The sequence below is a fragment of the Prionailurus bengalensis genome, chromosome C2 (genome assembly GCF_016509475.1).
Source record: "Prionailurus bengalensis isolate Pbe53 chromosome C2, Fcat_Pben_1.1_paternal_pri, whole genome shotgun sequence".
NCBI classification, from domain to species: Eukaryota; Metazoa; Chordata; class Mammalia; order Carnivora; family Felidae; genus Prionailurus; species Prionailurus bengalensis.
Genome location: NC_057350.1, coordinates 12,501,723 through 12,711,602, shown reverse-complemented (window position 1 = coordinate 12,711,602; position 209,880 = coordinate 12,501,723). Strand labels below are relative to the sequence as shown.

At 43.9% G+C, this 209,880-nt stretch overlaps 4 protein-coding genes across 19 annotated transcripts in view; all 4 read right to left on the bottom strand.

Moving 5' to 3' along the window:
• Nucleotides 1-31,048: 31,048 nt before the first annotated feature.
• Nucleotides 31,049-43,350, bottom strand: CFAP298 (cilia and flagella associated protein 298). 2 transcript variants are annotated; one of them, XM_043593735.1, is made up of 7 exons: nucleotides 42,624-43,350; nucleotides 40,693-40,860; nucleotides 38,670-38,737; nucleotides 33,412-33,570; nucleotides 32,427-32,558; nucleotides 31,666-31,761; nucleotides 31,049-31,361 (listed from the first exon to the last, which is right to left on the bottom strand). In XM_043593735.1, exons 1-7 carry the CDS (start codon nucleotides 42,760-42,762, stop codon nucleotides 31,251-31,253), a joined length of 873 nt encoding a protein of 290 aa, XP_043449670.1. In that variant the 5' UTR covers nucleotides 42,763-43,350; the 3' UTR covers nucleotides 31,049-31,250. The 2 variants fall into 2 exon arrangements, with proteins under 2 accessions (XP_043449670.1, XP_043449671.1); XM_043593736.1 differs by lacking the exons at nucleotides 38,670-38,737; nucleotides 42,624-43,350 and having other exon boundaries at nucleotides 40,693-40,770.
• Nucleotides 43,351-47,959: 4,609 nt separating this feature from the next.
• Nucleotides 47,960-139,258, bottom strand: SYNJ1 (synaptojanin 1). 15 transcript variants are annotated; one of them, XM_043593731.1, is made up of 33 exons: nucleotides 139,141-139,238; nucleotides 137,933-138,078; nucleotides 114,770-114,856; nucleotides 112,913-113,180; nucleotides 109,184-109,409; nucleotides 108,013-108,096; nucleotides 102,160-102,221; nucleotides 101,039-101,135; nucleotides 99,747-99,916; nucleotides 98,611-98,692; nucleotides 95,917-96,069; nucleotides 92,984-93,149; nucleotides 90,495-90,518; nucleotides 87,601-87,792; nucleotides 85,645-85,729; nucleotides 80,908-81,048; nucleotides 80,438-80,630; nucleotides 80,002-80,160; nucleotides 78,674-78,830; nucleotides 77,939-78,056; nucleotides 77,623-77,838; nucleotides 72,863-72,941; nucleotides 68,658-68,820; nucleotides 65,192-65,401; nucleotides 63,924-64,064; nucleotides 63,324-63,362; nucleotides 61,583-61,630; nucleotides 60,266-60,304; nucleotides 60,062-60,132; nucleotides 58,052-58,160; nucleotides 57,601-57,827; nucleotides 53,901-53,924; nucleotides 50,870-50,984 (listed from the first exon to the last, which is right to left on the bottom strand). In XM_043593731.1, exons 2-32 carry the CDS (start codon nucleotides 138,054-138,056, stop codon nucleotides 53,904-53,906), a joined length of 3,951 nt encoding a protein of 1,316 aa, XP_043449666.1. In that variant the 5' UTR covers nucleotides 138,057-138,078; nucleotides 139,141-139,238; the 3' UTR covers nucleotides 50,870-50,984; nucleotides 53,901-53,903. The 15 variants fall into 15 exon arrangements, with proteins under 15 accessions (XP_043449665.1, XP_043449653.1, XP_043449654.1 ...); XM_043593732.1 differs by having other exon boundaries at nucleotides 53,901-53,921; XM_043593730.1 differs by lacking the exon at nucleotides 53,901-53,924 and having other exon boundaries at nucleotides 47,960-50,984; nucleotides 92,984-93,140; nucleotides 139,141-139,258.
• A 5,873-nt stretch (nucleotides 139,259-145,131) lies between these two features.
• Nucleotides 145,132-179,763, bottom strand: PAXBP1 (PAX3 and PAX7 binding protein 1). Its single transcript, XM_043593717.1, has 18 exons — nucleotides 179,114-179,763; nucleotides 177,541-177,669; nucleotides 173,126-173,302; nucleotides 171,268-171,489; nucleotides 170,619-170,722; nucleotides 169,426-169,643; nucleotides 168,724-168,913; nucleotides 164,633-164,756; nucleotides 161,263-161,362; nucleotides 161,060-161,175; nucleotides 159,053-159,252; nucleotides 157,834-157,978; nucleotides 157,022-157,143; nucleotides 156,152-156,228; nucleotides 155,600-155,666; nucleotides 151,236-151,382; nucleotides 148,874-149,028; nucleotides 145,132-146,309 (listed from the first exon to the last, which is right to left on the bottom strand). Exons 1-18 carry the CDS (start codon nucleotides 179,601-179,603, stop codon nucleotides 146,192-146,194), a joined length of 2,901 nt encoding a protein of 966 aa, XP_043449652.1. The 5' UTR covers nucleotides 179,604-179,763; the 3' UTR covers nucleotides 145,132-146,191.
• A 15,220-nt stretch (nucleotides 179,764-194,983) lies between these two features.
• The window catches only part of CC2H21orf62 (chromosome C2 C21orf62 homolog), an 18,683-nt gene continuing 3,786 nt past the window's right edge, over nucleotides 194,984-209,880 (bottom strand). Inside the window, exon 2 of the mRNA XM_043593716.1 lies at nucleotides 194,984-196,728. Coding sequence (XP_043449651.1) covers nucleotides 196,004-196,663 — 660 coding nt within the window. The 5' untranslated portion in view covers nucleotides 196,664-196,728 and the 3' untranslated portion in view covers nucleotides 194,984-196,003. The remainder of the gene's footprint in view (nucleotides 196,729-209,880) is intronic.

Genomic DNA, 209,880 nt, shown 5'->3' with positions numbered 1-209,880 from the left:
AGAAGGGGTCTGCAGTCCTGTTTGTTTGTTTTTGTGTCATTCAATTTGTCTTAGTTCATTTGAGCTGCTACAACAAAAATGCCGCAGACTGAGTGGCTTAGGAACAGTCGAAATTTATTTCTCACAGCTTGGGAGGGTTGGAGTCCAAGATCAAGGTGCCATCTGGACAGTTCCTATAAATGGAATCACGCCGTGGGTAGTCTTTTCGTGCCTGGCTTCTTTCGCTTAGCGTAACGTCTTCTGGTTCCACCGTGTTGTAACACGTGTTAGGACTTCGTGCCTTTTTTGTGGACGAATACTATCCCATTGCATGGGTAGAACACATTCTGCTCACTCATTCATCTGTTGGTGGACACCCGGGTTGTTTCCACCTTTGGCTACTGTGAGTTGTGCTGCTGTAAACATTCGTGTATTTTAACACGCGGTATTTTAACAACAGTGCCGTCGCCCAAAATGGCGACTGCAGGTTTGTTGAGAAATTCTATGTTTTCCACTCAACAGAGGGAAGGGGGGGGGGGGCGCTGAAGATGAGTCAGAGTGACATCCCCTCTTTCACCCCGTCCTCCTGCCAATTTCAGAATGGACTTCCCTTACTCTGACCCCTGAGAAGGTGGGAGGGTAGGGATCGGTCGAGAGAGGTGTCTATATGGACAGGCTTGGTTGGGGTGGTTTGGGCAGAGGCTGAAACGCCTCAGGACCTCCAGGTAACCGAGTCCTCCGTAATGCAGGGTCCTGGGAGAGGTTGGCGGGGCTGGAGATGCCATGTTTTAAACCTGTCATGAGAGAGAAATTTCTTCTGGGTCATGGCAGACAGCGACATGAACACACGGCTCCATTGTCTAACTTTTTCCTGAGGATTCCGTTCTAATCAAAGAGAAGGCTTGTCCTTTCATTTCTGGGAGCCCAGCAAGGAGCACTTGGGTATTGTCCCGGCTCCTGGAGCCGCCTGTCCCCATTGTCTCCATATCTAGCTCCCAGGCGGCACATCCATGAGCATAAATACTGTCCCTCTGCTGTCTTCCTGGGGCTGAAGGGAACATGGCAGCTGGAGGTCTTCCCTTTACCAGTTGGAGAAAGAGTCTGGCCCACATGGACCTCGGTCGTAAAGCTTTTGTGGAGTGTCCCAAGGGGTCTTCCCTTCTCTGAGCCGTCCCCAACCCCCAAGCCCCACGCACGTGCACACCCCTCCCAGGACCCCCGAGGAGGCCACACGGAGGACAGGCCCGCCACGGGCGAGGGCCCTTGTTTGGCCCCCGCGAACGTAGTGAGCTGTTTATTTGCATTTTCTGAGCCTCAAAGAAGAATGCCACGTTCTTCTCATGCACAGAGCCCGAGGGGTCCTGCTGAGAATGTGTTTGCACGGGCACGAAGCCCAGGAGGGAGAGGACCGAACCAGATTCGGATGAAGGGCTGCCGCTGGAGCGTGGCGGCCGGAGGAAGCTCCCGGGTGGAAGGCTCCCGGGGGAGCGCGGGGCCCACGCGGCTGCTCCTCCGCTTCGTGCGTCTCTGGGCAACAGACACCCCTCTGTTTCCGAGCGGTGGGGTCCCGGAAGTCCTGCGAGAAGAAGCCAGCCCTCGGTGGGAGGTTTGCCCCGGTCAGCACCTCACGCCCCTGCTGCAAACGCCGCCTCGCCAGACGCGAGCTGCCCGCTGGAAAAGTCGGCCCTTCTGCAGTCCCGGGGCTGGACGTTGGCGGGGGCCGCTGGGGCCTCGTAGACGCCGAGCGTCCGGGGCCGCCTCGGGGAGGAGCGGCACACCCCCGGGGACCCAGAAGCTTCCACAGATGTGGAGCGGGTGATGCCCGGATCCCCGGACCGGGGGAGGGGAGGGGGTGCCCCCCGACGGCCCCCGGCTGCCCTTTTCTGCAGAGAACCGGCTCCCATCCTCTTTGTTTTGGTCCTCCCAGACTGCTACCACAACGGGCCCCAGACTGGGCAGCTTGTAAACAACACGAACCTACTTCTCGAAGTTCTAGAGGCCGCGGCCCAGGCTCTGGGAGTCAGCCCGGTCGGGGGAGGGCCCTCGTCTGGGTTCCCTGCCCGCACCTTCTCACGTGGTAGAAGGGACCGGGCAGGGCTCCATGCAGCCTCTTTCATAAGGGCGCTAGTCCCACTTACGGGAGCTCTGTCCTCATGGCCCGATCACCACCCAGACGCCTCACCTCCTAATACCAGGGTATCTGAGGGTTAGGATTTCCGCACGTGAATCTTGGGGGGGGGGGGGGGGGACACGATCATTCTGAACGGAGCCATTTTCTTACACGAATTCCTCCTGAGAGCACTCCTTCAGGAAATCACTCATGCAAGGGTCCCCATCTCAGGAAACTGACCTGCCCCCCCCGGGGTGAGGGGCTGTGGACCTGGGGGTGGGGGGGCGGCGTGTGCCGGTCCCTGTTGGCCCACACTGCGGGCACAACGTCGCTCGAAACCTCAGTGGAGGCCAGATCCAAAGGATCATCAGGTACCCCTCCCACCGTCGAGGGGTGCCGGGAAAGAGTCAGCCTCATGTCTGGTAAGTCTTGGAAGGGAGCCCTCCTTTCACCCTGCTCCCTGCCCCCACCCCAGAGGCTGAGACACGGAGGCCAACCACAGTGACGACTCAGGCTCCCTTCACTGCCCTGTTGCCTCCCAGCTTCTACTCTGACTCGGTCCCAGTTTGATCTCGGGTTGATCTCCCTGCGTCTCCGTTTCCCCATCTATAAAATGGGCATAATAACAATACGTCCTTCCTGGTGGTGTCGGGGGTCGTGGTGCTTCGCATCCAGTACGAACAACAGGGAAGGCAAGTTTTTATCATCGGTTATTCCTCCGCCCTGAGGGGCAGCATCCAGCATGGCCAAGGCCCATGTCCCTTCTACAGGAGATCTGACAGAATTCAAGGGCAAAGCAAGAACAAGCTGAGGGAGGGGACGAGGCAGCCCCGTTTCTGCCCTGCTGCCCGGAAGACTTCGTAGAGGACGGGCAACTGTCTGCAGGGCTCAGGGGAAAGTGTCAAGGTCGGACTTTCCTTGGATTCTTCAGCCGAGTCCATTGTGGAGTCTCCCCTGCATGGACTTAAAAGGCTATGCCCAGTTCTGGGGGTGTAGTTACGAACCCGGAACTGTGGTCTTTTTTTTTTTTTTTTTTTAAGAAGCCCATTGTAAGCCTGAGCAGAGCTGGCCAAAGTCCATCCCAAGACTGGACAGGAGCCCGGGAGATTAAATCCTAAACAAATACTCATTCCAAATGCCTTGTCAACTGGGAGCCATGCTGGCCTATAGTTGGAAATAAGGCAAGAAAGGGCCATGATAACACCAACCACATAAGGGAGAACTCAGGAAGCTGGCTAATAACCCGAGGTCACTACCTCCTTTTTAGGAATTTCAGATCCACGGGCACCCCCTCTGTGGGGCGCTGTGCGGGCTCCCCGGGGAATGGATGAGACGACGTCTAATCGCCGACGTGGACAACCCAAGGCTGTGCTGTCCAGTGCCACACGTGGTTATCTAAACCTAAATTTAAATCAGTGGACGCAATTTCAACGTCAGATTTCAGTCACACCGGTCACATGGCAAGGGTTCACCAGCCACGTGGCCGGTGGCTACTGTCCTAGTGTGGACGGTTCTGGTGAGCGACGCTGGGCTAGTGGGTTAAATCAGACACGTAGGGGCACCTGCGTGGCTCCGTCGGTCGAGTGTCCGACTTCGGCTCAGGTCATGATCTCACGGCTCATGAGGTACTGACGGCTCAGGGCCTGGAGCCTGCTTCAGATTCCGTGTCTCCCTCTCTCTCGGCTCCTCCCTGCTCGTGGTCTGTCTCTCTCTCAAAATAAATACTAAATTAAAAAAACTTTAGACGCACAGGCGTGAGCCCAACTCACTGCAGTGAATGGAGCGGGTATGCACCCTGGGCCTCGCCAACCAGGGGTGGGATCAGGTGAAATCCCAGGCACAGAAATGTGGGACCCAGGTGCCACGTACCCCACCTCGGCTCACCTTCAAGGGGATGCCCCCAAGTGTCCCTGCTCTCCAGTCCCGAGGCCTCTGTCGCCCTGGTGCGCCTCGGTGGGTGCACGGGCCCACAGCCACAGCTGCAGCCCAACTTTCGTGGGTTCCGACACGCCGCAGAGCCATGGGGAGCCCTATCCACCTGCCCTGCCCTGGCCACTTGTCCTTCCTCCTGATCCAGAGACAGTCGGCACCCCCGGGAACAGTCCAGAGAACCTCAGGCCAGGCCTTTTGCACCCCGGGAGCCTGTCCCCCGTCCCCAGGCCGCTCTGCTGGGTCACCACGACCGAGCCGCCTTCCCTCCCTCCTCCCCCTCTTCTCCTGCAGTATCTCACATGGCCCCTGAACCCGGGCGCAGAGCCGGCCCTTCCCTTTTATCCTTTGGATGTTCTGGTTTCACAAGGCAGGCTGTGAGAATGACAGTAGATGGTCAAACCAGGCGGCCCGGAGCACAGAAAGAATGGGGGAGGCGTTCAGCCTGGTCCTCAAGGAGTGAGCAGAACTGTATTTATTTATTTAATAAAATGTTATTTTAATTTTTAAAGTTTTGTTTTCAATGTTTGTTTATTTTTGAGAGAGAGAGAGCAGGGGAGGAGAGAGAGAGAGAGAGAGAGGAGACAGAGAATGCGAAGCAGGCTCCAGGCTCCCAGCTGTCAGCACAGAGCCCGACGCGGGGCCCAAACCCACAAAGCTCGAGATCATGACCTGAGCTGAAAGTCGATGCTCAACCGACTGAGCCACCCAGGCGCCCCTGACAGTATTTTTTTTTTTAATGTTTATTTATTTTAAAGAGAGAGAGAGCAGGGGAGGGGCCCGCCGAGAGGGAGACAGAGGCTCCGAAGCAGGCTTTGTGCTGACAGCAGCCAGCCCCACGTGGGACTCGAACTCGTGAACGCTGAGATCCTGACCCGAGCTGAAGTCAGACACTCAACCGACTGAGCCACCCAGGCGCCCCAGAATGAGCAGAATTTTAAAAGGTGAATCAAGGTGTGGAAACCTGACGTACAGAAATGAGCAGCAGTGATCAACCAGGAGGCAGGAGTGGGAAGGGCATGTTTCGGGATGGGGAAGAGCCAGAGGCGGGGTGGGGTGCACCATGGGAAAACAGGACAATGGTGCAGGACACCAGGGGGCGGGTCAGTGCTCCGGGCCATGGGACTTGTCTGACCCCTGGCAGTAAGTATGGAATCACCCTCTCCGGGCAACATCCTTCCACCCCCCAGAGCAGGTAAGGGACTCACCTACCCTCGGCCAGCAGGGCCTGGCCTCAAACCTTGGCCTTCCGACTCTTGGAATAGTAATCGCTCCCGATTTTACCGCTCACTATCCAATTAGCATCTTGGAAAGTACCAGATTACAGCCTAATTCTGTTGGAGAAATTAAAATCGTCACGCTTAGGAAGCTATTCTAGCGACTGGCTCACGCGGGTGCTTTAAGCCGTAATCAATCTCATCCAGGGCCCAACAAGTTATTCTGGCAAAGCCTGTCTTTGAAAGGTTCCCAGCCTTTGCTTCGAGATTTGCTCACAGCCTGATTGCATTTCAGACTGGGCCAACAGAAAATCCAACCGGGAATTTATCTTGAGGTGAAAATGCCGCCTTCCTGCTTTTAAGCAAACTCTCTGGGATATCGTGAGCTGAGCCCGCGGCACCGGGCAGAACAAAGAAAGGAAAGCTGGTCACTTCCGATTGGGGGGTACATATTCATTCCCCCTACTTTCTCCGTTCCAACTCATGACTCCATGGATTGAGTCCTTTCAAGAAAAGAAAAATAGACCTTGTCATTTCCTATTGTTTCAAAGACAGACTCCAGCCTGGGAAAGATTAAGGCAAGAGGAAAGGGCCTCGTGTCCAGATGACTAAACAGCAATCTGACCTGGCAAATGCTCGATTCGTTTCTGAGGAAGGGAGGGAGCTGCAATTAAAGGCATGTGTAAAACCGTGACATTACCTCACTAAGGGAGCAAAAGGAAAGCGCTCCCAATTGGCTCACAATGAGCTGGAGGAGAATGTGTTACTAATCTGTGAAGAATGTGCAGACCCAGTGAGCTGCCTCCCAGCTCTGAGCTCCCGAACTTCCTTCCTTAGGACCTGACCTCTGGCTGGAAAGCCTCCGGACCCTGGGAGAGCGAGGCATGTGCTGTCAGTGGAGGGGGGCGTCTCAGGAACAGGCCAGGCTTGTCTCCACGGAGGCTCCGGTGACATCCGTCTTGCCTATACCCCTCCGTTCGCGCACGAGGAAAGCTTCTGTTCTTATCGAAGATGTCTTGGGAAGAATTCCAGCTGTCCTGGAAAAAATAATAGTAATAATAATAGAGACGCCTTGTATCGTGTTTTCAGGTGAAGTCGACAGATCTCCATGTACTGACCTGAAAAATTCTGGAAGTCCTGTTACCAAGGGAGAAGTGCAAATCGTAAAATAATACGTGCGTCGTGATTCCGTTCAGGTGAAAGAAAAAGACTAAAATAAAACTTTTTCTGTGGGTGCAGACATGTGGCTGCGTAGTGTGGGGTGAGGTGGGGGGAGGGCACAGCCCCTGGCCCACCTTTCTCTTCAGACCCCGCATCTGTCCTTCTCTGTGAGGGGCCTCACATACTTACAGTGGACGACACAGTTCATGTATCCGTGCTCCATCCCGTCGATCCCCCCAAACAGCCACCACCTCCTTGACGTGGCATGGGACCAGGGATGCACGCACCAGCCTCAAGGACAGACCTTGTGACGTAGCCGTGCCGGCCTTGGAAGCGGTGTTGTGTCCAGGAAAGGTGGCTCATCATGTTCCTTTTACACAATCAAACCAACTTGTAATAATCTTAAATTGTCTCACACTTGGCTTATTCTTTCCCCAAAGAGGGGGAGTAAATAGAACCAGAAGGAAAATCCAGGGCAGAGGTCGGTTGTATCACCGCCGAAGCTCCTCAAAGTCTGCCAGTCGCGAAGCAGAACCCGGAGTTCAAATTCCACCACCGCCACTCAGCAGCTATGGACCTCGGGCAATTTATTGACCTCACCGGCCCTCAGTTTCCCCATCTGTAAAGTGGAGACACTGCCTACGCATGCCTCTTAGGGTGATCGGGAAGCAGCTGTCAGTGGGGAGCTGGTGAAATTCAGCAGAAGTCAGGGAAGGAAAGTGGGTCTTCAAAGAAGCAAAGGCCATGGTCAAAGACAAAAGGGATAGAAGGTGAATGGGAAGTTTTTAAACGGGGAGTTCTTGCCAACAGTAACATGGCGAAGCATTTACAGTGTTTCTCACATAGTGAGTCCTGAGGAGCCTAGCAAGGAGAGAGACGGAAAAGACCAAGAATACGGCTGCTTGCTCGGAAGGGAGTTGTCCGTGGATGATCTGGAACCATTTCCAGATAGTGTCATGGAAACCATACCTGGACCCACCATCCGGCCTCAATGGTTAATGAAGATATCGCGTGACTTGGTTTTGGGCGAGAAGTAGCTTCGTCATCTCATATTGGTAAGAAAGGCGATCAAAGAGTTACAGATGTCTTCGATGAATAAAAAAAAGAAAATTGCAAATAAATAGATCATTCCTAACCCTGTTTGACAAACCAACACCTTCAAGACGTGGGGGTCGGCGGACAAGAGGGGAAGGTAATAGGAAGGGTCTCGGTGGTAGAGAAGTGGTGTGCCCCTGACTGGTGTGGATAAATCATCCCCCTGCACCCCACCTCTGTATCCCCTCCATGACCACCTCTCACCTCTCGGCCTTGGGATCGAAGGGCACTTCGCGTCAGTTTATGCCAACAAGAGCTTTCGTCACGACCAACCTTAGATCAGGAAGCACCCGCCTTCCCAGATTCCGCGACCATCTCCCCGCTCCACAGCAGGTGTCGTTTGTTCCCTCTGCTCTCCCAGACCCGGGACAGGGGTGGCCTCTTTCTTTCCTTCTTCCTTTGTCTGAGGCTGTGTCCGTCCAGCCTTCTGTCAATTCATTCTACAAATCTCCAGGGAGTGGCACTTTGTGCGGGGCACTGTGGAAAGCCCTGGGCATTGGTTAAGGGAGCCTGGCCCACCACCCGCTCTGACCCTCCACCCTTCCGCAGGAGGGAAGGCCCGGCTCGCACAGAGGTCAGAGTCCTGAGGTTCTGGTCCGGGGGGTGGATTTCCTCCCGAAGAAGGTGGCCGTCGTGTCACGGAGTCCACACTCTTGCTGCAGGTGCCCCTGGGGACAGCCCGCCCTTCTACGAGCCCAGCACGACAGCACTAATTACTCCCGATCCTGGCAGGACGGGGCCGGGGCCGGCAGTACAGTGGGATTAGAGCTGGAGATTCGCCCGCAGCCAGGGGAGGCGGCCTGGGGAGTGGAGGTGGGACCCCGGCTCTGCCAGCAACCCAGCAAGCCGAGTGGCCCAGGGCCTTTTCACACTGGGGCCCCGGGATGTCATCCGGAGAGCTGGTCCCCTCACTCGCAGCGCTTGGCTTTTGCTTCGCGTCAGGTCAACTTAGGAAGGGTTGGCCGTCTGCCCCTGGTGCATTCGAGGGCAGCCTGGCACTTCCGTGGCCAGCCCTGAGTTGGGCTCCGGTGCGGGTTCAAGCCAGGAGTGGCTGAGACCTCAAAGCCATGCCCTTCTTCCAGAGGAGAGCTGGCCCAGGGTCAGCTGGTCCCGGACCCCGTTGGCCCATCTGGGGGCTCGCTCCCCATAAGCTGTCCTGCAGAGACACACCCAGAAGGGAAGGAGTGGCCTCGGGTCCCCCATGGGCTGCGAAGGTCATAGCAGAGCCAGGGGATAGGACTGTGGAAGGCTGTCATGGGCCAGGCGGGCCAGCCCTGGGCAGTGGACCAGATGCCAGCCCGGGAATGGAGACAGGCAGGGTCCTTGTGTCCCCCAAATACTCCTGTGCACAGCCACTCGGAAGTGGCTCCCCAGCGTGGCCCTCCCCATCCGCGGCCCCCTCCGCCCATACCCCACCTCAGCTTCTCCCCAGTCCGGTGTGCAGGCCCCGAGGCCACCCACTGTGGGTCACCTTGCATGCACAGCCCCTCGAGGGTGACAGAGAAGAGGGGAAGGAGATAAAGGCTTGGGGGAGGGAGCTCAGGGAGTGGGGGCCCCCAACAGGAGATGGGGGAGGGGAAGGAGAGGGAGGTCAGGTGTTAATTCTCCCCACCAGGTCACCTTGACTGACCGTGGCCCCCCACCACGGGTCCCTGCCCCTGTCAAGGCAGCCTCCTCTGAGCCTCACTTTCCTTCTGGGCCCGTCAGTCATGTTCATCTGTCAGGCCCGGTACTGGCTCCCGTTGGTAAAGCCCAGGCAGCGCGCTGTGCCCCGAGGTCCCCTCTCTGCTATTCACTCCTTTGTAAATAAGCTCTTCTGAAGTGTCCCAAAGTGACTATGCCATCAGCTTCCCGTGGGGGCCCCACTGTCACAGTGCCTGGGGACTCATCCCTGCCTGGTGCCCACTTTGCACTACTAGGGTTTTGCTGGGATCCTCCTTCAAGGCCAGGAGGGGGGTTACCCTCAGAGGGAGTGAACAGCTCCTTAAATTCTGCACCCTGGGTCTTACCCTGGCCTTAGCCTTGTTTTCCCTCCCTGTCCTGCCTGCCCAGGGCCCTCCCCCCAGTTCCTGTAGACTGACAGGCTCATCTATGTGATGCCTGGATCTCTTGAGGCCCCGTCCCGAGCATCTGTGTCTCCAGCCATCTGTGGCTGCGTGTTCGTGCCACCAGCTTAATGGGATGTGTTCCTTTCCTGAACTTCTTATCCTGGGGTTTATGCACTCTTAGGAGACCAGTGATGCTCTTCCAGAAGTCCACAAACCACTGAAACTCCAAGCAAAAGTTAGTGGATATAAGAGTGTGCATCTTTCTGACTTTCTCGTCAGCTTGAAATAAGGACCGAAGGAGAGCATAGAAATGGCATCTTTTGGCACAGACCACGGCCGTGACATGTGCTAAGTGCTCCACAGCGATGAGATGTTGTGATCGCAGCAGGCTGGGAGAAGTTAACGCGTGTCTTTCCGTGTCCACGGTGTTTGTGGAACGCCTCTCAGAGGGAGCCCCGAGGCTGGTCCGGCACGTAAGTGAGCACTGGGCGGTGGCTGTAGTTGTTGGGATAAGGCTGAACTCTAGCTCCTGGGAGGCCACACGGAACAGGCCATCCCTAGAAGGTGTGAGTGTGCTCAGAGAATGCTTACTGGAAGAGAGAGTCTACCTGGGTGGGGGTGGGAGAAAAGGCCCCCCCGAACCTCAGAATGTGACCTCATTTGGAAATGGGGGCCTTGCGGATGCAATCAGTTGAGGTGCGGTCGTACTGGATGAGGGTGGGCTCTAAATCCAGGGATTGGTGTCCGTATAAGAAGAGGAGAAGGCACACAGAAGCACTCAGAGGGACAAAGGCCACACGAAGACAGAGGCAGACATTGAACGCTGCAGTTACAAGCCAAGAAACAGCCAAGAGGCGAGGAAGGATCCACCCCGTCAGACTTCGGAGGGAGCATGGCCCTGCCAGCACCTGATTTCGGACTTCTGGCCCCTAGGACAGTGGCAGAATGAATTTCTGCTGTGTTAAGCCATCCAGTTTGTGTTCATTTGTTATAGCAGCGCGGGAGGCTGATACAGATCGATTCCCCAGCAGCTCCTGGGAACCGAAGTAGCCGAGGCATCGACCAGTCCCAAGAATCCCGGCAGGAAGCAGGCGGCATGTGCCACGTGGGATCATTCCAGGCAGTTTACTCACCACGGGTGAACAGTTGAGCCCTGCTCTGTGTCAGCCACCACGCTGGGCTGGTGGTGGGGGTGTGGCGGGGGGACAGTGGTGCTGGTAAATATGAACTACCAGTAATCGGGGGAGAAAAAGTCCTGATTTATAGTACTCATGGGGGCGCCTGGGTGGCTCCGTCGGGTAAGCATCCGACTTCGGCTCAGGTCATGATCTCGCGGTTTGTGAGTTGGAGCCCCGCGTCGGGCTGGGTGCTGACAGCTCGGAGCCTGGAGCCTGCTTCGGATTCTGTGTCTCCCTCTCTCTGCCCCTCCCCCGCTCACGCTCTTGTCTCTCTCTCAAAAATAAACATAGTATTTGTCGATTTCTGTGGTGTGAGTACTCCTTCTATGGCCAACGCAAGCGGCCAGCGTGATATCAGTGCCTCGGAGCTGGGAAGAGACACCCCATAACACCCCATTATAGTGTCCCGCCTCCCAGGCTCAGCAGGTGTAAATGACTTCATGGGTAATAGTAACAGGAAGTGAAATAATCAGGAAGTGATAAGTTTTGAGAAGTCACTACCTTTGTGTCTAAGATAATCTAATAGCTCCTATGATTTGATATTTTGCAGCGGCCGTGTTTAACAACCGGTTTACAAAATCCCTGAATGTTTAAGCTGGCACGGAGCTGTCTGGAGGGAGTCCGGCAGCGGAGGAGACAGGCTCCGTGAACGCAGCCACCACCTCGTGGGGCTTGTCACGTGGTGATCTGGCTCCAGTGGACTCTTGGGAAGATTTCCCTGGAGGACCTCCACCTCCGATGGCTGCGGAGCCGCCCGGAGGAAGTGAGGTCCACAGAGGGATCTCGGAATTCAGCTCTCAACTAGACCAGGGCAGCAGAGTCAGTGAAGAATGTTCTGGTAGCTACCCAGCCACATCAGCTTGTGTCTGTGAGCTCTCGGGACCCCCGCTGATCCACGGGTCCCTGGAGCTGGCACAGGGGGGCGGGGGAAGGTGGGGGCTGGGCGGTCTCCAAGGTAGCTGTCCCCTGGGGAAGGATTCCACCAAGGCGTTTGTTGTCATTGCAGACAGGGGTGGGGGGGAGGGGTTGGGGGGGTGGGGAGTACAGTGAAGGCTGATGGTGTCGAGCCCGGGCCTCGCCTCCTGACATCTCTCTCTCTTTCTTCCCCCACGCGTGCACACGCACACGTCTCTTTGCACCTCCACCATGACAGTTGTCCCCAGTACAACTGTCCCCATGACAGTTGTCCCCAGTTAGGGGCTCGTTGTATCAGGAAGCAGGCCAGCACTAGGCATATTAACATGACGAAGGCAGTGTCCCTGCCTTCCAGCAGTTTACAGTCTAGTGAGAGGCCTGTGGCTGTCCACGGCCACCTGTGTCTAGCTCTGGGGCTGATCTAAACCTTTGTTGTCACGCAGCTCTGTCCCGGTCCCCACTCTCTGCTCTATCAGTCCTGAAGGTGACAGGTGATTCTCAGTTGGCTAAAACCAGACCGGGACATAAGGCGTTATTTCCGGAGCCTTCTAAAATCCCTGCCACCCGTGTTACGTCCTTGGTGCCTATGCACTGTGACATCAAATTGACAGGGACATCGGGTCACCTGGGCCGGGTTGTAGGAGCACCTCTCCTATCTCTTTACTGCAGATATGAGGGAGACCTACCACCCCACTTCCTTGCTAAGGCCCGAGGCGTTTTCCGCCGGGCAGGACCCTCGGTGTTAGAATCAGGGTGCGGGCTGGCAACCGGGATGGGGGGGGGGTCACCTGAGTTTCCACCTCTTCTGACTGCGCAGCATTGAACACCGAGGCCGGCGAGGATAGAAATCCCACGTTGCACTAAACACCCACTGGGCTCTAAATCTCGCTCTCCCTAAATCCGTGTCCCCGAGACATATTATAGCATTTGCTCCTTTTCAGTTTATAAGACATGTTGAAAAATAGCCATTCATTTCTAAATCCCTCTTTTCAGTCACTTTTAATATTCTTTTTAAACGAAAGAAAGAGAAAAAGGCTCTGGGGCCTAGAACTTCACATACTTGGCTTACGCCCAAAGGTGACTATTTATTTCAGCAAAATTCATTCAGGGTCTTGAAAGTCAAGCGTGTGAGTATAAAATACACCTTTTGAGTCTCAGATAATGCCCTTTTCTCCTCTTGGATGGCTGAACCACCAAATGTCAGCTTGACGTATTCAGTGCTCCCAGGAATGTGACCCCAGAAAAAAGAAGAAGGTGGTGGTCCTAGAGCCAGGGGGCTCTTCGGGGTCTGTTGAGGACGTCACAGGCTGGGCAGCCAAACTGGGGTTCCATCTGATCCCTCGTGGCTCTTCTCACTCAGCTGGGGGGGGGTGGTGAGCGCTGGCTTCAGGTGACCCCGGGGTGCAAATCCCGTCTCTGCCGCTTGGTAGCTGTATGAACGTTGGGTGTCACCTCTGGGCTTCCAGAAGGTGGCCATCACCGTGGGAGCACTGCAGAAGGGCCGTGGCAAGAAGTGAATGAGGTCGGGAAGGCAGAGGTGCTCATCTGAGCTCACAGGCCCAGATGTCATAGCGTTCAGCAAACAGTAGCCAGCCCCAGCGTTACCTGAGGGCCGTTTCAGCCCTGACAGGTGCACCCCTGCCCGCCCCCCTCCCTGCTTGTTGAAAAGTCTGGCTTCTTTGGTGGAAAAGATGGAATGTTTTCCTTTCTCTGCTCACTCTTTCTGTTCACCAGACAGGCGGTTCGTGCACACGGAGTTCAAAGGAAATTTGTCTGTCTTTTTTTTTTTAATTAAAAAAATTTTTAATTTATTTTTGAGAGAGAGGGGGACAGTGTATGAGCTGGGGAGGGGCAGAGAGAGAGGGAGACAGAATCCGAAGCAGGCGCCAGGCTCTGAGCTGTCAGCACAGAGCCCGACATGGGGCTTGAACTCATGAACCGCGAGATCATGACCTGAGCCGAAGTTGGACGCCTGACGGAGCCCCCCAGGCGCCCTGAGAAATTTGTCTTCTTTGACGCAAAGGAAAACAGCGAGGGAGGCAGAAGATGGAAGGGAACCTTGACTTGCATCCTGGCCAGACCCTCGCTCACGTGCCTTCCCTGCCACCTGGGTGTTTCCCTGAACAAAACCCAGCTCATCTCACCTTGTGCCCCCAGAATGGTTCCCTCGTAGTCAGTGCCAGAGCCTGCCCACCATCCCCAAGGCCACACCCCATCACCCCCCCCCCCCGCTCTGCATAGCCCCCCAGGGGCAAGGAAGAGAGACCTGACATGGAGGAGATCACAGATAATGTCTTTTTAAAATCCTGTATTCTGGGCACCCGGGCAGCTCAGTGGGTTAAGTGTCCGACTTTGGCTCAGGTCATGACCTCCCGGTTCATGAGTTCGAGCCCCACATCGGGCTCTGTGCTGACAGCTCAGAGCCTGGAACCTGCTTCTGATTCTGTGTCTGCTCTCTCTCTGCCCCTCCCCTGATTGTGCTCTGTCTCTCTCTCTCAAAAATAAATAAGCATTAAAAAATTAAAAATAAATAAAATCAAATCTTGTATTGTAAGGTCGTCTAAAAAAACAGTGAAAGTAACATATTTGTGCATAGAGGAAAGCATCTAATAGGATGTGCTGGGATGTGTAATTCTTACGTATAAAAATATAAATACTGACTTAGTAGCATGATTCACAACAGCCAAAGGCTGGCAGTAACCCAGGTGCCCGTCGACAGGCGAATGGATGAACAAAATGTGGTACACGCCATGATGGAATAGGATTCGGCCCTAAAAAGGAAGGGAATCCTGACACGTGCTGCAACACGGATGACCCTTGAGGACATCATGCTGAGTGAAATAGACCAGTCACAGAAGACAAGTGATTCCATTGTCAATCTCAATACACTTAACAGGGCTGAAGTGTGCGCTTAGAAATGGTTAAGATCAGGGCACCTGGGTGGCTCAGTCAGTTAAGCGTCCGACTTCGGCTCAGGTCACGATCTCACGGTCCGTGAGTTCGAGCCCCGCGTCGGGCTCTGGGCTGATGGCTCAGAGCCTGGAGCCTGCTTCTGATTCTGTGTCTCCCTCTCTCTCTGCCCCTCCCCCGTTCATGCTCTGTCTCTCTCTGTCTCAAAAATAAATAAAAACGTTAAAAAAAAAATGGTTAAGATCGGGGCGCCTGGGTGGCTCAGTCGGTTAAGCGTCCGACTTCGGCTCAGGTCATGATCTCCCACTCCGTGACTTCGAACCCTGAGTCGGGCTCTGTGCTGACAGCTCGGAGCCTGGAGCCTGCTTCCGATTCTGTGTCTCGCTCCCTCCCTGCCCCTCCCCTGCTCATGCTCTGTCTCTCTCTGTCTCAAAAATAAGTAAAAACACTTAAAAAAAAAAACAATAAAAAAGAAATGGTTAAGACGGTAAATTTTACGTTATGTGTATTTTACCGCAACTCAAAAACTACTTACAGAATTCATCCTTACACAATTCAGAAACCAAACACTTGGGCGAGTCTGTCAGCGGTTGACTCGGGGGCCCCCCAGCTGCCCTCAGCCCCGCATTTCACTGCCTGAGTCTGTCCTGCTGGAATGGAGGCTGTGCCCCTTCCCACCCTGGGTGGAGACACGGTGGGAACGTGCCACGTGCATGAGCACCGGTGAGAAACAGACTAATCACATGGGCGCCGGGGTGCTGGTTGTGTAGGGACACGGGGAGGCATTGGGAGGGTGAACGTGGTGGGTAGGAATTGGCCCAGACGATCTTCCCACACGATCCAGCAATCGGGCTTCTTGGTATTTACCCAAACGGGTTGAAAATTCACCTCCCCAGGCGAACCTGCACACGGATGTGTGCAGCTTTCTGCATAATTCCCAAAACGGGGAAGCAAACAAGCTGTCCTTCAGTAGCTAAGTGGATAAATGGACTGTGGTCCATCCAGACAATGGAATATTATTCGGGGTTAAAAGGAAATGAGCCGTCAAGTCATGAAAAAACACGGAGGCAACGCTAATACGCATTACGAAGTGAAAGAAGCTAATCTGAGAAGATTACAAATGTGCTTAGAGAGGCAGAGGGAGGTCCGACACTTGTAGAAGAGAAGACGCACGTGGAGACCAGAATGTGAAGCTGAAGGCGGGGACGGGGGCGTCCCCGCAGCCGCCAGAGGCTGGAGGAGGCAAGGAAGGAACCTCTCCAGAGCCTTCAGAGGGAGCACGGCCCCGCCGACACCTTGATTCGAGCCCGGTGATGCTGATTTTGGCCTTCTGGCCTCCAGAACTTCGAGATAATAAATTGCTGTTGTTGAAGTCGGCAAGTTTGTGGTCATTTGAATCAGCGGCCACGGGACGTCATCGTGAGATGCATCCAGCCTTACCGTGTAAATCTACACGTTCGCGAACATAACTGCGGTGCAAGTTGCGACCAGTGAGTTTAGGAGGTCAAAGGATATGCCATATTTTAAAATGTGGGAGATTTTTAGCAGGACGTCCCCCATCCCGGGGGTCCTAACATGCCCTCCTGCCACTACGAACAGGATTGCCCGTCTTCCTCCCCGGGGATCTCGCGCGAAATTCTGCGGACAAGCGACCCCCTAAGCCTAGCTCAGGCCTGCAGAGTGTGAACGGAAGCGAGGCGTGCCACATTCAGAGTAATTGAGATACTCTGGGTCCTGCAGTCTGTCTTTTCCTGCACACCAGCTGGAAGCCAATTCCAAGGTCCTGGGCAATGCTAGAGCCCCCATGATGGAAGAAGCCTGAGTCCCTGAATCGCCAGACGGAGAAATCCTGCCCACCTACTGGAAACATCCATGGAGGACTGTTACGTGAGGGAGAAACACATTCCTACTGTGATAAGCTTCTGAAATGTTGGGGTACGTACATTACCCTAACTCCTACACCATGATATTACTTCCTGTATGAAGCACCAGATCCATTTTTCTGAGGACACGCTTTGGGGAGTGTTGTTCACATATACAGCGTTAAGCATGACATTAGCTGCTCTCTATTCTTTACCGTGTTGAGAAAGTATCCCTCGTTTCATGGGTTACCAAGAGCTGTTTTTGTTTCTTTTATCGAGAATAGGCATCAAGGGGGGGGGGGGGACCGAGCCTGGGGGGGGGCTCCGTCAGTTAAGCATCTGACTCTTAGCTTCGGCTCAGCTCACAGTTTGTAGGATCCAGCCCTACGTGGGGCTTTGGACGGACGGTGCGGAGCCTGCTTGGGATTCTCTCTCTCTCTCTCTCTCTCTCTCTCCCCCTCTCTCTCTCTGCCCCTCCCCTGCTTGCACTCTCTTTCTCAAAATAAATAAACTTTAAAAAATTTAGAAAAGAAGAATGGGTATTGATTTGTAAAACACCATTGTAGTATTTGTGGAAATAATAAGCTTTTTTCCCTTTGAACTACCAAGGCACTGTGTCACAGTTAATATCTCTCCTAAGGTTGAAAGAGCCGCGTGTTCCTAAAAACCATGTGTCCTTGGATACGGTATTGTTCATAGGCTGCTGGATGCAAAGGAATGATCAGAACAAAATCATCGATTGGCGAGTTCTTTAAACACGATTTGTCAGTTTTACACTTTCAATTTCAGTTGAGGAAGGGAAAATAAATAAATAAATAAATAAATCCTGACGAGAACCGGGTTGTTATGTGGATGGAGAGGATTTGTTTTAAGATGGGGACTACCCGGGGGCACATTGCGTGATTCGGTCGGTTCAGCGTCCGACTTCGGCTCAGGTCAAGGTCTCACGGTTCATCGGTTCGAGCCCCGCGTCGGGCTCTGTGCTGACAGCTCGGAGCCTGGAGCCTGTTTCGGATTGTGTGTCTCCCTCCCTCTCTCTGCTCCTCCCCTGCATGCACTCTGTCTCTGTCTCTGTCTCTCTCTCTCTCAAAAATAAACATTAAAAAGTTTTAATAAAATAAATGTGAAACGACGGTGGCCACTACTGCATGTGTATTTATGAATGGGACGACACCATAAGAAAAGTGACACTGTGGAAGGGGAAGGCTGGAAATGCCACAGCTGTGTCCTTGCAGGGGACAGAATCATGTGAACGGCCTTGGCTGGAGCCTGGGTGGCTTTTCCCTGAAACGGGGGGAGGGGGGAGGGATGGTGAAGGGATAGGGGGGCAGCACACGCAGCATCTCTGGGCCCAGAGGATCTTCTGCTTTCTCGGTGAGCTCTGAGCTCGGAAGCGGGCAGCGTGGGGGGAGGGCTGGAGACCCGGCGAGAGGAGGCTTGACATTGCTGTTCGAGGGAAGAACTCAGGCACCAGGGGCGTCCAGCCCTCTCCCCGTGACCTTGAGGCTGGGGTTCTCCCCACTGTGCTAAGCTGGAATGTTGTTTTTATTTTATTTTTTATTAAAAAAATTTTTTTTAATGTGCGTTTATTTTTGAGAGAGACAGAGACAGAGTGTGAGCAGGGGAGGGGCAGAGAGAGAGGGAGACACAGAATCGGAAGCAGGCTCCAGGCTCTGAGTTGTCAGCACAGAGCCCTGCCTGGGGCTCGAACTCGTGATCCATGAGATCATGACCTGAGCGGAAGTCAGACGCTTAACCGACTGAGCCCCCCCAGACGCCCCGAGCATACCAGGGGTTTTACAGGTGCACCGCAAGTTCCCCCGAGGGTCAGATGTAAGCTGTGTGCAGGCAGGCGTGGAGGCTGGGAAGTGGATCAGGATGAGAGATACCCCAGGAACCTTGGGCTTCTTGGGACCATCATAACTGCGGATAAAAGACACGAAGGGACCACCCGGGATGGTCCCCAAACAGATCACAGACTCATGGAGCCCCGGATCCTCTCCATTCTTGTGGAGTTCCTCATTCGACAACTTTCTATTGAACTTTGACCTTGTGGCAGGTACGCTGAGACCCCAGCCAGACCCAGGACTTGAGCCTGAGGCCATGATATGCCCAGTCCAGGAAAACTCAGTTGTCACTTGGCCTCCAGAGGGTTTTACTATCCTCAAATCAGGTCTCCGGAAGCTGTGAATAATAACCAGACCTTCTGGAACTCTTTCTCTGGGCCACGCTACCTAAGGCGTATTTCGCTTCATCCACACAACGACGTTGTGAAATAAAGTACTATCATCGTGCCCATTTTGCAGATGAGGAAACTGAGGCACACAAGGATAAATGAACTCCCTCGGATTTCACAGCTGCCAGGTGGTTGTGTCAGGATTGGAACACGAGCCCCGGTCTTCACCCGCGCTCCCCTGCCTGCCACCGTCACAAGAGAGGACCGAAGACACCTAACCGGGCCCAAGTGGGTCACATAAGGGGCGCTGCTCAACGGCCCCACCTCCAGGGTTTAACAGACTTTACTTTCGATTCAGAAATTCCTTCCCCAACCTCCCCCCAAAAGTAACTGGCCAGTGATCAGCCCCTCCTTGTTTGTCCCTCTCTCAGGGTCAGATGGTTGAACGTCGCTCGCAGTGGTAACTGATCATTTCAAAACTGCCAGCAGAACATACTCAGTAGAGGAAAACGTGAAGGCCGCCAGACGAGATGTTGATTCAGGAACAGTAAGTGATTCCCACATTTGTCAACGTGACAGTCTAGTGCCATAGCATCTGGCTCACTTCCTCTAAGAGTGGAACTCAGGAAGACGTTTGGGAGCATTCCCGTTTTCCTCTGCCAGGAGGGCTCTCTTCAGTCCGCCAACATCCTGTCACTGCAAAAATGGGCATAAGTGCAGTGACAGGAGCGTGAGATGGGTTGTATTGCTACACCGGTTAGCCTGGGTTCACCTGCAAGTGACCCAGTCCTGAAAATAGTGACTGAGCCCAGAACAGAAGAACACACACAGACCGTCCCGAGTGGGACGGTGGCCCATGATGGCACAGACCCAGGCTCTGCCACATGTGGCTTTCTTTCCCAGGGTCATCTCATAGTCCAACATGACTGCTGGAGTCCAGCCATTATGTCTGCGTTCCAGGTGTCAGAAAGGAGAAAGGAGAAGAGGAAGAAGTCACTTTATTTTTATGTTTATTTTTTATTTGGGGAGGGGGGAGAACGAATGGGGGAGGGGCAGAGAGAGAGGGAGACAGTGACTCAGAAACGAACTCTGCACTGTCAGCAGAGAGTCCGATGAGGGGCTCAAATTCACAGACCTTGAGATCATGACCTGAGCTGGACCCCGGCCGAGCCACCCAGGTGTCTGGAGGAAGAAGCCACTTTAAAAGACGTGTGTCCCCGTGTTACTCCCATCCTTTCTTTTTAATTTCTTTGTCCGGGGTTTGATCACGTGGCTACCCCCCAACTACAACGAAGGGTGGGGAATGTGGCGATTTAGTCTCAGCACGGAGTCCAGCTTCCGGAATTAACTACTGCTCTTTTACTGAAAGAAAGGAAAGAATCGCTGTTTGGGAGACAAGTCACAGCCTTGGTCGTGGTCTTTCTGCTGACCTGTAAGAACGAAGGGCAAGGCCACGGGCCCAGGAGCAACTAGGAGACACGCATGTGGCTGGTGCTGGCATCTGGACACTCTCTGCGGGGGAAACGTATACCAGCAAAGCGCCCAGAGGCGGTTTCTGCCTCCCTCAGAGAAGCCTGAGTTTGGAGCCATGCAGGGGGCTATATAAAGGAAAACAAAAAATCAGACTGCATCTGTCTCCTGGCCAACTCCAGAGGCATCCACGGTGTTTCGTCACGTCAGGGATGAGGGCCTGGTACGATGGAGTCCCTCCCGCTCCCCGTTTCCCTGAAATCCACTAATCCTGCCAATCGCGGAGGAGCCTTGACAACATCAGAGTCCCGGCCCACCTCTCATCAGGTGAGACCAGCCCGGCTTCCTCAGGCTCAGTAAGCCACCCATGTAGGAGGAGACTCAGCTGGGTCAACCTCAGGGCCCCCAGACCTTGCCTCTGTGACAATCACAGACGGCACTCTTCCTCGAGATGGATGTACCTCCTGGACACATGGCTTGGTTTGAAAAATTAGAAAACGTCACTCTAGACGTGGCTCCGTTCTCTATCTCAGCCCCCCGCCCCGTGCCTCTCGGCCAGGAGCACTTGCGCTGTGCACAACCTGAACGGCGGTGCACGGCAGCCCTGATCATGAAGATACAGACTAGGGGCTGGCATCATGTTTCCTGATCACCCAAACAACCATGACTGGTTGTTTCGCAAGTATAAGGAACACTTCTTAATCCTGCCCCGTTGATATACGGCTTTCCCACCGGCCTGCAAAGCTGGAGGTGATAGAGCAAAGCAGTTAACTCTTCTTGACTACGTGGTTCTCCGAATCTGAGGACCCAGGGGCCTGCCGAGGACGGGCTTCTGCCCTCCCCCCACCCCGATTTCACTCGGCCACCGCTGTTCTTCTTGACAGCCCACTTGGCCTCCAGCTCCTGAAACTCTTTGTCACAGTGACAAAATCTTGAGCGAATGTGTAACTGGGCTGTGTTTGTATCCAAGGAAGTGCTACATTTCCCACAGCTTTTTATATAAACTTCCTTTCATTAAAACAGCCCAGCACGCATCTGCGTTCACAGGCTGCGAACGTTGCTTTGAGATTCTAAACTTAGCAGCTCTTTGACCCCTCCCGGGTCCCCAGATATGGGTTCAGACAGAGCCTGCACTGCGGGAGGGGAAACCTCTAGTCGCTGCACCCCAGCCACTGGACCGGTGTGACCACGATGGTGGGGTGGGGGGGGGGGGGGTGGCCGGGCCGCGGGGTAGGGCTCAGGAGCCCACGAGGGGGAACAGCAGCCACGAAGGGCCACGCCCTGGAAGAGTGACAGCTGTCCGGGCGCTCCCCACGCACCCCGTCTTGAGGGGGAAGCCGTGCCCTTCAGCGCTGAGCAGAGGCAGGTAGCAGATCTGAGAACAAATTGCCGGCCGTGATCTCGGCGACACCCCCCCCCACCCCCAACGCCACCATTTTTGTTCCATCCTCATGTTTTAAAAGGAAGGCTCTATTATTATGCAGGGCAGTGAGGCCATCAGGTCGGGAGACAACTACCACTGAAAAGGTTGTTATTCACAGTTCCCTGGAGGAGGGGCCACACGGGGAAGCACCAGGGCCGGTCAGGGGGCCGGGGGAGGGGGGGGGGGGCGAGGGGAAAATGTGGGCAAGAGCCTCTGCGTGGTTTAATGGGGAGCAACGGGCAAGGCGGGGCAGGCAGGCAAGGCGGGGGCCTCTGGCGCTCTGCCCCTCCCCTGTCCTTCTGCCGGACACACAGGCACGGTACCCGGAGGTGCGACAGCCTTCTTGCAACACGAAGACGACGGCTTCGCGCCGGTGATGGTGGCGAGAGGGCGGGAAGCCTGGGCGGCTCGATGGCTTGCGCGGTCCTACGAGGTGGGGCGATGCTGCTATTTCCAGCGCACGGAGCACAAAACCGCAGCTCGGAAGGCGAATAAATTCCCCGAGATCTTGCAGCTTTTTAAGTGACAGAGCCCGCTGCGGACTGAACTGCGTGCTCCCCAAACTCAAACACGGAAGCCCTCACCTTTCTATTACCTTAGATTGTGATGGCGTTTGGAGACCAGGTCAGACGGGTCGCTGTTGTGGGCTGGTCTCGGCGGAACAGTAACCAGTGCTGTGGTTGGACGGGCCCGCCTGGTTCTCGCTCTGGTGGCAGATGTCCTTCAGTGACAACCGTCAGGGAACTTTGAAATAAAGGTTTCTTACTTACAGGACCTGGAAGTTACACAGCACACCTGGGGCCACACAGCAAGGTCCCAGAGAGAGAGAGAGAGAGAGAGAGAGACAGTGTGTGAGTGCCCAGTCCTGGAATTCTACTTTTATTGGGGTTGAAGGCGGGGGCTAGGGTTTTGAGGGTTCATACTCTACTGGTGAATTTAAAATATAGGCCTAGGAATTCGAAGGGTGAGAAGAGAAGGCAAAAAAAAAAGCAAGAGGCCCAAATGGTCTGTTATCTGAATCAACCAAGATGGCTGAAACAAGGAGCCCGGCAGGTGGGGAGCTGGCTCTTTACCCAGTTCCGTGGCCGGTCGTGTGTTTACCGGAGAGACGTCTTTGGAGCAGATGCCTCCACCATCAAAGCTGGAGCCAGGCATGAGCACCGAGAAGAGAGCAGACACTGGGAAGAGAAGACCTTATCACTGTGCTCAGGAGGGTGGCGCTCTAACCCCAGGGGACAGGTGTCCTTCCAGGAAGGGGAAGAGACATCAGGGGTGCACTGAGGCAAGGCCATGTGAGGACACGGCGGGAAGGTGGCCGGGTGCAAGCCAAGGACAGCGGCCTTGGGAGAAACCCATCTGCCGACACCTTGCTCTTGGACCTCCCGATCCACCGTTCTGGAGGCTGGTGGCGGGAGGGGAGCTGCCCTCCTGGGACCTTTGGCCAGGCTGGAAACCACCTTGGTCTTCCCCCAAGGAGACCTGTGGGCTTCCGCTTCCTCTTCAGCTGCTCAACCATTTGACGTCGACCCGGCTTCCTCGTCTGAACTTAGCCCCTCAACCTCATCCTCCACACCCAGCCTTACCACGGACGGGGGGCTCCAGAGACCCACCTTGGAACTCCACCCCAGTCGCGTTTTGGAAGACTAAGAGCAAGAGAAATGTGGCAGGAGGCAGAACATCCGTACCCTGTGGTTTGTGGTTTATAGCCAGCATCAACCGGGAGCTGAATTTTGTCAAATGCCTTGTTGGCGTGTGTGGACGTGATCACGTGGTTCTTCTCCCAGCTCTGTGAAGAGGATAGATTTCCTGATATTAAACCGCCCTGCATTTCTGGAAAAAAATCCCACTTGCTCGTGACATATTAAACGTGTTTGGGGATTCTCTCTGCTTCTGGCTTTATGAAAAAATGTTCGCGTCGGTATTTGTTAGTGACAGACTGTCTTTGTCAGGTCTGCTAGCGGTGTTCTATTAGCTTCATGGAAGTAACACGGAAGCTTACGTTCTTTTTCTGTGCTTTGTGATGGTTCAGGCAGCTTTGTGATCAACTGGTCTTTAAGGTTTTCATAGGGTCCCTTGGTGAGTTTTGTGTTTGAGTTTTCTCCTTTTCTTCCGTGACAGCTCTCTGCATACATATTTTATCTCTACTTGGGTTGATTTTGGTACATTTGACTTTCTTAGAAGTTTATCCATTCTATCCAGGTTTTTAAATTTGTTTGCCTAAACTAGCACTTATATGTATGTGTGTATATATATATATATATATATATTTTTTTTTTTTTGGTGCATTCAAAACAACCTCAGCCAGTCCCCTGACTCTATTTGCCACTTGCGGGACAATATCGAGAAAACCTGAGCACACACCACATAGAATCGCACACCTGATGACTCCTGGTCTCAAGCTCTGAGTCAGCCGCTCACAAGGCTTCGGTACACAGTTCAAAGGCTGAGCCTCGATCGTTGCGACTAGGGGAGAGGCCTGGGACCCAGGGGCGGGGGATGTAGGGACAAAAGGAGATTTCTAGTGGGATCAAGTTCGGACAGAACAAGCATCCACACCCAAGCATTGAACGAGCTGTGAGCGGAGGCTATAGACGAGGGAGCCGATGGGAGTCACCAATCATCGTATTTTTAAAAATTCTTCTAATTATTTTTCTCTTGTCATTTACTTTGTGTATTTCTGGCTCTTTCTTTCTTTCTTTCTTTCTTTTTTTAATTACGCCAGCTAGTAGTTTTCCAATTTTGTTGATTTCTCAATCCACCGGGTTTGAGGTATTAGTGAAACACTCTTTTTCAACTTGGTACATTTCTGCTTTGACCTCCATTAATTCCTTCCTTCTGCTTTCTTTTATTTACTTTGTTGGTCCTTTGCCAGTTCTTTATTTAGGTGTTTAATGATTTATAGTTTCTGATATTTACTACTAGATATTTTTGTAGATATTGTTGGAGCAGAATCATACACTTGCTGTTCTGTTCATATCATTACTTTCTAGAAATTGTACAGCTTTGGAATAGCTCCCATCTGGCAAGCGTGTATCTCAATATATGTGTTTGAAGGATGCCTGGGTGGCTCAGTCGGTTAAGCATCTGACTCTTGATTTCAGCTCAGGTCATGATCTCATGGTTAGTGGGATGGAGCCCTGCGTCGGGCTCTGTGCTGATGGTGCAGAGCCTGCTTGGGATTCTCTCTCTCTCCCTCTCTCTCTGCCCCTCCCCCCTCTCAAAATGAATAAATAAACATTAAAAAAAAGATACATATGTCTGATTTCCAGGAGGAAGGGCCTTTCTGTGGGTTGGATGTTAGTGCTCAAAAACCGGCCCGGGGTTCCCTGGGTGCTGACTGGTAGGGCCTCCCCCTCCCCCAGAGTGGGGGGCTGTAGGGTCTAACAGGTGACTGGAAGTGGCCTCAGGGAGGGGCCCTGCAGAGACGTGCGGTCGCTGAGATGGCCTGAGGAAGACAGGACCGGAACGCAGCTGGAGTGAGGAAAGGCAGACACTGGGGGGCCCAAGGGGGGCTCTGGGACCCCCAACTCTCATCCCTGGGATGGGGGTAGTGTGGACGTCTACATACCCAGCTCCACACGTTCCACCAGAAGCTTCCCAGAGACACTTCTCTTCCTCCTTGCCATTTTTGGACACAGGTTTTGTCGCTTTTCTATTTGGTAGAACTTCTGTCTGTGGCCCTTTGGAGACGCCCAAGACTGGGCGGGAGCCTCCAAGAGCAGGAAAACCTGCACCCCCACGTGGAGCCGTGCTGTGTGGCCCTGATTCAGTCTGAGGCTGCTCGTCCTTTGAAAACTGTTGGATGATCGGGGGCGGGGGTGGGGGGGGCGCCTGGGCGACTTAGTCGGTTAAGCGTCCAACGCTTGATTTTGGCTCAGGTCACAAACTCACAGTTCGTGGACGGAGTCCTGCGTCGGGCTCTGTGCTGACAGCGTGGAGCCTGCTTGGGATTCTCTCTCTCCCTCTCTCTGTCCCTCCCCTGCTTTCTCGCTCTCTCAAAATAAACTAATACGCTTCAAGAACAGGGTAGATGATCTTTCAGGGTGTGTTCTGTGTGACGACAAAATGTCCTGGATTCCGCTAACGATTCTGCTCCTAAAATGAAATTCTGATCAGGTGACGGCTTCCCCAGTCGAGAAAGCCTCGAGGCTCACGTTCGCTGAGGAATTCTGCAGGCCCCCAATCGGGTTGTGACAAAAGCACGGACGCTGTGCTCCGTTAGGCCCAGAGTGACCCCAAACCCTGCCCGGCACCAGGAGGTCCCGCGTTCAGCCAAAGCCTGTGGAAGCAGGAGCCTCCCTCAGGCAAAACCAGACCCTAGCAGGTGCCGGAACTTTGTCACTGACCGTGAGGCATGGCCTTGTGAAGAATTAGGACCCCCACCCCTGACTCTAGCCCCACCCCTCCCTTTAAATTTTTTTTTTCAACGTTTATTTATTTTGGGGACAGAGAGAGACAGAGCATGAACGGGGGGGGGGGGGGGGGCAGAGAGAGAGGGAGACACAGAATCGGAAACAGGCTCCAGGCTCTGAGCCATCAGCCCAGAGCCTGACGCGGGGCCCGAACTCACGGACCGCGAGATCGTGACCTGGCTGAAGTCGGACGCTTAACCGACTGCGCCACCCAGGCGCCCCACCACCCCTCCCTTTATCCAGAAGGGCCAAGGCACAGCAGCCCTTGAACGAAGACAAGACACTGTCCCTTCACTGCCCCGCCCCCCCCGCCCCCCATCGACATCAGCCTCGCCTGCTTCAGAAAATGTCAGAGTCCTTGCTTCTGGAGGGGAAGAATTAAAATCTACAACAGTGCCCCGCCTCCAGAGCTCCCAGTGCATTCAGGGAGACGACATATAAACAGCAGCCCCAGTGGGGTTGGGAAAGTGCTGAAACCCAGGGCCATCCGGGAGTGGAGACAGAAGCCACTTCGCAGCCTTCCCAGGGCTGGGGAAGGAAGTTAGGCGAAAATCTCAGTTGCGTTAGGTACGCGATGCCTCAGCTGAGAAAAATACTATGAGTATTTAAATATATAATGAAGAAATCGATTTATATACTGCTCTTGTAACTCTAGTGTGAGACACATTTGAATTTTGGCTCTCGTGCATTTGAACGTATGAGACACATTTTGAAATTCACAGTTTCACAGCTTCAATCAGGCATTCATAAGGCGGACCATTTTTGCTAACGGTGCCATCACTCCTCTACCTGCGTTCACCGATTTGGGGGTTCCTATGGCACAAAGCTATTAAAATCCCATATTCAATAAGGTAAATCATACTTACATCCCCAGGCAAAATCAAGAGCTATCCGGCTCAAAAACTCTTTCATCAGTTAAATGTAAATTACCTCGAGAAATGCCAAGAGTTTTCCGGCCCCGGAAACTGTTGCCAGAGAAGGTGGACATCTGTTCCTGTGAGCTGAGTTCATTTTGTGAAGGTCTACTAGTTAAACTCAAAGCAGCTCTCAGTTTTGGGGTTTTGCTTTGCATATCAATGCCCTTGATTGTCTTATCTTCATCTCTTTCACTTTACAACGTAAGCGATTTAGTCATACCAGAGGATTCTGACCCAAAGACTGGAGTGCAGTTTTGTATTTTGAGTGCATCTTGTATTTTGCAAATTTATCGCTAAAACCCACAGTGGCTGAGCCTATGGGATCCATTCGGGCACGATGCAAAGGGGATAACAAGAAATGAGAACCCACTAGAATAATGCTGCTATTGTGTCTGCCTACTTTGTTTGCGGGTTGGGGGGTGGGCGGGAAGGGGGAAGGGCAGTAGACAGTGGGGGGAGGCCCGTGGACATTCCCTGCACCGCGGTCCTGAAATCCACATCACGCGCACATGGCTCCACCTTATTTCAAGATGATGTTGCAGACGAAGGGGCAGAGTGAAGGGCTCCGGCGTGTCGTCCTGTTCGTCGGCCACGCGCTGGTGGCCGCCGGGCCACCCAGAGTATGATGACCTCTCGATGGGCCACGGAAAAATAATAAAAGGTGTTGGGTACCATGGGCTGCTGTGCCAGGGGCACTCAGGAGAGGTTTAGGGTGAAAACAGTGACACAGCTGTGGGTATGCGGCCGCCCAACAGCCAACGGCGGGATCAGGGATCATACGGGTGATTTGGTGCTTTTGCCCCTGCCTCGTGGCCCAAGCAGCAGGACGGACGCGGCTGTGGTTCTCCTGGTCTGAATGTATAGAATTCAATCTATCCAGACCAACGGTAGCCCAGGACCTAGCGTGTGGGAATTCGTGCGTCGGCTGATCTCTGAGTCCATGCTGGCGTGCCCCACGGTCCTCTGGGCGGGACACGACCCGGACTCTTCCTTTCGTCGTTTGGGGCAGCGGTTTTCAGAGCCGAGTCAAGCTTCTGTTTTGCTTCAAGCCCGTCAAGGGTGGGCTTGGGCATCATTCGCCTTCAGAGACTAGTGAGCCAGAGCCGCCTCGGGACCCGAAGTCCCACGGCTGTTGGCCTGAGACCCTAAGATCATCTCAGGTTGCCACCTGCCCACCGTGGAGGCGCCTGGGCTGGGGCCCTGCGCAGACGGGTGTTCCGTGGACGTTCACCGGCCGCTGCTCGCCGGCCGTCGGGTCAGTGTCTACGATTAGGCTACATGGAAACTCACCAGCAGAGTTAACGCAGACTCTGGGGCCAGCAGGTGGGTTTTTTAGGGGCCTCATCTTGGGCACATGAACCCCTCTGGGCTGTACTTTCCTTGTTTGTGAGATGACAACAATCCTAGTTTCTTCCGAACTCGGCTGTTGTGAGGGATCCGGGAGAAAATGTGCGTAAAGCATTTCATGTAACCACCTGGGAGACGGGAAGGTACAAAGGCTGGCTGCCGTTGCCAGGACGTCTCACGCTGAACTTTTCCAGGGAGTCCCACCGTCTCTCTCCTTGAACTTGGGCCGGAAGGGCTTTTCTGCAACAGGGGGTCACGACTCCGGGGATCTGGCGGCAGGGGAGAGCGTGGTGGGGCGGTTTCTGAGGCTTTGCAAGACAATTCCACGAGGCTCAAGGCCACTGTGCTCTGAGCCTGTGGCCGTTAATTTCAAGCTGGATGGCACATTCTTTGCAGAGCGGTTGCCAAGGAACGAGGTAATCCTGTGACAGAAATACTGCCCGGGGCTTTCGGTTTGCTGGCCCGGAGGGCTTTAGATGGTGTCAGATTTTATTACTAGCATTCCTGGTCTCCATGAAATAACCACGGGAGAACACAAGTTGCGTCAAAGGACGCATCTACGGGCCCCGATTAGCACCGCACAGAAAACAGGCACTTCGTTTCCTTCTGATACTGATCCAAAGATGGGTTAAAAAAAAAAAAAAAAAAAGACACAAGATCACGTACCTTTAGGCTGGTCTGTAACCTCCCATCTGGTCAGGTGACCTGCCCATAAACTGGCTCCTCAGCAAGTCAGCCGCGTGGCCTCTTGGCCCCACCCTCGCTAGCCACGTGACCAAGGTTGGCTCCACCTTCACTAGCCACGTGACCAGGGATGACTCAGGTCACCCTTTCAGATCGCCACCGGCCTCCTCAGTGGGTGATGTGCAGTGAATTAACCCACGTCCGCTCGGTGGGCACATGGTGGGCACCAGCGACCGCCAGCCCCCCCTTTCCTTACAGATGGCTGCAAAGGGGCCGCTCTGTCCCAACAGAGGGGGCCTGGGGGTTTTGCGGGGGAGAAGGGCAGCCGGAGGGGACCCTACTTTTTACCAGCGTATTCAATATGGAAGCATAGTGTGAGGTAGTACTTTAGTAATTTCTTTTTATTTTGTGAGAGAGAGGGAGAGAGCACGCCTGCCTTCGGGGGAGGGACAGAGAGAGAGGAAGAGAGAGAATCCCAAGCAGGTTCCACACTGCCGGTGCAAAGCCCAGTGCGGGGCTTGATCTCACCAGACCATGACCTGAGCCCAAAGCAAGAGTTGGATGCATAACAACTGAGCCACCCAGGTGCCCCAATCTAGTGATTTCTATACCCCAAAGTGAGTGACCCTTTGGCTAATAACTTCAGATTATGTGAAGCAAAAGAGTAACTATCATCGCCACATAAAGCATTTATATCCCAGTGAGTCAGTAAGCATTCCTAATGATGTAGAAAGTTCTTAAAAAGAGCTACTGTGATCATGTGACTTGCTGACGCTTTTTACAAGTCTGGCACGGATGTAACGTGCATAAACTATACACACTGTCGAAGGCGGGAAGCTCCTCAAATAAAATCATAGGATCTTACTGCAAACTTCACATCGTGCAAGTATTAAAACTTTTCGTGGAAACAAAGTTATAGCCAAAGTCGAAAAGAAAATAGATGCAGATTTGACTTTACAAATTTTGACCATCAGCCACAACAGTCAGTTGCAATGAGACGTGTGGTTGGCTCCAACCCACTTCAGGAAACGCTGCTTAGGGAACAGCAGGACTCCAGTAGCCAGCTTGGGGGGGCAGCCGCTATAAGGAAACTGGAGATGGTGGGGAGGGGAGGAGAGGAGGCAGAAGGTTCTGGGAGACGGACGTGTGCAGAGTGCTCGAGGTCCTTCCTGCTCCTGAGAGGCTAGTCTCTGCCGAGGGCCCAAGTCCTCCCTTCCAGGTGGGGGCAGAGTCTTGGTGGATCTTGCTGCCATGTTCCCATTTATACTGGTCTGACCCGTGGGCACGGGCAGAGGGGAAGTGGCCGGGCCGCCCCCCCCCCCCGCCAGGAAATCCTGCCCCTCCGCAGGCAGAAGGCATGCCCACCCCGCCCCTGCCTCCATAGCTCCTTCTTTGTGGCCGTGGGGCAGGGAGAGGAGCGGTGGGCACAGCGGGGCCGGGGAAGGGGCAGGGGCCGTCCCCGTCACTGCTCTTCCTCAGGGCGAGCACGCTGCATTTCCTCCAATGATGGGAACAGAACTCTACACGCCAAAAGCCAAGCAGGACAGGATTTCTAGGCCGCTCTGGCTGCTCAGGCAGTTTGGGAGATGAACTTGAGCTCCAGTGCCAGGGTCTGTGAGGGATGATGGGATGGGGTTTAAAACCCGGCCAGGATGGTGGGTGGTCAATGAGCCAGACCCCGTCGTCAGCCTCCGTGGAAGCCTAGCGCACGGGGAGCTGGAGGCCGAGCCCACCTGGGAGAACCGTCTGCTACAGGGGCTGTGTTCGTTTTCAGGAACAGCCCAGAAGTTACAGAAGAACCAGCTCGGTCTCCAGGTCAGACAAGCTTGCTCCCCGGCTTTCATCACGGTGTAGCCTTTACACCTAGACAGCGAGGCCAGTCGGGCGTCGGCCAGGAGGCAAACTTTACCTTGGGAGCTGGGCGATGCCAGGAAAGTGACCGTGTTGGGCGGGATTAAAGAAGGCCCTGGAAGGATACAGGGCTGAGCCCAGCAGGGCGGTGAGTGTCGGGCGGCCTCTAGCGGCCACTGCCGGCCACGCTGCTCGGCGGACACCTGACTCGCAGGGAGAAAAGACACTTCTTCCATTTCTTCCAAGGCAGCAGCGGTCGTGAGAATATAAAACAGATCCAGAAGCAAAAAGTGTCTGTAATTACATTTAGTATTTAGTCAAAGACACTAAATAGTTGTTCTGAAATACAAATAACTGAGGCTGATGCTTTTGAGGATATATTTATTAAATTCTAAAACCTTAAATAATTTTTATCGGACACATTCAAACGGAAACAAAAACTAGGACAACTAGAAATTCAACATTTTTCAGAGGGTTGTGGGCGCCCTATTATTATTTAAATGTTTTTATTTTGTCTACAGGAAAGGTGAGCCGGTATGAATGGCAGCATCACCAACTGGTGAACTTCATCTTGGCCTCCACTTGATGTCTTTTACCCCGTGGAAATGTCTTTTCAAAGCGGTGTTATCTGCCCATGGGGAATTTAAACAGGAGTCATCGTCATTTTCTTCCAATTTCTGGAAATAAATTATGTTTTACGCAGGAAGGCATTTCAGGAAAGTGTTTTGCAACATGAACAGACTGAAGAAAGAACCCACGTCCAAACTCCCACTCCCGTCTCCCCAAAAGGATGCTCCCAGACTCTAATGCAGGTGGGATGCCTGGCAGGGTCCCGGGGGCCCTGGAGAGGCGGGAGCTCTAGAAACGCCCCTCCCTACATCCTGCAGAACTCACGGCCCCCCCGGCAGCCCCCCGCGCACTTGGGTAAGGAAGGGGGTGAATGCCCGTGGCGCCAGCTCTGAAAACCTATCAGCCCGGTACCTTGAGCTCCTCCTGTCTTCTGTGATAATACAGCATCAGCTGCTTCTGCTCCGCACTGCTGATGATCGGTTCTCGGGCTGGGGCCCCTTGTCCCCTCTGCAAATACAAGGGCAGAGCAGACTGTGGATTACAGCACTCTTACAGGGGCCACCCAGGAAGTTACAGTGAATGTTTTATAACCGCCTTTGCCGACTGCTACACATAAACTGGGGATCCGTTCTGATCATCAGGAGAGGCTTGGTCTCCAGCAGCCCCTCAACCCTGGGCCCTCATGGTGGACAGAGACCAGAGGCCGGGCGATGCCACCGGCCGCCGCGGGTCCAGTGGAGAAGGGATGGAGATAATCGTGGAGAAATGATTTAGGCAAAGCAGCCTCGCACGGATACGGCTCTACGCGATCTAGATCTGTAACGACTTCTGGCACATCCTCCTTGTTTACAGAGTATCAGTACTTGGAAAACTTGAAATCAGTGCTCTAGGCTGTAGTTTCCATTTTGAGAACCACTTTTAGTAACTTGTAGCCCTATTTCTAAGGTTGAAATTAGCATGGCTTATGTACACCCCCCCCCCCCATTAAAACAAACTCTAGATGTCGTCAAGCAATCCATACTGTCTTCCAGTTTTCGCTGTTTTACGTTAAGCCTGCACTAACGGGATTAAAGTATTTGTAACAAAGAGACTAAGTGAGATTTACTCTAATTTTTTATTGGTTGGAAAACAGTTAACAGAAAGTGGTGTCGTGTGAAAGCAAAAGTACTCACTTGCTGAATCTTGACGATAATTTTGGTTTTCTCATTTTTGCCCACATAGTCTGAAAGCTTCTTTGTTCTTCTGAGCTCCTTGGCCGCCCACCACAGTTGGGCCTCTGATTCTTCAATAACATTCAGTCCTGCCTGGGGCCGTGGTCAGAACTGGCTTTAAGGTGCCTCCGGACACTGGCCCACGCGTGTGATCCTCCCCCCAGGTGCACGGAGCCTGGCTGGTCCCCCCTCCACCAGTGTGGGGCAGGGTCTGGCATCTCAGCCCCGCCCCACCTCCCCTCTCCCCACGGGCGGCACCACCACCCCCACCGAACCAAAGCCCTTGCTCATTTTCATGCCTTTCCTGGTAGCTCCAGCTCTTGCCCTGACTTCGTCACCCTCCTGCTCTGGGAGGTGGGGAGCACCTATCTCATGTGTACCCTCATCTACAATACAAGGTCCTTCTCGGATGGATTTTGAGGATACTGCCAGGAAAGAACACTGGAATCCAGCCGGGTTTTTACATCTAGGCACAATGGGGCTGTTTGTCTGCTTCTGCACAGCCCGCCTATTTAAGATGGCTCAGAGCCACAGGCACTGTCCAATGGGATAAAGGATAAATGAGAAAAACAAAGGAAAATGGAACGTAAATGCAGGAAAATAACATGAAGCAAAAGGTGAGGCTAGAACACAAAATTCCAGGCAAAGGCACCAATGAAGGCACTTTGGGTAGAAACAGGCACGAGTTAGGTTTCTGGCTTCCCAGTGGCCAAAGAGAACGGGCACGTTTTCAGTTACTCCTGCTGGGCAGCCCCACAAACTTCCTGCCCCTCTGTGTGCCCTCAACCGCGAGCACTACCTTCGGGGTCTCCCCTAAACCCAGGGCTCTGCTCGGAAGCACAGCACGGCAGGATGGAAGGCTGCGTATGAAGCGAAACACGACGCCCAGGAGAGGAGGCCCAACTCTGCAGTGACCCACCCCACAGGACGCCCGAGAGCCACATACCTGAGTCCCAGACAAGTCTTCTTTATTTTCGAATTCCATCCGGATGGGATCGTATGGCGGCAGGCCCATGGGATAGACAATCATCACTGCACCTCGCAGCTGGTCCAAGGCGTCTTTCACCATCTCCATGGTAACACACACTCCGGCTTCCACTTGTTTCTGAAGGGACAGGGACAGGAATCATTCTGTACAATGGGACTGACCGACTCAGTAAGTACTGATCAGGTTCTTGTACCAGCCTCCTGCAGAGACGACTGCCACAGGACACAAAGGACTCCAATGGGGCTTGCTACCGAAGCCACCAACATCCTCGCGGGGCTTCTGCTGCGCCCGCCATGGCCTAGACCACCAAGCAGACTATGAGCGGGGCCGACGAGGGCAGTCAAGTGCAGAGGACGCTCAGCAGCGCAGACCGAGGGGATCGGGCCATGCCACGCCACGGTGGGGGGAAGGTGGAGCAGGCAGGTGAGCGACAGGACCAGGAGAAGCAAAGAGCAGCAGGTAAGTGCAGCCAGTGCACCAGTGCCCAAGGGGGTTGGGGACGTTGGGGCTCGTGCTGGGGAGGACAGGTGGTGACGTCTCTCCCGGGCAGGAGGGACGGTGCAGGAGCCTAACCTTGTGGTGGGTGAAGAAGGCTCCCGGCTGGGGGAGAGCAGGGAAATGCCCAGCAATTTCCTGAGTGGCAAGAATGTCTGTTACTCATAACGAGCCCCTTTGGACCACACCAGAGTTTATGCTAATGAGGTGACCCATGTGGGACCTCATTTCAGGGAAAGGGAGCAGAGATTAGAGGGTTGAAACTTTCAGACCCAACCCCCATCACCATCCTGGCGGGGGGGGGGGGTGGGGAGAAAAGGGAGGGGAGCTGGAGAGGAGTCCCGTGGCCCAGGATTTTATTACTCACGCCCCACGTATAGAAACCCCAATAAAAATCCTGGGCATCGGAGCCCGGAGTTTCCGGGGCGGAGAACACACTGCTATTCGAAGGCAGGTGCCGGGAATCCCAGGAGAGCGCCCACAGGCTCTGCACCCCGCACCCCAGACCTCGCCCTACATCTCTTCCACTTGGCGCCGAGTTGAGTCGTAAGTACAGCGCTCGCAGTGTGTTCTGTGAACTGGTGAACCAGGCGGGGGGTTGTGGGAACCTCCAGATTTACAGCCGGGACAGAAGCGCCGTGGGTTGCCTGGCGTCTGAAGGTGTGGGCTCTTGCCGGGGACCTTGCCCTTTCACTTGAGGGGTCTGCAGCAACACTGCGTAGTTAGTGTCAAATCTGAACCCAGGCCTCCCGGTCGGTATCTGCAAGGCACCAAAAGGCTACCAGGGCGCCTTCAATAAAGCGGTGGCTGTGGCAACGGAAGGTGCTGGGTAGTCGCCATCGTGGGACAGATGGTACAGGACCCGAGGTAAGGCTCCCGGGGGTTGGGGGGGGGGGGACAACAGCCCGTGTCATCGAGGCACCGGTGGCTCTGCCAACACCAAGTGGCAAGTGTGCGGGAAGTGCTTCTCCTTGGGTCCAGAGCACAGGGAGGAGCGAGGAATCGAACTCTCGGCTCTAGGAAACCTGAGCTTCCTCGAGGGCTTTCAGGAAGAAGTGTCTAGGAACCAGGTGCAGGTGAAGGAAGGCATCAGGGGGAGGAGACAGATTGGAGTTCCCTGCGGAGGCAGACTGTGCATTTGGAGGAGGAGAAGGTAAAACACTGGGGGGAGGGGCAAGGAGAGAGAAGAGGACCCAGGAGAAAGTGCTTCGATAAACACTCAACGTGGTGAGAGGCAAGAGAAAGGGCACTCAGGGAGCTGGGAGGGGACAGGAGGACAGGAGGGTCCTCAACGTGGTCAGAGGACAGAGTCAGACAGAAAAGCCTCCGACCTGCAAAGCGAAGGGGTGGCCCTGAGATGACCGTCTCTGTGGGGGAAGGAAACAGAGGCCGGGTCCTGAGACACCCAGGAGGTTCCGGGCCACGCATGTGGCGGTACGTCTGCTCCGGGAAGCTCGCTGGGAGGGACAGGGCGGTGTGAGGGTGAAGCCGCAGAGAACTGATTTCTGGAGAAGGAAAGAGGCCTGAGTGCATTAACAGCATAGACGTAGCCCACAGAACAGGAGGCAGTGAAAACATCACCCCCATCCTGGGTTTCCGGGCAAGCAACAGTGGGGGCAGCAGCAGAAATGGGGGAGAGCCTGGGGCAGGGGGGGATTAGACACAGATTAGAATCTCCAGGGAGGGATGAGAAGAGGACCTTGCAGGAGGGACAGAGAACTGAGGGCTCCTGCCAAGACAGCCTTGACCGCTGTGCCACGCCGGAAGGAAGGAGGCAGGCAGGGCAGGACGCAGGCCATTTGGAGCCTCAGAGCCCGGGGCCTGCTGCCCACGGCCAGCCGACTGGGGCCCAGCTGAGCGAGGATGGGTTAGGGAAGCAGCGTTAGTGGGGCGGCGTGGCCGGGCGGGGGCTCAGGGATGGGGAAGGGGCACGGGAGGTCCTGCGCTAAAGGGGGCCATTCTGGGTGACGGTGCTCTAATCTGACCGAGTGGCGGACTAGTAAGACAGGAGGAGGAGTGACCGCAGGAGTTCTGTGGCAGGGACGCCTAGGTCCCAGAGGGGGTTGAGGGGGGCAGGGCGGATGTGTGGCCTGAGGGAGGAAGGTGGACCGTGCCCTGGGGGCCCAGATCCGAACTCTCTAAAGCTCTGTTCTCATCTGTGAAACAGGGGATATTCCTGCCTTGCTTGCTCGCAGGTGGCTCACGAGATTGTTTCGGGAGTCACAGATCCCCAGAAAACATATCAGGTCTTCCCATCAGAGGCTTATGCCAGAGGGTGGGTGTGCAGAGCTCCCAGATACGGGGTCACGTGAGGGAAGTCTTTCTGCTCAGAAAACGTCGCCCACCGCCACCAACATTAACTCAGCGCGGGTGAGTCATTTTCTGTACAAGCTCCACGAAATGCCACGGGCAGTGATCCCTGGCCAGGTAACACGGCAGGGTGACAGAGCAATGCCGGTGCAGCTTCAGGGCAGCAGACGCCCCAATGACCTGGTCTCCTGCTCTCAGCAGAGGGACAGCTCAGGAAAAGGGGCCACAGAGACAGTGGTCTCGTTCCCGAGGAGCCACCGCGTCTGGATGGTCCACCATCTCTCACTCTCCCCATGATGAACCTCCGGCCACAGGACTCAAACCTTCTCCTGCTTGCCCCACAGTGCTAACTGTCCCCACCGTGGCCAGCTCTGGAGAGGGGACGGTGACGTGCACTGCATTTCTGGAGGCGGCGTGGAAAGGGCCCCGGGCGAGAAGTCAGGCCGGCCACTCGGGTGCCCTGCCACTTTGGGCAAATCACTGCAGCAAAGGACTGGAGCCCGAGAAGCCTCCCTGTAAATTCGGAGACAACCACGTAAGAAGATCCACGAGCAAAGAGACCGGAAAGGATTTCCACAGCAGACAGTGAGGGGAGTGAAGGGTGCAGAGCAGTGTCCAGGCCACGATTTTCTGAACACTCCCTGACACGTGCTAGTTTGATCAGGTGTTAACAGTTACGATCAATACTGTAAAAAAAAAAAAAAAAAAAAAGGTTCTAGGATCAAAGGCATTTTGCAGGGGCGCCTGGGTGGCGCAGTCGGTTAAGCGTCCGACTTCAGCCAGCTCACGATCTCGCGGTCCGTGAGTTCGAGCCCCGCGTCGGGCTCTGGGCTGATGGCTCGGAGCCTGGAGCCTGTTTCCAATTCTGTGTCTCCCTCTCTCTCTGCCCCTCCCCCGTTCATGCTCTGTCTCTCTCTGTCCCAAAAATAAATAAACGTTGAAAAAAAAAAAAAAAGGCATTTTGCAAACACTGGGCTGAACCAAAGCCTTCCTTGTCGGACTTGAGAGAGCTTTTGCTAAGTTAATAGGCACTGAAGAGCAGTCATTCCTGAAGCATTTAAAGGATTAGTTAAGAGCTTGAAGAATTAAGGACATGTTGGTTTAGAAGTAATTTTGCCCATGGGGCGCCTGGGTGGCTCAGTCGGTCAGGATCAGGTCAGGTCAGGTCATGATTTCCCCATCCATGGGTTTGGGCCCCGTGTCGGGCTCTGGCTGACAGCTCAGAGCCTGGAGCCTGTTTCGGATTCTGTGTCTCCCGCTCTCTCTGCCCCTTCCCCACTCACGCTCTGTCTCTGAAAAATGCATAAACTTAAAAAAAAAAATGTAAAAAGAAGTAATTTTGCCCAGGGATGCCTGGGTGGCTCAGTCGGTTAAGCTTTTTTTTTGTTTTTTGTTTTTCTTTATTTATTTTTGAGACAGAGAGAGACAGAGCATGAGCAGGGGAGGGGCAGACAGAGAGGGAGACACAGAATTTGAAGCAGGCTCCAGCACAGAGCCCGATGTGGGGCTTAAACTCATGAACCGTGAGATCATGACCTGAGCCGAAGTCAGACGTTCAACCGGGAGCCACCCAGGCGCCCCTAAAGTCAGTTAAGCTTCTAACTTCCGGCTCAGGTCATGATCTCAGTCCGTGAGTTTGAGCCCTGCATCAGGCCCTGTGCTGACAGCTCAGAGCCTGGAGCCTACTGCAGATTCTGTGTCTCCCCCTCTCTCTCTCTCTCTAAAAAATCAATAAACATTGAAAAAGAAATTTTAAAAAAAAAGTGATTTTGCCCAGTGATCAGTAGGAAAAGAAAAAAAAAAAAGTTACCCACTGAGAAGGCTGGAATGGAGGGCGGGGGGGTAGCAACGCCCAGGGCCAACACATAAATAAAGCAACTGACAGACAAAACAATTATTCAAACATCCTAATACTCTTTTCCTCCAGGGTCACATTACCTGCACTGTCAGGTATGACCTCTGCTTCTCCTTCTATGAAACAGCTTCTGCGTAAGTACTAGTAACCATCGCAAAAAAGTAATTCGTAGCGGCACGAACTCCGGCAATCAAATATCCACGGAGCTCTTACAGGGTCACGATGTTTACGTTTCACTTTCTCAAGTTCTCCCCACATCACGTACCCATCACCTCGTGGTTGTGCCACACGCACTACACAGTGTCCCACAAGTCCACGTCGTACTCGCGCAGGCCAGGCACCCTTTCTGCCTGACCCGGGAGACCGGGAGGATTCAGGACAGCTGTCACCAATATGAAAAGGAAAAGCGACCACCCACACCCGAACAGGCTGGTCCTTGCCTTGCCCCGGGAAGCCTAGAAAAAGAACAGGCTGGGCCGCAGATAACTCCACTCTGCAGTAAGTGGAGTCTGTATTTCAAATGACAGGCCTTAGGGCTTCATTTAAAAAAGCTAACCTTCGATATGATTGCTCTGGCCTCTTCTATAGTCTTCTTTAACACTTCCTTCATCTTTTCATTTGGAGCTGCGGAAATAGAACCAGGAAGAGGGAGAGAAACAGCTATCTTTAAAGGTCTTCTTGGGGAGGGGAGAGGGAAAAACTAACGAACGAAACCAAAACAAACAAACCCCCCAAAACCCTTAGATGTCCTACTGCCTCCTGGCCAAGTCAGGGAGCAAGGACCTGAGAGGAGGACACTCGTGGAATTCAGGTGAGGGACACAGGGAAGCTGGCTGCGAGAAGCTGGGAAGGCTCTCAAAGCTTTGCTTTATTTATTTATTTATTTTAAGTTTCTTTATTTTTGAGTGAGAGAGAGAAAGACTGTGTGCAAGCGACGGAGAGGCAGAGAGAGAGGGAGACGGGATCGGAAGCGGGCTCTGCGCTGTTAGCAGAGGGGCTAACGTGGGGCTGGAACTCACGACCCATAAGATCATGACCTGAGCCGAAGTCGGAGGCTTAACCGACTGAGCCACCCAGGAGCCCCACAGAGCTTCAACTTCTTAATAAATAAAAGTATGAATTAAGACACTGAAAACACTAGAAACATAAAGTTGTGTTAGAATAGAAATGGCTAATTTAAGATAATATGGGTTTAAAGGTGAGTAATGAACCATTAACTGGTTCTCAGGACATACTATTATTTTCTTTCAGTGATGCAATTCCTTCTAAAAAGCACAAATATCTTGGGACGTCTGGGTGGCTCAGCCGGTTAAGCGTCTGACTCTTGATTTCGGCTCAGGTCATGATCCCAGGGTCGTGGGATCGAGCCCCAATTCAGGCTCTGTGCTGACAGCACGGATCCTGCTCAGGATTCTCTCTCTCCTTCTCTCTGCTCCTCCCCCTGCTTAACGCTTTCTCTAAGTAAATAAGCATAAAAAAAAAAAAAAAAGCAAACACATCTCTCCAAATTGACAATGAGTTTACATTATGAAAATCTGTGGAAGACAGCCAACCATTTTCCAGGCTAAAACCCACCCGAAATAACACTAAAAATTCCTATCATCTTCACTATTTTTTTTACAAAAATATTTTTTGAGCCTGTCAAGTCCTTGTAGGGACGCTTTTGTATTTCTTTTGCTCCTCACAGTGTTCTAGCACAGTAGACGCGTAGGTGCTTAGGTGTTTGTTAAACGATCAATTACGGTCTTTTAAACGGGGCCTTTTAATCAGGTTAAAAGGGATAAGCCATCAAAATGGACTCCCGTCTTTTTTCCTTGAAATTCCATACGATCAACCGCACACTAAAGGGGGAATGATTTCAGAATGCTGACATGGACTAAGACGTTTTACACCACAGAGGGCCGTGCCCTCGATTCAAGGGGAGACCATGTGCCGACACCCATCGCCTCTGTTCACGCAGAATCTCTAGCCAAACCCTAGTAGCCGCAAACTGTAACAGAACAGAACCCTCAATACGTTGTCAATGATTGCCCCCCAAAACTATTCGGTCGAACCATATTCAATTTTCACCATTTGTTACCTACAAAAATGGCAGCTTCAGGTGGTTCATCTGATGTAAAAGCTCGCAGCACCTTAGTAAAGAAAGAGCAAGAAGACAGATGCTTCCTCGACCTACCCGATTCATTCTGCATTTGCATGGTACCACGGGAGTCGGTTACACGGTGCAGTATTTCGTATGTTTGTACAGAAAACTGAGGTCTGTGTTTTTTTTGTTTTTTTTTGTTTTTTAATGTTTATTTTATTAGAGAGAGAGAGAGAGACAGAGCATGAGCAGGAGCGGGGCAGAGAGAGAGGGAGACACAGAATCTGAAGCAGGCTCCAGGCTCTGAGCTGTCAGCACAAAGCTGACACGGGGCTCGAACCCATGAACCATGAGATCATGACCTGAGCCGAAGTTGGACGCTTAACCAACTGAGCCACCCAGGTGCCCCCCGAGGTCCGTGTTTTCACGTGAAATTGCCACCTGCATACTTCCTGCTATGCTCGCGCGTGCACACAGAAGACACAGGCTGGATTACCTTGCCCATTCCTTCGGCCGATGTCATCCTTTTTAAATACCGAGCCCCCACTGGGTACACACTTTTCACCCCATTCATCCCTTAATTTCAATTCTTCAATCTGGTCATCAGTCAGTCCTTGCATATTAGGAGGGAGAAATATGCCATGTTCTGCCAATTCTTCCATTTCTTAAAAATAAGAGAAAGTTACACAATATGCATCACAATTATAATCACAACACCTTACACCTCAGTGAAATGTAGGCTCCCTGGGGGTCAGGGGTCTTGCCCAGCGGCTCCCTATTTTATTTAGCAAATGCTTAGATACCACTTGGTTTGGGCCAGGCCTGTCCTTGGCCTTTGACACACGGTCGCCCTTTTGTCCTAGGTCAGCAGCGGCACCGAGTTTAGGAGCTCACCGTGGTCGCGGGCAGCAGGGGCTGCAGGCTCTGTGCGCGAATCTTCTGCTGGGCTGTACCCTCTGGGACTCAGGGGGCACAAGTTAAAATTCACTGACGGTGAATACATATCCACCAAGGGCGTTACAATTTCCGAGCGTGTTCATGTAGATTACTGCATTTCGCCTTGTGAGGCAGGCAAGAGAATCCTCCACATCCTGGTCTTCCCTCATTTACAGCCCTGTCACCTGAGGCTTGCAACTTTAGAGACACACTTTCTAAATAATTTGTGTAAATCTGGTCAGTGGAGAGGATTTCAGGCAATTCACACCCTTCCAAAGCGGCAGAGATGGGACTAGACTTTGGTGTTCTGGTATCATGTTCACTATGCAAAAGCGTGGCTTTGTATTTTTCCAATCCCATATATATCCACCCCAAAACTAACCCACACTTTAACCTTGCAAAATCGCTTGCCCTTCCTTCCTCCCTCCCTCCGAGTTTCCATAGCACTGTAGGAAGACACCAGGTGGCTTGTAATAATACAACACTACAAAACAAATGGTGTAACTTAATGGGGTCTTTATTGTCTCTCTCCTTACCAGACACTAAGCATCTGGGGGCCAGGGGCTGGTCTCCGGCAGGCAGAGCCCTGGGGCCTGCCTGAATCACAGTGGACAATGGGAGCTACAGAATAAATGAGTGAGCCACTAGCACGACTCATAGTATTTAGCAGCACATTTTCAATTGATAATTTTATAGAAAAAGAAGTTGGAGTCACTTTTCTCCCCAAATGTTTTAAATAAAAAAGGAAAACATTTAATACTGAGCTGGTTTTGGAATCAGTAAATTTTCTAAGAAACTATATGTATGCGCCATAAAGGCAGAAACCATAACCCTTAAGGAGTTCTCCATGGCACAAAAATCACGTATTACAGAAACACTAGACCACATCTGGAGTATCACCATGGGAGCACAAATCGGGAGCACCTCGCTCCAGGCGGAAAGTCGCCAGACAGCGCTGCTCTAGAGCGTTCGACAGGAGTGACCAAACGTTGTAATATGAGACACAGGCTTGTGTTTCCTGGAGGAGGGCAAGGGACGCCAAGGTTGCTCTTCCCACCCTCGGGAGGTGGGGGCGTCCCAAAGTCAGGTGCTCCCCCACCGGGAGGCGCTCCACTCCAGGCGTCACGACAGAGTGGTTTCCTTCCACTACACCTGCTCTTGGACCGGGTGTTTCGGCTCCCCCGGGTTAGCCCGTCTCCCCGGCTACTTCACACCCTGCCCCGCGGCGCTTCGGCGCGCACTTGGCCTTGTCCGCACGCGGGGTGCCGGCGTCACTCCGCTCTCCGCGGGACCCCGGCGGACTGTCCCCTCTCGAGCCCGCCGGCCGCACGTCTTTGCAAATCTTCGCAAACCTGACCCTCTCCGCCCAGCCGGCCCGAGAAAGTCTTGCGGCTCCCGCCCCACTTCCCCATCCCGGATGGCCCGTTTCTCCCCGCCCCGGCGCGGGCTCCACGGTCCCGGCCGCAGACTCGCCGCGCCGCTGGGCCGCACCTGAGCAGACGCGCTGCACCTTGAGCCGCGCGTTGTAGACCCGGGTCACCTGCACCGTGAGCTCCTCCAGCTCCGTGCTCCCCGGCGCCTGCAGCAGGAACTGGCTCTCGTCGCCCCGCTTCACGTGCAGCAGAACCATGGCGGCCCCGGAGACCCCGCCGAGGCGGCGAGGAGGCCCGGGATGCGCGGCCCGCCGTAACCCGAGGCCGAGGAGCGACCGCCGCCTAACCGCTGCTTGGAGTCCGGAACTCGGGGCTCGCGCGCCCGCGGGGCCGGGAGGGGGAAGGCCCTCACTCCCGGAAGTGCCTGTTGCCAGGAGCAACAAGGAAACACTGGGGCCGCCAGCGCCAGTCAGAAGCCGAGGGTGGAGAAGCCGCAGCGCGCGGGGGCGGGGCCGAAGCTCCCGGAAGCAGGTGCTGCCGGGCAACGATCCGCTCGGTCCGAGACGGCCGCCGTCCAGCGCCGCCCCCCGCCCGGCAGGATTCGTCCGGCGCCGTTCCCGGAAGTGCCCGTTGTCGGGGCAACCGCCCAACACAGCCCAAGCTATCGGCGGGGAGCGCGGAACGCCCCGTCCACTCTCCCGGGCCCGAGGTTCCACCTAGAGAGATGTGTGGGGCGGGGGGAGGGGTGCGGTGGTGGGCACCCTCAGACGCCGAGCCCTGAAGCGGGTCCCCGCTGCCGCTACAAGTCCCAGCGGCGTTTCCGCCGCTGTCACTCACCACTTCCGGAAGTGCTTCCCGCTGTTTCCGGTCTGGAGATGTTCGCGGCGGGGGGCGGAGTGGTTCGCGCGGGGCGTGGGGTGTGAGCACCGAGGGGCGGGAAAAAGTGTGCGTCCTCCTCTGTGCGGGCTGATTCGGATTCGCCTATCTAGGGTGGCTCTAGCGGCTGCTGCCGGAGCGACCGTGCCCAAACTATCCAGCCAGCCACCGCCCGAAAAATTCTTATTGAACAGGCGCTATTTCTTCCAGGCGTGGGTCACTGCTGTCAGGGAGTTTATATCCCAGTGGAAGTGAGAAAGAGAAAACAAAATATAAGGGACAAGGCAGATTCAGATAGAAGCATAAAGAAAACCAAATTGGGTGACATTTGCACTTAGTCCTTGATAACAAGGTGCCACCAAAGCTACGTACGATAGTGCAAGGCTTCAACCCTCGTTATCTCCTTCGAAAGGCCATTGCCCGATCTGAGTATTGCAAGCACCTGCTACTTTGTATTCCTGAAACTTTGGCTCTCCCCATTGGAACTTCGTCCCTGGGGTCTCCGGGGCAGAGTGGATAGTGTGTGACTATGGGCTTGGAAATGCCAAAAACCAATTCGGGGTCTCATATGAAGACTGTTAGACTGGTCCTAGACAGGGTATGGAGCCCAGCGAGCGGATGTGTTTTCACCTCTAGTATTGGAACATGCAGTACTGGGCAGAATGGTAAATGTCTCTGTTCTCAGAGGGAGAAGGGGACCTACTGTGTTCTCTGAGCTCCTGAGTGCTGGCCATAAGGCCATCCCCCTGTTTCTCCTGAATCTGATTCTGCACCCCTAAGCCAACCAAGCTTACAACTTGGTTGAAAGTGTCTTGCTTTCTAGGTGGTGAGAACCATTTATGCGCAAACTCCTATATTACAGGGTCTCTGGGTGTAAGTTTCAAAATTAACAAAGCATGGAAAACTCATGTGCTGGCCATCCCGTTTCGTTTATATGTAGTTTATTATTTGGTAGGAATCATTTGGTAGAAAGTATGTAGTTCATTCCTCACTTGGTAGTCACTCCATATTCCAAGCGCTTGCAGTATCTTTAATCTTTGTCAGCACTAATCTTTGTCAGCACTGAAACATTCCTTTCAGTGTCCTCTTTTAGTCTTTTTTTTTTTTTCCTCATACAGGCCATGTCTTACAAATTTGCGCGTAGCTTTTTCTCAGTGTGGTTTCGGTAATCCTAAATCGTACCAAAGACTCTCTCTTGTCTTGGCACGACTCGAGCGGGTTACTGAATTTGAAGACAAAAGGTGGTATGTGTGTGCTCTTGAGCAGTGTGGCTACTTTTCTCTGAATATTTTAGGCGCTGTTGCCTTTCTAGGGTGAAGGGCATCTTATGACCATTTGTACCTAATGAAGCGATGCATTAGGGATGAATGCTGTGGTCTAGATAATAAATAGGTCATTCATTTTGGCTGTTAGATATCAGGCAGCGAGGGAGGAAAAGAACAGATTTTTAGTCTACTGAAAAAAACCTTTTTTTTTTTTTTTAAGGCCCTAACAACATTAGAGATACATTTAAAGTTCCCACACAGCCCTCTCTGATTCCATTCTCTTCTCCCCCTTCTCCAAAGGTAACTACTATGCTGAATTTATGCTGTTGTTATACCATCAACACATATGTATATGTCTCCCTAAAGAATAGAGGATAGTTTTCGTGTTTTAACTTTTATAGAAATGTCATATTATACTGTTTTCTAACTTACACAGTGGTCTACTGTCTAAATCTGTCACTCCATTCCCGATGACGATTAGCGTATTTCTAGTTTTTACCATTACGAACATTGCCCGTCCTGTTCCACGTGCACTAGAATTTCTCTACAAGTCAGATTTCTTGGGATAGAGCATATGGATTTTTCTGGGCATGGTTAAATTGCTCTCCAGAATCGATACTCTGTCAACACCAGCGTATGAGTCCGCATCCTGCTGTATGTTCACTAACTCTTGATGTACTCAGACTTATTTTCCTAAAATTAATAAACAGGGATTTTGAAATTTTATATATCAGTTTTCCTGTGTGTGAGTTTGGTTGTCCTTTGTCCGTCACCATGACTGTAGTTAGTTTGTGGACTTGCAGAGCTCAGGATCTGGCTACTCGTAAAGAGGATAAAAGATACGTTATAGACGGGGAGAAATATTGGCAAACCACGCATCCAACAAAGTGCGAGTATACAGAAAAGACAAAGAACCCTCAAAACACAACAGTAGGGGCGCCTGGGTGGCTCAGTCGGTTAAGTGCCTGACTCTTCATTCAGACTCAGGTCATATTCTCACGGTCAGTGAGATCGAGCACCGCATTGGGCTCTGTGCTAACAGCAGAGCCTGCTTGGGATTCTCTCTCTCCCCCTCTTTGCCCCTCCCCTGCATTCTCTCTCTCTCTCTCTCTCTCTCTCTCTCTCTCTCAAAATAACCAAACATTAAAATAAAATAACAGTAAAAAAAACACAATCCATTGAGAAAATAGGCAAAAGACACATATTTTACCAAAGAAGATATTAGATGGCATGCTCACCATGAAGAGGTGTTCACCATGGTTAGCTATTAAGGAAATAAAGCCACAATGATATATCCTCTACTAAAATGGCTAAAAGAAAAAGTAGTGACAACAGCAAATGCAAGCAAGGATGCAGAGAAGTCGATCACTCATACATTGCTGATGGGAATGTAAAATGGTCCATTCTGGAAGACAGTTTGGCGGTTTTTTAAAGATCCAAGCATCACCTACCCTGTGGTCCAGCAATTGCACTCCTGGGCATTTTCCCAGATAAATGAAAACTTATGTTCACAGGAAAACCCGTACGGGGGGGCGCCTAAGTGGCTCAGTCGGTTAAGCCTCCGACTTCAGCTCAGGCCATATCTCGCAGTCCATGGGTTCGAGCCCCACGTCAGTCTCTGTGCTGATGGCTTGGAGCCTGGAGCCTGCTTTGGATTCTGTCTCCCTCTCTCTCCCTGCCCCTCCACCGCTCACGCTTTGTCTCTCTCTCCTTCAAAAACAATAAACATTAAAAAGCAAAATTAAAAAGAAAAAGAAAAAAACCTGTATGGGAATGTTCATAGCAGCTTTGTCTATAATAGCCCCAACCCAGATGTCCTTCAGTGGGTGGGTGGGTGAATGCCTAAACCAGCTGTGTTAACATCCACACCATGAAATACCACTTGACAATAAAAAAGACACCTGCAGTCTTGATGAATCTCCAGGTAATTATGCAGAGTAAAAAAGTCAATCCCAAAAGGTCACATACCGTATGATTCCATATATATATGGAATTTATATATATATATATATGTATATATATATATATATATATACACACACACACACACACACACACATATACACATATATAAAAACACTCTTGAGGTGGCAAAATTATAGAACTGGAGAATAGTGGTTTCCAGGAGCTAGGGACAAGGCAGGGGAGTTAGGATGGGACGACAGCAGGAAAAGGGCAACATGAAGGATCCTGGTGGTGACGGGAAGTGTTTTGCATCAATGCTAATGTCCTGGTTGTAGTAGTATACTATAATTTGTAAAATGTTACCACTGGGGCGGGGGTGAGAAACTGGGTAAAGGGTACCTGGGATCTCTCTGTATTATTTCTTAGCAACTGCATATGTATCTCAATCATAAAATCAAAAGTTTCTTTTAAAGCCTATTATTCTGTATCTATACCTTCTACATATCTTCTGTATCTAAAATTACATTGAACATGATTCAATGATTTAAGAATCAACGTTACTGTTCTGAATAGCAATCATACAGGACTGAAAAAAGGCAATACTGGAAGGAACTACTAGCCTTGGCCTTGAACTTGGGTCTTTTTAGTCAGTCTCCTGTGTCTGGCTGTCCTTGTGCCTATTTCCCTTCTACCCCCATCATTCATGCTTCATGCATTATTTTCAGGCCAGTGAGACTTTGAATGAGGGCCTCTCTTCTTAATGATGATTTGTCGTCTTAGAAGATTTTCTTACTTTTAGATTATTATATAGAGAAGTAAAACGGATGAAATGAAGTCTTGAATTAAAATACCTGATCTTGGGGCGCCTGGGTGGCGCAGTCGGTTAAGCGTCCGACTTCGGCCAGGTCACGATCTCGCGGTCCGTGAGTTCGAGCCCCGCGTCAGGCTCTGGGCTGATGGCTCGGAGCCTGGAGCCTGTTTCCGATTCTGTGTCTCCCTCTCTATCTGCCCCTCCCCCGTTCATGCTCTGTCTCTCTCTGTCCCAAAAATAAAATAAATGTTGAAAAAAAAAATTTAAAATACCTGATCTGGGAGGCACGTGGGTGGTTCAGTCGGCCAAGTGTCCCGCTCTCGACTTGGGCTCACGTCATGATCTTACGGTTCGTGGCTTTGAGCCCTGTGTTGGGCTCTGCGGTGGCAGTGTGGAATGCGCCTGGGATTCTCTCTCTCCCTCTCTCTGACCCTCTCCCGCTCATGTGCTCTGTCTCTCTCTCTCCTCAAAATAAATAAACTTAAAAAAACACCTGATTCGACAGCTGATCCCCAAATGTCATTACACTTGCATATGTAAAGTTCAAGGAAAATGGCTGAGAAAAGTTCTTCCCTCTTGAGCAAAGTAGTCAACATGGTAAAGACAGGTGTATTTATTTCATATGACAGCACATTTCACAGATATGTACAGAATGTTTGTATACCACTGACTTTAATACTGCACTTCTATAAAGTATATAGTTATAAATATTGTATGCCACATAAGCAATAAAATTCTTACATATAAACAGCAATCTACTATAGAGAACAAAGAATTCACAAAGAGAGGCTTAGTGTCTAATTTCTGCTCTGCTTTTAACAGAACTGGTAAATATTTTAATAACACAGAATAATGGCTAGTTATTTGCAGCGTACCTTTCACTTTCCCAACCCTGTGCCCTTTCGGCAACTTGCCAAATATAATTTTCCTGGTAAAGGCTGAGCTGCTGCGTGATACGTATATTTTAGACAGTAGTTTCTACTCAAAAGGAAACATCGCTCACAGAAACCGCAATCCGCACTAGTGAAGTTTATAATGAATTCTTTTTGCTAATGGAGAGCAAATACCACATACACTAATCACATAGATGTTAAAGCCACAGTTTCAAGAAGTTAATTCACATTCTGAAGCACGCTGCTTATAGTAATACTGCTGTTTAAAATATACTACTGCGGAAATGATTAGAACCCCCAAAAAGCACAATATAAAACTCACAAGAGTTAGTGCTAACAGCGAATCCTGGCTGTGAACAGAGAGAGGATTACTTCTAGAAATATAGTATCTTGATAACATTTGAGCATTTAGAAAAGTGCTTTTTTTTCCCTACTAGATTTGCTTTAAGTGCAATGCAGTTTTGCTGTGCTTTTCCACTTTACATAATCTTAGCCATGAACTCTATTTTGATGTTCTCCCAGTGCACATCTTTAAAGGTTAAATGCGGACGATGGAATTTAGGTGGACATCTATAACTTCCTATAAAAGGAATGTTAATATCAGTCTCAACGGCTGAGGATGATTTTAACTTAAGCTGACAACAAAACATCGCTCACGGAGTTTTCTGTTTGGGATTACGTGATGATACCAAAACACTACATTGTGTAAAAATTCTGTGAACTTCATGAGATAACAGCAGGGTCAGTTGCATATTGGCAGTGCGGGAGACAAAATCCACAGCTAATTTGAGGGGTAGCCTCTAAAAATGTAAAGCAGCTTCACAGATGTGTTGCGTAGCCTCTGATGGGGACAGAGCACACACACGGAGTAGATCCCCAACTCCAAGCATTCTGAGGACCGCTGCCTTCCCTGCTATGAAGTTCCGGAGAGAAAGCAGCAAAGGGAAAGTGTGGGAGGGGAATGGGCAACATACACCTTAGTGCAGAGAGAGGGGAGTGTGTTTAGCTCTAATATTCTTCATTGAACTTGGAGGTATGTGCCTTCCTGAGAGATAAGGCCATAGTGCTTTGTTGTATGGGCTGGAGTGTCCATCCACATGACCGTGACCACAAAATAGGCTGCTTCCGGCCCCAAGAACCTCCTCCCGGAATAAAAGCGTCTGGAGATGCTGGAGCCCAAAGGAACAAAGATGCGGGTCATGTGTGTTTGGGGGAGGGGGATGAAATGGTAGGAAAGTCTGGTTCTGTAGTGAGATGCTAGTTTTGGAAAGAAAATTAATGAACTGTCCAAATTTCATGTAGAGCCATCCTTTTGGTAATGAAACACCGAAAAAATAACTCTGTTAGAACGTGTAGGTAAATATTTTGTCTGAGTCCTAAGTTTTACAAATATGTAAGTGTATACATACGTGTGTGTGTGTGTGTGTGTGTGTGTGTGTGTGTATACCCATGCCTTTTTGTGTTTTAAAGCCATGCCTTTCACAATGGTCTCAGTATAACTCTGATAGCTCTTCGGTAAATACCTGGAAACACCATTGTTAACAAGTATCAAAGAGCAGGCAAGAATGTCAGCTAGAAGTTGTCTGGGCTTTTTTAAGGTTCTTCAGAGAAGACGGACAGAGAATTTCTGAATAAGGACTACTGTCTGAAGTAGTTTTGAGCACTGTTTATGGCTACTCCTCTCTCTTATTTATCCAAACAGAAACACACCAAAACTCCAGTTAATAATGAGAAGGACTTTTTCCTTATTTCCAATATACACATATTCCAGCTTTGTACACATTAAATAGTGGTATTTCGTGACAACATCAGTGCACTTAACAATTCCATATTGCACATAATGAGGAACTAATGCCCAATTCTTTTGGCTCTCACCTGCCCAAACTGAAAAACAAACAAACAAATCCAAGACTGTTTTCTATTGCATAACCTTATCTTTCTGTAAAGTCTAGTGTGGGTGATGCCTTCGATGGCAAGGTTGTGAAAGGAGCTACAGGAGGGGTGGTGGCAGGTGGGGGCAGAGTGACAGGAGGTGGAGGTGGTCGTCTTGATGGCAACACACAGAAAGGAACATTTGTGCCTTTATTCCAGTCATCATCAAAGGTCACGGAGCCAGAGAGCGAACTCGGCTGATTACTCAGTAGGTCTGGACAAGATGACTTTGACTTCCCTTTCACACCAAAGTCCTCCTCTTCCTCGAAGGTTACCCATCCTTTTGGGTTGCTGATTTTTGCCGAAGACTGGCCCTGCAGATCAAAACTGTCCTTAAAACCATCAAATGATGAAGGCTTGCTATTGTTATGACCAAGAGGCTTCAGGGAAGGGAAAGGACTGCTGGCAACGGGCTCGTCTTTGGAGAGCCACGAAGTTGCCTCCGATTCTTGAGACTCGGCTCTAAATGGGTTTCCGGGAGCTGCAGTCCTGTCGGTGAAAGGATTTGTGCTGGTCAAGCTAGTAATAAATGGGTTTGGAGAACATCGCATATTTTCCTGGGATTTACTCCGGGCTGGAATTGGAGGCATGCAAGTTACAGAACTCAAAGTATTCATGTTACTTTGTGTTGCAGAAGGCAACTGAATCAACCCCTTTGGGTTTGGGGTTGGAGCACATGATGTTTGAATGGATGACTGAGCCTTGGATACAGCAAGCAGACTGAATGACAGATCTTCAAATGGGTCATTCTTTAAGGGTGATTCCAGTCTGATGGCAGAGACTCCATTTGTTTTCACCTGAAAAAGAGAACACCCAATAATCAGGACAAAAAAAAAAAGACAACATGTTACTTTTAACAACCCCTCTATGCTTCCTGTCTCAATTATTCATGGGGGGAGGGGGAGGGGGCAAGGATACAAATTTCAAACTTAAACAGCTTTGTATAGTTTGTTACCCTGGTAGTTTAAGTAAGGTAAGACAACTAAAACCTTACTCTTTAAAACCTCCCTGCTACATAAACCCCTTTGTTAAAGACATTTGTTTAAACCCCAGAGAAGTTAAATAGTTTGTTTCATTCATGCACGTTCTAATATGATGTAAAATGGAGAACTGGACAGAATTCAGCAAATGACTTGAACATGCCGTTTTATCAAATGTTAGCGTGAACGCAAGAAACCCGTATTTAGAACTTATGCTAGATCTGTAGAATAAACTTCCAACACCTATCGGGATGATGATGTGGTTTCATTGTTCTTTTACATGTATTTTTATTTAAAGTTAATGTTACTATGGAAATTAAACTTCATGAATGGAAACTGACTTCATTGGTATGTTTATATTCTTAAGCTAAAGACAATGCATCTTTCCTTTTCTACTTGGAAAAATGTATTTTCAAAGCATTTTTTGCCTTTTAAGTTCTCCTTTGTAGACTGAACTCTGCCAATGATGTGACAATATTCCTTAACTGACTTTCCTCATCTTGTAAGAAAAAGTTTCAAAACAGATATGCTCATTAATAACCATATGCAAAGATTGTTTAAAACTGTTGGGCGGGGGCGGGGGGGGAGATCCCATTTTCTATTTGGTATATAATCCGTTCTTCCCATGTGGCAGAGTTGGCTGTGAACTGGCAGGAGGAGTGTCCTGAATTACTTTATGGCCGTAAAAAGTGTGCACTCTGTGCCTAGTTCACAGAGAAGCCAGCTGGGAGAGGAGCACGTCTATGGGACTGAGCAAAACCAACTTCTCCAACTTCTTTCATGGGGAAGAGAACCCTGGTCTTAGGAGCAAGAATGAGCTCATCACGTGCTTCATTTTGATTAAAAAAACAAAAGCGACCTGTACATAATTATCGATACTAAGTAGATGACTCGGATATTGATGCCAGATTTAAAGATAAGAAGATAAACTTTTGGTTGAAAAGGACAGGGGAGGGAGCATTTGGGCTCCAGGCCTGCAATGTAACAAAATGGAGCACCACCTAAAATATAGAGAGTTGGGAGAGCAAAGTAACTAAATGTTCATGAGCTGTGTTGAAAAAAAAGAGCAGTGGTCCCCACCCACCGAAAAAACATAACTGCATTTTATAGAACAGTAACTTGCTACTTTAACAACAGGGAAGGCTGTTCATTTGCATAAGGCAACGATGGATAACTTCATTAAGTGAGTAACTCTCAAGTATCTGATTGTTTTATTCAATTGTCCTAGAACATACTTCCTAACTGAATAAACAAGTATATTTTTCTCCAAACAACTTACTATGACAATAAATTTGTATAAAAGAGCAAACATGTAACGGACTCAAAACTGTATTCTAAGTTATTAAAGGTAAGCAGATGTGTTTATGGAAATCTGCTTGAAAGACACATCTATTATAGACATTAACAAATTACAATTAACTCTATATTAGAAATAATCTCTGCATTATTTTTTTAAAGTTAAAAAAAACTTTTTTTTTAACGTTTATTCATTTTTTGAGAGACGGAGCGTGAGCGGGGAGGGGCGGAGAGAGAAGGAGACACAGAATCTGTGTCTGACCGAATGTGTCAGGCTCCAGGCTCTGAACCCAGAGCACGACATGGGGCTCGAACTCACAAACTGTGAGATCGTGACCTGAGCTGAAGTCAGACGTTTAACCGACTGAGCCACCCAGGGGCCCCTAAACTTTTTTTTAATGTTTATTTATTCTTGAGGGAGAGAGGGACAGAGTGTGAGTGGGGGAGGGGCAGAGAGAGAGGGAGACACAGAATCCGAAGCAGGCTCCAGGCTCCGAGCTGTCAGCAGAGCCCAACGTGGGGCTTGAACTCACAAGCCCCGAGATCATGATCTGAGCTGAAGTGGGATGCTTAACTGACTGAGCCACCGAGGCGCCCCCCCTGGATTATTTATTAATGCAGCAAAATGGCAGTATCTGATCGGGTGTGGGACCCAATTCCCCCACGGTGGATGGAACGGTCCACAACACAGACATTACAGGAAAGGAGAATTTTATACTTTGCACAGCTTAGAATAATAGCAGGCCTGTGGCAAATAAATGCTTTATGTTTACATTTATTTCCATATATAAAAAATTTGTTTTCAAGATACATTAAAGGTAATTTGGCAGAAGCAGGATCACTTGAAGTTACAATGAAAGCCACACCACCATTCACTATACTGGAATTAATTTATAATCTAAGCAGGTTTGTGATGAATTAACATGAAAAATGGTGAGGAAGGTGTTGGAAGGACCTTTAAATAATCCTGTTATAATATTAACTTTTATCTTTCTACAAGTTCTCCCTTACCAAAAATAATCTTGTTACTAAAATTATTTGAAAAAAATTTCCCAAAAGAAACCTAAGAAAAGAAGTTAAGTTTTGTATTTATGTAATTCTGCCATCATTAAAACCCAGAACCATTTGGTCTTGCCAAACAGACTTTTGTATACCTTCAACCTTCTTGAAGGTACACCTTTTAGTTTTGTTAATTTTCATAAAAAATAAAGCAAAAAAAAAAATGGTAAAGCATTAATAAGAACAACTAAAATGGTTCCTAAAAATCTGAAACACTAAGAAAAAAAACAGGTTTATGGTATGATAATAGAATTTATTAATGTGGACAGGTGGTTTTAAAAATGGGTGAAACTTTAGATGTATGAAGCAAAAGATTCATACATCTAATGTGCTAAGACAGATGAAAAGCACAGATAAGATTGAGAAATAATCCGATACCTGTTACCCTGACGGTTGCTCCTGCTTTGAGAAAGGGAACACAGACATCAAAGGAAAGAGTTAGGAGGACGATCTGAGACCAAACAGCAACCCTACCGATCCAGGCTTTGAAATACTTTTATTTCTATATTATACACAGAACCTGACAGAGGCAACATTTGCAAGTCACAGCATGAGTTCAAGAGACAACTCCAATTCTTTTGTAATTTTGAATAAAAAAATATATCGTTGATTAGGGTTCAAACTTTAATTTTGCCAGAGGTTGATGACCAGCCACTTCAAAACAAAAATAATAACCCAAATAGGTTTTTGGAGCTCTAAGATACTTTAAGCAGTCTGTTATGGACTGAATGTTTGTGTCCCCCTAGATTCATATGTTGAAGCCCTAACCCTCAGTGTGATGGTATTTGGAGGTGGGGCCTTTGCGGGGGGAGGGCGGTGACTGGGGTTGGATGAGGCCATGAGAGTGGCCTCATGAGGGATTATGGAAGGAGGGATTATGCTCATGGAAGGACACCGTGGCAGAGAGCCTACTCTCTCCCCCACCGGAAGCACTGAGGAAAGGCCACATGATCACACAGTGAGAAGGCAGCTATCTGCAAGCTGGGAAGAGAACCCTCACCAGAACTCAACTGTACCGGCCTCCTGATCTCAGGCTTCAAGCCTCTGAACTGTGAGATCACACATTCCTATTGTTTAAGCTACCCAGTTTTTGGTATTTTGTTATGGCAGCCCGAGATGAGTAGGACATAGCCACAAGACAGCCTATGGGTTTATCACCATTAGAGGAAATGTATAAAATGGCAACACTTTGCAGAAGTACTACCCCACTGAAAATCAGTATTTATTTTCACAAAATGATCAGGATCCAGACATATTCTATATTACTCAAATTTTCAGAAAGAACGTACTATCATTAATTCACCTCATAACTTACTAGTTGTAAGGTACAATAATAGAAGAAATTTTGTTGTTTAAAAATGAAATCATCTTTTTGTACCATAGCAGTATTTTTTTAAAAAAAAACACTAGGCTCAAAAACAGTTTTGAGCAAATCTTCCCCAATATCTAAAGCTTACCTCATTTTAAAATACCAAAACTCATTTGACAATCGAGGAAGACATCATTCTAAAATGTACTAGGCATTAATAGAGTTTCCTGCCTACTAAACACGAGACTCCTGGATTTAAATGAATACTTCCTTGATGATCTCAGGGTTATGAGTATCAGCTCTGGCAGTGACAGAAGGTAGGAGGTATTAAATAGATCTAGAATGCTGAGATTTTCTACTCGGTCTCTTCTCTCACTGTTAGCTATCACAACAGTATGGCAGTGAGGCTGTTACTCTATTTCCTGTTGGATTTCTGAACTTCAGGTTCTTAGATGATAATCAGATGACCAAGATGCCAGAAGTCGGGCAGATAAGTGAAGCATTTCTATGTTCTGTACATGTTAAACGATCATTTGAATTGGAAGGGTCTTTTCTGTATAGAACTATCAAGTAAAAAACCATTTAAATAATAATAAAAAGTAGTGCTAGGCCATGTATGTTTTTATGTTTTAAATACCTTGTGTATTTTGGGCAGAATTAATAATAAAGACTTAATAAAAATTATTAAGTGTTCAGTTCTAAGACTATTTCATAGATCACCAAAGTATCAAATATGTTGTATTTTAAATTCTCATCCTTTTCAACCTATAGCCGCTGAAAACAATTGTTAAATTTTAGACGTTCATTATGTTTTGAATAGGCATTATTCTCACGGTTCAAAATTCAAGCGGTACAAACAGGTAAATGCCTCCCCTTCCTTCCAGCCCCCTAGCACTCTAGGAAGAAACCGTTAACCACTCTGTGATTCTTCCCAAAGAGGGTCTGCACACGAACAAGACCCCTGCTCCCCCAAGAAAGAAAAGTGTGTGTGTGTATAATATTTGGAGGAGTCTGATATCAATGACTGAGGCCAAAAAAATATTTAGAATTTAAAACAAACATCCCTGGTAGTTTCAACGAAGTGAATGACACAAGATTCAAGGACATTCTCTGCCAGGCCACACACAAAGCACATGCTGTCTGCCACCAAATTACCATACCCATTCCAATGAAAAACACAAACCAAAACCATGGACAACGACCTAAGAAAATGATAATGTGGTAGTCATTGGAATATTGGTCCTGTAGTACTTTTGTGGTATGATTTTCTCCTGAGAACTGCAATCTTACTGAACGGTTTGCTCTTTGTCCAGTTTTTGAGTACTGTATCTGTGTTCACGTTGGTCTAAGGATACTTAAACCTGTAAACTATTACAGACTTTTAGGAATTAAGGTTCTCTTTCCTAAGAAATAGGTGCTTACTTTCTGTCTTAAAACAGTAGTCAAAGCTTGAAGGTGGTTAGTTTGAAAGTGTTTTGCCTTCCAATTACATTTAACAAAATACAATAGCACACATTACAAGAAAATGAGAAGAAAAATTCATGCCTCACTAAAAATAGATCTGCAGAGAGAAGAACAGTGGACATGTATTGTTTGAAGGATTTCTACAATTTTTATACATTGTCAACATCCTCAATTTTCTGAACTAAAAAATGTAGAATACTTTATGGTATTAATCAGTTTAAGAGAACATCTTATTTCTCTCATTTATATATCCTTCTTTAGTTTTTATAAATGTGACCCACTGTCTAATGAGAAAGTGCTAATTGCTGACAATATTCATTTTAAGACTTGTATTTACTTTACTATCTGTTTTTCACCATACAGAAGCATAAGAAACTGTTAACTTCTGCCTACTAGCTGGACGTATTCAGATAGCTGTAAAAATGGAGGCAAACTAGTATTAATAAATGTGCTTAAGGGGCCTTGTCAGTGAAAGAGCAGACTTCTCAAGCTTTACACATTCCTTTGGCCTTGATGACATTTTTAAGTTAAAACATTAGGATAAAATAAAATGTAAGGCTAGACATCAAAGAATGTTCTTACTAAGCATAGACTTTAACAATTTTACTAGAATGTATGTAGCAACACGAAGTAAAACGGCATCCAAATAAAAATAAAACAATTCAACTTGCACGATCACCCCGTATTAAAACAACTCTGTATACACACACCAGAAGTCCTTCCAACGTGAGGTCACACTGGCATAACACAAATCCTTGTGATCCTAGGACTGTCACCCACTGAGGCAATGGCACTGTTTTCTGTGTGACACCAGTGAGGTGCCCTTATTCTTTCGATGGTTGTTACTTGGTGAATAAGCCCACTGCTGCCCACCCCAAACAGAAATACCTGAAGACCCCGGTGCCAGCTCGGGCTCGGAAAAGAACCACTGCTTGCACCCGGAGGAACACAGGAATTATCCTCTGTTCACTGGAAATTAACCACTCTGCCAGAGGTAAGGCATCCCTGTCCAGAAAGTGAAAGCCGGAACTAACAGATGGGCTGTGAACAACAAGAAAAAGAAACTACTGCTGTTCGTCCTACTATACTAAGTAAGTATCCAAAGTAACGCGGGCATTTAAAAAGATGAAAAAGTCACAAACGCTTTGAATGTGAACAAGATAAAGGAGCCTGGGAGCCCCTGGGAAGTTCCGTCAAGAAGCCAATCCCAAGCTCGCTCTCTGAGAACCCCGGGTCCGAGGCAAGTGGGTGCAAAGACTGTACCAAAGGCATCAAAGGTGCTCTCTGTTCACCAGCGGGCCTCACCTGCGGCTGCGGCGGCTGCGGCGAAGGCTCCGGAGGCAAGCTGTGGGACGACCTGCTCCGAGGGGGCGGCTGCGGCGGGGTTTCCAAGCTTGGCTGGGGGGCGGACTGAGGCAGAGGCGCTGCCACGGGGACAAGGGGCTCCTGCATCTTCTGAACGGGCGGGGGCAGAGAGGGCTGCACGGGGGGCGCAGCCTGAGGCTTCAGCGGTTCGGGAAGAAGGACTGAACCTAAACGATGAGTTTTCAGATGTTAGGCCCGGCCTAGAAAACCACATCCTGTTCTTCCTTTAGTGAGGCCTTGGGAGATTCGAGTCCCCCGCTCCCCCGCCAGCGGCCTCACGGCCTGTGGCACAGAGAAGGAAGGCTCTCCCTGTTGGAGTGGGTCGCGGAAGGTGAGAGATGACAGAAGGGAGAAGGAAAGGTGAAATAACTCAGAACGGACTCGGGCCTACCTTTCAGTCCTTCTGGCGGTCTGCTTTGGCTTTCAGGAGCCAGTCTTCCAGCAGATGCCCGAGCGTGGCTCTGTGGGGCACTGATCACTCCGGCGCGGGGCGGGATAGTCTGCGGAGGGGAAACACAACATTTGAGACGCTTATTTTCACGAGATGAGATTTTGTGAAAATAGTTGCTTTTGTATCCCGTCTTGTCACCCCTCTGGCATTAGCCCCCCTCCTGTTGTGTTCATTGCTTTCTATTTATAGTCCTACAGTCGTACACCTTACAACCTCCCTTTTTGTTCCGGACTGTGTACGAGGCGTCAGGCACAACGTTACTTAAGCGCTCTGAGGCACTTCCATTTCATCCTCAAAATACCCCCCAGAGGCAGGTGCCTTTCCCAAGGCCACAAAGCTAGAAAGGAAGGCCAGGGCCCAAGCTCGGGTGCGCGGGGCGGCGGGGCCTCTGCCTTGCCCCACGTGCAGTGGTGCCCTCACAGGGGACAGGGATGGCGTTAAAGCTCAAGAGGAGAGGGAAGATACACATACGTGTAGCAACTAAGACGCTTAAGAAAATCCACACCCTGGGATTTTTTTTTTTTTTTTCAAACACAGAAGGAAAAACTCTTGAATGACTAGATCCAATGTGCTAAATTAATTAAGAGAGACACTGGTGAGGGTCGCTTGGGTGGCTCGGTTGGTTAAGCGTCCGACTTCGGCTCAGGTCATGATATCATGGTGCGTAAGTTCCAGCTCCGTGTCGGGCTCTGTGCTGACAGCTCAGGGCCTGGAGCCTGCTTTGGATTCTGTGTCTCCCTCTCTCTCCGCTCCTCCCCCGCTCATGCTCTGTCTCTCTCTCTCTCTCTTTCCTTCTCTCAAAAATAAACATTAAAAAAATTAAAAAAAAAGAGACGCTGGTGAAACATATGTTGTCTATTTTCATAAGTTTGCTGGAGCCTCTTAGTCCCCAATATTTCTTATTTTAGGCAAATGTTATTATTGCAATCACAAAATCCTGACTTACCTTCCCTACTCTAATGGCATTAAATAAAGTGCACTGATAAAGTCAGTGAATAGCAATTTTCCCTTTTCTGAGAAAAGGAGAATGGGTAATAGGTATCTGCAGGGGTGTGTATGTGTGTGTGTGTGTGTGTGTATTTATCTATAGGTATATTCCAGAGACACTTTAATTTGGAGTGTACTATTACACATAGTAAAGGACTTTTAGGGTGGATGTTAACAGGACAGCTACAACAGAAAAGACAAGGGATTTCTATCTTAGAAATTTTATGACAATTTCTTACCAGGAACCGGGAGCAATTTCATTAGAAGTGGCCCCTACATTGCCCCCGAGAGTCCAGCCCCAGAACCCACTCTTTGGCTCGAGGCCCCCCACCCAGAAGTCCCAGGAGCCACTAGATGAGCCGCTGATCCGGGTTTCCATTTCCTTGTATTACTTGACCCCAGAGGAAGTTTTCATGTAGGTAAATATTAGGATAATTATGTGTCTAAGAGAGCATATGATGAACACAGAAAAGCACAGATCTACAAGGAAGGGAGAAGCCCTGCAACACCCATCTGCTCTCCTACTTGACTACCTTCAGAACCAGTTTTAGTATGCGGACTCTCATCATGAATTTTCGTCCCTGCAATCTAGTTTTAAAATCCTCCTTACTGAAGGATGACTTTATATTCCCCATTAATTACTCAGAAAATACCTTAAACCGCTGCACAGATACACTGGCCTCTCATAAATGTTAAGATCCTCAGTTATTTAGTGACCCTAATTACTTAAATGCATCACTTTGATTCAAATAATAAAGTATATTTAGTTATTTTTGAAGAGTGCGCTAGAATGTTAACAGTTGAAAGGTACCCTGGAGATCAACCAGTGCGATTCCCTCATTTTGGAGTCGAGGAAACCAGGCCTAGACTGGCCACATGACCTCCCAAGATAACATATCTGACTAATAGCAAACTGGGACCCAGAACTTGAACCTCTAGGCTCCCAGGCTAGGTGCTGCCTACCGGTCTGGCTGCACTGTATCCAGCAGGTCCTGGGCCTGGGAGTCCTGCCTGAGGTGAAGGCTGAGTGCGTCCTGAAACAAAGACATCACACTGTGTATTTAGGTTCTTTTACAAAAAGAAAGAAACAAGAAACCATGTACTTAAATCCCAAGTGTCTACGTGGTCCAGTTTTAAGGTTACGTAGCTAAATTCAGGTGTTTTTACCTATGTTTTCTTTCCGTGTCGTTCCAGGGCTTTTGGGTGCTTTGAAGCAGGAAGGGAAAGAAATGAGTCATAAGTAAACAGTCAGGCAACACTGTGTAACATCAGCTGGCTGTTCTGTTTCGTTACCAGCACAAATGGGGGCATGAGATGGGCACCCAAGGCATACTGCTTTGGATAAGGATGAAAGCTATTATCAGTCCTGAAGGAAATGTCCCCAGAAAAGAGAGAAATTAAAATACTTCTAGTGAAGTATTCTGTGAGAGACAGTTTAGCCCTCGGTCTGGTATCTCACTCACAGCGTTACTTCTAAGGTGACTTTCCTAACACAGTTCTCTCCCGTGAACCTTGAAAACAGAAGGTCGGCTTGTGTGAATGGTCACAAGCAGTGACCCCGCTGCTTCTCAGAGCTTGCCGGACAAAGCTCCTGAGCAAACACAGCATTTTCCAAGTTCTGCAAGGGGCTGCTAACAACACTGTTTCAGGGCTTCATGCTGTAGATACCATTATGGGTAAAGAAATCTTACAATGAGATGTTTTAGATTCCCACAACAAAATCCCATGATTAAGGTAGAAGGCAGGCATGTCTTACAAATAAGTATTTGCTTTACGGAGGACAGTGTTAATATGTGGTTCAAACTCACTAGAAAGGTAAGAAGAATGAAATGATATAAATCATTTTAGGGGCCAAAAGGAGTGTGTGTGTGGGAGGGGGGTCGGCTATTAAAGGTGGCATCTCAAATTTATTCTTTTTTAAAGGAAATTCAAGAGCAACTGTTATGTTAAATCCATCAGCCGTTTGATCACGAGAATCTTACTGAATGGCTTCTAGTCTTAGGTCTTTTAAGCAAATTTAGTTCAGCATTACTATGCAGAAAAAAATTTATGTTGTTTGAAATCATCCACAAAATACTTATTCTTGGACTAGAGTTAATAGGATTTAATTACGATTATTAATTTTTAAAACTTCAGAGTTGGTATAGTACATTTCTGACTTACTCTGAAAAGAATTTTGAAAGGCATTCTTCTTAAAATGCCATTGTACAGTAATTTCATATCCTAAGTAGGTACGACAATATATACAAAACAGAGTGCACAACAATGTTAAGAATTGGAGGGAAATTAAATGGGTCACCCGTTAGAAACTATCCACAACACAGAATGAAACGTGAAAAAGTACAAGGTTACACGGTGTAAGAGGAGGGGTGGGGAAGTTTACAGGCAGACCAAGGGCAGACTTAGTGTGCCTTGACGTGCTGGGGGGCTGACACTTGGAAGTGAGGTGAGAGGTCCATTTCTAGGGCGCAGAAGTCTTGTTACCTTCCGTCTCTCGCCTAGCTGCCCCAGGACTGGGAGGGGCTCCGACACCTTTTTAGAGAAAGAACAGAAGCTGTGTATTGTTCAGGGCCCAGGGCACACACCGAAAGGCAGGCACAAGACACAATTTCCTCCTCCAGCTGACTTTTGCAAAAAAAGGTTCTTTTACTGCCTAACATTTCTTCAAAGATATCGCTACAAACCAAAGCGACTTTAGATGCCTTGCCCAAAAACCCCAGTCCTCCCTTTCCTCAAACAGCCCAGAAAGGGGATGACAGTTTTCTTTTTATAACTGAGATTACTAGGGAATTTTAAAATATCTTCAAGAAAGCCTTTGCTTTACAGATCATCGTGTTACATTCACAGTTAAATCACTAATAAAAGCTCTAATGTTTGACAGGCAAAACGGGGAAACAAAATCAGCTTCAATTTCATTATAAATTTCTATGAGACTATATTAGTTTCTTAGAGGTTAGTTTTTGATGCATTATTTTAAGAAAACTCCAAAAGTACTATAATGACTTCCTCTAAGTTACTGCCTTAAAGGAGTTACTGGCTTATAGGGTTAAAAAAATAAATAAGCTGCAAACGTTGCCTATGAAACAATTATGAAAAGAAGCACTTTTTAAAAATTAAGCCAGATTTCTAAGTTTGATATAACTTTTTCACAAATCCATTTAAAAACTTATTTTCTGCAAGTTGTTTTCCTACTTAAAAGAAGAGGATAAATAGAACTTATAAAAATACAAATAAAGGCAGGAGTTTAAAATGGGGAAAATTAACGTTTTTTGTAAGCTGATGGAAAAATCATCATCCAGCAGTGTTCTGCGGAGACCGTCATGCTGAAATAATTGAGCTTTGTTTTCTATACAAAGTCCTTAAAACCTGCACACAAGCAAAGTCAGCCTGTGATAACACGACTTGGTCAGCATCGGCACCAGACGGCCAGAGTGGAAACAGAACAACCACACAAGTACAGTGAGCCTTAAAAATACTAACGGTACATTTGTAAAGGCTCTTCTGCAGAATTATGACAACCTGGCTCATCCTCTCCTGAGACGTAGATTAAATGCACTTGTCAAACCAGAGCTCCAGTGGAGTTTTGTGAGAAATTTTCACGTAAACCCAATCGAGTACACTTTCTTGAAGAGTGATCCATTTGTGAATAAAAACTTCCTTATTGAAAAAAATCATTATTGTGTTGAAAAAAAAGTGAAGCATCAACTTTTATGACAAGTTATGATAAAGCCATGAAAACTGAAGGATATGTTTCAGATAATTATAACTTTAAGTTGCATTCCTGGAAATTCTGCTCATCAGGTTTGCTAAGCTTCTAGAGAAGGAATGTACTAGATCATCACCAGTCAAATACTTGGGAAATGTTCTATATTTACTATACCTGAATTCCTTTTGAAATTAGTGTGATTTGGGGGAACTAAATCTTTGTCACCAAACTAACTATATTTATTAAGAAAAAGTGTACTGGTCCTTGATGAGTAATTCAACCATGTCTAGCTGGAAAATGGAAGCCTCTATTAGTTCTATTCATGAGTAAAACTGAACTCTAATCTTTTACTTAACAGGAATGTAATGAAAGTTTGGGGCCATTTTTAACTTGGAGTATAAATATCATTCACTTTGACTTTTATCAGACAAATCTGAAATGTCTTTTTAGTTACAGGGATAAAATTCCAAAACATGAATGAAGCGAGATGCATGTATTATGACAAATATAAATGGTTACCTCCAATTTCCTTTCTAGCAGGTGCAGGACTCCTAGCCCCTTAGAGTTCATAAGAAAATATGCAGCAGAAAGGAAATGACATTAAATAAAAAACTGAAACGTCAAAGATTTATTATAGTATTCATGATGTTAAATAACATGTAGGAACTACATCTTAGTATCTTGGTACTATAAAAAAGCTATTATTTAACGCAAATATTTCTCACAATTTAAATAGCAACACTATACTTACTTAAAAAGCGTATTTAGGCAAATACATAACACTTTATGGGAAATAAGTATATGTATGCCCTTCAGTTCTACTTATATATTTTACAGAAGTTAGCGCAACTGCATCAAATTAGCAAAAACAAAACATTTTGTGCACACCTGTAAGAAGGCAGCTAGAAAGCCCTATTACAGAAATCTAGCTGGGAAACACTCTTTTTACCTGTTCCGAGGGGCCTGCCATGTTCCTTAGAGAAAGGCTGAGGCAGTAGCAACAATGACAGAAAAATCATAAAATCTGGAAGCTAGAGGTTTTAAGCGTGCAAAACACCGTAAAATAGAACGGAGGAAGAGCGGAGATCTAGCCCGAATGGAAATCACGTGGTTTGTTACCTGAAGGTGGGGGTGGTCTCTGTGGGGGGGCGGGGCGCGTAGGAGGAGCCACCGGGCGGGGAGGAGGAGGCCGCTTGGGCTCTAAGGTCTGAGAATCTTTTTGCTGCAGCTGTGTTGCCGGCAGGGCGTCCATAGGAGAACCTGAACGAGTACAGCAGGTGAGAGCAGTGGGTGTGAGCGCAAAGGTATGGTACTTCCCAATACGTGTGAGAAATCCTCGATTTTGCTTACTTTCTCACTTTGTACTGTCATGTACGGACACGCATTTCTGGTATCAATAACCTAAGCAGTTCTGCCAGTAAATTCCCCACTGGTGCCATGGAAGCAATGGCGCCAGCTCCTGTGGACCAGCTGGCCGAGGCCCCAGGTGCTGAGAGCCGATTTACCAAGTGGCCCCATCAAGGCGGCACACAGTGTGGGCTGAAGGAAGTCATTTGCGGTCGGCTGGCCCCTACCGAGAAGGAAAAAGGAATCTCTTCTTTTCTCTAGACCTGAGCTTATCCTGAGTTTAACTAAAGAAGTCAGGCCTCTGAGAGCAGTATGGGAGAACTGGAGAAATCTATGAAATGGAAGACATTTTCTGGAGATGCTGGTGAGCATGGAATGGTGACTTAATCATGTGATGTAACAATTTCCAGAGACAGATATTCCAACTTTAGGAAGTAATGACTACAAATCTGAATTAAAAAAAAAATTTTTTGTCTCTTCTTAATTCATACTATAATATAGGTTACGTACAGATATATAGGTAAGCCCAGATAGTTATGAGTTCTTACTATAATGATAGAAAAACATTCGTTTTAAGACATGGATAAACCTAAGCACATAGAAAAAATGATTTCAGAAAAATTCTCATCAAGCGAAGTGATGATGAGTTTCCTTTCCATTTAGAGCTTACCATCTACAAAGTTTCCTCTTCTGTATGCACAGAAAACATGGTACAGATCCAAAGGCGACAGAGATTTGATCGTCTAAAATCAAATATATTGGGGCACCTGGGTGGCTCAGTCAGTTGAGAGTCTGACTTGAGCTCAGGTCATCATCCCACAGTTTGTGGGTTCAAGCCTGGCGTCAGGCTCTGTGCTGACAGCTCAGAGCCCAGAGCCTGCTTTGGATAGTGTCTCCTTCCCTCTCTGCCCCTCCCCTGCTCACACTCTGTCTGTCTCTCGCTCTCTCTCAAAAATAAACAAATATTTAAAAAAAATAATAAATAAATAAAATCAAATCAGCTAGGGAAGGTCCTACACAACTTTAAGGAAAATACACACTTTGTGAAGATGGATGCCCAGGTGTTCTTGATGGTGCCCGACTCGGTCTTATGGGAAGGGAAGGCACAGGACCCTCTGATATGGTTGGTGACTGGCAGGGACTGGTTCGGGGTGAAGAGCTCGGGGAAGTGCCGAGGCCAGAACTTGAGGACGGCTGGAGGTGCTGGGGAAGAATTTCTTCAACTTCAGCACTGTAGTCATCAACATCACCTAAGGACACAAGGTTATCAAAATGACCACCATTTCAACTTTCTCAGAGATGGTCTTCACCAATCCAGGTTTCAGGGGGTTCAAGACGCAAAATAAACACGTTCACATTATGACATCGCAGTGTGCACAGGTTAAGTATGTAGACACATATAAAAATTGGATGTGTGCGGAACCAGAAATAGTATCAACGCCCTTACAGAAAATGTAATTAAAGAGAAGCCTATGACCTCAGGGCATCAGGATGCCAGTGGTGACTGAGCGGGGTGACTCACAGCTTTCAATTCTCCGCTCAGCAGCCGGACCAGTAGACTGAAAGGTTTACCGCTCTCCTTTCGAACCTTCCTACGTGCCCTGTGGAACTGCTCCCTCCCCACTGCCCTCAACTCAGCTCCAGTGCTTACAGACGCACACCCTTCCCCCAGAGTCTCCTCACCACTCCTCCCCCTGGGCTCTCCCGGGCTCCCCCATCTCCCCTTGCCTCGAGGCTGGGAAGTACAGCCAGGGTGCCCCTGGCAACCTCATTCCAATTTCAGAACATTAACCTTCCAGTCCTGAACAAACTTCTCTGAGGCTATGCCAGCGGGAGCTTACGGAACACCCCGTATACCTCCTTGCTGTCATGATCTCCAACCTCCATCCTCCTGGTCACCTGAACCCGTTCACTGAGGACTAAGCAGAGAGCAGGATGGCAGTCGGGTCCCACCATCTTTCCGGGTGACATCAAAGTTCGCATCGGCGGTAACGCATGGACAACCTAAATGCCTTGGTCTTGTCCTTCCACTCTCCTCCGCTCAAACACACACAGCCCCTCACAGCGGCACCGCCTCCGAAATACGCTCCCGACACTTCATTCTGACCCTTAGCTCCCAGCCTTCCGGTTCTCGCTCTCAGTTACTCTTTCCTCTTGGGACTTCATCGGGATCCAGGCCTTTGGGCCCCCTCTACTTTCAGCCCCTGTCTGTCGGATTCTGCTCCTCTGAAGGTGACTTCACATTCCAGGGCACTTCACCTCCACCACCCCCGCGCCCCCCATGCACTGTTCTTTTGTCCCACCTGTCATTTGCACTGTCTAATCTCTCTGTGGCTGCACCTGGGCTGCTGCTGGTCACGTGGTGCTGACGGTTGCGGTGGCATTACATTTGCAGTCTTCAGCCTCCTCTGGGATCCCAAAGCTGCCTGGCAATTCCACGGTTTTGTGACTGGCTCCCGCCGAACTCCATCTCAGGAGCTTTATCTCGAAAACTTCTCGACTCTTCCCCAAACGGCGGGTTGCCCTAGGCCTGCAGATAGCCTCAACTTTTAACACTTCACAGAGGAAAGAGAAGTCTTAAGATGGGACCCCCGTCCCCTTCGACAACCTGCTGCCAAACTGGAGTCCAACCCCGTGGTTGCACTTAGGTCTTTGTGGGGGAAACAAAGGGGGTTCTGCCCCTCCCCCGTTTTCTCAGTGACCTGCGCCCCCACTCCTTCTGCCCTGATGGTCCCCAACACCATCAGCCCTTTCCATCAGCGCTAAGCATTCTCAAGCCTCTCTCCTTTCAAACAGCACCCCCTGGACCCCCGATCTCCCTGGAGCAACTGCCCTTTTCTCTCCGCCACCCCATCTTAGCTTCTTTAAAGAGCTGTCTCCAGACACTCTCTCCGCTTCTTCATCTTCTACCCACACCTCCATTTACCACCATCTGGCTTCATCACTGCACTGAAAGTACTCTCATGAGTGTCACCAACAGCCGCTTTCACTGTTATTAAATCCAAAGGGCGAGTTGTGGTCCCCGTTTCTCCTCCTCTCTCTGTGACACAGGACTCCACTGACTATGCCTCCTTTGTTACCATTTCTTGCCTTGATTTTTATGCCAACCTCTTGGGGCTTTGACATTTCTAGTTGTTTCTTCTCATTTTCTTTTTCCGAGCAGCTGCCTTCTGCCTGTCCTTGAAGTCTGAGTTTCTCTGCTCGTTCCCAGGACTGGTTTTCTCCCATCTCTATATAGACCTTCTGGCCAAGCTAATGACTAGCCATGGCTTTCACTGCCATTATAATTGCCCCGTGAGCCCAGGGCTCTCTGGAGCGCCAGACCCAGGTACCCACAGCCTACATGTGGGCCCAGCAGGCTCCAAAGGCACCTCAGTTTGACACGATCGAAACCAAATCCATGTCCCACCCCCACTGCCTCCCCTCCTGCTTTCTTTTCTCTCTGCTTACTCCCTCACGAGCATATTTATGGAAGAACTTTGAGCCTTTCCCCACTGTGGTCTTGCACATCCCTTCTTCCTGGTTTTCCCTCTCTACCTTCTCTCATCTAATTCTCACCCAGTCTTTAGATTCTCAACTTAAATTTCAAGTCCTCTGGGAAACCGTTCCCAACTTCCCAAATCCGGGTTGGGCAACTCTCCCGTGAACTCCCAGACTCGCTCGCCACTGCATCGCTGTCACGAGATTCTCGCTACCCGCTCACTTGTAACGCCACTAAGCTAGGAGTTCTGGAAGGGCAAGGCTGACATCTGTTGAATTTCCAGCACCCGGTGTGCACTTGGCACATAAAATGTAGGACATAAATGTGTGGACTAAGTCAACAAATGAATAGAGAAAAGGGAAAACTGGCATTGTCTCCTAAGGCGGTCAACTCTTAATGCGTTCTCTAGATGTACAGGGTCTCACAGTATGATAGACTGTCATTTTATAAACTAAGGCATGCATTTTAATGGAAAACATGCTAGAAAAATACAGCATATAGCATTAGAAAGCACCTACACTTCTTAATCACATTTAAGGAAACTATTGTCCAGATAACTGAACACTAAATTCGAGATGGCTACATTTATATGGGTCCGTTCAAATGCATGTGCTCCTAGCCGCCTTGAGAATCTTTCCTAAAATTGCTTTGAAATATACCTTCTTTTATCGTCATTATTTTTAACTCATTTCTGTTGTTAGAACACGCGCTTTGAAATTCTCCCTCTTTACCTTAACTGCAATTAGTGGTTGCAAACCACACACCAGAAATACCAATTGGTGCCCCTGTCGTACACGGACATGAACTAGCACTTGTAAAGATCTTATCCTTTCAATGGCAGAAGGGCAAATACGTTTGCAATTTGAAGTCCAGGTACCGGCAAACTACACGCAATACGACGCAAAACAAAATCTAACTGATGCTGCTCTGTGTGTTACAAGAAGACAGAGATGGGGACTGAGACTTCGCGGATGGGAAGGACACTTATCTAGAGGTGCAGAAGGAAATGCGTTCGATAAACAAACCTTCCATATCGAAATCTGCTGTGACCTCCGCATCTTCACCGAGCAGGGTAGAGCTTGTCGATGACGGCAACGGAACGTTAATTTTCTCTAAACTCATTTCTTCTTCCAGATTTTTGATCCAGTCTGGACTTTTTAAAGTAATAGTTATAGTCCGACCCAATAACTAGTTGGTAAGAAGAGATGTAAGATAAACATTCACTGGCATGAAAATTATCTTGGAAAACAAGTGACTGCTCTGGTTATACTATGCAACAGTATAGGCTTACTTCAGCTAGACTCAATTCAACGTACACCGTCTCACATATACTGAATTTTTAACTAGTATAAACATGCCCAGTTTCTCCTTTAAAAGCCTGTGTTGCTAAATCTAAGGTCTTCTTTTCTAGGATGCACGCAGAATCAGGTTTCCTTTGCTGTAAGTCAGTATCTTTCCCTGGCCAGATGTAAATTAACTGACAGTTTCGCTACATAGTTTCATACTTTCTTTGATATTCAGTGACTGTTCCCACCTGAAACAATTACAGAAGAGACAGACTGGCACTCCACCTTTCTTATAAATGTGAGTGCCTTTTAGACAAAAGTATAATCTAAAACACTCAAACACGTTATGATTAAGTCACACTGTCCTGCTGATGGATTCAAAAAATAGTTTCAAAACACTTGCAGACAGCCACAAGTCTCCTTGGTCAGGGGTGCCCGGGTGCTTCATTCTGTTGGGCGACCGGCTCTTGATTTTGGCTCAGGTCATGGTCTCACAGTTCATGAGTTCGAGCCCTGCGTCGGGCTCTGAGCTTACAGTGCGGAGCCTGCTTGGGATTCTCTCCCTCCCCCTCTCTGACCCTCCGCTTCGCATGCTCAGGCTCTGTCTCTCTCAATAAATAACTACGTACTAAAATTAAAAAAAAAAGACTCCCTGGTCAAACAGAGGCTGTGCACTAGAAAGCCATTTTCATTGAAAACCCATACCATGTAACTAATCTGCTTTCTAAAATGCAAGCTCTCAAAAAAAAAGGGGGGGGGGGAGGGGCGCCTGGGTCGCTCAGTCGGTTAAACATCCGACTTCGGCTCAGGTCATGATCTCACGGTTTGTGAGTTCAAGCCCCACATCTGGCTCTGTGCTGATGGCTCCGAGCCTGGAGCCTGCTTCGGATTCTATGTCTCCCTCTCTCTCTGCCCTTCCGCCGCTCGTGCTCTCTCTCTCCAAAATAAATAAAAATTAAAAAAAAAATGCAAGCTCTCTCCCACAGTTTCAACTTTCCTCATTTAAAGAGCTTCTGGAGCATATAAAATAAGTGAACTTTTCTGGTATTTTCAAATGAACTGTGTAGCTGTGACCGACATGCTGTGAAGACAGCTGGCACCTTTGTGGGTACAGATCTTCCTTGGCCCAAAGTGCTATCGACATGAGAATTCCTTGAAGGCACAGGATGGAGACATTGAAAGCTGCTGGCCTGAATGCTACAGTGGTTTTTAACAGTAATTTAGTGTCCACACTAAGCTTTGAAGTCAGCCTTCTAAGAAACTAGTAATCCTTTCTTTACTTGCTTATCAGCCTAAATCAATTCCATTCCAGAACTTGGCAACAGGCTTCACAGGTCTTTAAAGAACACGCTCAAGAAGGTCATCCTGTGGGTTGGCCCCCACTTAAGCTAGCTACTTTTTCTAGATTCTTCCCTGGAATGGAAGAGCTCTTATGGGACTCCATCCTAAAGATTTCAGGTTGAAATAATGTTATTAGCAAAGGCAACAGACAAGAGAGTTGAAAATATCTAGCTTTCAAAAGGACAAATTAAATATTATTACGCACTTTCCACAAACATCGTTTTTACAGAATTTTCAAAATAGTTTTGGGGAGCTAAGAGTGGGTACTTTCTAAGAATGTAACAAAGATAACTAGACTTGAGGGTGAGGGACAGGGCTGAAGAAGAGGGGAAAATATAAAACAGAGAGGGACAAAAGAAATACTCAGCAAAGGAGCAAGCTGACAAAGAAGGTCAAATTCAGAATTGCTCTTAAATATTTATACCCTTAAGGGACGAGGACACGCTTTTGAAGAGACCAAAGCTAGAGTTAAATTTAAAACTCAATAATTTCCATACAGTTAGGACAACAAAGTTACAAGACGGACAGGAACATCTGCAGCATACACAGAAAGGGACTGAAATTTTAACGCCAAGGGAGATCTTATACACCAGGGAAAAATGGGCTAGGGACATACGCAATTCATTGAGAAAGTACTGATGACCACTAAATTAAGCAGCGATCAGAATCTTAATGGGAATGACATACTACTGGTTTTTCAGACTGTCAAAGTTAGACATGACCCAGTATCGATTAGGATGCAGACGGTGGGTAATCCGAGGCATAACAGAATTAGATCTACTCCTTCTGAAGCGCAATTAGGCAGCAAGCGTCAGATTGTAACACTGCCTATATTCTCTGACACAGCAAATTTACATTTAGGAATTTATCCTCAGGGAAGGAATAACAGGATAGGCACACAAAGTTATAGTGTACACAGGGCTTCCCTGGAATGCTGGTTTTGCTAATTAAAAGTTGGAAACAATCTGCTATTAATAAGAGTTTGTTAAATAAATTTATGTATTTGTCCATGCAACAAAATTAATGGAAAGAGTAAAAGTGACATTATTTGCTCATAAAGAAAAACGCCCGTGATACAGTCTCAAGTGAAGAGGTAGTAAGAAAACAGTATTTATAACACGATCTCATTTGTGCTTGTATATGCATGTATGTGTGTACACATATATCCCACTTGTGTTGATACATACACATATGTATATATAATCTCATTGGTTTTAATATATATGCATAGAGGAAGGTGAGGAGAAATTATTTTGCAATAGTAGGATTAGTGTTCTTCATTATTTCTTCCTTTATGCTTTTTTTTCTTTACCATTTATTCAGTTTTTGAGAGACAGAGAGAGACAGGGAGTAAGTGGGGGAGGGGCAGAGAGAGAGGGAGACACAGAATCGGAAGCAGGCTCCAGGTTCTGAGCTGTCAGCACAGAGCCCGACACGGGGCTTGAACCCACCAACTGTGAGATCGTGACCTGAGACGAAGTCGGACGCTCAACTGACTGAGCCATCCAGGCGCCCTTCCTTTATACTTTTCTGTATTTCATGATTTACTTTTGCTTGAGTGTATTACTATTACATTCAGGAAAAACAAGCAAATAGAACCCTATAAAACCTATTTCAAAAGTAATGTATAGGGGCGCCTGGGTGGCACAGTCGGTTAAGCGTCCGACTTCAGCCAGGTCACGATCTCGCGGCCCGTGAGTTCGAGCCCCGCGTCAGGCTCTGGGCTGATGGCTCGGAGCCTGGAGCCTGTTTCCGATTCTGTGTCTCCCTCTCTCTCTGCCCCTCCCCCGTTCATGCTCTGTCTCAAAAAAAAAAAAAAAAAAAAAAAAAGTAATGTATATGTGGAAATTTTTTTCTCCAAGGAAGTTGAAATAATGCGACAGAAGAGGAAGCACAGGGAAGTCCTTATGAGTGGCCCACTGTTGGAGAAATTAGGCCCGGATTTTAGTCTATCCTGTCTAGTGATCGCATACTTAGAAACAGGATGTGTCTAAAAGCGTTCAGAAAAAACTGAAAGATACAGCACTTTATGGAAATAAAACTATTCCGGGCCAAATTGATGTAAATTTCCTCCATCAGTAACATGTTAAGTCACAGGTCAGGAATACCTATTTAAAAATTTCTAAAATATCTTGGTGGGATGGATTTGTTATCTATGGGAATTATTTTACCTACACCTGAAAAAGGTATCTGGGTACCATGATCCAAGCCAAGAAAACAAGTTCTTAGGAATAAAGAGTACCTTCCTCCCTTGTTTTCTTATAAATAAGGCATTTTCTTCATTCGATAGAAATCTTTCCTACTATGAATGAGCCAGAATATCTATTCCACTTAACAAAATTTCTATATAATAAAAACCAAGTTGGGTGGTAAACACATTTTCTTCTTAGTCTGTTACCAATTGTTAGTGTCTTTAGGGAGGACCAAAATCATTCCAAGCTGGTCAGAAACCTAGTCTAAATAATAAATATTAAAGCACACCATAAGGTCTTCTATAGTTCTGCACTGGAAATACATCTAGATAATCCTGCTGCATGGCTATAAAATTATAATCTTTGGATACAGAATTTCAAAGTGGCTTACAATCAACAAATGCTACGTACCTCTTTACCATTTAGGTTCAGAACACTCAAGGCAGAGCTTCCCTCCAAAAATGTAACCCACATTTTGTCTTCTACAAATCTTCAAGAAAGAGAAACATAAACAACAAAAAATAATTAATACCTTAGATATAATTAGTCCAACAACCAGCCCATTGACTATTGATTAACAAAGGCCTATGGAGGCCAGGAAGTAAAACACAACAGGGAGAGCAGTAGAGCCACTGGTGGCCTGGAGAGGGCACTCTGCCTCTCAAAGCTTTCAAATTCAAATTTCTTTCAAATACCATGCTAATAAAACAGCCTGTCAGAAGAAGGGCCCTGTGGCCCTCCATTTGTGATCCTGCTAATCTAATCCTTCATTTCACTCACAAGGCAAAAAGGGCCAGAGGTTAAAAGTGGCTTCTTCAAAGCCACTCTACAACGAGACTCCGTTACAGGGCTAGAATACAAATTTCCTGACCCCAGAGTCCAGCACCATGTATTTTCAAGGTCTCCATGACATCTCTGAAGCAAATTTCCTTTGACCAAGAAAGAAGATGGGGAGTTGTCATTAAAATTCACATATCTGATTGGCCCCAGAGGGCCTTAGGGTATTATGGTCCTTGTCTTTATGCAGGGGACAGCCATTTACTCTCTTGGGACTTCAATGGCCTTTGCTATGACTCTAAGTTTGCAATTTTGAAATAAGAAGCCCCCAAAAAGAAAAAAACTAAAAGGACATTAGAGTAAGTTCTGAATTAAGACGATCACTGACATGTAATAATGTTATCGCACAAAAAAGAGTAAAACAAAAACATTATCAGTCTTATTTATAGAAACAATTTTACACATTGGACTACTCCCCGATTATACAAATCAAGATCAGAAATTCCTGCAGATTTTTCAAAGATGAGGGGAAAATATGTGCACGTACACACGTGCGTGCATGCACACACAAGCTAGGATTCAAAGGCATGGCTTATGGATATTAAGAGGAAGAGGCTAAAAAGAGAAATAGGAACAAGTACTTTACCCTGTTTAAATCAGAGGCCTGATTTCTACAGATTTCTACAATCACCCAAATATGACCACGATAAGTGACTCAATTTCTTTGGCATGTTAAGTTACTAAGCTGCAAGATGCCACCATTTGAAAGACACAGAACATCATTCCTATCTAAATACTATGAAGGGGATCTTTTTCATACTGTTGGCAATGGAGAAGATCTCTCCTCCAAAGGTTAAAATCACTACTATAAGGTTGCGCTTATGCGGCACTAGTCCCCCCGACTCCAAACATTTACAATAGCCCCCCCTCTTCCTTATCCATGGAAGATACATTCCAAGACCCCCAAAGGATGTCTGCAACTGCAGATTGTACCAAACCCTATCCATACTGTTTTTTCCTCTACCTACATACCTACAATAAAGTTTAACTTATAAATCAGGCACAGTGAGAAATTAACAACATGAATAAAATAGAACAATCGTAACAAAATACTGTAATAAGAGTTATGTGAATGTGGTCTCTCTCTCAAAATATCTTATCGTACTGTCCTCACCCTTTATCTTGTGAGGATGGGAGATGATAAAATGCCTGCGTGATGAGATGAAGTGAGGTGAGTGATGTAGGCACTGTCGTGTAACATGAGGCTACTAGTGACCTTCTGATGCTACATCAGGAGGAGGGTCATCTGCCTCCAGACCACAGCTGACCTCAGGTAACCGAAACCATGGATGGGGGGGGGGGGGCAGTCTACTGTGTTTGTTTTTTGATAGTGGTACCAAAGCATTTGTGGTCATATGGCAGTGCTAATTTCTTGATCCTACCCTTAATTAGCAATGTGTTCCTTATGGATGTTTAACTTAACAAGAGATTTTGGTTTTAATATCCATGTATATATAATATCCATGTGTGTGTATATATATGTGTGTGTGTATATATATATATGTATGTATATATGTATATATACATGCACACACACACATATGTATATGTAGGTCTTTGAGAAGCTGCATTTTCTTCCTATTTTCACCCACTAGGGTAAAAACTTCTAGATTTTCCCCCCAATTAATATAAATACCTAAATTTGTCCTATTCACATTTCCAGGGAATGTCTTATTTACATATAAAGGACTTCAGTCACTCCTAAACCATAGTCTTATTCTAGAACAAAAGGTAATGATCAATTTAGCCTTACTGGCAACAGTAGTCCTCTCCTTGTTTACTTCCATTGTCTGCTTTTTCTATTCTAATAGAAATAGAAATAGAAAATAATTTGGTTGCCTGAAGGTGTGTGACAACCAGAATATTCCACCTGTGGAGGCATGCATGGTTTTATAATGTTAGGGTAATACCTTGTTTTGTTACCAATACTTTTTCTAAAGATGACAAGCACTTTGGGGAAAGCTCCTGGCTCCAATTTAACACCAAGTTCCTTCAAGACTGTTTTTTCTTTAATGTTAATTGATTTCTGACAGAGAGGGAGACAGAGCATGAGCGGGGGAGGGGCAGAGAGTGAGGAAGACACAGAATCCGAAGCAGGCTCCAGGCTCCCAGCTGTCAGCATAGAGCTGGACAAAGGGCTCAAACTCAGACCGTGAGATCATGACCTGAGCCGAAGTCGGATGCTCAACTGACTGAGCCACCCAGACGCCCCGCTTCAAGACTGAATTATAAAGACAGGTCCTTTTCCTGTCTCAGAGTCCTTCACCCTTTATTCTCTCTAGCCCAGTTCCATAATTTGCATTTGCTCACGAGGACACTTACCTGCTCCTAGGCTGCCCACATCAGGCTCCTGGTAACTTGGCTTTCTATACTTGGCCAAGCTTTCTGTCATCTGTAAACCTGGAGATTTCACTATATACTTCCGAATGCCTTAGGATTTTAGAAATTTTTTTGTTTTGTTTTAAAGCTTTGGGGTAGATCTTTGTTAGAAGATCTGAGGGAAATATAAATGCAATTTCTTCTGTATCTGCTCACTTACTCTCTGAAAGGACTCCAGGTTTCTTCCGCATGCTTCTTGCTCTACAGAAGCACACTATCTTCAATCTGTGGACTAGGCCACCCAGTACAGAGATGTGTCCACCAAATATCTACAAAACATACCTAACTGAGTAGATGCAAAGCACAGAAAGGAGTCAAGTCCCTTCCATATGAAATTCAAACACACGCAGTCTTTCAGAACGGCTGGACACTTGGAAAAGAACATGTTTTTTAAACAAGGGAAGAAGCATCTGGTTCTGCAAAAGGCAGATGGGTAAGTCAATAACAGAAACGAAGACTGGACTGGATGACTCCTGACTGATCTGATTGTGCTGCCTTCTCTGTTAGTTGGAAATCAAATGTACTTAAAATTACTCAAAACATCAAATTTCTTAAACTAAGCGAGGAAAAGTCACTCTGCTTTACTCCTAACTCTCCTTAAAAAAATAAAACGGTGTGGGGCGCCTGGGTGGCTCAGTCAGTGGGGCATCCGCCATTGGCTCAGGTCATGATCTCACGGTTTGTGGGTTTGAGCCCTGCGTCGGGCTCTGTGCTGACAGCTCAGCCTGGAGCCTGCTTCTGATTCTGTGTCTCCCTGTCTGTCTGTTCCACCCCTGGCTCATTCTCATTCTCATTCTCTTTCTCTCTCTCAAAAATAAGTAAACATTGAAAAATATATATATATATATATAAAATAAAACAGTGATCACAGCTTCATTTTGTCATAGGGCTTTGTTATACATTGTATGATATATATAACCACACCTAAATGTGCACATATTTAAAAAAAAATTTTTTTAGGGGCACATGGGTGGCTCAGTCGGTTAAGCGTCGGACTTCGGCTCAGGTCATGATCTCGCGGTCTGTGAGTTCAAGCCCCGCATCAGGCTCTGGGCTGACAGCTCAGAGCTTGGAGCCTGTTTCGGATTCTGTGTCTCCCTCTCTCTCTGACCCTCTCCTGCTCATGCTCTGTCTCTCTCTGTCTCAAAAATAAATAAATGTTTAAAAAAAATTTTTTTTAATGTTTATTCAGTTTTGAGAGACACAGAGAGACAGAGTGTGAATGGGGAAAGGGAAGAGAGAGAGGGAGACACAGAATTTGAAGCAGGATCCAGGCTCTGAGCTGTCAGCACGGAGCCCGATGCGGGGCTCGAACTCACCAACTGTGAGATCATGACCTGAGCCGATGTCAGACGCTTAACCGACTAAGCCACCCAGGCGTCCCAAAGTGCACATATTTTTTGTTCATCAATTGTTCATAAAGACTTTCACTATTCAGCTTTAAACTCTATAAACGTAATTCAGTTTCAAAACCTATGAACTCTTTGAAATAACATTTCTATAGTATGACTTTCCTGTAATTTGGAAATAAAAATACAGTTGACCCTCAGACAACACAGTTTTGAACTGCACAGGTCACCTTATACATGGATTTTTCTCGACACAGTACAGTACCGTAAATGTATGTCTTCTTGCTTATGACTTCATAACGCCATTGTCCTTCCTCTAGCTGACTTTATTGTAAGTATAGAAGACATATACCACATAAGATATGTGTTAGTTGACGGTTTCCATTATTGCTAAGGCTTCCAGTCACCAGTAGGCTATTGGTAGTCTTTGGGGACTCAGAGCTTCTAAGTGGATTTTGGACTGCATGGCGGTCAGTGTGCCTAACTCCCACATTATTCAAGGGTCTACTGTACTCAAATGCTGTTCAAACAATAGAAAGGTAATTTCTAATGTAGAAAACATCTATGAGTCATGAGCTGCTTTTGGACAATAAATATTTTACTCACCTTATGAGTATAACTTCACCAAAATCTGTGAACTGCTGCAGAAGCTCATCAATCAAAGCATCATCGAAAAAATTATTTTCTGGGACAGAACTTTTGATTGAGACCAACACTGTCCCATCTGGTGGACCTTGAACTGCAATCACCTCTTTATAAATGTTTTGCCTCTCTTCGGCTTCAACTTCAAATATATCTATATCAATCAGGGCAACGACAGGCCTTAAGGCATAAAGGGAGATGGATGTGTTAGAAATGTTTACTAAAGGATGGATTTCAAGTAAATTTCAAGCACGGTTAGAAATACCAAGACTGTTTAAACCTGTGGTCAGAAGTCTTTAGCTCGGCTCTTCCGTAGTGCAGCAAAGTGCCAGGAGTCCACGTGTAGAGGATTTTGCTTCCATCTTGAAAACTAGCATTTAGAAGATCTAAATCTTCAGCTGCAGTCAGAATGAAACAAAAACAAAAATAAAACCACAGGCGCGTGACAGATCATGGGGAGCAAGGAGCAAGCTTCTTCGCTTTACTGGCTTCGGTTGTCTGAGGCTGGGATCCCTGATACACTTGTTAATCGGCAGGAAGTCCAGATACCTTTAAGTTAGAAAGGTGTTTTGGTTGAATTATCACTTTATGCTTTACTTAGTAAAAATTAAGATAAGGCTTTATTTCTGAGAGTACTTAAAAGCCAAATAGTGTTTCATAAGTAATTCAACAGACAAGTAGCAGTTCATAATATTTACAAACCATATTGGTTATTCAAATTAAAAACCTTCGTTAGCACTCAATTGAAATTTTCATTGAAATTTCATAAACATGAAATTTCCTCACTTCTCTTTATATGGAATTATGGAAAGAAAACACACTAAAAAATTAAATTATTATAAGCAAGTCTGAGAATATTTTAAAAACTGTTTTATATTTAAATTTTATTTATTCTATTCTAGCAAACCTTTGTTGAAAAAAAAAAACAGCCCTCCTCCCTTGATATTTATATCATTCCCTTCTTCCTCATAAAATTTGCATTAGCTCATTTAAATGAAGAAGTCCATTTCCCAACCTGATCTATCAAAAGGCCATTTCCTTCTTCTCCAGAGGACACGGTCTGTCCACGCAGGGGTGCGGCACTTTTCACTGGTGTCATAGTCGTCAGAAAACAAATCGTATTTGTATGTTGGAGCAAAGGTAACTTTTCCTTCTAAAAATCCTCTAAAAATCTAAAATAAACATACAAAGTAAGTTATTAGAAAAAAAGTTCTGTTTTCATGCAGGCAGCCATTCACTACATGTCTACTATATGCCGGAGATTCACACAAAATCTGTGTCCATCAGATGAACACTTCTAACTGAATGGAACAAAAGGTAAGAAAAAATAACCTGGGACTTGTTCATGCCACTTGTTTGACCTCTGATTAAGCAAAGTACAAAAATGTGAATAAGGGAACTCTACCAGACCTTTAAGCTACAAAAACCAAAACTATGACAGATTTTAGAAATCATATATATAGTCTGATGTCTTATTCTCAAATGAGGCAATAAGGCCTAAAATGTGAAGTGGGGCCCAAAGTGTTAGAATTTAAGTCAGATGATCACGAAGGCACGATATCAAGTGGCCTTAATCACCTCTTACTTAAAAAAATATATTGGGCGCCTGGGTGGCTCAGTCAGTTGGGCGTCTGACTTTGGCTCAAGTCACGATCTCGCGGTCTGTGAGTTCGAGCCCCACGTCGGGCTCTGTGCGGACAGCTCAGGGCCTGGAGCCTGCTTCGGATTCTGTCTCCCTCTCTCTCTGTCCCTCCCCTGCTCATTCTCTCTCTCTCACTTTCTATCAAAATAAATAAACATTAAAAAAACAGTAGCTTTGAAGACTAAGATTCTAAATTCACTATTACTCAAAAAGAAAGAATCAAAAATGTATTCTCTTCTACTTGAAAGAGAGTCTTGGGGCGCCTGGGTGGCTCAGTCGGTTAAGCGTCTGACTTCACCTCAGGTCATGATCTTGCAGTTCCTGAGTTCGAGCCCCACGTCAGGCTCTGTGCCAACAGCTCTGGGCCTGCTTCAGATTCTGTGTCTTCCTCTCTTCGTACACCTCCCCTGCTTGCGACTCTATCTCATCTCTCTCTCTCAAAAATAAATAAACATTAAAAAAAAAAAAAGTGAGTCTTACAGAAACTTAATATATTTTTCCTCCTGGGAGTTATTATGAATCTTCCTTTGTTCTTTTCTGTCTTTAAGGAAAGGTAATTCTATATCTATTAAACTAGAGATATGTAGTTAAGTATAGACTCCAAGGGATTTTAAAAAAGGCAACACTGTGATTAAGGAAAGCATGTTTCATAACAAAAGATCCCCTTCTTCTCAACGCAAGTATCTTAAGTATGTGTATACCTGTCCAGCATTTTTCTGATTGATAAGCTGATCTCCTGCTATAAGAGAATCCCAATTTTGCTGTCTTATGAGCTCTTTAACTTCTTCATTAGGGAGATCAATGCGATAGTTGAAATCACCACACCAAAATACGTAGTCGTGGGAAAACAGCATCCTTCCCTGGAGGCAAGGAGAAGCATTTTAGATCTAAACGGTCAATATGAAACATGTTTTACCACTATTTCTTTGCCTCAGATACGCTCGCCGCTCCCCCGCCCCCGCCGGCCAGGCCCTGTTTATCTGACCCCAGACTAAGAACACATGAAGCATCTATTTAGGTGAAAATCGTTGATGTTTCTAAGAAGTATCTTAAATTTTCAAAAGCTGACAGAGAATTTGGAACAAGCGAAAGTGCACTTTGTAGCTTCATCTTCAAGAACAAGCAGTATGAGCTCACCATTGGAAAACTCAACTTTCGCGCTATTTCTACAAAATCTTCGTTTCTTTCTTTGACTTGGGACTGGCCCGCAGCAAAGTGGCTACAGACGAAGCAGAGGCTGGTTGTATGCAGCAGCATCCGTATCGCAACGGCCCCCTTGTTTCCAGTGGCGCCTCCCATTCCGGTCTTCACGGTGTCGACCGCAACGTCCCTTTAAAACAAAGGACTCTGAGTCCAAGATCCGAGCTGCCAACACAGTTCTGTGCGCATAAGACATTAGGAAGGTCTAGGACACAAACGTACAGCTGTAGTTCAAGGACAAGGCTGTGAGACGGTGTGACGGAATGACTGGTGACTCTTTCATCAAAAACACATTTAAGAACAAGATGCATGAGTAATTGTTTCCCTGAAGCAACACACATTCCAGGTCTTTTTCTGGCTACTTCGAGGGTGGGAAAGAGCCTGCGCACAGCGCCCTGTTCACTGACCTGATGAAGGGAGCGTGTTGGGGTCTGATAAAAACAAACAGGCAGACGCCCACCAACTGCTCAGAAGCCAGCAGCACATACTTGTTGTCTCTGGAGATGGTCTTCTGCAGTTCCACAGCCCAGAGCTTTTGGTTTGTTGTGCTACCAGAAAACATTACAAAGGGAATCTTTTTAAAAGATATGGACAAAATAGCCTATTTTACAAGATAACTGGCAATTACATCTTTATATACCCAAATTCAGTAATTCTACCAACAGTCCCGAAATCCACACCAACACTGACATCCTTATGTAAGCTGTTTTTGTTTCCTTTAAAAAGAAAAACCTGAGATTTAGCCAAAAGATCGCCACACTTCCAAACCTATTACTCTTTCACAAAGAAAACCTGAGCTTACTTATGAAACGAGTGCTCACCATTTGAGTAATCTCAAGCTGTACTTTTTCCTCTACCTATTACCGAGCTTCAACAATTATCAACATTTTGCCATTTTTTTCTTCCACCCCCCTCCCCCACTTTGTGTGTGTGTGTGTGTGTGTGTGTGTGTGCGCGCGCGCGCATGCGTGGACTTAGAATACGTTAAACCAAATCCCAAGACACACGCCATTTCACCCATACATGCTTCACTACACATCATCTAAAGTAATGGGCATTTTTATTTTCACATAATCACGATGTCATCATCACACAATTCCTTAACACTATCAGTTCGTATTTAAATTTCCCCAATTATCTAAAAAAATGTCTTCTCGTGGTTGATTTCTTTAAAAGAGGATCCATATAGGGCCCACACATTGCATTTGCTTGTTATATCTCTTGAATCTTTAATAGTCCCTCAACCCTCCCCACCTCATCCCCTTTCAAATACTATTTATTTTTTAAAGAAGTTGGGCCATTTGCCGTAAAATGTTCAACAGTCTGGATTTGACGGATGTGTCTTCATAGTATCTTCACTTGTCCCTCTAACTCTCATATTTACTTTACACTGGTTAATGCAGAAGCTTAAGAAACTCATTTAAATTTATTTATTTGTTTTGGCAAAAATAACCTCATGGTTAGTGCAGTCAGACTTGCATCAAAGCAGAAGTACATAATCTCTGTGCTGTGACACTGGATCCACTGTTCAGACTGTGACAATCTAATCAACTCTTTTTTTTTTTTTAATGTTTATTTATTTTGAGAGAGAGAGAGAGAGTGCAAATGGGGGAGGGGCAGAGAGAAAGAGGGAGACACAGAATCCGGAACAGGCTCCAGGCTCCTAGGTGTCAGCACAAAGCCCGACATGGGGCCTGAACTCACCAACTGTGAGATCATGACCCAAGCCGAAGTCGGACGCTTAACCAACTGAGCCATCCAGGTGCCCCTCTAATCAGGTCTTTATAATGAAAAGTCCCCCCGTTAATCCTTCTAAGGTTTTAGCATCTACCGATCACTGCCATTATTTCATCAGGGGTTGCGTGATGTTGATGTTATAATTTCAGCATTCCAGAGGCATTTGTAGTTAAGTTAGACTTCCTCTATAAAGAATTTTTCTCAACTATTTTCTCTGAAATACAGTTCATACAAAGAAGGTAGTGTAAATGCTGAAGTCTTTGTAAATTTTCAGTGTAGTAAGTTTGAGCCTCCGAAGAACCCCCAAGAAACTCTAAAGGAGAGCCAAAGAGTGTCTCTCATAGTTCCAGGTCACACACACGATAAGTGGTAAGCCTGAACGTGACACCACGCCCATTTATCTAATCTAACACCACCACACCACCTCCAAAATACAAAGCCAGCACATGGATTCTCTGCCTACCAGAATCCCCCCACCGCAACTCGGATTCTGAAAAGAGAATGATGGCTTTTCATCTCCTTATCCAGCTTACTTCTCAGGTCATCTTCTAGTGAACCCTACCCTGATCATTCATTCAAGCCGCCCCCCAGCCCCGCAACTCCACGTGCCTGATGCCCTCTACCTCTGTTTATTTCCTGGTCCATTTACCGTCTTCTATCACACCACATACAAGCATACCTTGTCTTATTGTGATTCGCTTGCTTATGCTTCCCAGATACTCTGTTTTTGACAGACTGAGGCTCTGTGGCAACCCTGTGTCAAGCAGGCCTATCAGTGTCATTTTTCCAACAGCACTTGCTTACTTCATGTCTCCATATCACATTCTGATAATTCTAATAACGTTTCACACTTTTTCACTTTCATTATATTTGTTACAGTGATCTGTGGTCAATGATTATGACCAGCCGGAAGCTCATATGATGATTAGCATTTTTTAGCAGTGAAGTACTTTTTACTTAAGATGTGTACATTGTCTGTTACACATAACGTTATTATGGCACACTTAACAGACTACCGTATAGGGTAATCTTAACTTTTGTATGCACGGAGAAGCCAAAAAAGTCATTTGACTAGATTTATTGCCATATCTGCTTGACTGCAGTGGTCTGGAACTGAACCCACAGTATCTCTGAGGCATGCCGGTAATTTACATATTACAATTACTGTTTATCGTCTGTCTCTTCAGCTAGAATAGAAGGTTCATGAAGGTAGGGATTTTTGTTTTATTCATTAATGTATCTTTAGCACCTCGAGTAGGTGCTCAATAGATACTGGTTAAAGAAATGAATAATCACCAGTTTACTAAGGAATAATTTGATTAAACTCTAGACAGATAATCAATTGAACAATTTGGTACCAGGAACAATAAGAGTATGCTCTATTTTAAAACCTAAATATGTATTTTCAGGAAAGAGATTCAAATCAGCAAAATGAATGCAGTTGCGTTTCTCTTCTACTTCCCTGAATGAATGTTATTTACTTAAAGCTAAGGAAAGGGGCGCCTGAGTGGCTTGGTCCGTTAAGCATCCGACCTTGGCTCATGAGGGTCTTGATTTCACAATTCGTGGGTTTGAGCCCCACGTCGGGCTCTGTGCTGACAGCTCAGAGCCTGGAACCTGCTTCGGATTCTGTGTCTCCCTCTCTCTCTCTGCTCCTCCCTGCTCACATGCTGTCTCTCTCTCAAAAATAAAGATTTAAAAAAAAAATTAAAAAAATAAAGCTAAGGAAAAAAATGTCATTTGCAAGACTGATGACTATCTCATACTATTTCAGCTCATAATTTTACTCTGAAAATCTTTTTAAAAATGTCACAAAAGATGGGCAATTGCTCAACTTTAAAAGCAAGCATACTTTCTTAAAATAAAACACTTAAGCTTTAAGTTCCATTTAAGTAATTTGCCTTTGTAATAAGGCTTCAGAACAGCAGTTCTCAAAGTGTGGTCTGGGAACACCTCTGGGACTCCCCCAAACCCATGAGGTCAAAACTATCTTTATAATACTAAGACCTTTTTTTGCCTTTTTCACGATGTGGATGGATATTTGCATGATGGTGCAAAAGTAACAATGAGTAAAATGGCGGACGTCTTCACATGAATCCAGCACCGAACTGTACTAGGATGATTCATTAGTCTTTACCGCCATGTACTTGCAGTTAAAAAAAATGCCATTTCACATAAGAATATCTCTGTTGAAGCAGGAAATGTTATTAATCGTTCTCTAAATGTCATTAATCTGATCAAAGCTCAATCCTTAAGTCATATCTGTGATGAACAGGAAATATGCACAAGGCCCATTCTGCTTCATATTGAAGTATGATGTTTGGAGAAGCACTTGATTGTTTGAGCAGAGAGCTGAACTGCTACCATTTTTCACGGAAAACCATTTTTATTTGAAAGGACTAATGACAGACAGACTATGGTTCTTCAGACTTGGGTTATCTGACAAACATTTTTTTAAATGAACCTGCCTTTTAAGGGAAACAACCAACAGTATTTATTTCCAATGATTACATTTGAGTTTTCAAGCAAAAATGAAAATTTTGGAAAATGTGTATCTGCTACTGAGAACTTAATAGCTTCCAAACATTTGAAGAATTTGCTGATGAGATCAGTAATGAGGCTAATCAATATCATGCATTGATATAATGAAATGTGCCAAGATTTGGAAGATTGACATAACTCAGTGAACTAATATTTTCAAAATGACCAATACATGATGTTTCAAAATCATGCAAGGATAAAAAAAATAGACCAATGAATTCTTGTATAATAGAGCACCAATAGTTTATTGCTATGGTTTCAGATTCCATAAGGTTAGTCCAGATTCCTGAACTAACCTTTAAGGAACTGTTTGTTGAGCTTTGGTGTAGTATCAGAGAAGAAATCTCAAAAGGCTATAAAATACTTTCCATTTCCAACTACGTTATTTATGCGATTTTCTTCATCTACTTCAAGCAAAACAACACATTGTAACTGACTAATAGAGAAGTAGATGTGAGAATTCAGTTGTTTTAAGCCAGAAATGAAAAGATGTGCAAAACTACACTCAAAGCCAACCTTCTCAGGACATTTTTGTTTTGGAAAATAACTACTTTTCAGGAAAAAAATGTATTATTTATGCTAACATGTAATAGGTTTATTGTTTTTTAAAGAATTAAATGTTTTGAAATTTTCATTTTTAAATTTCTAATGTACTATCTAGAGATATAACCCACATGAACAAAAATTCTTTAAGATTTTCAACATTTTTAAGAGTGTAGAAAGATCCTGAGACCAGAGAGGTTGAGAATTCTATTTTACAGTTTAAAAAGCACCTTTACATATATTATCCCAATCTATCTTTGTAACAACTACTTAGGTATCTGCCTTCCATGTCCCTCAACTAGAAAATGACCTTACTGGCTTACCTTGCATTCACAATGTTTCCAGCATTCAACTCTACCATTTCTTCAAAACCAATTGCGAATATATCAGTTGGCTTACTTCTTTTATCTACAATTAAGCATCCAAGAAAAACTGTTAAAAATATAGCTTTAGTCAAACGGCACCCGCCCCCACCCAGTCCAACTAAGATCAATGCCAGACCTCATAAAGTCCATTTCTGTGTTTTATGTTTAACCAACTTCAAATTGTAGGCAAAACCAACGAATGGGACAAAATTACTTTAAATTTAGCTTCCATTCAGGCCTCCTAAGTTTTCTTCTTTAAGACTGTTATTTCTGAAGATCCTTAAGTCCTTTCAGAAATCGTTTTGAAAGAACTCTTGCTAAACTGCACATGGGCATCAGAGAAGCAAGCCACTTTGCAAAAGCTGAAGAGAATAAAAGGGGGAGTAAAGGCACAGAAAGGAGAAGTAGCTAGAAAGGGCCTATAAATAGTATTAGACTGAGAAAAATCCTATTACGTGCAAGGATTATACATGCATCAACTCATTTACCACGCACTTTAGAAGACAGATTATTTTCACCCTTTAGTACAGACAAGACACTGAGGCTTTGGAGAACCTAAGCAACTTGCCCAAATTCCCAGACAAGCCGCAGTGTGACCCAGTGATGCTGGAGCCAAACTGCCTGAGTTCAAATCCTGACTTGCCATTACCAACCAGGCTGCGTGAGCCTGGGCAGGTTGCCTCCCTTACTGTGACTCAGTTTCCTCATCTGTGGAATTGGAATAATAATAGTATCTGTGCAGTAGGTCTGTTATAGGAAATAAGTGAATAGATGTAAAGTACTTAGAGAACTGTAGTGTTAGCTGCTACTCTAATATTATCACTACTACAACAATAATTATAATTTCAAGGTAGGTTCAATGTAAGTGAAAAAGATCGTTTCAATAAAAGTCTGGGGAAAACCTTAGGGTTTAAGATGTGACTGATTAGAGATAACTAAAAAAAGAAAATCTGCATCTCACATTTTTTCCTATGCACTTTTTTTTTTTAAGTTTATTTATTTTTGGGAACGAGAGAGAAGACAGCACTGACCGGGCAGAGCTCGACGTGGGCTCACAAACCATGAGATCATGACCCGGGCTGAAATCAAGAGTCAAGATGCTTAACTGACTGGGTCACCCAGGTACCCCTGCACTTCGCTTTTATTCATGATACATGCTAGATGTGTACTATTTTAGAAAGGAATTCAAAGTGACTTTAAAAAAAAGAAGAAGGCCCCACATTCATAATCCTAATTAAAATCTTAAAAGCATCATCAGCTCAGTGCTTGGTCCGGGCTGTTAAGAGCTTGGTGGCTGAATGACGACCAAGGTTTTATAAGGAAAAATCCGTACCGCTAAATTATCAAGTGCCAACACGTGTTACAAGTTTCGAAAGATTTTTCTTAATCTACCCTGAATATTTCTTATCTGTTTAGTTAAACAGAGAACTAGATTTGAAAAATGGAACGTACTAGGTTTAAAAAAATTATCACTCACAAAATAAGCTTGCTGTGTGTCAGTTTAAAAAAATAAAAACAGGGGCACCTGGGTGGCGCAGTCGGTTAGGCGTCCGACTTCAGCCAGGTCACGATCTCGCGGTCCGTGAGTTCGAGCCCCGCGTCGGGCTCTGGGCTGATGGCTCGGAGCCTGGCGCCTGTTTCCGATTCTGTGTCTCCCTCTCTCTCTGCCCCTCCCCCGTTCATGCTCTGTCTCTCTCTGTCCCAAAAATAAATAAAAAACGTTGAAAAAAAAATTTTTTTTAAAAATAAAAGAATAAAAACAGAACTAGTTTTTCTTCTTTAAAGGTCTGGCCTTCATACTTATAAAGCCAAGTTTCTTTTTGAGAGTAAGGCATATTATGAAGTGTTACATTTGTTTGATAGATTAATAAGTCACAGGATTTATTAGGTGAATCCCTGTTACAAAAAGCAAACCTTGAAACTCCTGGATGCCAGCTAACTTGGGCGCGTCAAGAAGCCAGTCGGTGAGCGTCTGATTCTTAAAAGCTATGCTGCGAAACTGCTTCCCACCATTCACGTTCCAGGTTCCAACACATACCCGAATTTTCTTGGGCTTTGAATACTTGTAGAAATTCTCACACATGCTCTTTAGTACTTTGGAAGATGCTAATCAAAAACAAAACACCACAGAGTTTTAGCTGCAGGAAACCACTTTTAGAAATCGATTTTTATACCTGAGAAACGAAGCAGGGCAAGTACAATTGGCAGCAGCAGCATAAACAAGCGTAAGATACATGCACAGTCCAGCACGATGCAAGTAACCAACACAATTTGTGAAAACAACGGGCACTTGATACAATAGCCAAAGTAAAAATTATTGCGGCAACATAAAGCATGCAGAACAGTTCTTTCTCCATGAAGGGGTACATCATCTTATAATGCACAAAACTAGAGATCAAACATTTTTAGGGACATAGCAATTGACTTTCGTATAACTTTAGTTCGAAGGCTGGCGAAAATATAAATCTTATTTCCAAACAAAAAGATTTAAGAACATTTACATTTAAGCTTCTAACTACTGACAGGTGGTTTGAGAAGGAATGGCTCCCGGACAAAAATACTAATTATGGACGATAACGAGATGTCGGAGAGTGAAGTCACTATGAGATCCCTCCCAACTCACGCAGACAGAGGCCGAAGTCCGCAACAATGGCCTGCAAGGCCTGACACAATCCACATTGCCATTCTGCCCTCATCTGTTACCTCTTCCCTGTTCACTCGCCGCTCAGCTGCTGACTCCCTGCTGTCTCCCTAAGATGCCAGCCTGCTCCCAGAAGGCCTCTGCACGGACCGGTTCCAAAGCCCGAGACCTTCTTCCCTCACCTCCTCCCAGTGAGGCTTTTCCTGACCATCTTATTAGAATTTGCATTCTGTCCCTAACCTTCCATATCCTTTCCTCGTTTTATTTTTCTCTATAGCATTTGTCACCATTTACAAACTCTGTGTTTATTTACTTATCCCGTAACTGTCTGTCTCCCCTCTCAAGAACGGAAGCTCCTGAGGACAGAAATGGTGGTCTCTTTTGCTTACTACATTATCTCCAGTGACTAGAACAGTGTCTGGGACACAGTAGGTGCTCGACACATCACTGTTAAATGAATGCTCAATACATTTGGACCCTCAGTCTCTTACACGCATACTTTTTGACCACCATCTAGCTTCCTTCTCAATCACACTTCTCTTTGATTAAATTTTCGGCACTTAACGTGGCTAGAACCTTAATAGGACCTCAATCTAAAAACCGAATAAACACTTACTTGGCAACTAACTGGCAAGAGGAAAAGGAAATCACAATGATTCTCACCTTTTAATACACGATTTGATTATTATTATTTATTTGATTATTATTATTTATTGTTTTAGGGTACCAAGATACACAAGAGAATTAGAGTAAAAAGGCAGATTATGGTATCACAAGGAAAACAGTGTGACCCGTGAATCTCCTGAGGGAACTGCTGATGTGGATAAGGTCATGCCTGCTGCTCCCAGGAGCAGACACGCAGATTTGTAGCCCTCTTCCTATTTGATGTGACTACTCGTATAAGGTGTCAGGTGGAAATGAAAGCACATGGTTTGTTCTGGTCTGTTGGTGCGGTTAACTGGAAGCTGGCCGTACCTAACGCATTCTCCATGACATGGTCTTTGTAAGTGAAATCACTGCCACTGTTCCTACTATGAAAACAGCCTCTGGGATCCACTCTTTATCAAAATACAAGTTCTATCGTGATTTAACAGCCTAAAATACTCAGCAAGACAAATAATGAATTGTGTGAAAACATGCGGCCATGTTGTGTGAATTAAGTCAGATCAGTTTATAAATGGAATAAAAAGTTGTAAAAATTTTCTAGCTTACTCTTAACTGGTTGGCACCTCAATGTGCAGAAATGAGCCCGTGTTCAAACAGATGTCCACTCCCAAATGCCATATCGTTTCAGAAAATGGATTTCATTACATAACTCAAAATACATCCAAGTACCCTCCTCTTCCAAACTTCTCACAAAAATAACCAATAGCTTCTTAAAATGTTCAGAACAGCAACTAAGCAAAACAAATCTTAAGACACCAAATCTTCAGTGAAAGGAAGAAAAGATGTCTTTTTATGATAAATTTCTGGCAGGAAATTTTGCCGTTTGGCCGTTTTTGTTCCTTTTGCCACATGTCCGTGTTTAAGGACAAGTTCATAAACCTTGTCCAGAAAATGAAGGCATAGGATTCTTACGAATAGGAAAGGCAAGAAAAATAACGATCTTTAGGTCAGAATCACTTACTCTAACTTTGTTACCAATTTTGACGCTTTTTAAAAGAGTTCAGATCACATTTTAGTGCATGTCTTACAGTTACAGAAAAGATTTCATCTACAGTATGAAAAAATAAGTCATTGTTTTTCAAATACTATGTGTGAGAAACACTGCTGATAGATATCACAGGTAGTACTCTGAAATTAATCTAAAATAGTCACACTGGGGTTTTTACCATTAGCCTAGTAAAAGTAAGATATAATACTAACAATGTGTGTTCATTGAAATATAAAGGTGGAATTAAAACTGGATGAGCTATAATTAGAATTAAGCATTTACTAGAAGAAGACAGGCAGCATTATGTATTTTCTCCTAAACGAAGTACTTTGTTTTCTCAAACTTAAACATTTTTTTCTCAGATTCAAACAAGGTATTAATTTATCCTATTAGAAACTGAGGGCAAAATAAGAGAAAGTTTCCATTTATACGGCTCTGTCGATTTACAATATCAACTTCAGAAAAATAAAGACAAATTTGCTTTTATTTACAGATTGGTTTTCTATACTGTACCTGACTGTAATGTCTGTTCAGAAACTATGGATGCATCAAGAAGAAGAAAAAGAATTGTTAGTAAAACAACAAGTTACAATTAAAATCTAGAGTGTTATGACAATACATCCTAAGATGGCCTCGCTTTTTTCTTTTACATCAATTTGATTATTTTTTTCTGAGGGCTATAAGACACCAGAGATTAAAAATAAGTGACAATACATGACGCAAACCCTCTGCATCTATGAAAAATCCTACAGTGACTCAGTGATGTCCAGAGTGTCACAATCAGGAGGTCCTTGGCCTGTTTTTCAAGCTGCTCCTGTGTGTGTGTGTGTGCACGCACATACGCGTGAGAGAGAATATGAATCTAGAAACCCAAGGGGTTAGAGGGTATTGAACACATGAGGACCCTAATATACATCTTCTAGTATTCTTTCTGGGACTCGGCTGATTAAGTACAATCAGTTCAGTTGTAACAAAACATACACATTCCACAAAAATCACCATGCAGTGCAAAACCGTACAGATTCCCATAGTCACAGAGCTTATGGGGAAAATGGGATTAGGGGACAACACTCCCAAATTTTAGCAGTGACACTCCAAAACAGATGGGACCCTAGTAAAAACAGTAGTACGGTTTCACATGTTAAATGGCTTGAGGTGTCTGAATACTCCTTAAATACGGCACTTCATCATGAAAAAGACCTGAAGTCGGCTTGTAGAAGTGGGCATGAGGAGAGTGGCAGCTGACAAGTAAGCCGACCCTTTGAACACACGGGTTTGAACTGCACAGGCCCACTTATACGCGAATTCCTTTTTGGTAAATACAGTACTCCGAACATATTTTCTCTTCCTTAACACTTTACTTGACTGTAAGATTACAGTACATAATACACATAACATACAAATTGTGTGTTAATCAACTGTTTATGTAAGGCTTCTGGTCTGCAGGTTATTGGTAGGTAAGTTTTTGAGGAACCAGAAGCTATACATGGATTTTTGACTGTGGGGGGGTGAGTGTCCCTGCCCCCGTGTTGTTCCAGGGTCAACTGTAGTTGTGAATGATGGAAGAAGGGTCTTCTGGAATTGGGATGGAAATTTGGAACACCAGGTGTGAACGGGTATGTCTCATAACACATCTGGTGAATGGAAGCAGAGAAAGGTCTGAAGCGTATGCACATGTGTGTGCGTGTTTTGTGTATTTCTACCCGTCTCAGTTCTGCCGGGTGAGACCATGCATAAAGGAATGCAGAACTGGCATTATGCTCAAAATGTTCCCTAACAGAGCGTCCACGGTGGAACAAATTCCCATTCTCAGAACAAGCATTAGAGCAGAACTGACTGTACTTTTTTTAAGGCGCTTTTGACACACAGTAACATGTGCAGGCAACTAAAAAAACTGATAATCAGGTTTGGGAATTCTTAAGCTCCTCGCTTCTCCTTTTCTTTCCTTTAGTTGCTTACTTTCAACTGTTGCTTAGCAATGCCTCCATATCAAAGAAGGCATAGGTGGAAGGAAGTGGCAAGATGCAAATCAGCCAAGTCTCTAGTGCTGGGAGCCAGGAAGAAAGCCTGAAGTTAAAAGTGGTAGCTAAGATCAGACTTTGTTTTTTTAGAGCTCTAGTAGGCCTCAGTCCCCGGGGCCTAGATCCCCAAGGAGCCAACTGTACCCAACTACCCACAGCACCACGCACAATTCTGAAAGAATCCACGATAACCTAGTTGACCAAGTAATTATCCAAGAATACATTATTTGATGAGGAACAATTTCTCTTAACACGCACAGGGAAACTGTAAGGTTTGGTTGGGGATAACAGAAGAAGTAAAAATGTTCAGAGTGCTAAAAAAAAAAAGTGAAGACAGAAAAAATATGGAATTAAGGAAGTCAATTCATTAAGTTCTACACTGCATGTTGAGTTTTCCCATGATGATGCTAAATACGCACACACTGACAGGAGCTCAACTTCTTTGGATTTTAATAAAAGACTCAGTGAAAGTTAAAAAGCCACCTTGAAAGCCATATACTTGTGTCTCATGTTAAATAGTGTCTAAAAATAAGCAATATTTTAAATTATTATCTAATATGATTTAATGCTCATTCAAACAATAGCAAGGTAAGGGAAGACCAAGTTACAGAAATTTGGGGTTGGAAATTAGCAAAATCACTAATATAGGCACTCTTTTTCTGAATAAAGCAACTGTTGTCTACATAACTAGGTAGTGAATGCTCTATTCAAAGCACTAGCTGAATATTCTATGAAATCCTGCCTTGCATGGGCCTCACTTTACAGCTTAGTAATACCACTGATGATAAAAACATTTCCAAAGAGATGAACTTCCTCTAGAGAATGCAATTTTTAAAAATTACATCGATGGAAATTCCTCCACAAACTGTTTTAATCAACTTGATCTAAAAAATGTTTATGTAAATAAATTTACAGTTACTCCTTGGACTATTAGAAGGGATATAAATAACATGAAGTAATCAAAATACAAAGTACGCATACCGCGCAAACTTCCGGTAGTTAAAAGTGCTCGAGCTTTGTCAGCTAAGTCACTATTTAGAGTATTTCCCAGTAGTAAAACATCTATGGCCTCTTGCTTGGAGCTGTCAAAGAAGTTATTCTGAATCGTTCTAGTAACAGAACGAGCACCATCTTTTAACTTTCCAGCCTGTTGGGGAAGAAAAGAGCATGGATTTTTGTTCCAAATATTGTTGATTTTATTCAGTAGGCATTTTGAAAGTTTACATCAGTTTTATCTGACCTTACTGCAATAAAAAGGACCTAATCATTCTACTTTGAGTATCAAATCATCATATCAAAATGGCTCAAGATGCCTTTGTTTCTTTTCCTTCTGGATAACAGTTCTGCACCAAAACGTGGAAAAAGCTCAGTACCACAAACGCATTCACTAATGACATCAAGAGCAGTAAATGTCTAACGTTGCTTACTAGAAAGGAAATGAAGTGACATGTACTTACTTAAAACAAGGAAATTACTTCCTACATTGTAACCTATAGCACTAAGGATGGGACTGGGGGTGGGGGGGCCGCAGGGGAGATCAAGGAGGATGCGGTCCACTCACATGCTCTTAGAAAAACTTCCAAGTACTTCGACAGTAGAAAAATAACGTGTAGAAAAATAAGACTGGAATCGCTCCTCAATAACTTACACTAGTAGTTAAAACTAAAACTGAACCTAAGAATGAAGGGTTGGCCTAAAAAGAAACTTATAATTATAGTTCATAAATAAATACTAAATGTGAACTACAGCTCGTATATCTTAGCTCATTTTATTGCCGATGTAAATACAAATCATAAAAATAATAAACTCAGGCCAATTCCTCCAGTGAGTTGATTATAACTTCTTTCTTAGTATCGCTGACACACAACGTTACGTTAGTTTGTGTCGCACACCACAGTGATTAGATAACTCTATAAATTGAGCTGTGCTCACCACCAGTGTGGCTAACCATCTGTCACCATGCAACACTACTGCAATACCATCGACTATATTCCCTATGCTGTGCCTTTCATTCCCGTGATGTATTCCCATAACCGGAAGCCTGCATTTCCTGATCGTAACTTTTAATGAACATATAGTTTACTTAGGCGTGTTAGTTACCATGAAGATTTCTTTTGATCTTACAGATTTGGATGACTGTTGAAAAAACAAAACAGGGGCGCCTGGGTGGCGCAGTCGGTTAAGCGTCCGACTTCAGCCAGGTCACGATCTCGCGGCCCGTGAGTTCGAGCCCCGCGTCAGGCTCTGGGCTGATGGCTCAGAGCCTGGAGCCTGTTTCCAATTCTGTGTCTCCCTCTCTCTCTGCCCCTCCCCCCGTTCATGCTCTGTCTCTCTCTGTCCCAAAAATAAATAAATGTTGAAAAAAAAATTAAAAAAAAAAAGAAAAAAAGAAAAAACAAAACAAAACACCAAACTCTGGCCTTTAAAAAAACCCCTTTCATTTGCAATATGTAATTTTCATCCCTTACAGAAGTGACAGTAATTTGAAAATTAAAATGTTATTTTCTTCCATGTGATGACATATACAAATGACAGTATTTGAAAAGACACTCACCATTCACATTATCAGGCAATTAACCAAAAGGAACCCAGAGAAAGGAAAAGAAAGAGCAGTTCAGATGTTAGATTTTAGTTCAGTTCAGACTAGTATATTTAATACATGAGAATTCGCATCTATTAATTAGAGACACAAGACCACTGAAAATATACATAACCTCTGTATACATACTGTCTTGGCTGCTGCAGAAACAAAAAGGAAGAGCATTAAAGAATATTTTAAGCAGCTCTTGTAGAGAATCGAGTTTTAACAGTAAGAATTATATTCTCTTGTTTAAAGGAGTACTAAAGGAGGTTTAACAATTTCAGGTTTTCAAAAAGAGGGACCATTTAAGAAGTAAATATTTGTCAATGTCAACAAAATCATTTGTGGCAGGTAAGGCCAATAACTGAACAGAGACAGACATGGCATTTTAGGAGACGCAGAAGAGGAGGAAGGTTTGGAAAAAAAGACTTAGAGATGATGAGTGGTCTTCAAAGAATTTCAGCTGCTGTACTGTAGGGGTGGCAGAATTATAAAAATGGCAAATGCCCTTATTTTCTATTCCTGAGGTAATCTGAAGAATTGTAGAGATTTAAAATGTTAATAAAATCCAACCGAAAACAGGAGCCTTAAAAAGTCACTATTTAAGTATATACAATAATGAAAAGTACCTCGAGTGTGTTTCCAAAGTCTCTTAATAAGTGCCAAACACTAGAGTAGGAAGCAGTCTATCGATAATGCCAGATATTAAAAAGCAATGAGGAGGCACAGAATTATGAGGAAGCCCATCTCTCACACTTCTGCACATTGTGACAGCCTCCTTTTCAAGGTAAGATAAGTACAAGAATAAAAACTCAATAATCAAGCCCTAAAGGTACTGGGCTCATAATAAGTGTGGCATAAATCGTCCACCGATTTATCCATCCCACCAGTGTTTGTCACAATCCTATTAAATGGTAGGCACTATATCAAGTGCTGGGAACACAAAGCCAAATGACAGAGGACCCCTTATTAGGAGGACTAGGACTTTTAAAAATTTTATCATCAAAACAAACAACATAAAAAGTGAAACAGATACGTAAGGAGAAATCGTGAAACAAAATGTAAGCAATACATATGTAGGCCTAACGGATTATCACCAAATGACTATGTCATACGTAAGACCCCCCAAGCTGAGGGACGTTACTCTCTTCTACCCAATCATTAGTATCCGCTACAGAAGGAAGTATTAAAGAGGACACGGAAGGATAATAAAACAGAACTGGAAGCAGACGCCTATAAAAGCCCAACTGTTAATTTAAAAAGAGACCATTTAAAAGTGTCATTGAAAGGAAAATGAGGCTCTTTCGTCATGTCAGGAGAAACCTAGCTCTACCTTCGCCTTTCCTTCGAGGGCTCCAGTGCCCGCGTATATCTTACTGATCGAATCACCATTCACGGACCACATTGACCGGAAAACTTCCAGAAAGCGAGTCACCAGCTGAGGCTTTTCGGCTAAGCCAAGAGCTTCCAATTGTTTAGCTAGCATCTAAAACAGCAAAAGAGAAACTTCTGTAAGTATGTTAATACATTAACTGTGATGAGACTTTTCAAGAACGACAAGGCTCAAACCAAAGTTTGCATTTTATAGGGCCATGTGGGACTGGATTTTGAAAACCTACCAATTTACGAGACTAACTGTGTTCTGTCCCACCATTTCAGTTTGTCATTGAATCTTACAAGTGTCTTAATATTCCCTTGTAGTAATTAACAACTCCTTTCTGGTTAAATGATGAAATTAACCTCATTAAAATGTCTCTGTAAAATGCCACACTTATTATGAGCCCAGTACCTTTAGGGCTTGATTATTGAGTTTTTATTCTTGTACTTATCTTACCTTGAAAAGGAGGCTGTCACAATGTACAGAAGTGTGAGAGATGGACTGATTGTTCACTTTTATTCAACAGCATGCAATAAAGCACAGGAAAAAAAATCTGGCTAGGTTATTTAAATATAGAGGGAATTAATTTAATTTTTTGATTGGGTTCTACACATGTGGGTAATTAAAATCAAGAGATTATGAGAAAAGTAGAGTTGCTCCTGAACTGTCACAAAAACAAATAAATTAGTCCTGTTTCTGAATAAAGTCATGGCAGTCTTTCATGTATAAAATCTATATTGGTAATGTATATTACAATGTATATTGTATATACATTGTATGTACAATGTATATTACAATATTACAATATACAATGTATATTGCAAGAATGCAAGGTCTTCAGGCTGCCCCAATTCCTTCATGGATAACAATAAATGTCTCTGGAAGAGTCACTGGTTTTTACTCTGAATGAACTTTGGCTTTGAAATTTGGCAGTCAGAGCAAGGTATAGTCCTTACCCAGTCTATTTGTCTTATTTGGAAGCCAGTCATATTCTATGCCTTGCATTTTTACTTAATTCCTTGCCATTTGTGTTTTATCTGCAAGTATTTTCTGATATATATCAGATATATTTATCTGCAATATGATTATCCATATTTAGAGACGGATCAAAAACTAAAATAATATAAAAAACACTAAACTAGGTTCATTTGATTACCTGGAGATTTGCACCAGAGGTGCTCTTGGCTAGCATGAAGAATAAACCAAAATTAGCCCCTAGGACTTATTTTATCATTTATAGCTCCCTCTTTTCAAGGAATTTGGCAAAACTAGTCCTCGCCCTAGTTTGGCTTTGCCTACTTTAGCAGTAAATTTTGTAAACAGTCAACCAGTTGCTACATATGAGGGAGCTCTCTCACACCTAACTACCAACAGTGGATAGCTGGCTAAGTCAGATTCTGAGAACTAACACTTGTTATACTTCGAGTAAAGACTTTCAAACATTTCCATAAGTTCACTCTCAGAATCTAAAGAAACATATTCAGCCACTTAAAAACACAACTCAAAACAAACCCAAGCCATGCGATTAATGTCAAGTGACCAACTGTCTGCTTTCACTTTTCTTGTCTCTGTCATATTTTCTACATAAATTATAATCATAAGTCTCAATGACAGAATTTTAAAGAGGCAAAACGGTAGGACCTATTTAGCTACATGAACAGAACTGTAGCTACACTTCTGTAGCAGAGAATTCTACACACTACCCTTTCATTTTTGAGAAAGAAAGAACCCCAGCTGCAGAGTAGCTAATGAGCCAATGTCCTGGCCAAATTTAAGATCATTCACCGGAGGAAATAAGAACGTGTTGTTTCCTACTCCTGTTTTTATAGTATTTGAGAACTATGCTAAGTTCCTATGACACCAAATGAAGACCCACCACAGCCTAATGACCCCCCCTCCTGCATAACAGGAAAGACCTAGAAAGCTCAGCATTGCTGCTTTGTCATACAGGGAGACTATGTCTACATTAGACTAAATTTATGGATAGATGGCAAAGAAAAACACTTTTAAACAAAGACTTCGTTAGAGAAGCTGAATCTCATGCACTCTCACTCCCACTAATAACCATCCATCCTGTTTGCAGCTGATTTGAAAACACTGTAGAAACTGCATCGGGTTACCGACGGTCAAAAATCTAATCCCACAGAAGGTGAAAACAGATCCTAACCAATTCTGAAGAAATTACACGAAGAATAAAGGCCGATATAAATTATGTGTGTGTATGTGTGTGTGTGTGTGTGTGTGTGTGTATACAATTGTTAAATTGTACTAAAGCAGACAATAAGCAATATATATATAATTTTTTTGCTTTCCAAAAGGCAAAAGAAGCAATTGTTGGAAGAGTATACATAGCAGTTTTTCAACAGAAAGCTAAGGAACAATACAGGGAAACATCAGCTACCTGAAGAGAGTGTTTGGAACAGGTAAAGGAAATATTTAAATGAAAAGGAATTGGGGGGAGGGGGAGTTAAAAACATACGAGAAGTAAAAAAATGCCTTTAATGAAGCATAATTTCATTTTATGAAAAGTAACTAATGAGAAACATAAATATTACAAAAGCACTGAATGAGGCATTTGATGCAAGTCACATACATACATTACAACTTATTATTATTATTATTATTATTATTATTATTATTATTATTTACCTCTAAGCCAAGGAATGCCTGCACACTATTTGTTCTATCCAGACAATCCAAGCAGTTTGTTCGAACTGTGCCACTCTGGCATCTGCAACAAATTCAGTAAAGTGTAACAGCTAGTTTGAAACAAAAATAATAAAGCGAAAACAAAATAAGGAAAATCAAGGTGATCACCAAAATACGGCATCCACTTTCTACCCCTTTTTATTACTACAATTTTCAAACATCCAAAAAAGATGAAAGAATTTTACAGCAAACATCCACATACCCACCATCTAGATTCTACAACTGTTAAACATTCTGTCTTATACTCTTTATCACCATCTATTTATCCATGCCCACTTATTTCTAATTAGGCCCGTAGTCAGGAGCTAAACATACATTCAGATTTATAACCGCAGGGCTCTTTGCACATGAAAGATGATCAAATATATATGGAAGAAATTTTAAAAACCTAAGATCTGTTAGCTCCACCAACCTACACAGATTCTATGGCATTGATACTAAATTTCGCACAAAGTCGAAAACTAAAAATCGGAGCTTTGTTCACTAAAGTTTACTTCATCCTATACTCTGAACTTCATTTTTTCAATACTTCCTTTCCTCCTCTACTTCATTATCAAAAGCTGAAGACTGAAATTGTGCTAAAGCAGACAATAAGCAATGTCTTTTACTTCTATTTGCATATAATAGTCCTTACTGCGGTCAAGACATAGTAAAATATTAGTTCTAAGAGAGAGGCAGAATAGTCTCCTAGATAACAGCATGAGAGCTGGAGCCAGGTAAATCCTCGCTCTAACACTTTTTAGCTATGCGATCTGGGGCAAATTAGAGCCTATGCCTCAATCTCCCCAAACGAAAATGGGGATAATAGAACTTCTTCCTACGACTGCTGTTACAGATACATGTACAGACTGAGTATACTGCCTGGCTCATTAGATGTGCCCAATAATAGAAGGTATTATTATTACCTATTCAGTTCTAAAGAAAAAAAAACAAGCCTAAAATCAAGTATAATAAAGATAGTTTACTTAATTATAAACTTTGATATAAAAAAAAGTAATTCAAGAGTTCTGCGTTAAGAATAATTTTTAAAATATAGCAAAGTTCCAACTCAAAGAAAAGAGAAACAGCAGTCAAACCTTTGAACTTCACTTCCATTGAAATAAAAAAATCCATAATCTACAAACTTTTGGACTTGAGGTTTAAGAACACTATGTAATTTTTCTGCCTTTCCTCCTTTAACCATTTGATGATAGTCAAAATTCACCATCTGGATGTCAGCAGCATGTTCAGAAGCTTTCAAATGACTCTGAAAGTAAAAAGGCAAATACTCATCTAAATGTTAACTAAATATGATCTTATCAAGTAATGTTAGAATGGAACCTTGCATTTTAAATTTAAACCTCAGCATGGTCCCGTGAAATCTCACTGATCTCACACAAAGCTCTGGTTGACACTGGCAGTAAAATGGAAAATTACTTGATGGTATCCAATAACATCTTTGTCGTGAAACCTCGCATACTGTCCCAGAGAGATCAGGTGACATAATTAACATGAGAGAACTTAAATAATGTTCTCATCTGGTTCAGAAAATTAAAATTATTTCTAACCACCAACGCTTCATTTTTTACACATTTAATAATTGTACCTGTTATAGAATCTCAAAATAAAGTAACTGATTTAAGACAGAACCTATTAAGAACCAAAAAATTCACGTTTTTATACTCACACTGAAATGTTTTAAAAGTCATTCTCTAAAGCATAATCTGTTTATTAACAATATTTATTTCACAAGCGTCACACAAAACAGTCAAACAAGTTACTTTCCGGACTTCATTAGACTGAACTTCAGAAAATGTTCTGTTTTGTTTAATTTAGGCTTATCATCTTATGGAACACCATCATTGCTATTAATTCATTGTTGCTTTAATAATAAGCATTGATGAAGAATACTTTTTCTTTAGAAGTTGGGCATATATCATTTGGGTTCATCTTTACTCGCAGTTCTCGAGTTTTCTCTCATCGGTACAAGAAGGGATGGTCTTACGTGCAGTATTCACCGTATCATAGGTTTCAAGCCATGACTATGGTTTTTGGAAACAGGCAGAGGCAATGCGTGGATGGAGAAGGAAACCGTCCGGTGTCTTTTTACCAGTGACAGATGAACACTTTTCAGAGGGGAAGACATTCTTCTGCTTTTCCACAAGATAAATAAGTAACATTTCAGAAAACAGAGTCAACTGCTTTGGAGGCTTTCCCTAATCCTAATGTCAGCAACATTACGCAAAACTGCTTCTTGGTAGCCCAAAGAGTTAATGGTTCCAACAGGTACCCAACCTTTTCCTAGGAAGTAAGTTCATTATTGCACTACCTAATTTTTTAGTATCATTCTAGGTGTGCACGGAACAGAAGAAAAGCTGATCATGCCTACCTGGAAAGCCTTACTTAGCATATGTTCACCTTCCTTAGATCCAAGCAAATTTACTATTATTTGTTTACCATATAAGTTTTTAAGCGTTCTAAAATGCCTGTTGAAGAAAAGAAAGGAAGAAGTATGTGTCAAGTGGCAGTCGGAATTTTTCCCCCAACAAACAGAAATCCATTAAACAGAACCTACAGGGCAGTATTCTACACCTCTACAACTGGCAACACTGGATAGATTCATTCCACAAATCCGTTCCTCTCAAAACTCTGAATTTATGAAGCTTCAGGTAAGGCCCTTTCCTCGCTGACTCCTCAAAGCTGAGACTTCCGTCTGTGCCGGGGCTGCCGGACCCGCCCAGCCCCCTCTCCCCTCTGGGAGGCTGGTGCCAGACAAGCTCGGAGAACGCAGGCCACCCAGCTTGGGAGGGCAGCTAGGGCAGAGGGCTGCTCCTCATGTGAGGACAAAGCATGCTCCGTGGGCATTAGAGAGACCTCCCTAACCATTCTAGTCTTAAGAAAAATAGGCCGCAAATAGGAGGTGTTTTTTGTTTGTTTCTTTCTCTCCAGCTTCTAACCATTCCAGGGGTTACAGAGCAATGCGTTCCTAAGGAAATGTAACATGAGCCACAGATATAATTTTAAATTTTCTAGACGGTACATTAAGAAAAGCAAAAATAAACAATGAAACGAATTTCTATATTTTCTTTAACCCAATACAGTCAAAATATCATTTCAACATGTACTATAAAACAAATATTAATAAGATATTTTACCTTTTATTTTGCACTAACTCTCTGACATCCAGTGTACATGTTACACTTACAGTACATCTCAACTTGGACCAGTCACGTTTTAAGTGCTCAGTAGCTATATGAGGCTAGTGGCTACCTTATTAGACAGCATATCCAAATAGGTTGTTTTCAGACCAAGAGATGAAGACCCACAACCTAGTGCTACCAACCCCCAAAGTCATAATACTAGGTATCACCTTCTTCTGATTAAATTAGAAGTCAGAAGAAATTTTACTTAGGGCCAAAACAAGCAGAAATGAATCGGTAAATACAATAACTAGTTCGCTGCTTAACGATACCAAAACTGAGAGCATTAGGTAAAAATAATCAGTCTTACCTGTCAAAAGCAGGTGCATTGGCTTCAAATCCCCTTGACATACGAACACGATGAGATCCCACCTACAGCGAGAGAAATACATGTAATCATACCAAAAGCTGACATGGAGACAAAAGAAATACCATTGTTTATAATATGTGATAATTCATTTGCTGAACACAATACTACATTGGATAATTGATGTTCATTCATATTATGGTTTAAAAGAAAAACAAGTTCAATGGGTTTCCTTTCCCTTTATTTTTAAAAACATGACCTCGTAAAAAAAAGGACAGAAGTTATAAGACACCATTATGAAAACTCATCAACTAACAGGAATTTTTACTTATGAAAGATACTTCTAAGGGGTCTTTCATAGACATTACCTTGTTTTAAGCTCAAACTACACGTCCTGTGTAAGTGAACACAGTACTGCCACTTGGGCAATAAAAAAACTGAAATGCAGACTAGTGAAATAACCTGCCCCCTTAGGTCAACAGAACTAATTGCAAAAAAGATTCACATGAGGATTTAGATCCCCTGAACTTGATTCCTACTCTTCCAAGCTGCCTACAAGGTCCACATATTTTTTTCTTTGTTATGCTAAATGCTCTATTCACTCCTCTTTCATCCAAAGATCCAACCAATTCAAAACACTGTTTCTGGAAAACAGACTTTCTAAGTCAATCTCACAGTCACACACATAGAATCAGAAAACATGGGCGAAGAGAATTGAACAAGATGGAAAATATCTACCTTTCTGTATTGTTACAGTTTTTCTCACATAGGAGAGTAGCAGAAAGATGAGACAAAATTAAGAAAGAAATAAGAGGGGCGCCTGGGTGGCTCAGTCCAGTTAAGCGCCAGACTCTTGATCTCCGCTCAGGTCATGATCTCATGGTTCCTGAGAGCAAGCCGTCCGGGGCTCTGTGCTGACAACATGGAGTCCACTTGGGATTCTCTCTTCCCACCTCTCTTGCGGCCGCTCCCTCTCCCTCTTTCTCTCTCTCTCAAAATAAATATTTTGAAAAAAAGAAAGGAAGGAAGGAAGGAAGGAAGGAAGGAAGGAAGGAAGGAAAGAAAGAAAGAAAGAAAGAAAGAAAGAAAGAAAGAAAGAAAGAAAGAGAGAGAGAGAGAAATGCCAAGAAGAAATATAACGGTGATACCAGATTATTTCCCTGAACTTCACTTTGCAACACTTCCCCCTGAGGTCTTGGGATCAAAGTTTCCCCAGAATTCATTCTCCCTGATCTGAACACAGTGACTTTAAGGCGGGCCTGAGAAGAGGGCTACCAAATCAGTCATACAGTTCGACACATAAAATCAGAAAATAAGCTCTAACATGCTCATCCAATTCGAAAATTAACAGTATTATGATTCATTAAACATGCTTCTGTCCTGATAAGTGAGACAGTCCAATAACTCTCCTGGTAATCAGTATTCTCTCTTTAATGTTTCTTCCTTTCAATAAGAAAGTGATTAGCCTAATGTCACATCTATATTCAATTTCACTTTATAGTGCTTAATAGTCTTTACAAAATTTAAAAATTTTGTGTACCACAAGACATTAAGCATTGTAGACTGAAGAAAACTCAGAAGTCAATACCTTTTCTTTGGAGTTTTCTCAGGTAATTGCCTATACCTCTATAAAAGTCCAAGACTTTGCATTGTGCTTACTGATTAATATTTATCTTGAACAGTATGGCCAACTGTCAAGAAGGTAAAAAAAAAAAAAAAAAGAATGGAAGTTCTGTTTTTCAAGCAATGGCTGTGCTTTTTCCCCACTGTCCTGCTCTTCAACACATATTATATAACCAGTTATATATCATAACTCTTAGGGTAATATGCTGGGTCAACTTGACTGGTTTTATCACTCAGTTAGCCTTTAAGACAACTGCCTAAAAAAATTCTATAGTCAAGGAGCTCTTACATCAATTGTCATGAAAGTAGTACTCTAGAAAGTTTTAAGGCTTTAAACAATCATAAATTTATAAAAAGTCATACCAGAGATCATTTTTAACAACCATTTAACCGGGTGGTATGGAGCATCATTTTCCATCAATATTATTGCTTCATGTTCACATATTTCTAAGACTTCAATTCAACCAAGAATTGAGTGTGCGACGCTACCCTAGACATAGATCTGATGATGCTTGCCATCTTCTAAGACCAAGGTAAGCTACAACATAATGTCAGAGTAACAGTATGAAGTGTATATGCGAAATAACTTCAGAGAAAGGAAGTCATAAGTAAAATGAATGAGTTGCCACCCCTTAACATATCATTCTTACCCATGTAGCACATTATGGCAACTCTTCTAATTCCTCAAACTGATTCGTATTGACATGTGCCTTTTCCAAAAAGGCCTGACTCCCCAGATTGTAAGCTCTCTCTGAAGCACCAATATAATCTTCGAATCTCTCACAGTACACGACAGTGTATGCCCAGTATAAAATAATATACATTGGAGGGACTTAAGTATTTAAGGAACAGATCAGTGTGGAGGAGTAACTGAATCCACTCAATGAGATCTGAGTTGGCCATACTGAAGGAAACACCTTAATTTGGGGGGCAGAGGATACCTGTTAGAAAACAGCAAGGCACGAAGTTGGATAGGCAGAGGAAGGCAGATCCTGAAGAAAAGGGTGTCTGGTAGATCTGATGAGTAGAATGTATCAAAAGTGGGAAAAACTACCAGTTAGAAAGACCAGTTAGAAAGCTGTGAGAATCTTCCAGGCAGGAAGAAATCCGGAGGACCCTAACTGGGATGGATGGTAAGAGTGGAAACAGAAAGAAAGGGAGAGCCCCAGTACCTAGGTGAATGCTGGGGCTAAGTGTGAAGGGTTACCTTCGCTGGTTCAGGACTGGCTGTTGGAGCACATGGGGTTGAAGATGCTTCAAGGTCAACAGAATAGGATCAGGTACACAGAAGTTCTCAAATTTGAATGGTAAGGAACTTGGTTACAAATACAGATTTCTGGCCCCATTCCAAGAGATTCTATTTCAGCTGATGTGAAGTTGAGGCCATGAATCTGTATTTTAAAATAACCTCAGATGATTCCTTAAAATCTTATAATTAAAAAAACCTCAGAGGAATTAACTGTGGAGGATAAGAAACAAGCCAAGGGACAAGTGCCTAGGCATCCTCTCTGTCCAGGCCTTCTGAAGTGAGACATCTCACGAGGCAACACTAACATCAAGGAACCCTAAAATTAATTCCAGTCCTGGGTGCCTGGGGGCTCGGTCAGTTAAGTCTCCAACTCTTGGTTTTGGCTCAGGTCATGATCTCACAGTTCCTGAGATCGAGCCTTGTGCTGGGCTCTGTGCTGACAGCGTGGAGCCTGCCTGGGATTCTCTCTCTCCCTCTCCCTCTACCACTTGCGCGTGTGCATGCGCTCTCTCTCTCTCTCTCTCTCTCTCTCTCTCTCTCTCTCTCTTTCTCTCTCAATGAACTTTAAAAAAAAAAAAAAAAAGCTTAAAATTAATTCCAGTCCTGAGAATACACAGGATACCTAATAAGCACTTCCAACTACTGTGTCAAAAGTCCTTGTTTGTCTTCTAAAGGAAAATAAATTTGGGGACTTCATATTTTTATTTTTAAAAATAAATATCTATTTTTCAGTTTTTTAATCAATTCAATATTTTCATTCCTATATTACCTACTCTTAGAATGATAGGGAAAATGTTTTTCTGTAAAGGATACTTACGAAACTAATCCATTTCTGTTCAAAGAAAGGCTGATTTTAAAAACTACTAAGCTAAATAATTGAGAACCAGTTGGTCGATCCTCACCCAAGACAACAATAGGCCAGCTCCGTGACAATTTAGCAAAGCTGTTGGACTATCTCCATGTCTTAAAAATTACTATCAAGAAATGCATGATTTAAAAATCTGTAGTTTTCAGCCCATAAACAATAGGACATTGGCCAGACAGTTTGGGCCAGCCACAGAACACAGAAGGAGGGAGGAGGGTAATCTCACCCAAGGAGGACCCCTCAATGTTAACTACTCAAGATCCAACCATATTGAATAATCAAATACTGTAATCCTGAGCTTCTAATAAAATATCACAGAAAGCAGCATAACAGAGATTATTACCATTTCTTACAGTAGCCTATCTCTAAAGCAAAAGCATTCAACTTGCATCAAAACAACACTTTCAGAATGTTCTTCAAGCAAATATTCCAAACACCCTTCTCTGATCACACAGGCTTAGGAGAAGTGGAGTAGGGTTGGTGTTCTTTCCCAAAAGAGACTTGGAGAGAGACAGATCTACTTAAGTTATCCCTACATGCCAAAGAGAAAACCCGCAGAACCAAAAATTCTTGACAAGAACTCAAGAATTGTAACCGCTTTTAACCCTTGTTAATTCTTGGCCTGTCTTACATAAAGTGAGGTACCGCAAAGGTTGAAATGGTCTGCAGTCTTTCTCTACCACAGCCAGCCTAAAATGTAAGAGATCCAGCTGTGAGCTAAAAGGAGGCAAGATTTTTTTTCTGTCCATTTTCTAAATACTATAGGCTAAAGGGGCGCCTGGGTGGCTCAGTCAGTTAAGCAGCCGACCTCAAATCAGGTCATGATCTCATGGTTTGTGAGTTCCGGCCCGGCCCCGTGTTGGGCTCTGTGCTAACAGCTCAGAGCCTGGAGTCTGCTTCGGATTCTGTGTCTCCCTCTCTCTCTCTGCCCTCCCCTGCTCACATTCTGTCTCTGTCTTTCTCTCAAAAAAAAAAAAAAAAAAAAAAAAAATTAAAAATTAAAAAACTGTTTTTTAACTTAGTAGATAATACATACTAGAAGCCTAAAATGAAAATAACTTATACTTTAAGGACTAAAGATTTCTGAATAAAAATAAAATGCAAAATCACATTATTATGGGTAATCTAAAATTATGAACTTACATGAAAGAATCTTATATTTTAAGTATTAGATATTTATGTCAACAAAGTTTATTTTTTAAATTTTTTTAATGTTTATTTATTTTTGAGTGGGGGGAGGGGCAGAGAGAGAGGGAGACAGAGAATCTGAAGCAGGCCCCACATAGTCAGTGCAGAGCCAGATGTGAGGCTCGAACCCATGAACCGTGAGATCGTGACCCAAGCTGAAGACAGATGCTTAACTGACTGAGCCTTGAACCCAGGAACCATGAGATCACGACCTGAGCGAAAGTCGGATGCTTAAACCCAGGCATCCCTGTATCAACAAAGTTTTAAAAAAAAATCAGAAAGCAAACCAGAGAACGTATTAAAGATGACAGGTCCCTATAAATTACAAAGTAAAATTTCAGTAGCAGATGTATTATTGATAACAGTGGCTAACCCGTACACAGTGCTGCCCATGGGTGCTAGGCATTGTCTTAGTACTTTTCATTTTATCCTTACAACCCTATGAATAGGAACTACTACTATTATTATTCCCATTTTATAGATAAGCAAACTGAGACACAGAGGAGTTAAACCACTTGTCCAAGATCACACAGCTAGTAGTGGCAGAGTAAGGATGCAAATGGAGAAGTCTGGTTTCAGAAGCTTTTTTTTAACTGCTACATTCTTCTACCTAAAGAGACTAAACTGCTATATATTAAGGATACTGAGATAGTAAATATGAAACACCATGAATATCAGTGTGTTATGGAAACATTAAAATTGTAATATTAAATACAGCAGTTGAATTTCTATGGACATTTGAAAGAACATTAAAGGAAAAGCATCTAAGACAATTCCAGGAACTCGTGCATTTAGACCCTAATTTGTGAATCTAGCTAATATTACTAGACTGAATAACAGAACTATCCAAGGAACTAATGAACTATCCTGAGAGCTTAGAAAATATGGAAAATATTCAAGAGAAAAAAACAAAACAATGTTAAACAGATACCTGCAACCCTGGTTGCTCCCAGAACAATGGAACAGACCCCCGGATTTGGATGAAAGAAGAAACAGAGTCATCTAAGTACACAACCTACAGAGAAAAATAACAGATGAAACATTTCCACAAAGGTATTACCTCTACATCACAAAGACAAATTTACTACTATCTGTCGCGTGCGAGTTATATCTTACGACCAATCTCTCCCGCACAACTGTCCTAACAAAATATCCGGGAGAGGCTACTAAGGAAGTTTGGCTTTCTTCTATTGAGTGATAGTTTTTCTGTATATTAACCAAAAAAATAGTAAAAACATAAGCACAAGAAGCACAAGTCTTAAAAAGGAATTCCTTCTAAATCTCAATATTTTACACACATACCTTTATATTTAATTTTTTTTCTTTAGTTGTCAGTATTTTTCAAAAACTAATTTGAAGAACTGAGTTGGGCTGGGGGGTGTGGCCTGAATTTACAATTATACAGTTTTGAGCCAAAAGTGTCATAATTCTTTTTTAACTTGTTTTAAATTCAAGTATAGTTAGCACACAGTGTCGTATTAGTTTCAGGCATACAATATAGTGATTCAATGATGATTTCTCAGTGCTCTTCAAGAGAAGCCCTTAACCTCATTTATCTATTTCATCCACCCCTTCCTTCACCTCCCCACTGGCAACCACCAGTTTGTTCTCTGTCTTTAAGAGTCTTTTTTTGGTGTGTTTCTTTTGTTCGTTTTGTTTAAATTCCCCATGAGTGAAATCAGATGGTATTTGTCTTTCTAGCTGAAAATGTCATAAGTTTTCATGTTAGATGATATCCATATCTACCTTTAAAAGAGCTGGGTTTGATTTCATTTCATACACACACACAAACCACTTCTATTAAGTTGTCTAGCTCTACCATTGAGGATTTTTAAAATTTAATACCAAACTGTACCGCACCGACAATGTCATGCTAGTTAGTAAACCCCTCGTTACTCATTTGAAGAGCCACACCTAAGTTTGTTTATAAATAAGTCTGTTTCAGGGAAGCCTTTTTTCAGGCCAGAAGGGAGCCAAGAACCACCCCGAAATGGCATTACAGATGTGAAAATGAGTTCTGAATCAGATCAAAAACTGTGGTTCTATTAGTTTCTGGCCCTCGCATCTAATACATGCACGAAGCAATATAAAACACTACGTACCTGTTCTGTTTCTACAAAATTAGCAACGTGGCCGTCATCGTTTGTTCCCCGAACATTGAACCTGGTCCCAGCTCGTTCACAGCTGAGTCTGGAAATGAGGCAAGCCTTGGCCTGCTTATGAGCAGCATAGATTGTTCTGATTTCTACTCCCCCACACATGAGGCGTAATAGCCAGTCATCGCAATTCACGCCATAGTGCTTGAGGTGTAAATGCAAAGACTGATTCCTAACAGGAAAGGAAGAACTCATTAGCTCACTGAGTGCCAGCTAACACGGTATAAGCTTCAATAAAGCAGTGCTCCTGAAGCATTGATGTAATGCTATTCAATTAAGAGGCCCTACAAATAAACCAGTTCGTTTACATTTACCGTGCTAGGAATCAGATGAGGCAATAAATGCGATCCTCTGGTATGTGATCTATGGTACGTAGAAAAGAAGCAGATCTTTTATGTTTTTAGTAGCTGTGCCCTATTCTGCTGTCTTTTTACATAATGTATATATAACCTAACTTTTCCAAAAAAAGGATTTCATACACATATCCCCATCCCACTTTATAAAGCTTTACTCTTAAGGCTCAACTTTAATAAGGCTCTATTTTAATTAATTTTAATTTAAATAGCCAACTGAACTAGTAGCTACCATATTAATACATGTCTAGAGTTTTCCATTACTCCAAGGAGTTTAGCATTCTATGGAACAGAGGGGGCCTGGTTTTCAATTTTTTTCAGGGCAAAAAGTTTTATTCTGTGTACTTACACAGAAGCCAAATGATTAGGAAACAGCAAAGCAGAGTTGCTATGGCTAAATCAGGGATACGGGCTGCAATCCTGCCCGGCTGGCCACCTTCTCATCCCACAGACTGCCTCATCTGGGTTCTCTACTGGAGCCTTACTTCTCCAAAGAATGCATACGGAATCTCCCAACCAACCTCTGACCAAGGAAAGTATAATGTTGTACAGAAAAACTTGGGTCTTTTCAGATAACAAGGTGTCTTATAAAAGTGAATTTTCTCTAATACTGAAGCCTGGTTCAGGGCGCCTGGGTGGCTCAGTCGGTTGAATGTCTGACTCTTGACTTTGGCTCGGGTCATGAACCCAGGGTCATGGGATCGAGCCCCAGGTGCTCTGTGCTGAGCATGGAGCCTGCTGGAGGTTGTCTATTTCCTTTCTCCCTCTTCCTCTGCCCCTCTCCCCCACTGGTGTGATCTCACTCTAAAATAAAAAAAAATTTAAAAAGTAAATAAAATTTTAAGATTACATTTAAAAAAATATTGAAGTCTGGTTCTCTGAGTTTTAAAACTCTTCTGTTTTAAGTAGAGATTTTTCTTCTTTAGTGCTCTGCAGTATCTTGCTGCCTTAATCATAAATACACAGCAATACTACTAGACCAGTAGTAGCCCAGCCCTCTTCCCCCCCAGGGTGTGGCTGTGGTAGAGATAAAACAGACGTTGGTGGTCACGTGCAGTTCTGGTAAACCATCCATTCAAGAAAGTGTACTGGAATGTGAATGAGTGGTGAGATCACTATTGGACGAACACTGAATTAAGCTTCCAAACTTTCACTATTACCTACGCTCATCTGAGGCGAAATTCAAACTGACCGTGACCCAGTATGTCCAGATGCCATAGCGAGTCCCATGTCATGGCAGAGGTATACGAAACTTACTTGTCCCCATTTAAATGGAAGCGGGAGCCTGTGCGTTTGTTCAGATACGAGTTTCTCTGTCTGCCATCAGTTTTCATTTTCCTTTGTTGCCAATGTGTTGCTGCTTTAATTCTATTGAAATTTATAAACAACTCTCAACTGGCATCAGCTTCAAATCTCCAATGGAGTAAAACAACTTGGGTTTTCATAATAGGCATTTGTGACTCTGACAACAAAAACTTACTTGGCTGTATCCTGGAAAATATTTCTACTAAGCTACAAGAGTATGCATAATAAATGCATAAAACTTTCATATTTCTGTTTGAAGGGAAGCTCAAGAATCCCAGTCCTGGGGCGCCTGGGTGGCTCAGTTGGTTGGGCGGCCGACTACAGCTCAGGTCATGATCTCGCAGTCTGTGAGTTCGAGCCCCGCGTTGGGCTCTGTCCTGAGCACTCAGAGCCTGGAGCCTGCTTCCGATTCTGTGTCTCCCTCTCTCTCTGCCCCTTTCCTGCTTGCTCTCAGACACACACACTCTCTCTCAAAAATAATAAACGATAAAAAAAAAAAAAAAAAGAATCCCAGTCCTTAGCAAAATGTAGAAAGCGTTAAGTGACCAAAACTCATCTTTGGTGTTTTAGTCTCCCCTTTGTTCAACCTGACTTCCACTAGACAAACTCCCTCAATCTGTTATCTAAACTTGTCCCCACCTTCAACCTTAATTGAACGAAATGGCAAATAAATTATTCCCACTGGCTAAACTTAGCAAATGTGCTTAATTGCTGATCATTGAACCAATACATCTGCACCTGCTTAAACTTCTAATTATAGCAGGAAAACTTTTATCTCTTAATCTAAGGATTTTGGGGTTAAGAATGAGCAGGGTGGGGGGTAAAAAAGTAAGGACAGCTGCCCAGCCCAGCTGCTATCATCGTTAGGAACTTCAATGTCTCTTCCATCAGAAAAAGTATAGGGCTGATAGGGACTCTGTGCCACTCATCTGCCCTATTAACCCTTCTTTCCCCACCCCTCCACCATCTCCTCCTTTGTGAGGCTCCAAGTCTCTGACTACAGTGCACTAGAGTCTTTTTTCATTCTGCCCTGCTTCTCCTCCACGCTACTATGCTGGGCCAAAAAACTTCCATGTTAGCTACAAAATTTGTTCTAAAGTTAGTTTCCTATCCTAAGGTTGTTGTTGGCTTTGAGCCTTCTGCCAGCCAGGGCAGATGGGTCAGACTTGAACACGCTACTCAAGGACCATACAGGTAAATGGTGGAAATGGGGGGTGGGGTGGGGGGAGGAGAGAAAATATACAGGAGGAACACCTTGAATCTGAACTACCAAGGGAGACCCAAGAGCACAGAGTCATGGACTTTGGCCTTATAACATCTGTATTCATAATGAAATATAATTGGTACATGATGTTAAGGAAAAAAGTCAACATCCATGCTGGCTGTGGACAAGGGAACCTCTACACTAGAAATGTGGCCTCCTCCAATAAAGCAGTACTGATTATAGTCACGTGTGCTCACCCCCTTTGTGCACACTTCGAACAAAGCACATTAATGCATAAACATGAAATAGTTACCTACTTAAGTCTTATTTTATTATAGTACTCAGTGTTATCCTAGTATACCACTTCTTCATAGTCGCTTGCTCTTGAACCAAGATTATCTACCTATAATCTTTCAATTAAAAATAATGGGATGCTGTCTTAGGAAAACAGTCCTGCCAGAGGAAAGATCTCAAAACTAACAGCGGTTAAGTATTAGCAACACACTTCTACTACAACTAATTCATTCTTAATCTTAAAATAAACATCTTGAATATATTTTGGAAATGAAAGGTCAGTCTGGATCAGGGAGAGCAAATGGGTCTCGTGTCACATGAGAGCTTCGACAAAACGACACTGGATGCCTGTGCTGCTCGGCTGAGGATTCTGGAGCAGGAAAGGGAGGTGTGCCCCATCAGCAATGCCCATCCCTGCTATCTCTGGAAATTACTGCTGAACACACTATAACCCAAACCACCAAACTCCTGCACAGCAAGCGCGTGATTACAGAGGGGAAAAATGTAACACGAACTCACCAGAAAAATCTATTATCGGTCGTGTGTTCTTGCATGCTACGATGTGCGTTAAGACTCAGATCTAAACTGACTCCAGATGCAGACCACGCAAAATAAAAGTTTCCCGAATTCAAAACTTTTCGCACTTCTGAAATGCGATCCTCATCTGAAGAATCAATTCGTAGTGATATAAATTCGGTGGAAGTAACTCGGAAAACCTCCGATTCTTGAATTTTTCCAACAGACATACATCCAGTGACTAGGACCAGATAATGTAACATAGTATCACCTGCAAAAACCAAAGAATTAGTTGGATGAAAAGTCTCAGTATTTCTCAAGCTATTCAAAGTTTCTTCCAACTTTCTTGTCACGTTTCTAACTTTTTAAATCCAACAGCACGGTTATTTTAAATTGACACGGGCATGTTTATGTTTACAACTGCATTTTGGCAAGACTTGAAAAAAAATCCTTGCTTGAGCACATTTAATATAATGAAGCTATTATATTTACACATATATAAATTATATCTTTTATAAATTTATATTTATATTTTGTATATTTAAGTGTGTATTTAAACATTAACAGAATAATCTCACATTCATGAAATGTTCCCCTACTTAATCTGAGGATATACAAAATTTGTCAAATAAAAAAATATATGTGTTATGCTCCCCATCTTTCCTTTATGACTGTGAGGAAATCCAGATAAGAATATAAATGTGAGAGGTCTTTGTAAATAAACAGCACAGCTGGAAAAAAAAAAAAAGGGCTATATAAACAGGAGCTGCTGCTGCTGCTATGTGGGCAGAAAGCCCCTGGTAACAGTTTACAAAGCAATTTGGTTTACAAAAACTTTCATAGAGACTTTTCGCTAATGTTGACAAAATCCTTTGAGATGAGTATGAAGGCGAAATTCAGCAGCGGTGTACCTTGAGCGTGGGCTGTGACGAGGCAGAGGTGGCCCTGCATCCTGGCTCCGCTACTTATAATCCAACCCAACTTCAGGGTGTGAACATAACCCGACCTGAGATCTGCTCCCTTATAAACCAGCACTAAAATGAATCTCACTGGACTGTGAGGAGTACCTAAGACAGTATTAGTTAGGCACCTGGCACAGGGCTTTACGTGTGATAGATGCATAACAAGTGACAAACCTCCACTTTATAGCCCAGTACGCTTCAGAGTATGGCCCATAACCTGTCACAGTGAGAGAAGACGCTTGTGAAATGAAAATCAATTACCTCGCCAAAGTCACTGTTTAGTTTAGCGGACCTTTTTTCTCATAGTAGGACTTTATCAACGAAGGAAGCCATGTGTTGATCTGCATGATGTTACAAGCTTCCTTATCTCATCACAGACCAATAGCGAAATGGCTCACGGACTGGCACCGGGTCTTGGGCCACACTTCCAGCCATACGGTTACAGACAAACGGGCAATCCCAAAGGTTACTCTGCAGCCCACGGTGACATTAAGTGGCAGAGACAGATTCAAGCTGAGACCTTTTAACTACAAAGCAGATGTCCTTTCCAGTATAAACCAGGGTAATCAGTGCAGTTCTCACTAAAACATCGTTTCCGAAAGCACTGAAACAAAGAAAAAGGGCGATGCCCTGATTTTCTCTTTTGACCACTGATACCAATCCTTCAAATGTTCACACAGAATAATGTCTCTGGAACTTAAAATCACGAGAGCTTGAGTATGTAGCATACCTTTCAGTCAACAAACATTTCCCCAAGATTAGCATAATTAGGATTTAAAAGATGTTACCACACTTTCAGCTCACATATGGAGTCTGAAATGATCAACAGTCTCCCTCAAATCCTTAAAATTAAAACAAAGAAATGAAAAAGATTAATTATATTGAAAAATAAACTTACCAAGATTTAATCGTAAAACACCTAAGAGTCCATAAGCATCAAGCACTTTGGAGTATGTACCCTTGATTGCCTCTTTTTCTGCAGATGCTACAAAAAAAAAGTTTCAGGGTAAGAAAAATGGCCTGAAACATCAGATTCTATTTTGTTATGAAGCCAGAGTTTCTCTAAATCTGATATTCTATTTTTTAAAAAATGTTTTTAACGTTCATTTATTATTGAGAGACAGAGAGATACAGAGCGTGAGCAGGGGAGGGGTAGAGAGAGGGGTAGACACAGAATCCAAAGGAGGCTCCAGGCTCTGAGCTGTTAGCACGGAGACTGACGCGGGGCCGAACTCACGAACTGTGAGATCATGACCTGAGCCAAAGTCGGTCGCCTAACCAACTGAGCCACCCAGGTGCCCCTGATATTCTTTTTTTCTTATCTGGTATTCTTTATTTTTTTAAATATTTTTTCTAAGTCTATTTATTTTGAGAGAGAGAGAGAGAGACACACACACACACACACACACACACACACACACACACACACACACACGGCAAGCACAAGTGGGGGAGGGGCAGAGAGAGAGGGAGAGAAATCCCAAGCAGGCTCAGCACTGTCAGTCAGTGCGCGGAGCCTGACGCAGGGATCCAACTTACAAACCAGGAGATCATGACCTGAGCCGAAATCAACAGTTGGACTCTTAACTGACTGAGCCACCAGGTGCCCCTTAAATCTGAGATTCTTAACATAAATGCTCGCATAAGTTATTTTCTCAAACAAGTAACTGAACTGTCCTTCTCAAAGATTCTCAAACTAAACTGTCCTTCTCAACTTGTTCCAGCACCACTGCGGTCTCTCCCGATGACCTAAAGGACTACCTTTAACGATAGTGATATGTTCTGGAGGTTGTTTCTGAATCACCTTCTCCGTCTCACTGATTTGTTTGCCCACCTATGTACCACCAGCACTATCCTGTGTTATCACACCCCAAGGGAAAACATCCAACTCCTTCACCAGCAATCTTTCAGAATCTGGCCTCAACATCCTCTTTCAGCTTCATTTTTCATCCCCCTCCTGCCCCTGCATTTTATGGTCTCACTACATTAAAGGGTCCCCTAGTGTCCAAATGCGTGCAATCTAGCCTTCTGCCAGCAAGGCTCCACCTAATCTTCACATTCACAAACAGGGGCACAAGATCACTTTCTGGAAACCCCTCTTTACCTCTACAGGCACAATTCTTTCGCAGAGCTCCCTCTCCATGCTGCCAAAACACTTTATATGTACCCATCACTTGTCTTTCCCATTAACCAGCCTGGTCCTTGAAGGCAGGAACAATGTCCTATGCCTCCTTTTATCTCTGACATTTAGATTAGTGCTTAAAACACAGAAGATGACAAATGTTTAAATGATAAAAGCTAATGGCCACACTTGACGACAGAGTTTAGCAAAGGAACGGAAATCTTCAGTTTGGCCTTTGTCTTGATTCATTTCTTCTGCTATAAAGCTAATGTTCTCTTGCTAACGAATATAACCCACAGAATAATATCCCTAGGTCAGGCTGCTGTGGTTCCTCTGCTGAAAAACAAAAACAAATCATGAAACTTTAAAGGAAAACTCTTCCTAGTTCTCAGCAAATATACTTATTAAAAATCTGACCAAAAAAACCCCAAAGAAATATAAATCACAGCTAGTATCTCAAATGGACAATTCCAAATAATTCTAAAGTCTACAAATCTAGAAAGGTACGATTCTCTTTTTCATCCTGTCCTTTCTCTTCTATTTCTTTCCTTCTCTACTGCTCTCCCTTTCCACTTTCTACTCCACACCCTCAATTTACCTCTTGGCTGACCAGTTCCCTCCTTATTTACCTGTGTCTGTTGCCCCTATCTATCCCCTTTTTCCTTTCCTCATTCGTCTTCGATGTAGAATTATAGAACATTTTGGCAATAGCATGTGTTCCACATTAGAAAAGCACGTTATTACATCCTATGGCCTTCCCATTTCCCCTCAACCTTCACTGCCAACGAAAGGGCTGTCTTCTCAGCCTACTGCCTTGCCTAATACTCCTAGTGCTTTGTATTCAAGAGCTTCTCTTCTGCCCTGAGCTCTCCTCTAGGGCTCTACAGACTATCTCCTCTTCCCTGCCCGCTTTACCTCTTTACCATCTACTCATAGGCCTTCTTCCAGTTAACCCACTTCTGCCTCTGAATGAGTTGTCTTCTGCTAGCTGGCCACACAGGCTAAATTAACTGCTCAATCACTCAATTAGCTGATCCTGTCACAGTTTTCTAATATGCTCATTGTTAAGTGTGGGCCTTTACCTTTATCAAAGTACCCCGTATGAAATTAGGGAGTGGGTAAAATTTCACCAAGCCATTAATAGTAGTTACAGGGGTTTGCATTTCAGCATTCCTAGAGTTCTTCTTCTTACTATTATACCACAGGTTTAAATAACAGTTACTCCTAACATTAAATGACAAGCCACACAAATACAAAATGTCAGAGCATTAATTTTAATTTTATTTTGTAAAGTAAATCAAGATTGCCTGCCCCTCAATACTGCCTCATTAAGAGCACCACATGTACATTAAAGCAAACGCTGGAGAGGCTTGTTATATCTCTGATGACAGAAGGCATGGCTTCCTGGACAAATATTAGAGATTTAGAGGTTAATGCTCTAGATACTTAAATACCATCACTAATATAGTAATACAGATATTACTAGACGTATCAGTCTCAGCAGCAATCACCATTTGGGTGCAAACACCAGCAACCAGTAAGATTAGAAAGAAAGCTATAAATCATCAAGATAGTATGGTAGTGGCACAAAAACGGACAAATAGGTCAATGGAACAGAACAGAGAACCCAGAAATGGACTCACAAACATATGGCCAACTAATTTTTGGCAAAGCAGGTAAGAATATCCAGTGGGAAAAAACACAAGTCTCTTCAGCAAATGGTGTTGGAAAAACTGGACAGCGACATGCAGAAAAAAGAACCTGGACCACTTTCTTATACCATACACAAAAATAAACTCAACATGGATGAAATACAGGAACATTAAGACAGGAAGCCATCAAAATCCTGAAGGAGAAAGCAAGCAACAACCTCTTTGACCTTGGCTGCAGCAACTTCTTACTCAACACGTCTCCAGAGGTAAGGGAAACAAAAGCAAAAATGAGCTATTGGGACCTCATCAAGATAAAAAGCTTCTGCACGGGGAAGGAAACAACCAGCAAAACTAAAAGGCAACTGATGGAATGGGAAGAGATATTTGCAAATGACGTATCAGATAAAGGATTAGTATTCAAAACTTATAAAGAACTTATCAGACTCACCACCCAAAAAACAAATAATCTAGTGAAGAAATGGGCAAGAGACATGAATAGACACTTTTTCAAAGAAGACTTACAGATGGCCAACCAACACTTGAAAAGATGCTCAACATCACTCATCATCAGGGAAATACAAATCAAGATCACAATGAGATACCACCTCACGCCTGTCACAATGGCTGAAATTAAAAACTCAGCTGCATCAGAGAGAATGCAGAGAAGGAGGAACCCTTTTGCACTGCCAGTGGGAACGCAAACTGGTGCAGCCACTCTAGAAAATAGTATGGAGGTTCTTTACTACTATCAACACTAGCCAAAGTATGGAAAGAGCCCAAATGTCTATCAACTGATGAATGGATAAAGAAGATGTGGTATGTATATATATATATACATATATACACACACACACACACACGTATATATGTGTGTATATATATATACGTGTGTATATGTATATACACATATACATACGTACATATACATATATACATATATGTATACATATATACATATACATATATACAATAGAATATTACTCAGTGATCAAAAAGAATGAAACCTTACCATTTGCAACAATGTATATGGAACTAAAGGGGATTATGCTAAGCGAAGTCAGTCAGTCAGAGAAAGGCATATGATTTCACTCATATGTGGAATTTAAGAAACAAGACAGATGAACACAGGGGAAGGGAAGCAAAGGTAAGATAAAAAGAGAGAGGGAAACAAACCATAAGAGATTCTTAAATACAGAGAACAAACTGAGGGCTGTTTGTAGGATGGGTGGGTGGGGGATGGGCTACATGGGCTATTGGCATTAAGGAGGGCACTTGTTGGATGAGCACTGGGTATTATATGTAAGTGATGAATCACTGAAGTCTATTCCTTAAATCATTATTACACTATATGTTAACTAACTTGGATTTAAATTTTTTAAAAACTCGGCAGGGAAAAAAAAGAAAATGTATTTTTAACATTAAGTCATTGCCTTCCCTTAAAAACAAACAAAAAAAGTCATTTTGTAATGTACTACATTCCCATGCAACAAAATGTTTCTCTTCTAGGGATGAGTGGCTCAGTCGGTTAAGCATCTGACTTTGGCTCAGGTCACGATCTTGCAGTTTGTGGGTTCGAGCCCTGCACTGGGCTCCACACTGACAGTGCAGAGCCTGCTTGAGATTTTCTCTCTCTCTCCCTCTCTTACTGCTCCTCCCCTACATGCATGTGCATTCTTTCTCTCTATCTCAAAAAATAAATGAACTTAAAAAAATGTTCCCTCTTCTAATAATGCAGAATAATTATCTTATCATGAACTATACTCCAAATATATGAATATATCATGTCACTCAGGCTCCATGAAGACCCAACTATTAAACTGTCATCTCATTCAAACATTCCAACAAACGTCAGGCTGCTTATTTACACTTTTATATTATATTCTAAGACTCAGGAAACAGGACAGACACACACACACACGCATACAATTTAGTCTAAAGTGCCTATTAGATAAAAGTATGCTAAAGGAAAGGAAAGCTAATTGAAAGAGTAGGTATCACTTTCCTGCCCAGGAATTTCTTGTTTTCTCCTCAATAGTAAATGAAATTTTAAAATAATTTTAAGAGTGATGAATGATGTTTCAGCTGAGGTATCTGTATACTGTCTGTCATGACTATGACATCTAACACTGGGAGAGGTATTTTGCATGCATTATTCAATTTTCACAACGCCCCGTGAGCAAAATTACTACTATTTCCATTTGACATATGAGGAAACAGGCTTAGAGAGGTTATCAATTTGTTACTAACTTGTCTAAGCTTAAATAGCCAGAGTCACAGAACGCAGCTTCATGAGGGGAGGGATTTGGTTCAGTTCACTACACTAAACCCCAGCAGCCTAGCTCAGTGCCTGGCACTCAGGAGTTCAAAGATTTTATGCTCAATGAATCTGTGGATGAAATTTTAAAGTCATATGTGTTTTTAAGTCCAGACATTTCCAATTTGCTAAGAGAAAACAGTGTTTTCTTCCTTTATGTAAGGTACTGTAGATGTTTTCCTCTTCTTCCACATATACTTCGAGGACTGGGGCAGAATGGAAGGAGGTCTTTTGTAGGCTGTCAGAGCCCAGGCTGACTATGAACAACGGCGCTGTGCATGGATATGAAGCCAGAGGCAGGGAGAGAGGGCATCCACTTGAGGGGAAGGACAGCCTGTGATAAGATAAGTCTGGGTGGGGCGAGGAGGGTGCTGTCCACCCAGAGGTGTTGGGAGTGGCCTGGTATGGTAGGATGAGCTTGAGCAGGGTGGGGAGGGCAGGGTGCCCTGAGGGAACCCAGGGGCAGGGTGTTGGAGCCCCTGTGGGCTGAGGAGGCCACCCGCGTGGTGGCGGAGGCTGCAGCGGCAACAGGACAGTGGCTGATGGTCAGGATAATGGGAGCCAGGGTCCTCACTGTCAGAGAACGAGAGTGCCAATATGGGAAGACAGAAAACCGGAATGGGCACGGCAGCGCTGACTGCAATTGAAGTTACCACTGTGAACTCATAGTTTTCTAGACAGACAGACATGGATATAAATGGGTGTTATACAACCATCAATACCCACACATAGTTAACTGCATATTCCCCTTAGCTCCATCCAAACAGGGCCTGAGATCAGCAGTACCCCAACAGCAATGGCCATACCTAGCACCGAGATCTTGCTTTCTAATACCATTTTCCACTGTAAGGCCTCCTTAGAGAAATGGCTGATTCCGGGGCAAGGGCAGGGACAAGATGAGCCTGGAACACATTCTGTGCAGAAAGGGAGTACTCAAAGACTAATGGAGACATGGCACAAAAATGCAAAGCCAGCTCCAAGGGACCTCTACTAGAGAAATCTGGAACAACTTGAGCACTGAAACAAATGACAAGAGTAACAGATTAAAGTTAAAGTGTGATGAGTAATGGCGATGTTTACATACTCACAAAGCACCTTATCTCGGAACGCTTGTTAACAAGAAAAAGGAGTCTGCCAGAGAGCACCTTAAACAAATAAGCAGCGTGCTCACCAGCAGTACTGGGACAAGTCAAAACTGTGTGCACCTTGACAGGGTACGGTGAAAAGAACACAGCAGCACATGCGTAACATTCCTGCCAACATACATGACCTGAATCTGAGCAAGAGGAACCATCAGACAAACCCAAAGTGAGGCCCAGTCCGCACAACAGCCGGCCTTCGTCTTCAGAAGTTTTAAGGTCAGACACATCAAAGACTGAGGAACTTTCCCAGATTTAAAGAGACTGAAGAGGCATGACAACCAATAAAATGACAGATCTGAACTGGATCCTTTTGCTATAAGAGTCGTTGTTGGGACAACTGGTGAACTTGAACGGAGTCTGAGAATTAGAAAGAAGTACGATGTTAACTTTTTTTTTGTTATATTGTAGTTACGAAGGAGCAAGTCTTAGCTATTCTAGGAAATAAGTAATGGTATTTGTGGGTGATGGGATGTCATGTCAACAACTTATTCCCGATAACTAAGAGAAAGTTCTTTATACTGAACTTCAGCTTTTCTGTGTTTCTGATATTGTTTCAAGATTAAAAAAAATAAATGTAACCATTAAAAATAAACTTATAAAATACACATGCATATTCCTAAATTAAGAGGCTTTTCTCTCTACACAGCACAAAGATAAACTCTTATAGCACCATGTTATCCCCTGACCATACACTTTTTAACAGGGAAAATTTTCCCTCATTTTATGAAGCCCCATGAAATATAGAGAAATACATGAGGTAAGAGGGAGAGACTTAAATTATTATCTTATTTCTCTGCTAATTTTTAATTCTAGAAAACAATTTGAGAATCTTCCACTAGAAGGGATTATTTAAAATAAAAAAGCCGTACTACTTTCAAATAATGCGTATGATCTTTAGATAAAACACGGAATTTACAAATAGTTTACTCATTCATCCCCGTCTTTCCTTTTCCCTAACGCTCTCCCCTTGCAGCCCACACCGCAGTCAAAACGAATAAAAAATGAATAATGGGTGACTCCTTGTATGCTCCACACTCTTTTCCCTCTTCCCCTTTGTTCACAGTGTTCTTTCCATCTGGAACACCCCTGAGTCATCTTTGCATTTCCAAACATTGCCCATCCGTCAATACCTAACTAAAATGCCTCTTCCTTCCTAAAGCTTTCCCCGATCGTGCTGGAAGTAAATCTTTCTTCTCATTATTTCATAGTGCATTCACTTGTGTACTCACAGCCACAGAAATGGTCTCATTTCTTTTCATCTCAACAAATTACCAACCTAACCAGAGATGCCGAACGCTGCAACTGTTAAGTATGCGTCTCATAGACAAAAACAAATTGACAGGTTGCAGCACAAAAGGGAATGTTCTGTTAGTTTTAAAATTATACATAAAAAGACAGACATTTAACCTTACCATCAGTAGCATCTGAATGCTCTGGACGTTTATGGTGGCATGAGGGTGGGAGTGGGGAGGGGGGGAAGACAGGCATCATTAACTGATTTCTTTTTCTTTTTAAGTTTATTGATTTTATTTTGAGAGTGAGAGAGAGACACACACAGACAAGGAGGGAGAGAATCCCAGGCAGGTCCTGTGCTGTCAGTGCAGAGCCCAACGTGGGGCTCTATCTCAAGACTGTGAGACCATGGCCTGAGCCGAAATCAAGAGTCATAGATGCTTAACCGACTGAGCCACCAAGGCGCCCCGTGATTTCTAGCCAGGGTGTATTTTTCCAATATTTTTTTGAGTTTATTTATTTTTGAGAGAAAGAGACAGAGTGCAAGCGGGGGAGGGGCAGAGAGAAGGGGAGACACAGTATCCCGAAGGAGCTCCAGGCTCTGAGCTGTCAGCACAGAGCCTGACGTGAGGCTCGAACTCACAAACAGTGAGATCACAACCTGAGCTGAAGTTGGACGCCCAACTGACTGAGCCACCCAGACGCCCTACGATTTCTAAACACGGTTTAACCTAGTGGAGTTTCTTAAGGATGCATGGAGAGCCCCGAGGAAAACAGAGTGAAAGAATGAGAGGAAATGAAAGTTCAGGGGAGACGTTGATAACAGGAGTCCAGGTTACTCCTTGCTGGTGCTGTCTTTCAACGTATCCACTGTGCTTTCAATGAGAGGAACAGACTGCTCTGTGGTTTTCTTTTCTCTCTCCTGTTCATGTTGATGTTGTTAAGCACACAAGATGCTAGGAAAACGAACCTTTCTTTTTACAAGTTACCGATTTTTAGCCACCCATCAAGGCCTTTAGCAAGTTCAGCTCAGGTAAGGAGGCCTGCACCCCAGTAGCTCATCTGTCAAACGTGCAAAGTAAGGCAAAGCCTGACTCCGGAAGTTAACTGCTATTCACACCTCGGGTCGATAGTACCTAACTCCCTCAACAGCTTATTTTAAAGAGAAAAACTCTTCTTCCCTGTCACATTTGACACTACTTTTCGCTTGTGCCTTCAATTTTTTCTTAATTTTCCATCTAATGTGAACATCATTTTCTGGGAACACAGAGCTATCTTAGGCATAAATCTATAATTATATTTTTAAACATATCCATATGTCAGTCGAGCCCAATGTGGGGCTGGAACTTACAAACCACGAGATCATGACCTGAGCTGAAGTCTGATGCTTAACAGACTGAGACACCCAGGTGCCCCTATTTTTTAATTTTTTTAATGTTTATTTATTTTCAGAGAGAGAGAGAGAGAGAAGGCGGGAGAGGGGTTTAGAGAGAGGGAGAGAGAGAATCCCAAGCAGGCTCTGCACTGTCAGTGCAGAGGCGGAAAAGGGGCTTGAACTCACGAACCATGAGATCATGACTTGAGCCAAAACCAGGAGTCGGATGCTTAGCCGACTGAGCCACCCAGGCACCCTTCTCTGATTCTAATCCTAGTGAATATGTGAATATGAATAAGGTCACAGAATAGAATTTAAAGCAAAATAAAATACATACCATAAACATGTATTCTCATGAAAATATTTAAGGATGAAATGACATGATATCCAGGATTTACTTCAAAATAAATGGGGAGGGGGAAATAGTGGATAGGGATATAGATAAACACAAGCGGCCATGACATAATCATTGAGGCTGGGTGACAAATACATGAGAGTCAATGACACCATTCTCCCTTCTTAGATGTACAGTTGATACTTCCCAAAATAAAATGATAAAAAAAAAGTTTATCCTGACAACATTCTTTGGCATACTGGATAAGTTCAGAAAGAAGAGAAAACAAGATAACTCTGGGCTGTCAGTGACAGTGGAGGCTACTGGAATTCTAAGTAATTTGAGAGGTACTTTCTCCAACTACCCTAGACCAGAGGTAGATCAGTCAAAAGTTCAATGGGCATTTAGACTTTTATAACTTGAAAGGAGGCAGTAAATCCTACTGTCTTTAGAATGGCCCCACAGTCCACTCTAAGGCCATCATAAGATCATCAAATGACAAATATACAACAAATTGGAAAAGAAGACTTGACAATTCCAGAATGGAGACCCCGGGAAGGGTATAAGTATTGCTGTACCCCGTCATAAATGTTGACCTTACGTTCATCCTAGATAACTTAGCTTTAATATCCTACTCTGTTGAAAACGGCCTTGGAAAATAATAAGCTTGCCTTTGCTCATCACAGAAGAGGTTAAGAACTATTTAAACCTACATTAAGCCACGAGGTAGTGATACGCAACAACGCCACTCAGACACCTTAACTCATTCGTTATTTTGCCTCGCAGCACGCTTTCAAAGTTCTTTCCACTGAACGCCTTCCGGACTGAAAGCAGCCTAACCTACGTTCCCTACTGAAGCCACAGGAAAGTAATGAAAATAGAAGCTGTAGAGATGATCTATTTATAGACTACAGAAAACACTCAAGGGTGTAAATCCATCAATTGTTCCCTATCAAAATTTAACACACCAACTGTCCTCTCTCACATTACTTGGCACCCTCTTTTGCCACGGTGACTTACTCTCGTAGCACTGTATCATATGTTGTAACTGGCATTATTCAGCATTATTCGTATTACGCCCTCCCTTCTCGCATTAGGATTTCAGGCACATAATGAAGCACTGGATCAGACTATCGAAAGTCAGATTAAGACACAATCATACACCTGTATCTTGATTTTCATGAGTTGCAACTTTTTGAAACAGAGGCTTCTTCAACAGAGAATAATTGTCACGCGGTGATCATTTCTCCAGCTCAACAGAAAAACAAAATTAACTTATTACCTAAGATCACCAGATAATTTCACAGTCATTTGTTTTAAACTGAAATGGTACTCTGGGGATTAAATTTAAATGTAAATTTCTCTAACTTCTGATAATGACAATACTACAAACCAAATAAATAAGCTACCTAATGAAGGGCCTGCTACCCAATGTTAACATTCCGCTGTGGCTCAAACCTTTCAGATGGGCAACAGACGGTCTTTCTTCAGCTGATACAGAAGACCAAAATAAGGAAAGTCATTAAGAATGTGAAAACAAGATTACAAGTTAGTCCGCTCTTTCTAGAATCACAATTTGCTTGTGGTTGCACGCACTGCACTTTGTGGTCAGCTCATTTGCATACAGGTAGCACTCTGGTGGAGAACCAGAGGGCCTCTCTCTAGTCAGAGGATCCTGGAGATCGCGCAAACCAAGCTACTCATTTTCAGAAGAAAAAAGCTCGAGTTTAGTTGATTCATCCAAGGTCACAGAACTACCTGGCAGAAAAGCCACTTTCCATTTTATAAGACATAAGTAAAAAGAAGTTATTTTAAAAGGAAAAGGTTCTCTTTGTATAATTAAAATATTAAAACTCCAGCTGAAAAACATTAAACTATCCAAATTAATGTTGTGTCTACACTACAAATCCCCATCTTGGCAACATCTCAAGACGATAACAACCTTTCGCTAATTCACATAACAAGTATTTCCTGAATGCTGACTATGTACCAGGACCCTGGCAAAGTTCCACAGGAAAAAAAGTCAGTGCCCTAACACCTTCTATGAGGAAGACAGCCATTATGTGATCATACAAATGCAAACTCATAAATGACACTGAATACTGTCATGGAATTCTGACAGACTACAACGGGAGGACCTAACTGAAAATTGTTGGGGGGAGAGCGGCGGTTACGATAGGCTCGCCTGCAGAAGGAGTGGAGGTAAAAATGCTCCAAGCAACATACTCTGTGACCCAGCAATTCCATTCATAAAAATACATCCAACAGAGATGTGTACATATGTGCACCAAAAGACATGGATAAGGATGTTCATCCCGCTGTCATTCATAACAGAAAAAACTAGAAGTAAATGTCAACAGAATACTGGGATATTCACACCAGGGAATACTACCGAGTAGTGACAACTGCCGCAGGCTACAACAGGGATGATCTCCTGTACAGAACATTGAAAGAAGTCGGACCCAACAGAATACATATTGAGTGATTCCATTTATGTTAGGTTAAAAACCAGATAAAGTGAATCTATGATGTAAGAAGTCAGGTAGTGATTATCTTTGCAAATCACAGTAGAGATAAGAATGGGGAAGAATGTGAGGGAATCTTCTGGAGAGCTAGTAATGTTGATTGTTCAACCTGGTAGTGTTAACATAGATATGTTTACTCTGTAACAATTCATCAAGTCGTACATTTATGATTTATGTATTTTTCTACATGCATGAATAAATTTAGTTTTTAAAATAAATATTGAGCAACCTATCAAAATAACACCAGCATTTTTCACAGAGCTAGAACAAACAATCCTAAAATTTGCAGAGAACCAGAAAAGACCCTGAATAGCCAAAGCAATCTTGAAAAAGAAAACCAAAGCAGGAGGCATCACAATCCCAGCCTTCAAGCTGTGTTACAAAGCTGTAATCATCAAGACAGTATGGTACTGGCATAAAAACAGACACTCAGATCAATGGAACAGAATAGGGAACCCAGAAATGGACCCACAAATGTATGGCCAACTTATCTTTGACAAAGCAGATAAGAATATCTAGTGGAAAAAAACACAGTCTTTCAGCAAATGGTGTCGGAAAAACTGGACAGTGAGATGCAGAAGAATGAACCTGGACCACTTTCTTACACCATACACAAAAGTAAACTCAAAATGGATGAAAGACCTAAACGTAAGACAGGAAGCCATCAAAATCCTCGAGGAGAAAGCAGGCAACAACCTTTTTGACTTTGGACACAGCAACTTCTTACATAACACATCTCTGGAGGCAAGGGAAACAAAAGCAAAAATGAGCTATTGGGACCTCATCAAGCTAAAAAGTTTCTACATAGTGAAGGAAACAATCAGCAAAACTAAAAAGGCAACCGACAGAATAGGAAGAGATATTTGCAAATGACACATCAGATACAGGGTTAGTATCCAAAATCTATAAAGAATTTATCAAACTCAAAACCCAAAAACACAAATAATCCAGGGAAGAAATGGGCAAGAGACATGAATAGACACTTCTCCAAAGAAGACATCCAGATGGCCAACCGACACATGAAAAAATGCTCGACATCACTCATCATCAGGGGAAGACAAATCAAAACCACAATGGGCTATCATCTCACACCTGTCAGAATGACTAACATTAACAACTCAGGCAACAACACATGTTGGCGAGGATGCAGAAAAAGAGGATCTCTTTTACACTGCCGGTAGGAATGCCAACTGGTGCAGCCACTCTGGAAAAATGGAGGTTCCTCAAAAAATTAAAAATAGAACTACTCTATGGCCCAGCAATTGCACTACTAGGTATTTATCCAAGGGATACAGGTGTGCTGTTTCGAACGGGCACATGCACCCCAATATTCATAGCAGCACTGTCAACAATAGCCCAAGTATGGAAAGCGCCCAAATGTCCATCGATGGATGGATGAAGATGTGGTATATATATAAAGAAGATGTGGTATATATATATATATATATATATATATACACACAATGGGGTATTACTCGGCAATCAAAAAGAATGAAATCTTGCCATTTGCAACTACAAAGATGGAACTAGGGGGTATTATGCTAAGCGAAATTAGTCAGAGAAAGGCAAATATATGACTTCACTCATATGAGGACTTTAAGAGACAAAACAGATGAACATAAGGAAGGGAAGCAAAAATAATATAAAAACAGGGAGGGGGACAAAACAGAAGAGACTAATATAGAGAACAAACAGAGGGTTGTTGGAGGAGTTGTGGGAGGGGGATGGGCTAAATGGGGAAGCGGCATTAAGGAATATCTACTCCTGAAATCATGGCTGTACTATATGCTGACTAACCTGGATGTAAATTAAAAAATAAATTATTTAAAAAAAAAGAAAAAAAGAAAAAGAAGAGTATTTTGTTTTCTCTCTTCTTTACTGATTGAGTTATCTCAAAATCATTCAGGAATTTAAAGGGCATTTCTTTCAACCTAAACTAAGAGTGTCCAACTGACAAGAAGAGTTAATCCCTCTCCCCAAATGCCAAATTTACTCACAATGTGACTAGTTTAGTGCCTGTGAAATGTACTCCAATGTGAACACATTGCTTACATTATGTGACATAACAGGAGGAACTACAATGGCTTACCCTTGCACAATCCATTTTAGTAGAAAAAGATAACACCCAAATTCTTATTTACAAATATTAAACACTCAAGCAGATATAAACCGTTACCAATATAAGTATGATATGCAATCTTTAAAGCTGTACTTCTTGGCGCTCTAATTACAAGGCTAACCCCAAATGCACTAATCAACCCTACTCCTTGTTTCTTTCAAAATTACAGTTTGAACATAAGTGATACAATTTCACTAATTCAGACTTTACCACCTCAGAATGGTTGAAAATGTTGGCACCGATTGCAAAGAAAAGCTGTATTATAACCACCGGTTTTAAGCAATTTGTTTATATACTTGGGTGTAGTCGGCTTCATGCTTCTTCCCCTCGGGGCTCATTTAGCTTCTTGGATCTGTGGATTGATATTTTTCAACAAATTTGGAAAATGATCAGCTGTTATTTCTTCATATATTTTTCTGCTTCAGCCCCTTCTTTCTAGGTTTCCAATTATACACATACATTGCCCATATGAATTTGTTCCCCAACCTACTGATGGCTCTGTAGTCTAGTCTTTTCTGTGTTTCATATTAAGTAGTTTCTATTATTTGGTCTTCAAATTCAGCAATCATTTATTATGCAGTGTCTAATCTATTAATCCCCATCAGTGTATTTTTTTTTTTCATTTCAGATAACGCTATTTTCATTTCTATAAATTTAATTTGGGCCTTTCACATTGCTCATGTCTCTCCTTAACATGTTTATTCTTTGCTTCTTGGACATATGGAGTATATTTATAATAGCTGTTATAATGTCCTTGTTTATTGATTTTAACAACTGTTTCTACAGATTGACTTTTCTCCTCATTATGAGGATGTTTTCCTAGTTCTTTGTATATATGGTCATTTTTTCAGTTAAAAAATTTTTTTTAATGTTTATTTTTGAGAGACGGAGCAAGAGTGAGAGCAGGGGGAGGGGCAGAGAGCGAGGGAGTCACAGAAACCGAAGCAGGCTCCAGGCTCTGAGCTGTCATCACAGAGCCCGACGAAAGACTCTAACTCACGGACTACCAGTCGGATGCTCAACTGACTGAGCCACCTGGGTGTCCCTGCATGTACGGCAATTTTTAATTGAATGCTAGACATTGTAAATTTTACAGAGTTGAATCCTGGGTATATATTTTGAATTCCTGTATTCTTAAACTTTGTTCTGTTCTAGGATACAGGGAAGGGTTTTGGAAATTAAGTTATTTAAATAGGAAACAATCTGATCCCTTTGGGTCTTGGTTTTGAGCTTTGTCGGATAGGACCACAGAGGCCTTTAGTCTAGGGCTACTTGGCCCCACTACTGAAGCAATATACCCTTCTGAGTATTCAACCCAATTCCCAGAGTACTACGATATTTCCCCGTTCTGGCTGTTCACAACCGAACTCTTCCCAGCCCTGTGTGAGGTCCAGGAACTTTTCTTCCTGCTCCTTTTTGGTAGTTCTTTCCCTGCCCTGGGTAGCTTCCTCACACGCCGGCGCTGCAAATCAGCCGAAATCTCAAGTGGAACCCTGTGCACATCTCTGAAACTCTGCGTAGCTACCTCCTGTTTGGTACTCAGTCCTGAGCATTCCCACTGCCTTGGCTTGCACAAATTCCCTACTCTGTCTCCTCAAATCAGGGAGACTGCCAGGCTTTCTTGGGGTGCATCTCCCTGCTACTGTAGCCCAGAAGCACTCAAGGCAGTAAGCTAGAGTGATCAGTTAGAGCGATCGTCAGGCTCACCTTCTTTGTTTCCCTGCCCTCAAGTACCAGGGTCTCATGCCGCCTATTGTTCAATGTCTGAAAATTCTTTCTTTCTTTTATTCGTTTTGTTGTTGTTACCTAAGGTGAGAGGGTAAATCCAGCTCCTGTTACACCATCATGGTCAGAGGCGAAAAGCCTGATATAGTCTTGGGCTAATTGTATTTTATGAGACAAGTCAGAATACCTGGTGGGCCTGAAATTATATAATAAAATCACATAATGGAGTTTTACTGTTCAACGAGGGAGACACTGTGCTTTGCCTTTTATTTTCTCTCAGCAAAGTTAAGTGGTAGAGAAAGGAAAGCACTTAGTAACTACTGGTTTGGCCCAACATTAACAAGTAATCCTATTATCTGGCCCAGGATGGAAAAGTTAGGTTAAAGTGAGGTTTTGTTTGTTTGTTTGTTTGTTTGTTTGTTTCTTTTAAGCATAGATATTTAAGTTGCTATTTACTTTCTCTTCTACCAAATAGGAACATTCCCAAAATTACTTACAAAAAGAAAATAAATTTTTGCAACCCTGACACAAAGTGATACATAACAAATCTAAATTTCACCATTCTGGGCAGAAGAAGTCAACTATAAAAAGCCACTTCTTCCCTCAACTTAAATTTTTCTTAAAAAGAGGTAAGATACTGCAACTTATCTAAAGGGCAATCATGCTGACAGCCAGCCTTTGGCAATTATAAAGAACAAAACAAAAACAAAACAACAACTATGCAGGCCGCCTGTCATCACCACCTACTACACTCGTCGTCCAAAATTTTAAAGCCTAACATTTAACTTGGCTCAGCAAAGCAACTTTATATATATATTGTTTCAACGTTTATTTATTTTTGGGACAGAGAGAGACAGAGCATGAACGGCGGAGGGGCAGAGAGAGAGGGAGACACAGAATCGGAAACTGGCTCCAGGCTCTGAGCCATCAGCCCAGAGCCCGACGCGGGGCTCGAACTCCCGGACCCCGAGATCGTGACCTGGCTGAAGTCGGACGCTTAACCGACTGCGCCACCCAGGCGCCGCAAGCAACTTTATATTTTTAATGACCTAACTCTAAATCAAGTTTCCTCTCTAATACATCAATAGTTTGTGGGCAAAAGTCCAGCAAGTTTAACACTTCCCTCATTAGATAATGCTATCAATTTCACTTAACTTTAAAGTCTTCTACTGGCACTCCCTTGTTTTTGCCCCTCACCCCCCAACCCCCAAAATACTACCCACCACCCTCGCAACAACGCAAATAACAATTAAAGTGAAAAAATCAAATGGTAAGATTGTGTCGTTGGACCAGTTATTTTACCTCTCCAAGCCTCAGTTTCCACATCCGTGAAATGGGAGATAAAAGCACAAGCCACGGAATTAAATGAAATAAAGGCTGTCTAACACCACATCTCCTAAACTGTATGCTGACATGCTCTAGGATGCTTCAACAAACTCGCGTTAAGAGCTGCAGGATATTTTAAATTGAAAGAAACACAGAGATCCTCAACAGCTGCTGCACTGCCCAAACTATTAGCTTGAGGTAGTTCAGAGTATTAACAGTGGAGTTCGAACTTCCTTTGACAAGGTCCTATCTCTGTAAGGCTGGGTTTTCGGTAGTTGCTGCCGATAAAAAGCAAGACGGCAGAAGCAGAACGGAAAAGGGGGTGGAGCTGCCCAATCTGAGTCTGAGATGTGAAAAGCTGTTCAATGCTCAACAGCACATACATATCCCATTAGTAAATAACCGGTTATTTAGGAGGGAAAGAAATTATTTCCAATTTACTTGCGTTATTTTTCAAATAGGTACCAGAGTTCTCAGGACAGAACTATTTAACATTTGGACCTAATTATTTAATAAACAGAACTGTGGCCTAGGGGTGCTGTGAAAAACTTAATGAGACACCACAACACAATAAAGTGTAGGAACCTCTGGCTTGATGTTGTGACTGGGAGAGGAAGCTTCCAATAAATGGCAACTATTATCTCATTATAATCGCTCCTTTAGAGCGTGCAGTTTTGCAGAAAAGGCAGCGTAATCCACATTCAGTGACAAAGATTTCCAGAATATTGTCCTATAGTTTTATGGTTCATAGTTCCATGATAAAAGAAAAAAAAGTAGGTAAATGAAGAAACTCAGATGGACAAGCTGGGGTAAAACCAGGTCCAGCATATAGGGATACAGCCTTGATGTCTAGGAAGCACGTGATTTGAGTCCATCAGGATTCAAAAGGACTTGGAAAGCCTGAAAATCATCTTACCAGCAGGCAGATAAAAGCAATGAATCCTTACTTCTATCCTGGCATTTACTGAAAGAGCAAAAGCTCTACTATTAAGAGTCAGGAATTTATCTCACTACCTTACATCCCATCTTCTCAACAGGTGATCCAGAACTTCTGTTTCTAGAAATCATCCTTCATTTCCCGTGTGCTGACCTCCTCTGCATTTCTTTCTTAGGACTCAATTATGACCGTAAAGTATTTACCTCTGCTGAAGCACGAGATGGGTTGAAAAACAACGAGATAGTTCGTGAATTCAGAGCAGAGCATGTTAGCAGTCAGACCGGCGACCTGCGGCAGTCCTGCTGTGTAACTAGACAGAAGAGGGAAACGGAACCTGACACGAAACTGGTAGATATCCCTCTTTAATCTCTTGTTGAATTAATTCCCGAGGAAACACGTGTTATGACTTGCTGACCATCACACTTGCTGCTTACACTGGTCCAGACACAGAATACTAGTCACGGAGAATCTACTTCCTACACTCAACCACTGCCCCTCAGACATCAAATTTTAGTTTAATTAAGCAGCTTTCTGGACTGATAACTTCTATATGTCTTTTCTATCAGCAGTTCAAACACCAATTCTTTAAAAGATTAAAAGAAAAATCAATTTTACAGAAAAAAGGTACCATACTTTCAAACTTCTGTGAACTTTGCAAGCTAGCTTAGGTTAATCTCCTCCTCACCCCGGCCCACCCCCCACGGCACTACTTTAGCCACTTATTCTGTAACTGTGAGTGAAACACTGTACCAAGCAGTAGGGATACAAAGATTACCAAGACATGGGTTTTTCCCTTACAGAGTAGAGCATCCAGACACGGAAGTTCCACATAATCTTAAAGCACTACATTAAAAGGGCTATGGGAGCATTAGCACTACGGTTCAGGCTGAACGTTTCAAGAAAACTACTTCTTAATATATATAAGTAAATTTATATTATACAACTAGTTATTATAATATTGATATCAATAGGAAATAATAGCATTAACATTCTGGCCACCTGGTTACTTCGGATAAAATGTGCAAGCTAAAAAGTTATCCCATAATCTAGCACAGAAATATAAACTATGACTCTAAAGCCTACGTAAACTATGCTCAGAATAATCATCCCAATCTGATCACGTCAGAATCTCTAGGGGACTGGAGCCCAGGGAACCAGTATTTATGACCCCTCGCCAGGTGATTACAATACGCAAACAGGGCTGAAAACCACTGGTTCACTGATTAAGTCATAGCATCATGACTGATTTCAGTTTTAAAGCCTAGCAACATAAAGACAGAGTCCTGGGGCTGGATTAGTGGACACTCAGGCCCTACAAAGATCCATGATCTGAAACTGTTTTTACTGTGTTTTCACTGGCACCTTATTTTTTGATCTGCGCTAATAATATGAAATGGAAGGTTTCATGTTGGGTATCTCATGGCATTTCTGGCATAAGCCAAGACAACGAAGTGATTGTCAATCCTCAATGATATGTACTGCCTAAGATGTCTAAATTTTTAAGCTTTGCTCTTTAAAGCCAGGACAACTAGAGCCTGTAGAAATCATAAACTTTTGCTACATGACGGAGGCCCGCAAGGGTCACTTTTACCACCTGCTTTTAGAAAGAGCACCTGCATACAAGCACGTGGAGAACCACAAACCAGCGCATAAAAAGGGTTTATCCTGTGATACGGACTGAGTTCTAGAGAAATGACGAAAAGGAAGAGACAAGAACGAGATGGAGTGGGCGGGTGGCGCAGATTCTCAGGAAGGAAGATTGGAGCGAGAATGACAGGCTTCGAGTGCAAAGGTAGAGAGAAGCATTCCAGGGAAGAGGGTGTAGCAGGAACAGCATGAGGAAGGGTAGAACAAGCACAGTACTTTGGGAAAGCACAGTGGAAACAGAAGAGTCTCCCCTGAAAGGAGATCCACACCCATGCTGGACACACGGGGGGGGGGCAAGTTATGGAAGGCCTTGAAGGACAGGTTGAGGACTCAAACCTAATCTTCTTGAAAAATGGGGTTACACTTTGGTTTAATACCGAACGTGATTTTGGAAGATTCTTCTTGCAGATTAATAAGCAGACTGCGCTGAGATTCAAGGGGCTGGGACTGCTGAAGAGAAAAAGAACAACTCCGTATCTTCCAAATGCAGTTCCCTGGATACATCAGGCATTGCAGAAATGTGAGATTTTAAAAACGAGCACTCTACAGCACAACATGCACCTTGGTATTGCTCCAAACTGAATGTCAAATTAATTTTACAAGTCAAAGGATATACTAAAAGGTCTGTCAGCTCTTAACATTAAATATTTCAAGCTATTACTCTAAAGTCTACTGTAGGAAAGCTAATAACAGATCTAATAAATTATATATCATTTATGCTACTTTTATCAGGAAAGGCAACATTCAAACTCATTTTCCCTCTAAAAGAATTGCTTATATAGTCTAAATCTAATGAAAAGAAACACAATCAATAAAAGTTAAGACAATATTCTTAATATTCTTTTCCTTAAAATGTTAATGCCAAAATGCACGGTTTAGGAAGTTTGCTTTTTCTTAACCATTACTTGGCATAAAAGCTGCTGGAGATTTGGATGAATGATTATCCTTTGGTTTCCTACCTGAGAATAAAAGCAATAATCCTAGTAACTATGGGTAGTGCATCCTGTGTAGCTGAAAACTCAACTCCCTATTATCACCAGTAACCACAACTGAAGAAACATTTAAATTTTAGACAAATTAGGGGCACCTAAGTGGCTCAGTTGGTTAATACCTGACTGTTGATTTTGGCTCAGGTCATGATCTCACAGTTTGTGAGTTCGAGCCCCATGTGAGGCTGTGCTGACAGGGAGCCTCCTTAGAATTCTCTTTCTCCCTCCCTCTCTCTCTCTCTCTCTCTCTCTGTCTCTCTCTCTCACCCCACCCCTCCCCTGCTCACGCTCTATCTCTCAAAACTAAATAAACATACATTTTTTTTAAATTTTTTTTTCAACGTTTTTATTTATTTTTGGGACAGAGAGAGACAGAGCATGAACAGGTGAGGGGCAGAGAGAGAGGGAGACACAGAATCGGAAACAGGCTCCAGGCTCCGAGCCATCAGCCCAGAGCCCGATGCGGGGCTCGAACTCACGGACCGCGAGATCGTGACCTGGCTGAAGTCGGACGTTTAACCGACTGCGCCACCCAGGCGCCCCAAACATACATTTTTTTAATGTTTATTTAGTTTTGAGAGAGAGAGAGATAGAGCGTGAGCAGGGAAGGGGCAGAGAGAGGGAGACACAGAATCCGAAACAGGCTCCAGGTTCCAAGCTGTCAGCACAGAGCCTGAGGCGGGGCTCGAACTCACGAACCCTGAGATCATGACCTGAGCCAAAGTCGGACGCTTACCCGACTGAGCCACCCTGGTGCCCCATAAATAAACATTTTTAAAAAATAAAAAATAAGTAAATTTAGACAAATTAGAAAATCAGGTGACATCACCAAAAAAACCCAACACATACAAACAGTTGAGAAATAGTTCAAGACGAAACCAAACCATTTTCCCCCAGATATTTTAAATTAAGAATTCATCAGTATAAAGAACTATATTTGTCGTCTGAAAAAAAAGGCTATGCCAATTAATACTATAGCAAGTTATATATCAGTTTATTTAAATATAAAAAACAGTTAGAAGGAATTAAGTCCATACTAAGTATAACCCATCATAAGACTTGTTTTATTACAACACAAATAGCTCTATCCTGCTCACTCAAACCATGTTACTATATGTACCAAAAATATATACACCTCTCATACATTATACTTTGCTAAGACTTTTCTTTTTTTTTTTTTTTTAATGTTTATTTATTTTTGAGACAGAGAGAGACAGAGCATGAACGGGGGAGGGGCAGAGAGAGAGGGAGACACAGAATCGGAAGCAGGATCCAGGCTCCGAGCCATCAGCCCAGAGCCCAACGCGGGGCTTGAACTCCCGGACCGGACCGCGAGATCGTGACCTGAGTTGAAGTGGAATGCTTAACCGACTGAGCCACCCAGGCGCCCCACTCAGCCTTTTCTTTATGTTACTACCCTTTCTTCCAATCAAGATAAAATTTACTACTTTAGAGTTTTAAGATCAGGTTAACATTTTAACAGGTTAATACTCTGTATGCAAAATGCAGGGTCTTATGTATGCTGCTCACTTACTGAATCTGAAGAAAGTTTCAAAGTTTCAAATATTTAGGGACTTTTTTTTAAGCATGACTTTCAAACGCTATTTTTAATTTATAAAAATATGACCAGTAGCTAAACTAATGCCAACAAAGCAAAAATATGACAAAGAAACAAGTAGTTACCACTAGAAGAACTTTAAAAACAGAATCACATTTCTAGTAACCCCAACCTGGAGTTCTCTGCCAAAATCTCAGATTAAGAAAAAAATTAATATTCAAATTAGTCTTTTTATTTTTAATTTCATCCATTTGCCCAGAAAATAACCCAGACCACACTAATCTACTATTTTTCTTGTGGGGCAGTAGTCCTTTTCTTTATCAAAATAATTTTTTAAAACAACATGAAATCAATCACATTATCTCACATGAAATTCTAGAAGTTTACAATTCTCTCAATAAAAACGTAAGGGCCTCACCAAAGATACTCCAAAAACATTAGATAAATACTCTTGGAATTCATTACTATAACTGATATACAAGAAATCCTGTTCATTACAGGGGCACCTGGGTGGCTCAGTGGGTTAAGTGTGGGACTTCAGCTCAAGTCACGATCTTGTGGTCCCTGAGTTCAAGCCCCCCATAGGGCTCACTGCTGTCAGCCTGTCAGCGCAGAGCCTGCTTTGGATCCTCTGCCCCTCCCTTCCCCCCCCCCCCCAAAAAAAAAGAAATCCTGTTCATTACAGTAAAAATATCAAGCAAGCCTATACAGGGTGATGTGATGTGATACGAACTGTGACAATATTTCTTTGGAAAGAAAGATTTACTTTTAGGAGGAGGCAAAGAATCCAAGGAAGCAAAAACCTGTGCCCAAACTTGCACTTTGCCCCCGACCCCCAATAGAAACCTGCAAGGGTGGGCGAGGGGGGGCGGGGGGGGGCGGAAAAAAAAGAAAATGAACGTTTAAAATAAGGTTTAACGAAAAGAAAACAATGGCATACTCCGCTCCACCAAATACAGCGAAGGGGCTGTCAGGGTCATCTCTAAAAAAATGGTTGAATCTGAACAATTTCAAATCAAAACAGAGGCATACTGATCAGCTGGGCTAATAACAGATGACTTACAAAGCACAGCTACGGCCCCAGACTCGAACATGAGACATTCTTCCTTATGCCTGGTTTCCACGATGAGACTGAAAGGTGGAGGATCCAGTTTGTGATAGATCCGAAATCCTTTGCTGAACGCCATTCTCCTTTCTTCAGAGGCAGCCCTGTGAAAACCAAGCAAAGCAAATGAAGCTAACGTTTCCTTCTGCAGCAAGGACTGCAAGGCATCCAGAAGTCCCTCCCTGCCAGGTTTTGATGGGGGGGTGGGGTGGAAAAACAAAACAAAACAAAACAAAACAAACGGAGCTCAAGGGAGCGAATGGTTTATTCCAAAAGATAAGCCGTCACTTAATTTTACCAAAAAGCCAGAGGAAAAGCTACCAATTCTCACGGCAAGGCAACAACACAAGGCTTAATTACACTCCAAGTCCACGAACGGTTTGGTTAAGATGAGTTTCCGTTTACTTTGTGTTTACCAAAAGGAAAGATTTTGAGCGTATTTCGTTCGGAGTTGTTTATCAGCTTCCTGCTTCAGGATTTGTCACTACGTTGAAAGGGAACCGATTCGGAAACTTCAAGCCGTCCCTTTGCGGGGGAAGGAGAGGAGGTGGGAGGGAAGGTTAACGAGGCCGGTTCAAAGCTCCTTAGGGGGCAGGAGGAGGGAAAGGATTATCCGACACGACACGACTGGCTCTCCCGGGGGCGGCAGCGAAGGGCAAGGGAAGCGGCACAGGTTACCGCCACCTCCCGCCCGGCCGCAGGCCACCGCCGGCTGGGGAGACAGCAGGCGGAAGCCCGTAAATATGAATGGCCACCCGGGAAGAGTCACGACTCGGGACACGGACCCGACCGGGGATCCTCGGGGATCCCGGGCAGACGACCGCCCGGGAAAGCAGCTCCGTCCCAGGGGGGCGAAGCCGCCCAGCCGCCCGATCCCTTTATGCGCCAGCAGAGACGACCCGGCGCCCAGACCGACTTGGTTCCTCTCCCGCGGGCAGGCTGACAGCCGCTGTCACCACAGCCCCCGGCCCGACGCAGCGCCCCGCACAACCTGTAGTCTGCTCACAACCTCGCCCGCCCTCCCGAGCCTGGGCTGCCCGCGGTCGCCCCTCACCGTTCCCGCCCGGGCTGCGGCGGGGGAGGCTGACCAGGAAGCGTCCGCCCGCACGCCCGGCTGCCGGTGGGTCTGGCCGCGGCCGCTCCCCGCCCCCCGCCGGCTCGCTCACCTCTTTCTCCGGCTCCTCCTCCTCCTTCTCCCGCAGCCGCCGCCGCCACAGCCGCCGGAAGCGTCACTTCCGCTCCAGCAGGCCTCTCTTCCGCATTGCGCCGCGGCCGGGGGCGGAAGGCCCGCCCCTCGGGGGAAAGGCGGGGCGTCAGAAGGGAGGCTCCGCCCACTCCGGACCTCCCTGGGAGTCCGAAACGGTGGGCCGCCTGCTTCCTCCACGCGCTGCGACCTTCACCTCAGGCGGCCTGCCGCCGGGGCCGCGGCTGCAAGTCACTGGGGATATGGGGACGAGGAGGATCGGCCTCCCTAGCCCCCTCGCGGGGGCTTTTCAGAACTTACCAACCCTCCCCGTGAGCACCAGGGAGGGACTCGGGGGAAAAGCTTTGGGGACCGGGTATTGATGTACCCAAGATGGGTGTCAGGACCACCCCCTGTCGCCCCCACCGGCCTGACGGCCGGGGGCGGGGGGGGGGGGTAGGCTCGGGACTGTCTGCAGGCGGGCCAACCGGACGGCGCCTGAAGAGCTGTCCATGGTGTCTCCACGCCAACAGCGCTCTGTTCCCATCTGAGCGTCTGGATAAGCAGAAGAAAAACTAATGCCTGCTTTGGAACAACTCTGTCGGCTGCCTTTTCTTCTGGCGTGTTCCAGAGCTCTCAGGAACACTGTAGGAGAGTGCCCAGTTGTGCAAACGGTGGAGACTCGGATGTCACAAACCAGGACCTCAAGACTGAGTTGAAACATGGCTGTACTCAGGCAACTATGTTTGTCACTGAATGGCGAAAAGCTTTCGTCAACCACGCAGTTTAATAACGGAAGGCGTCCTAACCCTTTCGTTTTTTGATTTTTTAACAAATCACGCTATATGGCTAATATCAATGTGTCCCACGGACGTTTCATTCTCTTTCCACTCAGTAGACCTGAATATGGAAATGAAGTCAAAGCCAACGGGGCCAAAAGGAATTGAAATCCTGAAGAACCCAGAACTCTGAGAAACTGTTTCTGCTTGCCTTTGTTTTTTCTTTACCTCTTCCCCTTCTTGCCTTTATTTTGGGAGCAAAAGCAGAATTTAAACTTGTTATCTTGCACAAAGTCATTTCCCCCTCCAGGCCCTGTCATGTGACTTGATTTAACATTTCTTCATCCATTTTAGAGAAGCTGGACCCACCCTGGTTTCAGGATACTAAAGTAGCTCTAATTCGTTAGAAAAAGAAGCCATTTCTTTTCTAGAAGGAGAGATGCAAAGACACATTTAGTTCTGAGAACTGGAGGGGATTTCTCATTTAGTACTATTTACTTAGAAAAAGGTGTTTTTGACGTTAGTAGTGGTTACTGACAACAGCCTCAGAATTAAACCTAATTTAAACTGCTAGACTGTGGTTGCTTTTTTTTTTTTCCAGAAGAATCCATCTCAATTAGAGATTGCATTTGATGGAAAAAAAGTAGATGGGAGTGGGTGAGAATGGAAATTTTATTTGCCTATTCAGTTATAATGCCTCTCTAGCCCTGAAGGCATGGCAGATGTATGCACCAGAAAAACATATGGACGGATATTTTGCTCCAGGAGAGATGTTGATGTTATTGAATACTTTGCTTGGGAGTTGTTTTTTATGACAGCTGAGATCCAGAAAAGAGAAGTTGTTAAAAAATTACTGTTTCAAGTAGAGTTGGGACCGGAAACCAAACTTGGCCACCCCAAACCTAAGCTCACTTCCATCATGCCTGTCTGGGAGGCTGCAATGAAGAGTCCCCCACGCCCCCACCCCTCCTTCTCAGAGTGGGAATTGTGGGTACCGGGCTCTTTTAGAAGCAGGTGTTCTGCCTACTTCTGATTTCTTTTGATTTGGGACTAAGGAGAGTAAGGTCAAAGTTTCTTGGTTCTGGGTGTGAACTGCTATTTCTTTCTTCAAAATAAACTGGGCGGAGGCAGGAGAGATAAGCAGGACTCATTCCTAGAGCTGTCAGAAGGCCACAACCTTTCCAAATCCTTTCAAAATGGATCTTTTAGTCATGAATAAGTATGGCCAGCGTTTGAAAACTCAAAGGCCATTTTACTAGTGACTTCTATAGAATGTAATTCCTTCTTTTTCTTGTCCCTCTTTACTACTTACGCTTGTTACAGCACATGGAAATAGCCAAATTTTCACCAGGTTTGAAGAGCGTCGGTGGGGGTTGGGAGGGGAGAGCACTGACTTAAAATACAAGTTACGTGGCACACACAAACTTCTTACTGAGGTCTTAAGGGCCCACAGAGATGTGCTGACACTTTCTTGACCCTTCAAAATGAGCAATGAGGCCTGTGGGTAGGCTCAAAAATAGCACATCCTAATCCCTGGGACATGTGAATATTAATTTATAGGGAAAACAAGTCTTTGCTGCTGTGATTGAGTTAAGGATCTTGAGATTATTTTGCTTTCTCTGGGCAGGCCCTAAATGCAATCACAGCTGTTCTTATAGGGTGGCAGAGAGAAACTAGACACACACAGAGGCAATATGAAGACAGAAGTAGAGACGGGAGCGAGGGGGCCACTAGCCAAAGAATGTCAGCAGCCCCCAGAAGCTGGGAGAGAGCAGGAAGGATTCTTCCCTAGAGCCTTTGGAACATGCACTGCCACCACCTTGATTTTGTACTTCCGGGTTCCAGCACTGTGAGAAAAGCCCTATTGTTTTAAACTACCCAGTTTGTGATCACTTGTTACAACAGCCACAGACAATTAATGTAAGACTTAAGTGACTTTCCATCAGGAGAGAACCTGAGGTCAGCCAAACAGCCCCAATGCCATTTTTAAAAACTGTACCACGTTACAAGACTACAAGTGTTGACAGATGTCTTAACACGAATTAGTAGTAGGGCCTACTTTTCCGTACAGCCTGAATTTTATCAAAATGCTAGAAAACAACTGGCAAACTTGGGGAATACGAACGGCCTCATTCAGTTCTCTTTAACAGGCTCTTGTTCAGGTTACATACACCAGAGCTAGCTTTTATATCAGGATCTGCAGAGAGCTATTAGTATATAGAAAGGGGTGGCTTCTTGTTGAAGAGAAACTAGTGGTCCTGAGGGGCAACACAAGAGTAGGTTCCAAATAGCATTAGCTGTTTCCTGTGCATGAACTTACGGCAATCAGTGAAGAATGAGACTTTAACTTGGCAAAACAGAAACGCTGTAAGTAGAAAATATAGTCAGCTGGAGAGCAGAATCATTGTGAAAATAAAATCAAACAGAAACTGCAAAGACTGAAAAACTGCTCATGCACACATCAAGAAACTTGTGTGACAAAAAGTTTTCGTTTCCAAACAACAGACCGACTCCAAGGAGCTCAAGTGAAGGGGTTTGTTTTCACGACACGCAAGATTCTCATGGAAATCAAAGGACCTGAGCAGTACAGCAAGGCCCGGCCTCACTGAGATGGGAGCTAGAGGGTGTCGCCTGTCAACCTGGATCTTGGTCCCTAAACAGGTGTCTCTGGAATTTCAACACCTAAGGTTACATGCAAAGGTAAGCTTTCATGGGCAAGGTGGTTTTGTAGAGTGGCTTAAGATGGCTTCCACAGAATTTGTCAGACCTTTCACCCTTCACTATGTGTTTTGGATCATCAAGCACAGGATATAGAATGTATTTACCTGAAGATCTTTTTAAATAAGAGCCCCAAAACTAAGGACCACTGTATATGGGCATTCTCAGTGACCTGCATGATCGTTAACATCCAAGCCCCAGCCCTAGAAGAAAGCCAATATAAATTACTGCGGCCTGAAGGTCCAGAAGCAGGCCAGGGGCCAGTCAACATTGCACATCAAAACCAATTCCAGGTAACAATTTTTAGGCCGTCTGCCTTTGCCAGGCAGTCTGAAACCACTCTCAACAACTGAATCGGGTATCCATACAGTTTCCATTTTGGAGGGCAGTCTCCAAAGCATTTTGGACAATGACAGCCTTACCAAAGCAGAAGGTCTCCCAAACATTCAGTCATACTTCATTCTTACTACAAGTAGAAGTTATTGTTCTCATTTTCATTTACTTGACACAACAAACCAAAATTGTGGTTACGGTCAGTGATTACAGTTACCGTGTGGCTATAGCAAAAGTCCCTTTACTATGTGGATATCACCATGTCAGAGAGGAGTTCTGGTAACCAGACAGAAGTAGCATCTTACATAATGCACTTTGGAGCTCTACAACATTTGGCCATTTTTTAGGATTTCATGACTTCAAGAGAAATTAGCATTTAAAACAAAATTAGGCACTTATCAAAACTCACTGCACTGTATACACTTAAATTTAAGGGGGTAGACTTTACTGTTTAGAAAATCATACGTCAATAAAGCCGGCTTTAAAGAAATTCGGGAGCTTTACATTTTAGTCTAGTCTCATGAGGAAAAGGTGCTCACTGAGGCTTGTGTAGTTTGGGACCAGTTCTGGGTGATAAGATTATTACCGCAGGCAACGCTCAGGTCAACTGAAGCCCTCTGGGGGATGACATGGAACATACCTGAGAGATTAGAAGTTGGCCTGGTAGCCATGAAATCATGCCCCTCCCATGTCCCGCAAGGAGATCCTGGGCATCAGTGAGCCAGAGTGGCAGAGAGACGAAGGGCAGCTCCCGGAGACCTGAAACTCCTTAGAGCTGAGACTCTGGGTTGAGGAGGCCCGGTCAGCCTTGTATCTGAGACTTTAATTCCTTCCATTTCTGCTCGAGAGGCCATGATCTCCGTTCTCAGGCTCCCCTGGCCTCCTCCAGCCCCTTCTTTCCCCCTTATTGTCACTCCCCCTCAATAATCTCTTGTACGTCTACTGCTAGCTCGGCAATTGCTCCCCAGAGGCCCCCAACTACTGGGTATTTCTCTTTCCACCCCCTTCTTTGCCCGAGGGCTGTTCCCTGGGACATCAGCTGCTGGACACTCCAGCCCGCCACACAGGCCCAGAGAAAGCCCTCGGGCAGAGGTGCAGGTGTGTGCAGGAATCCAAGCATCAACAGCAGGATGGGGGGTTGGGGCCAACAGCACTGGTGTAACGCAGCAATCAGTCTTTATGACTAGGGTTTATATGGTCTCAATAAAAATAACTTTCCTTCAGGAAAACCTTTCTCACGCATTCTAGAGTTGATTCAGAAGACTCCTCCAAAAGGAAAAACTGAAAAAGCAAACCCTTAGCTTTATTAAAATGTCACCCTCTACTCACCTTTTGCCAGTTCCCTTCATAAGAAAGGATGTCCTTTAGACATTTCAGGAGAATTTTTTCCTGGTTGAGACAGGGGAGCCACTTGCCTTACGCACACGTCTATGTTAAGGTCACCTTCTGTCAAGGTCCCAGTGTGGTAATCAAGCCCATTCCTGAAACCGAAACAGCCTGCTCGGCTGCAGAGGATAACAAGTCTCAAAGCTGACTGCAGGAGTCCTTACAAGTAGACACAGGAAAAGCCATCAGTCGAATGGGTTTGGAAACACAAATTTAAGGCACTAATGATGTGCAGGTCATGTGTGTACATGTTTGTATGTTTGATTCCATTGAAGTTCTCATTTCAATTCTACTTAGAATTAATGTTTTCTCATTTCAATTCTGTTTAGAAGGCCACTATTGTGGAACAGAATGAGTATGCAGGGATAAGTAATGTTCCTACAATAAAGATAAAACTGACAGGGGCGCCTGGGTGGCTCAGTCTGTTGGGCGTCGACTTTGGCTCAGGTCATGATCTCCCAGCTCGTGAGTTTGAGTGCCGCATTGGGCTCTGGGCTGACAGCTCAGAGCCTGGAGCCTGCTTCCGATTCTGTGTCTCCCTCTTTCTCTGCCCCTCTCCCACTCACGCTCTCTTTCTCTCAACAATAAATCAGCTCTAAAAAAGTTAAAAAAAAAAAAAAAAAGATAAAACTGAAGTGCATGTTTTCTATTCTAATTATTTGACCTGACCAAGAGCACACATGCTAAGAGTCTCACCGTATCAGAGTCCTATGAAATGTTCTAACTAAAATTAGTCACCAGCAAAATACAACAAAGGATCTATTTAAAAATTAATTTAATGCTTGGCTAAAGCTTAATTACATATATAGTTATCAAACAATAGTCCTTAATTTCCAAAAAGTTCCTCTTGAAAATCACAGAATCAGAAAGCATAAACTTTAAAACAAGTTCTCTGAATATTTACAATGTGGTATAAACATTATAGAAGACCAAGGATCTTAAATTGCCTGGGTGTAGCTCATCAGCAAGGCGTATTCTTTATTGCATATATAACTCACATATGTGGGATTTTAAATAAAATGACAGACTACGAAAATTCAAATGCATGTATTTTTGTAAGCTGGTCAGGGGGGTAGACTCATGAATGAGACAGGACACTCAGCCCAAAACCACGCAGTTAGGTTTGTGGGGCTGTTATTTCCCAAAGTTAAACTTCTGTGTGTTCTTTTCAAAAACCTATGTTGCATATATTATTCAGAGTTCATATTAAACCCTCATTAGACTGTAATGCTGATTCAAGGAAGAAAGTTTCCATTCACCCAATGACTAAGTCCACACTCCACTCTCAATTTTAAGGCAGCAAAGCTACAGTGATAGCAACTGCTAACCAAAAGGTGACAAACACTTAGTCACTTGCCAGCCCTTTTGTTGCAACAGGGTAGTAATTCCCTAAGACAACTTGCTACTGAGTAATAATCTGCTGTTAAAAGGCTTACTCTGTAGAAAAACACCACAAATTTCCAGTGTGAAAGTAACTCCACGATGGTATAAATATATATATGCATAATTACACAATTTACACTGCACACATCGTTTACAGAGAACAATTAACTGAGGTTAATTTGAATAACCATATAAAATATTTCTGTAAACAAAGTATGACAGGCAGTAAGGAAACATTAACAGGCTTCCTAGAAATAATGTGAATTCCTTCCATTCCAAAGAAACTGCATTTAAGGACACAGTCTTGAATATTAATAATGTTCTTTGTATTAAAACGAGAATCAATATTTTACAGTTTAAGAAACTTTACATATATACAACATTTATACACTGGGAATGGTATTAAAGCAAACAGGCTTTTTTAGTCTCACAGATCTATTTTCCTTCAATCAAAGACTTAAATTCTTTCACATTGTGGTCACTTGCAACAGACATAGCATGATCCAGAGCGCGAACACTTGCAAGGAGTTTTACTATCTGTTTTATGTTTTCCCTAAAAAAGAAAAAAAAAATGCAGCAACATTTCATTAATTAGTACAAAAGCCTTCGAAGGAGAATTTTTTTTTTACTTTATGACCATTTTTGAGGTTTGCAATCCATTTTTTCAAGCACACATTTTTAAAGAAGACAGAAATAAGCAAACTACGGCATATAAAAAAAATTGTCCACATAAAAGCAAAGCTTGTATAGTTTAAAGGACTAGCCCAGAGATCAAGGATCCACTTTCTAAAACAAAAACACCCCCAAATTTCACTCAGATCAATTCTATCATTCACAGCTAGAAAGGAAAGAAAGCGATCTGCTGCCAAACTACTTTCAGAGCCCTGCCCTTTCCCACCCAAACCAGGGTCCGAGCTCTTTCAGATCATATCTGCAACACAAATCATATTTGTGTCTTCATCCCCAATCCATCCACCAACCCAGCATAATCTCCACTCTACCAAAATTCACTAAGAGGGGCGCCTGGGTGGCGCAGTCGGTTAAGCGTCCGACTTCAGCTCAGGTCACGATCTCGCGGTCCGTGAGTTCGAGCCCCGCGTCAGGCTCTGGGCTGATGGCTCAGAGCCTGGAGCCTGTTTCCGATTCTGTGTCTCCCCCTCTCTCTGCCCCTCCCCCGTTCATGCTCTGTCTCTCTCTGTCCCAAAAATAAATAAACGTTAAAAAAAAAAAATTCACTAAGAAAGCAGTAAACTGGCTTCCTCTATCACCCCGGCCAGCAGTCATTCTGTGTAGCCCTCAAATTTTAGCATACATCTAAGTTACCTAGAGGGTTGCCGAAACCCAGATCCCCAGGCCCCCTACCCAGAATTCTGATTCAGTAGGTCTGGGGTGGGGCCTGAGAATTCGCATTTCTAACAAAGCTCCCAGGTGAGGCTGATGCTGCGATTCAGGAACCACTTTCAGAATGACCACTTATTTGAACCAAGTGAGAGAAACAGCACACAATGGGACATTAGCTGTCTCTTTTCCTCTGCAAATTGTAGCAAGCACTCTTTAGGGAAGGATTCTAATTTGTAAAACTTTGTAACCCACATGGAACTTATTTTACGGTGTGTGGCACACAGCAAGTGCTTACAATAGCTGTTGAAGTTCTTTTCTGTAGAAAAATAAACACCGTTTGTTGACATTTAACTTCCTAACAAAAAAGACTATTTTTTAAAAATGTTTTTCTTTATTTTGAGAGAGAGAGGGAGAGAGAATGCACGTGTGCTCAGGGGAGGGGCAGAGAGAGAGAGAGGGAGAGCCCATGCAGGGCTCAATCTTAGGAACCCTGAGATCACGACCTGAGCCAAGATCAACAGTCAGACGCTTAACTGACTGAGCCAACCACCCAGGCGCCCCAAAACACTGTTAAGTATACACACATCAAAGTTTAAAAAGTGAATAGGACTCATCTAGCAAAAAAACACTGGGAAGAAATATTAGTGCCAAGAAATAACAACACCAAAGATGAAATTAAAATATAAATCAAAATCACCTGCTGAAAGAAGTTTACCACTAAAACCTTTACTGCCTACTTGGTTTTTTAATCTTATTGTAAGAGATAGCAAATTTTCTTTTAAGAAAATAAGGTTCCTTTCCATGGAAGGGAAATGAAGGAAGAGAAAAAACGTTTTGTTACAGGGGTATGACTAATGGTATGTATTCTGAAAATGAAAACTGTGACATTTGGAAGAATTTATGAAACTTAAAAAAAAATTCTTTCAAATTTACTTGCTATTCTTACTTTTTTTTTTTTTTTTTCAACGTTTATTTATTTTTGGGACAGAGAGAGACAGAGCATGAACGGGGGAGGGGCAGAGAGAGAGGAAGACACAGAATCGGAAACAGGCTCCAGGCTCTGAGCCATCAGCCCAGAGCCCGACGCGGGGCTTGAACTCACGGACCGCGAGATCGTGACCTGGCTGAAGTCGGACGCTTAACCGACTGCGCCACCCAGGCGCCCTGCTATTCTTACTTTTTATGCTAGAGATTTGTCCCAAAATTACACGAACATCCAAGACAAGGCCCCCAGAAAGGTACAATGGTTCCTTTATTCACTCCTTCTTTGCAACCCCTGGCAAAAAATATGTACAAGCTGCTCCCCCAAAATCATGAGGGATGACCTTCAGTCTATGATATGGATACCAAAAAACTCAACACAGAACACAAATGTCCCCAGATTGGCATATCATCCTTAGTACACTTTAAGTTTCAGTGACTGGCTTTTTGAGGGTTTACATCTGTATAACGAACCCCCAGAGATTAAGATCCAGGACATTCCAACAGCCTGAAATCTCCCCAATTCTTCAAGGGAAGAGGCAGAGAAAATCTCCTTAGGGATGCTAGCTACTTAATGAAGTCTTTCTTAACACCTTCATAAATAACATACTGAAAAAAGCTTAGGTGAAACACAAAAATGAAAAATGATGTGTTTTTGGTAGGTTTGCCAATACAACATCAGTGTACACAATTTAAAGCAAAATACAAACGTGACTCTAAGACATTTTAATAATAAATGTGACAAAAACTAAAGACTCTAGGTCACCGTTTCATTCAACAATCGCAGAAAATTACCTTGCATTTCTTTTTTCCACATCAGAACATCCGATACTGTTTCTGTAGATTGTGTCTGCTAAGTGCACAAGGTATCGACAGAAGTTTTCTAACTGAGAGATAGTTCTTTCTCCTTTCAGATTCATGAACCACTGCTTGGGGAAACAATTGATTACCTAAGAAGAAGAAAGATGTAAAATGAAACAGAACAAAATCAAGTGTCTAAAAGCTGATCCCAGACAACGGGTATAATGTACGCAAGTCGCAGGCAGGCTGTTGCACTACATACAGCTAATCACTTGACAGGGGATATCTCTTAAACCTGACTTCCCACATTAGCTATCCAAATACACCTGAATATATCTGTATTTTTAGCTTCAACAGATTGGTATTCAAAAAAGATAAATAACCTCCAGGATTTAATTAGGGACATAATATTGACAACACAATTGCTTCACCTTCCTGTCTTCCAGGAATCTCTAAATGAACTGAACTGTCCTTTTATCAGCAGCTTTTGATATAACATGTGTGGCATAAACATCATATCGAAGCCTCCCCATCCGGAACGACTCGGTGAGCAGGCGTCCATGCTGGCCCAGAGTGGGGTCCAGACTGCATCGTACCAGAGGCTGGGGGGCGGGGGCAGCTTAGGGCAAGAGCCTAAGCAAGGTGAACAGGGCAGTGTCAGTACTAAACTCGAGCAAGGTGAGGCTGATCCCCATAGGGGAGAGGGTAGTGTACTAGCAGAATTCAGTCCAAGTGGGTAGAGAAGGTTCCCCACTAAGGAACCCAGGGATGCTTGGAAGAATGAGTGATTCCAGAGCTGGCACTAAGCAAGGAGAAGATGAGCCTGGAACAGAAAGTGCCAGAAAGCAAGAAAATGCTCCCTCAAAATGAGACGACATGCTATAAGGTCACAGAAGTCAACAAGGGGCTCTAATGAAGTCTGGGAAAGCTTCTGCCAAAAATGCAGAGTTTGAATCCAATCATCAGAGAATATCAAACAAAGCCAAACTGAGGGTCACTCTGCAAAATAACTGGCACATCATCTTTAAAAGTGTCGAGGTTTTATAAAGGCCAAGGAAAAACAAAAACTCTTCCAGATTAAAGGAGACTAAGGAAGACACGATAATTAAATGCCAAGGATGATCTGGGAATTTCTTTTGCCGGTGATGTGATACTTCGGACATAACTGACAAACCTGAAGGGTCTCAAAGATTAGGTGGCAGTAACAGATAAAAGATGTTGACAGTGACACTGTAATTATGTATAAGAACATCCCTGTCTATAGGAAACGGACATAAAAATATTTGGGACAGGGGGCTATCATGTCACAAACTGACTGTGACGTAGTTGAGGGAAAAAACTTTGTATTGCACTTTCAATTTTAACTTTTGAATTGTTTCAAAAAATGTTCTTTAAAAAGATCCCATTGGAGGTACCTGGCTGGCTCAGTCAATAGAGCATGCAACTCTTGATCTTGGGGTGGTTAAGTCTGAGCCCCACATTCGCTGGGTGTAGAGATTACTTAAAAAAATAAAATCTTTAGGGGCATGTGGGTGGCTCAGTCAGTTGAGCGTCCGACTTCGGCTCAGGTGTTGACCTCAGGATTTGTAAGCTGGAGCCCCGCGTCAGGCTCACTGCTGTCAGTGTGAAGGGAGCTCCCTTTGGATCCTCTGTCCCCCTCCCCCACTGGTGCTCTCTCCCTCAAAAATAAAAACATTTAAAAAAATCTTGAAAAAATAAATAAATGAAATTGTGTAACCCCCACATATAAAGTAGAAAAAATATTAAAATGATTTCTTTTTTTTTTTTTTTTTTAATTTTTTTTTTTCAATGTTTATTTATTTTTGGGACAGAGAGAGACAGAGCATGAACGGGGGAGGGGCAGAGAGAGAGGGAGACACAGAGTCGGAAACAGGCTCCAGGCTCTAAGCCATCAGCCCAGAGCCCGACGCGGGGCTCGAACTCTCGGACCGCGAGATCGTGACCTGGCTGAAGTCGGACGCCTAACCGACTGCGCCACCCAGGCGCCCCTAAAATGATTTCTTAAACCAGAGAGCCCGTTTCTTTAATAACATTCAAAACAACATTCACCCAACCGTTAAAAATTACCCTGAAATTACAACTTTCATTAACACCTACAAAAATGACATAATAGATGGAAAGAAGAATAAATACAAACATAACTATACACATTTTTATGTAAAAAATGTTAAGGGGGTTCAGAACTACTGGGAGGCAAACTGACTGTCAACATTACACCAAGTTCAATAATCAAAGGGGTTTTCTTAAAATTCTAAAATCTCTCTTCACACAAAGGAAACTTAACTCATTCTCATTTATATGCTTTAAAAACTACAATGTGTGTCATTTAACTCACATTTTGGGCTTTTTTGATGCTGTCATCTCCATATTCTGAATTCTGAAAAGCCATGAGAATGTATCTATTTAATAAACCATCTATTGATAACTCCTGAAGAGTTTTATTTGAGAAAATGCCGTACCACTGAAGAAAATTCCCTAATAGCTAGAAAGAGAGAGAGAAAAAAAATTATTTTCCTCCAGATCGAAATATAACTGACACGTAACATTGCATAAGGTGTACAACATAATGATTTCACAGAAGTATATATACCGTATTGTAAAATGATTACCACAGTAGTATCTTTCACCTAATTGTAAATTTTTTCCCATGTGATGAGAACTTAAAAAAAAATTTTTTTTAAATGTGTATCTTTATTTTTGAGACAGAGCCTGAACAGGGGAGAGGCAGAGAGAGAGGGAGACACAGAATCAGAAACAGACTCCAGGCTCCGAGCTGTCAGCACAGAGCCCGACACAGGGCTCGAACTCATCAACTGCGAGATCATGACCTGAGCTGAAGTCAGATGCTCAACTGACTGAGCCACCCAGGCACCCCACCCATGTGATGAGAAGTTTTAAGATTTACTCCCATAGCAACTTTCAAATATAAACACATTATTAACTGCAGTCACCATGTTGTACATTACATACACAGAATTATTTTATCTTATAATTGGCAGTCTGTACTTTTTGACCCCTTTCACCTAATCCCCCCAACCTGGACTCCTCACTTCGGCCATCACAAATCATATCTCTGTTTCTGTAAGTCTGGATCTTTTTTTTTTTTTTACAAGAAGAGAAACTATTGAGAGGAGTTAAGCAACTACATTAAGTCAAAGAAACTAGAGTAAAACACACCTTATGAAATACAGTGGATCGTGTCTTGCCAACGTACTAATAAACAGTTTTAAAGGGTCCAAATATTGCCCCGAATGACCGAAGATCTGAATTTTAAGCTTTAATTAAAATTAACGAATTCTAATGTAAATAGCCACATGGAGCTAGTGGCTACTGGACAGGACGGTGCAAGAACAGAACGTCTTCCATCATAACAGAAAGTACTACTGGGCAAGTACCGACTCTTAGTAAATGTCCTCCATTCAAAATCATGCTTAAGTGAGTCCCACAACCATCCTCAAAAAGGACAGAATGCATTATTATAAAATGGGAGTCCCCAGCCCATCCCACCATAAAAATTTCCAAGTTTCTCAATATTTCTCATCTCTGTAAATGTTAACATTATCCAACCACCTGATCAGGCCAGGAGCTTGGATGTCATTATTCCCCTCTCCCTCAAGTTGTCTGACCTCACCTCCATCCATTCTGCCCATTTCTCTCAATTCCTGTTGCGACCCCCCAATCTAAGCTGCCATAGTCTCTTTCTGGACCCTGCAGTTACTCAAGTGATTATGAGCATATGCTCTGGAGTAGTCTTTCTCAAGCAGGGTTCTGTGAGAGAACTAAAACCTACAGAAAATGATTTGAGTGACCCCTTACTTAATTTTCCCAAGGATGGTACATCCCATTCTAGAATCATGGAAAAGAGAATTCATTATGCACAATGGAGGACTCAGGGTTTTAGTGATTGTTTCATAGAACCCGGTTGAGAAGAGCTGCTCATCAGTCAGACTAGCCTGAGTTAGACCCCATTTCTACAGTGAACAAAGGAATGATCCTGGGCAGGTTATGCTGGGCCTAACTGTCCCATCAGTGGAGTGGAAACAATAGTTCACAGGCTGTTGTGAGGAATCGACAAGATAAACGATACAGGACGTAGCAGTGCTCCGTACGTGGTACATTCACAATAAACTTTCATTAGTACTATTCTTCCCAGCTTTGACCATTAGCCACACAACAGCCAAAGCAACTTGAAAATGGCAATCTGTCCATGTCACTTCCCTGCTAAAAACCCTTCCATGACCCACACTAATTTTCAACAAAGGTACACAAGCAATTCAATAAAGAATGGACAACCTTAGCATTATTTATAATAGCCGAATTATGGAAGCAGCCCAAGTGTCCACCGATGGATGAGCGGATAAAGAAGATGTGTGTATACACGATGGAGCATTATCCAGCCATAAAAAAGGATGAAATCTTGCCATTTGCAACAACACGGATGGAGCTAGAGAATATGATGCTAAGCGAAAGAAATCAGTCTGAGAAAGGCAAATACCTATGATTTCACTCATAAATGCAATTTAAGAAACAAGCAAAGGGAAAAACAAAACAAAACAAAACAACTGAGAGACAGAGACAAACCAAGAAACAGACTCAACTACAGAGAACAGAGTGCTGGCTACCGGAGGGGAGGTGGAAGGGTGGGGATTAAGGAGTGCATGTATCATGGTGAGCACTGAGGAACATACAGAATTGCTGAACCACTATATTGCACACCTGAAACCAATATAATGCTGTATTTAATTATACTGGAATTAAAATAATTTTTTTTAATTTAAAAAAGAAAAAGCCTTTGAAAAGCCTTTTCAAACCAACAGTTCTAGAACAAACAAACTTCAATCCAGGCCCCACATCCTATAACTCAAGATGGATCGGAGGCTTAAATGTAAACCCCGCAACTAAGAACAATCTAGATGAAAAGAATAGGAGAAAAACTTTGTAGTCCTGTGTTAGGTGAACACTTCTTAGATGTGACACCCAAAGCACAACCCAATCAGGAAACGGTCATAACCCGGACTTAATCAAAACAGAATTTCTGTACTTTGAAAAACTGCTAAGAGAATGAAGACAAGCCACACGCTAGGAAAGAAAAACTCTTTGCAAATCATGCACCCGATAAAAAATTTGTATCCAGAATACAGAACTCAAAGCTGAGTAAGACATTCTTTTAAAAATGAGCGAAAGATTTGAACAGAGGCTTCACCAGAGAACATACACAAATGGCAAATAAACACATGAAAATCTGCTCAACACCATCAGGCATTAGAGAAATACAAATTAAAACTATTAAAAGGACACCACTACACATCTTGTAGAATGACTTCAAAGAAAAACCACCCAAAACTGACATGGTCTGTGGCGAGAGGGAGGGGTAACTGCATAACGTTAACGTATCGCTGATCTGAAAAAACTGCTTTGCCTAGGTATTTACCCAAGTGAAACATAAACTTACGTATCCAGAAAAAACCTGTATGCAAATGCTTACGGCTTTATTCATCATCACTCCAAACCAGAAATAATCCAGTATCCCTCAACTGGGGAATGGATTTAAAAAAATACAGTGGGCTCCTGAGTGATTCAGTCAGTTAAGCATCCAATTCTTGGGTTTTGGTTCAGGTCACGATTGCACAGTTTGTGGGTTCGAACCCTACATCGGGCTCTGCGCTGACGGTACAGAGCCTGCTTAGGCCTCTCTCTCTCTCCCCCTCTCTGCCCCTCCCACACACACACTCTCTCTCTCTCTCAAAACAGATTAATAAAGTTAAAAAAATACAGCAACTTGTGGCATATTCACCTTACAAAGGAGTACTACTTGGCAAAAAAAAAGAAAGACTCTGCCAATAACACATGACAACACTGAGAAATTTCAAATGCACTGTTAAGTGAATGAAGCCAGACTCAAAAGTATTCCATAAAGATTCTATTCATAAGACACCCTTACAAAGACAACCAGAGGACAAGAAAAAGGAAGGGGTCGCCATGGTGCAGGGATGGTGTTAACTACAAAGGGGCATGGGAGATTTGGGGCGATGGTAGGAGGGTTATGCATCTTGATCTGGGTGGTGAATACATGTCTATACGTAAATGACAGTGCCTGTATCATCCGGACAGCTCATCTCCTCCCCAAGTCCAGCCCTCTTGGACTTTTCTCAGTTTTCCCAGTGTGTGCTGCTGTCTCTCATCTCAGTGCCAACTCCTATAACCTAAATACCACTTCCTCAGAGTGGTGGTGGAGGATCTTCTGTGACTCACTAGTCAAGGTTTCTGTGCCTCTTGTCATATGCTCCCTTACTTCCTTGAATTTCTCCTTTCACGATTCATCACACCTGAAATAATGCTTATTTACCACCAACTGTGCTAGATTACAAAAGCTCCACGAGCCTCCACTTCTAGCACATTCGGTGCTATTTTTCCCAACTCAGAAAGTAACTGGTGTTCTCCTTGCTGAATCAATTAACTGTGGTTTAGCAAGGCAGTTTGCTGGCTGGCTTGGACCTTGCTTTCGAACTCAGAATGCATCTTCTCGTGTGTAAACATGAAACCCGAATAAACTTTTGGAACGAAACTAATTTAAAATGGAGTTTGGATATAGACATCGATCTAAGTCCATAGAGTTACTTAATCAAATACCAAATTACTTTTCAAAGTATAGGAGTCAAACAAAATCTGAAGTCTTCTGGAGAGCCTAGAGGCACATACCTTAACTGAAGACCAAAACTGTCGTTGAAAAAACAAATAAGGCCCAGAATTTTTATTTTCCAAGACACTATGAAAAAAGAAACATGAGCAAACACATTGTAAGTGCTGATTCCTAGAAAAGATTTCTACAAGTAAAATAGGTGAACAAAAGAATTAACTTTTCAAATTTCCAACTAACTATTCCAGAAGATAGGTTTAAAAGAAAATGGAAATATATTTTAGGCAGAAAGGGAGAACAAAAAGCATTACTTGCTTTATTCCGCTTAAGGGAACAATTTCTCCACTGAGCTAGTGTCTTTGGGCTACAGGCTTACACCAAATAGGTAAAGTTTATATTTCAAGCTACCTTTAGTTTTTCTAGAATTTAAGAAACCTTCTCTGAAGATAATGGAGAAGATCATCTTTTTAAAACTTTTTTGTTTTTAAAGTAGGCTCCCTGCCCAACGTGGGGTTTAAACTGAGGACCCTGAGATTAAGAGTCACACACTCTAGTCACTAGCCAGCCAGGCACCCCCAATATTATCATCACCCTTAATGTTAAGAGTTACTTACTTTTTGGGATATAAGGGCATGAATACATCATCATCTAAAGTTCTCCTCATTCTTAGTAAAAGTGCTTTTAGGTACACCTAAAGAATTAAAAGCAGATCACACATTTTAAGAAGGGTTACGATAAAAGTTAAATTTTAAGAAATAAAAACAAGCCATATTCTAAATCATATGATCAAGTATTCAATTTCGAGTAAACCGTCTTCTCCAGTTTTCTCCCTTCTCACTGCAAGCGTTAAGGTCTTTAATACTCCCTACTCCTCATTTATCCCTCAACTACCAAGCAACGACGCCACTTAGAAATCTACAAACCCTTCAAGTCTACCATATTACTAAGATTTAAGATCAGACACGTAATCTGGTTCTTCTCAAAATGAAGTCAGTGAAAACAAGATAAAGAGCACCTCTTCTGTGTCTAAACAGCACCTAAGAATGTCCAGAGGGATGGCAGCAATCTGAAGTTCGGAAACTAGTTATATAAACTACTATAAAACCTTGTGGTTTTATACGCTGCTCTATGTTTTAGCATTTTAATCATCAACTGTTACCCACCCTAATAGTTTTACATTTTTCTTTTTCCATAAAAATGCAGTTTTTTTGATTAGTGGGGGGTGGGGCAGTGAGGAGCAGCAGAGAAGAGCACAGGTGGGAAGCTACCTGGACTAATGACATCACCTTGCCAGAGGGATTTAAAAGCTACAAACTGTGATCTCAAATTTTGTACATTTCAGGCCATAAAGGACCAGATGGCCTGAGGGAATCAGATTTTCTGGCAAGGCTTAGAACATAACCACTCACTCCCTCAGCTCTTGCCCATTTTGGAAAGGAGAGGGGAGAAAAAAACCTTCCACTGATAATAAAGAATTAAATTACCTGTGTATTTTTGTTTTCTGCATTCACTACTGAAGGATATCCGTTTATTAATTTTAATGTAATCCCAACCATTCTTGAAGTCTGTGTTGTAGAAAAAGGGTCCCACATATTTTCAGCTATTACTATTAAGAGAAAAGTAAGGTGTTGAGATACAGAAGTAGATTGCAGCCGACTTACATCGGCTGTCAAGCAGTCTTCAACTTATAAACGCCAACCCTGATTTATTTTTTCTCTCTCTAGAGTATAGTAAGCCCGTCTTCTTTGTCCTCTTAACTGTGGGAACCCTGAAGATTAGGCACATGTGGGGAGGGCATAGATTCATTCTATTTTCTGCTGCTCGGTAATAATAAAGGGGAGGACTTCTAAATCCTAGATGTCCCGGCATCAAGAATTCCTAACCAAACTTGAATCTTATTTTTAGTATTTTAAATAGGTTCCCATACCAATGATTCCTAATCTTTTTTTGAGAAATTGATAGAAGTAATGAAGTTGCTCCCAGGAAAATGCATACCCATTCCCTGCCCTCAAACTATGTATTCAGGTTTGCTTCATTTTGCTTCTCTAAAATTCATCCATGAATCCATTACTGCCTCCAATGCCAGGCCTACCCCAAAGGGGTCTTCAACTACTCGGTTAAGAGACATCCACCCTTTAGCCTTCTCTGGGCCAGGTGGTTGTAATTATTTGTAATTGTTTATCATTTGTAATTATTTGTAATTATTACTTCTATGAGGAAACACACTCTGGTTAAAATTCTTCAAAACAGATTTGAAAACCCAATGTGTCTAAATGTTCAATTGAGATATCCCTACCTGTTAGTTTAGGAAGAATCACCTTTTCCACAATTGTAGGCAACAGTGCAACATCTACATCATCTTTCTCTTGCTCTCGTTCTTCACAACCATAAAACAGCAAAGATTCAAACCACAGCATGTTTTCAAAGTCACGACATTTTGCCTAGAAAAAAACAATATTTAAAAAGCTAAACACTTAAAATAGTTGCTCTTTCTGCTTCTAGCCATGATAAGAACAAGAGGAACGGGATTTAAGCTTCAGTCGTCAACAACTAAAAACTGAACAAAATCTATGAAACATCTATTTTCAGACACTGGACCAGAGGCAGTACAGGACCATGACCCCTGAAAACAGAATCAAATGAGTGAGCCCCTGGTGGGGGGGTGCAGAGCAGTCTTGCTCAGTTGCGGAGGCAAGAACGAGAGTTCAGGGAGGCGGAGGTGGCCAGAAGCTATGGGGTGGAGGAGGGAGCTACCCAAAAAAGAACTCCAGAGCGCACACAAGTCCCCTTGAGCCTTTGCTGTATACCAAGGGACACGTGCACAGGGTGAAACTCCACAAGGTCCGGCGAAGAGCGACCAGGAGCTGGCAGCTGAATGGTTGGTTCCCAGAGCTCACAGTTTTTTCAGTTTCCAGGGTGTCAACCTCAGCCCTCTTTTCCCTACAGTTGACACATTCAACCCAGCCAATCTCATTCATGCCATGCCTCCGTCCCCATGCTGGGAACTTCCAAAACTCTTTATTAAACAGGACCACTGAACACATATAGGCACTTCTCGTCTCCTCCCTTATGTACATCCCAGGCCAACGGGTCCTACTGATTCCACCTCCTAAACGTATCGGTTTGTCTTATCCTCCCAATTTTCCATTACCACCCAACTTAGTTCAGGTCATTTCACACCCTCCTCACTAATCTTTCCCATGAGGTTCTAAGTTTTTCTAGGATCAAAGGACCAAATTCTTAGTGTTCATTCACGTTCACATCCCAGTATCACTACATGCAACTTTAGTTGACCAAGAAAAGCACTGTATATAACTTGAAAGTAATAAACAGCTCTCTTGAGAAGGAATAGAGATAAAAAACCATGACTCTACACCCAGCTGAATTTGTATTATAGCCCTGTGCCCTATCTCCCCTGAAAAGTATTTTGCTCCAACTTACATCTCGATCTTTGAGATTAAAATTACCCAGGCATGGTGTTATATTGTTTTCTAACAGTGACACAAGCCACTCACCTCAAGAGGAGTCCAAGTGAGAAGCTGCAGCCGTATGAGGGGGTTGAACAGCTTTGGCAAACAAAGGCCGATATAAGCATCCTTATAGGACAGATAGTATTTTGAACGCCATGCTTCAAATTGGGATTTAATGCAGTCGATTGAATAGAAACTTTCAAGTACGTCTTCAAAAACCTTGCTGGACTCTTTCGAAATGCGATCTAAAGACAACAATAACAACAAACAAAAACACCAGAGAGAGCCATAACTTACAATGTGGTAGGAAACTCAGAGTTCAGTATTTTCCACATTTTCTTTGTAGCCTGAGTATCTGTCAGGCTCATTAACAGAGGAATCATTATTAATTGCAATTTAACAGAAGGGAGGAACGCAAGTTTAGGTTTTCAAATGTCTGTTCTGCAAACCAGAGTGCAGGCAGTCTTAGCTTCGCGGTTCCCAGATGTACCATTTCCTGTTCCTAGAGTTTAGTTAAATACCACCAGTCCCCCAACAAGTCAGTCCCCATTTCAGTTACTACAGTAGATTAACCGTGAGTAACTGCGTGAAGTGCAAACTTTGCTCCAAGCTCTTCAGTCCACAATCACCGTATAAATATCAGAAGTGCATCACAATCAGTGAACGATCATTTTCACTTCTTTCAAGGTCTGTGGGTGACTGTGAGAACGGACGTGGACAAGTATCAAAATGGATGCTAGATCTTTAGGTGGAAAGTGATTTGATGCTGCTGAAGACTTGGGAAAGGGGAATCTTTTAATGGTGAGACCGAACTGTGACAACCTAATTCTCAAGATGGATCTTAACATCACTAATAGCCGGACAATCTAACATCTGTCATCTCATATTCTGCAATACGCAGCAGCATCCTGTATGAAGTATTCTTGCCAAAACAAAAGCTTAACCTGAATCTAATCAAGTCTTCAGACCTAAGTGCCAGTTTACATAGAAATTCGGTGAATCGAAAAACAAATAAATCCGTGAGGAAACAAAATGTCGGAAATTCTGCAAGGTAAGTGACCTGGTCTCTTCAAAAACTTAATGTCTTAAACAAACAAATAACAGGGGAGTGTATATGTGTAAAGTACTCATGGACATTCATTAATCCTAGGGAAAAAAATGGAACAACCAAATGCAGGGCATGAAATCTCGTGTGGATCCCAGTTTGGAAAAGACACAACCACCCACAAAACCAGTCCCAAGAGTTTTATTTCGGGGGAGCTGTTGCTAAATAAACACAATATTAAGAATTTTCAGTTAAACATGCTAAAGTGTTGAAAGGGAAGTATCATGATGTGTAGGCTATTTTCAAATGGTTCAGCAATACACACACACACACACACACACACACACCCCCAAAGAATTAAGGCAAACTTGGTTTGGTAAGAATTGTTGAATCCGGGTGATATGCACATGGGATCACTGTGCTATTCTTTCCAGTTTCTCTATGTTTAAACATATTCACTATAAAAAGGTGGGAGAAAAAGAAGCTTCTCTAACTAAATTCCAAATGGCCTGCAGCCAACATAATTCCAAATAACCACAACCAATAGCAGGAAAGGAAGATTCTTCTAGAAATGCCTGGCACATAACAGTACTAACCACTCCCCTTGGGTTGAAATTATTCGGGACTCCCCAAATCAGGAGTTTCTTTCAGGGCTGAGTGTCCTACTGCCCAGCTCTGCCTCTCCAGGACAGGCTGCGTTAGGGCTATCCTAGAATCTGACTTTTTTTTGTTTTTTTTTTGGTCACTTAAAATTCTACAATTCTGGAGAGTAATATCGTTTTATTATGCAAGTACTAAATAAACTCCAAGACAAGGTGTCACCACGAGTTTTGAGAATTCATCACGATATTCAGTTAATAAAAACGGGTGTCTGTTTTTACAATTAAGAAAAAAGCGGCTGATTCTAACGCAGAGGCCACAAAACTTCAAATCATCTCGTGGTAAAAACCACACCTAAGTAGAAACCAAACTGGCAATAAAACGTCATTTCCAAATAAATGTCTAACCTTTTTCCAGATTGAAGTTTGTAATATCTGTGGAAGTTTCTTCGTCATCACTGGAAAGGCCTTCGAGGTGATCTGCCATCTTACCGGTCTGCTCTCTGGCTTGTCTACGACGAGTCCTAAATAACAAACAGCAAGTTCCCAAACCACATACAAGAGACTCCTCCCTTTGCAAACGAACCAACAGCAAGCATTCTGAGAATTACCTCCTGGCCTCCCGTTCTGCAATCCTACGTTTCGCATGCTCTTGATACAGTGCCCGATCTCGCCCGAACGAATCGAGATTTGGTGCCATCAGAGCTTTATCTGTAAAACAACAACAGTGAAAATTAAAAGCCTTCCTTCAGCAATCTTGAGGAAAGAGTTTGCACAGAATAAGCCATAATGATAGACTGTTTGCTAATCTCAACAGCAGGCTTCCGCAGTAACTGGTAAACCAGACAGTTTTCTAGTTTAGAGCAAATCTCAGTATTATTCTGTGTTCCCATGAAAAGGAGTAGAAAAAATAAACAGAGAGTTCAACAACCCTATGTAAATACGACTGGGTTTAATCACTATTTTTGTATCTAAGTAACAGAACTAGTTGACGCTATCATGATGACCAAATAAATTAAAAACCAAAATTACCTGTGCAAAGAGAAAATTATAGATTACTTTTTTAAGGAAGGAATTAAGCATCACATGTCTAATGATATGACAGAAAAGAAATCCTGGGTAGGAAGGATGAGAAAACAGCTTTGTTTCAGGAGTTTGAGAATTTATTCTATTTATTCTAATTCTGCTGTGTAGACATTCTCTACTACAATTTTTAGAACAAGGGCAGGATCAACATGGTAGACTGAAAACCGCATCGGAACAAGACTAACATACTTTCTCGAACACTCTTTCAAAGCAGAATTATTCCTTTTTTTGCCTATTTTCTGTCTCTTTTTTTAACTTTCTAGGGCAATATTCTAGTTTAGCTTCCACCCTTCCAATTTAAATTTATTGATTTCAGTTACCATATTTTTAATTCCTAAGAGATGGTTCTTACAATATTCCCATCTCTAGGGCACTTCCTACTATCTCTCGAAGGATATCCATTATATTTTAAATTTTCTTCTGATACCTGCATTGCATTGTTTTTGTTTCCTCGGTCCCTTTGGTTCTATTGCTTGTGTTACTCTCTCTGTTGATCCTTAACTACCTGATGTGAAAGGAGACTGGAAGTTCTGTGGACAAAGGTGGGAGGTACCTCACAGAGGCATCTCCATCTGAACACTGGGGAGAAAGTCAACTTTCTTGTTGGAGCTCCCAGATGTTAAGTGTCTCTTTCTCTGGACCCATTCTCTTACTCCAGTGAACAGTCCTCTAATCTTCTGCCTGGGGTAGAAGGAGTGGGGGAAACATCTATCTGCAATAGTTCCCTCAATTCTACGTTTGTTTTACGAAGATACTCTGTAAAACACGGATGGTAACAGAAGCAGACAAGCTAAGGGATAAGATGCGGGGAAAGTCATACATCGAATAAAAGACCTCAATTTAAGGCTTTTGAATTTGTTTTCCCCTGATATCGGAGATGTGCCGCCAACAGCAGCAAAAGAAAACACAAACCCCCAAGTTAGCCCTCTGCTTCAGTGTATCCTATCTTAGACCCTACTCTTTTTAAAAGTTGACTTTCTGGGTTACTCATTCATATTTCAAAACAGCTCTGATATTAGGAAGTATGGTCCAGAGTTCAGCAATTGTTAAGAAAGATGAACACGATAAACAAGAAGAGATGCCCCTGTTCTACCTCAATCGTGAATTCACACACCAAAGGGGAATAGCTAAAGTCCCAAACTACAGAAATGATTCCCGTCTCTCTTCAAGAGGTCTCCTTCATTAAAGAAATACCGTCAAGAATATTCACCACTGTAACAAATATTTAAAATGTCTCTACATTTGTAGATCGTATAGGACACTAAAGGAGATATGAGAGTAGATGACTCAAGTGATAGCCTCCTTCACTTCTCTAAGAACTATATGCCGTGACTATGGTTAAGTGTCCGCAAATCTCAACAGATGAATTGCAGGGATTTTTGTTTTAGCGTCCTATGTAATTTTCCTCAAACCTTTGACAATTAATGAATACTTGCCTCGAAGGTAGTATTTTTCGCTTTCTCATTACTTTTCAATTTCTTTTCGACTCTCAATCTAATCAACATACATCATTTAAGCTTTACTTCTCATTCTATGTAAGTAAATAGCTCCAAGTTACAAAGAACAGATTATAGGGAGGAAAAGGTATCCGATAAAATGCACAGCTCATACGAACCATTTAACTTAAAAAAGGAATTACTTCCCTTCATAGGTCTAATGGTTACCTGTAATCTGCCCCAGAAATCTGGTTCTGTCTGGATCAAAAGTGATCTGGAAGGGCTGCATTAGTCATCTAGGTGCCCGATATGGCAATAATCCAATTTAAGTTTGTGTGGCAAAAATAGAAAGGTCAAAGCTCTGAGGGCCGTAACACCACCTCTCTCCAATGCTCTAAAACCCATTCCGCACACAAGATGTTTTCTCAGGGATCCAACATCTAATTTAGAGGACCCCCTGTATGACGAGGTATTGTTTTCAGAAAGAACGACACTAGGGCCCTTCGCACTTGCATCACCTGGAGTGGTTGTTCAACATGAGGATACGGTCACCATCCAAGACCTAGCAAAAACTTCTGGGGATAGGACCAAGAAACCTGCATTCTAAATTAATACCCCGGGTAATTCTGGTTCACACTTCCGTTCAGAACTGCTGGCGTAGGGAACAAAGAGATGATAAAAAGAAGCTACAAGAAATCCACGCTAGGACAATTCCTCTTAGAGTACCCAAGAATATGGAGCACAATGGAAATATGGAATTAAAAGCTTTAACACATCTGGTTAAAGAACCTCAGCTAAGCTATTTAATAAGAGCTTTCTGATTAATTTTGGTTTTTCATAACACATATTATAATGAAAAGAATATAAACTGAATTTCTAAACTTTTACATTAAAATTTCAAAAACTGTAGCCATCAAATGACTTACTAAAAAACCCACTATAAAAGGCAAGCTAGAGAATAAAAAATTTTGCTTTTCTCTGAGGCATGAAGTACAAAAATCCCCTAATCTTGGAGTGGTATTATCCGTTATGTAATTAGAACCCCTTCTCCCCTCTTCAGAATCTCCCAGTCCCTGAACCCAGAATCTTTCCAACAGCATTTGTATCAGTGTTGTGACCAGGATGAAATGGGGGGAAAGATCAATTGGAGCCAAATGATAGTTGTTTTAAGATAAAATACTGATGTCTTCTCTATACTCTAAAGAATGAAAAAATAGGTTCAAAGAAGAGTAAGATTGATAGAATATCAGTGCATGTTTTGAGCTCCTTTGTGAAGCTGTATTTTCTTAAACACAATCCAAGTACATGCTCTTAAGTTTTAGAACTACCTGACACAAGAGTAAGGAAATGTGTTTGTTTAAAAAAAAAAAAAGCTAATAAGCTCTCTAATTTTCAATTAGGCTGCACTAGGTAAACAAGGTTGTTTAATGAATAATAAAAACCTTCAAGATGGACTGACTTGAATGGCTTGAAAACTCCGAAGATTCATCTTTAATATCATCTTGTCGTCTTTGGACAAGGCGGGAAGCTCGCTGTTTGTACAGCTGATGTATTGCTGATTCAAGTTCATTAATCAGTGGCACCTGTAAAAATACAACACACTCCGTAACACCAAACTCTTCAGTTGCTTACTTATCTGAGGGTTCCATTCTATTTCCGGATTTCTGAAAAAGTACCCTCTATGGACAGAATAATCATGAACTCCCAATGGGACACAAATAGCAATTCAGTATTACGAAGTTTAGGAACCATCTCTTCTTTTAATCCATACATAGGGCTACAATGTCCGGTGCCTAGTTATTGGAGTAAAAGTTTGGTTAGGAAACTTAACGCTGCAGTATTAGTAAAGAGAGCAAGTAAAGAAATGTCAAAATCGTAGTGCTTTTCTTTCAGAATAAAGTGCTTGCAAGTCTTTTAAAGTCCATTTTTGATTTTCAGCAGCATCATCTACCTCAGAAGTTTTGTAGCTTAAAATAAACCATTATCGCTATGCAATACTGAAAAAACGCCAGGGCTCCACGAGCAGGTAAGAGCGGGGGTCTGCGCACTGCCCAATTCTGGACGCTTAAACTGCTCCGCCACTCACGTGCGCCAAGTACCTTACGGTAATGTCACGACACATCGCAGCCTGACGACACGTTCTTAAATGCGAACTGCATCCATTTACGTTAGTAAGGCAAATAAAACTTCTAGCCTTCACTAACCTAAAGTCAGTATCTCAAAGTCAGAAAGCTCTTCCTATTAAATGTATTTGCCCATACTTTGTCATAAAATAATAAAATTCCTCACATGAATTATCAGTTTACAAAGTCCATGAATTTTTCCAGGTTCATATCCACAGCTAAGCATTCACTTGGTTCACACACAGTACAAAAAACTTATGGGATGAAACCTAACTTAAAAAGAACAAACAAAACTTTCTCTTTATCAATATCTTACATTATAACCAAATGCTATGAAACTTTCACAAAACACTAATGACCACTACACATACCTGAGGAAACCAGAAATTCTAGTTTCCTGATGGTTAGTGCAAATGGAAAACACATTATTTAGGGTTTGGGAACACTGGCACCAAGTGTGACAGCAGCTTCCTGAACTGAACAGACTGCAAATGGAAAATAAAAAAAAAAGGCAGGTGGAATTCAAAGATGTCTGTAATAAAAGCACTTTTATACACTGGCATGATTCCATTGCAAAAGCAGCAAATGCTCCCATAAAGATCAAACCGATGGAGTTATTTTAATCTCAAATAGGCCACACCATGGACAACAAGGTCCCCAGATCTGCACCGATTATCTTAGACAACTGAGCCCGCGGACTCGATCTTTAAAATTTACGAGTAATTTTTTTAAGGCAGTCAGTGCTGCATTCCTGTGACTTACACTTCCCACCCCCTTATGTCTTCACCCCACACAGGACGGAAGACACAGGTGCCTGTGCACCTAAGGTGTGCGCTTTGTGTCCCGGAGACTGTCGCCACTCCCGTAGCGTGACAGCGACACACCCCAGGTGGCATCTGACAGCATTTAATTATTCAATTTATAGTTAAAATTCCGATAATGCAATTTTTCTGTTTAGGTCATTAGAGTGCTTTTCAACAAAGCCGAGAAAATTCTGAGAATAAAAACTTCAAGACGCGTTTTCAGCTCTTTCAGGTTTCTTAACGATATCGATTTGTCTCAAGAGTATGCACCATGACAATTTCTTTACCCTCTCCAAACTCAAAACTGTTCTTGACTATTATGATTTCAAGACCAAATTTAAGGCGAAGAACACAAGGAAGGGGACTATAGGGAAACAAAACGATGGAAAGTTAAAATGATTTTCAAATAATTAAAAAAACCTAAGTTCAAACTACTTAAACTTTTAGAACGAAACAGAAAAAAACCAAACCGATGTTTATCTTTCTATGGCTTTACCCTGAAACAAACTTTTATAGTATAACTAAAATGAAATTCAAATGTGTCTACTTATTCCTAAACATTTCCAAGGTGACAATTTATGACATTAACTCAGCAGCAACCTCTTAATAAAACTCCACGCATATGAAAATGTCAAAATGAAATAAAATACTCATCCTTCAAAGAAAGGATCATCTGCCTCTGTTTTAATGAAAATGTAGTCACTACAGGGGCACCTGGGTGTCTCAGTCGGTAAAGTGTCCGACTTCAGCTCAGGTCATGATCTCACAGTTCATGGGTTCGAGCCCTGCAGCAGGCTCTGGGCTGACAGCTCGGAGCCTGGAGCCTGCTTTGGATTCCGTGTCTCCCTCTCTTTCTGTCCCTCTCCCGCTCATACAAGACTTAAGTAACATACAAGACTTAAGATCTTCTCCAAAAACATTGATCTAAGTGACTCTGTGACACCATACAAGCACACTCTGAAGTCGACTTCTCTAGGAACATAGTGATTGAAATCAATCAATAAAGTCTCCTGCTAACCATTTTTAAAATAGTAAGCGACTGAAAACTGTATGAACTAGACGTCCTAGTAGTCTCTAATGCAAAAATGGGATCATCTAGTTTACCACATTACCGTCAACTTTTCGGAGTTAAGCCTACAGTTACAAGTATGTAAGTTTACTGAAGTAAATTAAATTCTACGGCAAAGGTTCCAATACTTCAAGAAAAAACTCCACAGGGACAAGCGTCACTTACAAAGTATGGTGCGTAAGCGTCACTTACAAAGACAATGACCCTTCTTCTAGTCACAGAGGGTTATGACAGCAGCTTCCATTATGCCCGCTGGGCTCAAAAGGCGTTTATCGGTGGGAAGGACACAACCGCCAGCTGACAGCTGAGTCCACTTCCTGCCTTGACTCTAGCCCCCTGCAGCGTCAAACCGGTTTCTTTCCCACCCTCGTACTTGTCGCCCTAAGCCAGTGACCTGCCACAAGGGATATCATAGCTAAGACTATAGCTGCTTCTTCAGAAATCAGGTGGCAAGACAAGAACATGACAAATCCTACAGACAAGGCTTGGTGAAGGCTCTTGGGCTGCATCTGACCACAGACTGGCTACAACCCTTAAGATCCATTAGGAAGACAGTCTAGAGCCGTTCTCTGGTGACCTTTGGCTTTCATAGATTGAGGTCATCAACAGAGACAATAAAAACTTAAGATACTCCTTTAAACGTACTATGCTTACGGATTCTATGCTAAACCACACAGCTAAGAAAAAGGGAAAAGTGTGCCCTCTAATCCTGCATCACTTGAAAGCTGAGACACAGGATATTCAAAGACTGTATTTTATTTTTTCAAAGATAAAGTCACAAAGTCTACAAATACTTATAAACCAATGCATCACGTATATTTATCTTAAAAAAAGAAAAGTCAACTAAGAGTTCGTTTGAGAAGGGGATCCTGTGTGCAGTGAATTTTAAAAATGCAAATAAATGGTATACTAAAATGCAAAAAACTATGCCAAGTGACTGGCATACTAAAAAAAAAAAAAAAAAAAAAAAAAAAAAAAAAAAAAAAGAACTTGGAAGAAATGAGATCTTCAAAGAAATTATGACCAATGAATGGTTTCTGAAATCGATGAAGCATAGGCTTATTTAGATGAAAAGTATCAGCAGCCATGGTGACCAACTTTTAGAGTTAAAAAAAAAAAAACTAATAAAATTTTGTAACTTTATACACATTTTGAATTACTTGTGGAAACAGTTTAAAGGTAGTTAAAAGTTAAAAGGTAGTTAAAGTTAAAAGTAGACCGGAACCATACCAAAGAAAATTCCATCAGATGAGTCCCTTATATTCTAATAATTCAGGGCAGGCCAATAATATACCACTGTGTTAAAGAGGACTTGCCAAAGCCTTATTTAAATATGCTTTATCTTTTTTGTTGTTGTTTTCAACAAAGCCATTATGCCGCCCCCAAGACAGAATGCCGCTAATGAAGTGAGGAAAATGAAGCATGGCTTTTCATCACTTCTAGAGTTGAACTCAGTGGATACTTTCTGAGAAATACAAGAAATGATCTACACAAGGCCGTCTAGACCTCCCTAATTTTGCCTTAGTCAAAGAGATTAATATTTTTGCATTCTTACCTTTTCACTGAAACACTCAAGCAAGTCTTGGACATACCCTCGCATTTCTTGCAAAAACTTATACCGTTCACCAACACCCCCAGAAGACCCTTCTAATCTCTCAATAGCCCTGGTGGCGTCCACTCGGCTTTGCAGGTGTTTCTCATGCTGCTGTCGATTCGTTTTGTGCAGTTCTTTCACGGAGTCCAACCTTAAGAACACAAAAGGATAAATATAACACATTTACATCCAAAAGTCTACGCCGTCAGGACTCTTGCAATATTATAATAATGCATTTAGTTCCACTATTAAGACACAAAAATGCTTGGAGTGGCATCTTTTCATCTGCACGGCTTTTTTCTCAAAAAAGCAAAAACAAAAAGGCAGTTTACAGACTTCACATCAAGTTATTTGGTGGGCTAACCAAAATCTGTTTCGCTTTTCCCCCCATATCTTGACTACACTTTTTCAGAGTCCAAGAGGTACAAACTCAGAACTGTCTTCAACAAGATCATGGAGTGGCATTTTTATAACTTTTCGAGGCTTCCACAGAAGTAATCCGAGAAGGGAGCAGAACAAAGTATGAAGTCATCTTCTGTTTAGCTTTTGAAGATGGGCCAGTGAATCTTCTTTGCCGACATTCTGCATCTGCTACCCCAGACTACATGTTGCCTGAGGGAACTGAAAGCTAGGACAGGTCTTTAAGAAGTTGATCTGCCCTACCTGTCTTTAAGCTGTTTCTTTACCAAATCAATAGTAACGGGAGTCATCTCATTACTGGGAGTTTTGAAAGGGACTGTATTATCTGTTTTTTGAGATTTGGCATCAGATGATCCATAGGCAGTGTAACTATAAGGAATGCCATAGGATGAACCATAAGGTATCGTCTGGTAAGTGTTCTGGTAGTACATATTCACTTCAGTGGGCTGGCTTGCTTGAACCTAGAAAAGAAATGGGATATATATGAAAACCAGCAGTTAATCATGACTTTGAGATTAAAAAGCACAAACTGCAAAAATATACACCATTTTCCAAACAGTATGTTAATTGAAATAAGTAACTGCAAAGTTCTTCAAAATCAAGTAAAAGTAGGGCAGGATGAACATTCTAACTCGTATGGGACTACTGAATTCATCTCTAATAATTTTTGGGAAAACAGAATATCATACAAGTTTGGGTAGGAAGGGACATAAAAAAATAATCCAAAGCCATCACGTTATCAGTGGAAGAGAATAAATGACTTGCTACAGTGAGAAAATAAAGACAAGCAGAGACTAGAAACTGCCATCTAAGTACCCTATTTTCCTAACATAACCCAAACGCATGCAAAACACTGGCAACAAAAACAGTTTACATTTATGGATCACTTCCACTGTACTACTTAATAAAACTTGTTTTAACTACTGACGAAGAGATTTTTCATCAAAGTTTTTGAATTAAGTTTTCACATTACAAGAAGAGAAATCCATCTTCCACAAAATAATTTTTAAACTCAGAAGCGATAAGCTATACAGGAAAGAAAGATTTTATCTAAACAGTGGTTCTCAAAGCGTGCGCCAGGATGACCCGAGCGTGGTGGCTGGGCCCCCAACCCAGTTTCTCATTCACTAGGTCTCAAGAGGGTGAACATGTGCCATTTCTAACAAGCCCCCAGCTGATGCTGATGCTGCTGGTTGAAGGATCACTCGGAGAAACACTGGTCTAAGAAACCATCACTCTGTTAAGTTGCAAAGGATAACAACAGTTTCTTTCTTCTAAAAGCTTATCGAATATATGTACCCGCACGTAATTTTCTTCATTGTGTTAGTTGGATGAACGACAAAGATTCAATTCAGTATCTTTGTGATTTCACAAAACAGGCACAAAAGGTTTCTTGTGTACTTTCTATTTTTGAAGTTTAACCTTTTAGTTCTTACCTGAGGGATATTGATTCCTTTTCTTATCTGCTCCTGCTCCCATCGGCTGAGTTCTTCATCTTGTTCTCCAGTTACTAGAGCATCATCATCACTCCCCTCAATGCCTGCAGCCACAGCAGTGGGGAAAATTAAATACCAGAAAAGCAGGGAGGGAAGAGATGCTATCCTGATACTTCACAAAAATTAAGCAAGACAATCGGTATTAACTCAGTTTTACTAAAATGTTGATTACGATCTCTTCTCCTTTGATACCCCTTGCTTGTCTTAGACACAGCATTCCTTGAAGCAGAAGGCATTACGCAGTAGTTACACCCAAGGAAGGTTTCCTAATCTCTGTGAGCTTGACGTCAAATCAACAAAGGGAAGAGCAGAACGTAAAGGCCTCTAAAGAATGCGAGGCTGATTATATAAATGTATGCATGTAAAGTGCTTAACACGATACTGGCCACACAGGACGTGCTCAATAAACATGAGCCATCAGAGTCATGCTACAGTTTTCAAAAAATTCCAATAAGACACTGGTACCCAAGCAGAAAGGGTCCTCAAACACTAGATATTGCTGAGGAAATGTGGGTACTTTTAATCTGAATACAGTATCGAATATTTAATACAATGCAACAGGCTTACTATACTATTTAAATCAAGTTACCTATTTCCTCGGCAATTTTTTGTCTCTGTGACTTTTCTTTCACAGAAAAAACTATGCGACGTTTCTCATCATCATCTTCATCATCACTGGCATCATTCTCATCTTCTCTAACAAGGCGGCCTTTCCCAGGCTCGCTGTCATGAGGAGTGAAATCTCCTAATTCTCGGGCCATTTGACGCTTTTTCCTTGCAGCATGTATAAAAGCTGCATCTGGAATTTCTCCTGGAAACAAGTGGTAAGAATTGTAAAATATGCCAGTATTAGGGTATGAAGTTTCTATTTTTGTGAAAATATAAAGGGTATGGGGCACCTGGATGGCTCTGTCAGTTAGGCGCTGACTTCAGCTCAGGTCATGATCTCACAGTTTGTGAGTTCAAGCCCCGCACAGGGCTCTGTGCTGACAGCTCGGAACCTGGAGCTAGCTTCTGATTCTGTGTCTCCCTCTCTCTTTCTCTCTCTCCCCCTCCACCACTCATGCTCTGTCTCTCTCAAAAATAAATAAGCATTAAAAAAAAAATTAAAAAAATAAAAAGAAAATATGCAGGGTAAAATAACCTCACCAAGAGAGCCATGTCATAGTGATGTTCTTTTTTTTTAAAAAAAAATTTTTTTTTTCAACGTTTATTTATTTTTGGGACAGAGAGAGACAGAGCATGAACGGGGGAGGGGCAGAGAGAGAGGGAGACACAGAATCGGAAACAGGCTCCAGGCTCCGAGCCATCATCAGCCCAGAGCCTGACGCGGGGCTCGAACTCACGGACCGCGAGATCGTGACCTGGCTGAAGTCGGACGCTTAACCGACTGCGCCACCCAGGCGCCCCCATAGTGATGTTCTAACGTTAGTTGCTGGTACCCCTTTCCCCAACTGTGCCTGTAACCCAACTGCTTTCTTTTTAATTTAGCTTAAACGGAAACCTAAAGTCACTAAATATACATATGTATGTAAATCATATACTGGCAATATGCATGGGGGGAAGATCCACCACCACAGCTTTGCTTTAACTGTAATTTTTTTTCATTTTTAAGAAATAGGCAAAAGTAATCAAACCCTATTACTAAAATAGAAAGCAGATAAGTTTAAAAAGTTGCCCACAAGCTCACCTTAAAAAACTATTAGATTTATAGTATATTTCTCTTGCATATAGTTTCCAGGTCACCTGTAAGCATACTGAATACATAATTCTGTACTTAAGTTTTTTTTCATATTAAAACACACTAAGTTTTTTTCCATGTTGTTGTTTGGCAAAGCATAATTTTTAACAGCTTAACAATATTCACTAAACAGATAAAGCATAATCTACTACCTGACCTTTCACCTCCAGTAAAAATTAACGCCTTGCCACCTGTCTAATGTTATTTTAATAGCTATGTAACATCCCATCATGCAAATGTACCGTAACTTACTAAGCTGTTCCTCTCCTGCCAGACATTTTTTCTAAGCACTTTTTTACTCAAAAGCCTATTGCCCAGGAAACAGATTTGCCAACTATTTCCTACAAAAAAGTAAAAAGGAAGAAAGTGTGGGCATAAAACTAATTGCAATGAGTTTTGCTTTTAGCAACACTTCTAAAAAAGTTAGTGTCTTAATCTGAAATACTTTAAAACAAAACTTTAGTACCATTTATCCATTTACTTGAAGTCCCGCACTGGCTTTGGATAACAAAAGTGCCTGACAATGAGCTTGGAAAAACTGGCAAGTTTCTACTTCTCTCACTTTATTTGCAAAAGGAAACACCTTGGCTGCAAACAGGGATGTCACAAGAAACACCACGTAGCTAACTCCTTCCTTAACCATCTTTACACATGGCCCATTCTTGAGGGCCTCCTTCATTTCTGAGAAGTATCTGCAAGCACACACCTGGGCGGAGAACATTCAAAGAAGATAAAGCATTTGAAAAAGCTCCACCAGCTTTTGGCTTTTCTTCCTCCTTCTCACTTTCCATGTCCATTTCATCTTCACCGTGTTCACTGATGATAACTCCGTCTTCTTGACTGGTGTCCTTAATGTGTCCTGTTTTGTCCAAGGGTGGTTCACCTACATTTTTGAGAAAAGTAATTAAAATTTTAAATAAAATGCGTAAATTGAGAAGGCACTTTTTATTCGTTTATAGGCTCACTTTGAACGGTTTTAATTGTTTATTAAAAAACCCACTGATTGTATGAAAATGAAATATCCAACAACAGGCATTAACTGTGAAATAAAAATAATATAGGGGTCACAAGGACGCATCGGAGGCCCTACTCAATTCTATCTTGAGTTAATCTCATCAAAATTTTACTAACTTAGCAAAATTAACTGTTTCTTCCTCTAACCTCCCATTGGTCACTGCTCATACCTCTTTAAAACATCATTTCATTAAACCCTAAGCCCATCTGAGGCAGCTTTCTATGAAGAACAAATGCTTAGGGACCAAGTAAACCTCTCTGTAATGAATACTTTAGGATCATCTTCTTAGTTCATAACCATTTGTCACCCATCACCTGACGGGGTGAGACCCAAAAGTCCTATTTACACAATGTAACTGTGATCCCATTGCCATGACTGAATGTTCAAGATTGGATCTGTGACCGAGGCAGAGACAACCTTATTGTCTTTCTGGGAATCTGGAACTGAGACAGAGAGACAAGTCAGAGACTGGGTAGCACTAAAAACAACCTAAACCAGTAAGGGAGCGGCAGAGTGGCCATATTCTGCCGTATGGACAGAGGAGAGAACTCTAATTCGGTGCTAAAGCTCAGGCCGTTCGTAAGACCACTTGCAAGACTGCTTCCTGCGACCGCGTTCCAGGAGGCACCACTCACCACGCTTATCTTTACAGAGGTTTACTTTGCTTTTAACTCAATAGCCCCACTGTACCATCAGTCCCAGGCAAAAATCACAGAAATCAGAGTGTTAATCTTTACCTTAAAACACTGAACCTGGCACACAAGAGGCACAGTGACTATAATGAAATAGTAAAAGTTTATCCTAAATATTTATTCTAAATATTCTAAATGTTTGTATTGTTTCCCTAGCATGGTCCCCTCCTAAAAACTGTTTCAAAAATTCTATTCTTCTCAAGCCATATCCTACTCCCCTAAATAAGAATCTCAGGAATACCACTCCTCCACACACACACTTTTGACTAAAATTTAGGTCATTGTTTAAGGCTCTTTAGTTGTTTCATTTACCATCCTGCCTCATTAGCCACAGCCTTCCTTCTGAAGTGCATTCTGATGCTCGAGGTGAAAAGTCCACTCTATCAGATGGATATGGTTACACGGGAGTCAAACGCTACCCAAATTTCGTTCTACTCTAAACCCACACTAAATCAGTGGCTTTTAATAGAACCAAAAGGTCTACTAGATCAGATACATTCAGAATGATTTCTGCAGATTCTAAAAGACAGAGCAAACACAAATTATGACTGGACACATACAAGCGCAAAACATGGTGACAGTGGGATTGTTTAGTGGTCGCACATTATCCTTCCAGATGTCTTTGTAAAAAGAGACACCAAATAACCTTCTAGGCTCCTCTTGTACTCTCAATTTCTCCTACTACCATCAGGAAACTTGCTCTCACAAACATTCTCTTTACCTTGAACTTGGCGAGGCTCCCTCTCTCCTTTCTTCTACCTAGACACAGGTTTCTTGCTATCAAAAGAACTTTCCCTTCATCACAACGGTCTCTACAGCTACTGTCCTCTACTTCTTTCTCTGCCAAGCTTTCCCAAAGCAGTGTGGACCTGCTGCCTCCTACTTCGTCACCAACTTGGGTGCATCAGCCTAGGCGAACGGCCTTTACCTTCTCTCGTTCCCAGCTCCCGTACCAGCTATCCAAAGGCTGCAGCTACAGCTAATTCATACAATATTGTTGAGCAAGTTAGCAAAGATGTCTCTTCAGCCGAACAGACACAAAGCTTGGCTAATGGACTTGCCCCTTCTGCCAGATACCCTCCTCCAGAAAACAACAACCCTGTCAATGGCCACTCCTTGGTCCTTTCTTTTCCTGACCTTTCTGGCACTATTTCATACAACTGAGCATCTTCATCTGGAAATTTTCCTGTCCCTTCTCCTTTGACCTTTATGATTCTCTTTGGTAAATCCTCTTGTCTGTGTGTACACTTATTACAGATAGAAGTCTTCGGTCCCCAGAAATGTTTCCTTTTTGCTGCTCCCTCATCAGTTCCATTTACTTTTGGTTTTAATAAACACCTCAAGAAGCACCAGGCCTAAACCTATTATGTCCCACTGTTCACTGGCTATTTTCGCTCAAAGTCAAGTTTAAAGGCAAACTCACTATTCTAGGAATACCCATTTTTGTGGTAGGTATTTTGTTGATAGGACCTTGATTTGGAGATTAACGTACCTCTCTGGCTGTCTAAGGAGAGTTGCACTAGGAAGAGTTCAGGATTGTGAGCTGATTCTGAAAGAGCTCCATAACACCATTAGTTCAAGGGTAATGATGACCACCTATAACACACAGGCTCTACCTTAAGGGAGGACATTAATGAAGTTATCTGGCAAGTGTATCAGTTATGTAAAAGTGGAAGACAGGTCACGGGAGATGGCCTCATAAATCTCAGACTTGCTTCAATTACTAAATCCAATGGTAAATGGTCCTTTCTTTCTTCTCCTGACCTTACTTGCACTATTTCACTGCACACGGTTGGTTCTCAAGAGATTTGGGGAAAAAAGAGTTTCCTAGACTCCAAAATAATTGGTTCCCCTAAAAATATCCTCCTCCCACCTGCCTTCCCTTTCCCGTATAGAATAAGGAACTGTTCTCTCAGCCACCACGGCATAAAAGCTCGAACTTAACTATTTCTTTTAAATCCGATATGTAAAGCAAAAATCAAGGCTACCAAGTCTTCCCTTGGAACATTTCTGAAATAATCCTTTCTTTCCATTTCTTCTCCCACACCCACAGCAAACATTTTTAACTCATCCACATTTTTCCACTGAGTCAGGAAAAGCCTCAGTCTCGCTCAACTGAGACCTTTTTAAACCCACTATTAATGGATCAAAGCTGGCCCTTGAGGTTAAACTGCTTCAGGCCTCCAATCTCTCCTTGTGCTGATCCATTCTGCATGCTAATACCAGGCTGAGGTTTCAAAAAATATTTATCATGTCACCATCTTGGCAAGGCACCAAACCCAGCAACTCTAAACCCCTTACTGGACAGTAAACATCCTTCACAATCTGTCAACAATGCACCTTTCCCCCTAAACCTCTACTTCCTCTACAAAATCATCTCCTGACAGTTGTACTTGCCCTTGCCTTAACTCACTTTAACCTTTGATAACAGACCCACATTTTCTTTCTCCCGTCTTTTGGAATTTAAATTATTAAAAAAAAAAAAAACAAAAAACAAAAAACCCAGCTTCATATTCCACTGTACCCATGAAGCATTCCTTCCCCTGCCTCTAAAAAGAAAGTGCAGTTACCCTTTAAACCATTCATTGAACATTCTGCTAAACGTTGGGTCCAACTATACATTTAAGTGATGCTGTCTCCAAAATCAGACCGTACATTTTACATATAATGACGTACTTCTTCACATTAAGCCTGTGGCTGAAAACCCGTGAACTAATAATTCTATCTTTAATTCCACAGAATAAAAAGATTTCCCTAAGGCTTTGCATCAGAATAAGTCAGACTGCAGCAAACGATAATGGATCTACTTTCCCCAAGACAAATTAACTGCTTAAAAATTTCGAGCTTCCATTGTAAAAGGATGTGAGAGCTGCCTATACGGTGTAGGCAGGGGCCTCGCAGTGAGAAGTCTTCATCCATGTATCTGATAAAGTTGCTACATGAGAAAGTATTACCAACATTGCAATGAAGGCATTCCTAAGAGTTCTCCAAGAATTAAACCAACAGTGGAAACGTCACCAAAGAAAATGAGCACCTGTTTCTATAAAACGAGAACACAGGAATGTGCGCAGTAATACCTCAAACGGGAATAAACCTGTGCCTCGGGTTTATATGGGAAATTTCCTTTCTCTGGTCAACCACAGTCTGAACACCAGCAGAAAAATTGGGGGAGAATTTAGGCACTGTAGCTGAAACATTCCAGTGGCAATGATTGGGTCTTTTTAAAATATGCATTGACAGTGCAACTGTTGTTAGAATTAAATAACAGAACTGTATCGATATCCACTTTGGACCCTTGACAACAGAGTCAACTGAACAAGTTCACGATGTATACAGCAAGTCCACTCAATCCCCGTGAGAAAGTTTTCGCTTTGTTGTTTCAAAAGAATCCAGTACTATCAGTTTGGTACTTACTGTCGGCTGAGGAGTTGAGTTCTGTTTTAATCTTTGATTTTTCAAGATCTTCTTTGTATTCTTTCTTAAGTAATTTTACTATCTTTTTGCTGTAACTTGATTTCTTCACTTTGAACACTTCTTCGTTTTCTTAAAAAGAAATTAAATAAAGTCTGTAGCGATCATTTTCAGACAGTATCTTCCAACTTCCACATGATCTTATGTACTTTTCTCATTCATCCAGACAGATACTCATACACCCCAAATCATTACATAATGTGAAGTTATTCCAAATCTGTCACTGGTTCTCAAGAACTGAAGTCAGCTTCATAAATGAACCTCATATAATGCAAACCTGAGACCCTCTAAAAACCCTTCGTATATCCTGTTGTCTTTTTTAAGTCCTCTATCCCAAGAGGAAAATAAAATCATTGAAAAAGCACTTAGTTACTGCATTACTTAGGTATCTGAAACAAAACATCCAAAATCAAAAGGTTCTGGGTAACAGAGCTGTCAAATCTGAGCAAATCTAGATTCACCACAAACTGACATTATTCCAAGACTAAACTGAGAGCAAAGCACTTTTCAAAAATAAGTTTTGGTAGGTATCCACGTCTTTGATTTGAAGAGTTTAAAGTCAAATGCAAACACTTTGCCAAATAGTTTCTGCATTTAAAAAAAAAAAAAAAATTCTGGCTGTAGTCCCCTCAAACAAAATAAGAATTAACAGATAGGCCAGAGAGCAACTGCCTACCTTACTGGAAAGATGAAAGCATCTTGTATGGAGATGAAGATATCTACAAGCCAAGTCTTTTTTTATAACCTTCCCTTAAAACTGGCTTTCATAAACACATACTCAACTGGCTGGGAAGTTAGATTTTAGACTCATTTATGAACAGAAATCTAAATCCACTGCAGCCTGGTTTCTCACACCCCAATGGATACATGGCCTTAAACTACTATTACACCGTCTCTCTTCGTTGTCCAAAACGCAATGCGAGCGAGAAAAAACCGGACATCTGTACCCCTACTTAGTTTCACGGGGAAACTGAGGCTCGGCGATTGCAAGGAACTGGTCCAACGTCACTCAGAACCAGAGCTTCAACTCCGGGATTCTGTTCCCAGACGTAGGACTCCATACTAACCCAGCCTTCCTAGTCAACGGTATCAGATCCCCCAAGAGACGTGGGCATAGTGACCTGCAGAAGACTCAGACCGTGCGCAGAGTAGACAGGGGACCAAATCCAAGTTCTCCCTGAAACACACCCGCCAGGAAAGAAGCAGGACAGGGGACACTGAATTTCCACTTGAAAACCTCAGAATGACTGAACTGCGCTCCCGCCCCGCAGAGGAGGAAATGCACAAGAGGACGGTGAGGAGGAGGCGGTTGTTAAGAAAAGGCTGGTGGCGGCGCGGGAACACGTCCTCCGCCGGGAGCAGAAGGCCGGAGGCGGAGAAGGATGTGCAGCAGGTCGGGCGCGAAGGGGCTCCGTTCCGGGCTGCGGGGGCTGGACGTCCGGGGAATGCGGGGACTAAAGGCGGGGGCCTAGGACAGGGATGTTAGTCTGGGGCGCGAAGCGCGGCGGTTACCTACCTTCCTCCTCGTCCTGGAAGCTGAGCAGGCTGGCCCGAGGCACCTCTTTGTTCTCTCGCGGCCTCTTGCGCGGCTTCAGCCCGTTGCCGGGCTCCGCGCCGCCCGGGAAGCAGCCCCCAGCCTCAGCCCCGGAGCCCGGGGTCAGCGCGGAAGGCGGCGGCAGCCCCGGGCCCTGCAGCGACTCCCCCCCAGGGGCCCTGTCGCCGCCGCCGCCAGAGCCCGGTTCTTCGCCGGTGCCCGGCGGCTGCAGCAGCGGTGGCGGCTCCTGCTCCTCATCGCGCTCTCGCTCCTCCTCCTCCGAGTCATTCCGCTTGCGCACGTTCACTCGCCGGGCCTTTCGGAACATTCCCGCGGCTCGCACGGCGGTCTCACACCCGCTCCCACACGGCTGCCCCGGCAGCTCCAAGCTCGCGACGGCGCACGCGCGCTTCCCGGAGCTCCAGCCGGGTCCTGTCTTCCCTCGTTCTACCGCGCACCACCGAGCGCGCATGCGCTCGCGCTCTCGCTACGTGGAGAGATCTCCGCGTCTCTCGCGAGAACGTCAGCTTTTCGCACCGTCCTCTGTCGGCGTGGAGGACTGCTGGCACGGAACTCTGGGGCTCGGGCCCTACCCGATGGGTCACAAAGAGGATCATAGAGACGAGAAGACAGAGTAAGCGCTGGCGACGGTGCTGCAGTGCGTCTTCCGCACTTACGCAGAGTAGTCACGAGAGGAAACCTCCCGCCAAGCGGTGGGAGGGGCAAATGGAGGAGACGAGGATAGGTGGGGGAGGGGCGGGGGCGGGAGAAGGGGCGGGGGGGGCGGGGGAGGGGGGAGGAGCCAGAAAGAGAAACCAGGTTTCGGGAGGGAAAGTAGGGTGGGATTGTCTTCCGCAACCCAGGAATTGAGCTGTGATATGGTAATTATTGCTTACTCTATTGAGTCACACTTGGTATTTCTACAGCTTTGTAGCTACAGAGCCCTTCCAAAAGCATTGAATTTCGTTGATGATAAATTGTTTCCCGGCCTGGTATTTTAGCCCCTTTCCACCGAAGGCAAACGTGTTTTAGTGCTTTCGAGAGAACGCCAAGTGTACGAGGCGTTCTGAAACGTAGCTGATTTCAGAAACGGAAGGCAAGTCGATTTGCCGAGTGGGGATGGTTGTGACACATTTCAGGCTTGCGTCACAAAGGTAACCGTCTCTACTGGCAAGGCCCAAGCAGGGTCCTGACTGTGAGGCCGAACTCACGGGCTTTCCCGTCGAATCAACCGACTTTGAGGCCTTTTCCTTCACGGGGGGCGCATATATGCGAATTCCTTTTCATGTCTCACAATTCGAAAGGCAACAAAGGGCATTCGCACGGTGCAAAAAAACCCACCCATCGCTTTCCAGTTTGGCAGCGGTTAAAAGTTTCTCACGATCCTGAGATTTCTGTGAACAGAGAAGTAAATTATGGATATTTTTTTGTGAATTATCCTTTTTACACAGTGTGCAAACTGTGTTTAGTTTAACGTAAATTGGAGATTGGTTGTGTCTGTACGTAAGGTGTTGGCTTTCCTTTTAGCCAGCTGCATGCCGATCTACTGTTGGAATGTACCATGATGTATTAAACCAGGACCATAATAATTGATATTAAGGTTATTTCCAGTCTTGCTGTAGTAATCAAAGCCACAATGTAAAGCGTGAAAAAAATGGTCTCATCTGGAGAGTGAACTAGATTTGGAATCGCTAGATCCAAAGGTGTGCATTTGTAATTTTGCTAATTCTAAATTGCTTCCTTATAGAGTCTGTGCCAGATTGTACTCTTACCAGCAGATATGAGAGGGCCTATTTTGCCTGCCACATCCTGCCAAAATTTCACTGGAGATTTAAGTTCCAAGTTGAAGCAGAAGATCCCAAGCCCACCGAGAATTTCTATGTCAGGCACATCTGCCTCTTTTCTCTGGTTTTCTTTGATTGGATTTGAGATCTGCCCAGTGGGACCCACTTTTGGAAACTGGAAAGATGATTTAGGCTAAAAGCATCCTCTGTAACGTTTTCTTCCAGTTAATAGGAAAAGTTAGTAATGGCTGGCTCCCTTTCTGCTTGCATTACTCTAAGTTCTTATATTCTGGCTGTTCAGCATTGATTTATGTTCTGATTCCAACAGAGTGTTTCATTGGTGAAATTGAACCCCAGTTCCCATCACAGAAGATTCAAATTGTGCCTGATCAGCCTCCAGACACCTGAGCCAAGAGACAGATTTGCAGTAATATGATTAGGGTCGAGGCAGCGAACATGGAGTTCAGAGCAGAATATGTTAATACCTTGGCTTAAAACTTCAAAAAGATCTTCCACTGTAAAAGTGGTGGTTGAATATGGAGAACCATAGGCGAGAACACGTGTGATTTTAACATGAGCCAAGATAGTAGTAGACAAAGAATGTATTTATAACTTTGACAGTCTACCTATTCAGATAATTAAAGGGCAAAGTTAAACACTTACAAGTTATTTTCCCGCACAAGCAAGCCAAAGGTCCTTCTATAGAGGTTGTAGACCTTGTGGGAATTAAATTCCTGACACTGAGTACCTGCCCTGGTTGCCTGTCAACCAGTATATTATCCAAAACTAATGATTTTATAAACTGCTTCTGTGTTTTAAGTATAATAAACTGATTTGTGTATTGAACATACTATGTCATCACCATTCAATATTGGAATGTCTTTATTCTGGGGAAACAAAGGCAGTTTACCTAGAATTGTTGCATCTGTCATTTCGTTTGAATCAGTAAGTTAGTTCAGTTCTTTTTTAAAAAGTCATCTTTCTAAGCAACAATTCTGTTTGGGTTCTCCCCCCCCCCCCACTGAATTATGACTTTGCATTGATTAATTGAACCATAAATTCAGATAAAATAGGCAGACCAGTTTTGTGTTGTTTGCTGACTCAGTATTAGATGCTGTAGTCTAGAACAATGGTTACGAAATGCAGGTCTGTGAACCTGTGAAAAGTTTTCCCGAGTCAGCTGCCAAATGAGAAGAGGAAAAACAGTCTGTCTGTGTAGAGGAGCCAGATGTCCTTTCTTGGGAGAAAAAAATGGTCCTTTATTCTGAGACTGTCTTACTTTTTCCATGTTAAGATTCTAAAATCTCTGGGCACCTGGGTGGCTCAGTTGGTTAAACGTCAGACTTCGGCTCAGGTCATGGGTTCGAGCCCATGTTCGTGGGTTCTCCCAGTTCGTGGGTTCGAGCCCTGTGTCAGGTTCTGTACTGACAGCTCAGAGCTTGGAGCCTGCTTTGGATTCTGTGTCTCCCTCTCTCCCTGCCCCTCCCCTGCTCCTGCTCTGTCTTTAAAAATGAATAAACATTAAAAATGTTTTTTTAAACAGTAAATCTCTTCTATGAAACTATGATGGTATATAATAGTGTATGTGTTTGTTTTTGCATTTTTTGTTTGGCAAACTAAAAAGTAGTGAAAGCTATGAATCCTCCTAAATTTTTTGTTTTATCTAAAAATCTTATTTCGCAGGTGAAACCTCATAGTCTAGGAATGCTTGATCTAGGAATTTTTCTTTTCTTTCTAAAACTATAACTCAATAATTCTATTCTGGAAAAAAATCACTTAATAATTTAAATATCCTTAGAGCTTGCATTGCTGAAGGCAGTTCTTCATTAACTAAAGTAAAATGTAAGCTTTGCAAGAGAAGAGAGTTTCTGTTTTGTTCACTACTATCTTCACAGGACCTATAGTAGCACTGGCACACGATAGGCATTAAATATTTGTTGACTGAATGGTACTAAACATTATCTGTTTATTTAATTAGTGATAAATGTTTTATCCTATATTGATACAAATTAAAATTTTCTATAGCTTATATACCTTTATTCTCAAAACAAGATCACAATACGTTTGTTACAAATTACTGAGTAGATGAGTTCTTAAAGCGGTAAGTTCCCATCAGCCTTTGAGAACTGCCTCCTGTAGGGAGAAAGGCACTCCCCACCCAGCAAAGGCTGGAAGCCTGGGCACCGATGGGCACCTGATCCAAGGTGGGCCAATCAGATTCTCCCAAGATTTTGCCCTTGAAACCCAGACAATGAGTCCCCCGCCTGTGGCTGGAATTGCAAAGAACTTAAGAGCCCAAGAAAGCCATAAATTACCATGTCAATTCAAAAGCTGAGAAAACTAGTGTGTGTAGTGGGAGAGAAGAATGAAGCAGATGTGCTAGTAAGTAGAAGACAAAACAGCAAGTGGGATTCTCACGTCTTCCCTAGTTCTTGTTCTCAATGCTTCTTGAAGCAGGACAGCACTCCTGGCTGTCACAGCTGGCTCCCTGAGATGCCCCCAGAATCCTTAGAGTAAATTTCTTTTTGGTTTTGTTGCTGTTGAGTATGTTTTATTGCGTGTGTGTGTGTGTGTGTGTGTGTGTGTGTGCTTAAAATAATTCATGTTTGTTTCCATTGGTTAGAATCAACGCTTAGGACCAAAGAATTCTAATAAAGTAACTAACAGTTTAATTTTGTAGCAGTGTTAATTTTAGCTGGCAATTTATACAAGTGTGTTTTTTTAATGTTTACCGGCTTAATAATTCTTTAGCTTTACTGTAGTTTTTTAGAGAGTTTTATTTCTTTTTTTTCCTTTTGTCAAGATATCCATAGAGATATGTTCATTGGCATTTAAGTCACAAGCAAATGTGAAGAAAGCTCTTTATCTTGCAAGTATATAGTTATTACAAGTACTTATAGTTATTACAAGTACAGAGAAATAGTACTCCATCCAGAGCATGTGAATGATCCTATTAAAAATGTTAGATAATTTCTCAATTCTTTGTCTCAAACTTCTGTTGAAATGTAGTCATTATATCTACTTCCTTAAGATTATCTTTCCTTTCAAACCATTATTATTGATGGATTCAGATTAAAAGATTCAGCATTTTTTTTTTTTTTGGCCACATTAGAATTTTCCGTGGAGAGACACTCAACTTTTTAGGATGTTTTGACAATTCAACTATAATGGTTTATTCCTTCGTTTTCTGAAATGACAGTTTCTTCAACAAAAAGAAAGTGACATTTCTTTTCATCCAAATTTAGAGTGTCATAATAAAAGTAAACAATGTTTTATTTCCTTGCATGGAAATACTGAGCTTATTCAGTATTTTAAAAATACATCTGCTATTTAGACCAAATAATTCTATTATTATCCATTTATTCAGCACAAGTTATTGAACATATGCTTTGTTCTAGGCATTGTGTGAGGCAGTAGAAACAACAGTGAACAAGACAGACATGTTCTTTATTCCTTCTAGACCTGTATTCAGGTGCTGGAGACAAACAAGTAAATAAAATGTAATTACTAACTGCAGTTAATATTATGAATAAATCAATAGGATACTACATCTTAAGAAGCACAAATATAAAATGATAGAAACTTTAATTTGATTCATTTCTACTATGTGTCAAAGGCCATTTAAATATCTTCATCATCAGTAAATATTTAAGAATTTCTAGAATTGAAGCAAAACATTTTTGTTTAAGATTACAATTACTAGCCCCAGGGTATCTCCTTGAGTAAACTTTTCTTAGAAAAAAAGTACTCTTTTTTTCATGTAAAACGAGGAGCAGTTAAAATAATTTTCAGCCGTTCAGTATTTTGCATTTCTTTTTTCTTCTTTCTTTCTTTCTTTCCTCCTTTTTTTTTTTTTTTTTTTTTTTTTGAGTAACCTCTACACCCAGCATGGGGCTTGAATTCACAACCCTGAGATCAAGAGTCACATGCTCTACTGATTGAGCCAGCCAGACGCCCCAGTATTTTACCAAAGTGTAATTTTGTAGTCATAGGTACAGATATGATATTTATATTACATTCATAGTGGACACTTTATAAATGCATCTAAGAGCTATATTACCAATGCAAAAGCAAAAATAGTAATGCAGCCTCTCTGAAAGAACTCACTCATTTCTGCGAGCTCTATATCATTCATGGATTGCTATCTGGCCTTCTCGAGGAACAAGTGAAAAGAAGATACATTATTAAAAACAGCAGAGTTACAAGTATCTTTTCTAGGTATAAAACACAATGTTTCTTCTGTGTTATTGAGTGTAACTAGAGGGCAACAAGGTGTATAATAAACAGGTTGCCTTGCCGTATAATTACGTAGGGAAGCATCAACTCAAGATTCCAAGTCCTTAAAAATTAAGTACACTTTAAAAAATAACCTTTCTCTAATTAAAAAGTACTCGTGCCCATTTCGAAATTCAGGAAATGCAGAACAAAAGAAAGAAAACAATCACTTATAATCTTAACACTTAATTTTTAATGCATTTCCTGCCAGAATTGTTTTATGAACATTCATTCATTTGTTCCCAGTGGCTTCATCATTCCCATACATCATCTACTCAGAGTTAGTTCTCTAACACCCTCAGCTCTAATAATCGTATCCGCCACTCTACTTTGGCTTGCTACCATAATGATTGCACCTTGGACCTTCTCCAAGCCACTGGGAAGTTACTCGGTGTCTTCCAGAACCGTATCACTTCCGTCCTTCCAGTCTGCTTACTCTACCTCCGGTTCAGTGGACCTATCACTGTTCACTGCCCACTCTCTTCCTCCTGCCTTTGTTTCCCTCCTTATTGAGGTTGGATTTCATGGGACAAGATTATCTTCACTCCCTTGCCACAACTTCAACTCTCCTCCCCTCTCCCCTTTGTTACACTCAACCAGCAAAACTCTAGCCATAGTTGAGGCAGAACTTTCTGTATCTGTTCCTGATTAGCAACATTCCTGATTTTAAGTGGACTATAGACTTCAAATGGACAGTGAATACATTATTTTTTCTTTATGATACATTGTTGTAATATGCCTTTCTGTCTGAATCAGACATGTGAAGTAGCCAAATCATATGTAAGATTATATAAGATTTTAATAATGTAATCCGTGAGCTCAAATGTATGGATAAGCTGATGGATTTACATACTCTACAAAGTCTATTTAGTCATCTGTTTCATCTGTGAAACATTTATAAATAGCAATCATTAACCTGGCTAGAATTTTTTTTTTTTTTTGAAGACAACCTGAACGAATTCTTCAGAATAGAGATTTTACAAGGGCACATTCTCCAACCAGAGAAAAATTTACATGACAAACCAATTTCAAAAGGGCAAGCAGTTCTTCCTAATTAAAAAATTTTTTTTCTTCCTAATTTAAATTTTTATAAAAGCCTTGACTACTTGGGAATTAATGAGCAGCCACCTAAATCTCTGAATCAAAGAGGAAACACAATATGATATAAGTTGGCTGAAAACTCTAAAAATTAAAATGCTGATAGTTCCATATAAAAATATATGGTACACAGCTAAAGGTGTACTCAGAGAATAGTGTATAACTTTAAACTGTGTGTAACCAGCAAAAATTTGATCGGAATAAATGATCCAAACTCAGAAATGACAAAGCGAAGCCAAATCCTCACAAAACAATTTGAAGAATATGGAGAGTGGAGGTATTGAAAGAGAAAACTGTAATTAACAAATTAGAAATAAAAACCAAAATGTAGGTATTATAAAGAAAATCCAGCCCAATTCTAAAAAGCAATACGAAACACACACACATACCACCCACAACTTTAGATACAGCCAGAGATAAGGAAGAGCCAAATTAATGATGTGAAAATGTTATATGGAACCCAGCAATAATACATATGAAATTCTACAGGAAATGTATTTTCTAGCAAAATATATGTTTCACAAAACCGACTTGAGAAGAGCCTAATGACTCTTAAACCAATAAGCAAAAAGAAGCAGGAAAAATATTAAAGGAAGAGGTAGAGTCTGGGTTAAAGATGTGGGAATAACCATAGAGTTGTTACCAGTCTTTTCTCCCATCACCCCAATGAAACCATGACAAAGACCTTAAAAGATATAAATGCATGGTGTTGAGATCATGAAAGAGCCTTCTGCACTTGAGAGATTTCAGTAAATTTATCCAGTATTTTTAATATGTGTCCTTGGTCAAGTTTACTCTCCCAGAGCATGAGATTAGTACAACACCTCTTCTCAAAGCCCTTCTTATGTCCCCAACTAGTAACTACATAACCCTTTACTGAAAAGATAGGACCATCAGAGGGAACCACATCTACAAACCTGCTTGTGTCTCTACTCCTCTCCCTTGCCTTCATTCATGTCGATCAAAAAAGAATCCTTCCTATCTAAAATTAATCTATCAAGGTATGTACTGTATTCTCTTTCTTTAAGGACTTCACTCTATTGGCTATCCCGTCTGTCTGCGCTTCCCATCAGCACACGCACCTACTTTAGTGTGTTCCATCCCAGAACTGCCTTGGATGTCTCACCCCAGCTCTCTTTCTCTGGTCCCCTTCACAGCTGAACTTCACACATTGGTCTCTACTCACTGCCTGCACTTACTTCCTCCTCTCCCAGTCCGACTTCTGTCTCCACAACTTTGCTAGCACTCCTCTTTCAGGGTCACCAATGACTTACTTCTTGCAGATCCAGAGGTTACTTCTATGTCCATCTTATTGGACCTATCAACAGCCTTCAACCCCATCTGACCCCACTCTCCTGCTTGAAACACTGTCCTCTCAATAGCGTGCAGGAGCTGGCTCACGTGGGCTTACAAGAGCTGATTATACAATTTCTTCTCAACTTCATGTTCAGTGATGTCACGTTGTGGCTTCAAATTGGCCATGATGGGAGGATTTCTACCATAGAAATCAGTATATGCCTCAAACCAGATCTCTTTTTCCTGGAGAGCTGGTTATTAAACATTTACCAGAACACCACTGCTTCAAAAACACCCCAGGCTCATGTTATTTCCCTTTTCACTAACCTTGCCAGCCCTTTAGGGGATCTCCTTCAAATAATCACCAAGTATTCAAGTGTTTTGTTGTTTGATCCTGGGGTCCCCTGCCCCTTTTTTACCTCTCTTGTTAGGTGATTGAATTAAATCATATGGCTTTAATTATTAACATAAAAGGGATGACCTTAGGCCTGTGACCAATATGGACCAGGCAGTTGAATTGAATTAAGTGGTAAAGTTGAATTCAGTTAAGTAGCAGCTAAGTAGTCTCCTTTGAGAAATTCCTCCTGGCTTGCCCTAAGCCCAAATGGACACTGAATGCCTGACCGTGGGATACCGAGTAAGCATGTGATCTGGCTGCCCCGATCAACTAAAGTTATCTGATCTACTAAAATATAAAGTTGGGCATGCAAAACAGCCCTCTGAAAATGAGTGGAATTGATGCATATGTGATTGGATGGCAGCAGATCTTGAAGACACAGGTAAATTGGAGAGCACTTGCTCCCCAGGCTTTGTCTCTTGTACTGTCGATGCACTGCTACCCGTCCTTTGAAGCTACCTATGGCCTCTTGAGGTATTCCCAATGACCAATTGATTAGGGAAGAAAATATTCAAGTCTAGTTCACATATGGTTCCACGTGATATGCTGGTTCCACCTGAAGTGTGCTTTGTAGCATCATATAGCCCCAGTCAGGGGTCGACCTGAAGGAAGCTGCGAAGGGAAATCCTCCCCGCTCCTCTGGTTGCCTGCTTTGCCTGGGAAGAGCATGGCTAGAACAAATCAATTCTGAACTCAATTAACAGTCACTAATGGTTTGGTTGGATTACCAATTCTCAAGAGAATTAGTGTCAATGCCCTAAGGCATCCATTTTATGAAGTAAAGTAGCTTATCTTTTATGCATCTAGAATTAATTTAGCTTGTATGCATCTAGGTATGTTCCATCTTGGGCGAATTAGGAAAATAGTCACTCAGATCATTTTCTATATGGTTAATTCTCTTGCAGAAGCCAGACTAAGAAAGACTGGGGTGAATGATCAGGGACTTGGAAGAAATGTGGGGATGAGTGTGAAATGGATAGGTTCAGAATAAGCACACGTAAGGAGGTATTTGTGTCTGTGTGAATACTCTCGAACCCCCCCTACCAAAAGGGATGCTCTCAGTGATTGGGTGGGTAAGGTGACTCGTTCTGTGGATACCAGTTTACCTCTTTCTCTAGCTACTTCAGTGTTTACACAGTGAGCTACTGAACAAAGTAGTCATGGTGTCAGGGATGAAAGTTTTGCATGAACTCAACAACATGGACTTCCTCTCACCGAAACCAATCTTTTTAGTGCTCAGCCTGTCAACAGCAGAGACCAGTGTTGATCCCCTAATAGGAAACATTCCCTGGAGGACCAGCCACTTTCATTCTAGTAGACCCTTCCCATCATTTTGGGGAAGCAATTTGTCCTCACTGGATAAACTAGGTGCTTATACTATGGATTCCTTTCCCTGTCTGTGATGGTTAATTTTATGCATCGACCTGACTAGGGTAAGGGAGGCCCAGAGAGCTGGTAAAACGTTATTTCTGGGTGCATCTTTGAGGGTATCTCCCCTAGAGATAAGGTCACCCTCACCAATGTGGGTGGGCACCATCCAACCTGTTGAGAGCCTGAATAGAACAAAAAGGAGGGGAAAGGATGGATGCACTCTCTCAGCTTGAGCTGGGACATCCGTTTTCTCCAAACTTTTAGAACTTGTTTTTCCCCAGCCTGGGATTCAGTAAAGATTTTATATTACATTTAGTTGTCATAGCTATTTAGTCTCCTTCATTCTAGAACAGCCCATCTCTCTCTCTCTCTCTCTCTCTCTCTCTCTCTCTCAAAAATAAGCAACCATTTAAAAAAATCACGAGTTTGTGATACATTAAGGTCCAAGCCCAAGGTGCTGCTTCACCTCCCCTTGGCTTGTATTTCCTACAGTTAGAACTCGGGGCCCCCAAAACCTTCAATATATTTCCTCTTTTACACAATCCTATAATACACACCAGATAGTTTTAAAATTATGCCAATACTACTACCAACAAGCCTAAGTCAAGTTCATAATTTCTCTGCAGTTTTTAAAACTAATGTTTTATATCTTTTGTGTAAAAAAATTTTAGGGGCGCCTGGGTGGCTCAGTCGGTTAAGTGTCCGACTTCGGCTCACGTCATGGTCTCGTGGTTTGTGAGTTTGAGCCCCACGTCCGGCTCTGTGCTGACAGCTTGGAGCCTGGAACCTGCTTCAGATTCTGTGTCCCCCTCTCTCTCTGCCCCTCCCCTACTCACTCTCTCTCAATAAATAAATGTTAAAAAAATTTTTTAAATTTTAAATAAATGTGACAAAATGTTTATATTTGTCAATTCTGGATGATAATTACATGACTGTTATATTATTCATTTTTTCTTTTTAAAGCTCTTTATTGAAGTAGAGTGTGATCAAGAAAAGTAAATTTTTTCTAGGTGAACGACTAGATGAATTTCTACTAGTTGACATATGTGTATTTGTGGGGGAAGGTGTTTCTCTATGGCAGACATAAAAAAGTAGAATTGGCTTCTAGCTCGTATGTATTTTAAGACGCATTCCTAAATTGTACGTTAAAGTGGCTGTACCACTTTATTCTCCCACCAACATTATATGAGAATATCTATTTGCCTATAAGTAAGACCAAACTAGATATTAAGTAAGGTCTTTTTTTTTTTTTTTTGCCAATCAAATAGGTGAAATATCAGTGTCCCATTGTGTTTCCCTTAGTAGAGGTAATTTTTTATTCCGTCATTGGCTGTTTGTCATCTCATGTGAATTGCATGTTTATTTATTTCCCTGGTTTTTAATAGGTTGTTGATCTTTTTTCTTTTTCTTTCCCATATTTTAAAGTTGTTTTGTAGTTTCATTTTAATATTATCCAACTTAACATCACGATGTTGGTTATGAGATCAGGCTGTAAATTTAAACAGTAAGCACTTACTCCAGCACTCGTTTATCTAAAAATACTCTTTAAAAAAAGTTTATCTACTTTGAGAGAGAGAGCAAGCAGGGGAGGGACCGAGAGAGGAAGAAAGAGAATCCCAAGCAGGCTTCCTGCTGTCAGCACAGAGCCCACCCCATGCAGGGATCAATCGCATGAACTGTGAAATTGTGACCTGAGCCGAAATCAGACAGTTAACTGACTGAGTCACCCAGGCCCCCCGTATAAAAATACTCTTACTGAGTTTTTCCCATTGCAAAAGTGATATATGTTTATGCAAAGAAATTTAGGAAATCAAGATACCCAGGAAGGAGAAAATGATAACCCCTTTAATATCATCACCCAGATACAATAATGTTAATATTTTAGTGTGTATACTTCTAATCTGTTTTTTTTTTTTGCCCTGCGCACCATTTATTAAATTTCTTCCCCTTTTCCCATGGATTTGTGATTTTATTCTTAATATGTACTGATTGTTTAAAATGTGGGATCTGTTTTGAGCTGTCCTTAGCGCTTTATTTATTTGTGTGGATTGTACCTTTACTACTTAAATAGGCGAGGCTTGATGATGCACTGTGCTCTCTGCACAGCTCTCCGTCGTTGCTTTCCTGGAGGCTATCTACGTCAGGTAGCCTGATGACACTTGTGTGTCATTCAGAGTTCTGTCTCTGGACTCTGCTGAAATTAAAATGCATTAAAAACTTGGGGGTGCCTGGGTGGCTCAGTCAGTTGAGCATCTGACTCTTGATTTCGGCTTAGGTCATGATCCCAGTGTTGTGGGATTGAGCCCCACGTCGGGTTCTGTGCTGAGTGCGGAGCCTGCTTGAGATTTTCTCTCTCTCTCTCTCTCTCTCTCTCTCTCCCCTCCCTCTCTCCCTCTGCCCCTCTCCCCTGCTCTCTCTCTCTCTCTCAAATTAAAAAAAATTTTTTTCACAGCAAAAGGGCTCAGCATAAAACAAAGGCCTCTTTGCATCATTTTTTGTCAAATCAGATTTATAAACATCCTCCTGTAGATTCTGGAGAAAGAGATCCAGTAGTTATTAGAGATCATCTCTGGGAAACTGATTGCCCAGCTCCCTTTTTTTTTTTTTTAATTAAAAAAAATTTTTTTAATATTTATTTATTTTAGACAGAGAGACAGAGCATGAGCAGGGGAGAGGCAGAGAGAGAAGAAGACACAGAATCAGAAGCAGGCTTCAGGCTCTGAGCTGTCAGCACAGAGCCTGATGCGGGGCTCGAACTCACAGTCCATGAGATCATGACCTGAGCCGAAGTCGGACGCTCAACCGACTGAGCCACCCAGGTGCCCCACTTAGCTCCCATTTTTAATTTAATGTGTGTAAAATGCTGTTAATAACTTTTCTTGACGCTTTTGTTCCTTTCTTCCTTTCAGGTGCCCTTCATGAGTTCACTCAAGAGTTTTAACCCCTAACTCTTTTCTCTCATAAGGCCTTAGATTCCTCACCCCTTTCCCCCCCACCTCCCACCTAAGGGCTTTTAGGATCATGATTCTAGATGTTGAAGAGTGGGCTACTACATAGAAGAGGAGTGCAAGTGTCCTAAATTGCTCCCCTGTAGCTCTGAAAAATGAGGAATTTAGACCCACCAATACTGCAAGTGACCTTCTGCAACCCTGAAGTCACTGTCTTCACCCCATTTCTTCTATATATCTTTCTACCAGTCACTGGGGCACTGGGGCACTCTCGCACTGACTCACCAGAGCTGACTGTTAACTTTTCAGGAATTTTGCAAGCTGGTTGTTTAATACAGTTATTACTAAAAATTAAATTATATGAACTTATAGTTAATTAACTTATAAAAAAAAAACCCAAAGATAGTCCTCAAAACTCATCACCTCTTCATTATTCTACCACATTTTACTATTATATTTCCTCTTGAGATTCTTAGTGCCTACTGCACTGTGGGTAGGAATGCTATATAATCACATCCTACTGTGCCTCTTTGCTCACCTCTGTGTTCCATGACGTGCCTCGGAGCTTGAAATTGGTTATGAGGTCAGTAGTTGCACCACTGAAATTGGAAAACACTACATAGCGGGGTTTGATTTGTTCTGTTGAGCGTGCTGGAGCAAATGTTAACAATGCAGACTAAACTTAAACGTGTATCATGTCAGTAGCCTTAACATTCTGAATAGTCCTCCAAATTAAGGAAATACTCCTCCAGTAGTTGAAAAATATTATTCGATTCAGCAAAGAAGTTGCTTACATCATTGGCTGACAAATGACATTCCCACAAAAATCTGTGTTAACTTTCCTCTTGCTCCTCGTGTAAAGAAAACTTATCAACCAACATTCATGCCAGAACTATACACACTCATCAGTCACAACCCTCGGTTGGCTTCGGATATAAGAGTTTGGCAAAAATCACCTACAACATTCTTTGGGGATTGATTATGTACATAGAATTTACAATAAAGAATACTATATATTTTATTGTCATTTATAAATTGTGTGCTACACATCCTTTGTATCAGCAAAATTTATAGTAAACGTGTACATACATATCTATGTACTTTTTTTTTGTTTTGTGTTTTGGAGAGCTTAGCTGTTCAGCTTTTACTGGCACACCACTGATCAGAGGTGACAAATGGCTAGCCCCAAGCTTAAGGGGACCACCGACATGGTTGGTTTGACCACACAGTGTTACCTAAAGTAACCAGCAAACAAAACGGTGACATGGTGTGCCAACATTTACAAATTGTGAGATTTCACATAAAAACCTGGAGTTCTTAATTTTCCCGAAGGGCGGAAACTGGCCCCTTTGTATTCTCCCACGGCGACAGTCGGCTGGAGCTGAGCTGCTGTGGACCATTCAGGGGGGGTGTGGACTCTTAGTCTGCCACCATCCCCACCGCTCCCCGCTGTCCTTCCAACCCGCACCCTCCACTGAGCACTGAGTGCCATCTCTCCCTATGTACGCACCGTGCATTCTCTCAGTTTCTGATTTATCCTCTCTCGCTGAGACCTGAACCCCATTTTCAGGCCAGAAATCTGGCAACTTCAAGCTTGACTGATTATTAATTTTCCTCATCTGTTGATTGAAGTCCCATTGATCTACAACGATTTCTTACAAGAATCCCTTACAACATCTGTGAAAGGGCTTTGAAGTGATTCAAAGCCACCAAATAGAAGCAATGCATATCAAGATGCTCATAATTTCTAACACTTAATTTTACCCTGTGTTGATAAAAACTGATTAAAATTCAGGCATTTTTACATTTTTGGTTACCATGACAGTAAATATATTTATTGTTCATCCTTTCACTTGTATCCTTCTTGCCTTCCCTTTTCCTCCTGTTTTCTCCTTGTCTTTTTCTGTCACTTTAATCTTACGTCTCAAATACAATGTCAGTAATGAGGTCATTGCATTATCCTATTAAGACTCATACTTTGGTCGTCGTTTTGGCCCAATTTAAATACTGACATTATGGACTCATGCTAATTAGCCCAAATGGCCAAATCCCCACCAATTAAGCAAATGTAGACATTTCAGGTTATTTCGGTCACCCTATGTTTAAAGTTAAGAGAAAATGTGGTGAATGTGATCTGAAATCTTCAACCTCAAGATATCCTGTTATTTGATAATAAAACTCTTTCTTACCATTATTACATTATGAATGCGATTATGTCTCTGCTTCCTCCTGCATTTGACTTGGACATTTGTAGCATCATCGTCATGGATTCTTTACATTCTGTCTCAATGATAAATTGAGGATATGAGGAAAAGTTTTCTTTGTACCTTGAGGTCAGTTCACTTTTAAAAAATTTTTAGGGGCGCCTGGGTGGCTCAGTCGGTTGAGTGTCCGACTTCAGCTCGGGTCATGATCTCACAGTCTGTGAGTTCGAGCCCCACGTCAGGCTCTGTGCTGACAGCTCAGAGCCCGGGGCCTGTTTCAGATTCTGTGTCTCCCTCTCTCTCTAACCCTCCCCCGTTCATGCTCTGTCTCTCTCTGTCTCAAAAATAAATAAACATTAAAAAAAAATTTTTTTTTTAAATTTTAAATATGTTCTTTTGTCACCGCACCTAAGACCCTTTTATGTCAACCATGTCAGAGAAAGTGTCTTAACTTCCCAGAATTAAACATCCAGATGGACTAAACATTCTTTTGTTAATTTTATTTTAGTAGTAGGAGCATTTGTGCCCATAAGAACCACATTCTAAATGATTATTAGGTTCCCAGACTAGTCCCTAGTGATGTTAAATGTAGTTCTTATTTCTGGAGTGGAGGGAGGAGGGGGAGGGGGAGAAAAAGCCGAAGTGATACACCGGGGACCAAGACGGAGGAAGGCAAAGACAGAAAGAATGAAAGCAAAAGGTCCACAAGAGAAACTCCCTGGGTTTAGGTCTTGCTGTAAGCAAAATGTTGAGATCTATGCCATCGGTTTTTGTGTCCCCTGACTTTTCGTTTCTGTATCCCACTCCTCAAATCCCAGTGCTCTCCTTTGGTCCTAAGGTCCCACCCTCACCAGGCCTGTTCCACTCTCAAAACTCCCCTTTCTCAGTGCAGACGTGTCTAGCAAGGTCTTTGGAAAACATCAGTCTAAAGAGAACCGAATCATTTTGTGGAACGCATAGTCCTGAAGCATCTGAAATCTAGCGTTCTCTTCTTAGGGGAATTCCAGTCCAGTGTAACAAAATGAAGCAAGAGAAAAGAAACTAAGGCAGTGTTTTGAAGGAAGATATCTTCCTTGGGGCGTCATCCGCTGTGCTGAGTCCCGCTAAGCAGTCCTTGACGTGGCCTGCTTTCTCCATTCCCCATCTGATGTTTCTGCCCAGACCCCCGGGAGCCCGGGCCTGGCCTCTAGCTGGCTCACAAGACGTTCTGGACTGAAGTAGGTTTTTTTTTTTTTCTTTTTTTCTTTTTGCTTTGTGTTTTGGGGATTTGTTTTTTGTTTGTTTCTTTCTATTTATTTTGTTTTTCCGAACAGCTCCCATGGTTGGGCTCGGAGCGGAGCAGAGAGGGCTGGCTGTGTATATGGGCTGTGTATATGTGAATGGGGGCTGGGCGGACAGGTGAAGTTGAAGGTCAGGATACCCATGGCCTGGTTCCCAGATTCCTTTTCAAGTTCTCCACGGTTTGCCAAAGTTCCTGGCGGTTGGAACCTTCGACGACGTTAGTAAATGAACGTGACAACAAAGCTTTGGTTGCTCAAAATTGGGAAGGTTTCAAAGTAAGAAAAGTGGGGGAAATGGTTGGTGGTGTTGGCAACGTTTTCTATACTGTATGCTTTTAAGGATGAATTCCCGTTGAAAAGCGCCACATCTAAGAATGAGATACACATACACGTATGCCGGCCTCCGGGTAACCGCGCGGGCTTCTCTCCGGGTTCACTTTCCCTGCCGTCGTGGATGAGTAAGCTCTGCTCTGGCAACGGCTGCCTGGCCTCGGTGTTGACCCGAAGCCTCTCCAGACCGCAGATAGCCAGGTATTCGGCGGGGAGAGTGTTGGGGCTGCACAGAGAGAGCTTCAGGTCCCGGACCAACGTGAAGTTCAGCAGAAGGCCCAGTGCAGACGCATCTGTGAACCAGACGGTCAGCCGGTCGTCGTAGCTGGTTTGCTCTATTGCGGAAGGCAGGACGGTGTGGCAGCTGCACATCAAGTTGGCCAAAGTGTAGTCACAGTCCCGGACGTCCGCGGAGCAAGTGCAGTTCCGAATGGTGTTTTCCTTCGTGAAGATCAGAGTGCTGTTCCTCTGACCTCCTGTGAAGCAACCCAGGACAAGGATGCCCAGGGCGCTGGTCAGCAGGAGGCTGTGCCCAGAAGGTGGGGCCATTCTTGTCTCAGTGTGGGCCCGCGAGGTTGTGTCTCCCCTTCGTGAGCCAGTTCATTGCAACTCAACTGAAAGACAAATACGCAGCTGTGTTATCGCAGGCTCTCATTAGAAATATGCGGGTCATGGGGCGCCCGGCTGGCTCGGTTGGTAGAGCATGTGACTCTTAATCTCAGGGTCATGAGTCTGAGCCCCATGTTGGGTGTAGAGGTTGCTTAAAAAAATAAGAAGGTTAGGGGAATGGAGCGCCCTAAATAATCCATCGCAAACGTTTCTCTCTTGTGGTTCTATCAAAGGCAGGCAACGCAAATGCCTGAGTGGAAGCCAAGTGCAGAAATGATCTTTTCTCAGAGCCTTGTGAGAGGCAGTGGCCAGCCTACCCGTGTGAGGCATAAAACTCCCTGTGATGTCTGCCGGGAGACTGACACACCAGCAGCAACAAGATGGGGTGCCCGAGATGAGACCCAGTGCGCCTGTCTGCGTGCACCAGGGATCTGTGGTGCTTTGAGCGTGCACACTCTCCAAACATCGTGTTACTTGTATTGAGTACTCGACAACCCCTTAAACGTGCACATTCCCTCCTCCCCTCAGTATCTGACTTCCTGGAATTCAGGAGACCAGCAGCTCCGTGATGGACTCAGCCATCCAAGTGCTACCTGTGAAACAACATAGCATGCATACCAGCGAAACATTTAGTTAATGGTAACCTTTAATTTCTAACTAGACAAACATGCCCCCCCCATCATATTAATCTGTTTATAGATCCATTGATAACTTCCTGGTCTCCTAGAAATATGAGTATTAGAGTAGATTTTACCGTGTTAATAGACCATGAAAACACTAATCACATGCCAGTTAATTGCAATGAACTTTTCATCACCTCCTTTCCCAGAACACCTGTTATAAATTGATTTTGTCAAGTAACTTAGCGTAAGGCTCCCAAACTAAGCAATATATCAGCACTGTTAAATGACCTAAACAATATAAGTCCGTGCTTAGTTTAAGGAGCAACATCAATGTCCAATTTGGAGGAAAATGAACTAAGTACTTGATACATAATAGATGCGTGGTATTCTTTTCTGGTGAGGTTGGAATGAGACGCACGTTATGAAATAGGGTTCCAGGTTCCAGTCTTGCAAGAATAATTACATTTCCTGGGGCTCCTGGGTGGCTCAGTTGGTTGGTTAAGCACCTGACTCTTGATCTCAACTCAGGTCATGATCTTGCAGTTTGTGGGATAGAGCCCCATGTAGGACTCTGTTCTGACAAGCAGAGCCTGCTTGAGACTCTCTCTCTCCCTCTCTCTCTGCCCCCCACTCCCACTTGCTCGTTCTCTCCCAAAATAAATAAACACTAAAAAAAAAAATAATTAAAATAAGAATAATTACACTTCCCCTGAGTTAGCTGATGGCTGACCAAAAGATACAAGACCAAAGATACAATTCAATTAATCCGAATTGACCAAAGATACAGTTCAGTCCGTCTGCATGTACAGATCACCACGCATCTGGAAAAATACTTGGAATGAGACCTCTGGCTCAGAGAGTCCAGGGCTGGTGACGGGGCCCCCATAGGAAGGCTGCGGAGGGACAGACGAGTCAGTCCGAGGAGCTGAACGTGTGTCCAAAGAGGGTGGTGGTGACAGCAGGAAAGAGGTGAGGCAGACGTGCAACACTTAGGGTGCAAGATGAGGCCCCAAGGTGGCAAAGCAAGGCAAAGAGAAATCCAAGGGAGGCAACGCTAAAAATGCCGGCGTCAGGTGGACAGGGAGGAAGCACACGTTCGTCAGCAGGTGGCCAGAGACTAAAAATAAGCTCAGCTAAGTAAACTTGAACAGAAAGTAAGACACTGGTTCACAGGAATCATAATATCATTCATTCATTCATTTGATCATTCATTCATTCATTCATTCACTCAGCAAATGTTTACTGAGAGTTCGCTGGCTGGCAGGCACTTTGCTGGCTCTGGGGATACAGCCCAGAAGACAGCAAGGTTATGGAAGTTGGGTTCTAAGCGACTTGATTCTGCTTCCAGAGCCCAAGGCGGGCCGGGCCTGCGTGTGAGGACCAAGGGCCTGCAGCAGTGGGGAGGAGAGGGAGGCAAAGGCAGGAGTAGGGTGGGGCTCAGCACGGGCCATGTGCCAAGGCCGAGCAGAAGACACAAAGATGAACAAAACCTGTACCCTGCCCTCCAAGGGCTCATAAGCGGAAGAGGAAGACAAATAGGGCAGGACTGAGAAAGGCCCTATTGAATGTACGTGTGGTTATAGGAACGCAGCAGAGAGATAGGTTAAAGTCCATTTGGGGGACTGAATAAGGTGCTTTATATAGTGCTTTGTGTTGACTTTGAAGTTGTTAACAGGGTTTTCTTAAAGGACGTATTCGTTAGTGCATTTTGTCATAAAAGAAAGGGCTTTGAGAAATGCTCCCATAGAGCCAGCATTCTTCCTGAACACGAGGTTTAACGGTTTTAAATAGTTTTAGGATGTGGTGGTGACTACCCCACTTAGTAAGGAGCAGTGACTAACTTATTAATTACAAGATAATTTTAGATGATCGGTTGTCCTCGATTCCGCTGGAGGTTTGTTTCTAGGACTTCATGCCCCAGTAACGCTTTCATATCAGAACTGAGAAAGCTGTCATCGACACCACTGGCTTGCTCTGATCTCAGCCTGGAGGGGCAAGGGAGGTGAAAAAGGGTCTATCCACAAGCCTGGAACCTGGTGAGAAAAGTGTCTGCTTCATTTTCCAGGTGCTGATACCATTCAGGGGCATGCATGGAAGAAGGAAAGAGGTGGGAAGGGAAACAGACATTGGTTTCCTGAAACAAGGGGAGACTAGAGATCATAAAAGATTTGTGAGCAGCACCTCTTCCCGGCCCTGCAGTCAAGTCCCTGGCTGGATCTCAGGGTGGCCCCTGCCTTCTGGGTATCAGGGAGTTCAAAGGCTGGAACATGGAGGCCGGATGCATGAGGCCTGGTGATGGCGTACAAAGTTGGACAAATATTCCTGGTAACAAGCCTATGGGGTTTCCAAAAAGATGCTAGTTGGACATTTTTCTCCTTCGGTTTTACCCTGGACTTCTCTCTTCAGATTTGTTGAATGTGGATTGTGATCACCCTGGTTTTACTATGTATTTATTCATTTGTGGGCAGATTCCGGCATGGCCTCAGCAGAATGGGCACAGATACATCACACTGTCCCTGCTCCTTCCTGTGCCCCTGACCATAATAGGCGTGGTGCCATGGGGAAAGGAACTGTTGTCTTCCTCTGCGGGTTGCTCAGCTTGTTGGAAGGGAAATCTTGATCTACTGGTGACTGTCTTGTCTCCAGAAGGGGGGAGATTGCCCTACAATGGAGCCAACGCAGAGGAGAACAGACAAGAAACGCAGAGACATTTCTCACAACTTTTTCGAGCACCGGGATCAAGCCATGCCTGACATCCTTCTTTGATTTCTGAAATAAGTGAGCCAAAAATTTTTTCCCCCTACTCAAACCAGTCTGAATTGGATTTCTGTAACAAGCAGTGAGAAGAGTATGCTGACATTGGGCAAACTATCTTTTGCCCCCCCACCTTCTTTCAATATACCTTTGTTGCGTCCTTGCTGTGTGCTGGGCATGGTGTGTGATAATCACTATAATAGCATTTTGTATGGGGTGTTGAGTCTACACCTAACTTCGCCTGGAAATGGAAGATGTCATAACAAGCTTCACAGAAGAGGTAGTATCTGAGGAGGGGAATAGTTCCTGAGTAAGAAAAAGAAAAGAAAAAGTTATCTATGTAGTTAGCACAGGGCGATCAGAATTGGAAACATCCAAAAGTAGGACAGAGGGGGGCGCCTCGGTGGCTCAGTCAGTTGAGCATCCGACTTCGGCTCAGGTAATAATCTCTCTGCCTGTGGGTTTGAGCCCTGCAGGGCTCAGTGCCTGGAGCCTGCTTCCGGTTCGGTGTCTCCCTCTCTCTCTGCCCCTCCCTCCCCCCCCCCCCCAATGCTCTGTTTCTCTCTGTCTCTCAAAAATGAATACACATTAAAAAAAATTAATAAAAAAGAAACCAAACAAAAGTAGGACAGAGAGACTGATGGGCTATGGGGATGCTGGTGGGAGAGGGGAGTGGACGAGTCCTGTTGGGGGAGCCTTCTGACTTGCTCTGCCTCATCATTTTCTTAGTACCCCAGCTTGTTGTGTGCCCATCATCAGGACTTGCCTCCTGTGTCCTAAGAGGAGTCCCCTCCCCCATCCCGTCCCCCACCACTGTGGGCGGGGGCTTAGTCAGGGGCAGGGGCAATGTGACATATCTGTGCCATTTTGTTTATGTTGTGCTGGATTCTGCCCACAAATGAATAAATACGTAGTGAAACTAGAGCAAAAGTTGATTCCTCCCTATGTTACAGTCTGAGGCCACTGAGGAGGTGGGGGGCGGGCGGGGAGGGTGTGCTCTGCTCCACGTGGTCATGTAGGGGCTCAAGCTTTCATCCACGGCTCTATCATCTCCCAGGCCTTTGGATCCTCTGTGGGCTTTTCGTTCACATTTCACTGACCAGAACTCAGCCACGCGGCACCCCCTCTCTGCAAGCAGCTTGGAAACGAGGTCCGGCACCGTGCCAAGGGAGGAGAGGATGACGTGGGTATCGGTGGGCGCTAGGAATTTCTGGCAAGCATAATACGTGGCTTTATGCAACCATCACAAACACCGAGGTGGTCTTAATCCACCTAAATTTTTTCAGGCAAGATGTGAAACACCATGATCTTGGAGCCTTTAAATCACCGAACATGTCGAAAAACTGGAGCTACTATTCAGATCGGTTCAAATATTAGTTTTATGTCACAGCTGAAGAAATCTCGGTAGTAATTAATGCCAGCAATTAGCTGCACGAAAGCAAAGACTTCTGAAGTGAGCAGATACAGACATCGGTTACCTCAAAACAAATTCCACACAGATTCCTTCTCAGTCTAGGATTACACCCAACATTTAGATAATGTTTACACTTGGCTCCAAGAGGAATGTTTCAAACTGGACTAGTTCTGTTTATAAGAAGATATTACTAGTAAGAAGATCGTGTGTCGGTGGGAGGAGAGCCTTTGGACCGTTTGCCCAAAACAGATTTGAAATGTCTTGAATAATGATGGTTTGAACTCTATAGTCTCAACACAAAGGAGAAAAAATACAATTGTGGAAAACCGTGATGGTATTCCCCAAATTCTAACAGCAACTAGCAATTCAGCGTGATTTCCCATTTTTAATTCAGAAGTGAGTTTAATTTGAAATTAAAAGTGTTTTTTGTTTGTTTGTTTGTTTGTTTTGACAGGGGAGAGGCACTTAGGCAAAAGTCTCGGTTGAAGCAACTGGGGCCAATAAGGACCAGAAACGGATGAGATGCTCCAGCAAGAAGCAGAGGGCCTGAAAGAGAAATCTGGACCCCAGACACAGGAAGAAAGGCAGAAGACAGCCAGCGTCCGGGCACTTCAAAGAAACCCACTTGGAAGCCAGGACTTGGGGAGCTAGGCAAGGATGTCTCACAAACGCAGTTCCCCAAGTGTGTTTCTGCAAAACTCCTTGAAGGTTCTGAGGGGGGCGAACAGGAGAGAACTTCCAGACGAGGAGGTAATTTGGAACTCTGGGTGTATCCCACCTGGCGAAACATAGACCTTACTCTTGAAGTGTATCTGATCACGAAGGTACCCAGCGTTGCTAACACCGAGACCAGTTGAGATGGCCTCGCTCACCCCAGGGGTCGAATGGGTTGCCCAAGGAGTTAACTGCCCGAGTAGGCAGTTAGTTAAAAGGCAATGCGATTGGCGAGTGCTTATTAATGACGTGGAGCCAGTGTTGGGCACAAGGACAGGGAAAGGCTCGCAACGGGGTGCGTTAGGGCCAGCAGAGAAGGGCTTGGGGGAAGGGCAAGGGAAGGGCTGCAACTAGATGTGTCCCTCGAGCAAAAACCTCAGAAACTGAGCACTTGGTGTATCCGGGGCTCATGAGCTGGAGCACAGGCAAGGCAGGGTTAGGACAAACCCCGAGATCAGGGGTTTAGTCTTCAAACCCTTCTGACTCTCACCCCGTTAATAAAAACTTAAAAAAAAAAAACAACCTCTCCCCAGTGGGGCGCCTGGGTGGCTCAATCGGTTAAGTGTCCAATTCTTGGTCTCGGCTCAGGTCATGATCTCACGGTCTGTGAGTTCGGGCCCCATGTTGGGCTCTGTGCTGACACCACAGAGCCTGCTTGGGATTCTCTCTCTCCCTCTCTCTCTCTCTTCCCCTGCCCCGATCACTCTCTCTGTCTCTCTCAAAAATAAATAAATAAACTTAAAAAAACAAAAAGCCCTCTCCCAAAGATGTAACTTTTTATTTAGGAAGGCATGACAACTGCCCTATTGATATATTATCTACATTGTGAGTCATACACGGAGCGTAGAATTTTTTTAATTTGAGACAAAAAAATAAAAATGAGACTTGAGTACCTTCAACTCAACCCACTGGCTTGGCTTGGGCACTCCCTTGGCCGCAAACACCCCCTTTGGAGGCCCCAGAGAGAGGCAAAAAGGAGGCGCTGAAGGTTTGTGAGCAGGGGAGACCTATTTAGTTCTGTGCGTCAGGAAGGTCATTCAGGCAGAGATGAATTGGAAGACAGAGACAGAGAGAGCACAGTGGGTTCTAAGTAAGAGCACACTTCGTATTTTCTTTGAGGGTTTACGTCTCTCCATTTGCTGACTCCTGGCTCCAGCCTCCCCGGATAAATCTGTGTCTGTGTCTCCAATCCTGGGGTGGGTGGGGCGGCCAAAGAGGGGAGGATGAGGGAGGCAAGGGTGAGGACAAAGGTCCTCGTGCTCGGGAAGCAGGAGATCCTGAGGGAACGGCTCGGGGAAAGCGGTCCCTGTTTCCTTCTTAGCATCCCGACATGGCTTGCCTGGGGCTCTGCTCTTTGAGATGCCCACCCTGCCCCTGCCCCTCGCCGGAAAGGCACAGCTCACCTTCTGAGCCAGGGGCCTCTGGGTGGTTTCCTTAGACCTGCAGCGAGAGCAGCTCCTGGCAAGACAAGTTACAGGTGAGATGACGGAGTCGGCACGGTATCTTTCCTGTCCCCAGGGGCTCCTTGCTGTGCCTTCATCTCAATTCCTTGGTCAAGGCTTATCCACTCTTTCCAGATGCCTGCTGCTAAAATCCTGCTCTCACATAGGGGTCTAAGGGCACTTGGGTAAGCCTTAATCTGGATTTACATAAACATATTCTTGCCCGAGCGTATTTGCCCTTTAGGCTTTATCCCTACTTGTGCCTTGTTAAAGGGTTGGCAAGGATTAAATAGGAAGTCTGGGAGTCTGTGGGGCGGGGACTCCTCTTGAGGACACCAGAGCTGAGGGATCACCTGTTCCCGGGTCCAGTTCCCACTGGTCCGTGGCTGTGCAATCACCCTTCCCAGGCAGGCCAAGGAGAACGTCCTGCCTACTCTGCATTCGTGCATGAGATGCTCGCGGGGACACTCTAGGTGTAGGACCTTGAGAAGCTCTTGGAGAAAAAATGGATTTGGGGCATTTTTCTTTTCTTTGGCTCTGTCTCACAAATGCACCGCAGGAGGTAGGTTACAGATACACTCTATGTAATACGATATTTGTTTTTTTAGGTTTACTTTATTTTGAGAGAGAGCCAGAGAGGAGCAGAGGGGCAGAGAGAGAGAGAGAGAGAGAGAGAGAATCCCAAGCAGCCTTCGCACTGTCAGCATTGAGCCTGAGGCAGGGCTCAAAGCCACGAATTGTGAAATCAAGACCTGAGCTGAAGTCAAGAGTCAGACGCTTAACTGACTGAGCCACCCAGGCGCCCCCATGTAAGATGATATTTACAAGAGAAGGGATAGCTTTGTTGTTTAATAGTCCAAAGCTTATAATGTAGAAAGGAACAGGAATTTGGGTCTCTCCCCAGCGCTTTCTTACTGTGGTAAGTGTTATCTTTTCTTTCCTCGTATTCCACCCCCAGCCCTGGTGTTATGAGCCACTGCATTTTCACACGCCCTCCCGAGTGTCTGCCTCTGAAGACACTGCCTTGTGCACTCTCTGTTGATGAAAGGCTCTTCCCGCCCCTGGGCCTTACTTACACAGTTCACAGTGAGAGGCGCGACACAGGATTCACCGTGATCCTGGTATGATCCGTATCTCCTTGGGTTTATACAGTGGGCGCAAAACTGTTCGCTATCATCTGACTTATTTCCTCATCTAGAGAAAGAGGAAATAAAGTTCACGTCTCCATAAGTTGGCATTTAGGCAAAATTAACCTCAAGTGTGTGGTTCGGGTCTCAAGAGCACACGCTTTATTTTTGTGATGGTTCGTGTTCAACTCGCTGTATATTGCGGGCCACTCAGAAATGACTTTTGGAGTCTCTGTCAACATGGCATGGGGATGATAATACCTACTACACTAGGATATAACGTCAGTGTAGCAGGACGCACGTGGAAATGTAGTCTGTCTCTGAGTACTGTTACTACTAGTAAGTATGCTTACATATACATGGTACTTAGTACTCTATTAACTATGATGTTTTATAAGGTCGGAACCATAATGATAATAGGGATATATTAGCATGCTCTGTCAGGGCATCCCAAAAGCCACCCCAAAGAAATATAAAAGTTACTGGCGCATTTAATGCACTACTTACATCAAAAAATTTGAATAAAGAACAGGTTCAACATAAAGCAAAAATGCCTCTTTGCCCCATTTGTCCTGTAACAAACCACAACTCGGATTTACAAACGTCCTTCTGCGATTCTGGGGAACAGGAGGGCTTGCAATCATTAGTGAGCAAAACCGGTAAATTGAAGTAAGTGTCCAATTCCCATTTCTAAATTGTTCAGTGGGGCAGCAGGGTATGGACTGTGATCAAAACACTTGCTTTCTGGTTTCTTCTTGTCCCTGGTAGATACGGTGGGGGCTGAGTAAGGGCCCCTGTAGGTGTCCGTGTCCTAATTCCTAGAACCTGTGAATCTTGTCTTCCAGAGCAAGAGGGACTTTGCAGATGTGATTACGTTAAGGATCTTGGGACGGGGAGACCCTGGATTATCTGGGTGAGCCCAGTGTAATCACAAGGGTCCTTCTAAGAGGAAACCAGAGGAGACAGAGGAGAAAAAGGCAATGTGGCAACAGAAACAGAGATCGGAGCGATATGGCTGGAAGCCAAGGAATGCCAGCAAACTCTAGAAGCTGCAAGAGACAAGAAACGGATTCTCCCCTGGAGCCTCCCCAAGGAAGGAGCCCTGTCGACACCTTGACTTTAGCACAGTCAGCCTGCTTTTGGACTTTGACCTCCGGAAATGTAAGAGAATACTTTCTTCTATTTTAAGTCACTGAGTTTGTGAACATTTGTTACGTAGTCATAGGAAACTAATATAGAGAATATAAGGTAATTACAAAGCACCCATATCAAACCACCCTTTGGACTAAACACACACACTAGGGGTGCCCGGGTGGCTGTCGGTTGAGCATCTGACCTGGGCTCAGCTCGGGATCTCGTGATGCGTGAGTTCAAGCCCCGCGTCGGTCTCTGTGCTGACAGCTCAGAGCCTGGAGCCTGCTTTGGATTCTGTGTCTCCCTCTCTCTCTGCCTTTCCCCCACTCACACTCTGCCTCTCTCTCTCTCTCTCAAAAATAAACGTTAAGAAAGTTTTTTTTAAACACGCTAGCCACTCTATTTATAGCCCTGCAGTGTTTGCTAATTGTTTCCTGTGTCTTACTACTCTCACTAGACTGGATCGTAAGGAAGCTCTTGGGGTAACTCTATCCCAGCCTCCATTACTGGCTTTCTGAAATACCAAGCTCAAAACTGTCCAGAGTAGTCATGCTGCATTGGGTCCAGCCCAGCGTAAATGAGGCATCTGGACACATCTCATGAATTCCGAGGGGGGCCTGTATCCAGGTGGTGATTTGCATGTGTGGACCTGTCGAGGAAAAAAGAAGGAAGCGTGAAGACGGTGTGTGAAGGCCTGGGGCAGGGCTGAGTGGAGGGACAGGATGGCACTTGTCTCTTCTCAGCCCAGACTAATTAATGCCACGGGCTGAGTCCTGTGGAGCCGCAGGCAGAGGCTGCATGGACAGCTCTCAAGAACCCTGAGATGTGGGGCACGAGCGGCCCCTATCTGGGTGATGACGTGTGACACCGGGCTGGGGACAGAGTCGTTCCCCCCACTTGCGCCCTGAGTGCAGGACAGCTCTGGTATGATGAGGAAGGAGGGACAAGCAGCACCATTTGGTCTTCCCTGGAGGATGGATGGGAGTGCCCCTGGTCACTCCTCTTTGGGCAGTGGATCAGTGGGGAGCCCCATGGCTAAGGCAAGGGACAGTCACCATCCAATGGTGGTTGGGGACAGAATCAAGTGAAGGGATCATTTCTGAGCATATGTAAGACATTCCTGGGGGCTCTATTGTGTAGACACAGAGGTAGGAAGGAGGCAAGGCTTTGTATCAGGGAGGTGGAAACACAAATCGGCAAAATGCAAGCTATTAATGTGCATTTGAACTTATTTGTGCCCAGTGGTTGGTGAAGCCAGGACTCCTTCAAGGATCAGTTGATTACTGCTTTTAGATTAAATGTATTCATTAATGGAAATGGACCTGAGAGCCAACTTGAACAAACGAAAGCATTTTGTGTTTTGAAAGCATTGAGCTCAACTGGGTGTTGATTTCACCCATCGTTTGCTAATCGGATCCCGGACCCCTTGGTGTCTGTCGGTGTGCCGTGTAAGGCAGGTTTCTGATGTGGCAAAAACCTGGTCTTTTTGTTGACTGTGGTTTCCCCAGTCCTTAGCACAGTGCCTGATGCATAGAAGCACTCCATAAATATTTATACTATCCCTACATTATAAATCCCTACATTAGCTAAGTCAGAGATGCATGTTACTTCCACTTTTACCTTCCACCTCCTGGAATCGTGCAGTGTTATCATGTTACCAAAATCAGCAAGCAAAATGCATCCTCTTTAGCAGGAATTTCGGTGTTTGGCCTCGCCATGACAAAGGAAGCATACTGAGATTTTGTGTATGGGCAAGAGGATGGGAAATTCGAACCCAACATCCTAAGCCTTGCCTGTGAGTCCCCCCTGAAAGCCACTGAATGCCATCTGGCAAAAGCCCCATGAGGCATCCCCATCCTCCGTGGCTTTACCCATCAGCACCGTGTAGGCTTGCAGTTGCCTAGGAATCGTCTCGTAAATCTGATGGAGACACAGGGTGAAACACACTCGCCTGGAACGATGACCACGAGCCCCAGGTCGGGCTCCCAGATCATGTCCTTCCACTTCACCCTACACATCCATCCAGGGCTCACAGGAAGAATGAGCAGAGTTGGTAAATACTGATCTCACAGACAGTGGTGAGCATTAGAAGGCATCACCCTAATTGCTGTCCGTTGAGGGATTATGATAGCCCCCACTACGGACTCCCCCAAGAGCTAACCTTCAAGCGTCCAGTTTTGTAAAACTAACATGGAACCACTTTGCTCAAATTACGAGTGTGAGGTTGCCAAGGAAAAATGAGTCAGAGTAATCCCTTTCTAAGAGATGAGAAGAAAAAAAAAAGCCTGCAAAGCTTTAATATTTTAATTACCTACTTCCAGAACAATAAAAAAGGGACTAATATCTTCCACGCAGTGAGGTACATTATGACGGTTTCATAAAGTAGCTTGAGCTATTTCCCCAGGACAGAAGCCTTACGCTTTTTCCTTTCATCTGTATTCAACCATTCCAACGATATTCAATCTTAGAAGCGTTAAGAATTAAATTTTCCTTTAGGGTTTTAGTTCCAAATATTGGAACCATAAGCAAGTTAAACCTTGCCGCTTTCATGAAAGACTTGTAAGGGTCTTTAAATGCCTCCTGGGAACAATGACTAAAGGTAATGTCAGATCCTGGAGCAGAAATAGGACATTAGGTAAAATCTAAGGAAATCCGCATAAAATGTGGACATTAGTTAACAATAATAATGTATCGATATCGGTTCATTGATTGTGACAAGTGCATGTCCCGTTCTGATGTAAGATGTAATAACAGGGGACACTGGGTAGGGGCATATGCGAAGTCTCTGTGCTATCTTCACAATTTTTCTGAGTCTAAAACTATTCTAAAATAAAAAAGGTTTTTTGTTTTTTTTTGAGAAGAATGCCTCCTGATTTCATTGACGACTCCTTGGAGATTATCATTTTTGTGATAACAGCAGAGCTCCAGTGGGTCAACTGAGCATCACAATTTGGGCTAAACTGAGCACCCATGAAATGGTGTCTAGGTGTGACTCCAGATGAATTCTTTAGCCCTTCTGGCCGCGAGAAGATTCTGGCTTTCTTAACGGCCCTGGAAGCCAGGCAATTCAGAGATGCAAGTGGGAAGTGATCCTTTTATGGAAAATGGATCAAAACTGGAAGGGAGAGGCATCAGGAAATATTGTGGGAAGAAGTCCTGAAGGAATGTGTGTGTGTGTGTGTGTGTGTGTGTGTGTGTGTGTGATACTTCCCTCACGCGGCTTATGTTGTTCCCTGTGTCTAGGAGAGTTCTGTATTTCTCAACTGCTGAGAAACCAGCCTCATCTCTTAAACTGTCCTTGGATCCCACCTCTTTCATGAAACTTTAGTAGCTAGGGCTCTGGATGGTGGTTCTTGCCTACCTCCAACCTGTTTCTCTCTCTCTCTCTCTCTTTTTTATTTGAGAGAGAGAGAGAGTGTGCATGCATGCGAGCGGGGGAGGGGGCATCAAGAAAGGAAGAGAGAATCTTAAGCACACTCCATGCTCAGCATGGAGTCCTACACAGGGCTCTATCTCACAGCCATGAGATCGTGACCGGAGCTGAAATCAAGAGTCGGACGCTCAAACGTCTGAGTCACCCAGACGCCCCTCAAACCTGTTTCTCTTATAGGGCTACACCAGTCTACTATATAAAAGAAACTAAAAACAAGCTTTTTATGAGCAAATCTGTAATCATACAGAGAGACTGTGCATGTTTTTGTTAGGTTTTTAAGCCACTCCCATCAGGCTTTTGTTAATATCACTCCATTCAAACCATTCTCATCAGCTTCCCAGTGACTTCTCCCTCCAGCGTGCCAAATCCAATGGTCAGTTGCCTGGTTTCATCTTGCTTGACTTCTTACCAGTATTCGACACGGTTGCCTATTCTTTCCTTCTTGAGCAAAGAACTTTCTGTTCTTCCCTGACACCCCATTCTCCAGCTTCTCTCGCTACCAATGGCTGCTCCTTC

Excerpts from the sequence above, each read along its gene's own strand:
- SYNJ1 (XM_043593718.1), bottom strand. The coding sequence starts at position 138,056 with ATGGCGTTCAGCAAAGGATTTCGGATCTATCACAAACTGGATCCTCCA. Across the intron at positions 87,793-90,494 it reads TGAACAGACATTACAGTCAG|CATCTTCCAAAGTACTAAAG; the intron begins GTACAGTATAGA and ends GTTTTTGATTAG. Across the intron at positions 78,831-80,001 it reads ATCAGAAAAATGCTGGACAG|ATTTTTAGAGGATTTTTAGA; the intron begins GTATACACATAC and ends TGTTTATTTTAG.
- PAXBP1 (XM_043593717.1), bottom strand. The coding sequence starts at position 179,603 with ATGCGCGCTCGGTGGTGCGCGGTAGAACGAGGGAAGACAGGACCCGGC. Across the intron at positions 177,670-179,113 it reads CTTCCAGGACGAGGAGGAAG|AAAACGAAGAAGTGTTCAAA; the intron begins GTAGGTAACCGC and ends TTTCTTTTTAAG. Across the intron at positions 164,757-168,723 it reads TTGAGTGTTTCAGTGAAAAG|GTGCCACTGATTAATGAACT; the intron begins GTAAGAATGCAA and ends GTATTTTTACAG.
- CFAP298 (XM_043593735.1), bottom strand. The coding sequence starts at position 42,762 with ATGGTTCTGCTGCACGTGAAGCGGGGCGACGAGAGCCAGTTCCTGCTG. Across the intron at positions 38,738-40,692 it reads CGGCCGAAGGAATGGGCAAG|CTCCAAATGAAAAGATGAAG; the intron begins GTAATCCAGCCT and ends CTATTTCCGCAG. Across the intron at positions 31,362-31,665 it reads GAAGACAGGAGGAGCTCAAG|AAATTGGAAGAAAATGACGA; the intron begins GTACCGGGCTGA and ends ATTTATTTCCAG.